General features: G+C 43.0%; 4 protein-coding genes and 1 pseudogene across 15 annotated transcripts; 1 reads left to right on the top strand and 4 right to left on the bottom strand.

Annotated features, from left to right (window-relative positions):
• Nucleotides 1–12,433: 12,433 nt before the first annotated feature.
• On the top strand, nucleotides 12,434–24,590 carry SQSTM1 (sequestosome 1). The gene is made up of 8 exons (XM_060144408.1): nucleotides 12,434–12,680; nucleotides 14,755–14,850; nucleotides 15,704–15,933; nucleotides 16,029–16,170; nucleotides 16,973–17,053; nucleotides 22,054–22,268; nucleotides 22,531–22,726; nucleotides 23,732–24,590. The coding sequence occupies exons 1-8, from the start codon at nucleotides 12,476–12,478 to the stop codon at nucleotides 23,887–23,889; spliced, it is 1,323 nt and encodes a 440-aa protein (XP_060000391.1). The 5' UTR covers nucleotides 12,434–12,475; the 3' UTR covers nucleotides 23,890–24,590.
• Nucleotides 24,591–24,610: 20 nt separating this feature from the next.
• On the bottom strand, nucleotides 24,611–42,322 carry MRNIP (MRN complex interacting protein). Of its 4 annotated transcripts, none has more exons than XM_060144410.1 (8): nucleotides 42,214–42,322; nucleotides 40,108–40,167; nucleotides 34,050–34,138; nucleotides 29,806–29,881; nucleotides 28,389–28,543; nucleotides 26,990–27,077; nucleotides 26,614–26,847; nucleotides 24,611–25,265 (listed from the first exon to the last, which is right to left on the bottom strand). In XM_060144410.1, exons 1-8 carry the CDS (start codon nucleotides 42,277–42,279, stop codon nucleotides 24,780–24,782), a joined length of 1,254 nt encoding a protein of 417 aa, XP_060000393.1. In that variant the 5' UTR covers nucleotides 42,280–42,322; the 3' UTR covers nucleotides 24,611–24,779. The 4 variants fall into 4 exon arrangements, with proteins under 4 accessions (XP_060000393.1, XP_060000395.1, XP_060000392.1 ...); XM_060144412.1 differs by having other exon boundaries at nucleotides 26,614–26,715; nucleotides 42,214–42,321; XM_060144409.1 differs by lacking the exons at nucleotides 34,050–34,138; nucleotides 40,108–40,167; nucleotides 42,214–42,322 and adding an exon at nucleotides 33,617–33,783.
• A 3,722-nt stretch (nucleotides 42,323–46,044) lies between these two features.
• Nucleotides 46,045–90,188, bottom strand: TBC1D9B (TBC1 domain family member 9B). Of its 7 annotated transcripts, none has more exons than XM_060144401.1 (22): nucleotides 90,001–90,188; nucleotides 86,878–86,988; nucleotides 82,531–82,649; nucleotides 77,775–78,003; nucleotides 76,474–76,732; nucleotides 74,765–74,972; nucleotides 72,043–72,255; nucleotides 62,140–62,301; nucleotides 61,678–61,828; nucleotides 60,980–61,194; nucleotides 59,112–59,229; nucleotides 57,676–57,961; nucleotides 55,828–55,957; nucleotides 55,599–55,697; nucleotides 54,756–54,824; nucleotides 53,507–53,747; nucleotides 53,027–53,092; nucleotides 51,280–51,351; nucleotides 50,966–51,016; nucleotides 49,093–49,198; nucleotides 48,449–48,587; nucleotides 46,045–47,345 (listed from the first exon to the last, which is right to left on the bottom strand). In XM_060144401.1, the coding sequence occupies exons 1-22, from the start codon at nucleotides 90,116–90,118 to the stop codon at nucleotides 46,656–46,658; spliced, it is 3,852 nt and encodes a 1,283-aa protein (XP_060000384.1). In that variant the 5' UTR covers nucleotides 90,119–90,188; the 3' UTR covers nucleotides 46,045–46,655. The 7 variants fall into 7 exon arrangements, with proteins under 7 accessions (XP_060000384.1, XP_060000387.1, XP_060000385.1 ...); XM_060144404.1 differs by having other exon boundaries at nucleotides 48,449–48,555; nucleotides 49,139–49,198; XM_060144402.1 differs by lacking the exon at nucleotides 50,966–51,016.
• Nucleotides 90,189–124,751: 34,563 nt separating this feature from the next.
• RNF130 (ring finger protein 130) lies at nucleotides 124,752–237,093 on the bottom strand. 3 transcript variants are annotated; one of them, XM_060144398.1, is made up of 9 exons: nucleotides 236,809–237,087; nucleotides 207,862–208,056; nucleotides 189,045–189,295; nucleotides 158,508–158,579; nucleotides 156,558–156,640; nucleotides 137,313–137,409; nucleotides 135,367–135,571; nucleotides 132,071–132,164; nucleotides 124,752–124,939 (listed from the first exon to the last, which is right to left on the bottom strand). In XM_060144398.1, exons 1-9 carry the CDS (start codon nucleotides 237,053–237,055, stop codon nucleotides 124,924–124,926), a joined length of 1,260 nt encoding a protein of 419 aa, XP_060000381.1. In that variant the 5' UTR covers nucleotides 237,056–237,087; the 3' UTR covers nucleotides 124,752–124,923. The 3 variants fall into 3 exon arrangements, with proteins under 3 accessions (XP_060000381.1, XP_060000382.1, XP_060000383.1); XM_060144399.1 differs by lacking the exon at nucleotides 132,071–132,164 and having other exon boundaries at nucleotides 236,809–237,090; XM_060144400.1 differs by lacking the exons at nucleotides 132,071–132,164; nucleotides 135,367–135,571 and having other exon boundaries at nucleotides 236,809–237,093.
• LOC132517920 (rab-like protein 2A) lies at nucleotides 164,311–165,252 on the bottom strand (annotated as a pseudogene).
• Nucleotides 237,094–288,358: the final 51,265 nt, after the last annotated feature.

The raw sequence follows: 288,358 nt of genomic DNA, 5'->3' as shown, positions 1-288,358 counted from the left end.
CATTGGCAGGCAGATTCTTAACCACTGTGCCACCAGGGAAGCCCTAAAGTCTTAATCTCTAGAAAAAACTAAGAAGCAAGTAATTGTAAACTGTTTGTCATACCAGCATTTTCTCATTGGAATATCCCGTAACCTCTAGAAACATGCATCTTCCCAAAGCACTATTTCTTTCCTCAGTGTGGTACAAGACATGTGTCTAATAAACCCAAACATTTAATTTCCCTCTTGGAAGAGAAAAGTAGGTAAATTTAGACCTGTATAGCAATTAATGTTCCAATATTTTATCTTATTTGAAATGGCCTGGATATTCAATGAATTCCTATCATTTAACTTAATTTAGTTTCAAGTTATCAAAATTTGGAGAAACCATTTTAGATGCACATTTCCAAAATGTAATTATTTCTATGGAGTTTACCAAAAAGCTCTTATCTCAGTTACATTTACTTAAAAGTTTAATCATATCCGGTTATCTTCCTTGTTGACAAATTTTATAACAGAAACAATATGTACTTATTGACTTTCAGTAACCCTAGGTACAATAAAATATTATACTTAATGTTGATGTCTCTAAAGACAGGTCTATATTAATTAAACCTACAAGTTTAAGCTAACTTTAATCCAGATAATAATTCAATACTGAGTATTTCCCAGATCACACGAACCTGAACCTGAAATGTATTCTGGTGAGTTTCTTTTATATTTCTGAGAATTTATATAAGTGCTTAATTTCCTTTAAGCCAATTAAATAAATATAGCTCATTTACAGGTTGATTTTTACATAAAGACAGCACCAGAGACCACAGTTTTCCTGCTTGAGTTTAAAAAGGCCTCTTTTTTTTTTTTCCTCCTCAGTCTTGGGGACTACAGATGGATCAGATAGTTCCTGAGAGCTCAGGCAGAACAGTTACATTTTAAAAGCAGGGGAGAGAAATGCAAGCTCCCTTCTCCCCCTCTCCCTTCTTTAAAGTCCTACTAAGTAATCCAAGGCTGGAGTCTCAGGCAACGTGAGCTGTGTTTGTATTTCAAGGCTTAAGTGCTCGACCCATGCCCACCATGAGGCAGAGACTTGCAGGAGTGGTTGCACAGACAAAACTACATAAGACAAAGATCATTTTACATTCACTGACTGAGACTCAACATGTACCAATGACAGAAACTTAAAGACACAAACAAGAAACAAAGACATGGTGTTATGGTGAGGTGGCCTCTGGAGGACTTTGTCCAGCCCAACTCCTCTCTCAACTGGCCCTTCTGCCAGCCAGAGTTAGGAACACAAAACAGAAAAGTATGGGGGGGGTCATGAAAAAGGTGAGCCAACAGGGAGTCTCCAAGATGGAAGGGATGGGAGTATAGGTATGAGGACCAAGGGAGAGGTAAAGGGAGGAGGGACAGAAAAGACTGAAAAAAAGAGAGGGATTGCCATTTCAACCTGCCCCCTGTGGGTGTCTGTTCAGGCACCAGACTGTGTGCTTCCAGAAAGGACCAGTGAAGGAGGGAGCACCCTGTCCATTGCCCAACAGGGTGATCAAGCCTGGAAACCAGTCAGTTGTAAGTCGTCTGTGGGACTCCAAGCCACAGGTGAGACTCTCACCCACACATACACCAGTATATAGAAATCTGCTGCTTCAGCCTGTTTCCTCCCAACAGGACTTCTCTTGGCAGCAGGAAAATAAAGGTGAGCATATTGCGACGATAAGACGTCTAGCCACTACAGGATATGATTTGAACGTCTATCACTCTCATAAATCTCCCATTCAGGGAGAGCCTGCTGGACCAAGATCTGCATGGTGTGAGGGGAGCCTCTCCCACCTCTGTCACCAGGCAAGGTGAACCACTGCCAGCCAGAGGGAGCAGGTCTCACGAGCTGAGAGGAGTGATGCTGTAGCTGTGCAACATCCACTCTCAGAAGGACAGGCCAGAAGTAGGAGAGGACAGAGAGAGGAGAAGATGGAGAGAGAAGTAGATATCAGGAGAGGAAAGGGACAAAGGGGAGGGGGAAAGCAGTGAGGGTAAAAGGACAAAGGGGAGGGGCAAAACGTTGCTTGAGTGAGGGTCCTGAGGTCCTCAGGGACCAGGAAGGGAGACTTACCAGGTGTGGTGACAGCTGCATTCAGTGGTCCTGGAGGTGCCCACATCCTCTCCCAGGAGGGAGACAATGTCCCTTTGTGGAGTCTCCACAAAGTCTGTTATTGACCAGGGTTCTTAGACTCCTTAATTAATAGAAACTGATCAGAGGCCAGACAAGAAATCCAGGCAAGGATTTACTGGGACCTGTGTTGCAGCAGGAGGGAGTGAAAACAAGTTAACAGTTTCTGTTGCTTGCTTCTGAGGCTGGGGCAAGCTGGTTCCTTATATGGGGTGAGGGTAGGGGCGGGTCCAGGGGTCAGGCCTGAGGGGTGGCTTAGGTGGTCTGCCACCCCCTGGGTGGTGCTGTGTGCAGGGGTCATGTGTGGTACCCTGCTTTTGCTCCTGGCTCCTCAGAAGTGGCAGCTGGGTTTTTGTACCTTGTTATTCATAACTTGCCCCAACTTGCATGCACAGGCAGTTATTTTTAGTCCCTTACAGTTTCTTTGTATTTTGTTGCTGGAGGAGATGTCTGTCCAGATGCAGGCACTGCAGCAAAGGATCCCAGGTTTCAGGTCCCAGCCTGTCTCAACGGTATTTCCTTATTCATTCATAACAAATGTTCTGAGCGTCCACCTGTGCCAGATCATGCTTGAGTCACTGGTGACATAGAAGCACTGTGCACGGACATCGACCTAGTCCCTACCCTGCCAGAGTCCCATCTGCAGCCACTGTGCCCAGTGCTGGGAAGGTAAGGTCCATGGGGCTCAGAAAGCTTATAATGTGGGGAATTACCACACAAGGACAGAGGGCCTCCCTGGGAAAGTGAGGTTAGCTGTATGACCCAGGGGAGAAAAGGAGTTGCCTCAGTACAGGATTGATTAGCATAAGCAGTCAGTGCCAGCCTGGGTAGAGCTCAGTGAGAGAGGAGGTCTGGAACCGGCAGGGGCAGAGCAGAGCACTAGCATCTAGCACACCTCGTCAGGGATTTGGGTTTTTACCCTTGGAACTGTGGGATCCATCCAAAGCAGGGAGAGGAGTGGGGGCTGTGGTGGGAGTGAGTCATATTTGCATTCTGAAAGGATTGCTTTGGCAGGCATGGAGAAGGAACTGGAGAAAGTAAGAGGAAGCAGGACGACCAGCCAGAGCTGTGGTAGAGAAGAAGGGGGTCCAGGATGTGCCACTGTGACATAAAAATTATTTTGAGCTGAAGGCATTCGAGAATAGTTTTTGTTTTTGTTTTTGTTTTCTCCTGGAACTCCCTTATCTGCCTAAAAGCAGAGCCTCCCCAAAGAATTCCAGTGTCCTAAATCCCCTCCTTGGGAGCAACTAGGTAGGGAAAGATTTGTAATAGGGAAGAACAAATCTGACTCTATATTAGATGTTTCTTTTACTTTAACGTTTGAGTGAAGAATGTTGCCTATAGCCTGAAATATACAAGATAGCCCATTCTCAAGGCTCTGACCTTTAAGGGTATAACACTTTTCTATTCATATAGAGATAAAAAGTTGCAGAACAGAGAATAACATTTGTCTTGCTGGAGCCTTACAGGAACGTTGTGACCTGACCTATGTGGACAGGTACAAGAACAAAGGATTCCTGCACCAAGAAGTTTGCAACAACCAACCACGCCCCTCCCTCACCTTGCCTTTAAAAATGCTTTGCTGAAACGCTTTGGGGAGTTCCGGGTTTTTTTCGGCAGGAGCCATGTGTTCTTGTGTGGCCCTGCAATAAACCTTTCTCTGCTCTGGACCCCAACGTTTTGGTTTGTTTGGCCTCACTGTGCATCATGCACACAAACTTGCATCCAGCAACAGATTGACTCTTTTCACCTGATAACCCAAATAGATGTTGTCACAAAACTCCCAGATATTCTCCTAAGGACCCATTTATCCTTCCTAAAAGTCATGTGTTTTCCACATAAAGTACCTTTCTCCCCCTCTTCCCTCTCTGCTACCCCATTAAATTGGTATATAAGCCCCAAATTATAACTTTCTAGTACATGAATAAAAACATTTTCTTGCTCATCTGTCTTTTGTTGGTTTAATTCACAGCCCCCAAGTACTGAATCTAAGACCGTAGAGGAAAAGGTTTTCTGCCCTGACATAGGCAGCTAGGAGAGACATTGTCTGGAATGGGGGACAGGGATTGGAAATGAAAAGTAAATGGGGGGCTTCCCTGGTGGCGCAGTGGTTGAGAGTCTGCCTGCCGATGCAGGGGGCGCGGGTTCGTGCCCCGGTCCGGGAGGATCCCGCGTGCCGCGGAGCGGCTGGGCCCGTGGGCCATGGCTGCTGGGCCTGCGCGTCCAGAGCCTGTGCTCCGCAACGGGAGAGGCCACAGTGGTGAGAGGCCCGCATACCGCAAATAAATAAATAAATAAATAAATAATAGATGGGTTCAGGACATTCTTTAGAAGATTTTTAATCATTGAGGTCAAGAGCGTAGACTAGAAAGACAGCCTGCCTGGGTTCATAATACTGGCTCCACTTGACACAAGCTGTGTGACCTTGGCAAGTTACTTTATCCTTTCTGTGCACATTTCATCGACATGTAAACTGGGGATAATAATCAGTCTGGATGGGTTTGATTATGCTGCTGCAAAAACCCCAAGTCTCTATGACTTAATAAAGGTATATTTTTCAAAGCCTGAGGGTCTGGTAGTTCCTGCCCAGGCTCCAGGAGTAACCACCTGAACACTGAAGGCTTCCCTGGAAAAGGGAAAGAGAGCTTTAGAAGCTCTGGCTTTGGCAAATAAATAAATGCTTTGGCAAATAAATGGCTCTTCTGTCTCAGGTGCTTGGCCAGAGCTAATCACATGGTCTCACCTCAAGGGAGAAGGTGAGTTAACATATATAAAAAATTGAGAATGCTCCCTAGCATAAGAGGAGCACTACAAGAGTGTTATTACTTTTATTTTTGGGGAAGCACAATCAACAGGAACTGCTGGTGTTTTGAGGGCATGGCATGGCCACAGCTGACTCCCCTATTTCTGGTCTGCATTGTGGTGACCATCACTGCCATTGGGAACCCTGTGGCAGGCACGGCATGTGGGGAGGTGGTGGTTCAGTACTCTTGGATTCAACTGACCAAGACCAAAATCAACTGGTTTAAGCCATTTCACGATCCAGCACTGAGCCTGCAGGGACCCAGAAGCTTACAGGCAAGCTCCTGCTTTCAGGTGGCCCCAGTGGCCATTTCCATGACCATCCCTGACCCAGGGGGCTACAAATGCTCTGTCTGGCCAAGCCTGGGTCATGTGCATACCCCACCCTACCCACAATGGCAGGGGAGAAATGACTCCCCAGAGGAAAATTTCCATCTAGAAAAGGGATGGAAATTGAGCAGGGTGAGGGTGAGAGAGGCTAGGACTTGGGAACTGGGACCCTTTACAGCAGTGCTTGCACCTGGACAAATATCTTCTCTAGCAACAAAATACAAACTATAAGGGACTAAAAGAAACTACATGCTTGCACAATTGGGGCAAATTATGAACAATAAGATACAAAAAGGCCAAAACCCATCTGCCACTTCTGAGGTACCTGGAGCAAAAACAGGGTACCAGGCATGATCCCTGCACACAGCACCACCAAGGGAATGGGCAGACACCTAAGCCACCCCTCCAGAGTGACACACCAATCTGCCCCTACTGTCACCCCATTTAAGGAACCAGTTTGCACCCCCTCTCCCCCCTCCCCTGAGAGAGGGAGCAAGAGAACCTGTTACTTGTTTTCGCTCCTTTCTGCTGCAGCAGGAGTCCCAATAAAGCCTTGCCTGAATTTCTGGCCTAGCCTCTTATCAATTTCTATTGATTAAAGAGTCCATAAGCCCAGGTGTTAACAAGGGGACTAGGGAATGCAAAATCTAGGGGTGGGGAGGGGCTTTAGCCTCCTTCTCTCTCCAGAAGTCTTGTCTAAGGGAACCTCAGCTCCTCCTCTAGAACTGCAGTCTGAGGGTGGAAGAGTGTGGGTCCCTGGGGGTGAGGGGGCTGTGCCCTTCTCAGCAGCTGTGACCCATGCCCTGCGGACTTCTCCCTACCTGACATGCTTTTAACCAGGTCGCAGTGGCTGCCATCCTGCCAACTTTAGCACGTCCCCGAGAAGCTCAGGCTCTGTGGGCTCTCCAGTCCTCTACTCTCTCCTCTGCTCAGGGCCTGCCAGACAGTAACTACTGGGCGCCAGGCAGAGCGGCTGCTGAGGACCCTGCCTCAGCCGCCAGGGCCAGGGCACGCCTTCCCCTTGCCCAGTCGCTTCCGCGAAGCCCGGGCACAACCTTTTTTTTTTTTTTTTTTTTGGTACGCGGGCCTCTCACTGTTGTGGCCTCTCCCGTTGTGGAGCACAGGCGCCGGACGCGCAGCCGCAGCCGCCATGGCTCACGGGCCCAGCCGCTCCGCGGCATGTGGGATCCTCCTGGACCGGGGCACGAACCCGTGTCCCCTGCATCGGCAGGCGGACTCCCAACCACTGCGCCACCAGGGAAGCCCCGGGACACACCCTTTTGCCACCACGACAGGGCGACTGGAACAATGCAGCCCCACACGCGGCCCCCGCAGAGCCCGTGCTCGTGGCCCCTTCTTTTCGTGGGCAGGTCTGGTGGCTCCTGCGCGACGCGGCCGTCATGGGAAGGGGGCACCCGGGATACGGTTTTACAAGAGGTCCGAGGGGGACCGCGCCGCCGCCTCTCCAGAGAGGGTTACACGATAAGGAATACACGCTACGTCCAACACTCGCATGACCCCCACGCACCCCGCAAACGCTACCTGAGCTCCCTCAAATGCCAGGCGCGGGCACCCAGGCTGAGCAAAGGGGGTGCCCAGAGCCCGCGCCATTAGCAGAGGGCGCGCAGGGCCGTGGCGAGAGCCAGCCGCGGCCATGAGGCCGAGCGGCAAGAGAGAAGAGCGTGCTCGGGTCGTGTAGGGCCGGGGGCGGTGGCGACCGTTTAAGTACCCCTCCCAGAGAAGCACTGGTGGGTGCCGGGAGCCTGGCCGTAGGGGCCGTGCGCCAGGACTTCGGAGCACGAGAGAACGCCAGATAACTTTCCATAAAGTTTTCGACGGAGAGAGGAGGGAAAGGGCCCTGTGCCTGACCGGCAGCGGCCGCCCGTTCCATGTGATCCTAAACTCCCAACCAGGTCGGGAAAGCGGCTCCCGCCCCCCGGGCACCCTCTCACTGCTGGGCCTGGGTGTGACGCTCCTGGGAGACTGCTACGCTGACCTCTGCTGCCCCGAGCCCACCTGGGAGCCCCCGCACCTTCTCCCGCGCCTCCTCCTCCCCCTCTGCCTTGCGCTGTTGTCCACCTGTCCTGAAGGACCAGGCACCTCCGCGGGTCTCCGGCCCGCTGGGGGCACCAGTTCCCGGCAGGGGTCGCCGCGTGGTTTCCTCACAGCTCCTGTCCCCCTCACACCTCATGGCTCCTCCCTTGATTTTTCCAGAACCTTGCGCAGTCAGGCTGGTCCTCTGCTTTGGGGGCCCCGGGCCCTGTGCGCCCAGGGGTAGGTCTCCACCGACCGGAGAGGCCGGCAAGGGCCGGGGCTTTCGGATCCCAGTCGTGACCCTCGTCCGAGCCCCGCTACACCCCCCACCCCAGGCAGGGGCAGGCACGTTCTACTTAACTTCGTTAAGTGTCTTAGGGGGCCTGCGACCCGGCGGCCTGGCCAGACCACTTCTGACCAGCGGATCTGACGCATAGAGCGAGGTGTGCGCTCCCTATCGTGCGGGAAAACCGAAGCCCCTGCCGGCTTTTCAGTCAGGCAAGGACACCGCCCGGCGCCGGGAGCCCAAGGACACATGTTGGAGGGGAAGGCGCTGGCTGTCGGACACTGCCGGGGTCGGATCAGCCTTCCCCCAGGCTGCCCGCGGCGCCCCTCGCCCCCACCTTGGCCCGAACCCCGGCCGCTTTCGCTCCGGGTCGCAGGTTCCTTCCGGGCAGGCGCGCAGGGCAGAGGTCTCAACGGGAGAGGTCCCTGGCGCCGCCCGTCTGATCTCATGATTATTATTATTATTTTTTAAGATGTTGGGGGTAGGAGTTTTATTAATTAATTAATTTATTTTTGCTGTGTTGGGTCTTCGTTTCTGTGCGAGGGCTTTCTCTAGTTGTGTCAAGCGGGGGCCACTCTTCATCGCGGTGCGCGGGCCTCTCTTTTTGCCGAGCACAGGCTCCAGACGCGCAGGCTCAGTAGTTGTGGCCCACGGGCCCAGTTGCTCCGTGGCATGTGGGATCCGCCCAGACCAGGGCTCGAACCCGTGTCCCCTGCATTAGCAGGCAGACTCTTAACCACTGCGCCACCAGGGAAGCCCTCATGCTTCTTTTGATCTTGGGCGCCGAGCTTTCGGATACGTATTTACAAACGTGGCCCGGCATTGGGCCTCCCTTGGCCTCTCTTTCCCCGTTCAGCTTAGGTGAGAGCCGTCTCCACGGTCCCCTGCGCACAGCATGGTAACGTCCAACTCAGCCCGCGCCCCCTCGATGACCCCCGCAGGGCCTGTCGTGTCCCCCCTCCCGCTTCTAGTGCGAGCAGCCCAGCCCAGAAAGGCCAATCGTGCCCTCCAGCAGCCATGCAGGAGGGCCCCGGGGCTCCCAGGTAGCCCACAACTTGGCATTACCTAACTCTCCAACCATGTCTCCTCCGTAGCTTTATTTCCCCAGGACCACTGACTCTTTGAGCTCCTTTTCTTTCAGAAGACCCCCTTTCAGAAGGCCCTCGGCCTTCTGGGCTGGGCTGTGGGCTTTTGCAGGAAGGGCTAAAATGAGGTGATGTCCAGTGCCTGGGGATTTTCCTGAGGGGGTGCTCAGGGAAGGCCCCACTGAGAAGATGGCATTTAGGGTGGGAGGTTGCCACTGGAAGCAGCGACTGGAGGCAGTGGGGAAAGTGGTCCAGGCAAGGGGAGGAGCCAGGAAAAATTCACCAGGTGGAATGATTTGACTGGTTAGGAACCAAGGAGAGGGTGTGTGCCTTCTTCCTTAGGGAGAGGAAGAGGATAGCAGACAGGTCCTTGGGCAGTGTGTCCTGAAGGCACCCTACCCATGACACTGTTCCCCCATGGAGAAACAAACTCAAACCTTGGGCCTGGGGTTGGGGTGGGGAGAGGCTTGATCCCCTGTGATCTTCAATCTAAATGGTGGCCCAGAGCAGTTCAGCCTGTGACCTGTGGTGGCCTTGTCTCTGGCTGCCCCACCACCTACCTCTAGGCTTGGCTCCACACCCCAAAGAAAATAAACTAAAGGGAACTTCAGGAAACCATTGCCAAGGGATGGGATTGAGACAGGCTGGGACCTGTGACTCTTTGCTGCAGTGCTTGCACCTAGACAAACTTCTTTAGCAAGGAAACACAAAGAAACTATAAGGGACTAAAAATAACTGCTCACATATGCATTTGGGGCAAATTATGGACAACAAGATACAAAAAGACCAAAAAAACGCAACTGCCACTTCTGAAGAGCCGGGAGCAAAAACAGGGTGTTGGCAGCAAAAGCAGGGTACTGCACGTGCCCCCTACACGCACCACCACCAGAGGGGTGGGCACACCACCTAAGCCACCCCTCTGGCCTGGCCCCTGGACACGCCCCTACCCTCACCCCATATAAGAAACAAGCTCACTGTCCCCCACCCCCCAGACAGAGAGTGAGTAAGGAAACCTGTTATGTGTTTTTGCTACCCCCTGCTGCAGCAGGCGTCCCAAGAAAGGCTTGCCTGAATTTCTTGTCTGGCCTCTAGTCAATTTCTGTTGATTGGGGAAGGCCCAGAACCCTGGTGGGTATCAGGATTATTTTTGGAAGGGAGAACTGAGGAGGTGGTTACAACACACCAGAGAGCAATAAAAGCGGAAGGCTTTCCAGGCACCCCTGCTCCTCTCATCTTCCAGAACCTTTTGACTCAAGGTCTCTTCTGTGCTCCCCACTCTTTCACCTCAATCTTGGCTGCAGTCTCCTGCTTGACACCCCCCCTCCCAGCTGACACCCCCAAAGGCAATCAAACAACAACTAACACACCTAGGGGGCACCACCAGGGAACGGTGACTCAGATTGTCCCACTCCAGTTCCATTTCAAAGGTGAGGAAACTGAGAGGCTGGTCATTTGCCCAACAGTGGCAGGGCTGGTGGATAGTGGGTCTCCTGATTCAGGCACCAAGCTTTCCCATTGGCGGAGTATGCATGCTATGTCCTGGAGGGTAGGGAGGGGTGTCAGTGGGCAGGGAGCTCCCTGCAGCCCTGGGAGGGTAAGGAAATCAGATGTGGGTAGGAGGTCTTGGATCATAGGGACAGGGTCTGGTGGCCAGCTCCCTGCCACCCTGGCCTCTACTTGCTCTTTTGGCCCCTGCGTCCTGAAGAGACCCATGCAACAGCTCCTCATCTCGGCTGTCTGGCTGCCTGATGTCATTGAGATGGGTGTCAGCAAGGGAGCCGGGGATCCCCTGGTTATGACAGCTGGTCATGGGACGCTGACTCACTGCCGGCCAGACCACCTGACCACAAGCGCAGGCGGAGAGGGCCCTGCAAGGGAGTTCCCCAGCTGCAGCCTTGTTTACCTCTAGCAAGCCTTGGGGGAGGGCAGGAGGAGGGCAAGGCTCAGCAGTGGGGCATGCTGGGAAGGCCAGAACCTGGGCTCTCCAGGGGCAGGGGTCTCCCTGCTTCCCAGGGCCCCATTTCCTTCCAACCCCTTTCTCCCTGAGCTTTCCATCCCTCCCTGCAAACCCACCACGGTCCCAAACAGAGCCAAAAGGCAAGAAACCAAATGTGTTCCTAGGGTCGGCCTCCGTCTCAGCTGCCTGTTTAGACAGAGGCTGTGCCTGGAGTCCTTCCTGAAACCTGAGGTTCCCTAGAGCCACAGGGCTTTCCTTGTGCACACCCCACGCTCTCAGATGGGGATGATGTAGTTCTGGGGTCAGGAAGCTGGGCTCTTGGCCTGGCCTGCCCAGGGCTGAGTGGCTCCCAAGCTGCTGAGTCACACTGGGGCACCTGTGGGCCACTGCAGCCTCTGCCCAGTGGAGGCTGTTCCCTCTTTGTCCCCTGACCCTGTCTGTAGGGCAGCAGGCAGATAGGGTCACTTTCCCAGGCTTACAGCAGGGATGCAGAGAGAAGCCTGAGAGGGGACTGTCCTCTCTACAGGGCTGCTCTGGAGCTCTCTGCGAAGGACAAGCCACACCTGTGGACAGGTCCCTGCTGTGCTTCCACAACCAAGTCCCCCTTGCACCTGACTAACCAAATCCAACCTACTTTCCTGTGGTCTACAGGTTTCCCATCCCTTGAAGTTTTACCTGCTTCCACAAACCCTACCGTCAAAAAGCATGAATTTGACTCAGTAGGTTTGACTTTCTACTCACAGAACCGTATCTGGGAGGATTCATAGGGTGACATAACCTTCCTGCCTACCTTCTTCTAAGACACCCACCCGCAACAACTCCCTTCCCCCAGGCCATTTGAACAGGTCACTTTTGTCACATAAAGCCGGAGATGTCCAGCGCAGGAGGGAGGTGGGCAACAGAGGCCCAAAGCCTCTGTTTCTTGGTCCCTAGCTGGGGGCTGTTGAGCTAAGTACTGGGCTGCCCATGAGGCCAACATACCTGAGACCCCTCAGGCCCTTGGGCACCACCGGCTGACTAGTGGGTGTCCAGGCACCAATGTGGAGTCTCTTGGGCTGCAGTGAACACTTGGTGGCCACTGAGACTCCAGGAAGCCTTAGCAGGCCCTCCAGTCAGGTGGGGATGGGAAGATCCTGCGCCCTTCTGGCACCTCTCAACCCTACCCCCTATCAAACTGGGAGCTCCTCTGGTGCTCAGGCTTCAGTTGGGGGTCTGTCCCTCAACTCAGTAAGGGACAGTCATGGAGGATGCTGGGGATGGCGGAGTGGGCTGCCACCTGAAAAGCCGACGGCTTCGAATGGGGTCGGCTGCCAAGAGTGACAAGGTCAGGACAGCACCTCGGGAGCCAATTTGTTCTAGCTGGCGGTGCTCGCTGAGCGCCTAGGAACTTCCTGGCTTCCGGCCTCTGTTGTCCACCTCCCTCCTGCACTGGCCATCTCCGGGCGGCCTGGGCTCTGCTCTGCTGAGTCACGGTCAGGACCAGACCTGCGAGGGATCTGGGGCGGGACCCTGGCCGGTCCCTTTCCCTAGGTGCAGAGGCGAGCGCCAGACCGAGATGTCGGACTGCGGGGCCGGCCTCTTGGGGTCCCTGATGCATTACGGGCAATGAGGAAAGGGGGCGGCAATGAGGGGGCCCAGCGGCGAGGAGGCTGTAGTGAGTCTGGGGCTCCAGCAGGGTGGCTCGCGCGCGACGGCCTGGCGACAAGAACTGGACCGGGCGCGCTCAGACCCCGCCCCCAGGAAGTGGGGAGGGCGGAGCTCCCAGAGTGCCCTACAAAAGCCGCACGCCTGAGCGGTTCCCCAACGGCTCTACTCCTGCTTCCCAACCGGCGGCGATGGCGTCGCTCACCGTGAAGGCCTACCTTCTGGGCAAGGAGGACGCAGCCCGCGAGATCCGCCGCTTCAGCTTCTGTTTTAGCGCGGAGCCCGAAGCGGAAGCTGAGTCCACAGCTGGCCCGCGGCCCTGCGAGCGGCTGCTGAGCCGGGTGGCCGCCCTGTTCCCCGTACTACGGCCCGGCGGCTTCCAGGCTCACTACCGCGGTGAGCGGCCGGGCGCCCTAAGGCAGCGGCGCGGGGTCGTGACGCAGTCCTGCCCTGCTGGCGGGGTGGCTGTCTCTTCTTTCTCGTCGGGCCTAGTGGCGTCTGCGGGGGTTTGCTCTGGCTGCTCGCTGGGTGGACGGCGGCCCGCGTGGGTCCCTAGTTAGGCTTCGGGTGCCATCCTGGTGACGAGGAGTGGTGACTACAGCCGGCCCTAGTAGGGTCAGGCGCTGCCAGGCTCTCCGGGCGGACCTCAGGCCTGGCGGCGTAAGAGACCTCCTCCCCCACCCCCGCCCCCGCCCCCGCCCGCCATGATGTTGCAGATCTTGGCGAAGGCGCACCGGGGCGTCCTCACCGGCTCGCGAGCAGGCACAGGGTGGTCAGAGGGGCACTCAGGTTACAGTGACATCTTGTTGCTGCCGAGTCTGGGCCTGCTGGTGCCAGGGGGGGGTTGTGATAATAACCCGGAAGAGCCTGGGCCGGCAGACTAGGAGGAAGGGCTGGCTGGGGAGGAGGACTCAGCTATGCGGCCTGGCCCGCGAGTTCCGGGCCGGCGGCTGGGAGGGGAGATCGGGGACGGACCACAGAACGCCCAAGACCAGGCGGAGTCCAGACGTTATCCCATTGGCAGTGGATAGAGGGACCAGATGAAAACGTTCTTGAGAAGTGTTGGTGTAGGGACAGAGCCCAGGAGCCAGCTCAGTTTCTAGCTGCGCTGGCAAGACTGGTGGCTGCTGGGGGTGGGGTTGGGGGAGGTGGTTGTGACTGGGACGGAGGCGGGCCTGCCGGTAGGTGGGTCCGTGCTAGGACCTTCCTCAGGACTGCTGCCATCTTGCCAGGGCCCCAAATTTTAAAATTTATTTTCAGAGTAGATCGTTGTTTATTTATTTTTAAAACTTTTACTGGAGTGTAGTTGCTTTACAATGTTGTGTTAGTTTCTGCTGTACAGCAAAGTAAACCAGGCATACATACACATATATCCCCTCTTTTTTGGATTTCTTCCACCTTTTTTTAAAATAACAGTTTTATTGAGCTACAGTTCACATACTATAGAATTCATCCATTTAAAGTGTACAGTTTTTGGCATATTTACAGATTTGTGCAGCCGTTATCACAGTCATCTTGGAACCTTTCCATCACCTTATAAAGAAACTCTGCACTTTAGCTATCCTCCCATCCCCCATCATCCCATACCCCCAGCCCTAAACTACCACTAATCTACTTGTTTATGGATTTCCCTATTCTGAACATTTCCTGTAAAAATATGTAGTCTATTGCAACTGGCTTCTTTTACTTAGCATAATGTTTTCAAGGTTCACCTATGTTGTAGTATGTATCAGTATTTCATTCCTTTTTGGGGCTGGGAAAGTTTCAATTTTATGAACACAGCACATTTTGTTGAGCTGTGTATTAGTTGATGGACATTTGGGTTGTTTCTACCTTTTGACACAGCCCCTGTTTTTATGGTAGATGTTGCATCGGGTGACCCATAGACCTGAACCAGCCTGCAGATGTATGGTGTGGTTTGTCTTGCATGGTGATCCTTTAAACCATTTGAGCCAACATCTAAAAACTAGAGACTACATATAAATACGTAATTTTAGCTTTGTTGGGGGAGGAAGCAGGCAGATGCATTCTACTTTACTCTCCTAAGACACAAGAGATCCAAGGCCTTTGGAGGTGCTGGACCCCTGACGAGCAGGTCACAGATGGGGATCTCCCACAGTTGATGGGGGGCTGGGTCTGGTTGGATGTGGATGGAGACAGCACCTTTCTGACGGGGCAGCTAGTGCAGAGGCAGAGTGGCAGGTGGCCAGGTGCTACCATTGCTGCGTCTGCACACACGTACTCTGCCTCTCATTTGCGCCCCGGGTCCAGGTTGGAGTACTTACTCTCCAGGCAGTGGCAGAGTGAATGGGCAGTTTGGCCTCAGCCCTACTTTCCCCTGGCTCAGACAAGTGGGCTTCAGTTTATAGCCCTGTAAGTGCCCCTTTTGCACTGGCCTCAGCCCTTTTCAGCAGCTTGTGTCCAACTGAGAAGCCCTGGGTGCTCACTTGCTGTCTTTTAAACAATCTAGATGAGGACGGGGACTTGGTTGCCTTTTCCAGTGACGAGGAACTGAAGATGGCGATGTCATATGTGAAGGATGACATCTTCCGTATTTACATTAAAGGTAAGGGGCAGCCTGAAGCCAGGTGTTCCTGCTGAGTACAACTGGCTTGAGGTTATGGAGACGTTCCCCTAAAGAAGGGGAGAGGAGACTGAAGGCTGTTTAAGACAGGGCCATAGTCATCGCTGTGCTTGGCCTGAAAAAGGAGTATATGCCCACCACAGGGGGTGAGGTCGGAGGGTCTCTGGGTTCACTTTAAAAAAATATATATATATATATAATAAATTTAAAAAAATAATTTATTTTTCATTTTGGTTGCATTGGGTCTTCGTTGCTGTGCGCAGGCTTTCTCTTGTTGTAGCGACAGGGGCTGCTCTTTGTTGCGGTGCGTTGGCTTCTCTTGTTGCAGAGCACTGGCTCTAGACATGCGGGCTTCAGTCGTTGTGGCTCGTGGGCTCTAGCGCGCAGGCTCAGTAGTTGTGGCACACGGGCTTAGTTGCTCCATGGCATGTGGGATCTTCCCGGACCAGGGCTTGAATCCGTGTCCCCTGCATTGGCCAGTCGATTCTTAACCACTGCGCCACCAGGGAAGTCCCTGGGTTCACTCTTGATTGTGCCCACGAGCTGAGGGTTTATTTTAGTGCGGGGGCAAGGCCAAAGCCATGCAGACACAACTCTCTGTTGCTTTGCTCTTGCCAGGGTCACTCATCCCCAGGTCACAGGCGCAGGGATTGAGAACCTCCTAGCAGGCTCTGAGGTTGTGTTGTTGTTGTCACTTGAGTAAGTGAATTCGCCTGGATTCGGTGTCTGAAGGGTGGCATGAGGGACCTGCTGACTGTGATGGCCCCATAGTGCTGACAAGCAGGAGTCTTCTGTGGCTCACAAAGAGTGTCATGGCTTTCTGCCCTGCCTGCAGAGAAGAAGGAGTGCCGGCGGGACCACCGACCCCCGTGTGCTCAGGAGGTGCCCCGAAACATGGTGCACCCCAACGTTATCTGTGATGGTTGCAACGGGCCAGTGGTGGGGACCCGCTACAAGTGCAGCGTCTGTCCTGACTACGATCTATGCTCTGTCTGCGAGGGGAAGGGCATGCACAGGGAGCACAGCAAGCTTGCCTTCCCCAGCCCCTTCGGGCGCCCTTCTGAGGTGAGTGGGGACTCCCTGTGGGCTCGGGATGGGTGCAGGGTGGCAGGAGCCCCCTGACCTGGCACCACCCTGCCCCTCTGTCTACCCCTCCCCAGGGCTTCTCTCACAGCCGCTGGCTGCGGAAGCTGAAACACGGGCACTTTGGGTGGCCTGGCTGGGAGATGGGCCCACCGGGGAACTGGAGCCCACGTCCTCCTCGAGCGGGGGATGCCCACCCTGGCCCTGCTGCAGAATCAGGTGAGGCTGTGTCTGCTGGCCTCTGAAGGGCGAGATGTGAGGGCTGGCAGAGCTGGAGGGCCTTCCCTGTGTCCTGAAATCCTGTGTGCCTATGGCTGGGTTGGGCACTTCATGGCCATTCCTGGCATTTAATCCTCACAAAACCCAGCAAAGTGTGGAGCATTATCTCCATTGTACAGGTGGGAAAACTGAGGCGCCTAAGTGCCCAAGGCCACTAATGCATCTGCCCTTGCCCACCTCCTCATGCTGCCCTCTGAGGTGGTCCTCACATATAGACGGGAGGCCCCCTCCAGCACCTGCATCTCTGCAGTGTACTCCCTTCTCTTTTATGCTAGCTGTCAGGAAAGTCAGAGCCAAATTTGCACGAGTCTTTTAAAACAGTCCCCAAGTCAAAAACTTACATATAGCTTGCATTCTGAACTTTTGGATTCTGGTTTTATTCTGATGTTATTAATCTTACTGTGTCCTTTGATTCACTTTATCTTTAGAGACAAAAATGGGGATGTTTGATTCGAGTAAATAATATTTTATATTGTATGTACTGAGCCCCCTGCGGAGTACCTAGGCACCAGGAACACAGATGAAGGGGGAGCAGAAGGGGAAGTGGTTTGAAGGACGAAGGGGCCCAGGAGGTGGCCTAGAGAGGGAGGGAGAGAGGGAAGCACTGGAGTGTAGGCTGCTGGGACAAGGCCCCGGGGGGAGGGCTCCTGGGATGAAGGTGACAGGACTGCAACAGGTATCAGTCATTGAGAGACATGCTTTGAATTAAGTGTATCTTTGTTTTTGTTTTTTAAAATCAAAGCTTCTGGTCCATCGGAGGATCCCAGTGTGAATTTCCTCAAGAATGTAGGGGAGAGTGTGGCAGCTGCCCTCAGCCCTCTGGGTAAGTGGTTGCCTTGTCCGTCCTTTGATATCAGCAGAGCATTTTGGTAACCAGTGTGTAGGTGGCTGTTTTGTGGCTTTCACTTGGGATACTGCAGAGGAGCGGCAGTTGATGTGTGCTTGAGACCAGTAAAGATTTGTTGCCACATATCAAACTTTGCCAAGTGCTGCACCACAGGCCACTTGAAGTTGCATTCCCTGACAGATTCTTGAGCTTTCCACATGGAGTGTGGAATCAGCCAACGTTGGTTGGAGTAATCCCACTAGGGAGGGTGACCAGGCTCAGTTGCAGGGCTGGCCTGTCATCTTCTGCCTGTTTGTCCTTTGGGAGAAGACCAGTCTGTATTTCTCCTAGTGTGAGTCTTGGGGTTTCTTCAAGGACTTGGGTGAGTAGTTAGTTGAGACGCCATATTGCCTTTCCTCCCTTTTTGCAACCCCCAACCTTTCCTGGCGCTTCCTGAGTGCTGGTCTTGTGCCGGTGCCGGAGAGAAAGGAGTAAGGGAGGAAGGTTCTCTGTGTGCTGCCAGGTTCCCAGTGCGCAGGCCCAGAGTAGGTGTCTGGGTGGATGAGCCTCCATAGTGTGCCCGGCCTGAGGCCAAAAGCTCCAAGAATTTAGAAAGCACTTGCTGTGTTTTGGCAGCAAGAATCAGTTGATGAAGGTGATTATGATGAATCCATGATCTTGGACTAGAAGAGAGCTCATCTTTGTGACTGCAGCGGCAGAAAGTGCCCACCTGGTCTGTCTAAAAGTTGTGTCCATGTCTGAAAGAATGCTGTAGGAGGGTGCCCAACCCCACCCGCCATCCACCTTGTGGCTCACAGAGCATGACTGCCATTGCTTCCAAACTGAGACCATTTCTGTTCACACTCATTGAAGTAGCTTTGAAGCAACAGTGACATCTTGGTATTGCTGCTACATGAAATAGCTCAATTCACACATGGTTTCTGTACTGGAGTTAAAGGTTCTTGAGAGAGTGAGGAAAAAGAATTGCTATATTTAATGCTTTCTAAGGAGGGTAACAGTGGAGTAGTGATGAAATAATTGGGAGATAGGTTATCCCTAAACCCTGCCACTCACTTAAGACATAAGTGAAAGACATAGTAGAATTTTAAGAAATTCCAACTAATGGGTTGCTACTTAGGGGCCATGGGAAGTTTTTCTCTGGAAGATAGTAAATGGACAGTGGTTCTGGCTGAGTATCAGAATCACCAACAAAGGGTTGGGGTTTTTTTTTTGTTTTTTGGTATATAATTTGGTGTATGGAAACTATTAAAACTATTCTGAAGAACAAAGTTTTTCACTAAAAGAATGAATGAGATGACCTGGGAAGTCACAATACCAAGTCTAGGTTCAGGCAGGGGACTTTAAAAGAGTGCGGAGTCCCAGGTCCCTTGATTCGGTAAGTGGGTCTTGGGTAGGGCCTGGGGTCTGTGTGTTCTGAAGGCTTCCCAGGAGACTCTGCGTTATGCTTGCTCTCCATCCCGAGACCCATCTGAGCTTGTGAAGTGTTTCAGAACTTGACCTGGATTCCCCACTCAGGACACAAGTGCTCAGAGGTCTTTTGGGATAAGGATTAAGGCCTTTTCAGATCTTTCGAAGTGGATGGAGTTGGTTTCTACTAACTAGGGAGGAGCCTGGAACCCTACAATACAAGAAAAGTTTCAGTAAAATATGCTTTTGAGCAATTTCCATTGACAAGAGCCATTCGAGGAATGGGTTAAACTCTTGTTGGAGTTATGGGCATTTTCCTTTCTTATGAGGAACTAACAGGATGACTTACTCTGCTAACTGCCCACAAAGGGACCATTTGTTCCCAGAGCATGGGCCCAGAGGGGATGTAACCATTGACGCCTCCCAGAGGGCAATGGGTGCAGAGAGTCAGTGGCTTTAAAGTGCAAACCTGAGGCCTTTTTTTGGTAGGTGCTGTGAGAGCCAGCTGAGCAACACTGTGAGGCCCAGGGTGGAGGTCGCAGTCACCGACACCTAGGATGTAAAATAGCAGGGCCTTCCTCGTCATGGGGTCTTCCATAAATGCCCCCACACAGAGGCTTTGGGGACAGCATGGCAGAGACTGGTACAGTCTTGTAAGCCCTGAAGTCTCAAGATTATCATTAAGTTGGCGAAACCCTAGTTCAAAAATCTCAATGATCCATTTACAGAAGCGTCACATCATTCACCCATTTAGAAAAGTGAGAAAGTATATGGGTATTCATTGTACTGTTCTTCCAGCTTTTCTGACTGCTTGAACCTTTTCCTAATGAAAAGCTGTGGGGGAAATGGAAGAAGAAGAACAATTTAAATTTTGCAGATGGGGCACCAGTAGCTAAGCCTGCTTTCATCTCTGCTTGCTCCTCAAACTCCACTAAAATAATAGTGAAGGGATTAAACAAAAAAATATAAAGCATCATAGATAAAGAACACGAGAAAAAAGTAATAGAGGACAAGATAAAATGAAGTTATCAAACTTTGGAAGATGGGAAGTGGATGGAGGACAGTAACCAACAGAGTGGAGGCATCAGAAACCTATGCACCTGCATAGAGATGCCACTGAGAAGCAAGACTGGCTGTGCAGGGACCAGAGAAGGCCAGGGAACCAGGGGAGGGGTTGAAGACGCCTATTAAGGATCATGTAGAGACTTCAAAGTCCCAGTCAGCCAGATGCTGGCCCTTGCCAACCCTTGCAGGAGACCTGGTGTTTAATTTAATTGCTGGAGCACTTGACCCAGGGAAGCTTCAGAGGTGGGAACACTAGGGACACAGGGCAGGGTGAGGCACCAGCCTGAAACTGGGCATCATGAATGAGAGAGTCCAGCAGAAGCTGGGGAGTCCCTGCTCAGGAGAGGCTGAATGCACCAGAGGAGCATCTGACAGCTCTGCCACCTAGGATCCCATTACCTGGCTGGGCACCCTGTCAGCCTGCAGTTGGAAGATAATGACGGCCCTGGCCCCATGGAGAGTGCTTCCCATCATCTTTTCCTTAGTGCCTCGTTAGGATCAGACAGCTATGGATCACCAACAGTTTGGGGAAAACCTCCATGCACGGGAAAGAAGGAACTTGAGGAAGGACTTAATAGGGAAGAGAATGGTAACATCCTCAGTGAGATACAAAAAAGTTTGTATCCATGAAAAACAGGATACCATAAAAATGATAACATAAAGGAACAGAATAAGAATGCTCTTGGAAATTTAAAAAAAATAGAAAAAAGACAACTTCAAAAGAAGTCTCAGATTTTAAGATCATCTCAAGGAAATATTCTAGAAGCAAAACAAATAGAGGCAGAAGGAGAGAAAAGATGGGATAATTTGAGGATTAATCCTGGAGGTCCAATATAGGATGAAGGAATTCCAGAAAGAGAACAGAGTATACTGTAGGGAGGAAGTGAACAAAGAATACAAGACAGTCTCTTGCCACTAAGGACATTAACCTCTGGATCGAAAGGGACGCCAAATGCCTTGGACAATGACTAAAAAAAGACCCCACACCAAAGGTTATTGTCAAGTGTCAGAACCCTTGGGATAGAGACTCTGGAAACTCTCCAGGTTGCTATAAAAGCTTGGGAATTCAAGGAGCACAGCAAGAGCTGGCAGACAAGTGACTTCAAAAGGCTCATCTAAAGTGGTTTTTCAACCTCGAATTCTGTACCCAACTAAAATGATCGTGTGGGAGCAGAACAAAGTTGTCAGGAATGCAAGGGTCTTAATCATCTTACCTGGGCTTGAACTCCCTTTCTCTGGCCAAAATGAAGAAATAAGCCCAGAATGAAGAAAGAGGTGCTTGAAAATGGTACCCAACACATGAAAGAGTGACAAGAGGAGTCGCCAGGATGGAAGGAAAGGTGTAGCTGTGCCTCTGGCCCCAGAGTTGCCTGTCCAGGCTGGAGCTGGAAGCTCCATGCCCGCCAGGGGTGGTCTCCAGGGAAAAAAACAGAACGGATGCGGCATCTGATACACTTAACCTGTGTTGTAGAAAACACTATAGAGAAGCTGTGGGAGAATAAGGGGGAAGTTAGCAAGTGAAAAGGAGGACATCGTTACTGCTACAGAAACAGACTGTAGAGTAAATAAGGCCAGTACTTGGCCCAGCAAACAACAGTATTTATGTAGTGGCACTAATGTAAACACTGAATGCTGTTTTTACCAAAACTTGAGTTTGTGAAAGGATAGGGGAAGGGGTGGTAAAGTGTTGATCTTCCAGAGTAAGAAATAAGCAGTAAACTTGAGCAGTCAAGAAAGAAAGAGCATTTGTGGGTTGACAGCTGTCTCTGGGGAGTGGGCCAGGCTGTGTGGCGGGGGGCAGGGAATCTTCTATAGAAGACTGTAGTCTTTTTTTAAAATTTTATTGAAGTGTAGTTGATTTACAATGTTGTGTTAATTTCTGCTGTATAGCAAAGTGACTCAGTAATACATATATATATTCTTTTTCATATTCTTTTCTATTATGGTTTATCACAGGATATTGAATATGGTTCCATGTGTTATACAGTAGGACCTTGTTGTTTATCCATTCTATAGTCTTTTAAAATTGTTTGACTCTAAGCTATGGGCATGCCCTTTGAGAAATTAAAAATAATTAAAAACATAGCCCTGGTGATTGTCCCCTCCCTTCCCCTCAGTGAGCATGTGCCCCAGAGTGTGAGAGACTGGAGGTAGACACGCCAGCCAGTGCTTGCAGCCTCATGGGCCTTGCACAGACCTTGCACGGGCTGTCTGCCTGCCTGCCTAAACAAAATCCGTGTGTTCAGTGTGCATGTTTTTCACATCGCTAGGCCCCTGCACACAAGTGCGATGCTTTATGTGGTCCTCACCACTGTGGCACAGGTGGTACTGGCCACACGTGGTATTTGGCTCTCACCCTGTTCCAAGGGCCTGGCCCTGCCTGCTGTGCAGCCGCTGTCCTACATGGTTAGGGGAAAACGAGGTCTGTTTATGGACTTTCTGGCTCTGAAGCTCACCTGGGATGCTAGCTATTAATCAAGTTTTGTTTTCTCCTTGGCTTCCAGGCATTGAAGTCGATATTGATGTGGAACATGGAGGAAAGAGAAGCCGCCTGACACCCACCTCCCCAGGCAGCTCCACCCCAGAGGAGAAGTGTAGCTCTCAGACAAGCAGCTGCTGTTCCAACCCCAGCAAGCCAGACGGGGACGTGGAAGGCATGGCACAGTCTCTGGTGGAGCAAGTGAACAAGATCGCCCTGGAGTCAGGGGGTCAGCCTGAGGCAAGCACCCTCCCACGCCATCCCCAGGTTGTGGCCACCCAGAGCTTATCCCAGCACCCCAGGCACAGCCCTTCCCTGGCACTCACACAGCCAGAGGGACCCATTTCCGTTGCAGAGTGTCGGTGGCATTTAAGTTGTTCTGTGAACCCTCCGCTAGAACTTTGTAAAGCAAAAGCCTCTTGCTAGTCCTCCATGCCCTGACTCTCCCAGGCTGTGGTCAGGTGGCCTGTTGTCCTTGTGCTCATGGGGGGTTTTGTTCCAGGAACAGATGGAGTCTGATAACTGTTCAGGAGGAGATGATGACTGGACTCATTTGTCTTCAAAAGAGGTGGACCCGTCTACAGGTGAACTCCAGTCTTTACAGATGCCTGAATCTGAAGGGCCAAGCTCTCTGGACCCTTCCCAGGAAGGACCCACAGGGCTGAAGGAAGCTGCACTGTACCCACATCTGCCACCAGGCAAGAGATTTCAAGTATTTTGTATTTCTGTCTTTTCTGTTCAGAGCATCCTATCACTTGCTTTTTGCAACACAGAAAGACATCATGTTCTGTACTGCATGGCTTGTCTGTTGACGTAAGAGAAAATTGGGAGTTGGTTTTGTCCTCTGTGTCTATACTGAGCCTTAGTAAGCTCAGCTTTCTAAAACTTAACATCCAGACCCAGAATTACGAAGGCAGATGTGATGTGGTGGCGGCGCTGGCTTTGGCACTACTAAAAGTGGACTCGGGGTCCATCTTCACTGTTTCCTCATGGAAAGTGCTGACCTTGGAGCAGGGGTCCTAGCCAAGGCTCCGGTAGGAGCCAGGCAGGAAGCCACCGTGTAAAGTAGGTGGCGTGGAAGCAGCATGATCGGGTGGAGAGTGTGCCAGCCTGGAGAACTCACACTGAATAAAAGAGGCCACTCACACCCTGCTCTGGTTCATCACTGTCACATGGCAATGACTTTTAAAACAGTATTCAAGTGGAAATCCATTCTATGGGCCAAATTTAGCCCTTGGGCTACCAGTATTTATCTTCTCTGCCTTAAAGCAGGGAGTGGCAAACTATGTCCTATGTGCCAAGAATGATTTTTTCATTTTTATAATGGTTGGAAAAAAGTCAAGATGGGAAAATTAGATGAAATTTAAATTTGTGTTCATAAATGTAAGTTTTACTGGAACACAGCCATGATCATTTGTTTACATTTTGTTTGGCTGCTTTTATGCTTGTAACAGCAGAGTTGAGTAGTTGTGACAGGGACAAATAGCCTGCAAAGCAGCTTAAAATATTTATTCTCTGACCTTGTATAGAAAAAGGTTGCCAGTTCCTGCCTTGGAGGGTCCCTGTGAGGGTTAAGACCTTGTAAAAGGGCCAGGCCCTGCAGGCCCTGGGTACTTGCTGGCTGGACAGGATGCTGCCACATAACAGGTCACATTTGGGGCCCAGTGACTCTTCCTTATGGCTGTCATTACTCTCTCTGGCAGAAGCTGACCCCCGGCTGATTGAGTCCCTCTCCCAGATGCTATCCATGGGGTTCTCTGATGAAGGCGGCTGGCTCACCAGGCTCCTACAGACCAAGGATTATGACATCGGGGCTGCCCTAGACACCATCCAGTATTCAAAACACCCACCGCCGTTGTGACAAAGTCTGCTCACCCATTCTGTGTCCCTTTTCTTCTCTCATAGTTGTGTTAAGCTAGTATAGAACCCCAGTGCCTCTGTAAGGGCCAGTTTCTCTGCATTCTTCTTCCAGAATCTGGGGGGTGGGGACGCACAAAGCCATTTAGGGCAGTAGAACAAGTGACACGGGGTAATTCCAACCAGCTTCCTGTGGGCGCCTGCCTCCTTGCAGCCGGGGGTGCCCCCCTGGGGCAGAGTGAGAGACTCCTTGCTGGGGAGGACGCGGAGGCCACACTGCATCATATTCCCACTCTCTCCCTGCAGGATTACACCAGCAGTCCAGAATAGATCTTGCCTAATGGCCTTCTGCTTTTTTGCTTTTTTTAAAATGACTATAGTATACTGACGTGTAACTGATTTTCTGCTAGAAATCTGATATACTCTGAATTTGGCTAGAGTATAGCCAACATTCTGTTGGGGCGGATGAGGCTGGGCTGTAGTGATTACTAGAGGGTAGGACAGCTCAGGACTTTGGCTAAACATCTGGGAATAAAGAAGGGCTCACAGGGGAACTGATGTTGTTCACTGAGTACTGCCTGTTTCACAACTACTGTAATTCTCTCATTTCCCAATGTGTCAACTGCTTTTAAAGTAAGAAAATCGCTTTGTAGCCATTCTATTTGTAAACAATCTTAATTAAATGGTATAAGCACTTTAATCAGAGATGGTGAGAGGAGAGATGATCTGTTTGATAGTCATGTTTATTGTTGGTTCTTGGTAGTTCCCATAAGTCATCCTTAGTCCTACTATTTAAAAGAAACTTGGGGAGCCCTGTTTCCAGTGGCACAGAGATCAAGTGGAGAAGGGCTCACTTAACAAATATGTCTACATTAGTAACACATTAGTTTCAATTCACAGATGGTCATCAAAGTCCTCTCCGGTTTTAAAGAGGTCATATAGTCGCAGGAGTGAAGAAGGCTCCTGCATCCCTTTGACCAAGGCCCCACCCTCTGCCCAAGGGCCTGTGCCCCCTGACTGCTCAGGGGTCTTTCCACAGAGCCTCTTGGGCCCAGGCGTGGGAGTGTGTGTAGCCTGAGGAAGCTGGAGTGCACCAAGGGTCCTGCAGAGGCCTTCCCTTGGGGTCTGGGTCCTGGGGGTCCCCCGCTCAGTCCGTGCTGCTCGAGCTGGCCTGGGGCCTCTTTGCAGGGGGGTCAGGGGCTCCGTGTCCAAATGTGAGCTGTTTCCAAGTGGCGGAAGAAATTGTTCCCACTTAGGAGACACGGTCCTGACCTGCTGGGCAGGACATGGTGGTTCCCCCGGAGGAACGACGAGCTCCCTGGTGTCCCAGTCCTCACGACTGCTTCCTTCTTTGACCTTCCCTGTCAGGCCAGTGTGGTCCTGAGGTGGAAACACAAGATGATGGCCATGTTCTCCATTCAGAAGAATGCCCAGCAGGCTCAAGGGACAAGGAGAGGAGGTCCTGTGCCTGTACTAGTCCTTGACTGTACCTCTGGGTGCTGACACTTTCTGCTCTGTGCTGTCTACTATTCTGTAGCCTGGCAGGCTAGGGACATGTCTTGATTTTGAGGTTTAGCAAAGCACAGCAAATAAATGCCCTCTCCGTCACTCCAAATCCTCTGCCAAATTCCATGACCAGGCTTCCCAAAAAAGGAAGATGTTCTCCTATAATCAGGGTATGTCATGGGGACCTTAGCATCAGGTGAGGGAGTGCCTGAGGGGTGCAAGCAAGAAGGGCCCTAGAGACCACCTGGAAAGACCATGTGCTTATTGCCAGGCAGCTGGGAAGGTCTCTCTAGAACGATGTTCAGGGTTTTGAAGCTGTACAAGTGGCTGCACAGAATACCCCAGGGGACATGACAGTGACAGAGGCCTGGCTTCTCCCTTCTACCTCAGAAAACGAGGATGCATTGAAAATTGGGTTTCACTCCTAGAAAAATGGTACAGATGAACCGGTTTGCAGGGCAGAAACAGAGACACAGATGTAGAGAAGAAATGTATAGACACCAAGTGGGGAAAGTGGCGGGGGGTGGGGTGGTGGTGTGATGAATTGGGCGATTGGGATTGACATTTATACACTGATGTGTATAAAATGGATGACTAATAAGAACCTGATGTATAAAAAAATTCTAAAATTCAAAAAAAAGAGAAAAAATTGGATTTCACTGCCTACAAAGGAATTTGCAAGCAATGACAGGAGGGACCCTGCATCACCACCCCCAGGCAGTATGGAAGAGGCTCTGTGGGCAGTTGTTAGTGATTCGAGACTGCCAGCTCTGCCACTGATTTGCTGTGACCTCAACTGAACCTTCACCAGTCTTAGTTCCTCACCTTCAAAACAAAACAGGCTTGTAGTAAGAATTAGTGCATAAAAAATGTTTAGCCCTGGGACTGGTACATCAGTAACTGTCACACTCATTATAATTTAGAGATTCAGGGCCACATCCTTACCTGGGGGTCACATAGCTAGTTAGTAGCAACACCAGAGTTTGATCACTGCCTCTTGGCTTTGGACGGGCACTCTCCACTACTGTCTGAAGCTGGCCAGGACGACCCTGGCCTATGTTGGGGCATGGCAGTGACAAATGCCTGGCAGAGTTCCTCTGCCTGGGTGCCTGTGGCATAAAGCAAAACCTGCATTCTGCGGCCTGGAAGGTCTAGGTTTGAAGCATCAGGAACAAGAGCAGGTCCTAGGTGAAGAGAGTGCCTCAAATGCACAAGAACTCACCTGGATAAATGAAGGTGACAGTTCCTCAGAAACCCAGGGCAGGTCCCAAGCTGAACAGTCTGACAAAGACCCGGTACTCCATGCAGAATGAAGGGAACGGTCCTGATGCAGAACAGCCCTACTGGTCAATCTTGATTGCCTCCAAGGCATCAAGCTGCCCTTTTGACCCCGAGTTAACATCAGTGACAGGAGGAGCGTGGCAGGGAAACAGTGCAGGCCAGAGAAAGGAGTTGGCTTAAGACACAGAAAACAAGACACCCATGTGGGAAGTTGGGCTTTTACGGGATGTAAGTGTGATACTTTAATTGTCCACAAAACAATTTAAAAATCCTGTGTCTGCTCAATGGCCACTGGGACACTGTCCTCAATCACTGACCTTCAGGGACTTCAAGGTGACCTCACAGTTTCTGGAGTCCTGGATATTAGGGCTGCATGGAGGCTGGACTGTGCTCTGGCTCCATTTCCTGGCAGAGGAAAAGTGCTGTCAAGAATCCAGTCTTTCTTGTAATTACAATGGAAAAGAATCTCTCTCTCTCTCTCTCTCTCTCTCTCTCTCTCTCTATATATATATATATATATTATATATAAACGGAATCACTTTGCTGTACACCTGAAACTAACACAACATTGTAAATCAACTATATTTCAATAAAAATTAAAAAAAAAAGAACCCAGTTCTACCATTGAACAGTGACCCTTAGTCTGACTTGGTGGTCACCTGGTCTGACACCTAGCACAGGTAGGGACCTTGCCATCCCTTATAGCTTCCCAACTGGCTGCTCAGCTTCTGTCCCACTGCCAACAACAGGTTGTCTAATGACATCTAAGGCAGTCCATTTCTCTGCTCTATACCTTGTAGTTGCTAGAAAGTTCTTATTCTGAACTGGAATCTACCTCCCAATAGCATCTGCCCTAGAAGAGCCATCCTAATCTAGATGAGGCAGTCTCTCAGAAAACTCACTGAGGGACTTCCCTGGTGGTCCAGTGGTAAAGAATCCGCCTTCCAATGCAGGGGACACGGGAATTAGGACCCCATGTGCCATGGGGCAAGTAGGCCCGCACGCCACAAGTACTGAGCTCACACGCCGCAAACTACAGAGCCCATGCACTCTGGAACCCGCACGCCACAACTACAGAGACCACACACCCTGGAGCCTGCGCGCCACAACTACAGAGAGAAAACCTGCATGCTGCAAATAAAGAAGAGAAAACCCACATGCCACAACTAGAGAGAAGCCTGTGCACCACAATGAAGGGCCCGGGTGCCACAATGAAAGATCCTGCATGCCTCAGTGAAGATCCCGAGTGCTGCAACCAAGACCCGATGCAGCCAAAAATAAATAAATAAATCTTTTAAAAAAAAAAAAAAAAAAAAAGAAAGCTCACTGAAATGCAGATTAAGACTGGAGAAGAGACCCATGAAAGTCAGGTCTTTCCTGCTCTTAGCTAAAGGTTCCCAGGCCTGTCGGCTTCTCTGGCCCCACTTCACTTTCTCAACCTTGCCCTTAAGTTCTTCCCTGAGGTCAGTGCAGTCTAGAAGTTCAAAATTAAGTGAGCATCATAAAAGGCACCCCCACTGGAATCCTGCCTAGCCCTCACCTCTGCACTGGCTGCACCTGGTACCTGGCCACGCCAGAGGGCCTGCGGTGATGGCGCCTGCTGGCTCACATCCCTCAGGCTTCCTGCTGACCACAGGAAGCTGCTCGTCAGTACCCCCAACCGTAGGTCAGCAAGGTGGGCATGGGTGAGGGCTGGATTAGCTACTAGCTTGGCACCTTTTTCTAGGCAGGCCTGTACTGAAGGGAGGGTCTGGCTTCTCTCTCTTGGATGAGGGCTGTCTGATGAAACACACTCCTCCTTCTTCCAGCTGTTCTTTGGAGTCCCTTTCCAGATACTTCAGCCAGCGGTTCTTTGAGGGCTGGAGTTTTTCCTACAGGATTGGGAAGTAAGTTTATTCTCAGAGTTGGAAAGCAGACACCTTTACTGAAAATCTCCAGTGCAACTCTGAGGCCTAAGGGCCTCAGGACCCATGTCTACACCGTCACCAGCAAAGGAATTTGATTGGAAGGTAATGGGAGACAGATATCTTGACTGGAGCACACTGGCACACACTTTGGGAAAGCTGCAGGTCACAAGAACTTTACCAAGAACTTTGCAAATGTCCACACTCCCTGGCCCAGTAGTTACAAATGAAGACAAAGGCATAAAGATGTTCAAAGTGTTACAAATAATAGCAAATATTTACAGTAGCAAAAGTTTGCAAACATCCTAAATGCCCAATAAGAAGGGAATAAATATTGCCATATCCACTATATTCTGTAGGTACTTTTTAGAAATGAAAAGAATTGAAAGCTATATAGCAACATAGAAGATATGATGTAAGTGAAAATTCCAGGATGCAAACAAGTGTTTCTTACAGAAGGAATGATGAAAGATTAAGTCTGTAAGTAAAGAAACTGGAAGTATAGACCCAAATATGCAAGAGCTGATGTGTTAGTGTGCTTACGAGCATCTCCCCTATTTATTGATATAATAAAAATATGAAGAGCACCTGGAAAGCGGGCGTTGCCAGTGTGATTCTGTGAGCAGAGGTGGGCCTCTGCCAGGGAGCCTGTCAGTTGTTCCCACTCCCCCCGTCCCTGGCAGGACACAGTGTTCCACGTACCCATGGCATCTTGGATGTACCAATGGCGTCACCTACCCAGTCACTCAAGCTCTTACATGCACTGCCCATCCAAACACTGTTTGAGTACCTACTTTAACCAGGCCCTGGGAATGAACAACTGGATGTGAGCCCTGCTGTGGGGCTCAGTCTGGAGAAAGGGAACATGGAAACCCAGGCACTTTACAACAGCATGCCTTCCCTACCACAAGTGTGCTGAGAGTGCTGTGGGACAAGGGGAGAAGCACAAGGAGGTGAAGTTCAAGCTAAGTTCAGAAGAATTCACCAAGCAGCCAGAAGAAAAAGCTCTTTTCACAGTATTGTAATTATTTTACACTGCTGCCTCCACACATATGAAAGGGACAGGTTTATTCATTTTTGAGTTCCCTGTAGCTTTAAGCCAAGTGCTCATCATTCGGTAACATCAACAAGCGTCTGCTGAAGAAATGAGGAATGAATGAATAAATGGAACCCCCCTCTGTGACAGAGCCGGCTCAGGCATCTGGGCCGAGATGGTGCTGCTGGCTTACCTGCAGGATTGCAGGCACAGCCTGCCGAGGACGTGCATTTTCCTCCTCATTGGCATTTATGGATTCTTCCAGAGACCTTAGGGAAAGATTGTACAGTTGTCTTTTGTAAAATGACCAGGAAGATGAAGGACAATGAAGATGGGAACAGCAAGATGCACGAACTTGATGTTGATATCAAAGCCTGTTTAGGGGAACTTAGAACTTATCTCTGTTGTTTTGATGTGATTTGGTAATCTTCCAGCAGTTCAGCAGGCAGAGGGACCATCTGTTACTTGGAGCAAGAGGAAAAGTGACACAGGGCAGAAGTGGCACTCTTAACCCAGAGGACCAGAGTTTGCATCATGGCTTTGCCAATGACTGGCTGTCACTGACTGTGATTCTGGGTATATCACTGTATCCCAGTTTCCTTATTTACAAATGGGGATAATATTGCAAGGGTCACTGTGAAGATAAATAAGACAATACGTGTGCATGTGCCCTGCTCAGTGCCTGAACACAGAGACTAATGTCAGCTGAACTCGGATAGCACAGAGTCCCTCCCATTAGCAATGGAGATGTCCCCATTGCATAGGGTCATATGAGTGTCTTTACAGTTGTATTATATCTCAACCACTACAAAAGGCGGCATTTTACTGAGCTTGATGTGTCATAGTGACTTCATCCAGCCTCCCAGGGACAGCAGGGCTCTTTTACCACATAAAGCAGAGTGAGCAGCTGGAACCTTTGCAGCCTCTAGTAGGGCTGGATGGCCAGTGAAAACATTCATAGTGCAAGGACTGAAGGTTAGCGCCAAAGCCACATCCACCCATGTCAGACAGGGTTGTTACATCACACGATCAGATTGGAGCTCTCTCTATAGAACTACAATGAGAACCCGCACCTCTACTTCAGTTTCTTCCTCTGTAAACAGAAGCCATTTATCCTCACAGGGTGATGAGGAAGATGAAATAAGATCACGCATATGAACTGCCTACTGTGCCACATGGTCAATACTCCAATGTCCAGTTGAGCAGTGTCCTACCAGCTACTAGCCAGAACTCTGCTCACCGTACTATGATTCAGGAACTCAACTCCATCAACTCCAGAACATCTCTAAGCAATATGAAGGTTAATGGTCTGTCTTCTCGCTTCTATGTTACCCCTGAGAAGCTGGGTGTCTACTGTTCTTGTGCAGGGGATCTCTCTTCTCTCCAGCTACTTTTCAACTCTTCCCTTTATCTTCCATGTTCTGCAATTTCATTATGTTGTTGTGTCTAAGGGCAGATTTTTTTTGTCTTTTAAACTTAACTTATTGAGGTATAATTTATAATTAATATACACTAAAATGTAACAATTTAAGTGTACAATTAGATGAGTTTGGTAAATTTTATCTTTGAATCTATTACTCCCATCAAGATATAGAAAAATAATTTACTGAGATATAATTAGCAAGATATAGAAAATTGTCATCACCCCAAGGTTCCCTTATATGCCTTTGTAGGTGATTCCCCCTCCCCAGAATACCACTCATCCCTATAGTATGTGGTCTTTTGTGTCTGATTTCTTTCACTTAGCAATGTTTTTGAGGTTTGCCCATGTTGTTTTTGTTGCTGAGTAGTATTCTATTGTATGGAAATACCACTATTTGTTTATTCACTTGCCTTTTTTTTCATCCTTCATTGAATCTATTTATTTATTTTTGGCTGTGTCGGGTCTCAGTTGTGGCACGTGGGCTTCTCTCTAGTTGTGGTGTGCGTGTTTTCTCTTCTCTAGCTGTGGCGTGCGGGTTCAAGGGCATGTGGGTTCTGTAGTTTGCAGCACACAGGCTCTCTAGTTGAGACGTGTGAGCTCAGTAGTTGTGGTGCACAGGCTCAGCTGTCCCACGGCATGTGGGATCTTAGTTCCCTGACCAGGGATCGAACCCATGTCCCCTGCATAAGGCGGATTCTTTACCACTGGACCACCAGGGAAGTCCCTTCATTTGCCTTCTGATGTTATCTATATATCTAGTCTTTCACCAAAACCACACTATCATCTTGATTGCTATAGTGTTATAGTGAATCTTGAAATCAGGCTGTAGAAGTCCTCCAGTTTTGTTCTTTATCAGCATTGTTTTGGCAATTGCATTTCTATATAAATCTTAGGATCAGTTTGTCAATTTCTTAAAAAAAAAACAAAACTGCTGGAATTTTGATTGGAACCTAATGGCAGACTCTACAGATCAATTTAGGATGAACTGACATCTTAACAATATTGAGTTTTCCAATCCATGAACGTGTCATATTTTTTCATTTAGATCTTCTTTAATTTCTCTCAGCAATGTTTTATCGTTTTTACTGAAAATTTCTTGCACATTTTTGGGTTATGTTTATCCCTATGTATTTTATTTCACTTTATTATTTTTTTATTTTTTATTTCTTTTGCGGTATGCGGGCCTCTCACTGTTGTGGCCTCTCCCATTGCGGAGCACAGGCTCCGGACGTGCAGGCTCAGCGGCCATGGCTCACGGGCCCAGCCGCTCCGCGGCATGTGGGATCTTCCTGGACCGGGGCACGAACCTGTGTCCCCTGCATTGGCAGGTGGACTCTCAACCACTGCGCCACGAGGGAAGCCCCTTTATTTTTTGATGGTATTATAAATGGTATTTGATTTTTAAAATTATTTTCCAACTGTTCACTGCATTTATATAAAAATAAAATTTAGTTTTGTATGTTGACCATGTATCCTTGTGATCTTACTAAATTAACTTATTAGTTCTAGTAGCTTTTGTATAGATAGGCTCATTAGGATTTCCTACATACACAATGTTTTCATCTAGTTTGGGATTTACTGTGTTTCCTTAATCTAAGAATGTAAGCCCTTTGATTCTGGAAAATGTTCTGTTCATTTCCCTGCAAATATTGCCTTTGTCCCCTTCTCTTTATTATCTCCTGCTGGAACTCTTCTCTGTATCCTTTATGTCTCTGAACTTATATTTTCCACCTTTTTGTCTTTCTCTGCTGCACTGTTGATTAATTTCTTCAGATTGGTCTTCCATTTCACTAATTCTCTCTTCAGTTGCACTTGATCTGTTTAATGGTCCACTAAACTTTTAATTTCAATGACTATACTTTTTATTTCTACAAACTTTTTGGTTTTTTTAAAAAACTAGTTATTTTTTAAAGTCTCTTGCTCCTCATATTAGCAACCCCCCTCTTTTAATTTCATTAAATATATTAAACATGAAATATTATGTATTCTGAACTCTTTTTGGGTCTGACTTTTCTGTCATTTCTGCTGTCTTTTGCTCATGGTGACATACCTCCTTAAGTTAAATGATTTTTAACTTTGGGTATATGCTCCTTGGAACTTTATATGTAGGAATTCTTTGATACCTGGGTTGAAGATGTATTGCTCCAAAAAGGAGCTGCATTTACCTCTGTTCCTGGGACAATTTAAAAATAAGTTCTCAGCTTGAGACTTTTCACACAGCATGTGTAAAAGGCTTAAAGGCCATGTGACAGATTCCTTGTGCTTATAAAATCCTGGAGCAGTATTTCCCTTCTTCAGTCAGTGCCAAGGTCAACACAGGCTGGGTCCCTGCTATGGAGGGGGTGCATTTCTAGTTCATTTGAATGCTGAGGGTGTAGTCCTTTGGGGACTCAGCTTTATGTGGTGGTCTCCTATGGACCCTCCCACAGTAAACAGACCCTCGGCTTTGTCTTTGTCTCCTGCTTCCCTCCCAGATGCATGGAAGCTGAAGGGCAACAGGTTTCAATCGCCTCAGCAGCCCAGCTGCTTATTCTCTGGATTTTGGCTTTTGCTTCATTTTTGGCCTCTGATGGTTACTTACCTTCTTGTCATCTCTTCAGTGCACTTAAAATATTGTGGCTGGGGGCTTCCCTGGTGGTGCAGTGGCTGAGAGTCCGCCTGCTGATGCAGGGGACACAGGTTTGTGCCCCGGTCTGGGAGGATCCCACATGCTGCGGAGCGGCTGGGCCCGTGAGCCATGGCCGCTGAGCCTGCGCGTCTGGAGCCTGTGCTCCGCAACGGGAGAGGCCACAAGAGTGAGAGGCCTGCGTACCGCAAAAAAAACAAAAAACAAAAAAACCCAAAAAAAACTGTGGCTGGCATTTTAAATTAATTTCAGTGGGAAGATTGTTCAATATCTAATTGCCATATTGTAAGACATGGAACTCTAAGGGATTTCTCCGTCATAGACTTCCACCATCCAGTCAAGATAAAAACAGGGCAAGATAAACCATGCCTCCCTCAAACTACTATACCTGAGTGACATCTCTGAAATCTGTCCCTGCAGCAGATTTAATTTTTGGACATGGTGTCTACAGTCAGCACCAGAGCCCTCACCGTAAGCCTGAGAAACAAACAAACAAACAAAAATATCAAGTTTAAAAAGTGTTGATAGAATGCTGAGAAATAGATCCATTAGAGCTGCAACCCAGGGAGGATAAAACTGTACTTCGCAAGGCCCAAAGCACCATGCAGGAACCCAAACAATGATTGCTGTTTCTGCAGTGATTTACAAACTAACAGTCTCAGGGACTAATAGTTTCAGTCTATCTGGCTGCCCACCATCACCCTGAACTTTATATATCAAAGCTAAACTCAACCCAAAATCCCACACAAATTGGTTAATGAACATAAGAAATTCAGAAGAGAAGTAATGCAAATTGCCAATAAACATATGAAATGATACACCTCACTCACTCATAATCAAAAGAATATAAAATAGATGAGATACATTTTTTCACTTAGCAGTCACTCATTTGTTCAATAAATATTTATTAAGCACCTATTATGTGCCAGGCCCTGAACTAGGTAAGGACAACACAATACAGGAATGGACAAACACTACTGTCATTACGGAGCTCACACTGTAGTGAGAATAGACAGATAATAAGCACATAAGTCACCTATATGGCCATCAGATGGTGAGAAGTGCTTCTGAGGAAACTAAGGCAATGAAGCGGGGTGGGGCAGAGTGTGGACACAGTAGACAATTTTATATGTGTGTTCAAGAAGTCAAGGAGTGGATCACTGAGAGGGTGACATCTGAGCACAAAATAGGAAGATAGGCAGAAACAAGCCATGTAGATATATAGGGGAAGAACATTCAGCAGAAGCAATGAAACGGAAAGGAGTGCAAAGACCCTGAGCCTGGCATTTTGGAGGAACGGTGAGGAGGCCAAGTGGCTGGAGCTGAATGGCCTAGGGAGAAGATGGTAGGAGATGAGGTTTGAGAGTGTAGGCCCCGTTACAGGCAGAGTCAGCCTTATAGGCATGAGATCTGCTCTGCTGTCTCCATCTTGAAATTCTTAATAATCATTGAACTTGTATTGTGTAAGTAAAGTCTGATGATATAATGAAGCATGTTTGTGAGTCGTGGACACCAAATGTGTCCACTGTTTCTCGTCACTGCTTTTACATACAGCATGCCTGATGACTGAGGAGCACAGAATTGCAGTGAACTCACAAGGTGTGGGAGTTCAGTGAGACTCCAAGTTCAGACGGTGTGTACAAGTCTTCTTTTTTTCCCAAAAAGAGAACATTTATTACTTATTTTTTCCTCATTAGAACTTTCTTTACAGCAACACAAAGTAAAGTACAACAAAAGTACGTGGGGGGCAACCTCAGCCTGAGAGGCCAGGCTTTCCACTGGAATCAGAACTTGCTTCAGTTGCAGAAAGGAGGCAAGGGTATTCGAAAAAACATGAACAACCAAGGAAACGTGTCATATCTTTTCTTACTCCTGTTACCTCCCTGGAATAGCCTATGCTGAAAATAATAACACAGAAAAAAAAGTGAAAGATAGGGCAATCTTTCCCAGTTCCTTTTCCTCTCAGTATTCCTTACTCATCAGTGAGCTAAAGGTTGAGAGTATGGGTAGAATGTGCGTGTATCAAGCAGTGAAGTAAAAATAGTTAATTTTGTGCAACATCTCCACTGTTCTGGTAGGAATGAAATATGTAGGCATGTATGAGCTACAAAATACAAATTGTGCAATTCTGATGATTCTACGTATACACCAAATACTCTTATATTATTCTGCATATGTTCCACATATGTACTAAATGCTCTTTGCATTTATAACTGGTGTTGCACAATATAAATGGTGTTGCACAATTTTAAATGTTAGTTTTTCTTGACACAGGAAGATATTAAATAGTAAATTTTAAAACCAGTAAATAAAAGACATCAGGAAAAGTCAGGAGACCATGAAAGAAAGGAAAAGCTTAATATTCTAGTACCTTTAATAGCATTTTTTTTTCCTGCTTTTGAAAAGGGGCCCCCTGCCCCAACCTGGCCCTGTCTGTAGGAGCATGAATGTTGCTCTAACCTGGAAGGTCTGACATGATCTTACATATGTTTCAGTAGGACCCTGCAGCTGTGGTGCTAAGACTGTATGGCAGAAGCAGGTGACCAGTCAGGAGGTTGCAGCAAATACTGAGGCAACTCAGACCACTGTGGTAGCAAGTGGGCACAGTCTGGGTATATCCTGAAGGTAGGGCTGACAAAATTTGCTGATGGATCAGATGAAGAGTGTAAAAGAAAAAGAGAAGTCAGGAATGAGTTCAAGGTTTTTAGCCCAAACAACTAGAAAGAGGGACTTGGCACTTAAGAGTTGGGGATGACTGTGGGAAGAGCAGGTTGGTGAGGGTAAGGTAAGGGCTTCGTTTTGGGATACACGTTTGGGATGCCTCTTAGATATCCAGGAGAGCGGTTGGTTGGAAGCATACACAAGTTCAGGGGCAGGTCTGGGGTCTGAGATGGACATTTGAGAATTGTCAGATTGTCTCATCTCAGACGACCAAGAGAATGAGTGTAGCTAGACAAGAGGTCCAAAAACTGAGTGCCAGAGCACTCTAAGGTTTAGAAGATGAGGAGATGGGAAAAAACTAGCAAAGAGGATTGAAACCAGCTAGGAAGACAGGAGGAAAACCAGGAGCAGGATGACTAGAAGTCCAAGTGAAGACAATGCTTCAAGGAGGAGGAAGTGACAAACTCTGACAAATGCCACCAATAAGTCAAGTCACTTGAGGACTGAGAACCAACCATTATTTTTAGCAACATAGAGACCACTGCTGACTTTGACATGAGCAATTTTAGCGGACTGGTGGGGAGTGAAATCCCGTCTGGGGAAAGTTCAAGTGAGAATGGGAGGAAAGGAACTGGAGAGGGGAAAGGCAAAGTTTAAAAAGACTGATAACTGACTTATGGTTGCCAAGAGGGAGTGGGTTGGGGGAGGGATGGATTGGGAGTTTGGGATTAGCGATGCAAACTATTATATATAGAATGGATAAACAACAAGGCCCGACTGTATAGCATAGGGAACTACATTCAATATTCTGTGATAAACCATAATGGAAAAAAATATGAAAAAGGATGTGTGTGTGTGTGTGTGTGTGTATATATACACACACACATATATGTAAATAAAAAACTGAATCACTTTGCTGTGCAACAGAAATTAGCACAACATTGTAACTCAACTATACGTCCACACAATAAATTGAAAAACAAAATTCTAAAATGACTGACAACTTGTATCTGGCATAACTGGTAGGGTGCATGCTCTCCTGCATAGCAGAGACTGCTGCCTGAATACTGAAATGCATTCTCCCCTCATCTGGGAGCAGACTAGACTACATTTTCCAGTCTTCCTTGCAGTCAGGTGTGGCCATGAGACTAGGTTCTTCCCAGTGGAATGTAAGCCACTTCCAGATCCTTCCTGGGTAGCTCCTCCCTGATCTTGCTCCTTTGCGGGGCAAGAGGCAGTGGGAGACAAGCCTCAGGGAATAACAGAACCTCAAGATTACAGGTGCCTCGGTCCCCGGATGACCATACCAAGGACAGCTGTCCTGCTGATCTCAATCTCTCCCAGGAGTGTTACAAGAGCAAGAGAAACAACTTCTATTGCATTAAGCCACCACAATTTTGGTGTCTGTTCATTACTGTGGCCTAGTCAGTCATAAGCCATATACCACTGCACAAGCATGGGGGTGCTGAGAGGAAGGCAAAGCTTCCTCAGGAATTCAGAAATACATGCTGACATCTAAAACAAGCAGAAGTCACTAGCTATGAGCCAGCCCCTGCTTTCTGAGACCCAATCTCAAGGTAGGCCTCAGCAGCTACACTTACTGACAGATGACCAAATTGTCCCCACTCCCACCCATCCCAACTGACTGGACCAGTGATGGACATCTGAATCAACAGGTCAACCAGATTGTTTCTCCCAGGAGTTTATAATTGGGACTCAGCTATTCCAGTTGGTTTGAAATGAGATTCTGTGGTCTGTGAGTGGAGTATGTTACTTTGAACTGGGAACAGAGAGGAAGGGAAGGAGAGGAGATAGGGAGAGAGGGAGGAAGGTATAGGGAGAAACTGGGTGAAGGGAGGAGAAGGGAGGGAAAAGATGATGCTTGTGTTGTTGGCAGCTTTTCAGTTCTTGGGGTTGGTTCTTCAAGGGGTCAAGAATGAAGCTTCTTCCTTGGATCCCCCCAAGATACCCCATTACCTTGCCAGTACATTTTAAATTTTGCTGAAGTGTTTTTTTCCTATTATTTGCAACTAAAAGAACCTTGGTCAAAAGAATTCCTCTGATTTAACTTCTAGGAATTCGTCCTAAGGAAATAATTGGTCAAGTGAAGAAAGAGGTATTTGTAAGAAGCTTCATTGCAGAGTTGTTCATAACAATGAAAACTAAAATCAACCTAAATGCCCATCAGTGTGGGGTTTGTCACTTAACTCATTCAACAAACATTACTTGAGCAAGCACTGACTATGTGACAGGCACTGTGCTAGGTGCCAAGAGTACATCAGCAAAACATACAAAAAAGGGTATATAAGTGTCCATCAACAGATGAGTGGATAAAGAAGATATGGGGTGTATGTATGTGTGTGTGTGTATACACACACACACACACACACACACACACACACACACACACACACACACACACACACACACACACATATATAATGGAATATTAGTCATAAAAAAGAATGAAATAATTGCCATTTGCAACAACAAGGATGGACCCAGAGTGTATCGTATTAAGTGAAGCAAGTCAGACAAAGACAAATATTATATGATATCACTTATATGTGGAATCTAAAAAAATAATACAAGTGAATTTATTTACAGAACAGAAAGAAACACACAGACATAGAAAATAAACTTATGGTTACCAAAAGGGGAAGAGGGAGAGAGGAATAAATTAGGAGTATGGGATTAACAGATACACACTATATAAAATAGATTAACAACAAGGATTTACTGTATAGCACAGGGAACAACATTCAATTTCTTATAATAAACTATAATGGAAAATAAGAAAAAAAATATGTATAGCTGAATCACTTTGCTATACACCTGATACTAACATAATATTGTAAATCAACTATACTTCAATTTTTTTAAAAAGGGTATATAAGTAAAATAGGCAAACCCTCTCTTCCCATAGAATTTACAGTCTCAGATGGACAATACTCACATAAACATACTTGCCTATATTTCTGATCAGGGTAATGAGATTAACTAGGGGAAGCCCCAACAATGAGCACAAAGGCCCTAAGAGGGAAGCAGATTTGGATTGTTTCAAGGTCAGAAGGAAAAGCCCCTATGGCTGAAGGAGGAGAATGATGAGATGAGGCTGGAGAGGTGGCATCAAGGGCTGGAGCAGGTGAACAAGGGGCTCAATGAGGACCCTGTGATATTAGAGATCAAGTGGGTCGGTAAGTATGGACTTGAAAAGAACTGTGATGCTGGGTGAAAAAACTGGGCTAATAAGAGCATTTACAACATGCTCCCCTCAGTCCACATGCTCTTTCATCTCCTGACTACCTTCACAACCTGCCTGCCCCCTCTCACACCCCTGCATCTACCAACAGCTGTCTGCCCATCCCCAGTTAGGTCTGATTACTCAGTTATCTTCTTACAGACCCCTGTACTTTCCTCTCATTTTGCTCAGTCTAGTTTTAAATTACATGTGTGTGTTTTAGTTTCTCATCCTGTTCCACAACAGCAGATCGGTGAAGGCAATTAACAACATGGTCTTACCTTCCATTGTGTCCCATGCCTGCATACAGAAGTTACTCAGTAAATACTTACTGACTGAATAAAAAAAGGAAGGTAACTTTCCAGGCACTGCTCCATTCATTTCGCTTCCTGAAGGAAGATGATCTTAGGGAGCAGGAGCGCTATATCCAATGAACTTGAGCCAATAATGGAACACTGGGTTCCATGAGAAATATGTTTCTGCAGGGCTGCGTCCCACCTGCTTCCTGGTATGGGTATTAGACACTTTGTTGCTTGGGACTCACCCGCAAAAATGACTGCTTCTCTCCACAAGCTTTGCATGTCCATTTGAGACTCTTTTTCACCTACAATGAAATTTCAGAATTATAGCTAAAGTAATTATTTGAAACAGGTGGAACTAGATCAGAAATAATAAAGAGATCAGTGGAAAAGAATAAAGAGTCCAGAAACAAACCAACACATGTATGAAAATTTAGTATATTATAAAGGTGAAAAAAGAAGAGACTATTTAATAAGCGCTTCTGGAAAACTGGCTATCCATATGAAACGAAATCAAATTAGATCTCTACTATATGTGATTCCCAAAAAAAATTCCATGACATTTCAATTCTTGATAAATCTGACTAGATGGATTCTCTCTTAACATAATAAAATGCCTTACATCTAGCTCTAAAGCTGCAGAATCACCATCAGCATTCCCATGAAAGTCAAGAACAAGTCAAGGATCTGCACTATTATTTACCATTTTTTTCTGGATGTACTAACTGATGGAATTGGAAAAGAGAACATAGCAAGAGGTATGAAAATGGAAAGGAAAAAAAAAACTATCCTTATTTATGGATGATATGATTTATTTCTTTAAAACTCAAGATAACTAAATGAAAAACTGCTAAAACCAGTAAGACAATCTAATATAGGGGCTAGGCAGAAAATTAATATATCTTCAAAAATTAATATAGCTTATAAGCAAACATCTACTTAGAAGAGATAATTAAAGAAATAAATCCATTTGTAAAGGCAACAAAGAAAATGTTATCAAGGGGCACCAAAACTGTTTTAAGAGATGGAATGAAATGCCATGCTTAACATCACAAAGATGTCTCGGTTGATTCATAAAAATTAACATGATTAATATGATCCTAATACAAAAACCATCAGGGCTTTTGGGGAAGTACCTAAAAGGATTCTAAGGAGGACAAGCAGCATCTACTACAAATTTAAGTGGGTATATCCTAAGATTCTACTTCTCAGCATCTACCTTCAAACACCATAAAAATACTGTGTCTCTTCTACAGGTACATATGCAAGTAAGAAATGCATTAAAAAAATAATAAAAGCTCTGGAAGGACACACAGTAACTGGCTAGCTCTGGGGAATGAAGATACAGAATTCAGAAGCTGTTGAAATTAAATGAGATGTGTGAAACTGCCTGATACACAGCCGACTTGGAATTAAACTGTTAACCCTCTTTTCCCACTTGGCTTCAAATCACTTTTCAGAGTTGAAAATGACCATGAGAACACGAACTACATTATATATATAATAATTTAAAAGTGGAAATGATTCCCATTTATTCTCAACTCCTAGAACCAAAAAAATGAAGTAAAAAGTTTCTAAGCCCCTAAAATGACCCTTACAAAGTCACAGCGAACTTACAGGTGCATACCCAGCCTCTTACTGGCTTTTAAACATACATTTTGTATGCAATTTGATGCTACCCTTCTTCAGGGCACAGCAGATTAGCAGGGGACTCCCAGAAGCGGATACAATGACAACCTTGACGGCATCAAGCAGGGAGACAGAACGTGATTCAGGAAAGAACAGGTTAAGTGACATACCCTATTTTACGTTTTGAGTCAGGGAAGCATTACGTTTTAGAAACTTCGATTATCCTGTTTAAAGGCGCGAGATTATTTACACTCTGAATAGGCGTCGAGGCCCTCACTACGGGCAGAGCCAAAGAGTGCCAGCAGGGGTGCCCAGTCGTGCCTCAGTTTTTAAAACTATCATTTCCCTTGCACTTAAATGAAGAAGGAGCCATTTTGGGGGCTAGGCTCTGCATAAAGGAGGCTATCCTCTACCCTCAACCTGGTGTGCCCGACCACCGGCCAGATAGAATTCACGAGGCCGCCTCGGCAGAAACCATTGGCTGGTTTCTGCGAATCTTACAACCACCAAGCAAAAAACGAAAAAAGCCCAGAACAACGTTATCGAGAAGCGACATCAATAAAACCTAGTTCTCAGGACAGACATCGTCATTTGTCCGGGACCCAGACACACCCCGCAACCGCACGAGACGGCGCCCAGCCTGGGGGAGGAGGTCTGGCCCCCCAGCGACCCCACCTCGTCCTGCCCGCCATCCCCGTGCTCTGAGGAGGAGGAGGCCCCACCTGGTGCGCCTGGAAGAGGCGGCAGCAGGAGCACCGCAACACCCGAACCTGCTGCGGAGGCGCCATTGCGACGGCTATCGCCGCCGCGCGTGCGCCGCGTTACCCTGTCCGCCCTGGCTCCGCCCACTTCAGGCGCTCGGGACCCTCTGGCCTCAGGCACCGCCCCTGGAGAGCGTGCGCCCTGCACTCCCGCCCACTCGAGCTTCGCCCCTAAAGCGCACTTGGGTCACCGGAAAGCTCAGCGTTAGTCGGCTGTCAGCTGGGACCCCGGGCGACCTTAGGACTCGGGCCGTATCACTGCTGCTGAGTCGGGCGTTGTTTGGGCTTTGCGTCCGTCAGGTCACTGGTTGTCTGTCTCAGCCCGAAGCAGTTCCCGCCTCTATCTAAACCAGCGTTTCTGCCTGCGCTCCCTGGGAAGATTGAAGTTGCAAGGGCTGGGTCTCCAGCCACTGCTGGGGGTCCGGCCTTTGCTGGCACAGTTTCTTCTGCTTCTTCAAGTCGGGGAGAGGGAGCCGGAGGGCGCCTCCCTGCTCGGGCCCACTCCCTGGGGTCCACGGTAGGCATTTTCAGGACCTCTGGTCAGAGGTGGTTAGTTAACGTTTGAGCCGGAGCACCGAGAATCCTGGGAAAATAGGCAGTTCACCAACCCTACGCTTCTCAGAGAGGGAAACGGAGACGCCTGGCGGTTGAAAATGAAATCAGTCCTTACTGCAGTCCCGAGGAAGACCCACTCTAAAAGGTGGAGCCCAAGTCCCAGTCTGGGCATAGAGGAAAAATATTGCACCCCTCATGTCCCAACCTCACCTTAACGCCAGCCCGCCAAGACATTCCCACGTGCCTGACAACATAAATAATCTTGTTAAAAGAAAATTTAAAACGCCCAATCCTGACAAGGATGCTGACAGAACGGTAAAAGGAAAAAACAATCTGGCAGTTATCGCTATCTTAATAATCTGAATCACGCAGATTTATTGTTTATGCAGTAGTGTTAACTGAAGTATAACAGGAAAAAATGGAAATAAGTATTCTAAAGAATGGACCATTATGCAGGTCCATTACAAAGAGTTTGGAGTGAAAATGCTGGCATGTGTATTGTTGGGAAGCAAGGAGGTTACAAAGTGTACATGATATCAGTTAGGTAAAACCAGGCATTATTTATTTCCAGATGTGCACGGGCAAGGGTTATAAATGGTTTAAAATTTTTAATATTTTCCAAATTTTGCACAATAGCATATATTAGAAAAAACCAAATTAATTTAAAAAAAAATTATGTTTGAGACTGAATATGCAGAGAGTGACCAGACTCCCTCATCACCCCCCAAACCACAACTTCTGCAGCAGTCAGGACTTGGGCAATGACTGCCAGTTGCCCTCCTTTTTGCACCTCCCCACTTCATCTCAGGACCAACCAAGAGAATGCCAATTATGCTCCCCAAACCAATTACAGAAAACATCCTGCTTCAGGTTAGCCAGCCTGTTTCCCCACTAGCAGCCTCTAATCAGAGCACACCTGAAGCCTTCCCTTGCTTTCACCATAAGGCCTTCCCACTCTTCTGACTACATTTTAGTCTCTGCCAAACGCAAGTAATGGTGGCTGACTTCTTTTCTATAGCAAGCTCTGGATAAATGGTCCCTGTTCTCATTTGGGTGGTTTTTGTTTATCTCTACGTGTCTCATTGTGGCTGAGCTTCTGGCAACTACAAAGAATGTTTTGTGGTTAATGAAAAGAGAAGAATAAAAATTTCACACGTGGTATGAGTTCAACTTTGAAAAAGACAAATATAGGGGAAAAACACCAAAATAATTAGTAGTCTTAAATACAAGGAAAAATTGTTTTTCTACTTTTCTGTTTTTTCCTCCTTTCTGTAATCCTTTAAAAATTCATATACGTATTTTTTTTCTTGGAAATTATAAGAATGACTTGAATGGTTTGGTACAACATATCACTTGGTAAGGAGTTTTAAAATATACAGTTATGTTTACTTACAGAACACAAATATATTTAAAACTTTATTATCCATTTATTATTTAGTGTTACTGCTCTTGTTAAACATTTTATCATGCGAGGTTAAATAATTAATGGATGAAAGTACTATTTTATTGTACATTTTTGTACCTTCTTTTATCACGTAAAAAGGATAGTGTCCTCTTTTATGTTGTTTACTTTCTTTGGTATATTCTCAAATTTATACTTCTACATGGCATATAAAACATTTATTTAAATTCCAGGACTTCCCTGGTGGTGGTCCAGTGGTTAAGAATCTGCCTTCCAATGCAGGGGACAAGGGTTTGATCCCTGGTCGGGGAACTAAGATCGCACATGCCACAGGGCAACTAAGTCTGCATGCTGCAATTACTGAGCCCGTGCGCCGCGACGAACAGCCCGCGCTCTGTAACGAAAGATCCCGCATGTCCCAAAGAAGATCCCACGTGCCACAACTAAGACCTGATGCAGCCAAATAAATATTTTAAAATTCCAAGTCATTTAAATCTAATTGATTACAATCAATTTGACTCTGCCAATTTTGTGTAATTCTTACGTGTATCTTTACTTAATTTTATTATGACCAAGAACATAGTCTTTTTTTCCGGCTGCATCAGGTCTTAGTTGTGGAGCACAGGATCTTCATTGAGGTATGCGGGATCTCTCGTTGCGGCGCGTTGGCATCTCTCTAGTATGGCCTGCGGGTTTTCTCTTCTCTTGTTGTGGCCTGCAGGCTCCAGGATGCGCGGGCTTCAGAGCACGTGGGCTCTGTAGTTTGCAGCACACAGGCTCTCTAGTTGAGGTATGCAAGCTCAGTAGTTGTGGTGGCAGGCTTAGTTGCCCCGCAGCATGTGGGATCTTAGCTCCCTGACTGGGGATCAAACCCACATCTCTTGCATTGTAAGGCGGATTCTTTACCACTGGACCACCAGGGAAGTCCCAAGAATGTAGGCTTTCTAGCAATAAATTCTTTGAAATTAATTTATGACAAAGCATGTAGTCAGTTTGTGTAAATACTAGAAAGGAAATTACTTTTTGTTGTTGTTGTCATTAAGAAAGAAAACAGCTGTTCCGTTTCCTTGATGTTGTTTTGCTGCATTTATCGAGAAGTGACTCAGCAGTTGTAAAGGTAAAATCACGGAGATTATTTTAAAACCATCCATAAAATCTAAAGAGATAGAAAATAGATTGGTGGTTCCCTGGAGCTGGGGAGGGTACACAGATTGGCAGCACATGGGCAGGAGGGATCTTTCTGGGGTGATGGAAATACTCTAAAGTTCAATTGTGGTGATGTTTGCACAACTCTAAGTTTACTAAAAAATCATTGAATAATAACTTAAAACAAGTGAATTTTATGGTATGTAAGTTTTGCCTCAATAAAGCTATTAAGTTTAAAACCAAACAACAGCCACAGAGATGTTATCTTTTAGTACAAATAAGAGTGGTCCTGTGTTGGGGGCAAACGCTGGACATGATGATCAGCTCCTGCTGCAAAGCTAAGGGGTCCTCATGGCTCAGCCTGTTGCCCGTGTCCCCACAGTCTGCTTTCTGAACCCAAAGGCTTGCTGCAGCCCAGGCCTGAGCACACATGTCCTGCATCTGGACCCAGGCTGTTTATACCTGCGGAGCAGGTTTCCTCTGCTGGTGCAGGTCTTCACAGGCCCTGCCCAGCCTGCATCAGCAGCTTCCATGTCCCCATCCTCCCTAGGGGTCTTGAATCCCCACCTCCTGTGAGAGACTAAGTGTTGGGAACCTCTGGAATATGGCCTGGGCCCCATACCTGCCTGGGGAGAAGCCAGGAGGCCAAAGCAGTGGTTGAGGTTCACATTAATTCTCTATACACAGTGTAGTTTTTAGTTCTTTCAGGGATTTATTAAGGCATTGAGCATAGTGTGATTTTTAGCCAACTGAAATGAATACAAGGAAATATATCAGGACCTGAGGGATATGCTTTTAAGGTTAATGGTGAGGATGATGAGCTGAAAGAGAATTGAGAGTAACGCCTGTGCAGGCGGCACCCACCCTGGTGCAGCAGATGCTTTCTGCCCATGTCCCCCAGCCAGAAGCTCAGGCTCAGGGGCTTCTGGAGAGCATCTCGAAGTTCTCACCACTTTGGTGCCCAATAGGCACTCGACCCCCCTACCTGGCGCCAAGTGGCAGGAAAGCCCCCGGAGCACGCAGCTGCAGAAGAGGAGGTGGAGGACAGGGTGTGGCCTGGCCACAGTGCAGGGCAAGCAAGGGCAGATCAGAGAGCCCCTGACACTATGCAGGGGCCAGGAGGTCCAAGGCAGAACGAGGGGGTGGGGAGCCCCTGCCTAGGTCCCAACTGCGACTGTTCAGCCTTCTTTCCATTTACAACTCACTGCTTCTGGGGAGAACTGGAGGGGTGTGTCCTTCAAGAGAAAACAGAACGGGAGGGAGGGAGGAGAGAGAGGCCAGCCCCCAGGCCTTGGAGCCCTCAGCCCAAAACTGCAGACTGCTCATGGTCACTGGAGGTGCTAAACTGTCTCTCCACCTTCCTCTGGTCCTTGATCTTGAGTCCAATGTCTACCCTCTTCTCAAAGAAGTTCACCAGCACGGACTCCGTCAGGATGGAGGCCAGGATCTGCTCGAAGGAGATGCACCAGTCTGTATCAACAGCACCCCCACTGTGAGTGGTGGCCACGGGGCTGTGGGCCTCCCCACCCACCAGCACTGTGTCATCAGCCAGGTCCTCACACTGCAGGGAGCCCGTGCTGACCACTGAGTACGAGGACATGGACATGTCATCTTTGGTTTCATCGTCAGACAGAGGCTGGGGGGGGGAGCCCCGCCCCTCACCGCCGCCCCCTTCGCCCACCACCTGGCTCTCCTGCGGTGCTTTCCCAAGGTGGGTGTCTCCACCCGCTTTGGCCTGGGGGTCCCCTGCAGCTGGCGGCTGAAGCTCCTGGGCCACGTCTTGAGGGGGGTGTGGGGCTGGCGGCTCGCCCTCCTCAGGGGCACTGTCCCTGGACTCTCCTCTGCCCGACCATGCAGAGAACCTCCTCCCCACTTCCCCAATGCGGAGCAGCAGGCTGGCCACCGTGGCGATAGCGTGGTACAAGTCCTGCTCCATGGGGTCTTCGCTGAACATGTTGTAAAGCGTCTTGCACAGCTCTATGAACTGCTCCTTTTAAGGGGAAAAACAGAAAAAGGGCAGGGAGATGGTAAAGAATGGGTCAGATTGCCCTCAGATCATCCAGACTCACAGTGCTGGCCATTATGATTGGTGTGAGGGTGTTGTCCCATTAGTTGTCTCCGTACACCTGTGTGTTGATATGTCCATTTCACAGATTAGGACACTGAGGTGCAGAGAGGGAAAGGGCTTTCTTTTCCAGCTGCCATTCTTTCAGCACATATAGGAACATTTGGAGTCTCTCCCTGTCTCTATGTCCATTCTGTTAGCAAGACAGACCTATTTCTATCATACCTTTCTCAACCCAGTGACTACAAGTACTTCTTCACTGTGTTTTAGAATCACATTGAGTTTTTTATATCTTTAATCAGAAGCGCCTCCAACTCTCCTTTATGAAGCTCTTTAGAGAGTGATGACAAGGTAAGGTAACTTGGGTTGGTTGAGAAGGGTGAAGAGGTCAGGTTCCAGGTCCTGAAACCATATTTAGGCTTCCTGGCCTGAGAATGGGATGAAACCTCCCTCCACGGGCACCCCATTCTTCAGGCTGTGGATGAGAGAGCACCCAGATTGCAAGGTTCCCCTTTGGGCACAGCAGACCGTGGTCAGGCTGCAGCTCAACAGCTGCCTTTGGTTAGATGTCTGTGGTCCTGGCTGTAAGACCCTTGGCAAGATGCCACGGTCCTGACGCAGAGACCAGCAAACAAACATTGGGTGGTGGGTTGAGTGGGCCTGTGTGTGCACAGCTCCGAGCGGGGCATGGGAGGGAGCAGAAGTGCTGTGATGTTGTCTCATAAATGGTGGTGTAAGTCTCTGCCTTTTGAGGCTAACCTTCCCCAGTGCTCCTCTGGTTCACGGATACCAATTAAACCAAAGCAAGTCATCACCAGCAGAGTGTTCTGGACAAGGCCCTGAAGCAACTGACCCCTTGTCCTACTAGAATAGTCCCTGACTGCTGCCTGACTAGAGGTTCTAAAGGTAGGCAGGAGAATCCCTACATTCCAGGGGGTGCTGGGACGGTGGTGAGGTGCCGGGTGGGAGGGCTCAGCCTTGGTCAGAATTTTCCAGAAACATCTGTTGCGTGTTCTGACTGGGCCTACCTGGTTCATCTTGGGAAGATCCTTAATCGTCTCCTTCTGAACCTCTTTCTCCTTGGCCCACATTCGAAGGTAGTGCCGATAGTCAGGAGGGCTGGTTCCCTTCTCCTCTGCGAGTTGGGAGAAAAAAATTAATCTCCATCTGTCAAATGAGAGAAAGAGGGCTGGGGGCTGGTAGCAGGGGGTAAGTGGGTTTAAGTATTGTCTGGCATGGAGTTACCTGGGCCCTATTACAAAACACCCCGGTATTTGGGGAGGTGGTGATGGAAAAAATACCCTAGAACACTCATGGGTCTCCCAAGTTATGCTGAAGTAAGTCTGAGCTAATCTGATGAGGATAGCCCCAATCTGTCTTCCCCAAGATGGTGACAGAACCATGTGGAGGCTGAAGAGAGGGTGACATGAGAAGGAGAGGCCAGCTGGGCACCTAGAGGAGTCCTGGCAGGAAGCAGGCACCCCCAGAGGGAGGCGGTGATGGCTGGGGGTGTTCACAGCTACAGGAGATTCAGGCCTGGGGCTGATGACAGCTGCACAGCTGATGGGCTGGGCATTCACCTCAAGGAGAGCTGTGGTGTCAGGCATGCATCTGCCATCTCCCCAGGGTACGGGGCTCTTCTGCAGTGACAGGGCAACCAGACCCCACCCACCCTGAGACCTCTACCAGCATCAGCAGATGTTGGCCTATATATACACCTCTTCTTTTTTCTTGGATGTCATTTCCAGCTCCCTCTTGCTCTTCCTGCTGTAGTGCTTCTGGACAATGGGATGAATAAAAAGAACAAGAACATTCTTCTGTTATGACTCCAAACCACTAAGGTCCTTGAGTGGTCGGTCTAGTCTGTGCTCTCCTGCGGAAGAGGACCTGGCCCTGGATGCTGCTTCTTCCTCTGCCTTCTCTGAGAAGGGCTGTCTCACTCCACCCGAACCACAGAGCCACTGAACCCTCACATCCTCTTTTCAAAAGAATACAAGTCATACCACAGTTCTTAAGTGAAAGATGGCGCACGTTATGGGCAAGAAGTCTGAGACCAATGATTTCTATAGTTTCTGCTGATAAAGGTCAAACTCAGGGGAGTCCTAATTACCAATTCAACCTGCAACTGCCACACTAGCTGATGAGGAATTTTATGTACGTGAATCCTGCACTCAGCACTGTATTTCTTAAAGTGACATGTTTGCTGGAGTCTGCATACACTGTGCTCCTTATGGTGACCATAAACTTGGGGTGAGCAGGCTGCCCAGCTTTTGCAGACCTGTTCCCTGAGAGAATGTGGCCGGTGGGGGGACCTCAGGTGGAACGGCAGCGTCCCAGCTCTGAATGGCCCTTGGCAGCTATGTGGTGGCAGGGAAGGGCGCAGCGCTCCAGGCTCAGGCTTCTCACCAGGGAACGGACTGCTGCCTGGAGGCTATGTGAAGTCTGAGGACAGGGATCTGTACCCCGAGTCCCTGGCATCTCCTGGAAGTGCCTGGGACAAGCCTAAAGCATCCTTGATTTGCTCGAGTATAACAGAAGATACATCTGTTTCTTTAGTTTGTATACTTGAAATCAAGGTCCTCAAGCTTCATAGTCAAGTTAAGTAAGACTTTGGCACTGTCAACAGGATTGCTTTGGGTGTCTTGATAATATCTTTTTTTTTTTTGCAGTACGTGGGCCTCTCACTGCTGTGGCCTCTCCCGTTGCGGAGCACAGGCTCCGGACGCGCAGGCCCAGCAGCCACGGCCCACGGGCCCAGCCGCTTCGCGGCACGTGGGATCCTCCCGGACCGGGGCATGAACCTGTGTCCCCTGCATCAGCAGGCGGACTCCCAACCACTGCGCCACCAGGGAAGCCCGATAATATCTTGATAGTACGTTTTACTTTCACTTTTGAGTGTGTATTATCCTTGGTGTGTTATTACCTATCCCCCATGAGAAATTATAGGGCGGTGTTTTGGTTGGTTTTCTAGGTGTATTACATACCACCAGCTTGATTGCCAAATCCCAGGCCCAGAATGCCCCATCACCCTGTACCCAGTACTCCCAACAGGTTTTAAGTGTAGCACAGGGATGACTTCTAATAGGCACTCAACATACGTATTTTTCCCCAACAAAAAAGTTGTGTGGAACATGAAAATGTTTCCAAAGAAAGCATCTACCACTCTCCTCCACCTCTGCTCATCTGTGCTTTGTCTGTTTCACAATGACAGCTTTGCAATGATAGCATTTTGTGTTTTTCCTATGACCATGATGACAGAATACTTTCTGCACGTGCCTGGGGAGGTGACACCCTAGTGCCTGTGCAACACCCACTATACTGTGTGTCCTCATTTACTGCCCTCACGCAAGCACAGCAGCTGCCCCTCTCCACCCCAGTCCACGGCTGGCTCTGGGTCCTCCTCGGAACTTAGCCACACAGGAGGCGTCTCTGGAACTAAGAGCTTCCAGGCCTCCTGACCATGCAGGGGAGCGTTCAGGAGATAAAACCCAAGGCCCTGGGGAAGCCAAGTGCAAAGGGGGCGCCCCTGCCCCCCAGGCACTGACCTTGAGCCTCCCAGGGCAGGAAAAGGTCCAGGTCGGAGGCCAGAGGAGATGCTGGAAGGGACAGCAGAGGAGGAGCAGAGGCAGAGGGAGGGAGAAACCCGGGTCCGGGAAGGCAGAGACAAGAGAAACAGGAGTGAGACCACCACCGGGGGGCCTGGCCCTAGAGAGTGAGGCAGCTTCCCCTGGCTCTCACTCTGCACCTCCCCACGCAGCACACTCCCCGAGCCCATGGAGGGCCGTAGGCCACCTGCATGCGCCCCACAGCAGTGTTGCTTGGCACAGGGTCCGAGGCCAGTGGTATACAGAGTGCTCACCTTCTGAGGAGCTGTTCTCAGTGAAATAATGGGTCGCTTCCAGGGCTGACTCAGCCTCCTCTGGGCTCAGGGCTGTGCTCGGAGCAAAAGAAGAGTGAGGGCAGGAGGGAACAACATGATTCTCACCAAACGAAATCTCCCTGAGTCCTGGACAAAGGCCCTCCCTGCAACTGCCACTGTGTGCTCCACAGCTCCCAGCCCCACCAATATGGTGGATGGTCACAGTGGTAACAGCTGACGACTGATTCTGGTTGACTCGTGCATTGTGTTTGAAAATGTAATATATACATATCCCAGATAAAAATCCAGTCAGTGCAGCTGGGAGTTGGTTGAGCGGCCATCCTTTCTCCTACCCCACGATGATGCGGCCCAGAGGATTCTTTTGGGATGTTTTATGCTCCTGCAGGTACATATGCAGGGACGGGCCAGGCACAAGTGACTTGTTCTCACTTTATACACTTGGGCATTGTTCCACACCAGCACATACTGGCCTGCCTCGTTTTGCGATAAAGTAGTCTCTGGGGTGTCGGATCCACTTGGTTCTGTGCAGGGGGCTTATTCTCCCCATTGTACAGAGGGGGAGGAAGTGAGCGAGTTTTAACAGTGTGTGGCACAACGGGAGGTGGCAGGTGTGGGTCGCCACTAGAGCCCTAGATGAAGCAAGGCGGGCAGGGGTGGCTTGGAAGTGGCAGCGCTGGCCGCATGTGCCCTCATGGACAGGCTCTCGGCACAGTGGGGCCTGCCCAGCCCAGGCCTCTCTCTCAGCAGAATGAGAGGTGGCCTATACCAGTCTTTCCATGGAAGTGTTCCTTGTTGCGTTACAGGGAACAACCAGCCAAAGGTGAGAATATCTGTGTCAGGAGCAGTTGTCTCTCCAACTCTGGATGCAGAGAACAACCCTGGGGGAAGCTTTAAAACTACAGTCTGGACCCCGCCCCAGGCCAATCAAGTGAGAGCCTCTGGGATGAAAAATCACTCAGGCTAACTCTGAGGCAGCTGCTGACTCCCAGGGGCAGGTCATGAACAACAGCAGGAACCCAGGACAGCTCCACCCCAGAGCAGAACCCCTGGGGCCAAATTTTCACCAGCCCGTCTCAATTCCCTCCTGTGAAAATGGGGAAGGCCTCCCCCACTGCACTTGGACAACTCTGAGTGGCCACCCCTGCTGAGCCAGGTGAGCTAGGCTCATGAAGCAGCAAGAGCCCCTGCTTTGGGACCAGCTACTGCGGACGACCCACTGTCAGTGTCCCAGCAGGCCCGGCACTGCTAGAGAAGCCAGAGGAGAGCAGCCATACAACAGGGCTCCCTGGCCTTGGCACCCCCACGCCGCTCCTCTGGTGAGAAACAGGAACCCTTGAGAGACTTAAGGATAAGCTAATGAACACAAGAGATTCAAACCTGAATATCCACTCCTGTGAGTCCCCCTCACGAGGGGGTGTTCTAGTTGAGTGGCATAGTGCTCCATCTGGGCCTTTGCCTGTGGGCAGACTCCTCCCTGAGACTCCCACACATTCCCTCCCAGGTCACTCAGGTCATGGCCCTGCTCTCAGACCAAGATTGGGCTGGGCCTCAGCCCCCATGCTCTGGCTCCTCCACTCTCTGTCAGGACGGGCGAGCCTCCACTATGTTGGGACCCTAGCTGCTGCAAGGCCCAGAACTCCACAGAGGCCTGTGCCATGGAATGCTGCACCTCCAGCTCTGGACACATGAGAAGCCCCTGCTGGGGAGTGGGACAGAAGGCTCTCACCTGGAGGCAAGTGCAGCTTGTAGAGCACCTTGAGCTTCTCTGTCAGGTCCCCATGGTACATCCTACCTGTGGAGGAAGGCCAGCAAGGAGGCACGCTGGCAAAAGGGCACAAGAGTCCCACAGCCAGTCCACATTCGAATACCTCCCCTTCCAATGGGTTCTGGTGGGACCCTCCTCACCACCTGACTCTCTCCTGGAGAGGACCCTGGGGGTGAGCACCAGGCCTCTGGCTTGCCCCTTCTCTGGGACCTGCAGACCCAGCCTCCAGCAGTGGACTAAGGGAGGGGAGGGGAGGGAGGGCTCCCATTGGATCTCCATGTATCTCCAGTGGGAAAACTGCACTTCCTTTATCAAGGGTCAAGGGCTCCAGGCTGCCCTCAGCTCGCTGCAGTGGGAAGACTGGCCAGGGCTGGCATCTGGAGGCTTCCTCAGAAAGGGCGTGGGCACGGAAAGGCCCCTGCAGGCCCTGGAGCCACTCACTTATCCCTGTCACGAACTCCTTGAAGTTGATCAGCGAGTCCTTATTTTCATCCAGGAGCCGAAACATGCGCCCCGCCAGCACAGATGTGTGGGAGCCACAGGCCCAGGGTGTCAGGCTGGCAAAGAGTTCCTGGAACTGGTTCGTGTCGATGCGGTACTGCTCCAGGTAGGGCAGGCTGGGGTCCCGACGCACAGCTGCAGGGCGGCTGCTCCCCCAGTACTGACTCGCCAGCTGCTTGGCCTGCAGGGAGCATAGCCTGGTGAGATGGCCTGGCCTCCTGGCCCCTGGGTGCTTAGGATTACCAGGCTGGTTGGTGTGTTCACCCTCCTCCTCCATCCAAGTCTGCAGAGTCCTGGATAGTGAGCACTGGGCTACACAGAGCATCTCGCAGAACCTCCTGCGTTGGTACCATCAGTCCCTAGTTTATAGCCGTGTGAGTCAAGACAGGGCCCTAGGACTGCCAGCCACGGCGGCCACAGCGAGTTGAGAGGCAGCACTGGCTGGACTGCTCTGACCTTAAGGCCATAGCAGGGTGGTTATCTTGGGGGTTGAACCAGAGGCAGCTGGAGGGGCAGATGGGACCCGACAATGAGATCAGAAAGGCATTGTAGACATGGCTGTTTCTGCCTGCTCTTCACACCCTTTCCCCTTCTTCTGTTAACAGCACCTGAACTTTTCCTGGAGAGCCCCTCTTGTCCCACCCTCAGGCCATGGGGTGGGCACGTGGCCCAGTTTTGGGTCAGCAGCAAACACCCTCCTGTAGCCACAGCACCTAACTTGAGTCATTCCAACAATTAACCCTAGGCTTTTTGCTAAAACCACTTGGAAAGAAAAATTTTCTTTTCACTGGGGTTACTGAGCGGACAGGATGACCTTGGAGATGCTGACAACAGTCCTGCCACCCTGTAGGAAGAGCAGTCCAGGTGATATCTGAGGTAGGGGAGCTTGCCAGGATGTTGGAACACCTAGATCCAGTCATGCCTGAAGCTGTACATTCCTAGACTTTTTCAGTTTCATGAGCCAATGCATTCCCTTTTATATAAGCTGACTTGAGTGGATTTTCTTCCACTTAAAAGAGTGTCCTGCCTAAACTCCAAGAAGGATTAAATTCTACCATGTGAACTTTGTAGTAACTGCATCTGAGGATGCTTTTAAACCTATTTCTCTCCTGGCAGGAGGCTGCTACCCTAAGGATGAATTTAGGGGACTAGGATGGGATAGTGGTCCTCCCTTGCTCTTGGCTGTCACCTTAAACACCATGTAAAGGTCCTCCAGCTCTTCAATTGAGAAACCAATGTCCCCAGGTATAGCTCGAACCTAGAAGGAAAGAGAAACAGGATGTATTAATGAATTCTCAAGTTCCTGCTCTTTGAGAGAATCCCCATGTGGATGAGGGCGAAGACACGAACTGCCCTCTTGGTGTTGCCAGCTGGCCGAGCACATGAGGGTAGTCCATTCAGGAAAGAAAGCATGGTCTACACTCCTACCCTTCATCACCCATCCTGTCACTCAATTCACACTCCCTGAGCTCCTTCCTGGTGGGCACTGGGGGTGCCTTTCTGTTCTGAACACCCAGTCAGGGACACAGGGTGAGGGGCGGTGATCAAGACACTGCTATCTGGATCCCTTGAAAGGCCCTGGCACTGGCACTTTGGAAGGTGACCTAGAACTTCGCAGTTACTTCTCCCTCCAGAGACAGGAGGACAAAGGCTTGCAGCAGAGGTCAGAGGGCTGAGTGGATGGAGGGCTGGGTGGCTGAGTGTTGCTACCCAGGGGCAGGGGTTAAAGCCAGGCCTGAGGGCTCAGTCCAGAGTGGGATCATGCTTAGCCTTTAGGCATTGAGGCATCAGAGAAGCTTCCCTGTGACCAATCCACAAGCAGAAAATTGTGACCAGCCCTCTCCCCACTTCCCTAAATTTGCCCCTTCACTCCTGGATTCCAGTCCCACACAAGACAGTGCTAGGGGACCCTGCACCCTGCTCCTCAGGGAAGTCTGGAGATGGCTCGGCAGGAGCAGCCCACTTGGTCACCATCCCCACCCTAGCTCCCAGCCTGCACCCTGGGGCCATGGGAGCCCGGGCCCATCCGTACCACACTCCTCTTGGCCGTATCCTCCAAGGACTGGATCACTTTCAGCCTCTGTTTAAACCGCATCTGTTCAATGTCCTCGGCCCTCAGGCTGCTGAATTTCTACCAGTCAGAGGTGATTCAGTGAGATAAGGTGGAACCACAGAGCAGAGGACAGCCACCCACCATGGCCAACTGCACCCACACGGCCCAAGGGAGTGGTCTGGCCAAGAAGCCCACAGTGAGTGCTGACCTCATATGATACTTTCAGGAGGTCGAAGATGTCCACCTCTTCAGGAGGGTCATCTCCACTCGTCAGCAGGGCATGGAGGTGTGGGATAGGAGGAGAGACACTCTGCTTATTGACCACATTATCCAGGTATCTGTAAGGATTAAAGGACAGAAATCTAGATCACCCACAGGTGACAGGGGTGTCTTACCCATGGCTAAGTGATGTGGAGAGACCTAATTTGCCCAGACTCCCAATCAATGAGTGAGTGTGCTGAGGGCCGGGCATCCTCCAGGAGAGAGAAAGATGAGCCACTGCAGGGAGGAGGGGGAGAGGCAAATCAGGGATGGGTACCCTGGCAAATCAGGGATGCCCCCTGGAGGCAGTTGAGAGGCTTGAGCACTAACTCTGAGAAAGCTAGGCTGTCCACTGGGGTCTCACGGCGGGGGGCACCTTTAAAAGTCCTACCAAACCAGGAGAGAGGTTTGTCCCAGCTGGAGGGATGACACGCTTCCTCCATCTGGCGTGTCACTGGGCCAGATGTGAGGACTCCCTGCCTGGCCAGGAAGAATCAGGGACCAAAGGAGTGTCCCAGGAGGAAGGCGAGGGAGGAGCCCTGCTGTGGGGGTGTCCGAGGAACACAGCCTCGGGACAGGGCCTGACTTTGGCTGGACTAGGCCAACCAGGACCTCACACTCTCCCAGGCTCTCTGGCTGGGCCTGACACTCAGGTGGGACACACCCACTGGCTCCGGCACCATTCCTGGTCAGGCCCTGCTGCTAAGGAGGGGCCCCATCTGTCTGGTGTGGGAGATGGGCATGAAAACCACTTGCCGACTCTGGCCATGGGCTGAGTATCTTGTCATCACTGAGGACAAAGAGCTAGCATGGCCCAGAAGCAACAACTCTGCCAGCCTGGGACCCTTACAGGTTCCCAGTCAGCACTGGGCTGGCTCGGCAGGCAGGTGGCAGCGTCCCTGGCTGTCCCGGGTGGCCAGGAGCATTCCAGGCTGGGCAAATACATGCACGTGGGCTGGCAAGGCTGTATAGAGCTCAGGGCCTGGGCCACAGTAAGCACCCCCTAGGAAGGCACCTGGTTATAAAGGTCTTGAAGGCCAGGCTAGGGGACTTAGATCCTTTGTCCAGAAAACCACCAGTGGCACAGGGAGTTCCCATATCCCAAGGGAGGAACAGGGTCAGATTCTGATCAGGAAGAGCCCTGTGGGATGCTGGTGGATGAGACTGGAACAAGGAAAACTGTGACGATGCAGACACAGGGCCCTTGGCAGGGGTGTCATGGGTCTGCCCTGAGGCTGTAGGGGTTGAGGGGAGGGGCTGGACCCCAGAGAGAGTCCATGAGGATGGGATGCGGGGACTGAGGGAGGACAAGGCAGCCAGGATGACCCTGGGCCTTAGGCGTGCCTGGTGGATATCAGCTCATTCAGCAGCTACAGTAGGCCCAACATGGGCCCTTGTCTAGGTGACGGGGCAACAGTGATGCTACTTAGCTGGGAAAGGCACGACCAGGAGTGCTTTGTGGGAATAACAGACACCCAACCTTCGCTAGAGGAGGGAGGCCCTGCTGTTCCAGCTGCCTCCTGCCCACCAAGCCCTCCAGTCCAGTGTGCTCTGGCCCACTACCTGTTTTACCTTCTCCCAGCACTTATTACTACTCCAGTACTGTTCTGTCTCCTTCCAGAAAGGAGGCTCTCTCTGCCCCCCTGGAGTATCCCCAGGTCTAGCCCTGTCTGGGCACGTGGTAGGTACAGTCCCAGGATGCTGACCAAGAAGCACATAGGGCTGGGGAGGGGTGGGGTGCTGCAGTCAGTGCTGGCCAGCTCCCCAGCAGGAGGAGGGAGGCCAGCTCAGTCACCTGCCCAGGACGGTCATGGCCTCGCCCTCGTCGCTGCAGCCCAGTAGCTGCTCCATGTTGGCATCCAGGATGGCCAAGGCCACCTGCAGGATCACCTTGATGCCCTCGTAGAAGAAGCAGTCAACAATGACCGCAGCGCTCTCAAAGGGCATGACGCTGAGAAAGAGGGTCAGGAACCAGGAGAGCGAGATGCTGGGAATCACCCCCAGGTCCTGCATCTTCTCGGAGAGCTGGGGCAGGAAGTCTCTCGTGAGCTCTTCGAAGATGCCTTGGTCCACCAGGGCCCCTAGGGAGAGAACGAAGGAGTCTGAATGGTGAGCTCACACCCCTGACTCAGGCAGGCCCTCATGTGGGACCCCAGGGTCTGAGTTGCAAGAAGCTCACCTGGTCCCCAGCCAGCTCTGCTTACAACTGAGGGCTGGAGGGGGGCAGGTGGGGTGGAGAAAACAAGAACGGAAAAAATTATGTAAGTTTCCTTTCTACTACTTCCAAATCGCTGTGTGAAAAGAATGATTTCTTCCACTATACTTGGATTTTATTCTTGGGAAATACTAATTTCTCTCTAGGGCATCAAAAGTAAACAGTGAGCAGCTGCATAGCACAGGGAGATCAGCTCGGTGCTTTGTGACCACCTAGAGGGCTGGGATAGGGAGGGTGGGAGGGAGGGAGACGTAAGAGGGAAGAGATATGGGGATACATGTATATGTATAACCGATTCACTTTGTTATAAAGCAGAAACTAACACACGATTGTAAACCAATTATACTCCAATAAAGATGTTAAAAATAAATAAAATAATAAGAAAAATTAAAACAAAAACAAAAACAAAAAAAAAATCAAACCAAACCAAAAAAAGAAGTAAACAGTGATCTCAGTAGCTTGTGTGTGTACTGACCTGAAGCTTGTGAACAGATGCAATTCTAAAGGACCCCAAGAGTGGAAACCCCCAAAAGCAAACAGTAAGGGAAGGACATTTTAGAATAACAGACTTAATTATATATGTAATTAAATATATTTGCAAGTGTACTTCCATTTAATAACACAGATTCTACTGGCTGTGAGTTCCTAACAGTTGATATGGGGGCATACTATATGCTCTAGCTGTGATACTGGAAATTTTCCACAATAAAAATGTTTAAGAAGAGTTAGATGGATGTGAATTTAGGCCCCAAGCTAACTTCTTCTCTCACTGCCAGCAACTCCTAGGGAATCGCATAGTCTGGGAGAGACGGTTGGGGTCTGTTTTTGGCTCTCTACTTTTCAGCTGTGTGAAGATTTAGCAGCTTCCTAATCTATGGAGCGGAACCTGTGACTGTCTGCAGCCTGGGGCAAGGCTGCGAGGCCTCCAAGAGCTCACCTGTGGGATGTGCTGAATGTAGACCTGGCCCGGGGAGGCCAGCCACCCCCACAGGGAGCTGCCAGTCTCAGGCACTCACCAACCACCCTGGTGTTGTAGTAGTCGGGCAGCATGCGTTCACAGAGGGCCACCAGCAGCCAGAATGCCTCCTCCTCGCTGCCATAGAGAAGGAGCACTGAGGTGACGATGTTCATGGCCTAGGGGCACAGAGACAGGTAGGGGGTGTCATGGAGCTGTCCCCCCCCCCACCAAGTGGCCTATGCATCCTCCTCTACCAGCAGGCCTGGCAACAACAAACTCTTCCACCCAACTCTGGGCAATTTGCCAAAAGACGATTTGCAGGAAATCAATTTGACCAAAACGGTCAACCAAGTTCCTCAAATTGGGCCTGCAGGCATTCGGACACCCGAGAAGGCGAGGCCTTCTTCGGGGTGGTGTCTGGTGTCACAGGTGCAGCACGGGGCCAGAAGGATGTGTGAGTGAGCTGCATGCAATGGCCACATGGCTGCAGGGAGGCCATGGCAAAGTAGTGACCATGCACAGCCTGAGCTGATACCAAGGCTTGTAAGAAAAAGCATCAATGGTGGCAAATTATCTTAAAAATGATTTAGAGCCAGCACACTGGTTTTCCATGCACTGGCAATATGTCCTGCAGAACACTGGTCCTACAGAAAAGTGATTTCTCTGAAATCCAGAGGCAGTCATAGGGAAACAGAAAGCCATCTGACCTGGCCATGAAAATGCCCACTAGATTTAAAATCAAATGCCCCTGGAAATGCAAATCAAAACTGCAGTGAGGGGCTTTCCTGGTGGCGCAGTGGTTGAGAGTCCGCCTGCTGATGCAGGGGACACGGGTTCATGCCCCGGTCCGGGAAGATCCCACATGCCGCGGAGCGGCTGGGCCCGTGAGCCATGGCCGCTGAGCCTGCGCGTCTGAAGCCTGTGCTCCGCAACGGGAGAGGCCACAACAGTGAGAGGCCCACGTACCGCAAAAAAAAAACCCCAAAAAAACAACTGCAGTGAGATGCCACCTCATACCATTAGGATGGCTACTATCAAAAAACCAGAAAATAACCAGTGTTGGTGAGGGTGGCGAGAAACTATAGCCTTTGTGTATTGTGGGTAGGAATGAAGAATGGTGCAGCTCGTGTGGAAAATGCTATGACAACTCTCATAATTCAAAAAATTAAATATATGATCCAGCAATTCCACTTCTGGGTATAATGCCCAAAAGAACTGGGTTTGGATATTGTACACCTATGCTCATAGCAGCACTATTCACAACAGCCAAAATGTGGAAGCAACCCAAGTGGCCATGGATGATGAATGGATAAACAAAACACGCTGTATACATACAATGGAATATTCTTCAGCCTTAAAAAGGAAGGAAATTTTGACACATGCTACAACATAGATGAAACTTGAGAACATTATGCAAATGAAATAAGCTAGTCACAAAAAGACAATACTGTATGATGCTTATATGAGGTACTTAGTCAAAATCATAGAGACAGAAAAGATAATGGTGGTTGCCAGGGGTAAGCAGGGGAGTTGTTTAATGGGTACAGTTTCCATTTTGCAAGATGAAGAAGAGTTCTGGAGATGGATAGTGGTGATGGTTGTACAATGATATACCTAATGCCACTGAACTGTAAACTTAAAATGATTAAGATGGCAAGTTTTATGTTATGTGTATTTTACCACACACACAAAACAATCAAACGCCTCAGGACCCAGACCAGAAGCACATACGTGGCAAGGGGATAAGGTGAGCGATGAACACTGCTTCTAATTTCATCTTTTTCTGTGATTAGGATCTTCCTGGGGGGGGAACAGGGCACAGTCACAGGTGTGTGGGGCCATCACTTAGGCCCAGAGCCATGCGGAGGTGCTCCTGTGAGCTTCTGGTGGGAGATGCTGTCTCTGGACCCTGCTAAGCCCCTGTACCTGGCAGTAGCCAATGGTGGGGTTTCGGAAAGCGTAGGCAGTCAGCACCCGGCGGAGTGCAGCGATCCCGAGCTCATTCTGGAAGGCAGGGTGCTCGGGCATGGAGCGGTGGAGGTCTCGCTCGATCTCCTCCGTGGCCAGGCTGTACTTCCCTGTGGACTTCTCCACCAGCTCAGCATAGTAGCCAGGGTGAGTCACCATCTCATTCCAGGCCCCTGTGGAGACACAGCTGGTAGCTGTCTCCCTCTTCCTCCCCTCCCAGGACTTCGAGGGCAACAGGGCAGGGTGGAGACGTCAATGCACTGCAGAAGAGTAGTGGCACTTTGGGGCCAACTAAGAGGTGCCAGGCAGAGTTTCCCTCATGATTGCTTCTGAGAGGAGTCACCCCACCCAAGTTCAAATGGCTGACTTGCTCTCCTGAAACCATCCAAGTGGCCAAGGGTGTGAATGTTGTCAGAGCCTGACCCAAGGAAAGAAGGCCTCAGGAGGCCTGTTTGCCTTCCACTGCTGGTGGGAAGGCACCGCCTCACTGGTTTCTGCTCCCCGGAATGCCCCTCCTGGCACACATGAGCTTCATTACAGCTGAGAGACATGTTCTCGCCCTCTAAAGGCTGGTGGTTCCTGCCTGGCCGACTCAGGAGGCCAACTGGGGGTCATGGAGGCTGAGGCTGTGGGGCCGTGAGGCCAGGGCAGCTCACCAGAGAAGAGGAGCCACAGCTCCCCCCGGAGGCTCTCGGGGATGCCCTTCAGCACCAGCTCCCGCGTCCTGGCGGTGCGGTACATGCACATGCCGCGCCCGTACTCAAAAAAGTGGATGTGCCACGACTCCTCTTTCATCTTCTCCTTGGCCTGGGGGAACAGCAGACAGGGGGGCTGTGAATGCGACCTGAGTGCTGAGGCAGGTGTCAGGCCCTCCACCTCTCCTCCAAGGGCTTGTGGCGAAAATGCCACGAGCCCAGGCTGGGCTGTGCACGGCATCACCCTCGGGCGTCAGGGACACGGGACCCCCTGCAGAGGCCTGAAGCCCATAACCAGCACTTCTGAACAGGTCACTCAGGGTGTCCCTGGGCACTGCACATCGTCACCCAAGGGCCGCAGACTGGCCCTGCCCTTCCCCCTATCTGGCCTGCATGGTGGTGGAGCCCCGGGTCTGGGCTTACCCCCTTGGCTCCCAGGTCCTCCATGGGCGTGTTTCTCTGGAAGAGTTTGAGCAGGCCCTGGGAAGCGGTTGGAGCCTCCTGTGCATGGGACCCCTGGAGGCCACCGAGGGGTGAGGTCGGGCTGGCAGGCTGTTCTGACACCTCCTGAGAAGCTGGGGAAGACTGGGAAATACAACATGGGAAGGAAAGCACTGAGCGAGTGAACTGCCCCACTGCCTGCGGGGTGGCCGTGTGCGAAAGAGCAGGAGGCCATGCTGTGGCTCAGCCCTACATCCTCTCTGGCCAGACACACACCTGTGTTGTCCTCCTTCACCAGGGACAGGTTCTGGTGCTCATCCTGTCAGGCCCTCTCTGTGAGGTCAGGGCCAGGAGAGAAGAAACCGCAAGGAGACAGCTCCACGTGCCCCTTCCTGAACTCTGTGTCCCCTACAAGGGCTTGACTGGCAGCACTCATGGGTGCTCCCTGTGATGCCTTTCTTGCTCCAGCCTCTGGGGTGCAGACCCTGCCGAGCCCTGTAGGGACAGCTGCTGGTGGCGTCTGCCCGGACTGTTCTTGGGTCCCACCATTGTAGCGCTGCCCCATGGGGCCCCTGGACACAGTGATTGGCTCAAGTGGGGAGTGCTGGGAAAGAGCACTGGGGCCCCCACTGGAGCCCAAGCATGGAGGGGAAAGTGGAGCAGAGGCAGGGTGACATCAGGCCTGCTCACCCAGTACGTCCCGAGGCTGACAGCTTGCCTCACCCTTTTCAGACTGACAGAGTCCTAATTGAGGACATGCCTCCTGCGGGTGCCCTCAGTGACAGCTGAGTGAGGGAAGGAGTCCTCTTTCCTCTCCTCCCTCCCTCAGGCTACCTGTCCACTGTACCCTCAAGGGCCCCTCAAAGAAGAAGGGGCCCCCAGGCACTCTGAGGGCTGGTGGCTGTCCGCAAGGCTCCCTCTCTCTGGGCCACTTGCCTGGTGTGTTGTGTGGTCTGCAGTGGCCACACATCTCTTGGGCCACACCACCTCTTTCCGGACACTTGTGCAGCTCAAAACCGGGTTCTCCCTAGCAGTCCGCCACACTTGCAACAAGGCTGTGGGGCTTTGGGAGGTGAAAATAAAGACATATGCCTAGAACTAGGTGTGTGGGGAGGGGGTCCCCACCTGTGGGCCATCTCTAACCATAAACAGGGCTCTGGTAGGGCTGTAGGCCATTCTCCAGTGTAGGAACCTGGGAATCTGCTTTCCCGTTGCACGGACGGCCAAATAGCAAGAGAAATGGATCCTGGGTGGTTCTGGGAACATACTTGGGGGCAATATGGGGCTGGGAGAAGAAAAGGGGGGCATCAAGGACAAAGGTCTAAAAGGAAGCCCTAACATTCAGGGTTCTTCCCCTGGCTTTCTGGAACCTTAGTACCCTTCAGGTACAGTGTGGGTGACACCAGGCAACTGCCCCTGCTTGTGGATTGTGTTCTACCTGCAGGCACCTGACTTCAAGGTGAGCTCACTGCCGTGGGCAATGGCCTGGGCAGGGAGTTTGTTCCCTAGCCCGGGGGTCAGGTGGAACAGAGTAAGTGCCCACTCTGTCTGTCCTCCTCTCAGCTCGCTCCCCAAGTGCCCACCAGCAGGAACAACACCGCTCTTGGGTGGACACTGGTCACTGGCTCCCTTGAATCCACTTCTCCTTCTGCCAGCAGTGGCTTCCAATTTTTTTTGGGCGCAACACATCTCTCTCCACTCTTGGACCCACACTTTGTGGAATCCACTGAGGTTTGCGGTGGTGGCCACAAGCTAATTAGCATTTCCCATGCCTGCGGGGACTTCGGGTACTGTGTCGGCCACTCGGCAGGGAATGTCAGGATGAGCCACGGAGGGTGCAGGGGCTGCACCACCATGCTGGTGCCACACACGCCCCGGGGATGACACTCATCCAGTGGAGACAGCCCAGCTCTGATGATAGGCGGCCAACTGTGTGGACTTCTTGGCTTCGTGGGCCAGTGAGCTCCCCTTCTGCGTGCTCCGGTCTGAGCTGAGTTTCTGCCCTTGTGCCTGTCAGCTCTGATCCCACTGGCTGTGGTCAAGCAGGGGTGCTGGACGCCTCCCCCGAGACTTTCACCCTCTCTGTGTTCCACATGAGAACCTGTACCACAGCTGTGATGGCTTCACAGGGAACACATGCTAAACTCATCAAGCTGCGCTATTTCAATATGTACAGCATATTGTATATCAAATTTACCTCAGTAGAACTGTTTTTAATAAAAAGGAAAAAAAAAAAGAGAACTCTGCTAAGTTCATATCCACAGCCTGCCCCTCTGCCCCTGGCTGGTGTTTTCAAAATGGATTTTAGATCAACTAAAATACATTTTCATGACAAACTGCCCGAATCCAGGGACATGACCCCAGTCCAGACCCCAAGCATCCTGATGCAGAGAGTCTGCTTCTGGCTCGAGGTTCCCTGCAGGAACAAGGACACAGATGGACTTGCAGGCCACAGAGCACTGCAGAGAATCAAAAACCTCAGTGCCGGAAAGGAGACTGACTCGAGGATGTGACCTCAGCAATAACCATCCTTCGTGACAGACAGGTTCCTGGGGTGATGGTGAGCTCACAGACCCATACTGCCTGGGAATCCAGTCTCCCTCTCCTTCCTCTTGGTAACTGTCTCACACATTTTTCCAGTGCAAACCTCCCAAACCATCCATCTTCCTCACTTCCTACTGCCAACTACTGAACTGAGCAAGCAGAAGCAGGAGCAATCTGACAGCCATCCACGGTCACCCCCACCGGCCCACCTTCCCACAACTGTGGCCACGCATGCCAGGCCCAACTCTCCCCCGACTCGAGCCCAAGATCCTACCGCTCTCGCCTCCAGGACCTTCTTCTGTCAACTGGCCCCTCTCCACTGGATTAATTACCATCAGCATAGAATCATGCTGTTGTCCCTACAAGCCCTCCCCGTTCTTCAACTGGGTGGTGCTCACATGTTATGTCCACTTTTGCGAAAGTGCATCAAGTTGTGCACTTAGGATCCATGCACTTTAGAGTATATACGTCACACTCCAATTACAAAGTCACACCCTGAAGGGACCCCTGTGATTCTCAGCTGGCCTTTCTACAAAGTTTCTGGAAAGAGTTGCCTAAACTCACTGTATCCTTTCCCTCTCTTTCCAATTTTTTCTTGAGAAAGTGTCAGAAAATGTATGTTTATGTTCTAACAGTTACCTTTATACTAATGTCTTTATATAGTACCCTGGGTCCCCTCTTTTTAATACACTGGACTCCCTCCTAGGGGCAATACTAAAATTAGCGAGTAGCCTTGATCTTCCCCCTCCACTCCTTTCCCTGCCGACATATAATTGAAAGTGATATGCCTTGCTCTTACTTAATAAGGCAGTCAGTGAGCTTATTCTACTTTCCATACCTTCTTTTCTCATGTTTTCATTGTACTCTATGTATTCAGAGCATATAAAATTACACATGACTTGTCACCTTTATCCTTGTTATCTAGTCCTATTTCTACAGCTAGATACATTCAATGCTCCCACCAGACCTTCTGCCAAAGCCTCTTCCGTCATTTCTTGGTTGTCTGAGGTTGTTCACTATTAGATGCCTCAAAAGCTGATAGCTTCTGTGAATTCCTGCATGCTCCTGACGGTCTGTGGTTTTGATACCTGAACATCAGTTTGCCACACAGAAAATCCTAGGGTCACAGCTTTTTTACTGTATATCTTACAAAATGTTACTCTATTTGTATAAAATTTTGCTATCAAAATGTCTGATGCCTGGGCTTCCCTGGTGGTGCAGTGGTTGAGAGTCTGCCTGCCGATGCAGGGGACACAGGTTCGTGCCCCGGTCTGGGAAGATCCCACATGCCGCGGAGCGGCTGGGCCCGTGAGCCATGGCCGCTGAGCTTGCGCGTCCGGAGCCTGTGCTCTGCAACGGGAGAGGCCACAACAGTGAGAGGCCTGTGTACCGCAAAAAAAAAAAAAAAAAAAAGCCTGATGCCTCTCTGATTTTCATTCCTTCATAAATGACTTGGTCCTTCTTGACTGGTTGCCCCACCCAAATTTTTTTTTTTTTTCTGTACTTACAGGAGGATGTTGTATGTATGGGGTAGCTGTTTGCACTGTACGGTTGGGGGTCTGTCTTCTGGTGCAGTCTCTCTATGGAGCCCCCCTCCAGGACTTCCTGATCTGTCTCCTCTAGTGTCAGAAGCTTCTCTCTCTTTACTCCTCAGTATTCCTGCCCTGCTCAGTTCCAGCTCTTTTTTCCTCAGGGAGGGCTCTTTCCTTTTGGAAGGGAGTTTTTGTTGGGTGTTTCAGATTTGTCCTAGCATTCTCTGATCTTCCCTTAGCTCGTCAGTGGATTCCCATGTTTTGTGTTGTTGGTTAACTCATCTGTGAGCTGGAGCCTGAGAAATAAGCCTGCAGTTTCACCGGTGGTTTCTCTTAGTCACTTGCTGAGGTTTCTGTTCAGTGGGTAGTCTCTTTTGAGGAGGGTGTGTGTGGGGAAGTATTTTTGGTGATTTCTGGATTCCTTGGCTCTTGGGACTGTCAGAACCCTTTTTCTCTTCCCTCCACTACCACAGCACAGCTGCTGATTCTGTATCTGTAGAATAATGCTGCAGTTGGTGGTCTGGCCTCACCTACTTGTAGTCTGGGGTTTGTAAGATACCCTTTCACCTGGCTTTGTTAAAGCTGTTGTCTGTGGGCTTTTATTTTTACTCTTAAAGTTGCTTTGTGCATTTTAATGGAAAATTTGGTAAGGTTTAAAAAGCTACCCCAATAACCAACAGCTTATCCCCGTTGAAGGCCACTCCACCGGGCTTTTCTTCCTGTTCTTCCACTGAACAACTCTTGAAAAGGCCACCGTGACCTCTACTTGCCATCTCCAGTAGTCAATTCTTAGTTCTTATGATACTTGACCTCAGATCCAAACTGAACTCTTGACTGCTCCTTCCAAAACTGCTGTTCCTCATGTCATTAAATGGTGATTCTATTCTCTAAGCTGCTCAGGCCAAAAACTATAGGGTCATCTTTTTGTAAACCCTTCTTTATCCCATACCCTCCATCTAATTCGTCAGTTCTCTCAGATCTACCTTCGAATTATATCCTGTACACTAACACTGAACAATCTGAAAAGGAAATTACGAAAATGATTTTATTTACAATAGCATCAAAAAGAATAAAATACTTAGGGATAAACTTAGCCAAGTAGGTGAAAGACCAGATGCTGTATGCTGGAAACTAGAAAATGCTGATGAAAGAAATTAAAGATGCAAACAAATGGAAAGACATTTTGTGTTCATGGATTGGAAAACTTCATATTGTTAAGATGTTAATATTACCCAAAGTGATCTATAGATTCAGGGCAATTGCTATTAAAATCCCAATGACATTTTTGCAGAAATAAAAAAATCTATCCTAAAATTCAGATGGAATTTCAAGGGACCCCAAATAGCCAAAACAAGCTTGGAAAAAGAACAAAGTTGGAGGTCTCAAATTTCCTGATTTAAAAATTTACTATAAAGCTAGAGTAGTTAAAACAGTATAGTACTGGCATAAGGATACAGACCAATGGAATAGAATTGAGAGCCCAGAAATAAATCTTGCAATACATACGTTCAACTGATTTTTGACAAGGGTGCCAAGACCATTCAACGGGGAACAGATAGTTTTTTGTACAACAAATGGCATTGGAAAACTGGATATCCACATGTAAAATGATAAGTTTGGACACCTATCTCATACCATTTACAAAATTAACTCAAAATGGATCAAAGACCTAAATGTAAGAGCTAAAACTACAAAATTCTTAGAACGAAACATAGAAGAAAAGCGTATGGCAACTATTTCTTTGATATGACATCAAAAGCACAATAAAAGAAAAATAAATTGGACTACATAAAAATTTAAAACTTATGTACATCAAAGGACACAATCATCCTCAATCAGAATGAGAAGGCAATCCATGGAATGGGGGAAAATATTTACAAATCATGTATCTGATAAGAGGTTAATATCCAGAAGTTCTACAACATGACAACAAAAACAAACAACCCGATTAAAAGAAATAGGCAAAGGACTTGAATAGACATTTCTCCAAAGAAGATATACAAATGGCCAATAAGATGTGAAAAGATGCCCAATGTCACTAATCACTGGGGAAATGCAAATCAAAACCACAATGAGATACCACTTCATATCCATTAGAATGGTTATTGTAAAAAATAACAGAAAATAACAGTGTTGGAATGGATGGGGAAAAACTGGAACCCTTATGCATTGCTGATAGGAGTGTACAATGGTCTAGCCACTGTGGAAGATGTTATGGCAATTCCTCAAAATATTAAACACTGATTTACCATATGACGCAGCAATTCCACTTCTGGGTACATACCCCAAATAACTGAAAGTAGGGTCTGAAGAGATATTTGAACACCCATGTTCATAGCAGCATTATTCACAACAGCCAAAAGGTGACAGTAACTGAAACGTCCATTAAAAGATGAATGGATTGCCCTGAATTTATAGATCACTTTGGGTAATACTAACATCTTAACAATATGAAGTTTTCCAATCCATGAACACAAAATGTGGCATATGTATACACACACACACACACACACACACACACACACACACACACACACTAGTATGTATTCAGCCTTAAAAAGGAAGGAAATTCTGACAGATTCTATAATGAAGATGAACCTTGAGGACATTATGCTAAGTGAAATAAGCCGATCACAAAAGCCGATCACATTACTGTATGACTCCCCTTATATGAGGTACCTGGAGTAGTCAAATTCATAGAGACAGAAAGTAGAACGGTGATTGCTGGGGCCAGGGGGTAGGGGCTTGAGGGTGGGAAATGAGGAGTTAGTACTTAATGAGTACAGAGTTTCAGTTTCCAAGATGAAAAAAGCTTTGGAGATGGATGGTGGTAATGGCTGCATAACAGTGTGAATATACTTGATACTACTGAACTGTATACTTACAAATGGTTAAGATGGTAAATTTTATGTTATATGTATTTTACCACACACACACACACACACAAGCACACAAATATATATATGTATCCTGAATTTAACCACTTCTCACCAACTCCACTGCTACCACCCTTGACCAAGGCTCTATCATCTTGTGTCCTGAAAACTGTTAGAGCCTTCCAACTCATCTCTGCTTCTATTCTCGTCACTCTCTAGTCCAGCTCTGTTCTAGAGAAATATGAGAGCCACACACATAATTTAAAATTTTCTAGTAGCCACATTAAAAAACATAAAAGAAATTGTGAGGTTAACTTTAATAATATATTTTACTTAATATAGTAAAAGTATTATCATTTCAACATGGAATCAATATTTAAAAAATCAAGATATTTTACATTCTCTTTTTCACACTGAATCTTCCACCTCTGGTGTGTAGTTTATGCTTACAGCACATTTCAGTGTGGTTGCCTTTCAAGTGCTCAATAGTCACGTGTGGCTACTGTACTGGGCAGCTACACCTCTATTCCATTCTCAATATGACAGCCATAGCAATTCTACTAAAACATAAACAGACTGTGTCCCTACTCTGGTCAAACTCTCCACTGGCTCCCATCTCACTCAGAGTCAAAGCTAAGTACTCCCAAGGGCCTACGGGCACTACATGACCTGGCTTCCCACTCCCTCTCTAATTTCATTACCTGCACCCTGTCTCCACTCATCTCAGCAGCCTGTGCCAAGCTCAATCCTGCCTCCAGGCCTTAGCACCTGCCATTCCCTCTGCCTCGAATACCCTTTCCCCAGATACCTTAGGGCTGTTCCCTTACTTCCTTCAAGTACCACTTGATCAGAGCCCCCCGCTTCCCCTAGCAATCCTGATCCTTTCACCCTGTTTTATTTTTATCCTTGGCCCTTATTGCCACCTGACATATTGTATGTTTATTTGCTTATGGACAGTCTCTCTCACTAGAATATAAGCTCTAAGAGGGCATGAATTTTGTCTAATCTGCTCTATTCCTAGTGCCTAGAAGAGTTCCTGGCACCTACTGGGAATGCAACAAAATGTGTTGGGTGAACGAAGGGCAGGTGCTTGGAAGGGGCCACTGGGCCAAGCTTACACTGGCTGGTCAGGCCCTGTCATTTGTTGCACTGTGCCTTGAGAAGGCAGCTCAACATTCCTGCTCACATCTCTTTTCATCCAATCCAACCTCACTGTTTCTTGAAATCCCAGATCAAGCCCAACCTCCTCTAAGAAACCTTTCTTAATGTCTCCACTGCACACTGATTCTGCCCACTCCCTTCCCTTCCATTCCTTATCTATTTAATAGTTGACTGAGCATCGATTACAGGGGTGAAAAATTTAAAGGCTTTCATGGGCCAGACCAGGTGGGGTTCTGGGGAGCTGAAGTGTACATGCCACCACTCAGCTCCAATGCCACTCAGTGGGAATGTGGGCCCTGTAATGTCAGGGCCCCTGATTTTTCCAGAGCAGCCAGATATGTGGATTTTTATATGGACTCTTCTAATCATGAAGTGTTTTCACAAATCCAGATTGTTAATAGCACACACATCTTGTCCAAGATACCAAGAAGCAAGGGAGTGATCAAACATGGCCAGGGTGATGTCAAAAGGACTCAGATGTCACCTGAATAAGCTTCCTCTGGTCACAGATGGAATGAGGATAATAACTGTCATGGACTGAAACACATCAAGTTGCTTAAATCTGTAAGTTCATAATTATACTAAAAAGTAAACATAAAGAACTGAATTGGTCATATTTTGAGGATATTTGAAAACCAAATTCATCATTTTAACAACTGGTAAATAAAAAAAAGATTTATTCTGCCTTTTCTATATGAACTGTGCCTCATGGTAACCAAATAGTTGTTGAGGGTAAATTTCTCTATATGGAAATATTCCAGCTAATGAACAGAAGGAATGATAGAATTAGAGTGCCCCCATTTGCAATCCTAATGAGTTACCTAACGAATTATCTAGGCAATGCTTGTCAATGACTGGTAACAGCACATAATCAGGTATTGCATACCTGTTGGTGGAAGTACACAGCACCTCAATCCTGCCTACAAGTGGACCTGCCCCCCACTCCCCAACACAAACAACTGAATCCAAATCTAAGCTGGATCTCATTACTAAACCACCAACTTACAAGAACCGGGGCACAAAAGAATCCGTTAAGCGTTTCCAAGAGATGCAATCAGCAAACACCAGACTGCGAGAAACTCTATAGCACAAATGACCCAATTCCTTCAACAAAATACTGCAAGAAAAGAAAAGAAAAGAAAGAGAGAGAAAGAGAGAAAGAGAGAGAGAGAGGGAGGAGTAGAAACCTATAGATAAAAAGGGATTATACCAACCCACTGTAACATGTGTATGACCTATGTGTACCTCAATCCAAATGACTAAATTGTAAAAAGAACATGTGCATCTGGGGAAATGTAAATACAAGTTTTTGATGTTAAAGAATTATTGTTAATATTGTTGGTATAGTAAAAAGATTGCAGTAAAAGGTAACCCTGTAAGAAAGATTGATGGGAGAAATCAATCTCCCAACAGGTAAATAAACACAAGCTGGACAGGCCTAAACAGAGGGATCTCAGTGCAGCAGAGTTCATAAGGGACAGAGATGAGGGTGGCTGGGCCAGGCAGAGAAGGCTTCTTATGTGGAATAGGACTTGAGGCAGGCAGGGGTGACGCTCAGGAGGACTGGGGCACGTCTCGGCGTACAGAGAGGGCTGTGACCCTAGGCATCGCGTGTGTGGCCAGGACACCTGAGACTGGGGCTGGGTTAGGTTTTCCACCCTGCACCAAGCGGGGACCCTCCCCACCCAAGGCCCAAGGCAGGTACCACAGGGCTGCCTGGGCTCTTCTCCTGGCCCGGACCCCCACCCCACTGCTCTGAAGGGCCCTCTCACCTCTGGGGCTGAGTCCACAATGCTGGCTTTCCTCCCCGCTCTGCTGTTGCCTGGCGGCTTGGATGGCATTTTCTGGAGGAAGTCAGAGATCCTCTGAACCAAGAAATCGCGGTCTTTCAGGTTGGCAAACAGGAAGGTCATTTTGCTCTTAGTGCTAATGGACAGAGGGCTGGGCAGGACACTGGAGCTATCAGCTTTTTCCACAATGGTCACCTGAGAAGACAAAAACACCATTTGGGGGTCTGTACCTTGGGATGTAAAGCCAGATGGTTTTGTGAAGCTGAGAGCATGGTGGGCTTAGGTCGTCTTCTCTCAGGCATGGGGCAGGGAGTGGACGAGGGGCTCTCCAGGCCTGGCCGATTCATATTCTGACTCTACCGCTTGCTGCTGTGTGAGTTACATGCATGTCTGAGCCTCATTTTTTCAGCTGTTGATGGGTGTGAACATATCAGCCTTGCAGGACCATCATCAGGATGGTGACACAGAATGTAAAGCCTGAGCCCAGCTGCTGGCCCTGATCAGCTTCCCCAAGATGGACAGTCATGTCCCTGCCCTAAAGCACAGTGAGCAGCCCTGCCTGCAAGCCCTCCTGAGCACTCATTCCCTCAGCACTTCCTGATGTGCGTCCTGGGCCCAGTTCTGACTGTGAGGTGTGTGAACAGAGCAGTACAAGTGTGCAGGGCATAGGATAGGCTTTTAGGGGGCAGGGCCTGCAGCCTGGGGTGGGTACAAACAATGGACATGCAGGCTAATGAACACGGTCACCAGGGCTGGTGGGGGCCACAGGGCAAGCTGGGAGGCCGCTGGGCTGCTTCCTGTTGAAGGCACCTCTGGGGAGGCAGTAACTGAGCTGAGACCCGGTGCAGCCAGACGAAGAGCTAGGGGAGAGGCCAGCAACCACCCTGAGGAGGGGGCTGGACTGGCGTGATGGACAAAGAAAGACTGGAGAAGCTGGGGCAGAGTGAGAAGGGGTGGGCTGTGTGTGTGTGTGTGTGTGTGTGTGTGTGTGTGTGTGCGCCTGTGTGTGTGTCTCTGTGTGTGTGTGTCTGTGTGTGTGTGCCTGTGTGTGTGTCTCTGTGTGTGTGTGTGTGTGTGCGCGCGCCTGCATGTCTGTGTGTGGCAACTGGAGATTCTTCTAATCACAGAAGATACCGGAGGATTCTACCCAGGGTGAGCAGATTTTTAAATTATGTTGGCTGCTGTGGAAGGATGGGATCTAAAGGATAGGTCCTCAAGCCTTAGGTGGAGACAAGGTACTGCTGAGGTGAGCCAAGGAGACAGCTTGTCTTAGATGGTGGCTGTAGAGAGGAAGGGACATGCTCTGGAGAGCAAGCTGACAGGACATGCCATGGTCAGGATGTGGGAATGAGGCCAGGTCAGAATCAAGGATGGCTCCCGCTTTCCACCTCAGCAAACGGATGGAAGGGGTGTCACTTCCAGAGGCGAGGATGAGATTTGGGAGTGCAAATTCAAGAGCCCAGTGGACACATGAGTGTGGCTGGCATGAGTGAGGAGCCCCTGTGAAGCCCCCTGGCTAGGATACTGAGGTCAGTGCTGGGCAGGGGCCTCCATCAGGACCAGCTGCAGAGCCCCATCCCAAGAGCTTCCTGGCTCAGCCAGAGCTCTCTGCCATCAGGAATGTCAGGACTCATCAGGAGAAATGGAGCTGGGCCTAACATGACCCTGTAGCCAGCCCCCAGGGCTCAGGGTCAGATCAGTACAGCACCCAGGACAAATCCACAGACCTAGTGCCAAAGGAGAGCGAGGGGTCAGGGGCCAGCTCTGAGTCCCTGAGGCTGGAGCTGTGGCTCCTTTAAGTCCTTTGCCTCTGACTTCCCTTGGGTAAACTGAGGCAGCACACTACCTCACACCTGTTTACAACAATACCTGCAACTTCAGGGATTTGTACAAAGGCCAGGGAGGTCCCACTGCTCTACATTTTAAATAGAAACAAAATACTGTGTTTTAGCTTATAGCTTAAGAACCTCACTTAAACCTCAATTAAACAGCCAGTATGCCCTGTTGGGCCATGAGGAAAAGGAGGCCTTGGAGGGGTGGATGGCTCTCCCTCACTGTCTACACCTTCACGGCAGCACAGGACAAATGGCCTTGTTTCTACCAGAGTCACTGTGGAAGCCCAAGAAACTGAAGAAAAAATAACTCTGATAGGTGAGAGCTAACCCCACCTTTGACAGGTGACAGTTGACCCCACTCCTGAAAGGGCTGACTTCCGATGACTCTGCTAGAGCCTGAGCCACAGCCAAGGCAGGTGTCAGGAGAGGAACAGTGAGGTGGCCCCTGAGAGTAACATGGGGCTGGGGTGGGATCAGAGTCCTCCAAGCCCAGCCAAAGCAGGGCTTTGCCAAAGTCTAACTGCAAGGCCCAAGGAGGCAGGACTAGGGGACACTCACCTGCAGGAGGCCACTGGGCTCTGACCAGGGAGGTGTGGGTCCTTGTTGAGGTTTTCGTATGTCCCACTGTGAGCTGTGCTGGCAGGCCAAAGCCCACCGTATCTCCTCACCAGGTGAGGTTGATCCCTGAGGGGGCATCCAGTGCACCCACTCCCGCCAGGGCCTGGTACAGGACAGGTGCTCAGGGAGCACATGAACCACCATGTGCCCTCTGTACTTACATCACTAAATCCTGAGGGGCTTCCTGGGCTGGGGACCTGGCCACGTGCCCTGGTAAGAGAGGGAAGAGCTGGCAAGGACTTAGGGCTCACCTCCCGCAGGGGTATGATGAGGTGGCAAGCATCCTCTTCCTTGCTGGCAAAGCAGATGTAGTTGCTGGAGATAAACATCTGGCCAGGGATGTGCAGCTTGTTGAATGGGGTCCACAGGGTGCAGCCTGTGTGGCCGTCCAGGCGCTCGTCCCCGGGCAGCCGGAACGTGGCACAGTAGCACTCGTTCTTGGCTCGAGCGTCCAGGTCTCTGGTGAAACCAAGGTGGGGGAGATAGAAAAGCAGACAAGAGTTGGGGCTAGCACACTCACAAGGCGGCCTCATGCCCTCGGTTTCCACGTTGGACTCAGGCTCGTGGGGGTCCTCCTGTGAGCAAGTTGTGCCCAGGGATCTCAGAGTTCAATAACACATGCACGCTGAATGGTCAAGTAGTAAAATGTGGACATCCGTATGACCAGCAGAGGAGTGGTCAACAAACAGCATGCTCGGTACTGAGGGTGGGTGGTACCCAGAGGGTGCCTGCACCCGCCCTGCCGCTTCTCACTAGGAAGACCAGCCCCACCTAGAAACTCAGACAAGGCCTCCCGACAGGCAGGTGTGGAGTCAAGACTAAAACACAGGGTGCTGGGATTTCCCCAGCGGTCCAGTGGTTAAGACTCCATGCTTCCACTGCAGGGGGCATGGGTTCGATCCCTGGTAGGGGAACTAAGATTCCACATGTCACGTGGTGCAGCCAAAAGAAAAAAACACAGGGTGCTGTTGCTTAACGGAAATGCACACTCGCCAGTCCGATGGCTGTGTGAGGCAGGGGCCCGGTAGCCTGTTCCTCGCCCCCGCGGTGGCCCTGTCCTCGTAAACATCTCTCTCTTCCCAGCCCCATGGGGGCCGCTAGCAGCCTGAGCTCGGCCTGGCAGGCACACCTCGATGGACAATGCCAGAGACTATCAAGTCCGGCCCTACTCATTTTCTTTCTGGAAGGTTCTGAAAGGCACCATGTCACTTGCATCAGGAAAGTAATATCCTTGGACAGCATTCTGTTCCCGAAGGTGCACCCAAGAGTCTGGGCCTAGGCCACAGTCTCTGCACACACAGGTGTGAATCTGGCTGTGGGCCCCAGGGGCTCAGGGAATATCTGAGCTCCTGGCTGGCCTACAGGTTTCCCCTAAGCTGCAATGGAAGAGCGAGAACAGAGTGCTCTGGAGGGGCCAGCCCTAGTGAATCGTTCCTCTGTCTACCAATTCCCACAGACAGGGTGGCAGAGACCTCAGACCTGTGCAGGGCTGTCTCCTGGGGCCTGGGGTCAGGGCCCAGGGGTCCTGAGAAGAGCTGTCAATCATGGCGGGATGGAGGCGGTGTACCCTGAGCTGGGATTCTGAAGCCTTCCTGAAGAGGCCTCTGGGGATGCCCTGGCTGACGTGGTAGGGCACCTGTGCTGGGCTCCATTGCTCACTTAGAGCTAAGGCACTGGGGTCTGGGGCAAGCTGCTCTACCTCCCTGTGCCTCAGCTTCCTGTCTGAGAGCAAGGAGCCTGTGAGAGCCTCCCCACCCCAGGGCTTTGAGAAGTAATACATGAAGAACTCCCTCCACGTCAGCGTCAGCGGTAGGTTTTTCAGGACGACGCCTCTGTGAATCTCCTGGTGCCCTCCCCACTATCGAAAACCACCCCTTCACCTGGCCCCCTTTACACGCAGGGAGCCTGTGAAGGGTGAGGAGGGCAGGTCCCTGCTGGGGGTGGGGGAGGCACAACGCACCGCTTCAGAGCCGAGATGTTGCTGTGCGGCCGGGGGGGCCTGGGCAGTGCTTTGTCTTCCAGGAAGCCCTCGCTGTCCAGTAGCTGCCGCATGGCAAGGTTGGCCAGCTGCTCCATGAGCTTGAAGGTCTCGCTGATGTTGAGGAACATGGAGAAGAAGAGCTCCTGGTCCCGGGTGTCCACACGGATGCTCTCAGGGAAGAGCAGCGTGGCATTCTTCTCCAGCCGTGTGACGTCCACCCACTGCACCACCAGGCTCACTGGACACCAGAGGGGACAGACACACCATCAGGTCAAACCAGCTGGAGGGCTGGGCAGGCAGGCTCCTGACTCCTGCCTGGCCCTGGAACCCATGTGGGGGAGCGGGCAGCATCTACTGCCTGCCCGTTCCCCACCCCCAGGCCCCATGCCTGAGCCTAGCTATGCTGGGACACCAGCTCCACGAGGAGGGACTGGGCCATCCTGGGCCAACCCAGTGCCCAGCCCCGAGAATCTCCTGGGTTTGCCCACCAAATGGCTAAAGGATGAGATGAATGAACAAACAGAGGTGAGCTAGCTGAGACCCTGGACTTGAGAAGCCCCACCTAGTGGGAGTGCACTGATGTGGGAACAAGTCACAACATGGTGTGACCAGCACAGAGAGGATGCTGGCCCCTGCCTGATGAGAAGATGCAAAGGTGGGAGAAAGGCAGGGGAGGTTGTGACAGGTGTGTGTGCATGGCTGGGAGCCGGCCTTGCTGGGCCCAGGAAAGGCCACACTGAGAGCAGCTAAAGCCCTGGGGGCTCTTTCTGGGGGCGACATGCAGCAGAGTTCACTGGCTGGGAGTCTGCCTTTTGTCCTGAGGCCAGGGCTTCCTGTGGGGAGGGACCTGCAGCAGGTGGCTGCAGGGGCACATGTCCAAGGCACCATGTAACCTGGAGCCGCTCAGGGATGATGGGTGCCCGGCACTCTACTTGAAAGAGGGGAGGCCCTGTGCAGAAAGTCACTACGTGAAGAACTGTGCTAGTTGATGTATACATGACAGGAGCCCCCAAGAGCCCGGTGATGCCTGGTTCAAGTCTGGAGTTCTGGTCATGGGCCACTAGGTTCTGGGGAGACTCTCTGGTGGGTATGTGGGGACAGAATATCCGGGGGCCAAGGAGGGACAGCCCTCAGGAACTTCGACAGTCTGGGGAGGCGGTACACTTTATAGAGGCGAGGTCGAGGGTTCGGGCAGAGGAGGATGCCCTGAGGATGACGGGGCCAGCTGGGGGACTGGGGCTAGGGGGGACACAGGGGGCACTCCTGCTGCCTGCACTCACCCTCCTTGCCCAGCAGGAAGGAGTAGAAGCACAGGTGGTTGACGGTCAGGTAGAGCCAGCCCTGCCGGGGCACGCGGCCCTTCCAGTAGCTGCAGGAGTAGTAGTTGACCAGCTTCTCTCCCTCGGGCATCCCAAACTGCTTCCGCATTTTCAGCTCGGCCTCCTTGAATTTCCCAGGGTCCTCATCTCCCTGGGGCTGCAGGTTCTTGTTCTCTTCTGCGATGATGCCCTGTAGGAGGACAAGGGGACTGGTTCCTGCAGGGAACTCAAGTGGTGAGACCCAGGACTCTTGGTCGCTGGCCCAAGGGCCACAAGCAGGTAGGCCTGTCGTCTGCTCTGGCCAGACAGATGCTGGGCAATTTCCCCTAACTCCCTGAGCTATTATCTCTACTGGATCAGAGAAGGGAATTTTTAAATTTACATTTTAGCTATTTTAATGTAAATATCTGAAAAATATAATACATAAACATGGTAAAAAAATGCAAGTAGTAAAAAAGTGTGTTCAGTGAGAAGGGAGTCTCCATCTCCTCTGCTGTTGTAGCCACTTTGTTGGTTTCCTCCCAGACAGGCTGGCACTGATGCACCTTTAAGCAAATACATGCAATCTGCTCTTTCCCCTCTTTCTTTGCCCAAATGGGAACTTGCTGTGGCACTGTTCTGTGACGTGCATTTCTTGTGACAATGTCTTGGAGGATCTTCTGTACTTGATACTCCCCCCCCACATACCAGGGGGCTTCTGCCTCTTGCCCCCGCTCAAGGCCCACAGACCAGCTGCAGGACCCACCCAGCTCAGGACCTACCCAGTTCAGGGTCCAGAGATCAGCCACAGGGCCAACCAACTCAGGGCATATCTATGCTGTATCCCACCAGCATCTTCACTGGGCTCAGGGTGCCCAGAGACATCACCCTGGGCCACAAAGCCAACCCCAAACCTCCTGGGGTAAAACAGGTTCTTAGTGCATTTGGCTCAAAATGTACATGCAGATTTTCCAGGAGGATGATGACTTGATAAGCTAAAGTAATTCAAGGCAACTGCTGTGGGCCAGATTGCTGCTTCTGCTGAGCCTCCTGGCAGCCTCGAATTCCTGTAACCATGAACAGGGAGAACAGCCAGGAGTTTGGGTGAAGACCCAAAGGTAAGATGTAACTCCATCTCAGTATAGCCAGTACCACTGTAGCTGCAACTCCAACCTCTTCTCTCTCTCAAGCTGCCTCTGGTGCCTCCCCAGAACACTACTGCAGGAATTAGCTCTATGTCTGGGAAAGAGGCTCTGGCAAAGCACCCTTCTTGTTACTAAGGCCCTGCCCTTGTCTTCTGCTTCCCTCAAATGCACCTACTGGGAGGTTGGGAAAGGGGCCCCACCAGTGGAAAGGTGGGCCCCAGACAGCCTGTGGGCCATCATGGCACCCTGTCCCTCAGGCCACCTTCCTGGGTCTCAGTTGGCAGTCCCCTTTCCCCACTCCTTCAGCTGCACCTGGGAGACCCCCAAGCAGGGAGCAGAGGGGCTGACACTCTGCTTTGCATTTTCCTCTGCATTGTCTGCTGGCCTCTACTCAGGAGTAATGGTCCTCGCCAATGGGAATGAACGGCCTGGCCCACAGGACTGGGATTTTGTTTGTTTGCTGATACAAGTGGACTGTAAAAATCACTGGGCAGATTTTAAATTACTGATTCAATTTCTTTAATAGTTTTAAGCGTATTCAAGTTTGCTATTTCTTTGTGAGTCTCAGTTTAAGTTCTATTATGTGGTAGACCAAATAATAGCCCCCCCCAAAGATGTTTACATCCCAATCCACAGAAGGGTTGAGAGACTGACTGGTTGACTAAAGAGGCCATGCTGCTGGCATTCAAGAGAAAGGTAAGGGCCAAGAATCACGGATACGAAGCTCCTGAAAGCTGGAAAAGGCAAGGAAACAGATTCTCCCCTTAGAGCCTCCAGGAGTCAGCCTTGCCAATTCCTTGATTTTAGCCTGTGAGATTCATTTCAGACTTCTGACCTCCAGAACTGTAAGAAAAGGAACTTGTGTTGTTTTAAACCACTAAGTTTATGGTAACTTGTTACAGTAGCAACTGGAAACTAAAACATATTATTTTGAGAGTGTCCATCTTGTCTCACTTCTTACTATTTATGGGCTTAAAGCTGTTTATGGCATTCTCTTTCTCTCTCTTTTTTTTAAGATTTTTTTGATGTGGACCATTTTTAAAGTCTTTATTGAATTTGTTACAATATTGCTTCTGTTTTATGTTTTGGTTTTGTGGCCACGAGGCATGTGGGATCTTAGCTCCTGGACCAGGGATCGAACCCACACCCACTGCATTGGAAGGTGAAGTCTTAACCACTGGACCACCAGGGAAGTCCCCTTACTCTCTTTTTTCTTAACCCTGATTTATTTATTTATTTCTTAAATTTTTATTTTAAAATTTTACTTATTTTTGGCTGCATTGGGTCTTCGTTGCTGCACGTGGGCTTTCTCTAGTCGTGGCAAGCGGGGGCTACTCTCTTTGTTGTGGTGCGCAGGCTTCTCATTGCAGTGGCTTCTCTTGTTGCAGAGCATGGGCTCTAGGCGCACGGGCTTCAGTATTGTGGCATGTGGGCTCAGTAGTTGTGGCTCATGTGCTCTAGAGCACAGGCTCAGTAGTTGTGGCACACAGGCTTAGCTGCTCCGCAGCATGTGGGATCATTCCGGACCAGGGCTTGAACCCTGTCCCCTGCACTGTCAGGTGGATTCTTAACCACTGTGCCACCAGGGAAGCCCCTAACTTTGCATTTTAAATAGATGCTATCATATTTCATTCCCAACATTACTTATTTGAGGTTTCTCTCTTTTGTCCTGGATCACTTTTGCCACAGGTTTGTTTATATTTTACATCTGTTTTTGGACCTGTTGCTCTTCTGTATCATTCCTTTATTTTCTAAGGAGTTAACTTCTTCCCTTTGTTACAGGCATACCCTGAAGATATTGCAGGTTTGGTTCTGAACCATAGCAATAAAGCAAATGTCACACTAAAGCAAGTCACACAAATTTTTTGGTTTCCCAGTGCATATAGAACTTAAGTCTACACTATACTGTGGTATATTAAATACGCAATAGCGTTATGTCTAAAAAAATAAGGTACCTATCTTAATTAAAAAATACTTTATTGCTAAAAAAATGCTAACTATAATCTGAGTCTTCAGCGAATAGTAATTTTTTTGTGATAACTATATTTCCTTCTTTCTAATTTCCTGGTTTCTCTGGCGTTCTAACTTACTGAATTGGACACCTGGCTCATTAATTACCACCCTTTCTTCTTTTCCTCACATTATAAAACAGAAAATGTAAGGCTTTAAATTTCCTCCTGTGTCCTGCTTTTGCTACATCTCACAAATTCTGATAAACAGTAGTATTTCCATAATTTCCCAGTTCTCAGTTTTTTTGTTTTTTTTTTGGTGGCCTCGCATCTTACAGGATCTTAGTTCCCTGACCAGGGATTGAACCTGGGCCCCAGCAGTGAAAGTGCCAAGTCCTAACCACTGGATGGCCTGGGGATTCCCTCAATATTTTCTAATTTCCATTTTTTCCTTTGACTCATCTAGAACTTTATTCTGTTCTGTTGGTTAGTTTGTTTGGGCCTGGCATAAAGGAAACATTCCATAATGTTGCTGTTATTATTATTATTGCCCAGCTGGCTCATTAGGAGAGTGAAGACTTGCCTCTGCTCTCTTTGTCTATTTTCCTGGAACTAGAAAGGCAACACAGGTCCCACCCTGAACCCCAAGGTACACAGAGAACTGCTGAGGAACTCTTGGTGCCATCTGCCCAGGTCTAGGAGGTTCTGGTATAATGAAGTCACAAGGGCTTGCCCAAAGTAAGTTTGCATCATGAAACTTTGACCTGGTAACACCTCTCTGAGGAATCTAATCCAAGGCAATAATCCAACAGAAAGAAAAAGACACACACACACACAAACACACACACACACACACAGATAACTCAGATAAATGCTCATTATATAATTATTCACTAAAGAGGAAACAATCTAAACATCACTGTGATGTTTTCACACATTGCTACAATCTTCATAATTATTTTGCTAGCTCTAAAATATTCTACTAAGAATACCACATATGACTGACCAAGTCCCCTGAATATACAGTGCTCAGCACAGTACTCATAAAGAAAATACTCAATAAATGCTATGTTAGCAAGTATGAGCCCTCTCAATTTGCAGAGGAAAGAACAGCTGCTTCCCCTCTTACCATGGGACTGGGAGGCATTGTTTCCAGCCTTTTTGCTAACAGTGTTGCAGGGAACATCCTGATACATACGTCATTCTGGACATATGAATACACTGTAGGGTAAATTCCAAGGAATGGACTTGCTGGGTCAAAGTGTCTGTGCATTTTGAAGTAATGTTAGTTTTATAATAGAAATATACCTAAAATTATCCTGTCATTTCCAACTTCTTCCTCTGTTGGCCAAGGAACTGGCTATCAGAGTTGTGTATCTGCATATTTGCTCTGAGGCCCTTTGCAGGGAATGGAAACTCCCAGCTAAGCTTAAACTCCGGTGGCTGGCCAGTAGATGGGGCCTGCATACAATGAGTTCAACTGCCCCTTTCAACACTAAAAGAAGATCAAACCCTTCGTTTCCATCTCTGTTTAATGGGGGAAAGAACTACACGGTGTTCTCTGAAAGTTATAGAAGATGACAAAGGTGAACACTGGTAGCCCAGAGAAGAGAGTGAGAACCAGTAGTGGAAAGTGAATCTTACGTGTATCTTGCCCTTGACGAAGGTGGTGATGTCTTCCTCAGTGTCAAAGATGGACAGTGTCTGGAGTAAGTTATTTTCCAGCCATTCCCAGTGTTTTGTGATCTCTTTGCGGGAAGAACCTAGGAGAGGTTTGGTGGCATAAAGAAAAGGAAAATCATAAAATCACCAGGCCTTAAATATAAACTCAAGAGAGATTAAAATGGCTGACCTAATTTGCTATACCAAAGTGACTACAACCTTTGAGCTGCTTACTCTTTCCTTCTTCATGTATATGACAAAAGTCATAAATGGTCCTGATAAAAACACAAAATAAAAAAATTCCAATAGAATTACAGAGTCATGAGGAAAATAAAGCCTCAACATCCCTCTAATGCCCAGAGTAAGAGTGACTGCTAGTTTCCTCTGTGCCCTACCAGAAATAGTCTATACATTTGCAGGTTTGCTTACTTACTTTTCTTCGAGATAAAAGGACTTAATGTGGTCTTCCATGTACAGCTGATCAGCCAGACACAGTCAGACTTGGTATAGGTGACTGTGGCTCTCCTGAGAATGTAGGCATCCACAGATGGCAGCTGGAGCTTCCTGTAGGACTCCAGGCCCCTGGCTGGCTGGTCTCCTGCTGGGCCAGAGGTGCTCATCCCTCTCTCTGAAGCCAGATGCCCCACCCAGGTCTTTGCCTCCTCCTCCTCATCCCAGTTCACATCCCAGCCTGGATCCCGTCTCTTCCAGGAACCCCTGTCTGACCTTTCAGTGTCTGGCTGGCCCCCAGTGTCTGCCCCACCTAGGAGGGGGTCCCTGCCCTCCTCAGGGAGGGGTTCTTGTGGGCACTGTAGGCCCAGTGGAAATGGGAGAACTCAGAGAGGCGGCCCATTGCCACTCCCAAAGAGTGAGGCAGCTGTTTTCTCTGCCTCCATCAGGGAATTGGGAAAAGGGGCCCCAGGAGGAAAATTGAAGGGATGAGGGAAGTCCCTTCCAGGCCTGGCTTCCCCTGCCCCTCTGGCACCCCACTTTTTGGGGTTTTTCATGTGTCTGGCATGGGGTTTTTGCATTTAAGAACTCTTCTCTGAATGAATTAACACAAGAATAAGAAAAGGAGTGAAAGCTCTGCTTCCTTTTCAGCAGCCTAGTGTGGGACAGTCTGTGGACTGTAAGCACCCAGAAGGCCCAGTTGCTTCTGTGACCATGGCAGGCCCACACACTCGGCATGGAGGGAGCGTTAGCAAAGAGGTGAGTCCGACATGACTGTGGACCACAGACGTTTTTTGCTGGGCGCCCGATCCCTGGTCACCCCATCCTTCACTACCTGGCTACAACTTTTCCATCAGCTGAAGACTCAGCTCTGACCCCGCCCTGGCCAGGCTGAGTTGGTCCCTGTCATCTCCTCTGGCCCAGGCATCTGCTCATTGCTCTGTCACATGTCACAGTCCAGCCTGACTTGGTTAGGGTTGATTTGTTTGTTTCTTTACATTTACCCAAGAGGCTCACCACCCTAACAAGCGATTCCACAGAAAGACCCTCTCCCATGGTCTGTGGGAGGATGCCCATGTGAAAATGATTAAACCCAGAATCATACAACAGTGATAATCATAACAATAGGTAACTATAAATAGAAATTACCTCTGGAAGTTCCTAAATCATCCATAAATTATTTTTTTTTCATTTTTCTTTGTATATCTATTATGGCCTCCTTTCCCTAGTGCACAGAGGCCAAGGTCTAGTTGTTAGGTGAAGTGAGTTCTTTCTTTCTTGCTCTTTTTGCTAAGAATCCACATTTGAATTTGGAAGTTGAGTTTGCATGTGATGCAACCCTCTTACACACATGTTCCCGGCAGCCTAAAACAGAGGAATTTTGTCCACAATGCCTGTGTGGATCTGTCTGCACTTTAATTATAAATATTTACATATATTCACTTAAAATAATTATTAGTTAAAAGCAACTCAATCTTCATTTAGCACTAAGTAAACACTGAAACTATGCCATCTCTATGCTAGGTACTGGGAATAAAAAATATAATAGCTAATTAAATTATTAAGTGCTATTTCTGTTTTCCAAAACTTTTTATGGATTATCTTATTTGATTCTTAGAGCACCTTGGAGACAGGTACAGTTATTTTCATTTTATAGGATGAAGCTGAGGCACAGAGAGGTTGAGTATGTTGCTCAAGGTCACCTAGCTGGGAAGTGACCACACCATAACGCTAATCCAGGCTGCCCAGCTGCAGAACCTGCCCACACCCTCAAGGAATTGCTGGCCTAGTGGGAGAGCCAGTGAGCCTTCAATGCAAAAGTGCTGGTGGAGACACGGCAAGTCTAGAGGAGGGAGAAGGGTAGGTACATGAGTCCGGGGAATCTGGGAAGGTTTTCCATTGGATGTGACATCTGCGTTGGTACTCAACAGAGCAGGAGGAAGTAAAGTAGACATGGGGCGACGCTGCAGGTACACCAGCCAGGACAGGTACAGTTAAGAACTTCAGGCCCTGCAAGTGTCTTGTCTGGCCGAAGGCCAGGTGTGAGCTGGTGGGGGGAGGAAGACAGAAATGGAGGCAGGCAGACCCTGAGAAGTCCTTTAATGGCAGTCTAAGGAGTGGAGATTCAGTGGCAGGTGTCAGTAGGTGTCTGCTTTTGGAGAGCTGAAGAGAGGTGGTGGGTAAAAACAGAGAGGCACGAGCAGATGAGCACAGGGGTCTGACCAGGGCAGGGGCTCCACAGTGCGTCTGGGTCCCTCCCCAGCAGCAGGCCCTGATGCCACCAATGGGGTTCCCACAAGGCCCCACGGAGTAGCCATACTCCTCTCTCCCCACAGAGAGGCTGCTCTCACTACCACTGCCCTTCTCCTGAGAAGGAACACCTTGAGACAAAGATGAACATCTCAAGGGCCCATTTTAGAGTGAAGCGTCTCATCTTAGCCCAGGCACACACCAACTGCCCTGGGCCCTACCACATAGGAAGCCTCTCTCCTGCCAGTGCTCCACTCTGGGCACCCTGGTGCCTTCACCCCTTGACCTCTCCCCCCACCCCCCCAAGCTGGAGTCCAGCTGTGAACACTCCCATCACTTCTCAGGTCTCCAAGGAAAACCACTATCCTGGGGGACAGTGACACTGTGGCTTCTAGCAGAGAGAGATATTCAGCACAGTGGACACGAACAGGTGCTCTGGGTCTGATCTCTGGTTCTGTGTGACTTTGGGAGGGTTACTTAACCCCTCTGGGCCCAGTTTCCTCATCTTCAAAATGGGGAAAATCAAAGTTCCACCTTCTGGAGTTGTTGGGAGATTCACATGTCTGGCATGCAGGAAGTGCTGTCTGAGTGCCAGCTATGACTGCTGTTTTATCCCAGGGACCTCAGCCAGGCTGAAAGGGGACTTCCTCCTGGACTCTTGGGAGGGTGGGTGTGTCCTCCGAGAAGGACAACTACCAGCGATTCTCGTTATTCACAGTGGTTATGTTCTACAAAGTCTTCTGGAACACTGAATTTGCCAGTACTGCTCCCAGGGGAGCTACAGGGCTAAGTTCGTGCGAGCCTCTGGTCACAACATTTTCACCAACCGATCAATACACTACTTTGTCTTATATGTCTTTCTGCTTAAAGACACCTCATTTAATATATATATTTAATACCCTAGCATTGAACTGACAGCCAGAAGCACTGCAACTCATGCCTGAAGGAAGCTCATCTAACTTGTATTTTCTCCATAAGGCACATCACAGCTTCCCACGCTTAAAAACACCACACAGCACTTCAGCATTATACCTGGGGCCATTTTAAACAGCAAAGTCACCAACAGATAACACAAAATGTGAGAAGCATGGTGCTTAAACTTCTAAAAGGAGACATGTTTATGGTTTGAGAGCTGAAACAAGAAGGCAGAAGGATGCCTTGTTCCACCTCAGCTGGGAACCTGTGTGTCTGGTGACTCAAATTTTTCATTGTTCTGCAGACACACATTTCCACAGATGTCCACAAATGACCCCAAAAGTACCACAAGTACTGATTTTGGGGTTTATAGATAACTTTTAGTGAGTAGGTGAATTAAAAAAATATGTAGTCCATGAATACTGATAAGCTGTATCCGCCTTGAGAAAAGGTTAGCAGGAGAACATGGACACTACCCCAGGCCAAGCCCTCAGAGAGGCACGCAGGGCTTCATGGGGCCCATGTCCTCTTGCCCTGCATCTGTGCACAGCTGAGCTGCCTTCCTAAGCTGGATGCTGGCCTGGGCTGTGCTGTCTGAACAAGGGGCAGCATCAGGTTCTCAGTGGGCCATGTCCAATGCAGGAATGCAGCCTGCGTCCCCTCCCTCTCTGGGGCAGGCCCTGCCCAGCACCCCTTGTGATTCAGGGCACCTACCGCACGCCACTGTCCAGTAGACCTGCGAGTCCTGGGTCTGGTGCAGGATGCGGTAAGGGGCCACCCGGGCACTGGAGTCCAGCACCACATCCAGGGTGCCCACGAGAAGACCTGGCAACAGGGCAGAGAGAGGGGAGGGTGAGGGAGGGCTGGGCTGAGAGCTGGGCCTGGCTGGAGGCAGCCATGAGGGTAGCAGTGCCCCCAAAGCCCCAGCCAAGAGGGTGAAACACCTTACATTACCCTGGTCCGTTAAATTACTTCTTTTTCCTCAAAGGCCTTCAGCCAGTGTCTGATCCCTATCAAAAACTCCCCTCCCACTTCTTCCTGGAAGCTTCTGCTTGTCCTCCTGACTGAGAAATACTTGCAGGCAGGGGCAGATTCAGGTTTTATGGGGCCCAAAGCTTAGATGATCTGGGAGGCCCTCTTCAAGAAAAATACAAAATCAGGTTTGAAAACAAGTATTTCTTCAGAATAAGAAAGTACAACAATGACAATTAAAAACAACAATACTACAAATATCACAAAATCCAAAAAAATAATACAGTATGTTTTATTAACTGCCAGACACATCTCTTAAGACATGTTTCTCTGACATGTGCGGCCTTTTTGGCTGTGTACTCTGATGCCTTCTTCATAAGACAACGATTTTGTAACATCATTTTCCACATCAACAACAGGAAGATAATGTAGCCTCAAAAGTCATGAATAAAAAGAACATGCAAATTTTTAGAATTGTCCAATTTAGGAAAACACCGATTCTGTTTTGTTTTCTTTTCCACCTCTGAACTGAAGCATTTTAGGGCATTTCAAGTTTTCCTTCTCATCACAATGTCATTGACATTTGTCAATGTCACTATTTCCCCAATAAATTAGAGAAAATGTCTACCTTTTACCACTATCCGATTCATTCTTCTTCATTTATTGAATTATCCAGCTACATAAAAGCCTGTCCATTGTTCCTATTTGAAACTTATTTTTTCCTTTTCATGAAGAGCTACTTTTGGTATGATCTGAAAATATTTTGTTACCATTTTCCTGTTGATATCAGAATAATTTCTATTGATTTTATTGCTCGATTTTAACATTTCTGTTTCATATTCCATTTTTAATTTGATTTTTCCCCCCTCCAGTCTCTAATAAATAAAATAACCAGTTACAAAAGAAGGTACTCTTCACATACATCCAAGTCAGGAGTCTGTAATCTCTCACCTGTTTTACTGAAATGTTCTAAAATGCCTCTCTAAATTGCAGTTAAAGCGGCATATTCAAGCCTTATCAGTGTTTGGAATAAACTGCTTTTTACTGTTTGTGTTGAGGTTTCTCTTCTGGTCTCAGAAATTTTATTTTAATTCCTATACTGTTGGCATATCCATACTGCAAGACTTGAAAACTTTTTAATGGGCAGGCCATCTCATCACATTCTTCAATGAAGAATCTAGGTTGGTATCTGTTTTTAAAAGACAGCTTGAATAAAACCACATCACTAACTGTTCCTCCCCCAGGGAGACAGTGGTCAGGAAGCCATTATGTCCATGATGGCACAGGGAAGGCCATGCCAGAGGCCATGCCAGGACTCACCAAACCTAGCTGGAGCAGAGAGTTCAAGGTGTGGTTATCAGGGGGGACCTGGGGAGCTCTGCCTTGGGGGACATGGAGAGATGAGTATGGTAGAAAGGGCCTTCTCTGTACAGGAAAGCAGAGCACAGAGGGACCCACCCACCTGCTGAGATGATCTGTGGAGAAACAGAGCACAGAACAAGCCCTGAAATCTGACACAACGGTATGCTGCTGCAACCAAAGATACTGGTCGCCCAAGCATTGCTTTTCTACTTGGGCTTCAAGGTTGACCACTGGTCAGTCTCTCCAGAGGGGCTGCTGTCTAACCTCCACTGAACAGTCTAGTCCAGGAGGCAGGTCCAGCACTGGCTCCTGTGATTCTAGAGGCCTTTGGGAAAGAGCTCAAGGCACCAAAGGGAACAGGTTTCTTGGGAATGGTACAGTCTCTTCCACATCAGGAGGTGTGGCCCAGGAAAGACTGACGGAAGAGGTCTCCTATGGGAAGCTTCTATCTGCATCTGGTAGGACTGCATTAGCTGCTAATGTTTAAAATTAGGACATTTCACAGAAAATCTCTTGATAACTGGAAGACCTGTCAACATTGGGCCTGAGGTCCTAAATGGCAACAATGGGCCACCAGAGGAGCGCAGGCACTGGTCTGGCCCTAAGACTGACCCAGGTCTGCTTGGGAGTGCCTGGGGCAGGTCCTGGAGCATGAGGGACCTTGGACAACCCCTGTAGAGGGAATGCCCAGTAGGCATCCCCTGGATCCCAAATGCCACACACTCCAGGAGGTGCCGGTCTAGTCTAGTCCTGTGTAGTACCCAGACGGGCAAAGAGGCACCTTGGCTGGTTCACCGGAACACATATACTGGTGATTCGGCTAAGCCTCGGTCTGCAGCTCCAACGCACCAAGAAGCAGGAAAGGTGGGTGAAGAGAAGCTGGAGGGATGGGGGCTGAGGCCAGTAGCAGCTGGGAGAACTCTGATCTTGCTGAAAAGGCAATTCTTTGGTGAGTTGGGAATGAAAGAGGCAAAAGAAAACGAATGCTTGTATCACTTGACCCCTCCTTGGAGGCACTTGGAGAAACTGAAGCAGAAGACCAGAAGATCTCGCGGACCTTCAGCTGTGAAATCCCCTTCCAGGAAGCGGCACACGCCTCCGCTAAGCACCGGGAAGCTCACGGGCAGCGAGTCCGGGCAGAGGCCGCCTCCAGCCTTCTCCTGGCTGCCCTGGTTGACCGAAGTCTCCCCATCCGCCTCCTAACGCGAGCACATCTGTCTTCCTCGAGTCCCTGGCCCCGTCCTCACCTCGCACCACCCCACCCCGTCCCTGCCTCCCACGCGCGGTTCGCGTTCCTACCTCCCACCCCCCACTCAGTGCCGGCCTCGCGCCCCCAGGCCCCCGCCGCACGCGCTGACGTGCGCGTCCGCAGTGACGCGCCGAGGCTGGGCCTGTCCTGGGCCGCTAGTCCTGGGCCGCTAGTCCTGGGCCCCGCCGCCCGGCGCCCCCTCCTCGCCCGCCCCGCGGCGACGCCCACAGGCCCGGTCGCCGCGCGCCTCTCACCCGTAAGGCCGCCGCCCTTGCCGTGGCCCCGGCGCCGCTGCAGCACGAAGAAGGGGTTGGCCCGCTCCGTCACCCACAGCGCGTTGGCCACCAGCACCTCCTCCGGGCCCAGCCACATTGCGGCGCCGTTCACACCGGGCCGTGGCCGGCCAGGCGGAAGCGCCGCGGTAGTCGCCGCGCGGAGCCGAGCGGGCGGGGCGGGGCGAGGCGAGCGGGCGGCGCCCCCTTGCGGCCGCCGGGACCAGCGGGCCCTTCGCTCTCCCCACCCGGCCCCGCCCACCCGCCCAGTCCTCGGGCCACAGGCCGGCTTAGCCCGGCCGTGTCCGCTTCACTTTCGCCCTTCTCGCTGCAGGCCCCTGCGCTGCAGCCTCATCTAGGAGGAGCGGCCAGGTGCCGGGGCCACGCGCCTCTGGCCGGAATGGTTGAGTCCATGGTCCACAGATAGCAGGGCTTCTGGCCTTTTGTAAAAACCCATCCAGGGTTTGCGGGGAAAATGTAGAGAAACAGCATTTGGAGATACAGTTTTGGCTGATTGTGCAGGGCAAGCCAGTGCGTGTTAACATTGGAAAGGGTGGCTGGAAAAGGGTTAGTCGATTTTGGTAACTCAATTTTGGCACTTGGGCCTAAGACAAAGAGAACCTCCGGGAGTCCAGGACAGGTTGTCAGGAAGCTCTGAAGCTGGCAGGGTCTTCAGAAACCAGTGCAGTCCCTCACTTTATAGATGGGATCACTGAGGCTGAGTGGTCTTGGGGTCGGGGGCAGGGCCTGCCCTGGGGCCAGCAGGGGCTTCTGAACGGGTATGGGGCGGGCAGCAAAGGGAGGCTGGGGATGTGGATCCCTGCTCTCCCAGTGCTGGCCTGTAGGGGTCGACCGCCTCACAGTCCAAACATTGACCCTTTTGAGTGAACGAGAGAGCAGTTAAATGCCGTCTGGGGCAATAGGCATGAATCCAGAATATCCAGGGCTAATTGGGATGCAGGATCTGGCCTGAGGCCGCCAGAATCCGGAAGGAGGCCAGAGGGAAGGGGGCACTTTAGAATCATCCCTGGAGGCTTAAGGTGTTTTTTTTTTTAATAAATTTATTTAATTTTGGCTGGTTGGGTCTTTGTTGCTGCATGGGCTTATCTCTAATTGCGTTGAGTGGGGGCTACTCCGCTGCTGTGCGCGGGCTTCTCATTGTGGTGGCTTCTCTGGTTGCGGAGCACGGGCTCTAGGCGAGCGGGCTTCAGTAGTTGTGGCACGTGGGCTCAGTAGTTGTGGCTTGCGGGCTCAGTAGTTGTGGCTCACGGGCTCTAGAGCACAGGCTCAGTAGTTGTGGCACACGGGCTTAGTTGCTCTGCTGCATGTGGATCTTCCTGGACCAGGGCTCAGAACCCGTGTTCCCTGTATTGGCAGGCAGATTCTTAACCACTGCGCCACCAAGGAAACCCCGGTTGTCATTTTGATTGTTGAACTGTAAGAGTTATTTATATATTCCAGATACTAGACTGTTATTGGATATATGATATTAAGCCTACTTTCATTATTTTAAATCCAATCCCCACTCATTTACCCTACGAGGTAGATATTTTAAGATCCATATTAAAGAGATAAAACTGAAATCCAGACAGGTGAAGTGATTTGCCAATTTCATACTAATAAGTGGCAGAGGTAATATTAATGTCCAGACCTTTAAGGTTCCAACTCTATTCTACATGTATTGGACATAGGCTGTTTTTGCCCCAACATCCTTTTCTTCCTGTGCAGCATCATGATTTTGCTGTGGCAACCACACCTTACAACTCTCAGCTCCTATCTTTCAGGTGAAGCTGAATGCACTCCTGGGCTGCAGAAGTAGAGCCCATGTTGGCCTTAGCTAATGGCACATTCTACCTCTGTGACCATAGTGGTTCGGTGATGTCCATGTGCTTCCAACCAAGCCAATCAGGGTCAAGGAGATGCCATTCTGGTCTCCTGGGGAAGTAAACCAGCTCTTGTGCTGATGGGGCTATGACCTCTCTGAGCCTGAGAATGCAGTTTACTTGGAGGAAGCAAGGCTAGCAAATGTGTCCTGGTGTCAGTGTCTGAGGGCCAAACCATGCTATAAGTGATGTAAGCATACCTATGGCATTTAAGCTTTTGTGAGACACCATACTTCTCTTTTGCTTAAGCCAGTTTGGGTTGGGGTTTCTGACATTTGCAACCAAGAGTCTTCACTGATACAGGTTACCACCAACAGTACTCCATGTGGCCAATGCATCTTTTTCAATAGGTTTTTATTGAAATGGTTATATTAGCAAATCCCACACATACAGGTATACACTATTGGAATATAGGTATATACCATACAAGTTTACTACTTAATTATACTTACATCAACCATACATTTCAAAGGGCTAAGATCTGATTGCCAAGAAGTCAGCTCACATTCTACTTGCAGGTGCCTGTGTTCTACACAAAGTAACCCCCCTATAGTGAGCTCCCAAATTAAGCTAATGATCAATTTTGCTTCTTGGATATTTGATGTGTGTTCTTTACGGCACGAGTTATCCAATGGTGAATTAAATTTAAGTGCAGTTTCCCTTTCATCCCTCAAGGTGGACAATGTCATTAGCTACATTTAGGTATATCCCAAGCCTCCCCCACCCCAAATTACCTTTGCTACAGTTAGAAAAATAGTTTTGTAACTCACCCTCTGAGATGTTGTGCATAGTTAGCAGGAACCCAGAGTAAGAGGAACTCTTTGAGTGACCTAAATATGAAAGCAGTAACTTTGATATGAGTATAAAAGCTACTGAAGGTAAAAAAACAATTGTGACATATGTGGCCTAGGACTCGGACCAACTCCTTCTCTTGTACAGGAACAGGATTGTTCTATTAGGTGATGGTGTTCCCCATATTCCAAATAGCATGTCCTAGCTTGGAGTCTTTTCCTGTTTCTGTAATCACACTGGTCAAGTTTCCTTAGCCAGAGCCATTGCTGCTCAGAAGTAGACCCTGCTTTCCATTCTCAGCTTAAGACACCAGATTCTGGCCCCAAGCATGGTCCGAGGGTACCCCTCATCCAGCTGGGTCAGCAAGACAGGCCTGGGCTTCTAGGGGATGAACAGACATAGTGCCCTCTCCACTTCTCTCTAGGATGGCACATGTCATCTCAGGCTGGGCACCCAGCAAAGGAGCTAGGACTCTGGCACGGGCCGCACCTACTGACCTGGTCCACGTGGGATGCAGTGGCAGTAAGCAGTAGGCAGTTAGCCTTTCTGCTTAGGAACAGCTTACTCACCTGGGAAAGATATGGCCTGAGGTGTGATAGTTTACCTATCCCACATCTTTTGTATTCCACAAACATCTTGGCTCAGTACCTCCGAGTCACTAGAAAACTCCTTTAATATCACATAGTGTAAATATCCTTGGACCAAATTATGGATGAAGGATAATTCTAAGAGCAAATTAGAGTTCACTTTGTGTTGGGTTAAATTTGTAAAAAATAGCTCAGAACATTCATCTGTAACTAATAGCTGTAAAGAGAGCTGGAGAGAGAGGGTGATAATCAGCTGAGGGATAAGGAGCTGATGAAGGCCAGTCAGACTTGCCAGATGACCGGCATGACCCTTCCTTACACACACACCTGCCCAAATGGACTGGTGACAAATAAGCCGTTTCAGCCCAGCATTAAACGAGGGGGGGACCCTAGAAGCTGTGTCCCAGGGGATCAAGGGCCCACTGCAGCTGAGAAAAATGTGCTAATGACATCCTCCAGCTCTTGGCTTTTCCACAGAAGAATGTGTGTGGTTTGTAAAGGTGTTTACAGCTGAGCTGGACGCCAGCCTTGGCTTGAGCATGCATGCTCTGGCAGCTGCCTCTGAGCCACCAGCAATGCTTCCCCAGGCCTGTTGTTTCTGAGAAAGTCACTCCTTTCAGGCTGCCAAACTGGGTCTGTGTCACTTCAAACCTCCATTTTTTTGTGTATGTATATGTGGAAGAGTCAGTGGGAGGGACCAGGAAAGCCTGGGACAGGTCTGAGTGACTCCAACTGCACTGAATCCTTATGAAACTTTAATTCTCAAGTTTGTATGAAGTTCAACGTTTCTCTGTTTTTTGTTTGTCATAAATTATCTTCCCTCTTCCCCAAGTCAGAGTGAAGAAAAAAATGGCTTGAGCTATGGTGGAACTGCAAGAGGCAAAACCCCAGATAAGTCCCAGGTTACGGACTGGGCCCCCCCACCAGGGCCTTGTGAGACCATTAGAACCAAGTCTTGGGCAGACGTGTCCTTTTAGCAGTCGAGACCGTTGGCATCGCCTCCCCTCCGTGGTCACTGAAGGCTGGTGGGACGCAGCTCTGGAGAACACAGGTGACTGCTTTTACCCTATGTCTGGTGAGGACCCACTGGACTCTCTTCTTCAAGGCTCAGTCTTTTGGGATCTTTCAGGGCACCCCTAAGAAAGAGGGCAAACCTCCTGACTTGACTCCCAGAGGAGTGATAGAACCTGGCCAGTTGGGGACACGGCCCCTGTGGGAGAAACCCTTCTCCCTGGTTGTGGGAACTGGCATGCTTTGCTTTTCCTGCTGCTTTGCAGGACAGTAAAAAAAAAAAGCACAGTTCCACGAAGGAAACACAGGCACCTTACTTCTGTATCCTTCTTTCTGAATTTTCTCTGATGTTATGAAGCAAAATCTTTAAGGCATTTTCCAGTCCTGCTGAAAGGATCTTAACCATCTACAGATGTCAAATGAACCTGTATACTCGACATTCATTTCATCCTTTTCCAAATGGACTTTGGAATGATTTACCAACAAAGCCAAAAGAAAAGGCAACACTAGATGCATCCCACTTGTAACAATTGCCTTTAACAGGGAAGAGACACTTATTTTAAGCTGTGGGTGTCGACTCCCGTATGTGGAGTTGGGAGTGAATGCTGAGTTTAATAACTCCAAACCCCATCTCTGGGCATGAGTGAGGCTGCTCCTGGCATGGCAGTGAGGTGAACACCTCTTTTCTTGAATAGGGAAGTTACACTCAGTGGTTTTTCTAAATCAGTTGCTGTCTATAGCCCCTTCTGTCCTTAAATATCAGTGTACCCAGGGCTTTATCCCAAGCCTGTTTCTCAAATCACTGGGCAGTTTTCACCCCATTCTGATTTCCATCATCATCTGAACTTAGCTTAGGAACCCCAGGCCTGGATGGACACCCACTCTGGGAGATTCTAACTCCAGTGAGTGTGTGTGGGAGGGGGGAGAGGGAGAGATTTGGGGCACCTGAGGGACTGGATTACATGGAGACTACTTTGGTAGGTGTAGGTGACATGTACATTTAAAACACAGTTTCCCAGGATTCTGAGGCACAGAGGGGCCTCACCAAACCACTGCCTGAGATCCAAGGTTACATCTCTGTGCCTCCCCTAGAGGTCCTGCCAGCCCCCAGATCTAAAGTGTCCCCACAAGGGCTCTCTCTCCCTGTGTCCCACCAACAACCACTGGGTCACCAAGACTGGCGCCTGGGCTTCCTCTTCAATCTCATGGCTCCCTCCTTTCCCACTGTCAGACCCCAGCACTCAGGCATTGCAGGGCCTACCCAGCTCACCCTGACCCCATCTCCCTCTCTTTCCAAAACAGAGGTTTGGGCCCTCCCCATAGCAAAGCCGTCCCTGCCCAGGAGGTGAAACCCACGGCCTTGCTGGTCTCAGCTTCTCTTGGCCTGTCTTCACTGGGGGTGTAGCATCCTCGGCAACCACAGGTCCTGTTGGTGGGGTCCCTGTGCTGCACCGTGCCCTTCCATCTATGCCCTGAAACCCCCTCTTCACCATTCACCATCATTTCATTTGGGCTTATATCCCAGTTGGTTGTTAATGTGCCAGTTCCCATAACAGCTAAAATTTTAATAATCACTGGATTCAACTTAACTCCCTGTATGTGTGTTTGGTACATAGTGAGAACTTACTACCTTTTTCCTTCTAAATGCTGCTTCCTGGAAATAGTGCTTTTGTTTCACCACATTTATGAGCAGCAACCATTGTCAAGGTGACCTGACATTAACACCATCTCCTTGTTTTCCTACAGCAGAACCACTGCCTAGATAATAAAGGTGAACAGCAAGCAAGATAACATTTTGATTTTTCTTCAATTAAAACCAGTTTCATTTAACATGTAGATCAAGGAAAGAACTGGATGTGAGGGATAATAAAAATAGGAGAAGAGCTTATGAAGTCCACAGGAAATATCAAGTTAGTCAAATTTAGTAATCCTATTTTGCTTAAACCCTTTGCGGCCGCATCTTTCGGAAGCTAGGCTGTTGCATGCATCAGTTCAAACCGGTGTTCAGGGAAGTGCTTCATGATGTTCCTCTGAGACAGGGCTGAGGAGGGACCAGGAGATGGAGCCTTTCTTCAAAAGTGGGACTCACCAGACTTTGTCAGGGGGTATTAACCACCTGGTGGTGGAACGTGTCTTCCCCTGAGGGGGTAGAGGCAGGCAGCCCTGGACAGACATGCTGCCCACTCACACCACCAAGCCCGACCCTTGTACTGTGGACAGTTTGGCTGTTATCTGGCCAGCCGCCTCTCTGCTCTCCTGAAAATAACAGGAAAGGAGGGCTATGGGCAGTTCTTCCCTTAGGAAGTTAAAAATCACCAAATTGTAAGCGTTTGCATTTTAACTGTCACAACCGAATTCCTCGCAGATCAGCTGACGGTTCTGGCTGCTCCGGACCCTGCTCCACCCTCGTCCTGTGGTGCCTGCTGGTTCTGTACCCAGCTCAGCTTGGAGACAAGGTAGAGGCCTTGCCAGGAGGAAGAGGCTGGAGTCAGGCCCAGCTCAGAGCAGTCCACTGGAGGGACAGAGGGTTTATGGTGTAAGAAGCTCACTCCTCTGCCCCTTCCACTCTTCAAATAGTACTCCCCACCCCCTTCCCCCCAAAGCCTACAAAAAACAATCAGAGGTTATCATATTATTCCTGGCTAATGATCACTGCAGCCGGAAGACTTGCAACAACTGAGATACTCATACAGGGCAGAAGCACCTCTCCACACCCCAACTTTGCCACATGGCCAAGGCACTCGGCTCCCCGCACTGCAAGCTTCTCACGGGCAGGACTGCCCACGGTGAGAAGTGCCTTCTCACAAAGCTCACAGGACAAGCAGCCCTGGTGCCCTATCCCCTGCCAGGGTCCTGGGGGCGGCTGGGCCGAGGCTTTCCCCTCGGCTCAGCAGACAGCAAAGCTCTGTTGTTTGGGATGAAAAATGCTACCCTCGCTATTCCTGGAGTATATGACCTCCCCAGAGAAGTTACTGCCTCTCCTGACAAAGGCAGGACATTCTCTAGCTGAGCAGGAAAGTGGCCCCAATTTTTAGGAAAAGGGTGTTGAGCTGGGATCTAAAGCACTATGCTGAGAGAATTCCCCTGTCAGAAATGCCTCCTTGGTTATTTGACAGTGAATGTGTGCCTAGATTTACCAGAAATTCAAATATTATATTAATAGGTGGACTTTTAGGCACCTGAATATTTAATTTCATCTCAAGTAATTTCATTTCTTTTCAGTAATATCTGGAGTGAAATTTAATGTATATGCTTTTTTTTTTAAATATATATGAAATGTAGTATTTGTTTTATTTATTTATTTATCGCTGCCTTGGGTCTTCGTTGCTGCGCCTGGGCTTTCTCTAGTTGCGGCGAGCGGGGGCTACTCTTCATTGTGGTGCGCAGGCTTCTCATTGCAGTGGCTTCTCTTGTTGTGGAGCACGGGCTCTAGGCACGCGGGCTTCAGTAGTTGTGGCAAGCGGGCTCAGTAGTTGTGGCTCGCGGGCTCTAGGTGCGTGGGCTCAGTAGTTGTGGCGCACGGGCTTAGTTGCTCTGTGGCATGTGGGATCTTCCCAGCCCAGGGCTCAAACCCGTGCCCCCTGCATTGGCGGGTGCATTCTTAACCACTGTGCCACCAGGGAAGCCCCTGTATATGCTTTTATAAGATTTTACTAATCAGAAGAAAACACTCCATTCGGATCTGAGTTCTGGTTCAGGAAAACAAGGTCATGGTAGGGTCGACATAGTCAGAACTAAGCCATTTTCTCTGTCAGGTGAGCCAAACCAAAGATAAACGCAGGTGAGTGTCTGGAACCTCTGGCAGACTGAGTTCTAATCTCCTTGAGACATATTCTCTCACTGTAAAGCCAGTGGGACAAACCTGTCTTTCTGAATAGTGTTCTCTTGGAACTGTTTATCAAAAATATTTTTACAGTACAAAGACTATAGTACAAAGGAAAACCAAACAAAAGCCCTTGGTTAAAGGTAAAAAGAAAAAGCTGCTACAACCTTAAAACTCTGCACTGTTCCAGCCTCAAATGATAATAACATGCTGCTGGTCACTCGGAGGTGACGTCACTCCCTGGTTCTCTGAGGGGTTTTGTTCCAGGCACAACTGTGTCTGAGGCATCTTAGCAACACATCACAAGAGGAGAAGCCAGCTGCACACGAAAAATGGCAAGTGTTCACTTCAAACTCTGTCCTACAGAGTCAATACAAATCACAGGGCAACTCTGCATGGCTTGCTGCTGGATCTAGGCATATGGAACTGAAGTTTCCACTCTCATACAAGGATGTGAGGATTTACATTTACATCTCTCCATAGCTTATATCGATGGGAGGAACAGGCTGAACTATGATGTGTCCTTAAGCAAAAAGGATGCGTAATTTTTATAAATTTACTCACTGTGGTTCTGTGTTGGGATTACTCTTAAGATACATGTTTCTTGCGATGTTAACTTGATGTCATCCCAGGCATGTGGGAAGAGCATGTGCGTCCCTCATGTCTGCCACGCTGGCTACCAAGGCTTTCCTGTAAGCTCCTGTGCCTGCTTCATGCTGAAGCTGAGGCTGGTGGGAGGGGACTGGGCTGGATGTGTGAAGACTGAAGACGGGTGCTTATATGGTATCTAACAGCAAGGAGGTGGTTTGGTTTTCTCAAGAAAGCACTCAGAACATTCTGATTTTGACAACCACTGGCCGTCACCTGGGGATCACCATGCCCAGCTGGCCTCCTGGGCACTATCTCCCCATACACCTCAGCAGTTGCCAAGAAGACAAGTCCACTGGCCTCAGGGACAGGGCCTTCAGTGTTTCAGTGGTCACATAAGCACTTGTCACCTTATGTCATGCTCTATGAGGGACGCTGGCAACAACACAGAAAACTGCCCATCCTGCACAGCCTGCAGCTCCACTGCAGTGCGCTGGGTCAGTCTCAGAGGAGGGACAAAAGGCAAGGCTTTCTCTTAGGAACCTTTAGAAAGAGGTCCTTTAACAGGAAGTAAAGTAAGAGACAGGAAAATACAAAGGGGGCCAAGGAGCAGCAACTTGTGCCCTACATCAGTAAGAAGCAGTGCCTGCAGGCTTTAGTATGCATTATAAGTGGGGGGCACAAAAGGTATTTAAAAACCCCCAGCGGCACCCCAACACAGAATAGCATGTGATTATTCAGAGACACGTTGGCAATGCAACATTAACCCCTGGGCCCCGCCTCTTCTCTGGAAACAGCCAGGCTTGCTGGGGCCCATACTCAGTGGCTAGCTTTGGGTAGGTTTTCGGTGCCATGAGGCTACCTGGGCAATAACGTTGTCCTCAAAGCCTCACCTTGGGGGAACTTGGCAATTTAACCCTAAGCCCCAACCTGTGCTTGGAAAGCACTGCCATTCTTCCAAAATGGACACTGACAGGAGAATACAAAATAAGAAAGGTGATCATAAATCAAATCACAAAAGAGGTGACAGCCCATTTTTAAAAATCAGGTTTTGTTCTCATCATACATGTCCAAAGAAGGTTCGATTGTGGAGAATTCACTTTCATACACCAGGCTCCGAGGGGACAGAGAGTTCCGATGAAAGAAGTGACCGCCTAAAAAAGGAACAAGAAAAACAGACTTAATAGGTCGTCAGGCCTATACTCCCCACATGGCTTGAAGGAAAGAACACAGACTACTTCAAACGATCACATTTTCTCAAATATCTCCATTTTGGGCTCTTATCATGAAAAGAATACAGGCATCCCTCAGTGTAAGCACACTTTAAACACATAAATTCCAGTGCTTGGATCCCCAAGAGATTAACCACTGGAGTTCTTCAAGCAAAAGCTGCCTGTCTTTTTCTTAAGAGAAAAAGATTCCACTTATACATTTGAAGACTTCCGTCTGGGGACACACGGTCACGTGGAGAACTGTCAAACCTCCTGTTTGAGCACCTGTTCTGGGCTGAGCCCGATGGTGGGGGTAGGGTGGGCACAGAGTCATCAGCTGAGAAGACTGACAGATGTGACTTTGAAGCTCTGATAATGCATTAAGAAGTTTTTATTTATATCAAAGTTCATTTACATTGTTAATTCTACACATGTTAAGACCAGTAATCTCCAGTCCTCCTTTCTCAGACAGCCACTTTGCGCTGATCCATGTCCCTAAATAATATGCCTGTGTTGATCCTTCCTAATTGTTTCAGTCTTAGACTTTATCTACTACACTCCTCCTATGGAAAATGAGGATTTTTCCCCTCCCCTCTACCACATCCACACATATTTTCCATTGCCCCAATATAACTATATTTTGATTAAAAAATTCAGTGTTAACAACAAGGTCCTACTGTATAGCACAAGGAACTATATTCAATATCTTATAATAAACTATAATGGAAAAGAATATAAAAAAGTATATATATAGATACATACCTATATATCCATATATATATCTGAATCATACCAGAAACTAACACAACATTGAAAATCAACTATACTTCAATTTAAAGAAAGATTTAGGGCTTCCCTTGTGGCGCAGTGGTTAAGAATCTGCCTGCCAATGCAGGGGACACGGGTTTGAGCCCTGGTCCAGGAAGATCCCACATGCTGTGGAGCAACTAAGCCCGTGCACCACAACTACCGAGCCTGTGCTCTAGAGCCGGCAAGCCACAACTACTGAGCCCACGTGCCACAACTATTGAAGCCCGCGCACCTAGAGCCCGTGCTCCGCAACCAGAGAAGCCACCACAATGAGAAGCCCTTGCACTGCAACGAAGAGTAGCCCCTGCTTGCTGCAACTAGAGGAAGCCCACAGGCAGCAACGAAGACCCAACACAGCCAAATAAATAAATTAATTAATTAAAAAAAAGATTTAAAAGATTGTGTCTACATTATTTGACTATTTGTGCTATTCAGAGCTGAGCCATGCTTACTCTGGTCCTTCCTTTTCTGAACAACTGTTTGTTTTTACAGCCTTATTGAAGTATATGTGAAATACAACAAAATACAACAAAATGCACATATTTAAGGTGTACAGTTTGACAAGTTTGGACATATGTATGCACCCCTGAAGCCATCACCTGAATCAAGATAGTGGACACCTCCATCACCTTCAAAAGTTTCCTGGTGTCTCTGATAATTCTTGCACTTCTCCAACTCTACTCCTATCTCTCCAGGTAGACCACAGATTAATTTGCATCTTTCTAGAATTTGATTTAAGTGGAATCATATGGTAATTTATTGGCTTTTACAAATAAAAAGCTGCTATGAACATCTGTGTACAAGTCTGAGTGTGGACATGTGCCTTCCTTTCTCTCTGGTAGGTACCTAGGAGTGGAATCACTGGAAAAGTATGTTTACTTTTCAAAAATGGTTGTACCCCACCAGCAGTGAATGAGAACTCCAGTTCCTTGGCTCCTCGTCGGCATTTACATGGTCAATTTTTTACATTTCAGTCATTCTAGTAGGAGTGTAGTAGTATCTCATTGTGGTTTTAGTTTGCATTTCTCTGATATTTGGCATCTTTTCCTGTGCTTATTAGCCTTCTTTTGTGAAGGCTTTTGTTCAAATCTTTTGCCCACTAAAAAAATTGAGTTGTCTTCCTATTATTGACTTGTAAGATTTTTTTAAAAAAAATTCTAGAAACAAGTCCTTTGTCAGATATATGTTTTGCAAATATTTTCTCCTGGTCTGTAGCTTGCCTTTTAATTTTTATAACAATGCCCTTTGAAAAGGAAAAAGTTTTGAATTTTGATAAAATCCAATTTATTGATTTTTCCTTTTATAGTTTGTGCTTTTTGTGTCTGAATAAAAAAATATTAGCCAAATCCAAGGTCATTAAAATTTTCTCCTATGTGTTCATGTTTTATATTTTTAGCTCTTACATTTAGATGATCCACTTCAAATACATTTTTGTATATGGTGAGAAATAAAGGTTGAAGTTCAGCTTTTGCCTATGGATATTTAATTGTTCCAGCATCATTTGTTTATAAGATTATCCTTTCCCAATAGAATTGCCTTGGCACTTTGGTTGAAAATCCATTGATCAATGTGTATGGTCTTTTTCTGGGCATTATTCCAGCAATTCGTTTGTCTATCTTTACACTAATATAACACTGTCTTGATTACTACAGCTTTTTAAATCTTGAAATCAGGTATTATAAGTTCTGTAACTTTGTTCTTATTGTTCAAATGATATGATGGGCAGGGAGGAGAGGAAGGCTGTTATAAGGAGTATAGACAAGTATTAAATGAAAGCATTTCATGCACTAGTATGAGTAGTAGGACCATTTCTATTTTCTTGTTTAACTTTCCTATATTAAAAACTTCTGCATTTAAAAAACTGGGATGAATTCAAAGATGCTTACCATCTGTATAAGCAGACCTCTTAGAGGAGTCCCAAGTAAAAGATGGGATCTTTGATCTCTGACAGCTGAGTCTCAACCCTCAGAGGAATCTGCATAGTCCAACAGGGCTAAAGGGTTGAAGATTTTTTTTTAAATTTGGTTGCACAGGGTCTTAGTTGCAGCAGGCAGGCTCCTTAGTTGTGGCTCCAGGGCTCCTTAGTTGTGGCTCACAAGCTCCTTAGTTGTGGCATGTGGGCTCCTTAGTTGTGGCATGTGAACTCTTAGTTGCGGCATGTGGGATCTAGTTCCCTGACCAGGGATCCAACCTGGGCCCCCTGAATTGGGCAGAGTCTTATCTACTGTGCCATCAGGGAAGTCCCAGGGTTAAAGATTTAAAAACCAAACCAAACAAACAAAAGAAACCCAGCAAAAGAAGAGGCTTCCTGCTCTGCAGGAAGAACTAAAGCTGCCAGAAGTGGAAATGACCTAAGTTTTTGTGTTAGTGTACTGATCAGCTGACACTAAATCTTTGGTAATAAATAATGGGTCAGAATTTACTCAGTAATCTACCCAGCTATTAACCAGTTTACTTGAGAAAAATATAATATCAAGAGAGGAACACACAAGCAGCTGAATTTCAGAGAAAGGCATGATGCTGGCTTTGCCAAGAAAGCACAGCATATTTTTCAACACCTGGAAACATCCTATTTACTGATTAACTGATTATTATTATTTTTGTTATTGACTATATAATGTTATTAAGTGAACTCTTGAGGTATAACCTATATACAGATGTGCACAAAGTATAAGTATACAGCTCAGTGAATTTTTACAAAGAGAACACACCCATGAAATCACTGGATCAAGAACTAGAACCCTACAAGCACCCCACAAGGACCTCTATTGATCCCAGTCACTAGGCCCTCTCTTCTCCTCCAAAGGAAACCACAATCCAGACTTTTCAGACCATGGTTTAGTTTTGCCTATTTTCAATTTTACATAAATAGAAACAGAGTATATCTTCTTTTGTGTCTGGATTCTTTCAGACAATATTATGTTGTGACATTCATCCATGTCATTGAATATAGCAGTAGTTTGTTCATTTTCACTGCTGCATGATATTCCATTGTATGACTACCCCACAATTTATTTATCCAATCTTCTATTGATGGACGTTTGCTTTGTTTCCATTTTGGAGCTATTATGAATATTGCTGTTAGGAATATTCTTGTGTTTCTTTTTTGTACATGTGTATGCAATTCTCTTAGGTAAACTAGGGGTGAAATTGTTGGGTCTTAGGGTATGCATATACTGGCAGTTTTGGCAGATACTGGCAGTTTTCCAAAGTGGCTGTAACAATTTTTACCCCCACCAGTGGATAAGAATTCCAGTTGTTCTATATCTACACTAATTGTTGATATTTTCTGACTTTTAAATTTTTGCACTTCTGGTGGGTATATAATGGTATTTCATTGTGGTTTTAACTTACATCCCCTGATGTCTAAAAAGGATGAGCACTTTTTAATATGTTTTTAGGCTGTTTATACATCTTGCTCATCCTGAAACATGTATTTATTTCTTTTGCTCATTTTTCTATCAGGTTGTCAGTCTTTTCCTTCTTTATTCTGAGTATGAGTCCTTTGTCGTAAGTATTACTTATGACATTATGTAAGTAATATATGTATTAGTTATTACTTTGCTATAAGTATTATAGGTTTTCTTCTAAAATAGTGTATTGTGATGAACAGAGTTTCTTAATTTTAGTGTGGACCAATTTATCTATCTTTTATTTTATGGTTAGTGCTCTTCTGAGTCCTGTTTAAGAAACTGCCTATTCCAAGGTTTTGAAGATATTCTACTTTATCTTTCAGAAGCTTCATTGTTCTACCATTCATATTTAGGTCTATGCTCCACTTCAAATTCATTTTTGAGTATGGTGTGAAGTAGGAATCAAGATTCATTCTTTCTTTACAGATATTCAGTTGATGCAGCACCACTTATTGAAAAGACCATCCTTATACTCACTATGGTACAGTGATACCTTTGTATGATTCAAGTGTTCATAAATGCATGGTCGTTTTAGGACCATATTCTGTTCTATTCAGCTATTTGTCCATCCTTGTATCAATACCTCACAATCTTAATTACTGTACCTTTATAAAAAGTCTTAATATCGAGTTCAGTAATTCCTCCACTTCATCATTCTTCAAGATTGTCTTGTTATTTTTGGCCTTTTAAATTTCCATGTAAATTTTACAATCAGCTTGTCAAATTTTACACACACACACACACCCCTACTGGGGTCTGTTTGAACCTGCAGTGGTCAATTTGGGGAGAATTAACATCTTTATAATATTAAGTCTTATAACCTATCAACCTGGTATATTCATTTATTTCAGTCATCTTTAATTTCTCTCAATGCTTTATAGTTCTCTGTGTAGAAATCTTGCACATATTCTTTTAGATTTATTCCTCAGTATTTGATGTACATTTGATGCTTTTGTAAATGGTATCTTTTAAAAAATTTCATTTTTAATTGCTTATTGTTGGCATATAGAAAGAAAATTGACCTTGCTAAATTTACTTATTCATTTTAAGAGCTGATTTGTGGAGTCTTTTGGAGTTTTTACATATACTACTATGTTGTTTGTAAATAGTGACAGTTTTATTTCTTCCTTTCCAATCCTTACATCTATTTCTTTTTCTTGCCTTTTCATATTGGCTAAGACTGCCAATAAAATGTTGGAGAAATCACAGGAGGTATCTTGATTTCCAATCTTAGGGAAAAGTTTTAAATATTTCATTATTTAGTATGATGTTTGCTGTAGTTTTGAAAATACTCACTATTAGATAAGGAAGAATGGGTGCTGAATTACAGCAAATGTCTTTTCTGTATCTATTAAGATAAAAATACGACTTTTCACTTTCATTCTGTTAATGTGTTGAATCGCACTGATTTTCAACCTTGCATTTTTTAACAAATCTAACTTGGCTGTAATTTTTCCTACTTATATATTGTCAGATTCATTTAGCTAATATTTTATTTAGAATATTTGTATCTATATTCATATAGTAAATTAACTTGTAATTTTCCTTTTTGTAATGTCTTTGTCATGATTTGGTGTTAGTGTTATGCTGCTCTCAGTGAAGGACTTGGAAGTATTCCTCTTTTTCTCTTCTCTGGACAAATTTGTGTAAGACTGTTTTATTTCTTCCTTAGATGTTATAAACAATTCATCAGTGAAACCACCTAGGCCTAGAGTTTAAAAATTTTTTGAAAATTAATTAATTATTTAAAAAATTATAGTTGATGTTATAACATTAATAATATAATATCTATAATGTTACATTAGTTTCAGGTATACAGCATAGTGATTCAATATTTTTATAGATTATACTCCATTTAAAATTATTATAAAATTTGGCTATATTCCCTGTGCTGTACACTATATCCTTGTATCTTGCTTATTTTATACATAGTAGTTTGTACCTGTTAATCTCCTACCCCTAGAGTTTTTCTTTGAGTGAAGATTTTAAAATATGACTTTAATTTATTACTTAGATGTAGGAGAATTCAGATTTCCTGTTTCTTCTGTGTGAATTTTGGTAATTAGTATTTTTCAAGGAATTTGTCCATTTTCATTTAAATTTCAGAGCTTCTTAACACAAAGTTGTCATAATACTCTTATTATTAATTTTTTTATTATAGTAAAAAACATAACATAAAATCTGCCATCTTAACTATTTTTAAGTGTATAGTTGAGTAGTGTTAAGTATATTCACATTGTTGTGAAACATCTGAAGAAATTTTTCACCTTGCAAATCTGAAATCTATACCCATTAAACAACAATTTCCATTTCCCCCCCTCCTTCTGATCCCTGGTGACTACCATTTTACTTTCTGCTTTTATGAACTTTATTATTCTTATTTTTAATGTATGTAAGCTCTGTACTGATGTCCTCTTTTTTGTTCTTCTTATGGGTCATTTGGGTCTTTTTTCTTGATCAGCAGAGGTTGTCAATTTTATTAGTCTTTTCAAAGAAACAACTTTTACTTGGTTAATTTTTTTTTACTGTATATTTGTTTTCTAGTAAATTAATTTATGATCTTTATTATTTCCTTTGATTCAGTTTGCTGTTCTTTAACTGAGAGGAATGCTTACAAAACTGATTTTTAGCCTTTCTTCTGTTCTAATATATGCATTTAAAGCCACAGATTTCCCTCTAACATGGCTTTAGCTGCATCACACAAGTTTTTTTTTTTTTGCGGTACGCGGGCCTCTCACCGCTGCGGCCCCTCCCGTTGCGGAGCACAGGCTCCGGCCGCTCTGCGGCATGTGGGATCCTCCCGGACCGCGGCACGAACCCGCGTCCCCTGCATCGGCAGGCGGACTCTCAACTACTGCGCCACCAGGGAAGCCCCATCACACAAGTTTTGATATGCTGTGATTTTATTGGCATTCAATTAAAAATTTTTTTGATAATTACAACTGCAATTTCTTGACTCATGAGGTTTTTTTTTAGAAGTTTATTACTTGATTCCTATCATTCCAATATCTTTTTGTTATTGATTCCTAACTTAATTCCAGTGGTCAGAAAACATACTCTGTATGACATCAATCCTTATATATTTGTTGACATTTGCTTTATCACCAAGAATATGGTCTATTCTAGTAAATGATCTATGTACACTTGAAAATAATATATATCCTGTAGTTGACGAGTGCCATATATATGTCAATTACATTTTGTCTATTAATTATGTTGTTCAAATCTAGATCCTTAATGAGTATTTCTCTGCTTGTTACCAAGAGGTGTGTTTAAAATTCCCACTGGGACTTCCCTGGTGGTGGCACAGTGGTTAAGAATCTGCCTGCCAATGCAGGGGACACGGGTTCAATCCCTGGCCTGGGAAGATCCCACATGCCGCGGAAAAACTAAGCCTGTATGCCACAACAACTGAGCCTGCGCTCTAGAGCCCGTGAGCCACAACTACTGAGCCCGTGTGCCACAACTACTGAAGCCCAGGTAACTACAGCCTGTGCTCAACAAGAGAACAAGAGGCGCCACTGCAATGAGAAGCCCGTGCACCGCAATGAAGAGTAGCCCCCGCTCGCCACAACTAGAGAAAGCCTGAGTGCAGCAGCAAAGACACAACACAGCCAAAAATAAATAAATAAAATTAATTAATTAAAAAAATAAAATTCCCACTGTGATAGTGGAACTGTCTTATTTTAGATCTGTCAATTTTTCCTTCATATATTTTGAAGATATATTAGGTGCAGAAATTTAGAACTGTTTTCTTCATGATGGATTAACTCCTTCATCATTATGAAGTGTCTCTCTTTACCTTAAAGTATATTTTGTTATATTTATATAAGAATTTTCTTTTGGTTAATATTTACATGGCATATATTTTTCTATCATTTTACTTTCAACATTTCTGTCTCATATTAAAGAACTATTACACATTCATTGATGTATATGTATATAAATTTTAAATCTAGTCTATATTTATCTTTGAGTATTTAAGCATCCATTTACATTCATTACTGACATATTGGGATTTAAATTTATCATTATATTGTTTTGTATTTATCCGACCTGTTCCATATTATTTTCCTCCTTTTTATTTTTAACTCTTCTTAAAGATGACTTTATTATTCCATTCTCCCTCATAAGTTTATTATATATTATTTATTATTCTTTTAGTGGTTTTGCTAACCTAGAGACCATTATTTTTTTAGTTGTTACCCTGGATCACAACATGTATCTTTGATTTATTAACATCTAATATAAATTGGTGTTTTTAATTATTCCTGTAAATACAAGTGTCTTAAGAATACTTTTATTCCATTTATCCTCTCCCATCTTTTTGTGCAATTAATGTCAACTAATTTCCACAAGACATTATTATTAGTGTTTTATATTACATCGATTGTCATTTTACCTGAATATTTACCCTTGATGTTGCTGTTGAATTTTCCTGCATCTCAATGTTTTTATCTGGAATAATTTTCTTCTGCCTGAAGAACTCCCTTTCAGTGTTTCTGTTTGTTGGAAAATGTCTTGTTTCATCTTTATTTTTATAAGTTTATCTTTATTTTTAAAAAAACTTTTAAGAGTATCATAATTAAAAAAAAATATTTATTTATTTATTTATTGGCTGTATTGGGTCTTAGTTGCAGCCCGTGGGCTCTTTGTTGTGGTGTGAGGGATTCTCTCTAGTTGTGGTGTGCAGGCTCCAGAGTGGGCTCTGTAGTTATGGCATGAGGGTTTAGTTGCCCTGCGGCATGTGGGATCTTAGTTCCCTGACCAGGGATTGAACCGGCGTCCCCTGCATTGCACTATGGATTCTTAACCACTGGACCACCAGGGAAGTCCCCTCATCTTTATTTTTGATGAATTTTTTTCCCTAGGTTTTTAGGTTGGCATGTTTTTCCCGTAACACTTCATTCCACTGTTTTCTGGTTTCCATTGTTTCTGTCAAGACACCAACTGTCAGTCCTCTGTTGCTACTTTAAAAGTAATATATTTCATATAAGATAGATAACCAGCAAGGCCCAACTGTACAGCACAGGGAACTGTACTCAATGTTCTAGGATAACCTATAAGAGAAAAGAATCTAAAGAATAATGAATATATTATATGTATAACTGAATCACTTTGCTGTACACCTGAAACTAACACAACATTGTAAATCAATGATACTCCAATAAAATTAAAATTAAGAAAGTAATATATTTCATATTGAAGGAGGAAAAACAGAGTTGGAAGACTCACACTTCCCAATTTCAAAGTTACTAAAAAGCAACAGTAATCAATACCATGTGATCCTGGCACAAGGACAGACATAGAGTCAATAAAATAGAATTGAGAGTCCATGAATAAACTCATATATTATGCTCAACTGAATTTTGACAAGGGTACCAAGACTATTCAACAGGGAAAAATGAATAATCTCTTCAACAAATGGTACTGGGACAAATGGATATCTACATGCAAAAGAATTTGTATCTCTACCTCACATCACATACATATGTTGACTCAAAATGGATGAAGATCTAAATATAAGAGCTAAAACTACAAAACTCTGGAAGTTTTTGTGACTTTGAATTAGGCAATGGTCTCTCAGATATGACACCTAAAAACACAAACAATGAAAGAAAAAAAAGACTCCTTCAAAATTAAAAATTTGTGCTTGAAAGACATTATCAAGAAAGTGAATAGACAAAGAATGAAAGAAACTCTTTGAAAATCATATATCTGATAAGGGTGTAGTATCTGAAATATATAAGGAACTCTTACAACTCAGTAACAAAAAGACAAACAATCCAATTTAAAAATGGGCAGGGCTTTCCTGGTGGGAGAGTGGTTAGGAATCTGCTTGCCAATGCAGGGGACACGGGTTTGAGCCCTGGTCTGGGAAGATGCCGCATGCTGCAGAGCAACTAAGCCTGTTCGCCACGACTACTGAGCCTGTACTCTAGAGCCTAGAAGTCACAACTACTGAGCCCGCACACCACAAATACTGAAGCCCGCGCACCTAGAGCCTGTGCTCTGCAACAAGAGAAGCCACCACAATGAGAAGCCCACCACCACAATGAGAAGCCCGTGCACTGCCACAAAGCGGAGCCCCCCACTCGCTGTAACTAGAGAAAGCCCACATGCAGCAATGAAGACCCAATGCAGTCAAAAATAAATAAATAAAATAAATCAATTTATAAAAAATGGGCAAAGGACTTGAATATACATTTCTCTAAAGAACATATAAGTGGTCAACAAGCACAAGAAAAGATGCTCAATGTCATTAGTCATTAGGAAAATCAAATCAAAACCATGATGAGGTGCTACTTCACACCCACTAGAATTGGCTATAATAAAAAAAAAAAAAGGAAAATAATAAGTCCCGATGAGAATGTAGAGAAATTTGAATCCTTGTACATTGCTGGTGGGAATATAAAATGGTTCAGCCACTGTAGAAAACAGTTTGGAGGTTCCTCAGAAAGTCAAACATAGAATTAATTATCATATGACTCAGCTATTCCACTCCTAGGTATATACCTAAAAGAATTAAAAAGAGGGATGCAGGGGCTTCCCTGGTGGCGCAGTGGTTGAGAGTCTGCCTGCCGATGCAGGGGACACGGGTTCATGCCCCGGTCTGGGAAGATCCCACATGCTGTGGAGTGGCTAGGCCCGTGAGCCATGGCCGCTGAACCTGCAAGTCCGGAGCCTGTGCTCCGCAATGGGAGAGGCCACAACAGTGAGAGGCCCATGTACTACGAAAAAAAAAAAAAAAAGAGGGATGCAAACAAATTCTTGTACACCAATTCATAGCAGTATTATTTACAGCAGCCAAAAGGTGGAAGTAGACCAAATGTTCATCAATAGATGAATGGATGAACAAATTGTGGCATATATATAGATACAACAAACTATTATACTATTATTCAACCATAAAAGGGCATGAAGCACAGATACATGCATACTATGATGTGGATGATCCTTGAAACATGCTAAGTGAAAGAAGGTAGACAAAAAAGGTCACGTATTCCATATGATTCAATTATTAGAAATATCCAGAACAGGCATACCCATGGAGACAGAACACAGATGAGGTGGTTACCAGGGGCTGGGGAGAGTGGAATAGGGAGCAATGACTTAATGGGTAGGGGGTTTCCTTTTGGGATGTTGAAAACTTTAAAAAACTAGATAGAAGTGGTGGTTACACAATATTGTGAATATACTAAATGCCATTGTTCACTTTAAAATGGTTAATTTTTTGTTATGTGAATTTCTTCTCAGTTAAGGAAGTATCTTTTATTCCTCTAACTGCTTTTAAATTTTTCTTTGCCCTTTTTTTTTTCACTTTTACTATTGGTGTGGTTTCCTTGAATCAGTGGTTTGATGTCTTTTGTTAGTTCTGGAAAATTCCCAGCCATTATCTATCCAAATATTGCTCTGCCTCAATTTATCTCCTTGCCTTCTATGACTTGAATTACATGTAAATTAGATTTTTTTCATCACAATCTAAACTCTCTTATGCCTTTTTCTGTATTTTTCTCCTCTTTTTCTTTTTGTGTTTCAGGTTGCATATTTTCTCCTTTCCAGGTCATAAATCCTTTCTTCAGTGATGTTTAAGTTGATGTTAAACCTTCTATTGAGTTATTACTTTCAACTAGTATATTTTTCAGTCCTCACATTCCATATAATTCTTTGTTGTTTCTATTTAGTTGCTGAAATTATCCATCTTGTCATTCGTTTCCTAAAAATACTTAAAGTTATTTTAAATTCTATGTCTTATATTTCCAATATTTGTATTTCTTGTGGATCTAGTTCTATTCTTTGCTTTTTCTCTTTTTTGGTCACTTGGTCATCTGGTATGCGTGGTACTTTTGATGGATTGCTAGACATTATATATGAAAAGTGTGATAATCTGAGGCTGCTGATGGTGGTACCTTCCTCCAGAGGATTTCCTATTGCCTTGGGTGGAAACATACCACTTTTAGGGTATGGGTATGTCACGTTAATCCAATCAGAAATTAAGCAAATTCAGAGTTGCACTTCAGTTTTTGAGAAGGCTAGTCAAATTCTAGTTCATCCTCTAGTTGCAGAGTAAGCCCTCTGGGGATTCCAATGGAAAGCCTAGGGTGTTTATCAGGGTTTGTTCTCCTTGGTGGGCCCTGAACTCTAAGTTTTGTCTCACAAGCCCAACAGGACTGCCTGAGCTCTCCTCATCTCCATCTGTCAGCCACCACATTTTGGTCACTTCACAGCTATTGTTTATGAATTAGCAAATGCCTCAAATGCTCATTGTTGAACTTCCCTTTTCTCTGGGCTTGTGGCTCCTGAAGTCCTCACTGCATTGATAGCTCTTCAATGTCTTAAGATAGAATGTTTGAAAAAATGCTTTTTCCATATTTGCTGGTTGTGCTTGGTATGATGGTTGAACTGCAACAAATTAGTAATGACATAACCACATTTCCAATAGTGGAAACCTGATCAATTTATTATCAATTGGCTTAGAGTTCTCTTAGTGTGGCTTAAAGTCCCTTCTAGACCTTCAAATCCTGAAATTGATGAATGCAATTTAAAAAGATAAAAGAGAAGATTTTGCAATTCTCTGCAAAATATAAGTACCTGATTATGTGTGTTGTCCTACTTGTTTTTTTTTTTTTTTTTTAATCTTCCTTCCCCAATTAGACCAAAAACTACTCATGGATACAACTCAGATATATTTTATTTCAGTGTCTTCACATTGGGCCAGTAAATACTCCATAAAATTGAGCTGACTGGGATGTATACTATCCCAATTAGCAACCACTAATTAGTGTTTAAATAGTTTTAACTTGGAACTCTCTCAGCATGAAATAAAAAGGGCTTTCACAGTAAGATACAATCAAAAAGCCAGTAATTAACCACCACTTGCTACTTCTGTATATCATTGATTTTTGGCAGCTATATGACTTTCATAAAGATTATGAAGATTTTAAGTAACTGAAATGTCCATCAATTGAGAACTGATTCAATACACAATGCATTTGTTAATATTAAAGAAAATGAGGCAGACAGATATGTATGCACTGATGTGGGAAAATCTCCAAATATTGGGGGAGAAGAATATAATGGTCTGCATATTATTTTCTGGATAACCTATTGTTTCCTAAATTCTTGGTCTCAAATTTTAAGTGTATGTTTTCTGACTCAGTTCTAGCAAACAGAAAATGGAAGCCTGTCTATGCCTTGACATTGCAAGCTTTTGTAAAAAGGAATTTAGACAGTTAAGGGGATAGTTGATGCAGATGTAAAAAACGAAAGAGAATCCTGTAGAGCCATTTAGGGGACACTTGTAAGGTTAACATGAAGACAGGAAACATTCACAAAAGCATAAGTCCTAATTGTTTACAAATGTAACCATTAGAGCATCTTGTGACAGTATTTGTGAGTCTCTCTCTGAGATTTCTTTACTTCAAAGGTGTAAAGTTTTCTTCAGGGATGTTAACATTTAATTCTTGAAACACCCTAGGCTAACTTGTCATCTAACTGTTTTCTGTCTTTGGTTTGGCAGAAAGCCTCAGAAACGTCTTTCTTTTTTTTCCTTTGGGGATAAAGGAAAATTAATAGATCAGTGACCAATAGATAATATGTTTAAAACTATGTATAGGAGAGATTTTGTGGGGGGGAAGCATCATATATGATGCTAGTAACTGTTTTAAAAAGGTGCGTGTGAAAGAATATGCTTCTCTCTGCATGAAATCTCTCTGGAACTGTACATGTAGGCAACAGAGACTGCTGGATGAGGCCTGGGGCACTGGGTCAGGGTGACAGGGAGATGTACTTTTCACCTTACACTCTTCTGTACTATTTTGACTTTTTAAAAAATCATGTACATACATTATTTATTCAGAAAAATAATTTAAAATGATTTCTAAGTACAAGAAAAAGGTGATAAAAGGGAAAAACTTAACATTTATTTTTAAAATATTTATTTATTTATTTATTTGGCTGCATCGGGTTTTAGTTGCAGCATGCGGGATCTTCGTCACCGAGTGCAGGATCTTCGTTGTGGCATGCGGGTTTTTAGCTGTAGCATGCACACTCTTAGTTGCAGCATGTGGGATCTAGTTCCCTGACCAGGTATTGAACCTGGGTCCCCTGCATTGGGAGCACAGAGTCTTAGCCACTGGACTACCAGGTAAGTCCCAGGAAAACTTAACATTTATATACAATTTCACAACAATCCCATAAGATAGAAAAGTTATTCTTATTTCACAGAGAGGAAACTAAGGCTCAGAGAGATTAAAAAACTTGCTCAAGATCATAAAGCTAGAAGTTGAATCCTGGTAAATCTGAATCCAAAACTTAAGTTATCTTTCAGTTTTGTACTCTTAAAACATAAGTAACTTGGATTACAGTTATGATCAAACTGCAAAAAACGTTTAACGATAATTTAAAACACCCTAGTTGCAACACCATTAACTGATTTGTTTCTTATGCTGCATAAGAAATGGCAATAGTAAATAAGAAGGTATACCTTTTCTAAGGCAATCAAAATTTAATTAAACTTCAAAAACTTCCCAAGGACTTTACAAAAGTCCTGGTAACAACTTGGATTTAAAAAATACAATGTTGGGCTTCCCTGGTGGTGCAGTGGTTAAGAATCCGCCTGCCAATGCAGGGGACACGGGTTCGAGCCCTGGTCCAGGAAGATCCCACATGCCGCGGAGCAACTAAGCCCGTGCGCCACAACTACTGAGCCTGTGCTCTAGAGCCTGCGAGCCACAATTACTGAGCATGTGTGCCACAACTACTGAAGCCCGCGTGCCTAGAGCCCGTGCTCCACAACAAGAGAAGCCACCGCAATGAGAAGCCCACACACCGCAACGAAGAGTAGCCCCTGCTCGCCGCAAACAGAGAAAGCCCGCGCACAGCAACGAAAACCCAACGCAGCCAAAAATAAAAAATAAATAAATAAAAAATAAAAAAATAAAAAATACAATGTTGCTACTACTTCTCTTTCTTTTCAAGAAATTAAAAAAATAGAACATAAGTGAAGACACAAGTTTTCAGCAAATTTTAAGAATTACTTTCACTATGGAAACCTTGCATTCCTATAATTAATGTAACAATGTAATCTACAAATCTTTATCTTGTGTCTTCTTAAAGAAATTAGACAATGCTCAAGTCTTCTTTACCCTGAGGAATCAAGAGTTCACTTGGAGTGAGGCTCCAGGGGTGACGGTGCTTAGCTCTGTGAATGGGGGCTACTACACCCCCTTTCCTAGTCCCCTTTCCTCCTATTTTCTTTGCGTCATTTCTAGCCTGTGGGCCCCATTTCTAGATCAGATGCAAATATTTGCTCACAAGCAGCAAAGCTTTAGGTTTAATGGTGGTTGCACCTGTTGAAAAGTGATAAATGACCAGAATTTTCCCATAAGCTTTCCTCATGTAAAACAGGGATCGTGGTTGGAGGTGAGACAGCTTTTCCAAGAGACCTTTCAAAGGGCTTCATGAGTTCTCACCTGGACCCAGGACCCCTGTTCCTTGATGAAGATGAGCATGGGTAGACATGAGGGAGAGGTAGTGGTGCCCAATGGACCCAAGCATGGAATAGAAGATCAGTTGTAAAACCTCAGCAGTGTGGAGCCTTTCCTGGTCCGAAGGATGCCTGAGCAAGGCTTTCCTATTATCAACACTAGGAAGGACTTTTATAGGTCAGTCCATCTTTCCATACAAGGAAGGAACAAACATTATTGGGTAACACTATATGCCAGGCACCTTCACAAATCATCTATTTCTCACAGCCCTGTGTGGCTATTATTGTAACTTTCATTCCACTGCTGAGAAACTGAGGTTGTGAGAGGGTAAGTGACTGACCCAGTCAGGAAGGGGCTGGTCTGGGACTCATACCTCTGTCGCCTGACTACACGTTCGAATGTGTGGATCACATCGGTCTACAGCACCAAAGAGATGCTGCTTTGTTGTTTCAGTTAACTTAGCTGGCTGTGTAGGTTAAGTACTCCGAGGGTCAATAAAAATTCAATTTGCTTCTCCCAAAGCTTAGCAGTGCTGGCCTTGACAGGAACCTAAATACTATGCTCTGCTGCTGTGAACTTTTATGTCTGTCTTAGGCTGCACATGAATACTTCTGTTGAAGAGGATTCCATCCTGGTTTAGAGAGTGGGAGCCTGAGTTTCAATGTACATTTATATACCCACTCAACAATAAATGCCAGGAGAGAAAGGTGGAAGAGGAGGGTGAGAACATTTAAATAGTGGGGGTGAGTCTGCCTGTCACCCCATACCAGGAGTATCTGCCCTGCTAGAAGAGTGACAGAAGTACATGACTCTGACGTTTCTTCAGTAAGTTGCAGTCTCCTGTATACCCCCTGTCAGCATTTCACTGGGATTTGAGGGATTTTTCAAATGTAATTTGGGCTACACTTTGTCTTTTGCCTTTATAAACTACCCCTACCTGCTAAGACACAACTTCCCTACACTATAGTTATGATATGCCTGTGACCAAAAGCAAAATGCTGGAGAACTCCCTTTTCTGGGACAGAAATTAAGTCATTTGTGCCTTGAATTCTCAACATTCTTCGTTGCCCACGTGTGTAGGCTGTTCTTGTTTTAGTCACGTGTGGTAGCGTGTGTGTATGGAGGTCATGAGGCAAGAAGCCTCCCAGAGGAAGGGGCAGGTCAGGTCCACCTCTGGCCAAGTGCCCAACTTCGCCCTGAGCTTTGGGGCAGCCTGAGCAGGAAGAGGTACCCCCTTAAGGCAGAGGGCAATGGTGCCTCAGCTTCCTCACCCAGGGTGAGAAAAGCCCTTTTCCCTTGATTAGGAAAGACTGACTGACACTTTCCTCAAAAGGAACTTTCATGAAAAAGGAACTGGATAATTTTAAGATTTACTAGATTTCTTCTCAGTTTTTTGAAGCCTCATCAAAGAATGGCCAGGCTGTTGCCACCAATATAGCCCACCCATCTTGGGCATCTTTTCATCACCTGGGTTTGCCATTACCCTTTCTTATGCTCAGGTCAAATTCAGGTTTAGCTGCTACCCTAGCTCCTGTTATTTATACCTGCTTTTTGACTCCTCAGTAAAGAAAGTATTTCCCCAAGACAATTTCAAAACTCCTCTCTGAGCTGTACTCTGAGTCAGCATAAATGCACTCATAAAGCTCTGCTGCACTGAGTGAATTCTTCCTAGAGGTCTCCTTACTTACGGGTTTCTAGAATCTTCCCCTTGTCACTGACCCAACTGTTTTCATCCCATTTCTTACCTGCTGGCTTGTTTAAGGTAGCTTCTAAGCTGTAATGTTCTAAACCAGCACCTCTACCTGCTTTCTTCAGTGACCCCAGTATTTTAATTTCAGGAGCCAGTCTGCCTCTAATTCATACCTGCTAAAATGCACGAGCCTCTTCATGGCTCCCCACTGGAAAGCCCATGCTCTGTGCAGAGCATCGCCATCTCTAGCTCTAGAAAAACTCTAGCTCTAGAAAAACTCTTCTCACCAGCCCTGCTTGTGTCCTAAATCCAAGCCCATCACACTTCTCAGACTTTCCTACTATTATGCTTTGCACACATGGGTCCTGTGGTCAGCATGCCCTGTAACCTACCTTCCACTTGGTGAGCTTCTCTAAGAGACAAAGCAGAAAGGGGGTTAGAACAGACACCGGAGCCAGGCTATATGCACTGGAGTCTAGCTGCAGCTACTTACTAGCACTTTAACCTTGGCAAGTTATTGGATTTCTCTAAACTTGTTTCCTCATCTGTAAAATGGGGTTAATAATAGGATTGTTGCAAGGATTAAATGAGTTAATATATGCAAAATGTTTAGAAGAGTGCCTATCACATAGTAAGCACTATAGGTTAGCTATTATTATTGTGGTTATTCATTAACTTTAAAAACATAGTGTGTGTATATATACTCTGTCCATTTTTCTGTGATACACACACACTATATATAAAACAAATAAATACATACACTATATATTGGTGTGTGTATATATATATATATAATATGTGTGCATATATAAAGCTTTCCCTTCAGTTCCCTCTGTTTATTTTCCTGTTTTTCTCCTGAGACTCTGAATTCCTCAAGTACAAGAACTGTGCACAGGGCTTCCCTGGTGGCGCAGTGGTTAAGAGTCCGCCTGCCGACTCTCCTGCCCCGGTCCGGGAGGATCTCGCATGCCGCGGAGCGGCTGGGCCCGTGAGCTGTGGCCGCTGAGCCTGCGCGTCCGGAGCCTGTGCTCCGCAACGCGAGAGGCCACAGCAGTGAGAGGCCCGCGTACTGCAAAACAACAACAACAAAAAAACTGTGCACAACCTAACAAATACTGGCCCAATTGTCTCATGGATGAAGGTGGCCATCAGTTAGGAACAATAACCCTGGGCTGCCAGGGTCTCATTTCTGACTTTGCCACTTAATAGGTGAGTCATTTTGGCCAAGTTACTTGACCTTCTCTAAGCCTCAATTTCTTAATTTGTAAGAGAAGAGCTATAACTTCTCTCATTGGGATGCTGCCAAGATGAAAATTATAATGTATATAAAACACTCAGCATGGTGTCTGGCACATCCTGTGATCTGAACTGCTAGCTATAGTTAAGTTTTCTCCTGCCCAGCTTCACAGCAGAGATCTAGAATGGCAGTTTCTATTTCAACTGGATTCTTTGTATTATCTGTTGCCATTAAGTTCTATTCTTAAACTGTCTTGATAAGGAATTTAGCATAACCAAATAATTTGGTAGATAAAAAGTCAAGGAACCTTCAGGATCTTTTCTCAACTATTAAAAAGCCTAAAGTTACAACCCAGCTGGCCAAAGAGAAGTCAGATTTAATTTCTTCAGGTCTGAAGTTGCCAGGCAGGATCAGGTAAGCTGCATTCCTGTTGGAGGCTCTTTGGACTAAATCCTTACCAACTTTTGGTCTATTGTAAACACTGAGGCTTCCTTGAAATAAAATACTCTTGAATAATACTATATGTGTGTGTGTAAAAAACAAAACAAAACAACCTATGCCTCATGCATTACAAAAGTCTGTCCAAGAAGGGTTTAAAAACTCTGAAATATCACATCTGTTCCAGACTAATTTCTGATCACTCAATAATTTTTAAAATAGTAAACAAGAAATTATTCAATTTCATACATTGCTTCAATTCATAAAGCTGATTTCTTAGTTGATAGCACCATGCCCATGAAGAAATAAGCAACTGTATTTTGATGCTAATTCTAACTTTGGTTCTAAGGAACAAATCCCACACTTTAAAGAGCACTGAGACCATGAAATAATTGAGATGTAAAAACTTGACAATGTCAGTTCAATCTCAAAGCCACAAAACAGAAGGTTCAAATTTCAATGGATGATGCAAATCTTCCCTAAGGTTAATGGAAAGCCCTATCCTAGTAATTCACTCATTTTATTTCTTAGCTTTTGTAAAAAGTCTGTATTTGGTCTGAACAGCACCTACTTTTCTTAGTCTTACTCTCTGCTAGGACTTGAAATAATGTGAAAAGGGTGAAAGTAACAGTAATAGAAACAGTAACATTGCCATTAAATAGTCCTACATCTCCTGACTGTTGATGAAGGAAAATAACAATTCATCATAAATGGGAAATAGAGGAGCGGGAACAACTAATTTGATTTTCACTGGATAAAGGTAGGCAGGGAGGAACTATACTATTAATTGATGAAAATACTAATAAGTGAAAAACATTTTGTAGGTATTAAGGAGAATGTCAAGGCAACAGAACCCATTCTAGAGGGTAAGATCAAACACACTGAGCTTAACTCTCTAGCATTTAGAGTTGGCTGGAAATATCAGGAGGACGACTGAACCAGTGAATCTCAATGAATAATGATGTAATGAATAACCTGTGCAGCTTTTAAAAATCCTTTAACCCCATATGCACTTAACAAGAGAGCCTCCAAACACATGAAGCAAAAGCAGACATAATCAAAGGGAGAAATAGACAATTCAACAACAGTCATTGGAGGCTTCAATACTTTACTTTCAATAATGGATAGAACACTAGATAGAAGATAAAGAAGGAAAGAGAAGATTTAAATAACACTATTAACCAACTAGACCTATAGAGCACTCCACCCAGCAACAACAATCTATATATTCTTCTCAACTGCACATGGAACATTCTCCAGGATAGACCATATGTTAGGTTATAAAACAAGCCTCACTATAAGTAAAATGACTGAAATCATACGAAGTATGTTCTCCAACCACAATGGAAAGAAGTTAGAACTCTATAACAGAAGGAAATTTGGGAAATTCACAAATAGGTGGGATTTAAACAAGCAATGGATCAAAAGGAAAATCATAGCAGAAACTAGAAAGTACTCTTAAGATAAATGATATAAAAACCAAAACATACTAAAATTATGGATGGTTGAAATTGTGCTTACAGAGAAATTTATAGCTGTAAATGCTTATATTAAAAAAGAAAGATCTGAAATCTATAACATAATCTTCCACCTTAAGAGAAGAAAAAAAATGAGACCCAAAGCAAGAAGAAGGGAGAAAATAATAAAGATGTGAGTGAAAATTAATAAAGTAGAGAATAGAAAAATAGACAAAGCAATAAAACCAAAAGTTCATTCCTTGAAAAGATCAAAATTTACAAACCTGTAGCAAGGCATAACTAGCTAAACCATGGATAAGTGTTAGGTGCATATATCTTTGACCAGGCAAAAAAGAACTCAAATTACTAAAATCAGGAATGAAAGGGGACATTACTACTGACACTGAAGAAACAAAAAGGATTAGAAGGGAATCTTATGGACAATTGTATGCCAACAAATGTGATAACCTAGATGAAATGGACAAATTCCTAGAGAGACACAAATTACTGAAATTGACTTAACTAGAAATAGAAAACCTGAATAGGCCTATAAGAAGTAAGAGAGTAAATCAGTAATCAAAAAACTTCCCACAAAGAAAAGACCACGACCGGATGGCTTTACTGGTGGATTCCACCAATTAAGAATTAACACCAATTCCTCTCAAACGCTTTCAAAAAACAGAAGAGAAGGAAACACTTCATAATTCATTATATGAGGCTAGCATTACACTAATACCAAGTCAGACAAAGACATCACAAGAAAATTACAGACCAATATTCCTCATTGAATATAGATATAATAATCCTCAGCAAAATACTAGGAAACTGAATCCTGAAACATAGAAAAACATAATCCTATTATGACCAATTGGGATTTATCTCAGGAATGTAAGGTTGGTTCAACATATGAAAATCAATTAATATAATATACCATATTAATAAAATAAGACAAAAACCACACGATCATCTCAACAGGTACAGAAAAAGCATTTGACAGAACCCAAACTCGTTTATGATAAAAACACTCAAGCTAGAAGCAAAAGGGAACTTTTCAACCTGATAAAAGGACATCAGTGAAAATCCCACAGCTAACATCATACTCAACAGTGATAAGACTAAACGCTTTTCCCTCAAGATCAGGAACAAGACATAGATGTCTGCTTTTACCACTTCTATTCAACATTCTACTAATGAAGGCTCTAGCCAGGGGCAATTAAGAAAATGTGGCTTCCCTGGTGGCGCAGTGGTTGAGAGTCCGCCTGCCGATTCAGGGCACACGGGTTCGTGTCCCGGTCTGGGAAGATCCCACATGCCGCGGAGCGGCTGGGTCCGTGAGCCATTGCCGCTGAGTCTGCGCGTCCGGAGCCTGTGCTCCGCAACGGGAGAGGCCACAACAGTGAGAGGCCCGCGTACCGCAAAAAAAAAAAAAAAACAGAAAATGAAATAAAAGGCAGCCTGACTGGAAAGGAAGAAGTAAAACTATCTCTATTTGCAGATGACATGATCTCGTATATAGAAAATTCTAAGGCATCCACTAAAAAACTATTAGCGCTAGTAAATGAGTGCAGCAGGGTCGCAAGGATAAAAGATCAATGTACAAAAATCAATCACATTTCTGCAGAAATTAAATAAATAAATAGGAAGGCATCTCCTGTTCATGGATTGGAAGACTTAATATTGTTAAGATGACTCTACTACCTAAAATGACTTGCAAATTCAAGGTAATTCCTATCAAAATCCCAGGGGGCTTTTTTTGCAGAGATTAAAAACTGATCCTAAAATTCATATGGAAATGCAAGGGGCCTTGAATAGCCAAAACAATCGTGAAAAAGCTGAAGGACCCACACTTCCCAATTTCAAACTTACTACAAAGTAATAGTAATCAATACCATGGGATACTGGCACAAGGACAGAATAGGGACCAATAAAATAGAACTGAGAGTCTAGAAATAAATTCATATATTATGCCTAACTAACTTTTGACAAGAGTGCCAAGACCATTCATCTGGGGAAGAGAGAATAATCTCTTTAACAAATGGTACTGAGACAAATAAATATCCAACATGCAAAAAAAAAAAAAAAATGAAGTTGGACCTCTACCTCACATCATATACATATATTAACTCAAAATGGATGAGAGAACTAAATATAAGAGCTAAAACTATAAAACTCTTGAAAGTTTTTGTGACCTTGAATTAGGCAATGGTTTCTTAGATACGACTCCTAAAACACAAACCAAAGAAAAGATAGACAAATTGGACTCCCCCCCAAAAACCCCCAAAACAAAAAAACTTGTACTTCAAAAGATTCTATCAAGAAAGTGAATAGAGAACTTATAGGAGAAAATATTCGCAAATCATATATTTGATAAGGGCCTAGTATCTGGAATGTATAAAGAACTCTTACAACTCAGTAACAAAAAGACAAATAATCCAATTAAAAATGGGCAAAGGACTTAAATAGACATTTCTCCAAAGAAGATATTCAAGTAGCCAACAAGCACATGAAAAGATGTGAAACGTCATTAGTCACTAGGAAAATGCAAATCAAAACTACAGTGAGGTGCCACTTCACACTCACTAGACATGGCTATAAGTTTTTAGAAAAAGGAAAATAATACGCACTGGTGAGGATGTAGAGAAACTGGAACCCGTACATTGCTGGTAGGAATGTGAAATTGTACAGATGCTTGGCAAACAGTTTGGTAGTTTTTCAACAAGTTAAACTTAGAGTTAACATATACCCCAGCAATTCTACTCCTAGGGATATACCCAAGAGAATTAAAAAGATATGTTCACACAAAAATTTGTATACAAATGTTCATAGAAGCATTATTCATAAAAGCCAAAATGTGGAAACGACCCAAATGTCCATCAATGGATGGATGAAAAAAATGCAGCATATATCCATACAATGGAATATTATTCAGCTACAAAAAAGAACAAAGTACTGATACATGCTACAACTGGATGAATTTTTAAAACAGTATACTAAGTGAAAGAAGCCAAACACAAAAGGCCACATATTGTATGATTCTATTTATACAAAATGTCCTGGACAGGGCTTCCCTGGTGGCGCACTGGTTGAGAGTCCGCCTGCCGATGCAGGGGACATGGGCTCGTGCCCCGGTCCAGGAAGATCCCACATGCCGCGGACCGGCTAGGCCCGTGAGCCATGGCCGCTGAGCCTGCGCGTCCGGAGCCTGTGCTCCCCAACGGAAAAGGCCACAACAGTGATAGGCCCGCATACCACAAGGACAAAAAACAAACAAACAAAATGTCCTGAACAGGCAAATCCATAGACACATAGAGTAGATTAGTGGTTTTTGGGCTGGCAGGGGTGAGAGGTTACTGTTAATGGGTATGAGGCTTCTTTCTGGGATGACAAAAACGTTCTGGAATTAGATAGTTGTGATGGTTGTACGACCTTGTGAACATACTAAAAACCACTGCAGTGGCTTTACCCTTTAAAAGGGTAAATTTCATGGTATGTGAATAATATCTCAATAAAAAAAAGAAAAGAATCTTCAACCCCTACTGATTTGAGTATTGACTGCTGTAGTGGACCTATTACTACTAGTGGGAATATTCTCAACTCTCAGGTATGCTGAGGTGGAAGGTTGGGCACATTTACACATACTGATAATCCCTTCAAGCATAAGATTCATATAACATAAAATATTTCAACATCTTCCTCACAAGTAATGCAAAAAAACTTCATTTATACATGTAAAATTGCTCTCATCCAACTTCAGAATTCACTGTTTTTAAAAGAATACAGTACAAACTACATAAAAAAAAAATCTCGGACAGATATAATTTATTACTAATCAGTTATGTATTTTGGAAAATTTTTCGTACACTCACGCTTTCATCCCACCAAATATTTATTGAGCACTTACTATGTGCAAAGTACTCTACTAGGTACCAGAGATACAGTGGCAAGTGACACAGTTAAATGTCCCTGTGGCTGTGGAGCTGACGTTCTAGAGGAGTCAGATCAACCACCGACAAAGGAACAAGAAATTATCAGAGAGTGAATGGCGACCTTGAAGAAAACAAAATGGAGCAACTCAGTTCAGGGCCCGAGGGAGCATCACCACACAGGATGTCCCCACACTTGGGTCCTACGTGGGCACAACAGGAGCCAATGTGAAAAGACCAAAAGAAACAGCATCACTGTTCCTCCCCTGGGGAGTACGAGCATGTTCTGTCTCTGAAACACACACAAATGAACTTTGGGTATGTGATCTCCAAATCAGCCTTCCAAACACAAGTGGGTGAATAACACGCAACAACACAGTCTTTTAATTTTATTATTTATTTATTTTAATACAAAGCTTTGGCATTAGCAATTTTATGAAAAAATAAAATGTACTAAAAATAAATGCTTGTGTGGCATGATTGGTAAATGATGCACAAAAATAGGTTCTTTTTTCCCTCAAGGCAATCAGTCAGAAAGCATTCTTTTCCTTCTTCAAAACCATTCTACCCTATGGAATAAAAGGAAAAAAGAGAGGTCAAGAATTAGTTAACGGGTAGTTGTCAATGTTTTAAAATAACAGAGAAAGTAATCCTAACTGAATGGTGGCCTGGGGTTGTCCCCAAGTATTTCCCAGACCAATTGGGTAAAGCCAGTAAGTCACTAGCATTTTCCTGAACTCAGCAGCTATAGATCTGAGGTCAAGTGGCTCAGTCACTTAGAAGTGTGTTAGTACTTCCAAAAGGAAGGCAGGGAAAAGTACAGGTTAACAGCACTTTGTTTAAAAATGCAGGGACAACTGTGGTACAATTTACAACTTTTCCTGGTTTGAACACATGTTCTAAATGCTGAGTGCCCTGAAATCTGTAGCTGCTGTCTTTACAATATGCTCCTGCTTTATACCTCAAACAAATATGTCATTATTTATTTTGAAGTAAGATTTGAGGAGTACAGACTCCCAGGGATGTAAGGCTTTCTTACAGGAATTCCCCAGATTTTACGTGCGTGCGTGCGTGCGTGTGTGTGTGTGTGTGTGTGTCCCTAAATCAGGTGCCTGAAGGTACCTGACATCTTTGGAAGTTTCCTGCATTACCCTCAGGCTAATGCTGCCCCCTCTGCAGCCTGGCACTGTGGGACTGCCCTAGTTCCTGAACCCTTACAGAATCTGGTTCATTTCTATGGTTCCCACATCATATCTTCAATTCTGCTCTCTTTTTTCCCGGCAGAATTCCAGACCCATACTTCAAACCTCTTAATCTTTGGTCAACATACAACTCTCCAGCATCTCCTGTTTTATCTCCTCCCCATCATCCTGACTTTCTCCTTCAGCTCTGTATTTTCACCTAACCTACCTTCTTGCTTCCAGTCTCTACCATGAAAGCAACTTCTCAGCCATCAGCAATTTTCTTTTTGCTGAAAAGCCTTAGATATCACCTGCTAGTTACAAAAAAACAGTCCAAATTCTGTAGTCTGCCTACTGTCGCCACCACCTACAGCAGACACGTCAAACCACACAACTCCCTGAACCTGCTCTGCTTTTTCCCACCTTGTGCTTTAATTATGCCTGGCCTGATTTCTAAGTCACTCCCTCCAGGAAGCCTTTTTCAACTCCCTCAGGGCAAAAGTAGCAGTTCCCCTGTGTCTGTGTGATACTCCTGTCATCTTGTGCTGGGTCCGCAGGTACTCCCTGGCTCTTCCGTCACTTCAACCAGCACCGCAGTGCAGAGCACTGAGCAGTGCAGCCCCCTTCCCTTTCCCCAGGGCTCCTGCAGGGCAAGGCCTGGTGCCTCAAACACTGGGGAGATGGTGCCTAATGAATGAAAGGCTGGGTATGAAGGCCATTCACAGAAACTGCAAACAGGGCTCTACACTTGTTTATTGTAGGTCATATTTAAGACAACACATTGTTTTTATAACATTTCCTCTGAAAAACTGGATATAGGACTTTCAATGGGCAAATAAAGATTTTTAAGCTTACTTTTTTTTTTCTGCCTAAGAAATTATAAACAACTATGCAGCCAAACATTAAAGGCACTTCTGAAAAGTGAAAGATTGACCACTGTCAAAGACAGAAGTCCAGTCAAGGCTTCTGCTGCTGTAATCTTCTTTTTGTCACCATGTTTTTAGAAAACCAAATTTATCTTTTTCATCCGCATTATTTGGAGCCCTTAAATGGCTCTCTGGAGTAGTCAAAGACAAGCAGTGTAAAGGAAAGAGTTGGAACCAGAAATACTGGGCTTGAATCCCATGCCCTTCTTCCTATGGCATTTCTTGGGGGTCACTCAGCCCCTCTGGGCCTCAGGGTACTCCTCTGTGTATATATCTCAGGCTCAGAGTGGCTAAAAGAACTAAATACTAAGACAAAGAAGAGTATTCATGATCAAACTGGGGGCAAATCTTTGCTGGTATTGCTACAAAAAAGGCTGTCTCAGGAAAATAAACAATCAGAGATGTGTGCTAGTGTGAGCAAAAGTTTTTAGGTTGAAAACTAAAAATTCAAAAATCTTTAGATCAGTGTTTCTCAAACTGCAGGCTGTAACCTATTAATGGATCATAAAATCAATGCAGGAGTTCATGACCAACATTAACAACAACACAACAAAAAAGCACAGAGAAGAATAGATCAGAGAATACTGATGTCGTAAGGAAAATGTCTGTGGAACTTCTGTTTCAGTTATACATGTGGGGGCACGGTCAAAATATAAAATGTATTTCTTACAGTAGGAGATGGTTAAAAAAAAGAGTTTTAAAAACATTGCTTTTGGACTTCCCTGGTGGCACAGTGGTTAAGAATCCACCTGCCAATGCAGGGGACATGGGTTCGAGCCCTGGTCTGGGAAGATCCCACATGCAGTGGAGCAACTAAGCCCGAGTGCTACAACTGCTGAGCATGCATGTGCTCTAGAGCCTGCGAGCCACAACTACTGAAGCCCACACACCTAGAGCCTGTGCTCCACAACAAGAGAAGCCACTGCAGTGAGAAGCCCGCACACTGCAACGAAGAGTAGCCCCCACTCACCACAACTAGAGAAAGCTGGCGCGCAGCAACAAAGACCCAACTCAGCCAAAAATAAATAAGTTAAAAACAAACAAACAAACAAAACATTGCTTTTGACCCTGAAGGTTCTAAAAGAGGCAGCCAGCAGAGACCCCTACCCCTCTCCTTGGGCTCTGATCTCTCCTAGGAAGGGACCATTTAGGACAGACAATTCAAGAGGAACTCTGAGAACTAGAAGGAGTCTTAGAACTTCTACCTGACTCAGGATCTGCCTCCAAACAGCTCAGCCTTGTAACTTCTGTCTGAATACGCAGGTCCCAGCAAGCTCATTAGCTTTCAACACAGCCCATGTCAGGGATGGACAATTCTGACTGGCAGGAAGTTCTTTCTTACATGAAATGGAAATCTACCTCCCTGTAGATATCTCCAGAGCTACACAGTAAGTATCACCCTCTGTATGCACTGGCTAGTCACCACAGGACCATTATGAGTATTAAATGGGGCAATGTGGGTAGTAACAGAGCCCAAAACAAGAGTAATTTCTTGGTAGGCATACAATAAACAGTAGCTGTTCTCATCTTTGGCGGTCCTCCAAATACCTGGGGACACCTCTTACATCACCCCAGTCTCCTCTAAGGTAAGCATCCCTAAGATAGAAATGATTACGTTTTCAGACTCTTTCATACTGAAATATGTCAACGTTCCTATTAAAGAGTCCGAGCAAAACAATTCAGAAATATTGAGGAGAGAGTAAAATAGAAACATCAGTTCCTTTGACCTGGCTTAAAAATTTCTACCACTAACCTCAGAGGAGGACAGCTCAAGGGGAACACTGGTGTGGACAACTGAAGCCCAATGACCTGCCGCAGAGCTAGGGCTTCTTGGTCTTCAGTTATGCTACAGGATTTCATATTTGTTCCAGTTATTTCATCAAGTTAACCACATCAGATTCATTTCCTCCTCCTGCGACTGTTCTGAATCTTGAATGCCTGGGCTACAATCCTCTGCAAATCTCAGAACATGATTTCTATGCATCAGAATCCAGGAACTAAGAAAGGGCTGTAGAGAATACCTAGCTGAACCTCCCATTTGACTCAAAATCTCTCCTACATCATCCACATATCTTATAACTTGTTCCTCAAATAAAAACAAATATTATTTTTCAAATAAACATTTACTTTTTTATGTTGAGGGAAAAATGGATTTATATAAATGTAAGCTGGTAAATGTTGGGATTTAACAAGGTTTACTTGAATAATGAAGTAGAGCAGAAAACCTCCTCTGGGAACTGAAATTAAATAATGTTGCTTACTTAGGTACAACAAGTGTTAGGGAAGCTAATATGTATAAATATATTTAACTTACATTTATTTGTCTCTTTGACTACTATCCTGTTTAAATTTGCAAAGTCTCAAAATTCAGTAGATTTGTTTGTAGTCATGGTTGAGTACTTACATAAATAGTATTTCATCACGATAGAAGGGGGTGACCCCAGATACATGGACTTTTCATTGATCTCTGAGTTAGGCCCTGAGTGAACACGCAGAGCGTAGTGAGGGAGGCGGAGTGCTTTCACCCCTAGTGGAGCAGCAACCCATGGAGGCCTGGACCTGCCTGGGTTCCGCAGCCCTGCCTTTATATATGGCCAGTACTGCTTCATCTTGCCCACAGGGTTTCACCAGTGACTAGACTGGGTCAAGGTCTTATTGACATCACAATACAATCAGTGTAACACTGTCAGAAAAGTAAACTATAACAGTAGATAGAAAGCATAAGGTGGAATTTACTACTAATTTCCAGACAAATCATTAAAATGTGAAAAGATAGAATCTATTTATACAGAAGACTATCTTACAAATGGATGAGGTTACCCAGAAAATTGAAACAGAGCAATTAAATTGAAAAGGCAATCTCACTTTGATTGTAATTTTTTGGTAAAAGTTAAAAGGTAAGATAGATTTCAAAGACTTCATTAATGAAGAATAATTATAAATTTATCTGCTAAAATAAACTTTTCTCCGGAATTAAACCACACAGGAATTTTTCATCAACATTTTTGGGAAAGAGACATTGAGTAAGAGTGGCTATCTTTTTTTTTTTTTTTGGCTGCACTGCACGGCTTGTGGGATCTTAGTTCCCAGACCAAGGATCGAACCCAAGACCCTGGCAGTGGAAGTGCAGAGTGCTAACCATTGGACCACCAGGGAGTTCCTGGCTATTATTTTTTTTATCCCCTACAATTAAAAGGGTCTTTAAAAAAATTAAGTAATTACAGTTACAAAAAAAATCAACACATAAAAGCACAACAGGAGAGCAAAACATCACCCAAAATTGTACTAAATTAAGATAATCACCATTAATATTTTGGTGACCATCCTTTCATGCATCCATATGTGTGTGTATACACACACACACACACACACACACACACACACACACACACTCTCTCTCTCTCTCTCTCTCTCTCTCTCTCTGTTTCTCTTTCCCCCCCCCCCCAATTTCTCGCTCTAAATGGAATCATGGAAATTGTCCTTCAGAGTGGTTTTGACTGAAGGCACAGAAATAATAGTCAAATGAACAATTGTAGTATCAACCCTCTACAAAGGCTAATGGGAGAAGGGATGGACTAAGACATGGATCTAAGATCTATGACTTAGATTCTGAGTCATGCAGGCATTTATGAGCAGAACTCTAACTTACAATAGGTAACATGTCTATTGAGCATTCTCTAAAATATCTGATACATGGACTGAGCACCTGGCTGATTCTGAGTGGCAGTAAGGTGACTACTAAATTACTTAATAATTCTCTAAAAGTGCCCAGTGTGCAGCTACTTGCTGTGATTTGTTTTCACTCTTTTGTGAAATTTTAAAGAAGTGGGCTTACATTATCATCTAGTTTGATGGGTTGGTATGGGAGTAAACAAAAGAGGTGACTGCAGGTGAAATAAATATTTCTCTCCAAACTGAGGTTTGCATTACAGGTACTCATGAGCTCTTATGATTCGGTATTCTACTTCATGGAAGAAAATTAAATTCATTTGCCAAAGGATAAAGGCAGATGGCCATCTTATTCATAGAACTCTGAAAGAATTGCAGAGGAATTGTTTTGGCTAACATTTATTGAGCACTTATTATGTACGAGGCACTGTGCTAAGCACTTTATATGCTAATTCTCACAACAACCCTATGATGTACTCCTAACTTCTTGTTTTATGGATGACTAAAATAAGCTTCAGATAAATATAACTGCCTAGGTCTCACAAGAAAAATATGGAGGAGCAGGGAGTCAAGTCCAGGTATGCCTGACTCCAGAATCTGGGCAATTAACATTGTGCTATGTTGAAGTAAAACTGCATCAGGTGGGCCCAACAGAAGCAGCTAGCTGTTGACCTGCTGGATGAGGCTGAGGCTATTTATCTGCAGGTTGAAGAATGCCAACTGACATGACATCCTCCCAATATATAATATGTCAAGGATGCCAAAGGGTACTTCTTACAAGTATCTAGCCAAAAGATCAGGTTAGAGGTAATAAAATCATGTCACTGGAAGTGGAGGTTACTTGCCCATTGTTTCTACAGTTGGATTATGAGTATTTAATTAAATCAATTAAATGAGCTTGGTTGGTTGTTATCAATCAATTAAAATGCCAGGACATAACTGAATATAGAGAGCACAGGAATTCTACCAATTCAGGTTCAAATTTGGGCAGTGTCCCAGGGATGCTTTCATCTTGAATTAGTTTTCATGAATACTCCTTAAAAGAAAGGACTGAATAGTATCCTACAGTAAATGCCAAAAATTTAAAGCAAAATAAATAAAGCCAATAAAACCTTTTCTTTATCTTACCCCCATGGAAAGCTACTCTTGGAAAACCATTGGATCAAAATGGACCTCAACTGTTACCCAGCCCAATTTTCCATCCTCTGAAAAACGTTTTACCGACAACAGCCTTGACAACACCCAGCTTCCTTCCGCCTGCATTCTTAGTCCTGAGCACTCCCTACCCCAACGGCAAACCATCTCACTGGTAAACAGCCTTGCTGACAGATGTTCTTCTTTTTACCAAGGCGAAATTTTGCCTTCCTGTAACCTACCCTTTGGTCCTCATTTTGTCCTATGGAAATATAGTTTATGCTTATTTTCTTTTTCTCCTGACAGTCTTTCTAATATTTGGAAGTCACAGGTCTTTCTGACTGCTTCTTTCTTGCAGGTTAAACATCCATGTTCCTTTGACCATAGGCCAGGGTGCCAGTACTCCACCAAAAGCTAAGTAGATAAGACTCCAGGTAAAGTCCGATAAGCACACAGCGAAGTGGGGCTAATCCTGTCTATGATTAGGACACGGGCATTCTCCAAATACTACGACTGTATTGGTTCCCTTGGCATTTGTTCCATTGTTGATTTATTCTAAGCTTGTGGCTAATGAAAGCCCTGAGATCTTTTCTAAAGTGAGCAGTTGTTGCTGAGCAAGGTGAACTCCCAATCAGTGTTACTGTTCATGAAATAAACTATTTTCCTAGGTATGATCCCACCAGGATCAGTATGAAATTGGTAGAAGGCAATTCTCATGATCTTTATGAAAATTACATATTCTCTTGGGATCATCTGGCACATGCAATCCAAGAAACAATTGGTTACTTACTCATTAGCATTCAAGCTAGCTGTGGCTCTGATGATCATGTAGCAGAGTGTGAGAGCACTGAGGAGGCCAAAACTGGCAATAATAAACCATTCTTCTGTTGACAAAGGAAAGGGAGGAAATCACTCTGGGGAGAAGGCTTATGTCAAATCGATGTCAACATTTCCCTCAAATGCAACGAAGCAGACGTCAACGGAGGTGTAAGCCAAGACTGGCCCAAGGAAGTGAAGCAGGAGGAGGTTTGCCAGAGAGCTACTAAGTGGAGAAGGTTAGTGGAAGTAGTGGTGAAAGCTGCAAGGAAAGCATGGCCCAAACATTTCTTCCAGTTAAAAGTCCTGAGGTTTGTGAGAAGTGTGGCCACCAAAAAGTATGTAGTAAAAAGATGTATATAAAATCGCACATGGACATAGGTTTTAAAAATTGTTAATTTAAATGACAGTAAAGTGGACTAGCCATACTTATAACCTTTCTTTCTTCATTTTGTCACTTCTGCATGGCTGTGTCCCTCATTCTTAAAGAAAGGCTTAGAAATATGGAGCAGTGGTTCCCAAAGATCTCGTGGGTACTCCAAGCAGTCTGTGGGCTGGCCTTCCATGGCATTCACATCTATATTCTTTTCGCTTATGAGTGGGTTTACTTATAGTCTTTATTTAAAAAGGACATCTTATTGGTGTCTCCTGCAAAGAAAAGAACTACCCTTCACAACCCCACTGCTGGGAAGCGGCACTGGCTGTTCTGGCTTTATTAAACAGAAGTAGAAAGGGTAGGTTATTCCAACTCTTGGCTCATCAAAGAGTTGAAAACCTCTGGTACACAGAACTCTAAAGGTTTTTATCTAGTTTCTCTCTAGATCCAGGAAATAGGTTAATATTTTCCCTTAAGTTTTCAAACTCTGTATCATCAAGGTAACATTCCAAAAACTGTACTTACTGAGAACCACAAAAATAACCTGAGAACCAATCTGACTTCCTAAAAAGTCTTAACTATATTTCCTAAAATATAAACAAACTAGGGCTGGTTTAACAAAGTGTTACACAGTAAAGTTCCCTATACATCTGCAATAATGCAGAGAAGAAATTTATACTTGGAATGCCAAATGTTTATATGCGAAAGCTTTGTATAACATGGGCGTTTCTTAATCTGGTTTTCATGAATCCTACATCTATGCAAAACTGTGTGTGCCTAGGAATTTTTCTAGAAAAAGGTTATTATACTTTCACTGAATTTTAAAGGTTGTGATCTTCAAAAGGTTAAGAACTGTTCTTCAGGATTCCAGGATGCTGAGTTGTTCTATGCGCATTTCTCTGCCCACCTTGGTTTACATTATTAAAATGCACAGCAAACTCTTTCATTTTAGATAACAGTGCAGCCACTGCTTCTTGGAATACAAATTCCTCATCAATAGAGTGAATTTACAAGGTTTTTATTTAAGTCAAAATAAACATTGAAGAACCCATGCAAAATCCACCATTTTTACCCACATATATTTTAAGTTAGAAAAAATATATACTGGCATTTAAAAAAAATTGAGATGGCTGATAATCAATTTCAAGAAGCTTAACATAGCATTCTTTATTTTTTTCTTCTTAGACTTTTATACATGATAAGCAGACTAACTTTTAGAACTTCAATTATGTCTATGTTTCCAGTTTGAATATAGCATCCATACATGCATGGCATTTCAGTTATAAAAATTAGTAACCAAAAAGAAGTAAACACTGTCGTAATAATACCCGATGGGCCCAGAGGTATTTTAGCACCAACCTACTGCAGCTGGGATCTCGGTCACCTCTGTTCTCCTCAGTGTGTAGTTAGCACAGTGCCTTGCAAACAGTGGATGCTGGTTGAACGCACTGTGGTTACTATGGCACTACAGAGCTTTGATGTTAAAGTAGAGGTAGCTTTGGTCTAATTTAACCGCATGAGTTTTATTTATTAACATGTACAAATTCTGCTGAAGGTGATTAATTTGATACATGAAGTAATATTTTTATCATCAAAACATAAGATTTTGAAAGGATATTTCTATATAAAATATAATGGGATCAGTACTTTATGTAGTAGTAGGTGCTCAATAAATGTCGATAAATGAAGGACCTACCAAAAACTCATTAGTAAACAGACAACCTTTGTCTCCTTTATTACTACTAGATCAATTTTTAAAAATCTAGCCCATAAAACCTAAATGTCAAAGCAGGACAACATGAAATGCTGTTAAAACAAACCATTGGTAAATGGTAAGAAATCAGTCAAATTGTATCAAAGAATAGTTTTACTTATTTTATAACTGAATGAAGTCTCCTTGAGTTTAGAAAATGAGAAAATAAAACTTGGGAAATCATTTTCTAACAATAATTTTTGGTTAGTTAAGATCACGTATACTTCAATTGAACAGACCACACAAGTCTTACTATTTAAGGGAAAACTCTTTTTAACAGCTTTATCCATTTTACTGACTCCCAGAGTTGAGAGGAGTCCCATTAGGGTTAGGGCTCGAAGCTATAGGTAAGCAACAGATATACTGAAAAAGGCAGCACCAGGGTGATGACGAGGAAGATGGGGTGAAAGGTTGTTAGATGAAAGTAACACATAAAGAATGGATTGAAAACAGCTGGCTTGTTACGGGGTGAATGTCCACGAGGCCCACTCGCACGCCTGCCAGCCCACTCATACTTTGGCAAGGCCATCAAAACACTCAGAGCATTTTTTTTTCTTCTCGTCAACAGTTCAACAATCATGACGTTCATAATTAGCCCAGAGCATATTTTAAAAGTAGATTACCTTTTGGGTCTTCTCACACTTCTTGTACAATTATACCAAAGAGGTAAGTGCTAAGACACCAAATTTCATAAAAGTGTAAAATAAAGTGAGCAGCAGCTGGCCATCTCAACTGAATTTTTAGGTTCAAATTCTGGATTAGTTTTTTACTAGGTTGCCTGCAGCCTAGGTACTAGAGACCACTGGTGCTCACAGTGCTCACTGAGATGCTGCTGACGTCCTACCTTACATCCCTGTCTGCAATGCAATCGTTTCAAATCAGGCTTATAAACAGCTATTAAGACAAACCTCTGATCAGCTAGTCATCAAATGGCAACTATTCCTATTAACTACACACAAGTACACAAGCTTCTTACTATAAAGGAAGTTTTGTTATTCCAAATATCTGTTTTAACAAAAGTAACCATTACTTTCTCAGTTACAGACTAAGTCACTGTCCCTGGTGATTGCCTCAACTCTCCACCACACATCAAATACCAGCAGCAAATCTGTCCTGTGCCCTGGGCACAGGTCCCACTTACTTGTTACTGCGATGTTGATCTCTCCTGTTCTAGGAGTGAGATCCCCATCCTGAGGAAGAGGCGAGATCCCCGAAGTTCGAAGTGGCTCGAGGCCAAGGGAGTTGTCACTGGCGAGGTCACCTAGGGCTGATCTTCGGTTAACTGCTTGGGTTCTGGTGAGCCTTTCCATATCAAATGCTACGTTATCAGTACATGGCAAATTTGGCTGCAAAATATTTCCAGATTAAAAGTACTTGTAAGATTAACAAATCATTTTATACAATTCTAAATGTTTGACATCCTGTTGCAAAGACTTTACCAAGTTTTTTCCAGGTGATTTCCTCTCATTTCTCTCCCCATCTACACCTTCCACTCTAATTCCAAGAATTTTTATTTAAAAGAAACAGATGATTTCTTCCCCAAAATGGTACTAAGGAAAGCCAAAATCCATTGCAGAACTGAGAAAATTGAATACTTCATCTTTATAAAGTGACAACCTTTTGTGGACATGGCTCACAGGCAGAGGGATTATTATAAAGCTGACAAACAGTGCAGTGTATCACTGGCTCGTATGTTAATACAGGTAACATAAAATATCCTTTCACCCTATTAACTTCTCTGTAATACCCCCATCTATCTGCTAGTCAGTTTTTAAATATCTTCTATCTTTAAACATAAGTAAAGCATACAACCAAGAGCAGATCAACATTGAAAAGACTTTTGAACTCTAAGAAAACTATGTTTCAAAACCTAAGCATTGGGACTTCCCTGGGGGCACTGTGGTTAAGACTCTGCGCTTCCAATGCAGGGGGCCTGGGTTCGATTCCTGGTCCGGGAACTAGATCCCACATGCATGTCGCAACTAAGAGTTCGCATGCCACAACTAAGGAGCCCGCCTGTCACAACTAAGACCCAGCGCAACAACAACAACAAAAAAACCTAAGCATCTAATGCTGAAGAAGAGGTACAGAGCTGCTGTGGGGTCAAAGCCTACCAACTAAAAAGTGGATATGAAAGGCCAGGGATGCTGCTAGACAGTCTCAAGGATGGCCCTCACCAGAAGGAATTACCTAGGCCAGTGTCAGTGGTGAAGAGGTGAAGAAACTACAACATCACTGATGTGATCTCTGGAGATGGAGGATAAATGGGGCATCACTATCTAACTAGATTACATCTAAACTGTCATCTGATAACATATTTCAAATAGGACTACTTAGATCTGTAAAGCTAAAACAAGGAATTCATCTGTTGGGTCAAAATAAACTTTCCTCTCTATATGGAGATTATTCATTCACTCTTTTATGAGACCAGAAAGTATTTCACTTTCCTCTAAAAAGCAATAATCCTGGACATACACTTCTCTTAAGGAAGGAACTGCAGGAAGTCTCCAAGGTCCTCAGTTAGTCAGTGCTGACTCTCCTGGCCAGGGCTGAAGTGCCCTATGTGGCCAGCACCCAACCAAAACCCCTGCCCAGCTGTCAAAGGTCTGCCCAGGGCTGGCACTGCCCACCTTCACTGACTGCAATTACCATCGCCCAGGAGAGCAAAGCCAAATTTAAGAGGAAGGAACATAAGTGATGACATAGTTTTATACCATGCTGAATGCAGAAAAAATTACTATTGGACCAGAGTTAAAAGTCTACATTCTATTCCTTAAAAAAAAAAATATTGGAATAGAGGAAAATCACGTCCTTCTCTCTACCTCAGTTCTTCATCACACATCCACCACCCAACAGAAGCAGGCTGTAAAGCGGACTAGCACAGTTCTTTATCTGCTCTTCCAGAAGTTCCCTAAGGTGGGCTGGACTTTAAGTAATGTGGGAAAAAAGGCAGTGTTGGACTAACAGGATTATCTGGCAGAGAAAGCCAGTGTTTTCTTGTGAGACTTTTAACCATCCACTTGTGCTATGTTATGTTATGCTTAGAGATAACACTACACAAATGTATTAACAAAATAGGAAACATACCACAATTCCCAGGGCCTTCAAAATATTAAGTTTGCACATAGGACAGGTACAATGTTCACTAAGCCAGGGATCCACGCAGGATTTGTGGAAAACATGCCTATAAAAAAAATGGAGAATTATATCACAAATTATATACTAAAAAACTCCTAGGCCAAAATGTAAAGAAATGGAATTTTTAGTTAGTCTGTTTGGTACCAAGAGACAAATATTGGGGATGTATTAAAATTGAGCTGGCATTTGTGGAAATTGAGCTGGATTTGTGGAAAACATGCCTATAAAAAAAAATGGAGAATTATATCACAAATTATATACTAAAAAACTCCTAGGCCAAAATGTAAAGAAATGGAATTTTTAGTTAGTCTGTTTGGTACCAAGAGACAGATATTGGGGATGTATTAAAATTGAGCTGGCAATCTGAATCCAATCTTGTATGTTGATAGCTGAATGAGCTGGCAAGCTGAATCCAATCTTGTATGTTGCTAGCACTGTATAATGAGTACTGATACGTAGTATTTGGCTGTTTGGTGTTTTTACTCCACCAAATTCCAAAAAAGATTTGAGGAAAAGTAGGAAATTTATTAACAATGAAGATAATGAATTATACGTTATAAATCAGTTGTTTTCAATAATATCTAAAGTAGAAATAGAATTTCAAGAAAATATTAACCAGAAGTTAAAATGAAGAATTCTCTATATAATTAGTTTCATGGACCTCTGTTTAAATGTCATTTAAAATATTATTTAAAAAGACTTCTAAGCAACCCAGGTTAAATGTTTGTAAAGTTATAAACATTGGGTGGTTGGAAATATTTTTAGGGATGCTCTGTGCTTAAGGATCAGATAACATTTAGTAGCAGTTTCCAGCTGAAATGTTGAAGGGAGAGAGAGGATGGGTGATTTTCTCTCTTATTCCAGAAAGCAGAAAGTCACATCCTTGTGACTGGAAATAAATCATGGACGGTTTTGCATTCTTGAAAAAGATGCCTGTGTCCTTTGGAAAGGAGAAAAGATTGTGAAGAAGCTGTTGACATCATTTCTCAAGCTCAAGTACCTCTCCATGGTAGCTCTGAGAATCTGAAATGAGGCCACACGGAAGCCCCAGAGTCCTGGCCAAGCAGAGGCAGGGGCAGGTGCCAGGACAGATGTTCCGGGCACCTTTGGAAGCACTATAATCAGAGTGTTCGGATAAGCCAGAATAAATTTTGAGAAAGATATCAAATTGAACCATGGTATGCCTTTTAAACTTTGTTAATGTATAATTTATATATAACTTATAAGCAGTTATATACACCTGTTTTAAAATGAAGTTTTGATTTTAAAAAGTAGGAGATCTAGAAAACTCACTTTTTAAATTGGGATTTGGAAGAAACATTCATGCTTACAGCTTCAACCCAAACAACCTAACATCACTTGGTAGCCTTGTACCCATTTCTTTGGGGTAAGAATAAAAATTCTGACAAATATATTCATCTAGTCTGAAATTTACAGATAATGCAATGAAGCAGAACCTCATCATCCTTGGAGGCTTTTATTTAAAACTGAAGGTTTTTACTTAAGAGGTGAAAGTCATCAAACCATAGGCAAGACCTAAATTCATTCAGTATACACAATGCACTGTCACGTCTGTTTCCTGTTCCTTGCATCCAAGTATGAGTGTACTCCAAAAGGGAGATGAAGGCTCCTTACCACAGGGCTCCACCGAGGGCGTGTTCTCAGATGTGGGGTTTACTCCCCAGCAGCTGTGAACTGTGCCAGTGCTGGCTGTGGCCTAACAAAGACTAGAACAAGACCTCTAGTCCTTTTTGAAGATACATACCCTTTAGGTCTGACATAAATGACAGATCCTCCCCCTTGCAAGGGTGCATCTGCCTAATATCTGGCATACTTTTTGAAAGGCCTATGGACCACTGAGGGTTTGGTTAGTGTTGGGTGGCTGGGAAGGTTCTCTAAGCCAGTTCTATGTAGTGTGGACAATGGACTTTGGCCAGCTGGCAGGTGACAGAAGAGATAAGGTTTTGTGATCTCTGATGCAGCTGCTTTGGTGTGGGGCAGCTGACTTGAGCCGGCTGTTTGTGGGGACCTTGGTTTAAGCCAGCAGCGGTGGCCTGGCTTTCACCTTCCCACTCTTACCAGCGTTTTTGCTTTCCCCTTTTCTTATTGTCTGGTCTTTTCTATTACTGGTTATTCAGAAAGGAACAAAATGGTATAATCCTATATTTAATTTTTAAAGCTGCATAAGTGGAGTGTTCTCTATCTGTTCCTTTAACCTTAGTTATAAATGGATTTCTCTTATGTTGGGGTTCTTAATTGTTTCCTTGTAGGTTTGCTGATCTAAAAGAAAGTATCTGGTCCCCTGCTGTGGGGCACTGTAATGAAGGAAAACAAAGACTAACTGGTTTTCTAGGGACAAGCTGAGAAAGAAAGCCTCCCCTCCTTAGCTAACTCAAAATCACAAAGAAATATTTTCTTTCATAAAAAAATAACTTTTCCTTTTGACTATCTGTTTACCCCATGGCTTTCCTACCCCCTGTCCCCAGCCCAGCCAGTGATCCGTCCCTCCCTCCCTCCCACACTCCCTCCTCCATCTGTGCTGTCTTTCCAGGTTCCCAACAGTCCAGCTCCTGCACCTGGCCCAGAGACCATCAGTCCGATTCCCACAGCACATCTCCCTCTTCTGAAAACAAAACCCGACAATGTTTGTCTTCACCTACTGGCCCTTCTGACACATGCCTATCACTCTGCTTCAGGTCACTGACAGAACTGTGGTGAAGAGCTGCCCTGTACTCGTTGCTTCTTTGTCACCCATCCTTTTTACCTCTTGCTTCTATCTTCTCAGGTCTACTGTTTTACCAAACTCCACATGGCCTTCCCTTCCTCCTAGGGAAAGTTCTGCTACTACAACACTCTGAGCCTTGACAAACTGCCCTTTCTGACTCCCAGCTGTCTCATCTGAACACTGCGGGTTTGGGTCGCAGTGGGGAAGGTTGCCTGCCATCTATCTTGTGAAGCTGTTTGGAGCAGTAAGTGAAAAACTTAGAAAAGGCACCAAGGACATGCAGATGAAAGGTATAATTAAACATACATTCAGGCAAAGTAACGTCAACATTTCACATGATATCCTGATACGTGGTCAGAACACTTGAGTGTGCCTCAGGTCCCAGCATGGCCAGCACCAGAGTGACCTCTTACAAGCTTGCAGACATACCACAAGCATGCACAGACACCTCAGAGGGCAGCAGCTGGGGCCAGCCAGACCTTGAAAAGAAGCCCCCTTCACATTTTTATAGAAGACTTGAATAATAAAAATGCACATAAAAGCAGAAAAGGGCCCAACATATTTAGGGCTGAGTGGTGTACGGGAATGGAAAGCAGGTGATGTGCTGAGGAACAGTGAAACGTGAAAAGGATAAGCGTATCAAAGCTTCAACAAAAGTCCTTTATTCCTATTAGAAATACTTTGGGATACAGAATGTGAAGTGTATAGAACATAAAAGGAACCAAACCAATAATACTGAAATACGATGCTTTCCCACTCTCCCACTTCCCACGTACACCATAAGCTAGAGTGATCAGAACAACGGCTGGGGGTGGGGTGAGGAGTCTACATTGAGGGTGAGTTGTTTTCACAGTTCTGCAGCCTGTTGGTGCCGTGCAAGAACCTGGCAAATATAAAAGGATCCAGGATTATTAAAGGTCAGAGGAAAGAACTCTTTTCCCTGAACTGGGACTGGCAGCAGACAATGTTGAAACAGGCCCTCCCTCTGAGGAGGGGGCATCACGGTAATGCCTCTGCCAGCAGCCAGATGACTGACCCATCTTAGCTCCCGAAGTGGCATCTTAGACATACGGTTATCTAAGCTGCAGAACTCTACTTCTGAAAAGTATTTTTAACCACTAAACATGTTGTGGCTGACCTTTAAATAAAAGAGGCCTAAATAAAGTGCCAGTTTTCCAGTTTCTAAGATGTGTTGGCTAACATCCAAAGGATGATCAACTGTAATCAACTGCCACAAGTATGAGGTCCCAAAGCAATGCCAACTGCCATCTGTCCACAGTAAATTAACATGACAGAAGGTAAAAAGTAAAGGTCATGCAACAAAAAGCCAGCAATCCATGAGAGGTTTGCTATCTACAGAAAGTCTTAGTTCAGTCTCCAGATAGGCTTGTTAAAAGGAAGGACAGACAAAGGCATCTGGGCTTTTCTTCTCCCCTTACTCAGGGGAAGAAGGGACAGTGAGTGCAGATGCTTTCCAGAGTCTGGTTGTAAAGGGGAGAAGCTGTAGAGTGGTACAGCTTTGGAGATGGGTTTGAAAGAGAATTATAAAAACTGGATAGAAAATGCTTGAGCATGATGAAATGCTGGTGGGTAGAGACAGAAACAACAAAAACTGGAGGGAGCAGATAGTCAATACAGCAAGGTCCCCAAGGAAGGGAAGGTGTTGGCACACAGAGGCCTATGTTGAAAGAGCACATTAGAACCAAGGAGGCTGTCCTCTCCATCCTAATGGGAGGGAAGGCTGCAAGGGTGGGTGTGGAGGCAGGTACGCATGAAGGCTTGGGAACAGCAAGCTGGGAGAATTTCGGCTGTCTAACAGCCATTATTTTCTGTGAGATTTATGGTGAAGTTACCTGATGAGAGTGAGGAATAAAGGGATGAGTTAGGGTGTTTAAGGAGAATGAATACACCTTGGATGTGCTGCTTGAGGAGTAGGGAGAAATGACCAGGGAAAGAGAGGGGCTCCGGGCAGTGCTCCCGGCCCAGCTGGAGGGCTGGTTGGAGCCCCACGGGAGGCAGGGAGGTAGCAGAGCTGTCTGGCAACCAGAGCTAAAGGAAGACATAGCAGAGTCACACCTCGGCTCAGTTTTAAAGACCTATAGACAAAAGAGGAAGGGCAGGGTATCTCAGGCAGAGGGAAAAAAGCAAGTAGCGGCACTAGAGTTAATTCAAAGGTACTTGAGAAGAATCCACTGGAAAACAGAGGCTTGGAGAAGATAAAGATGAGTAAAGATGAGTAAAGTAAAGATCAATATTTGTGTTGAGCCATCCTCTAGGTCAGTGGTTCTCAACCGGAGACATCTGTGGTTGTCAGAACTGTGTGCGGGGGGTGCTATTGGCGCCTAGTGAGTGGAGCCAAAGATACTGCTAAATAACCCACAATGCACAGGCAGCACCCCAACCTGCCCAACAAAGAATTATCTGGTCCCAAATGTCCACAGTGCCCAGGTGGAGAGACCCTGCTCTAGGTCAAAAGTTGTCAACTTGGGTCATACAAAATGTTGCTTGATGTGCAAAGTTAGTCTTTACTACACCTGAGAATCATGCTGTTGTCACCATTTCAGTTAGGTGAAATGTTTTGCTGAGGAGGCTGTGCAACACAGAGAAAGCTACAACCTGCTTCAAAGGAAAAGGGGAAGTCGGGGCAGTGGGCATGTATAGTCTAGACAATAATCTAGGAATAAAGGACAACCAAGTGAGCAGTGACCTAATTACAGGTGCATAGAAATGCTGTTAAGTTTGCCAAATGCTCATACTGGAAAGCAGACCACAAACACAAAGGTTGAGACCCCTCCTCTGGTGGAAGGTGCAGCCATAGAAATGGCTGAGATCAAGCAAAGCTCTAGACTTCAATAGATGGTATGGAGAGATTGGAAAGATGGCGGAAGAGTAAGACGGGGAGATCACCTTCCTCCCCACAAATACACCAGAAATACATCTACACGTGGAACAACTCCTACAGAACACCTACTGAACACTGGCAGAAGACCTCAGACCTCCCAAAAGGCAAGAAACTCCCCACGTACCTGGGTAGGGCAAAAGAAAAAATAATAAACAGAGACAAAAGAATAGGGACGGGACCTGCACCAGTGGGAGGGAGCTGTGAAGGAGGAAAAGTTTCCATACACTAGGAAGCCCCTTTGCGGGCGGAGACTGCGGGTGGCACAGGCGGGGAGCTTCGATGCCGTGGAAGAGAGCACAGCACAGGGGTGCGGAGGGCAAAGCGGTGAGATTCCCGCACAGAGGATCGGTGCCGACCAGCACTCACCAGCCCGAGAGGCTTGTCTGCTCACCCTCCGGGGCGGGCGGGGCTGGGAGCTGAGGCTGGGCTTTGGTCGGAGCACAGGGAGAGCGTGAACACAGCCTGCAGGGGGTTAGTGCACCATGGTTAGCCGGGAAGGAGTCCGGGGAAAAGTCTGCGTCTGCCGAAGAGGCAAGAGACTTTTTCCTCCCTCTTTGTTTCCTGGTGCGCGAGGAGAGGGGATTAAGAGCGCTGCTTAAAGGAGCTCCAGAGACGGGCACGAGCCGCGGCTAACAGCGCGGACCCCAGAGACGGGCATGAGACGCTAAGGCTGCTGCTGCCGCCACCAAGAAGCCTGTGTGCGAGCACAGGTCACTATCCACACCCCCCTTCCGGGGAGCCTGTGCAGCCCGCCACTGCCAGGGTCCCGGGATCCAGGGACAACTTCCCCGGGAAAATGCACGGCGTGCCTCAGGCTGGTGCAACGCCCCGGTGGCCTCTGCTGCCGCAGGCTCACCCCGCATCCGCACCCCTCCCTCCCCCCGGCCTGAGTGAGCCAGAGCCTCCGAAGCAGCTGCTCCTTTAACCCCGTCCTGTCTGAGCGAAGAACAGACGCCCTCCGGCGACCTACACGCAGAGGCAGGGCCAAATCCAAAGCTGAGCCCCGGGAGCTGTGAGAACAAAGAAGAGAAAGGGAAATCTCTCCCAGCAGCCCTCAGAAGCAGCGGATTAAAGCTCCACAATCAACTTGATGTACCCTGCATCTGTGGAATACATGAATAGACAACGAATCATCCCAAATTGAGGAAGTGGACTTTGAGAGCAAGATTTACTATTTTTTCCCCTTTTCCTCTTTATGTGAGTGTGTATGTGTATGCTTCTATGTGAGATTTTGTCTGTATTGCTTTGCTGTCACCATTTGTCCTAGGGTTCTATCTGTCCGCTTTTTTCTTTAAAAAATTTTTTTCCTTAATAATTATTTTTTATTTTAATAACGTTATTTTATTTTATTGTACTTGATTTTATTTTATCCTCTTTCCTCTTTCTTTTTTTCCTTCTTTCTTCCTTCCTTCCCTGCTTCCTTCCTTCCCTCCTTCCTTTCTTTCCTCTTTCTCTCTTTCTTCCTTCCTTTCTTCCTTTCTCTCTCCCTCTCTCTCTCTTTCTACTTTTTCTCCCTTTTATTCTGAGCCGTGTGGATGAAAGGCTCTTGGTGCTGCAGCCAGGAGTCAGTGCTGTGCCTCTGATGTGGGAGAGCCAACTTCAGGACACTGGTCCACAAGAGACCTCCCAGCTCCACATAATATCAAACGGCAAAAATCTCCCAGAGATCTCCATCTCAACGCCAGCACCCAGCTTCACTCAACGACCAGCAAGCTACAGTGCTGGACACCCTATGCCAAGCAACTAGCAAGACAGGAACACAACCCCATCCATTAGCAGAGAGGCTGCCTAAAATCATAATAAGTTCACAGACACCCCAAAACACACCACCAGACGTGGACCTGCCCACCAGAAAGACAAGATCCAGCCTCATCCACCAGAACACAGGCACTAGTCCCCTCCACCAGGAAGACTACACAACCGTCTGAAACAACTTTAGCCACTGGGGACAGACACCAAAAACAACGGGAACTACGAACCTGCAGCCTGCAAAAAAGGAGACTCCAAACACAGTAAGATAAGCAAAATGAGAAGACAGAAAAACACACAGCAGATGAAGGAGCAAGATAAAAACCCACCAGACCTAACAAATGAAGAGGAAATAGGCAGTCTACCTGAAAAAGAATTCAGAATGATGATAGTAAAGATGATCCAAAATTGTGGAAATAGAATAGAGAAAATGCAAGAAACATTTAACAAGGACCTAGAAGAACTAAAGATGAAACAAGCAACGATGAACAACACAATAAATGAAATTAAAAATACTCTAGATGGGATCAATAGCAGAATAACTGAGGCAGAAGAAAGGATAAGTGACCTGGAAGATAAAATAGTGGAAATAACTATTGCAGAGCAGAATAAAGAAAAAAGAATGAAAAGAACTTAAGGACAGTCTCAGAGACCTCTGGGAAAACATTAAATGCACCAACATTTGAATTATAGGGGTTCCAGAAGAAGAAGAGAAAAAGAAAGGGACTGAGAAAATATTTGAAGAGATTATAGTTGAAAACTTCCCTAATATGGGAAAAGAAATAGTTAATCAAGTCCAGGAAGCACAGAGAGTCCCATACAGGATAAATCCAAGGAGAAACACGCCAAGACACATATTAATCAAACTGTCAAAAATTAAATACAAAGAAAACATATTAAAAGCAGCAAGGGTAAAACAACAAATAACACACAAGGGAATCCTCATAAGGTTAACAGCTGATCTTTCAGCAGAAACTCTGCAAGCCAGACGGGACTGGCAGGACATATTTAAAGTGATGAAGGAGAAAATCCTACAACCAAGATTACTCTACCCCGCAAGGATCTCATTCAGATTTGATGGAGAAATTAAAATCTTTACAGACAAGCAAATGTTGAGAGAGTTCAGCACCACCAACCAGCTTTACAACAAATGCAAAAGGACCTTCTCTAGGTAAGAAACACAAGAGAAGGAAAAGACCTACAATAACAAACCCAAAACAATTAAGAAAATGGGAATAGGAAAATACATATTGATAATTACCTTAAATGTAAATGGATTAAATGCTCCCACCAAAAGACACAGACTGGCTGAATGGATACAAAAGCAAGACCCATATATATGCTGTCTACAAGAGACCCACTTCAGACCTAGAGACACATACAGACTGAAAGTGAGGGGATGGAAAAAGATATTCCATGCAAATGGAAATCAAAAGAAAGCTGGAGTAGCAATTCTCATATCAGACAAAATAGACTCTGAAATAAAGACTATCAGAAGAGACAAAGAAGGACACTACATAATGATCAAGGGATCAATCCAAGAAGATGATATAACAATTGTAAATATTTATGCACCCAACATAGGAGCACCTCATTACATAAGGCAAATACTAACAGCCAGAAAAAGGGAAATCGAGAGTAACACATTCATAGTAGGGGACTCTAACACCCCACTTTCACCAATGGACAGTTCATCCAAAATGAAAATAAATAAGGAAACACAAGCTTTAAATGATATATTAAACAAGATGGACTTAATTGATATTTATAGGACATTCCATCCAAAAACAACAGAATACACATTTTTCTCAAGTGCTCATGGAACATTCTCCAGGATAGATCGTATCTTGGGTCACAAATCAAGCCTTGGTAATTTTAAGAAAATTGAAATTGTATCAAGTATCTTTTCCGACCACGCTATGAGACTAGATATCAATTACAGGAAAAGATCTGTAAAAAATACAAACACATGGAGGCTAAACAATACACAACTTAATAACGAAGTGATCACTAAAGAAATCAAAGAGGAAATCAAAAAATACCTAGAAACAAATGACAATGGAGACACGACGACCCAAAACCTATGGGATGCAGCAAAAGCAGTTCTAAGAGGGAAGTTTATAGCAATACAATCCTACCTTAAGAAACAGGAAACATCTCGAATAAACAACCTAACCTTGCACCTAAAGCAATTAGAGAAAGAAGAACAAAAAAACCCCAAAGTTAGCAGAAGGAAAGAAATCATAAAGATCAGATCAGAAATAAATGAAAAAGAAATGAAGGAAATGACAGCAAAGATCAATAAAACTAAAAGCTGGTTCTTTGAGAAGATAAACAAAATTGATAAACCATTAGCCAGACTCATCAAAAAAAAAGGGAGTAGACTCAAATCAACAGAATTAGAAATAAAAAAGGAGAAGTAACAACTGACACTGCAGAAATACAAAAGATCATGAGAGATTACTACAAGCAACTCTATGCCAATAAAATGGACAACCTGGAAGAAATGGACAAATGCTTAGAAAAGCACAACCTGCCAAGACTGAATCAAGAAGAAATAGAAAATATGAACAGACCAATCACAAGCACTGAAATTGAAACTGTGATTAAAAATCTTCCAACAAACAAAAGCCCAGGACCAGATGGCTTCACAGGCGAATTCTATCAAACATTTAGAGAAGAGCTAACACCTATCCTTCTCAAACTCTTCCAAAATATAGCAGAGGGAGGAACACTCCCAAACTCATTCTACGAGGCCACCATCACCCTGATACCAAAACCAGACAAGGATGTCATAAAGAAAGAAAACTACAGGCCCATATCACTGATGAATATAGATGCAAAATTCCTCAATAAAATACTAGCCAACAGAATCCAATAGCACATTAAAAGGATCATACACCGTGATCAAGTGGGGTTTATTCTAGGAATGCAAGGATTCTTCAATATACGCAAATTAATCAACGTGATACACCATATTAACAAACTGAAGGAGAAAAACCATATGGTCATCTCAATAGATGCAGAGAAAGCTTTTGACAAAATTCAACACCCATTTATGATAAAAATCCTGCAGAAAGTAGGCATAGAGGGAACGTTCCTCAACATAATAAAGGACATGGGGAGGGAGCTGTGAAGGAGGAAGGGTGTCCACACACTGGGAAGCCCCTTCGCGGGTGGAGACTTCGGGAGGCGGAGTGGGGGAGCTTGGGAGCCGCGGAGGAGAGCGCAGCGACAGGGGTGCGGAGGGCAAAGCGGACAGATTCCAGCGCAGAGGATCGGGCCGACCGGCACTCACCAGCCGAGAGGCTTGTCTGCTCGCCCGCCGGGGCGGGCGGGACTGGGAGCTGAGGCTCCGGCTTTTGTCGGAGCGCCGGGAGAGGACTGAGGTTGGCGGCGTGAACACAGCCTGCGGGGCGTTGGTGCGCCGCGGCTGGCCGGGAGAGTCCGGGGAGGGGTCTGGACCTGCCAAAGAGGCAAGAGACTTTTACGTCCCTTTTTGTTTCCTGGTGCACGAGGAGAGGGGATTAAGAGCGCTGCTTGAGAGGGCTCCAGGGACGGGCGCGAGCCGCGGCTAAGATTGCGGAGCCCAGAGACGGACATGGGACGCTGAGGCCACTGCTGCTGCCGCCAGGAGGCCTGTGTGCGAGCACAGGTCACTAGCCACACGCCCTTCCGGGGAGCCTGTGCAGCCCGCCACTGCCAGGGTCCCCGGATCCAGGGACGGCTCCCCCGGGAGAGCGCACGGCGCCCTCAGGCTGCAGCGTCACGCCGGCCTCTGCCGCTGCAGGCCCGCCCCGCACTCCGTGACCCTCCCTACCCCCCGGCCTGGGTGAGCCAGAGCCTCCGAATCAGCGGCTCCTTTAACCCCGTCCTGTCTGAGCAAAGAACAGACGCGCTCCGGCGACCTACACGCACAGGCGGGGCCAAATCCAAAACTGAGCCCCTGGGAACTGTCAGAACAAAGAAGAGAAAGGGAAATCTCTCCCAGCAGCCTCAGAAGCAGCGGATTAAAGCTCCACAATCAACTTGATATACCCTGCATCTGTGGAATACCTGAACAGACAACGAATCATCCCAAATTAAGGAGCCCTGTGGATGAAAGGCTCTTGGTGCTGCAGCCAGGAGTCAGTGCTGTGCCTCTGAGGTGGGAGAGCCAACTTCAGGACACTGGTCCACAAGAGGCCTCCCAGCTGCACATAATATCAAACAGCAAAAATCTCCGAGAGATCTCCATCTCAACGCCAGCACCCAGCTTCACTCAACGACCAGCAAGCTACAGTGCTGGACATCCTATGCCAAACAACTAGCAAGACAGGAACACAACCCCACCCATTAGCAGAGAGGCTGCCCAAAATCATAGTAAGTCTACAGACACCCCAAAACACACCACCAGACGTGGACCTGCCCACCAGAAAGACAAGATCCAGCCTCATCCACCAGAACACAGGCACTAGTACCGTCCACCAGGAAGCCTACACAACCCACTGAACCAACCTTAGCCACTGGGGACAGACACAAAAAACAACAGGAACTACGAACCTTCAGCCTGCAAAAAAGGAGACCCCAAACACAGTAAGATAAGCAAAATGAAAAGACAGAAAAACACACAGCAGATGAAGGAGCAAGATAAAAACCCACCAGACCTAACAAATGAAGAGGAAATAGGCAGTCTACCGGAAAAAGAATTCAGAATAATGATAGTAAGGTTGATCCGAAATCTTGGAGATAGAATGGACAATAGAATGGACAAATTGCAAGAATCAGTTAACAAGGACCTAGAAGAACTAAAGATGAAACAAGCAACGATGAACAACACAATAAATGAAATTAAAAGTACTCTAGATGGGATCAATAGCAGAATAACTGAGGCAGAAGAACGGATAAGTGACCTGGAAGATAAAATAGTGGAAATAACTACTGCAGAGCAGAAAAAAGAAAAAAGAATGAAAAGAACTGAGGACAGTCTCAGAGACCTCTGGGACAACATTAAACGCACCAACATTCGAATTATGGGGGTTCCAGAAGAAGAAGAGAAAAAGAAAGGGACTGAGAGAATATTTGAAGAGATTATAGTTGAAAACTTCCCTAATATGGGAAAAGAAATAGTTAATCAAGTCCAGGAAGCACAGAGAGTCCCATACAGGATAAATCCAAGGAGAAATACGCCAAGACACATATTAATCAAACTGTCAAAAATTAAATACAAAGAAAACATATTAAAAGCAGCAAGGGAAAAACAACAAATAACACACAAGGGAATCCCCATAAGGTTAACAGCTGATCTTTCAGCAGAAACTCTGCAAGCCAGAAGGGAGTGGCAGGACATATTGAAAGTGTTGAAGGAGAAAAACCTGCAACCAAGATTACTTTACCCAGCAAGGATCTCATTCAGATTTGATGGAGAAATTAAAACCTTTACAGACAAGCAAAAGCTGAGAGAGTTCAGCACCACCAAACCAGCTCTACAACAACTGCTAAAGGAACTTCTCTAGACAAGAAACACAAAAGAAGGAAAGGACCTACAATAATGAACCCAAAACAATTAAGAAAATGGGAATAGGAACACACATATCGATAATTACCTTAAATGTAAATGGACTAAATGCTCCCACCAAAAGACACAGACTGGCTGAATGGATACAAAAACAAGACCCATATATTTGCTGTCTACAAGAGACCCACTTCAGACCTAGAGACACATACAGACTGAAAGTAAGGGGATGGAAAAAGGTATTTCATGCAAATGGAAACCAAAAGAAAGCTGGAGTAGCAATTCTCATATCAGACAAAATAGACTTTAAAACAAAGACTATTAGAAGAGACAAAGAAGGACACTACATAATGATCAAGGGATCGATCCAAGAGGAAGATATAACAATTGTAAATATTTATGCACCCAACTTAGGTGCACCTCAATACATAAGGCAAATACTGACAACCATAAAAGGGGAAATCGACAGTAACACATTCATAGTAGGGGACTTTAACACCCCACTTTCACCAATGGACAGATCATCCAAAATGAAAATAAATAAGGAAACACAAGCTTTAAATGATACATTAAACGAGATGGAGTTAATTGATATTTATAGGACATTCCATCCAAAAACAACAGAATACACATTTTTCTCAAGTGCTCATGGAACATTCTCCAGGATAGATCATATCTTGGGTCACAAAATCAAGCCTTGGTAAATTTAAGAAAATTGAAATTGTATCAAGTATCTTTTCTGACCACAACGCCATGAGACTAGATATCAATTACAGGAAAAGATCTGTAAAAAATACAAACACATGGAGGCTAAACAATACACAACTTAATAATGAAGTGACCACTGAAGAAATCAAAGAGGAAATCAAAAAATACCTAGAAACAAATGACAATGGAGACACAACGACCCAAAACCTGTGGGATGCAGCAAAAGCAGTTCTAAGGGGGAAGTTTATAGCAATACAAGCCCACCTTAAGAAGCAGGAAACATCTCGAATAAACAACCTAACCTTGCACCTCAAGCAATTAGAGAAAGAAGAACAAAAAAACCCCAAAGCTAGCAGAAGGAAAGAAATCATAAAAATCAGATCAGAAATAAATGAAAAAGAAATGAAGGAAACAATAGCAAAGATCAATAAAACTAAAAGCTGGTTCTTTGAGAAGATAAACAAAATAGATAAACCACTAGCCAGACTCATCAAGAAAAAAAGGGAGAAGACTCAAATCAATAGAATTAGAAATGAAAAAGGAGAGGTAACAACTGACACTGCAGAAATAAAAGAGATCATGAGAGATTACTACAAGCAACTCTATGCCAATAAAATGGACAATCTGGAAGAAATGGACAAATTCTTGGAAATGCACAACCTGCCAAGACTGAATCAGGAAGAAATAGAAAATATGAACAGACCAATCACAAGCACTGAAATTGAAACTGTGATTAAAAATCTTCCAACAAAGAAAAGCCCAGGACCAGATGGCTTCACAGGCGAATTCTATCAAACATTTAGAGAAGAGCTAACACCTATCCTTCTCAAACTCTTCCAAAATATAGCAGAGGGAGGAACACTCCCAAACTCCTTCTACGAGGCCACCATCACCTTGATACCAAAACCAGACAAGGATGTCACAAAGAAAGAAAACTACAGGCCAATATCACTGATGAACATAGATGCAAAAATCCTCAACAAAATACTAGCAAACAGAATTCAACAGCACATTAAAAGGATCACACACCATGATCAAGTGGGGTTTATTCCAGGAATGCAAGGATTCTTCAATATACGCAAATCTATCAATGTGATAAACCATATTAACAAACTGAAGGAGAAAAACCATATGATCATCTCAATAGATGCAGAGAAAGCTTTTGACAAAATTCAACACCCATTTATGATAAAAACCCTCCAGAAAGTAGGCATAGAGGGAACTTTCCTCAACATAATAAAGGCCATATATGACAAGCCCACAGCCAACATCGTCCTCAATGGTGAAAAACTGAAAGCATTTCCACTAAGATCAGGAACAAGACAAGGTTGCCCACTCTCACCACTCTTATTCAACATAGTTTTGGAAGTTTTAGCCACAGCAAGCAGAGAAGAAAAGGAAATAAAAGGAATCCAAATCGGAAAAGAAGAAGTAAAGCTGTCACTGTTTGCAGATGACATGATACTTTACATAGAGAATCCTGAAGATGCTACCAGAAAACTACTAGAGCTAATCAATGAATTTGGTAAAGTAGCAGGATACAAAATTAATGCACAGAAATCTCTCGCATTCCTATACACTAATGATGAAAAATCTGAAAGTGAAATCAAGAAAACACTCTCATTTACTGTTGCAACAAAAAGAATAAAATATCTAGGAATAAACCTACCTAAGGAGACAAAAGACCTGTATGCAGAAAATTATAAGACACTGATGAAAGAAATTAAAGATGATACAAATAGATGGAGAGATATACCATGTTCTTGGATTGGAAGATTCAACATTGTGAAAATGACTCTACTACCCAAAGCAATCTACAGATTCAATGCAATCCCTATCAAACTACCACTGGCAGTTTTCACAAAACTAGAACAAAAAATTTCACAATTTGTATAGAAACACAAAAGACCCCGAATAGCCAAAGCAATCTTGAGAACGAAAAATGGAGCTGGAGGAATCAGGCTCCCTGACTTCAGACTATACTACAAAGCTACAGTATGGTGCTGGCACAAAAACAGAAATATAGATCAATGGAACAGGATAGAAAGCCCAGAGATAAACCCACGCACATATGGTCACCTTATCTTTGATAAAGGAGGCAGGAATGTACAGTGGAAAAAGGACAGCCTCTTCAATAAGTGGTGCTGGGAAAACTGGACAGGTACATGTAAAAGTATGAGATTAGATCACTCCTTAACACCATACACAAAAATAAGCTCAAAATGGATTAAAGACCTAAATGTAAGGCCAGACACTATCAAACTCTTAGAGGAAAACATAGGCAGAACACTCTATGACATAAATCACAGCAAGATCCTTTTTGACCCACCTCCCAGAGAAATGGAAATAAAAACAAAAATAAACAAATGGGACCTAATGAAACTTCAAAGCTTTTGCACAGCAAAGGAAACCATAAACAAGACCAAAAGACAACCCTCAGAATGGGAGAAAATATTTGCAAATGAAGCAACTGACAAAGGGTTAATCTCCAAAATTTACAAGCAGCTCATGCAGCTCAATAACAAAAAAACAAACAACCCAATCCAAAAATGGGCAGAAGACCTAAATAGACATTTCTCCAAAGAAGATATACAGACTGCCAACAAACACATGAAAGAATGCTAAACATCATTAATCATTAGAGAAATGCAAATCAAAACTTCAATGAGATATCATCTCACACCAGTCAGAATGGCCATTATCAAAAAATCTAGAAACAATAATTGCTGGAGAGGGTGTGGAGAAAAGGGAACACTCTTGCACTGTGGTGGGAATGTGAGTTGGTACAGCCACTATGGAGAACAGTATGGAGGTTCCTTAAAAATCTACAAACAGAACTACCATATGACCCAGCAATCCCACTACTGGGCATATACCCTGAGAAAACCATAATTCAAAAAGAGTCATGTACCAAAATGTTCATTGCAGCTCTACTTACAATAGCCCAGAGATGGAAACAACCTAAGTGTCCATCGTCGGATGAATGGATAAAGAAGATGTGGCACATATATACAATGGAATATTACTCAGCCATAAAAAGAAACGAAATTGAGCTATTTGCAATGAGGTGGATGGACTTAGAGTCTGTCATACAGAGTGAAGTAAGTCAGAAAGAGAAAGACAAAATACCGTATGCTAACACATATATATGGAATATAAGAAAAAAAAATGTCATGAAGAACCTAGGGGTAAGACAGGAATAAAGACACAGACCTACTACAGAATGGACTTGAGGATATGGGGAGGGGGGAAGGGTAAGCTGTGACAAAGTGAGAGAGAGGCATGGACATATATACACTACCAAACGTAAAAGAGCTAGCTAGTGGGAAGCAGCCGCATAGCACAGGGAGATCAGCTCGGTGCTTTGTGACCACCTAGAGGGGTGGGATAGGGAGGGTGGGAGGGAGGGAGGTGCAAGAGGGAAGAGAGATGGGAACATATGTATATGTATAACTGATTCACTTTGTTATAAAGCAGAAACTAGCACAACACTGTAAAGCAATTATACTACAATAAAGATGTAAAAAAAAAATAGATGGTATGGTCTTGCAGCATCAGAGTCACCCAGGTACTTAATAAAAACAAACATGCCCGGGGCTCCCCTCAGGATTTGTTTCTGAAAGCTCCCCACTGATTCTGATTTTTGGAAGAAAAAAAGAGAAATAAGAATGAAACTCTTGAAAAAGCCAATGCTTGAGGGACAGAGAGAAAATGGAGCAAACTTCCCAGCATAATCTATTTTCAGCTGAGGCTCCCCTGAGGAAAACAGTGTCACCTTATTAATAACCATCAGTGGTTTTGGAAGCTTTCATTCTTAGGTCTCAGATGGTCCCAAGGGCCCCTGGACTGAGATACGAAGCCAGAGAATTTTGAAAGACTCGGCTTCTTCCTGGCTATTCCAGTGTCAAAAGAAATCTGTGCAGGTAAAAACAATTTTTAAAAGCAAGTAAGAGCTGATTATGCTTTATAATGTATCATACTAATCTTTCCCCTGATCTGCATAGTTGACCTTTGAACAACCTAGGGGTGGGGTGGGGTTAGAGGTGTTGATGCCCCCATGCAGCTGATAATCCACATATAACTTTACAGTCAGCCCTCCGTATCCGCAGTTCTGCACATTCAACCAATTGCTGATCATGTAGTACTGCAGTATTTACTACTGAAATAGGTGGACCGGTGCAGTTCAAACCCGAGTTGTACAGGGTCAACTGTATTTGTATGTGTATTTCCTTTAGCCTCATGTTTTTATACTGGAAAAACTGTAATTACATAGTTTAATTTTCTATAGCACAGGTTAAATTTAGTTTTACAGATTTCCCTTTATATGTAAACTAAATGATTTGACTTCCTGAATCTTCGTTTTCTGTTTCAGTATATGGAATTATTCTTAAGTTTTGATTAAAAAAACCCAGATCTTTCTAGGCTCAAAATATATAACTTTGTGAATAAGTAAACTAACACCAGTAGCCTCATGGAAACAACTACTACTAATTATTCTATTCATTCACATGTTCCATATAATTAGAAGGTAGGAGTTATGTGGATGTCTTTTAAAAGAGAAGGGAGAAGGAAAAGTCTTTTGATTTTAGGCTCCTCAGTAGGTGACCTCATATTTTTCCAGTCAATGCTCAGAATTGTGTATCTTAGTGTCTCATACTCCCTAGCTTGGCATAGCACCATGGTAGAAATCCACACACTCTTTTTAGGGCACCAGAGTATAGGTGAACATCCTCCTTTTGGAGGGAGGCATGTGGCCCTACATAAAGAGCAGAAATAATACAGAGGCACACCTTTATATTGGCTCTGCCATTTCTGACTTGTGTGACCCTGGCAGCTCTACTATTGACTTCGCCATCCCTTACTGGACAATGGGGAGAGAGTAGATGTAAACCGCACAGAGCAGAGTACCTGACGTGGGGCAGGCACACAGCACATACCAGTCCTCCCCACTTTACACAGCCAAGGCTCAAAAAAAGATTTAATCCAAGTCCTAGAGTTCTGGTACCCAGCACCAAGTGAACACTGCTGAGGCTTTATCAGAGAGCCTAGTGATGTACTCTCATTTAAGAAGGAGAGGAACAGTGGCTAGTTCTGAAAACCACAGAAGTTACAGAAATAAAAATTCTTGACCTTAATGTTTTTAGGCTACTGATGTGCCTCCACACAACCTGTGGAGGTTGTGCCCCTGTGTTTCTCATAACTAGAAAAGGCTTTGCAATCAGTTCTTGCTGAGGCACATGGCTCACCACTATGTGCAGTGTGCAGCTGGGCCTCTGCCTACCAGAAAAGCCGTGGGTAAGGTGGCTCTCAAAAGCAAGTGGATACCCACTCTGAAAGGGAGATGTACAAATCACATTAGTATCATTCTATTCTTTCTTTTATTTTTTTGTGGTACGTGGGCCTCTCACCGCCGCGGCCTCTCCCGTTGCGGAGCACAGGCTCCGGACACACAGGCCCAGTGGCCATGGCCCACGGGCCCAGCCGCTCTGCGGCATGTGGGATCCTCCCAGACCGGGGCACGAACCCGTGTCCCCTCCATCGCAGGCTGACTCTCAACCACTGCGCCACCAGGGAAGCCCAGTATCATTCTATTTTAAACGAAGAAATTTGACATACTTGCAGGGGAGAATCCGGACAACATCATTCTGTTTATAGCTTTCTATGCAGACTGCACAATGATCAAAGTCTGGGTCTGTTTCCTGAAATGAAAAGCACAGCAATGAAAGTTATACGCTAAAGCTATAAGTACCTAAATGGAGGAGATATGATCCAGCTAAGACTTTTCCTGTGGCAACTGTGGTAAACAGGTGATTATAAAGTGAAAGGTTATAAAAAAAAAATGTTAACGTTTCCATTTGCTTAACTGTATTGACCCAAATTGTAACTAAGCCAGTCTATTTTGTTTTTAAACTATGGTATAGCAATTAATACTAATTCTTTTAGTGAAACGTCTTAGAAATCAGAATACTAATTTTTTTTTTAAGATTCAAATCAGTTATCACCTTGGACCATCTAGTGCTGCATCACTATACTGGTCTGAGTAGGTTTTCCTCATCAGGACGCTCATCTGACCACACAGTTAAGTACAGGCAGAAAAGATGGTTGAGCCCCCAAAAGACTCACCCCAAGGATAGGAGCTGTGCATCTGGTCATAGATTTGGGGTAGAGAACAGTCATGGACTCAACTCTATACTAGGTCTTTATCAAGGGTCAGGAAGAGTCAGCCAGGTTTTTGGTCACCCAGGGTAATTGATCTCCTTCCTCCTCTGGATTGGGGAAGGGTTCCCCTGCCTTGTCATTAAACAGAGCACTACCAGGAAAGGCAACACTATTTGCTGTGTCACTGCCGCTTGGACTGAAACTCAGTAGGGTAACTCTTGACAGGTCTAGGAGGTACAAACTTTAAAAAAGTGTTGGTTTTAATAAGGAAAGATGGTTTTGTATTAGCATGGGGGGACAAAGTAGGATGGGTAGGTTGGGTGAGCTCCAGGGAAGTTCAAATTAATGTGGCAGCTGAAGGCTACCAGGTCAAAAAAGCATTTATATTGGTGACCACTCCTCTGGGGTTAAAGTACAGCTGTTGTGATGCTGCTTATATTTTCTGCAAGTGTTTTTACTTTTTTCTTTCTTTAGTATACCATGAAGTTCATTGAAAATGTTTCTATCTTCTGGAGCTGTGTCAAGGAAAACTAGATGTGGGGTGTCAAGGCAGTGGGAATAAAAATGAGTAAAGTCAAGAAAGTGGTAAAACTTAAGAGGATGGAGAATCACCTGTAATTATCCTTCCAGAGCTCTCTGGTAAAAAATTACAGTTGGTTTTGGGGCAGAAGACAGGTTTGGTTTTATAACTTCAGAGATGCAATTTCTTCATTCTAGATAACCTTAAATATATTGAACACAGGGTCTCACATTAAGTTGCTGTTTTGTCCATAGAGAGCAGAAACAGGGCTCTACCTAATTTTGAGATCTGACTGAAGAATTAGGGTCAGGAATCTCAGCCATAGATGGCCTCTATCACTACCTCTCTGAGTCATTTCCCCTAAGCCACTAGATCCAACCCTAACAAACTGTGCCCTTCTTTCAAACTGCTTAGCCCACTGTACAGAAAGCACCTTGTTAACCAACACTCCCTTGAATGTGGGTCTCTAGTTCTCCAGCTAACTGGTGAAGAACCAAAACACAGAAGAGAGACGCAAAGTCGCATGAAGCACAGGAAGAGAATGCACATTCCTGGCTACTTAGAGTTCTTCCCCCAAATATGCTAGGTTTTAGCAGAAGAAAACCGTTGGAACACCACAGCTAGGGAAACTGTAAGTAGTCCGGTGATGCTAATTATGACAGGGGCATTTAAAATCCAGGAAAATTAGAGAACTGTATGGAGGGTCTCTGAATGACAGGCATACTAAAAATAAGATTTCAAAGAGAAGCTACTTTAGATAGTATGCTTGGAGAAAAAGAATAATCTAACAAAGGAGACACAAATGGTTAGGGTATACTCCCGCCCACCAAATCAAAAGCAAAATACTTTACTGTTTTTATAGTGTTAAAGTGATTTCATTACTGTACCTTATCACCCTTTTTCACTGTTCTTGTTGTTAATTTGCTGATGGCTTTCTTGGCTGCATCTCCAAGACGACGCTATGAAAATTGCAAAGAAAAACAGACATTAAGTGCAAGATCTCTGGATGTTCTTTTTTTTTTTCTGATATTTCAGCTAACTTTATTTTATTAAAATTTTTAATTGAGGTATAATTGAGATACACATTATATTAGTTTCAGGTGTACAACATGATTTGATAGTTGTATGTTTTGAAATGGTCACAATAAGTCTAGTTAACATCTATCACCATACAGAATGTTTTTCTTCTTGTGATGAGAACTTTTAAGATGCACTCTAGATGATGTTCTTTATTTTAAAATAATTAAATGTATAAAGTCCCTATTATCCTACATTACTTTCGATGTCATATCGTATGAGAGGATTCTAAAAAAATAATTTAAAAAAGAGAAAAACTGGCAGTTTTCCCCACAGATTTAGCATTCTGGTAAATAAGTGTATATAGTAAAAAAGCCAGGTGTCATAATCACCATTGCATTTTGTATCTAACAAATGTGAAATATTACAGCATTATCAACATCTAGTTCTTGTACATGTCAGAGCTACTGCCACTGTTCTAATAGCTTTCCTGTTCTGCTCCAAGGATGACCCTTATTAGATATATAAGCTCTGTCTTTGTGAAAAGACACCTCTAAAGCTCCTTAAAATTGCTTATCATATCACTGTGGGAGAAGGGATACAATCATGAGCTCTACTTCTGACTCTGCCACTGCTATGCTCCGTGATCTTAGGAAGGTGCATTTACCTTTCCAAGCTTGAGTTTTTCTCATTTATCTAAGAAGGTTAAGTCAGAAAATCTCTAAGGCTGAATTTATCCAGCATTTTGCAGACATTGCCAACACTGTTAGACACCAAGTACCCAAAGAAGAAAAGACAGTGTACCCCTAACCTTGAAAAGCTAACTGAATTGGAAAGCAGACCAGTAAACACATTTTCATCAAGTGCTGTATGACGGAGCATGCCCAGGTGGTGTGGCAGCACAAAGAAGGCAAAATAATGCAGGTGGGGTGGGATAGGGCAGCAGAGGACTGCCAGGGAAGGCTTTGAGAAAATGATGCCTGAGCTAAGACTTGGAAAAGTGAGTAAGAAGGAGTTAGATAAGGAGAGCATTGTGATAGGAAGGGGGATTCTGGACAAAGGAATAGTCTAGTAAAGACAAACAGGTGTGAAGCACAGGTATGTGAAGGAAATTACAGTTCGATATAACTATAATTAGGGTAAGCATATATTACTCAAATTAGAATATTTTGAGAGTCAGAGGGCCCTGTTAATAATTACACTGGGACAACGGGCGCAAACCAAGACTGTTCCAGGCACACTGGGACAGATTGTCACCCTGCATATAACCAGATCCTAAACTGTGGTGCGAGGCAGATGGTGAGGCTGAAGGGGTATGGTGGGAGCTAAAACAAAGGAGACCTTGGATTCTACACTGAGGATAAGACAAAAACAACATAAAATTTTAGGAGGAATTTTAAAGTACACAAAAGAAACCGGAATTTAATGGACCTTTAATGTATTTATCATTGACTTTCAATTATCAGTATTTACCTATATTCTTCATCTATTCCCCCCCCCTTTATTATGCTAGAGGATTTCAAAGCACATCACAAGCACTGTAGGCTTTCACCCATAAAGTCACCCCAAGTGAACTATGTCTAACAGATATGGGCTTTGTTTGGTGCCACTGTCTTATCTAACAAAACTAACAATAATTAATCAACATAATCTAACACTCAGACTATTTCCCCAGCTGCCTCCAGAATGCTTGAATCAAGATACAAAGTCCAAACATTGCATTTGGTTGCTATGTGTCTCAAGTCTCTTTTAATCTGAGTCCCCTCTATCACATACATGCATATATACATATACATGCATACATACATAAATATTTTTAAAATAGCCTTATGGAGGTATAACTGACTTAAACTGCATAAAGTGTACAATTTGATGTTTTAACTTGACTATGAAACCATCACAACAATCAACATAGTCTATCATCCTCCCCAAATTTCCTTGTGCCTCTTCTTAATCCCTTCTTCCTGCCACCTTTTCACTTCATCCTCCATGAACTACTTTCTGCTACTATAGTTTGTATTTTTGAGAGTCTTATATAAATGGAATGACAGTATGTTCTATTTTGTGCACGCTTTCTTTCACTCAGCATAATTATCTTGAGATTAATCCATGTTGTTGCATGCATCAATAGTTCATTTCTTATGCTATGTAGTATCCCATTGTATAGACATAACACAACTTATTTATCCTTTTCCCTGTTGATGGGACATTTGTATTGTTTTCCAGTTCTGGCTGCAATGAATAAAGCTAAAAACAGCAGTCTTGGGCTTCCCTGGTGGCGCAGTGGTTGAGAGTCCGCCTGCCGATGCAGGGGACACGGGTTCGTGCCCCGGTCCAGGAAGATCCCACATGCCGCGGAGTGGCTGGGCCCGTGAGCCATGGCCGCTGAGCCTGCACATCTGGAGCCCGTGCTCCGCAACGGGAGAGGCCACAATAGTGAGAAGCCCGCGTACCGCAAAAAAAAAAAAAACAACAAAAAAAACAAAAACAGCAGTCCTTACTTTTCAAACAGCGTACATGTCTTTGTAAGGATTTATACTTTCCTTGTGCTGGGGTAAATAGCTATGAAGTAGGGAAGACTGGCTAATATGGTAGGCGTGTGTGACTTTTTAAGAGACTGCCAAAGTGTTTGCTAAAGTGAGTGTACCATTTTACATTTCCACCAGCAGTGTATGAAAATCCCAGTTCCTCCAAATCCTCACCAACACTTGGTATGCCCAGTCTTTTTCATTTGATTGTAACCATTCTAATAGGTGTGCAGTGGTATCTCATTGTGGTTTTAATTTGTATTTCTATAATGACTGATGATGTTAAGCATCTTTTCATGTACTCATTTGCCATCTGCATATCTTCTCTGGGGAAGTGTCTGCTAGAATCTTTGGCCCATTTTTCTAGAGTTGTTATTATTGACTTGAGAGTATTTTACATATTCTAGAAGTCCAGTGTGCTATCCATTGTGCTACAGAGCCACCTAGAGAGTAGTTTACATACTCGAGATATAATTCATTTTGCATATATTTTCTCTCATTCTGGCAGAAGTTTTTAATTTTGATGAAGTCAGTTTATCAATGTTTCATTTGTTGATTGTGCTCTGGTATTGTATCTAAGTAATCTTTGCCTTATCTCAAGGTTACAAGAGTTCTCCCTATTTTCTTTTCTAGAAGTTATATGTAGGCCTTTATATGTAGGCCTCTGATCCATTTGAGTTACTTTTGCATATGGTTCAAGGTATGGATCAAAGTTTTTTTTTCATATGACACACAATTGTCCCAGCACCATTTGTTGAAAAGGCTGTCCTTCCTCCACTGAATTGCCTTTGTACGTCTGGCAAAAATCTGTTGCCCATATATGTGTTGATCTATGGCTGAACACTATTTTGTACCATGTATTTATTTGTCTATCATTAAGCAAATACCACACTGTCATGATTTCTGTTGCTTTGTAACAAATCTGAAATCAACTCCAATTTTTTTCTCCTTTTCCAATGTCTTTTTGGTTGTTCTTGATCCTCTGCATTCCCATATTAATTTTAGGTCCATCTTGTCAATTTCTATTAAAAACAAAAGCCTCCTGGGATCTACACTGGGATTGCACTGAATATATAGAACAATTGGGAGACAAATGACATCTTAACAATATTGAGTGGTTCCCCGAACACTGTATATCTCTCCATTTATTTAGTTTTTATTTTTCTCAACAATATTTTATAGATTTCACTGTATAGATCTTATATATCTTTTGTGAGATCTCTAAGAATTTCCTGTTTATGTTATTTCCTGTTTGATGCTAATGAAAATGGTATTTAAAATATTCAATTCCCATTCATTTCTTGTATAGAAATAAAATTCATTAATGTATAATGATCTTGGGACTTCCCTGGTGGCACAGTGGTTAAGACTCTGAGCTCCCAATGCAGGGGGCCCAGGTTTGATCCCTGGTCAGGGAACTAGATCCCACATGCATGCTGCAACTAAGAGTTCACAGGCCACAACTAAGGAGCCCACATGCCACAACTAAGGAGCCAGCAAGCTGCAACTAAGGAATCCGTGAGCCACAGCTAAGGAGCCCACCAGCCGCAACTAAGACTTGGTGCAACCAAATAAATAAATAAAAAAAAATATTAAAAAAATAGTTATAAAAATGTATAATGATCTTATATCTTGCAACCTTGTTAAACCCATTTGTTACTTCTAGTAGCTTTTTAATAAATGCCGTCAAATTTTCTTCATAGACAATAACGTCATCTGCAAATGACAGTTTTACTTCTTCATTTCTAATATGGGTACCTTTTATTTTTCTTTTTCCTTATTGTGCTGGCTAGAACCTCCAGTATAATGTGGAAACAAAAGTCATAAGAGCACACATCAGTCTCGTTTCTAATCTTAGGAAAAACCATTTAGTCTTCCCCTTTAAGTATGATGGTAGCTGTCAGTTTTTCATAGATGCCCCTCTTCAGTTTAAGGAAGTTACATTTTATGCCTACTTTGCTAAGAGATTTCTAAAATGTAATTCAACCCTTACTGTAAAAAAAAAAACAGAAAAAAATAAAAACAATGGAAATAATGCACAAGATGATCATAAAAACACATTAGTGAGCCACAAGTACTAGAAAGAAGCGGAAAAGGCAGCAGGATGGTTCTTTTGCAGCCTCTGTCACCAAAGGACAGAGTCACACAACGTCCATACTAGTCTTCAAAAAATGAGAGAAAGCCTCATATGATGAAAGAGGGGTTTTAACAGTACCTCTTTAAGAAGTCAAGTTCTTGTAATCCAAATGGGTTTGGACCCAATGGCCTACTGACCTTTGACGTTTACCAACAAAGTTTGTGTACGGCCAGATCTGACACCTTTCACTTGATTTTTTTTTTTTTTTTTTGCGGTACGCGGGCCTCTCACTGTTGTGGCCTCTCCCGTTGCGGAGCACAGGCTCCGGACGTGCAGGCTCAGCGGCCATGGCTCACGGGCCCAGCCGCTCCGTGGCATGTGGGATCTTCCCAGACCGGGGCACGAACCCGTGTCCCCTGCATCGGCAGGCGGACTCTCAACCACTGCGCCACCAGGGAAGCCCTTTCACTTGATTTTAATGGCAAATCTGTGCCTGTGGTCTTGGCCTAACCGTTCACCAAGGTACTGGCTGTACCTACAAGAGCTCGTGAAATACCATAGGTGCTCAAAAATCCGTGAAGTCAACAGCTGTCTGCTCAAAACCATTTTTTAAAAAGTTTGTTGGGAGACTAAAAAGGATAAAGGATGGTAGGTCATGTGTAAAAAGAACGGAGGCTTCCCAAATTCCACGGGGATGGAAATGGGGGTAATCAAGGATTAGAAATCATTCCCTTGGTGGAGATGCAATGAATGGACCCTGAGGTCAGTTCTGGGAGAAAAAAAAAAACTCACCTAAATTTCTAAGAGACACACAAAGCATGTTCCCTGATTCTCTTTACTGTCTGGCCATGGAGGGAAGGTTGTAATACTGATCTCTAATTCTGCTTTACGGTCTAATGTGGACCTCTTACATCGGTTGAGGGCACTTGCTGGTGCTATCCTCATCCCTGTCCCTGAGTACAGGGGAGGAAACAACTGTGAGAAGGTATCATGGGCAATGAAGTAGGGGAGGCAAATGGGATTGGTGGGTTTTCAGGAGGTTCGTGGGAGATGGCTTGGAAGGGCTTCTCAGTTTTGAGATGGGCTCACAATGCTGCCCCATTGCTTCTTAGTTGGGCATATCCTCCTCCTTCTGCTCCTTCTATCCAAGTCAAAGTCCTCAAGCTCCTGCAAAACCTCATCCATGAAGTGTACAGGGTGTTCTAAGACACAGCCAACTGAACTGCATCATTGGAAAGCTTTTCACTGTTGGTACCAGCGGTTGAGACAAAGTATGGGAGCAGGGAGAACTGGGCAAAACTGAAGATTTTGGGGGTCACCTTTATGTCTGCAACAATTTTTTTGGCCACCAGATGCACAGGATCTCTGGCCTGAACTCCCAAAGCCCCATTTCCCAAGGTGCTCAGGTTCTTGTAGGTGACTTTCCTCTGACATCAAACAGCACGATGTAGGTGTGGGCCTTGCAGTAGGAGGCATGTGTGCTCTGGAACTGCTCCTGGCTTGCTGTGTCCAAAAAGTCCACAAAGATGAGACCAGTAAGATACTGTCCACCATGGCCATGTGCTTATACAGGGTCAGGGTGTATGTGGACAGCTGCTGTGGCTGAAATCCATCTATGATAAATCTCTCCATAAATTTGGGCTTGCCCATGGTGCTGTCCCACTGGCAGATGATCTTCATGTTGTCATCAGCATTGTATTTCTCTTGGTTCAGCTCACAGGGTTTGGCTCTGTCCTGGGCCATTGGCTCCTGGCTATAGAGGGGCCCAGCCCAGGGGAAGGGACTCTTGTCACTGTCAGCCTGTCATTCCAGGAACCAGGCCCTCCGTCTGGCTCAGGGCCCAAGGAAGTCCTCAGAGAGGTGGTTCCCACATGCTGAGCCTGCCATTGGGGAGGCTTTGTCCTCTTGGATAGTCTTGGGTGAGGGCTGGAGACCAGGGATACCGCAGGTTGGCCAACCCTTGGCCAGCTGACCCCTAGGCCCTGTACACTGCCGTCCCTGGACCCTATATCATCCCAGACACCCTGCTAAAAGTTTTTAATCAGGAATATATGCTGGATTTTGGTAAATGTTTTTTTCCTGCATCTGTTGAGATCATATGGTTTTCCTTTTTTTGGTCTGTTAATATAGAAAATTATATTAATTTTTTTTTTTTTTTTTTGTGGTAAGCGGGCCTCTCACTGTTGTGGCCTCTCCCATTGCGGAGCACAGACTCCTGACGCGCAGGTTCAGCACCCATGGCTCATGGGCCCAGCTGCTCCGCGGCATGTGGGATCTTCCCGGACCGGGGCACGGACCCGTGTCCCCTGCATCGGCAGGCGGACTCTCAACCACTGCACCACCAGGGAAGCCCTGATTAATTTTTTGAATGTTAAATCAACCTGCATTCTTGGGATAAATGCCACCTGGTCATGATGAACTATCTTTTTTATATATTGTTAGATATGATTTGGTAAAATTTGTTTAGAATTTTAAAATCTATGTTCAAGAGGGATTCTGTAGTTTTCTGTTTTGTAATGTTTTTGTCTGGTTTTGGTACCAGGATGATGCTGGCTTCATAGAATGAAATGGGAAGTATTCCTATCTTTTCAGTTTTCTGGAGTTGGCATAGAATTGTTATTTCTTCCTTAAGTTTTTGTAGAACTCACCAGAAACCATCTGTACCTGGAGTTTTCTTTTTTCGGATAGTTTTAAATGCAATTTCCTTAATAGATATAGGGCTATTTAATTTATCTATTCACCTTGAGTGAGCTTTGGTCATTAGTATGGAATGACCACACTAATGGAATTCATCCATTTCATAGAAGTTGTCAAATTTATTGGCATAAACTTGTTCACAAGATTTCCTTACTATCTCTATAATCTGTAGCGATGTCATCCCATTTTTGATATTGCTAATTTGTGCCTTCTCTTTTTCTCCTGATCAGTTTGGCCAGAGGCTTATCAATTTTATTGACTTTCTCAAGGAACTAATTCTTTGAGTAATTTTCTCTGTTTTTCTGTTTTCTAGTTCACCAACTGCTGCTCTGATCTTTCTTATTACCTTTCTTCTGTCTACTTTTGGTTTAATTTGCTCTTCTTTCTCCAATTTCTTAAGGTGTAAGCTGAGAGTATTAATTCCAGACATTCTTCTCTAATATAGAAATTGCTTTAGTGGCACATTCAAAATTTTGATATATTGTTTTCATTTTCATTCAGTTCAAATGATCTTCTAATTTCCCTTTTGATTTCTTCTTTATCTCATGGGTTATTTAGAAGTTCGTTTCCACATATTTGGGGGTTTTCCAGAGATTTTTCTGTTACTGATTTCTAATTTAACTCCAGGAGGTCAGAGAACATATTTTGTGTGACTTGAATCCTCTTAAAATTTTGAGACTTGTTTTATGGCCCAGAGAGCATTTCCAAAGAATGTATGTTCTGCTTTTGTTAGAGGGAGTGTTCTGTAAACATCAATCAGGTAAAGTTAGTTGATTATGCTGTTCAAGTCTTTTACGTACTCAATGATTTTCTGTCTCCTTATTCTTTCAATTGAGAGAGGGGTAATGAAATCAGACTATAATTGCAGGTTTGTCTATTTCTCACTGCAGGTCTATCAGTTTTCACTTCATTTTTTTTTTAGCTTTGTTATTACCTGCATAAGTGTTTAAGTGTATCCCTGGCAACAGGTTTGCTCTGAAATCTCCTGATATTAATTAGCCTCTTCAAATTTATTTTGATTTGTGTTGGTTTTGTGTAGCCTTCTTCACCCTTTTAACCTATTTATATTTTTATATTTAAAGTAGGTTTCTTACAAGCAGCATATGGTTGGGTCTTCCTTTTTTAATCCAATCTGCTAACCTCTGCTTTTAACTGCGTGTTTAGAGGGTATACTTTAATGTGGCTATGATATGATTATGTTTATGTATATCATTTTGGTATTTGTTATCTATTTGTCCCATCTGTTCTTTATTCCCTTTTCCTGCTTTTTTCTGTTTTGTTTAGGATTGAGTTTTTTGTTTTGTTTTGTCTTGTCTTTTTACAATTTCATTTGTCTCCGTTGGATTTAGCTATAACTCTTTGTAGTGTTACTTTAGTGGTTACTTTAGGTTTTAAGTATGCATCTTTAACTTATCACAGTCTAATTTCAGGTGATTATACTACTTTACATATAGTGTAAGAGCCTTACGACAGTATTCTTTCATTTCATCCCTCTCAGCTTTTGTGCTGTTGTCACCCATTTTACTTATATAACTCCACTATATATTATCACATTTCTTTAAACAAATATCTTACAAATTAAAAAATCTTTTAATTGTGGTAAAAACATGTAACATAAAATTTACTATCTTACCCATCTCTAAGTGTACACTTTGGTAATGTTATGTACATTCACATTTTTATGCATCAAATCTCCCAAACTCTTTTGTCTTGCAAAACTGAAACTCTATATATCCATTAAACATTCCCTCCTTCCACCCCCACCCCGAGTCTCTGGCAACCACCATTTTACTTTCTGTCTTTGAATTTGATTACTCTAGGTACCTCATGTAAGAGGAATCATACAGTATTTGTCTTTTTATGACTGGTTTGTTTCACTTGCCATAGTGTCCTCAAGGTTCCTCCACAATGTAGCATGTGTCAGAATTTTCTTCCTTTTTGAGGCTGAATAATAATGAGGCTTAATAATATTTAAGGCTGAGTGATATTGTATGTATACACTACATTTCCTTTATACATTCATCTATTGATGTACACCCAAGTTGCTTCCACTTTTGGCTATTGTGAATAATGCTGCTATTGAACATGGGTATAAAATAATCTCATTGAGATCTTGCTTTCAATTCTTTTGGTATATACCCAGAAGTGAAATTGCCAGGTCGTATGGTATTTCTATGTTTAATATTTTGAGGAATTGCTATACTGTCTTCCACAGTGGCCTCACCATTTTGCAATGCCTAAGGGTTCTAGTTTCTCCTCATCCAAGAAATATTTATTTTGTTTTTTAAAAAATATTAGCTCTAATGATTGTGAAGTGATATTTCATTGTGGTTTTGATTTGCATTTCCCTAATGATTAGTATGTTGAACATCTTTTCATGTGGTTATTGGCCATTTGTATATCTCTCTTTTTTGGGTTGCTTTGGGTCTTAGTTGTGGCACGTGGGATCCTCGAAGCGGCATGTGGGATCTTTTGTTGAGGCACACGGACTTCTCTAGTTGTGGTGCGCGGGCTTAGGTGCCCAGCGGCATGTGGGATCTTAGTTCCCCGACCAGGGATTGAACACACATCCCCTGCATTGGAAGGCAATTCTTAACCACTGGACCACCAGGAAGTCCCTGTATATCTCTTTTTGAGAAATGTCTTTTTAAGTCTTTTGCATATTTAAAAAACCAGGTTTGCCTGTTTTGTTGAATTGTGGGAGTTCTTTATATATTCTGGATATTAACCCTTGCCAGATACACAATTTGCCAATATTGTCTCCTATTCTGTGGGTTGCCTCTTCATTCTAATTTACTGTGTCCTTTGCTACACAGACATTTAAAATTTTGATGCAGTCCAATTTATCTATAATTTTTATTACTTGTACGTTTAGTGTCATATCTAAGAAGTCACTGCTAAATCCAATGTTATGAAGCATTTCCCTTATATTGTTGTATAGTTTTAGCTCTTATGCTAAGGTCTCTGACCCATTTCAAGTTAATTTTTGTACATAGTGTAAGGTAATGGTCCAACTTCATTTTTTTGCATGTGGATATCCAGTTTTCCCAGCATCATTTGTTGAAAAGACTGTCTGTTCCTCACTGAATGGTCCTGGCACCTTATCAAAAATCATTTGAACATATATGTGAGGGTTTATTTCTGGGCTCTCAATTCTATTCCACTGGTCTGTCTGTATGCCAGAACCACACTGTTTTGATTACTGTAGCTTTGTACTAAGTTCTGAAATCCAGAAGTTTGAGACCTCCAACTTTGTTCTCCTTTTTCAAGGTTGTTTTGACTATTTGGACCCCTTGAGATTCAATATGAATTTTAGGATAGGATTTTCTATCTTTGCAAAAAAGCAATTGGGATTTTGATAGGGATTGCACTGAATCTGGGTACTATTGTCATCTTTACGATATTAAGTCTTCTAATCCATGAACATAGTATGACTTTCCAATTATTTGCATCTTTAATTTCTTTCAGCAACGTTTTGTAGTTTTCAGTGTATAAGTCTTTTACCTCCTTGGTTAAGTTTATTCTTAAATATTTTACTCTTTTTGATGCTATTGTAAATGTATATTGTTTCCTTAATTTCCTTTTTGTTCAGTGTTAGTATACAGGATATATTTTGAAGGTAGATCTGAGAGGACTGATAGATTAAGTGTGGAATATGGGAGAAAGAAAGGGGTCAAAGATGATGCTGAGCAGCTTAGAGACATAAGGAAGATTCAGGAAGAGCAGATTTGGAAGGGGAAATCAAAAGTTCAGTTTTGGGTGTATGAAGTTTGAGGAAGTATCCCGAGAACTAAGAAGTGACTACTGGAGATGGCAAGTAGAGGTCACGGTGGCCTCGACAATAATCGTTCAGTGGAAGGACAGGAAGAAAAGCCTGATGCAATGGCCTTCAACTGGCACAAGGTGGTGGTGTCAGTGTACCTTTTAAAATCTTACCAAATTTCCTCATAAAAATGCACAGAGAAACTTTGAGAGTAAAAGTAAAAGCCCACAAACATCTTTAACAAAACCAGGTGAAAGGGTATCTCACAAACCCCAGACTACAAGTAGGTGGGGTCAAACCACAAACTACAGCATTATTCTACAGATACACAATCAGCAGCTGTGCTGAAGTAGTGGAGGGAAGAGAAAACGGGTTCTGACAGTCCTAAGTGCTTGAGCCATCCATTATGAAGCTCCCATCAGTCTTTCATCTGATTTTAGCATCCACAGATGAGCACTATAAATCCATCATTTCATTGAGGGTAATGAAATGGTGATTTTCTAATTCTATAATTCATTTGTTAGTTGGAATTCTTCTATAAAGAAGTTTCCCTCATCAACTAGCTGGTTACTATGCAATACAATTTGTACAGAAAAAATAGATGAGTCAGTTTTTAAAAACTGATTTTCAGAATAACAAATTGGTTCTCTAACAACCTGCAGTTTCAATCAACTGCAATATTTATTCCCTGAATGCTCAGTCTCATATTTGACTGATATAGGGAGCTCCTTTAAGATGGCACCCAGGTCATTTTGATACCACCACAGTAGTCTTCAATAGCTTCCTTGCTAATTGGTACAATATTCATCTTATAAATTTGCTTCCCTAAACCTAAAAAAAGCCTTTTCTCCAAGGATGCCTGGGTGGTTTTTTTTTGAGTGGGAAATGGTATTTGAAAATAACCCTAGAGCAGTCTGAGGGTGGAATGGGGTGGGAATGGAGATTCATTATTTTATTAAGAATATAAAATAATTTTCTAATTCTGTCATTCCTTCTGCATCTATTTGGCTGCATTGGGTCTTTGTTGCTGCACACAGGCTTTCTCTAGTTGCGGCGAGCAGGGGCTACTCTTTGTTGCAGTGCGTGGGCTTCTCATTGCAGTGGCTTCTCTTGTGGCAGAGCATGAGCTCTAGGCACGTGGGCTTCAGTAATTGAAGCATGCGGGCTCAGTAGTTGTGGCTTGCGGGTTCTAGGGCACGCAGGCTTTGGTAGTTTTGATACGTGGGCTCAGTAGTTGTGGCTCACGGGCTCTAGAGCACAGGCTCAGTAGTTGTGGTGCACAGGCTTAGCTGCTCCGCGGCATGTGGGATCTTCCCGGACCAGGGATAGAACACCCCCTGCACTGGCAGGTGGATCCTTAATCACTGTGCCACCAGGGAAGTCCCCTTCTACATTTATTAGTTGGAATTCTTCTATAAAGAGAGGTATTCATTGTTACTGGGTTGTCATTGCCATGGACAGAGGAGCTCTGTATTCTTTAGTAAAAGGAAAATAAACCAGGAGTCCATACTGACATTTTCAATTCAATAAGATTAAAGGATTATTATAATATTTCTGTATTTTAAATATTTATTCTCTTACTCTGATTCTTGCCTTCTAATATCATCAACATAATTACTTATTTGCTTTATTCTACAATCTACATATAATAGTTTCAAAATAACAATACTACCAACAATAAGGCTATTAAATGCAGCTTAGACTTTTTTCTTTTTGCCAATAGAGTAATTTTTTTAATATAGTCTCACATGACATCATATTTGAATTTTATTGCCCTTTTACCAGAAATATAAAGAAAAAATTATGTGGAAGAAAAAAATGTAATCAGAAACAATAAGTTAACCAAAAGAAATACCCAAGTAAGGAACAGTAAAATTGCATTTAAGAAAATTCAATAGATATCCATTAAGATTTTTCTATCACTGACACAAAATATGAATTTGATTTTTTAACACCATTTAAACCATTTCTTCACCAAAAATACAAATATAAAACAAAAAGGCCAGTTTAACATTCTAGCTCTCAAAAATGAAATCTTAATTGGTGTTGCACTCCCATTTAGCTCACATACTCTGTACATCACTATTTAGTGATGGTTCTGTTTTCAAAAGAAAAATTAGACAAAATAACTTTTTCAAAAGAGGTCAGTTGTCAATATTCTTTTTAATGATAAAATATATACTCTTTAAAATAAAATAAGCTTAGAGACAAAGAAATGAATTTCAGTGACTATCAGTATATTCCTAAGAAACAAAAGCTGATGTTTTATTCCAATTCCTATGGTAAACTGAGTTATTATGATAATATATAATATCAAGAAAAGAAAAGCTTTTGATACCTCAGAACTGCAACATAAAAAGAATTTAATTTGGGAAGTTAAATTCAGGATTAAAGGATAATAAACTTCTTCTTGGAACTTTTCATCTTAGTCATCTGATCTTTAATACAGATCCTCACACAAGAGATGATTCAGTCTTATACTGTGGGTTGCTTTATTTTTTTGCCCACAATACCAAACTTTTTTTAATCCAAGGAAACGTACCATTATTTTAAGACATATTATTATTTTTATATATTTTAGAAAGATAAAGACACTGCTAATTACTATTTGATTATATACTTTCTTATTCTTTATAATTTCTATTTTACACACAGAGAAAAAAATTTAGACTTAATTGATCATATATTTTTTATCATGCATCAGTCTTCTGCAAACATAAAAGGAAAATGTGGACCAACCAAACCAGTAAACCTTTTCCTAAAGCTTGTTTGTATTCTTCTTTTTTCTTTTTTATCTCTCTTAATTCTTTAAAAATTTTTTTATACAGCAGGTTCTTATCAGTCATCAATTTTATACACATCAGTGTACACATGTCAATCCCAATCGCCCAATTCATCACACCTCCACCCCCACCCCCCTGCCGCTTTCCCCCCTTGGTGTCCATACGTTTGTTCTCTACATCTGTGTCTCAATTTCTGCTGTGAAAACTGGTTCATCTGTTCCATTTTTTAGGTTCCACATATATGTGTTAATATACGATATTTGTTTTTCTCCTTCTGACTTACTTCACTCTGTATGACAGTCTCTAGATCCATCCACATCTCAACAAATCACCCAATTTTGTTCCCTTTTACATATGTACCACATCTTTATCCATTCGTCTGTCGATGGGCATTTAGGTTGCTTCCATGACCTGGCTATTGTAAATAGTGCTGCAATGAACATTGGGGTGCATGGATCTTTTTGAATTATGGTTTTCTCTGGGTATATGCCCAGTAGTGGGATTGCTGGATCATATGGTAATTCTATTTTTAGTTTTTTAAGGAACCTCCTTACTGTTCTCCATAGTGGCTGTATCAATTTACATTCCCACCAACAGTGCAAGAGGGTTCCCTTTTCTCCCCACCCTGTCCCAGCATTTGTTGTTTGTAGATTTTCTGATGATGCTCATTCTAACTGATGTGAGGTGATACCTCATTGTAGTTTTGATTTGCATTTCTCTAATAATTAGTGATGTTGAGAAGCTTTTCATGTGCTTCTTGGCCATCTGTATGTCTTCTTTGGAGAAATGTCTATTTAGGTCTTCTGCCCATTTTTGGATTGGGTTGTTTGCTTTTTAATATTGAGCTGCATGAGCTGTTTATATATTTTGAAGATTAATCCTTTGTTGATTCATTTGCAAATATTTTCTCCCATTCTGAGAGTTATCTTTTTGTCTTGTTTATGGTTTCCTTTGCTGTGGAAAAGCTTTGAAGTTTCACTAGGTCCCATTTGTTTATTTTTGTTTTTATTTCCATTACTCTAGGAGGTGGATCAAACAAGATCTTCCTGGGCTTCCTTGGTGGTGCAGTGGTTGGGAGTCTGCCTGCCGATGCAGGGGACACGGGTTCGTGCCCCGGTCCGGGAAGATCCCACATGCCGCGGAGCGGCTAGGCCCGTGAGTCATGGCCGCTGAGCCTGCAGGTCCAAAGCCTGTGCTCCGCAACGGGAGAGGCCACAACAGTGAGAGGCCCGCATACCGCAAAAAAAAGATCTTGCTGTGATTTACGTCAAAGAGTGTTTGTTCTTCCTATGTTCTCCTCTAAGAGGTTTTTTTTTTTTTTTTTTTTGCGGTATGCGGGCTTCTCACTGTTGTGGCCTCTCCCATTGCGGAGCACAGGCTCCAGACGCGCAGGCTCAGTGGCCATGGCTCACGGGCCCAGCCACTCCGCGGCATGTGGGATCTTCCTGGACCAGGGCACAAACCCGTGTCCCCTGCATCGGCAGGCGGACTCTCAACCACTGCGCCACCAGGGAAGCCCTCTAAGAGTTTTATAGTGTCCAGTTTTACATGTAGGTCTTGAATCCACTTTGAGTTTATTTTTGTGTATGGTGTTAGGGAGTGTTCTAATTTCATTCTTTTACATGTAGCTGTCCAGTTTCCCCAGCACCACTTACTGAGGAGACTGTCTTTTCTCCATTGTATATCCTTGCCTCCTTTGTCATAGATTAGTTGACCATAGGTGTGTGGGTTTATCTTTGGGCTTTCTATCTTGTTCCATTGATTTATGTTTCTGTTATTGTGCCAGTACCATATTGTCTTGATTACTGTAGCTTTGTAGTATAGTCTGAAGTCAGGGGGTCTGATTCCTCCAGCTCCGTTTTTTTCCCTCAAGAATGCTTGGCTATTCGTGGTCTTTTGGGTCTCCAAACAAATTTTAAGATTTTTTGTTCTAGTTCAGTAAAAAATGCCATTGGTAATTTGATAGGGATTGCATTGAAACTGTAGATTGCTTTGAGTAGTATAGTCATTTTCACAATATTGATTCTTCCAATCCAAGAACATGGTATATCTCTCCATCTGCTGGTATCATCTTTAATTTCTCTCATCAGTGTCTTATAGTTTTCTGCATACAGGTCTTTTGTCTCCCTAGATAGGTTGATTCCTAGGTATTTTATTCTTTTTGCTGCAATGGTAAATGGGAGTGTTTTTTTAATTTCTCTTTCAGATTTTTCATCATTAGTGTATAGGAATGCAAGAGATTTCTGTGCATTAATTTTGTATCCTGCAACTTTACCAAATTCACTGATTAGCTCTAGTAGTTTTCTGGTGGTATCTTTAGGATTCTCTATGTATAGTATCATGTCATCTGCAAACAGTGACAGTTTTGCTTCTTCTTTTCCGATTTGGATTCCTTTTATTTCCTTTTCTTCTCTGATTGCCGTGGCTAGGACTTCCAAAACTATATTGATTAATAGTGGTGAGAGTGGACATCCTCATCTTGTTCCTGATCTTAGAGGAAATGCTTTCAGCTTTTCACCATTGAGAATGATGTTTGCTGTGGGTTTGTCGTATATGGCCTTTATTATGTTGAGGTAGGTTCCCTCTATGCCCACCTTATGGAGAGTTTTTATCATAAATGGGTGTTGAATTTTGTCAAAAGCTTTTTCTGCATCTATTGAGATGATCATATGGTTTTTCTTCTTCAATTTGTTAATATGGCATATCACATTGATTGATTTGTGTATATTGAAGAATCCTTGCATCCCTGGGATAAATCCCACTTGACCATGGTGTATGACCCTTTTAATGTGTTGTTGGATTCTGTTCGCTAGTATTTTGTTGAGGATTTTTGCATCTATATTCATGAGTGATATTGGTAATTTTCTTTTTTTGTAGTATCTTTGTCAGGTTTTGGTTATCAGGGTGATGGTGGCCTCATAGAATGAGTTTGGGAGTGTTCCTTCCTCTGCAAATTTTTGCAAGAGTTTGAGAAGGATCAGTGTTAGTTCTTCTCATTTTAATTTAATTTAAATGATAGAATTCACCTGTGAAGCCATCTGGTCCTGGACTTTTGTTTGTTGGAAGATTTTTACTCAGTTTCAATTTCATTACTTGTGATTGGTCTGTTCATAATTTCTGCTTCTTCCTGGTTCAGTTTTGGAAGGTTATACCTTTCTAAGAATTTAAGAAGAATTTCTTAAATTTAAGAATTTCTAAGAATTTAGAAGAAATTCTAAGAATTTCTTCCAGGTTGTCCATTTTATTGGCATACAGTTGCTTGTAGTAGTCTCTTAGGATGCTTTGTATTTTTGCGGTGTCTGTTGTAACTTCTCCTTTTTCATTTCTAATTTTATTGATTCCAGTCCTCTCCCTTTCTTGATGAGTCTGGCTAATGGTTTATCAATTTTGTTTATCTTTTCAAAGAACCAGCTTTTAGTTTTATTGATCTTTGCTATTGTTTTCTTTGCTTCTGTTTCATTTATTTCTGGTCTGATATTGATGATTTCTTTCCTTCTGCTAACTTTGGGTTTTGTTTGTTCTTCTTTCTCTAGTTCCTTTAGGTGTAACATTAGGTTGTTTGAGATTTTTCTTGTTTCTTGAGGTAGGCTTGTATAGCTGTAAGCTTCCCTCTTAGAACTGCTTTTGCTGCATCTCATAGGTTTTGGATTGACATTTGTCTCCAGGTATTTTTTGACTTCCTCTTTGATTTCTTCAGTGATCTCTTGGTTATTTAGTAATGTGTTGTTTAGCCTCCATGTGTTGGTATTTTTTATGTTTTTTTCCCCTGTAATTCATTTCTAATCTCATAGCGTTGTGGTCAGAAAAGATGCTTGATATGATTTCAATTTTCTTAACCTTACTAAGGCTTGATTTGTGACCCAAGATGTGATCTATCCTGGAGAATATTCTGTGCACACTTGAGAAGAAAGTGTAATCTGCTGTTTTTGGATGGGATGTCCTATAAATATCAATTAAATCTCTCTGGTCTATTGTGTCATTTAAAGCTTGTGTTTCCTTATTTTCTGTTTGGATGATCTGTCCATTGGTGTAAGTGAGGTGTTAAAGTCCCCCACTATTATTGTGTTACTGTCGATTTCCTGTTTTATAGCTGTTAGCCTTATGTATTGAGGTGCTCCTATGTTGGGTGCATATATAATTGTTATATCTTCTTCTTGGATTGATCCCTTTATCATATTATGTAGTGTCCTTCCTTGTCTCTTGTAAGATTCTTTATTTTAAAGTCTATTTTATCTGATATGAGTATTGCTACTCCAATTTTCTTTTGATTTCCATTTACATGGAATATCTTTTTCCATCCCCTCACTTTCAGTCTGTATGTGTCCCTAGGTCTGAAGTGGATCTCTTGTAGACAGCATATACATGGGTCTTGTTTTTGTATCCATTCAGCAAGCCTGTGTCTTTTGGTTGGAGCATTTAATCCATTCACGTTTAAGGTAATTATCGATATGTGTGTTCCTATGACCATTTTCTTAATTGTTTTGGGTTTGTTTTTGTAGGTCCTTTTCTCCTCTTGTGCTTCTCACTTAGAGAAGTTCCTTTAGCATCTGTTGTAGAGTTGGTTTGGTGGTGCTGAATTCTCTTAGCTTTTGCTTATCTGTAAAGCTTTTGATTTCTCCATCGAATCTGAATGAGATCCTTGCTGGGTAGGGTAATCTTGGTTGTAGGTTCTTCCCTTCATCACTTTAAGTATATCATGCCACCCCCTTCTGGCTTGTACAGTTTCTGCTAAGAAATCAGCTGTTAACCTTATGGGAGTTCCCTTGTATGTTATTTGTCATTTTTCCCTTGCTGCTTTCAATAATTTTCCCTTGTATGTTAATGTCGTTTTTTCCTTGTTGCTTTTAATAAATTTTTCTTTGTCTTTAATTTTTGCCCATTTGATTACTATGTGTCTTGGCATGTTTCTCCTTGGGTTTATCCTGTATGGGACTCTCTGTGCTTACTGGACTTGGGTGGGTATTTCCTTTCCCATGTTAGGGAAGTTTTCTACTATAATCCCTTCAAATATTTTTTCAGGTCGTTTCTCTCTCTCTTCTCCTTCTGGGACCTCTATAATGCAAATGTTGTTGTGTTTATTGTTGTCCCAGAGGTCTCTTAGGCTGTTTTCATTTCTTTTCATTCTTTCTTCTTTATTCTGTTCTGCAGCAGTGAATTCCACCATTCCGTTTTCCAGGTCACTTATCTATTCTTCTGCCTCAGTTTTTCTGCTATTGATTCCTTGTAGTGTAGTTTTCATTTCAGTTATTGTATTGTTCATCTCTGTTTGTTTGTTCTTTAATTCTTCTAGGTTTTTGTTAAACATTTCGTGCATCATCTTGATCTTTGCCTCCATTGTTTTACCGAGGTCCTGGATCATCTTCACTATCATTATTCTGAATTCTTTCTCTGGAAGTTTGCCTACTTCCGCTTCATTTAGTTGTTTTTCTGGGGTTTTATCTTGTCCCTTCATCTGGTACATAGCCCTCTGCCTTTTCATCTCGTCTATCTTTCTGTGAATGTTGTTTTTGTTCCACTGGCTGCAGGACTGTAGTTCTTGCTTCTGCTGTCTGCCCTCTGGTGGATGATGCTATCTTAGAAGCTTGAGCAAGTTTCCTGATGGGAGAGACTGGTGGTGGGTAGAGATGGGTGTTGCTCTGGTGGGCAGAGCTCAGTAAAACTATAATCTGCTTGTCTGCTGATGGATGGGGCTGGGTTCCCTCCCTGTTGGTTGTTTGGCTTGAGGCAACCCAACACTGGAGCCTACCCAGCTCTTTGGTGGGGCTAATGGCAGACTCTAGGAGGGCTCACGCCAAGGAGTATTTCCCAGAACTTCTGCTACCAGTGTCCTTGTCCTCACGGTGAGCCACAGCCACCCCCTGCCTCTGCAGGAGACCCTCCAACACTAGCAGGTAGGTCTGGTTCAGTCTCCTCTGGGGTCACTGCTCCTTCCCCTGGGTCCCGATGCACACACTTCTTTGTGTGTGCCCTCCAAGAGTGGAGTCTCTGTTTCCCTCAGTCCTGTCAGAGTCCTGCAGTCAAATCCCGCTAGCCTTCAAAGTCTGATTCTCTAGGAATTCCTCCTCCTGTTGCCGGAGCCCCAGGTTGGGAAGCCTGACGTGGGGCTCAGAACCTTCACTCCAGTGGGTGGACTTCTATTGTATAAGCGTTCTCCAGTTTGTGAGTCACCCACCCAGCAGTTATGGGATTTGATTTTATTGTGATTGCACCCCTCCTACCGTCTCATTGTGGCTTCTCCTTTGTCTTTGGATGTGGGCTATCTGTTTTGGTGAGTTCCAGTGTCTTCCTGTCGATGATTGTTCAGCAGTTAGTTGTGATTCTGGTGTTCTTGCAAGAGGGAGTGAGAGCACGTCCTTATACTCTGCCATCTTGGTTCTATCCTGTGGCCTGCTTTTTAAAAATTCCATATACTCGGTATACTTGATGAGTCCTGTCCTCATCATTGTTTGAAAACATTTTTTTATCAATGGCCCAGAGTTTCACATTTACAGGAGCTTGTTCTCAAGTACCTCCTTGCTGCTGAAAGCTCCAGCTTAGACTTTTTTTTTAATCCTTTGAATGTATCCCAATAGAAATGTACTGTTAAAGAAAAGTCCCCTAAAACAATTCATTTCTCTATGTGCTTATATCATCATCTTGAAATATATTTAGGTTCCATTTATTTTCAATTTTGATGATTTCTTTTGTTTTTTAAAAATAAGATCTAAAACATTTAGATGGTTCCAAAGTCAAAACTATAAAACCAGTACGGGGAAGTCTCATCAATCTCTATCTCCTCCATCCTGTTCCCTTCCCCCCAAATAATAACTCTTTATGTTAATTTTTGCTTTATCCTTACATTGTTTCCTTTTGAAAATAAATGCACATTATGTACATGTGCATATATGTATATATGTGATATGTATCTCTCTATATATATATCAATGTTTTCATGGTCCCCTCCCCCCGTTTATTACAATAAATTGGTATGCTAAAACTGTTCTGCACTAAGAGGTCACCCCATAGCAGCATCCAGAGAGCTTTAGAAACCAGTCTCTGTTACAGCTATACACTACTCCATTGCATTTAGAGTATTTCATGTGTAGAGTACTAGTTTATTCAAGCAAACTTCTATTGATGGACATTTGAATGTTTCAAGTCTTTTGTTATTATAAGTAATATCACAATGAATTGTATAACAAATATGTCATTTTTTACTTTTGCAAGTTCATTATCAGGCTAATTTCCTACTAGTGAGGTTACTAAGACAAAGGATAAGTGCATATGCATTTTGCAAGATATTACAAATTCCCACTTCCCCACCACAGGAACTGTACCATTTTGCATTCTCATCATCAATGAGAGTATGCTTGTTTTCCCTATAACCTCGTCAAGAAAGTATGTTGTCATACCTTAGAATATTTTTTCCCCTGCACTGATTAATAAGAAATCTTAGTTTGGTTTTAAGTCATATTTAACTTATGAGTGTGTATCTCAGTTTGGTTTTAAGTCATATTTAACTTATGAATGTGGTTGAACACCTTTTAACATTTTAAGAACTATTTGCATTTCTTTCTGGTGAACTATTTCGTTTTTTTGCCCATTTTTTTCTATCAGGTTTTCTGTCTTTTTTTGGGGGGGAGGTCTTCTGTGTCGTTAACCCTTTGTCTATAATGTAAATTGCAAATATCTTTTTTGTCACTCATTTTTTCGATTTTTCCTTTAAAAAATAGTCAAATTTATCAATCATCTTTATTACTCTACTGGAATTTTGAGCCGTAATTCAAAGTTTTCCCAATTCTCCATCAAAAAGGAAAATTTAGCCTTCATTTTCTCCTAATATGTGTAGTTTTATTGCTTATAATCAGATCTCTGCTTCATTTGAAATTTATCCTGGTGTACAACTGAGGAATGGATCTAATTTTGTCTTCTTCCAATTGTCCCATACCATTTATTAAAAAGTTCATATTTCTCCACTGATTTGAGATGATGCTTTGTATTAAATTTCAACACTCAGTTGTGTCTATTTTTGGATTTTGCATTTTGTTCTATTGCTCTGTTTATTCATGGATTAACTCTTAACACTCTTTTAAATAAGAGGCTTTATTAGGTATTATAAAACTTGGTGTGGCTAGCCACCTGTTCACTGCTCCTCTTTTTCAGGATTTTTTTCTTCATTACTTATTCTTCTAAATAAATTTTATAATTACCTTATCTAACCCCAGAAAAATATCTGAAAATAGTTTTATTGGGCTTAAGTTAAACTTATGAGTGAATTTAGGAAGAACTGATATATTCATTGTATTGAATGATTATATTCAATAGGAAGAAGGTGTCTTTTCCATTTGTTTAAGTATATATTGTATATATACAGTATATATATTTGTTTAAGTATATACGTCTTTCAGGAGTATTTTGTACTTCTTCTCATATAGATTTTATACAGTTTTAAAGTTTTTACCTAGATTGATCCATCCATCCATCCATCCATCTATCCATCCAGGCTGAGTGTGTATGCTCATGTGTGTTACTGACTGCCTCAAGGACTGAGGCTGCCCCACCACCCTGTGTTCCCTAAAGTTCCTTAATGGGTTTCCAAGGTCTTTTTTTCAATTGTTTACAAATTAGAGTCTGTGGTGCTATAGCTATTTTACCAGTTGTTCTCAGATTTATTTGCTGAGGTTTCCCCTCTGAGTCAAGCCCTTTCCTTCTGATTTCTGGTTCTTAGGACCACCCTTTTCTTCTTTTGACTCCTTTTCTTGGAGCTACAGTGCAGGTCTTGTTGCTGCTAGTTGTCTGGCGTGACCACTCCTTTTCCAGAAGTTCTTGGAGGTACCCTGCTCCTTGGCATCACTGAAGATGCTGTCTTTGGGTTTTTCCTTTTGCTATCCTAGTTGTTCTTTGTATTTTTAAAAGGGATTTGGGAAGATTAAACAAAATACCCACTGCTTCCATCCTGCTCAGATCAGAATTCTACTGAAGAATTTTAAACAAAAGAGTTCCATGATGAGATCTGAATTCTGGAGAATTCAGATCTGACTTCCAGAGAAGAATGTATGTGACACAGAAAAGACTGGAGACAGAGAGACCAGGTAGAGTCTAGTACTTCAGAGAGATAAGTAGGGCTTGAATTAGGCAAGTAGTAGTGGGGCAAGAGGAGAGGACAAAGTAAGAAAGATTTAGGAGGTAAGACTGACAGAACCTAATGACTGACTGATGCGGGGGAATGAGAAGAGAGGGAAGTCAAGAATGGCCATCCCAGCTTTCTAGTTAGTGACTGGCTATGTGGGAGAGGAATCATGGTAGATGAAAGATTGGCAGAGAGAGGAGAGCAGGCACTGATGGGAGGAGTTCAGCTTCAGCAAGTTGATCTGAATGTATGTAGGGCACCTAATTAGAGATCTCCCATAAATATTTAGATATATCATCACTTCCACTTCTGAACTTTCAAAATGTCCTGTAGCAAAAGTAAAAAACATCTTTTCCTTGTGTTTGATAATAATGTCAAATATCTTCATTGTAATATTTTTCTTGGAACTTGGCTTCTGTGTTACTACCTTCTTTTGGACCATCCCTTGAGTTTTAAATACCTGCCTCAACATTTCCCATCACTTTGTGACAGGTATACCTCAGCTATGATTTTGTTCTCTTACTTGAATCTGTCTAAAAGCCATTTTTCCCCCACCTCTTGATTTTGATACTATTTGTGTCATGCTGACTCAAATATCTAAGATGAAGCACAAATTCCTTTTGTGAAGATCATTTTTTTTTTTAAGATCCCTTACCGTCACCTACCATGCCAGGTACTTAATAATAATGTGAAATAATTATGATATTTATAGTAACTAAGATTTATTCAGTACATACCATGTGCTAGGTACTGTGGTAAGTCCTTCACATGTACTGACTCATGACACCTTCACAATCATTTTATGAGAAAGAATTACAGTATTCCCATTTTACAGAAGAGGAAATTGAGGCACAGAGAGATAAGTAATTTGCTCAGATTGAGAGTTGGTAAATATGTCTTATCCAGACTTCCTGAAAAGACTGGAGGGAGGAGGTGTCTTGGGAATCTGCAGTTTTTGAAAGTAAAGGAGGAGGAGGAGGAGGAGAAGAAGAAAAAGAGGAGGGGAAGGAGGGGGAAAAAGTGCCCCCACATGATTCTTTTGCATACTAAAATTTGAGACTCATTATACTAAGTATAAACTACCAACCCTAGCTTCCAAAGCATTTCCCATAACCCTCTACCCACTCATATTCTCCATACTTCTGACTTTAGTTAATAAAGTTACTCAAGTTTCCACCTCACCACACACAGAACATTACAGAATGGGACAAAACCACAGGGATGCATCACTTTATTATACAAAGGAGAAAACCCAAATCCAGAGAGAACTAAGGTGATCTACCTAAAGTTAGTAAAAGTGCTGGGACCAGAAACTTTGGTCTCCTGACCTTCTAGTCCAGTTCTTTTTCCATTATAAATGCCTAAAAGACTTCCCATATTATAAAATATGAAGGGATATTGACCATCAGGGGCTAGATTAATTTATTTCACTTGGTTAAAGACATCAAGAATACCAATGTGAACACTATTCTATATTTGGGTGCAGAGTATCCAAAAGTTTTAAATTGGTAGAAAACAATTTAAAACAGCTTATACTGCTTAATTTAACAGGAATGATCTGTTCAAAGCCAGATGGTTCACAATATGTTGATGGCAGGTCACTTTAATGAGACTCATCTCTGGTTTCTGTTCAGTCATCAGAACTCTCCCATAAATACAGAATTAGGTCTATATCAGCAGATAATAGGGCTTTCTTCTTTTAGACACTGGTGAAATTCAGGTGCTGTAAATATAATTTTTCCCTGACTGAGATAACTGTCTTGTAGTCAGCACCTTCTTTCATTCACTCTCTCATCACTACTACCTTTTTCTCTTTTGCCTGAAAAGAAGTATCCCCAACAGTTTTCCAAGGTAACCATTTGTCTGTGCCCCTATCCTTCCCCCAGCTCTCTACATAACCTTGCTTTATTAATATTATTTTCCTTTGCTCTTCAATATTTTCCTCTTTAAGAACTCTTTCCCCCAAGCCTCTCCTAATGGAAAAGAATCTTTTATCACTCCACTGCTAAAAAACCTTTGCTGACTCCTTACTGCTTAGAGAGTAAAGTCTAAATTTTTCAGCATGAGAGTCAAGCCCTTCATCTTCTAGTGTCAATATGCTCATCCAGTTTCAGTTCAGTCTCAGGTCTCCTCCCTACTATTTCTGATGCCATTCAACTCTTCTGTCTCTCCTTTTATCTCCCCACAGCTCTGTGGAAAATGATCCCTTTGCCTGAATTTCCACCCAGTTCCTGTCTGATGAAGTCTTATTCATCCTTTAAAATTCAGCTCAAATGTCACTATCTCCTCTGGATAACACTCTAATAATATCACTCTGCTCCAAAAGAATAACTCTTACACTACACGGTATTTCGATTACACCTGTCTGCCTTCCCAATAGAATGTAATCTCATTCTTTAATTCATTTAAGCATTTATTGAGATACTGTGACATGCCAGGCCCTGTGCTAAACCCCAAGGATGTAGAACTGAATATCTTAGAAACACTCTGATCTCAAGAAAAAAAAATATATATATTTTTGCGGTACGTGGGCCTCTCACTGTTGTGGCCTCTCCTGCCGCGGAGCACAGGCTCCAGATGCACAGGCCCAGCGGCCATGGCCCACGGGCCCAGCTGCTCCACAGCACGTGGGATCCTCCCGGACGGGGGCACGAACCCGTGTCCCCTGCATCGGCAGGTGGACTCCCAACCACTGCGCTACCACGGAAGCCCTCAAGAAAATATTTTGTGCTAGAAAAACAAAGTCTTAAGCTTTGATATAATGTTTAGAAGGCATATAGTCTCTGAATATAGAAAGTGGTATTTATTTATGTAAATTGTTCATAATAGCAAGACATAAAAAGAAAGAACACTTGCAATATACTTAAAAAGTGGTAAAATAATACATTCTCAGTTCAAAGATCTAGTTTCCTTTTCTAGTTCTTCTGGAATTGTCAATCCCTAAAAAACATAATAAAATTCAATCTACCATCCAACTATGAAGAAATCTGTCCCTTTTTGACTACCTAATCTTTTCCTAGGGGAAAAACCTTGACAGTATGCACAATAACTTCCCCCCTTCCAATCTGGATGGAAAAGACTTTTGAACCCACCATTTTTGAAGATTATACATGCAAAGTACTAGCCTTCCTCTGAAGAACATTCAGTGTTCTTCCATGCTCGCACGTGCAAGTGCATTCTTCAGTTAGCTATCTTCTGAGATAAAAATGGGCAGCAAAAGCGTATTTCATTTCAGTAACCTTGAGATATGTATAAAGTCTAAGAATACTGCATATACATTTTGGCAAGAAGCTATAACGAGTTTTAAATACCTAAAACCATATGCATTTTCAGGGGATTTCCTAAGAAGACCTTCTAAACTCAGTAGTCCTAGGTTATGGAATTTTTTTATACCTGCCTTATTCCTCAACGGTAAAATAAAAGTTTTATTGTTCTGGTTTGTCAAACTTGACCACTTTGGGATTAAGGGTACAATATTAACTATGTAATTGTGAACAAGTTTACATTTCTCAGAAAAACCTTAAGTACCCTTTCAATAAAACACACCAAACATCTATCCTCTTGTGTGGAATAACTATCACTGTCTTATTAGAAGGTGACATTTAAGTTTACTGTCAGCCATCATCTGACCTATTTGTATTCAGATGTATTCTAACAAGTTTTCAAGAAGAGCAACCACAGATACCTGGCAGTACACTAAAAAGCCAAAGCATTTGATTCTTATTTCCAGTATAAAATGGTGTCAATTGTGTACATTACACTGTGCTTAGAAAGTTATTCACAACACATGGCTCTCTTTGGTAGCATATTCTGTAGAAAGAACTGCTTCACGATGACAGTTTGTGGGAGAAAATGAGTCTCTCCTTAAACTCACTTATTTTTCTTCACTAATAGTTCTGGTTTCTCTTTTAAAATAGCCAAAGGTTTCAACCAGTTGAGTTGCTGCCACCTTCGTATTAAACTTTAATAAGCTAAGCTTTTTAAGCCACATAAAAATTTCATCAAGTGCTTCTCAACCTTAGGAAAAACGGAAGGAGGAACAAAGGTCAGAATACCACTCTGCTACAGCAGCGTCTGGAGAAGAATGCTTAGGAAGTCTGCGCGCAGTCAGCCGCAAAACCAGTTCCCGTTTGTGGCCTGCGCCAGATGGTGACTATGCTGAGTCCTTCATCACACACAGGCCCCATGGTGGGTGCTAATTAAAGCAGTACCGTCAAAGAGCAGGCTCCTGGGACAAACCATTTGCTTTTTTCAAAAGTCCTTGAGATGCACTACATTCAAACCAATATTTTAGGGTTTTCTTGTCAAGAACACCCTTTTAGAGCTACTCTTGATCATTTTACTTTTCACTCTTTCATGATGGCAATATATTTAAAAAACACCTTTAATTTATTTTAAAAAGGAGTATAGCATGCTACTTAGTTATATGAAGTTAATAACAGAAGGAACAGATGAAAGAGTTTAAAGAGGTGACTTGTTGCTGGGAAACAAGAATTAGAAGGAGGAAAAGACTGGGCAAAGAATCAAGCTTTGTGGTTTAGACAAAGGTGCAATACTGGACAGACATAAGTAAAAAAAGGAACCTCAACCTAAACCTCACACTTTACACAAAAATTAATTCAAAATGGATCATGGACTTAAATGTAAAACTTTTTGAAAAAAATTAGAAAATCTTTGGTATCTAGGGGTAGTCAAAGAGTTTTTTTTTAGACTTGCCAGCAAAAGCACAATTTATAAAAGGAAAAACTGATAAATTAAGCTTCATCAAAATTAAAAATTTTGCTCTTCAAAAGACCCTGGGAGAAACTGGGAGAAAGTATTTGCAAACCACAGTTCTGACAAAAGGCCTGTATTTTGAATGTATGAAGAACTCTCAAAACTCAACAGTAAAAAACAAACAACCCAGTAGAAAATGGGTAAAAGACACGAATAAACATTTCACTGAAGAGGATATACAGGTGGCATTTAGCACATGAAAGATGTTCAACATCAGTAGTCATTGGAGAAATGCAAATTAAAATCACAAAAGAGATATTACTATACACCTATCAGAATGGCTAAAATGAAAAATAGTGACAACACCAAATGCTGTCAAGGATGCAGATGAACTGTATCAGGGATACATTTCTACTGGGAATGTAAAATAGTACAGCTGCTTGGGAAAAGAGTATGGCAGTTTCTTACAAAATTAAATATGTGCTTATCATAATAACTCAAAAAATTGCACTCTTGAACATTTATGCCAAGGAAATGAAAACTCATGTTCACACAAAAACCTGTATATGAATGTTCATAGTCACTTTATTTATAATAGCCAAAACTGGAAACAATTTTGTTAACCAAGTTATAGTACATCCAAGCCATAGAATACTACTCAGCAATAAAAAGGAATAAACTATTGACATATAACAACTTGGAAGGATCTCAAGGGAATTAGGTTAGATGAAGAAATCCAAACTCTAGAAGTTAAATACTATGTGATTCCATTTATATAGCATTCTTGAAGTGACAAAATTACAGAGTGGGGAACAGACTAGTGTAGTCAGGGGTTATGCAGGGGTGTAGGAGAGAGGTGGCTGTGGCTATAAAAGAATTTGCACAAGAGATCCCTGTGATAATGGGTCTGTATCTTGACTTGGTCACCTGAAACTGCACAGAACTATACACACACCAGCACAAGTTTAACTGGAGAAATCTGAATAAGATCAGTGGATTTTATCAATGTTGATATCCTGGTTGTGATATTTACTGTAGTTATGCAAGATTTTACCACTGGGAGAAAATGGGTGAAGGGTATTTGGGATCTCTCTGTATTATTTCTCATAAACGTATGTGAAATGACACCTATCTCAAAATAAAAAACTAACAAATGTAAAGGACTGGTATTCCTGACAAAAATGCATATAACCTGGATCTAATCATGAAGGAACATCAGACATCAGACAAGCTCAAATCCAAAACAACTGGCCTGTACTCTTCAATAATGTCAATGTCATGAAACAGATTAAAAGAGACGTGACAACTGAACACAACATACAATTTGACTGGATCAATCCAGGGTTTTCTTTGCTATAAAGGACATTATTAAGATAATTTCACAAAACTTAGAAAAGGTCTATAGATCAGATAATGATATTAATGTTAATTTCACTATTTTGATAATCATACACTGTGGTTATATAAGAGAATGTTCTTGCTTTTAGAAAGTACACAATGAAGTATTTAAGGGTAAAGGGGCATCTTATCTCAAACTTACTCTCAAATGGTTAAAAAGGAAATATGGTAAAATGTTAATTAACAGTTGGAGAATTTGGGCAAGGAAATACTTTATATTACTCTTGCAACTTTCTGTAAGCCTGAAATTATAAATAATAAAAATTATCATGATAAAAATTTTAAAGATGTACAGGATGCTGCACAGAGCCTGGCACACAAATGTTCAATAAATTATAGTTTTCAGATATTTTATACATATTTTCAGATGCAGAAACAAGTTGAGAAGCTTAAAAAACTGTGCAAGAGGGACAAGGGCAAACTGGTGGTAAGGTTAGGATTTGAACTCCACACCAAAGTCTGTGCTCTTTTCACTAGAATGAGGAAGGATGAAAATTTCACACCCCTCCATGGGGACTTAGATGTACTCTGAGGAGAGAATGGTGTTATATAAAAATTGTCTTCAAACCACTCTCCAAGCAATTTACTTCTTAGTGTCCTAGAAAAGCATAGGACTGGTAATGGGACCTAATACCTCAAACCTGGCTCCAGGGTAGATATTCTATATATAGCACATCAAACAAACTAAGTAATAAACTCACAGAAAACCATCTGCAAGCCCTTTACTACAGGGCAGTATATTGTCTTTTCTGTTTTTGTTCATTCATCTGAAATCCACTGCGCTGGTCAGTGGAATTTCTAGGATGACTATCTAGATATATCTTTTCTATTGGTCCTTCCCCACCTCATCACTGCCCCATGGTTAAGCTTAAATAGGACAGATAATTTATTTTTAATTTATTTTTTCTGAATAGATAATACATAGTTCAAAATTCACATAGGAAAAAAATTTCACATGAAACAAAAATATATATAGTGAAAAGTCTCCCTCCCCCACCCTTCCAACTCCCCTGCCACTGACAACAGATGTTACCAGCTTAAAAATGCAACTTTGTAATATTTCTTCAAATTACCAGAATTAGCTAGATCACACTATGATATTAAGCTAACCATTTACCTGGAATATTCCAAGTGATCACTGTAAATTTAATAATTTCTCCATTTAGGTATTTCAAATATCCTTAAAATACTTGTATAGATATGTTTTCAACATATTAAAATGATTGAGGGTTACCACTTTTTTAATGAAAAAATATTCATATTATGTATGATTATAACAGATGTCTATGAATTATGGCCAGTAAGCATCAATCAATATAGAGTACTGGTAGCTCACCTGGTTCCTGTCCCGGGCATTTGTGTACCTGATCTTCTGAATGAAGTAGAATATAAGCCATGCTGAAGAAATAATCATCAAAACAATAAAGGATATTGACACGAAGACTAGAGAGCCACGGCTGAAGTTCTTTGGCGGCATTCGAGTTCCAACTGCTATTGTCATTTGTACAGAGATGTTTTTCTCCAGGTAACTCAAAATATCCTTACCCCTCAATTCTGTAATCATGACAGCAATAATATCTCCAGTGCCTGTAATGTAAAATAAATATATATACTCAAGTGACATTTAAAATTTATAGAACATCAAATATATAAAAATGCTACTTAGCAAAACTACTGTAATTTTTGCTAATGGCAAGGGTTTTCAGATTCAACTTTTCAAATGAAATGAAGTTGCAGTTGGGTATGCTGGCACCAAGTGGGAACAGAAACTTGTTGTGTACTACTTAAGACTTAAACGCACTTAAAGCATAAAATGATTGCAGTGTTAAGAACCATATTAACTTATCTCACAACTATATTTAAAAAACAGATTTTTAATCAGCCAAATGTAACAAAAGATGGTACACAGCATTGTATTATACACCAATAGAAATGTGATAAAATCATGGCAGGTTTTCACTGTAAAACTTTTTCCATCTTAAAATGTTCTTTCGAGAGTCCCAACTCCTTATAAAAAGGTGGAAAAGCATTTATAGTATAAAGATTGGTACTTTTTACATTAATTTTTCTTACAAATGTTTATGGAGCACCTATTGTGTGTAGAACTAGCACAAGGAATAGAAAGAAGCAGAAGTACAGGATATACAGTTTTATAATTTCACTGACTTAGGACACAAATCTGATAATAGAGTTCCAACAGCAAAATGCCAAATGGTGGTATCTTTGATCAATAACAGTTGAAACTAACTTTGATCCTATGTGTAGGTCAGACTGGAGGAAGGTTCCTTTTTCATTTACCCCAGAAATCTTGTGGAAATCAAACCCTTCCTGAGAAATGCCCAAACTTTAAAACTCTGGACTAGTCTGGCATCAAAATATTTGCTGCTTCTAACAGCTGTCCAGAGGTTCCGCTACAGCCACATCTAAGTTACTTATAAGGATGTTTGTAAGTTGCTCTCCTAGTCGTCCAGTTCTTTCAATTACATAAGCAGTAATACAGTAAAGGCAAGTGACTCTCTCTCCTATGCACAGCATGAAATTTCTATCCCTTTCCTTCTCCAGAAAGGGAATAATTTACCACTTTCTTTTAAGCAAAAAGAGAAGCCTTTCTATCACCAATCCAGCTGTCAGTGATCATCCTTTCATAAGTGAAGCTGCCTGTGGCAACATGCAACTTTTACAATAGGCCTTCTTCAAAGAGCCCCGAGACTGTGGGGGTCAAAGGAAGGAGAACAGACATTTTATTTTGGGAAAGAGAAAATTATAACCATTTACCTAAATGTGAATAAAGTTTGTGCATATAAATGTAAACCACCAAAACAAAATCAAAACCCCCCAAACTTGCCCTTTCGAAGGCTTCAATGACTACTACTACTAAATATTTAGTTTATATGTTTCATTTATCATATTTAACTAAAAGGACTATCCTTGTACAATGTGCAGTCAAAAGACCATATACAACTGAAAAGAAATTTAATAATAAAAAGTTTTAAGAAAAGTTTAACCCAATGGAACATACACCTTTGTATAACCTTATTCAAAATTGTGCCAGTCATTTCATCAGAATTTATCAGCAGTTTATCAGAATACTGATTAAAAATCCAAAAACAGAAAGAAAACTGCAAAATTAAAGCAAGCAACAAAGTTAACTCTAATTATCTTTCTGAAGTAAGAGTTCTGATAAGTCAGAAAAAAATCATAAAACGATGCTAAACCATTTAAAATTTCCATTTAGAAACCTTAAGTGCTTTTAAAATGTTGTTCAACAGGCAATGATCTGCAGTATAAGATACCAGGTATGGCTATAAAGTAACTGAGACGGATCCCACAAACAACACATGACAATCAGTCTCATTGCTTTATAATCACACCAGGTACAAATGGTTTTAGAAATCAGTTCTGAGGCTCCCTCTTGAAGACTCAAGCTGGAAAAGGAGGTGGGAAAGCTGCACAGGTAGCCAAGGGAACCAATCCATGTAATGTCATTCATTCAAACAACACTAAATGAGCACCACCTAATTTCAATTGGAAAGCTGTTTGGGAGAAGAAGCATTTAATTATTTCAACCATCCCTTCAACAGTATTTATTGAGCATATCCTATCATCAAGGCTCCTTAATGTTCACTTTGCAAAGAGAGTGGAAAATTATCTGCTGTGAAATAGTAGAAAAGATACATATTGGTCTCTGTCCCTGGTTCCTGGGACAAAGCTCCTAAAACCCTTGCAACTTCCTAAGTGACAGCACTAGGAGTATCTTTTGTTCTAATATTAGGTCTCTGACCTTGGTTCCTGACACAGAGCTCCTAAAAGCCTTGGAATTCCCTGGGTGATGGGAGTGTCTTTTGTTCTAATGGGGTGAATCTTGGCGGGCTCCTGGATAGCTGCAGGATGCGGGCAGGTCACCAGAGAGACCAAGCCATGAGGAGAAGCTTGGACCTTTCAGCCCCACTCCTCAATCCTCTGGGGAGGGAGAGGGACTACAGATGTGAAGCCTGCATAAAAATGCCAAAGTATGGAGGTCAGAGGGCGTCCACATTGGTGAACACATGGAGGTGGTGAGAGGATGGCATGCCAGAGAGCCCCTTCTCACACACCTTGCCCTATGTACGTTTTCACCTGTATTCTTTATTATATCCTTTATAATGAATCAGTAAATATAAGTTTTCCCCTGAGTTCTGTGAGCCATTCTAACAAATTTTTGGACCGGAGGACGGGGTTGTGGGAACCTCAACTTACTGCTAGTGGGTCAGAAGTACTGGTGACAACGTGGGACTTGCAACTGGCTTCTGAAGCGGTGGTGTGGGGGGTGAGATGTCTTGTGGGACTGAGCCCTTAACTTGTGGGATCTGATGCTAACCCCAGGCAGACAGTGTCAGAATCAAATTGAATTACAGGACACCCAGCTAGTGTTGCTGAAAATTGCTTGGTATGGGGAAAACCCCACAAACATTTGGTGACCAGAAGCGTCAGAAGTGAAGTTTTCCGTGTGAGTAGTAAAAGAGACACACAAGAGTGCTTTTTCCTTTACACCTGCTCTTGATTACATGAAAACTGCATCTGCTCTCAAAGAGCAAAGGACAATTTTAAAGGGACTAGAGAGAGGAGCCAAACACAGGTAGTCTCATGATGCTACTACAATGGAGGAGACTGGGAAGAGTGACAGGAAAGGAGACTAAAACACTGCTGGTCAAACAAAGTGAAAAATAATTACAGCAGATCATCAGAATACCAGCAAAGGCATTAGTCTCAACCATTTTAGGTCATAAATCCCTTAGGGAATCTGATGGTAGGGCACCCCCTTCTAATTTCAGAAGAGGTTCACAGACTTCCTCATTCCCCACCCATAAAAGGTGATCTGGGCTCAAAGAACTTAATTTAAGGATTGGCTCAGACACTTCACTTTTAAAGACTGTGAAGCCTTGGCCCAGCTTCTGGGGTGGGGTGGGGTGGGGGGAGGATATTAATGCCAGAGAATATGTAAGCTCAGGATAAAATTAGGGTTAGATCAAGTAGTGACTGATAAAGAGTTAAGAACTAGTTAGACTGTAATGATGTGAACATTCAAGGAAAGATGACAAATATTTGGAACATTCATCACCACTCTCACATCTGAAGCCCTTGACAAACAATACTAATAAATCATGAATATGGCCTCAGAATCCCATGCATTTCAACATGCCCAGCAGCCAGGATTAATTTGCCAGAGATGCCGATTAAGTAAAAACCTAGTTGCGATACCTGATTTCACCTATTTTATTGAAAACTTTCTCCATTGTTATTCTTTAATGTGAATCTGTTTCCTCTGCTTGAGTATGGCTACTTTAATAAACAATTCTATTCTTCTTTTGAGAATTTTCAAGCCTACAGTATAATTTCAATACTATATGAACACTCATGCACTTTATATTAGATCTGTCAACTGGTAACACTTCACCTTTTCTGTGTGTATTTATTTTTGCTGAACCAATTGAGAATAAGTTGCAAACGTCATGACATTTCCTTCTTAAATACTTCAGTATTATCTCCTAAGAACAAGGACACAGTTCATTTATCATACTCAAGAAACTGAACTCTGATATGACGTTGTTCTGCAACATACTGTCCACATTCAAAATACTTGATTCTAATAATGACTCTGAGAACTGTTTAGGTTAGTTGAGTACCCAGTACCTAATCAGGATGTGGGTACTGTGCATAGTTGTCTCTTCTTGTTAGTCTCTTCTGATCTAAAACAGGTTCCTCAGTCCCTTTTGGTCATTCACGACATTAACTTTTTTGATGAGTCCAGGCAATATGTTTTAAAAATGTCCCTCAACCTGGATCTGTCTGATTGTTTCCTCATGATTAGATCTCCAAAGTAAACATTTTTGGTAGGAATGCTACACAGGTGACGTTATGTCCTTCTAGTATGCTACATCAGGAAGCATATGTCGGGTTTTACCTTTATTGATGAAGGTGAATTTTATCACTTGGCTAATAATAATCTTTCATTCAATGCTCTGAGCACCCACTAATGCCCACCTGAATCAGTTACTATAATACTGTTTGCTAAATGGTGATTTTTCTAACACTATGATTTCTTCTACATTTTGTAAAGTGGTTCTGTACTCAGTATTTTTCTACTTATCTTTTTTTCCTACTAAATAAACAGAACTTCTGGGTTGGCATTTTTTTCTGTAAAAAAGAGTCCCCCTCCCCGCAACACTTAGCACTTCTATTTTTTAATGGGAAAAAAGGGTAAGTGGAAAAATATGGTAATGCTGCTATAATCCTGACTACAAAATCCATTTTCAGGGGCCAAAAAATGAACCTCAGAATTAACCTCCTTTGGGCTCTGAAGTCAGGATGTCTAAGTTCAAATTCCAGCATGATACTTAACCTCTCTGAACTTCAGTTTCTTCTTTCAAAAAATGATATTACCTGCAGGCTTCATGGCCGATGCTCAATAAATGCTACAGCTTACTGAGCTTATTCTACTTGTATTATTATTACTCATGGAAAGCAGAGGAAGGCATTCTTTGGAGGAAACCACAAAGCCCCCACCACAATATTTTGGAACTCCTATTCTAATTTCTCCCACCACCTTGGGAAACACTCAGGTATCTGCTGACCAACACAATCCTCCTGGCTTCCAAGAGGATTTGAGCTTCACCTCAGGGAGTCCCCGCAGTTGGGAAGTATCAGAAATCACCATCCTCTCCCCTCAACTGTCTTCGTCACCCCGCTCCTGAGAATGACTCTCAGGGCAAGCCCAATTCAGTCGGGTGGCTGATACTTTAACTCTAGAAAGGCAGATACAGGAAAAGAGCAAATGAACTGTTTGAGGCACTAGGCCACAAGTGGAGAAAGTGCTTTTACTATAAGCTCTTTCACTTTTGTACTATAAGCTTACCTGCAAAATCCCATTTAGCAGAGGTTTTATGCCTTAATAGATGAACTTGTTTGTTAAGTTCAAATCAGCTGCCAATGTTTTAAGGAATTTTAAAGCTCTTAAATAATTTTAGGAAATTTCCCATAAAAAATAGCTCAGGGGAATGCTGCATTCCCACATTAAGTCTGCAATGATACTTTTATAACTTCTGATAGTGGCATCAGTTATTCCTACAGAATTCAATGACCTCTTTATATGTAAAGTAGAACACCATATATTTTAAGTGAAAGAGATTAAAATTTCTTTAAAGGTCTAGAATGGCTGCTGCTGAAGGAAAAGGTAGGTGTAGGTCAGGGATTTTCTGTACTAACCTACCAGTCACATTGCACAGACTGGCTGAGCCCTGTGTGCTTGTGCCTCAATGAATCTGCTCACTTATGATCTGAGGGCTTCTCTTAACTCTCACTTCCACTGACTTAAGTCCTTCTCAGATGTTAATCTACAATACTTTCACTTATTCAAACGTAGTATATTCACTTGTGTCTTCACTGACCCCTTAAAGAATTCAAGGGAGAAAAAAAGATGTTACATTCTATTATGAAATGAATACAGCAGTAATTCTGATCAATGTGGATGACAGGTTGTATCAATTATATATCTCCTACTGAGATTTGTCAGTGGTTTTTCTAAAACATATCTGTCATGTCATTCCTCTGTTCAAAGACTTTCATGTGTCCCTTCCATCAACTAAATAAAATTCAAACTCCTTGACACTCAGGGCATTTTGGGAGGCAAATGGACCTAAAGGTAACTGATAGTCATGTGATGGTAGACACTTCTTAACCAAATGAAGCTGTCAAAGTGACTGAAATAGTGGCTTGTGATCTAAGTAGAATGTAAGTGTGAAGTGTGGAGGAGGATAAGTGGGAGAAAACAGAGAGAGAGCCCAAGGAACAGGAAGCTTCAACAAACCCAAATGACAGGAGAGGGAGAGAAAAAGAAGCAACAGTCGGAGAATAGGACACTGGAGTTGAGACTCCAGAATATAAAAATTCCAGGAAATAATGAGGCCTAGGTTCTTGGTGAGGTGGAATGGTCAAAGGATCTGAGGAAAGAATTTTAGGTTTGGGTGTTCACTCTCCACAAGGTCTGAAGTTGGCCAGGATGATTGCAGGACCATGTGTGGGTAAGTCTGTCAGGAGTCAAGGCCTCTGAGAAGTGACAGGCAGGGAAGTGAATGACTGTGATAAAGGAGGGACACAGGGTATGGAGCAAGAGAATGAAAGGTGAAGTTTTGTCATTGTGGAAGTGCACTGGTTTGAGAGCAGCTGTACTGATTCAAGAAAATGCCAGCACCATGGGTATACAGCTGATGCCCACAAGGTTCACAACACTGACTAACTTGAAATTGTGCTGAAGTTTGAACCTAAACCTCCTTCCCCGAGGCTGACATACAGGAGCTCCATGTGTGAGCCACTGAGCGATTCCAGAGTTGCTTGATAATTCCTGATGATCCTCAACTGTAGTTTGTCCTCAAAAAGAACAAGGGTCTACTGAATCCTTGTTCTTTTATTCCTTGAGTAGGAAGTTCTTCAACCTCACACAAGTGGAGCAAAGGCTCAATGCTCAGCACTCAAATGTCAGTTTCTTTTCTTATACTATCTCCTGCCTTTATGCGTTCATCAGGTAATCTCTACATCATAAAAAAGAAAAGATCTCAGGAGCAAAGACCAGCATGGAAAAGAAAGCCACTTTCTTCCTTCAATGTAGAGAGGCAGAAAGGTAGGAAAGTAATTAGGAAGACATCACCAGACACTAAGAGAGTCATCAAATCTTTTAGATAGAAGAGCTCTTAGGGGTCATCTTCAACATAATACAGTAACACCCTATAAATCACTGACTCTTTGTAGGTAACTGGTTCTATCCATGGGTAGTTTTAAGTATTAGAAAGGTCTTTTTTATAACTAAAATCTTGATTCCTAAGTGCCCATTCATGGCTCTTGGAAGCACCACTGAATAAACTGTATTTCATTTACTGATGGTGTAAAATACCATCAACTGTAAGGTGCATCATCACTGTATCCTGTCAATAAACTGTAAGATGCCATCAAATATAAGAAACACCTTCTAGAATCAATGAAAATTCCTCTTCTACACAACAGTCCTTCTGATAGTCAAAGACATCATCTTCCCTGGGGCTCTACCTCAATCTTTTCTCCATACTAATTATTCACAAAGTCCCAAATTATTCTTTTTTAAAAGATTTTTTAAAGAATCTAACATTTACAAGTTAGAAATATCATACAAAAACCTTTCCCCCAAACCATTCAAGAGTAAGTTACCAGCATGCCGCCACATTACCCCCAAATATTTAGTGTGTATTCTACAAACAAAAAACCATTTATAAACAGAGTACAACCATCAAAATCAAGAAATTAACACTGATACATTACTAATCTAAGAGTCCATTCAATTTACTCAATTTCCCAATAATGTCCTTTATAGCGGCCCAGATGAGAGCCATGTATTGCATTTAACTGTCATGTCTCATTAGTCTCCATCAGTCTGGAATAGTCTCTCAGACTTTGCTTGATGTTCACGACCTTGACACTTTTGAAGTCTACAGCCCAGTTATTTTGTATAATGTCCCTCATTCTGGATTTATCTGGTGTTTCCTTGTGGCTAGACTCAGGTCATATACCTCTGGCAGTAACATCACAGAAGTGATGCTGTGCTCTTTTCAGTGAATACTCCCAGGTGGCGCAGTTTTGATATATCCCATTACTGGTGACATTCACTTTGATCATTTTGTAAAAGAGATGTCCTCCAGGCATTTCCACTGTGAAGTTACTCTTTTTCCCCTAGTAATTATTAAATATTCTGTAGGGAGGTATTTCGAGACCAGGTAAGTATTCCATTCCTCATCAAACTTTTAATTTATTTTACTTTTTAGATCAGTATGAAGTCATAGTTACTATTTTTTTTTTTTTTACTTAATGGTCTAAAATACTATCATTATTCATTTTGATGCTCAAATTCCAAACTGTGTTTGATAAAACACGTTTATAGACTTTTTCCATCCTATTCTTTTTTTGGACATCATTTTTCAATGTCTTTTTCAATTCTTTCAACAAAGAATGAATACTTCCAATATCAAGAGCAGTATGAGACTAATGTCTTCCTTCATCTGAATATTATGTTCACAAGGATACAGGCCAAGCCTTCAATATATTTTTTAGCAGCCATGGCACATGTTAGCATATGCTGAGCTTACATGATTGAAGGTTCCCAGCTGTCCTCCACTTGAACTGTTAACTTAAGCCACGTCTCCACAAAACCTTGTTACTAACTTTTTTTAAACCCATTTGCAGGCTGACCTAATGAATACTTCCTTTTTGTTGTTATATGTTCCAAGATCCACCTAGTTTTGTGTCATTTTCAAGTTAAGATACTTATATTTATGTTTTCTTATAAGTTTTTTTCAATTTAAAAAAATTTTATTGAAGTATAGTTGATTTAAAATGTTGTGTTAATTTCTGCTGTATAGCAAAGTGATTCAGCTATATGTACACATATTCTTTTTCATATTCTTTTCCATTATGGTTTATCACAGGATACTGAATATAATTCCCAGTGCTATACAGTAGTAGGACCTTGTTGTTGTATATAACAGTTTGCATCTACTAATCCCAAACTCCCAATCCTTCCCTCCTCCATACCCCCTCCCCCTTGGCAACCACAAGTCTGTTCTCTGTCTCTGTTTCATAGATATGTTCATTTGTGGCACATTTTAGATTACACATGTAAGTGATATCATATGGTATTTGTCTTTCTCTTTCTGACTTACTTCCCTTAGTATATTAATCTCTAGATCCATCAGTGTTGCTACAAATGGCATTATTTCATTCTTTTTTATGGCCAAGTAATATTCCATTGTATATATATATACCACATCTTCTTTATCCATTCATCTATTGATGGAAATTTAGGTTGTTTCCATGTCTTGGCTATTGTGAATAGTGCTGCTATGAACATAGGGGTGCATGTATCTTTTTGAATTATAGTTTTGTCTTTATATATGCTCAGGAGTGGGGTTTGCTGGATCATATGGCAACTCTATTTTTAGTTTTTTGAGGAACCTCCATACTGTTTTCCATAGTGGCTGCACCAATTTACATTCCCACCAACAGTGTAAGAGGTTCCCTTTTCTCCACACCCTCTCCAGCATCTATTATTTGTAAACTTTTTAATGATGGCCATCTGACCAGTGTGAAGTGGTACCTCATTGTAGTTTTGATTTGCATTTCTCTAATAATTAGTGATGATGAGCATCTTCTCATGTGCCTAGTGGCCATCTGTATGTCTTTTCTGGAGAAATGTCTCTTTAGGTCTTCTGCCCATTTTTCGATTGGGTTGTTTGTTTTTTGATATTGAGCTATATGAGCTGTTTGTATATTTTGGAAATTAAGCCCTTGTCAGTTGAACCACTTGCAAATATTTTCTCCCAGTCTATAGGCTGTCTTTTCATTTTGTTTATGGTTTCCTTTGCTGTATAAAAGCTTATAAGTTTGATTAGGTACAAGTTCTTGATAAAAAATTTTTAATGAGTGGAGAAAGAAAAGTTAAGTACACAGTTAGGCATTCCAGCCAGGGAAGATTTAAGTTGAGAAGAAAGTAATTTACATTAGCTTTCACACCAAGCACCAGCACTCCAAAGGCCTTACAATATGTTACTTATGTTTAAGAACTTCTAAGTCTGAGAGCTCTGTGAACTGAACAATTAAGAAAATGGATGGTGGTTGGTGTCAGCCAGGTTTCTCGCTTTTGGAGTGGGAGTTTACAGGTAAGCAAAGAGAGAAAATTAGAATGATCTATGTAATGTAATGGATTAGAATGTAATGGATTAGAGTTGGAGACCTAAGTATGAACTTATTCTTAGCTTAATATAGATGCAAATGGTTATATGTAGAAATATTTATAGATATGTGCATATACAGGTATTAGTATACACACATATATTTCCTTGCTCTGTCAACTGGGAAGGCCCAGAAGCAACAGAACCTTAGTAGTAACAAGTACACTTAATACCCAGAGCCTAGTTTCTAATATCATTCTCCAATAAATGGAAACTAGGGTTCCTCAGAGAAATGGCTGATTCTAGGACTGGGACAGGAAATATACACAAGATGATCCTGGAGCATCTTACAGAACCAGAAAAGAAGGAAGTCCTCCAAAAAGCAAAACAAACAAAAAACCGACACCCATGGTAATGGCAACATGTCAAAGGACACAGGAGTCAACTGAAAGAACTCTCAATGGCCAAAGCTGAAATAATTTGATCAAAAAAATAAGTAATACTGTATTACAATACAAAGTATAAAATAAATATCCATGAGTCCATACTGATACATATAAATGACTGAATAAATTATAGAGAAGAGATGAATCATCCAGATGAAAAAATTCCAAGTAAATATGTAATACTTTACCCTAAGGAGGGGAAGTCTAACTCCCCACTCCTTAAGTGTGGGCTGTGCACAATGACCTCCTGAAGAGTGTTGCATGGAAGAGAGAAAAGAGAAACTTTATTTATTTATTTATTTTATTATTATAATTTGTTTTGGCTGCATCAGGTCTTAGTTGTAGCACACAGGATCTTTTCGTTGTGGCATGCAGGCTTTTCTCTAGTTGTGGCATGCGGCCTCCAGAGCCCGTGGGCTCTGTAGTTGCAGCACAGAGGCTCTCTAGTTGTGGTGTGTGGGCTCAGTAGTTGCGGCGTGTGGGCTTAGTTGCCCCACGGCATGTGGGATCTTAGCTTCCCGACCAGGGATTGAATCTGCATCCCCTGCACTGGAAGGCGGATTCTTAACCACTGGACCACTAAAGAAGTCCTAAAAGAGAAACTTTATAGTGGAGAAGCCTGACAAACAGCCAGGTGGTCAAGGTCAACATCAACAGTGATCACTCATATTGGTAGTACATGATATGATATGATGAGAATGACACTTTACCTCTGTGGTCTTCCTCCCCAAACCCATATCCTCAGTCTAATCATAAGAAAAACAAACAAATCCTACTGAAGGACATTCTACAAAATACCTGAACAGTAGTCCTCAAAAAACTGTCATAACCAAGAGGAGCCTAAGGAGACATAATGACCAAATGTAATGTGATATCCTGGATGGGATCCTGGAACTAAAAAAGGACATTAGATAAAAACTAAAGAAATCTCAATAAAGTATGGCCTTTAGTTAATAATAATGTACCAATATTGGTTCATTAAGTATAACAAATGTACCATACTAAAATAAGATGTTAATTATAAGAGAAACTGGGTGCAGGGTCTATGTGAATTATTTGTACTATCTTTGCAATTTTTCTGTAAATGTAAATCTGTTCTAAAAGGTTTATTTTTAGAAAGAGTCATTCTATAAAAGGGAACAACTCATCAGAAAAAAAGGAGGCTAGAAAACAAACAACACTTTTAAAGTGCTGAAATCCAGAATTCTGTATCTGAAGTCCTTGAAAAATGATGGCAAAAAAAGACACTTTCAGGTAAATGAATGATGAGAGAATTCATCACAGCAGATCTGCACTGCAAGAAATGATTAAAAAAAATTATCTATATTGAAAGGGAAATGACACCAGATGGAACTTGTAACTGTAGAAAGAAAAAAAGAACACCAGAAATGCTTATATGTGAGTAAATATAAAAGCCTATCACTTTTCCCTTCATCAGTTTTTCTGTTGCCATTACCCTCACCAACAAAGGATCTCTTTTCATTCCTCCTCTAAAGGCTCTGCAGACTTAGAATTTGACAGTAGGTAGAAAAGCCCTCCTAGGGAGAGACTGTCTAGAAACTCTGGGGGATTTTATACTGTTACAAACATGGAGGGGTGCCTCTGGCATTCAGTAGGAATGGGCCTGGGAGGCTAAACATTCTGTAAATACAAAGGACAGTTCTGCAGAGCAAAGAATTATCCTGCCCCGATATGACTCACATCCCACCCCCTGAAAAACCTGAATTGAGGAGCACTGTAAGGCATCAATTAAGGGGTAAGTAGCCTCACCAGACCTCTGACACATGCAGCCAGGCTGCATCATCTTCCTTAGCAGCTGTGCCTGTGGGACTAATTCTGAGCTTGCAACTGTAAATCCAGGTCATCATCATACGAAAAGCAACCAAGTAAAAAATGTCTTTTGTCCTGTAACCTATGGACCTGATTTCTAAGCCAGTATTCTAAACCCCACGCAGATCCTTTACATTATTTTAGCTTCTTCCTCTTCTGTTGCTGGAGAGGAAAGGATAAGCACAGGCAAGATAAAAAGGCAAATCAAGGGGCTTCCCTGGTGGCGCAGTGGTTAAGAATCTGCCTGCCAATGCAGGGGACCACAGGTTCGAGCCCTGGTCCAGGAAGATCCCACATGCCGCGGAGCAACTAAGCCCGTGAGCCACAACTACTGAAGCCCGCAAGCCTAGAGCCTGTGCTCCACAGCAAGAGAAGCCACTACAATGAGAAGTCCACGCACCACAATGAAGAATAGCCCCCACTCGCCGCAACTAGAGAAAGCCCACGCAGCAACAAAGACCAAACTCAGCCAATAAATAAATTAATTAATTTAAAAAAGGCAAATTAAGTGATGAGTCCAAACAATTTACTCAGGATGCTGAGCCTGCAATGTCCGTGTTAGACAGGAAGGCTAGAAGATAAGTTGTCTTAAGTATCTGGCAGAGGGAGGGGCGCTCCATTTCCAGAGAAATAAAGGACAAATTTAGAGCTTATAAGAAATGTTTTTAAACAGAATCATCAGCAGTCATTTTTTTAAAAAGCTTTTATTTTTATTTATTTATTTTTTTGGGGGTACACGGGCCTCTCACTGTTGTGGCCTCTCCCGCTGCGGAGCACAGGCTCCGGACGTGCAGGCTCAGCAGCCATGGCTCATGGGCCCAGCCTCTCCACGGCATGTGGGATCTTCCCAGACCGGGGAACGAACCCGTGTCCCCTGCATCGGCAGGAGGACTCTCAACCACTGCGCCACTAGGGAAGCCCAAAAAGCTGTTATTTTTTAAAAGCTACTGCCTATATGTTTCAGTGTCAGATTTTTCTTGATAATTATGAATTTTTGAAAAAGTAGATGGATCATATGGAAGATACAGAAGAGATATATGCAAACTCAGGCCAAAAGATACAATTAAGACTCTGTTTCCTGCTATAGCAGTACATTTAATGCAAGCTCAACCTTTTCTGAGGTAATTAAATCCATATTCAATTAGAACCTAAAACAGTTAAAACAGTTTTAAACTGTTAAACAGTTAAAACAATAGTATGACTATTATATTGATATTATAATGTATTATTATATATTAATAATATATATTATTAAAAGCCCATTTTCTTGATGGGCTTTAGAATAAAATAACAGATTGACACTAAGTGGCCCCAAATTATGGATATTTAAAGATATTTTGCAATATGTTTGTGATTTATCTTTATTTGTTTTCATAAAGTGTGAATTTTTACTATTCACAAAGTGATTTATTCTATATTTTACAAAGTGTTTTTTTTCTATTCATTGCTAGATAATAAATATAGAGCTATATACTTTTTTTTTTTAAAAGAGAATATGATGGGAAAAAGGTGAAGAGCTATTTAACTAATTCTATTCAACCAGCCAAAGAAACACTAAGCAGCATTTGATACGGCTAACTGACATAAAGATAGAAAAGCAACATTATTATTTGGTTACATGTTTATCTAAATTACTTCATCTTCCCATTAACAATGAAAAAAATGTCCACAGATTCTTACAGACGTACAAATAAAACTATAAAAGAGATCTCCAATTTCACAATGATCTGACACAATTTATGACTGTTAAACAGTAAAGTCTATATCAATTTTTAAAAACCAGGAAAATAAATCCTTAACTTTCAGACAAATGTGTATTATTTTAATGTGCATTATTTTAAACTATCCAAGAGCCCATAACTTCCCCCTTTACACTGCCACATATCTGTTCACTACAAAGAACTTACTCTGCCAACTAGAGGTAACAAATAAAACCACAAATTGAGCGGTCTTTCCGGTCAGTGATGTCATGGACACTACGCCAGAAAAGATGTCCTTCAGTCACCAGATGAAGGGCATTCATTAGAACAAACATGAACAAGCTCCTGAAACATCATCAACAAGGCAAGAAAATGAAATACCTATATTTAACAATGTGAAATTTAAAAATTAGTTATAAAATATATCCTTAAATGGAAAGAAACCTTAACAAAGCTAAATGTCTTCATGAAATCATTTCAATGTAGCACATACTTATTTTGTTCAAGGTATTCTGCTGCCCACTGCAGAGAATAGAAAGATAAGACACAAACTTTAACTTAAAGAAACCCGCAGTCTTCTCTCTACTGCCAGTCTAGTATGCAAATGATGACAACATAAAAGTAAAAGGACAGTACTGTCAAGAGGTACAAAAAGACACCGTGAAGACTGCAGGGGCCTTGGATAGTAAACTCACTGAGGGTGTGACCAGGGGTCTTTTTTTCAACTCTTACCATTTCGTATTAGTTCATGTCACAACGCATAGCACAAAAGTTTCTTTTCTTAAATGAAGGGTGGATAGAATTGACATGAGAGCAAGGGAGGACTAAAGCATGGATCTTTGGGTCTACCCCTTGAGATATGGAGTTATAGGTCACTGGGGGAATCTAGTGACTCTGATGGAAGGGTCCTTGAACCTCATGTAGAAACAGGAAAAGAAGGGGCTCTATGGAGGGAGAGAGAAGCAGTGACACATTAATGAGCCAGGAAAACAAGTGGTTCTCAGAGCATAAAGATTTTCTATGTTGTCATCCTACATAATAGGGATTCATGGCCTTCCAGAGAAATAGATTTAGAGACGAAAAAGGTCTTCCCACACAGTAGGCAACGTGGCCTACATCACAGAGGAGGTCAGTGAAAAATCTGAGACTAAAACCTAGTTTTCTTGTCTTTACCTATTTCTCAAAGCAAGATCTGTGGGCCAGTGGCATTAGCCTCACCTGGAAACTTATTAAAAATACAGAATCTCAGGCTATACCCCAGACCTACTGAATCAGAATCTGTATTTTAACAAAATTTCCAGGGGATCCACACGCACATCAAACTTTGAAGAGTATTCCAGAGCACGTATCTAGATGTGAAATTACTGGATCACAATGTGTGAGTTCTTTAACGTATCAGATGGTGCTAAATTTCTCTCCAAAGTATTGTTATCAAGTCACCGTCTCATATTATTCTTTCTAATTTTCTGTGTATCTAATTACAACATAAAGCCATTTCCTATTGCTCTTACATTCCATTTGCCTTACAAAAGTTCCATTTCCTAAGAATATATCCTCAAACTCTATCCCTAAATTTCCTTATTTTTGTTGTTGTATACTAAAATGTGATAAAAGTTACATGGTCAAATAAATTTAGGAAACCATAGGTTCATCAATTAAAACAAGTCTTTAAGACTTCTCAGAGACCTCATTATGTTTATTAGGATAATAGTGGAATACTTTTCAAGCATTTTCCAAAACTTATTTTATCATTTACCTTTTTTCTCCATGGGTCATCTATGGAACATATCTGGATACACTAACATTTCAAGGAACACAGATGGGAAATCCATGTTAATTTATAGAGAATTCCCTCCTTTTTTAAACAAAAATCATTAAAAAAAATTCAATTCCCTCTCTAATAATCCCCAGATCTTCTTATACTTAAAAGACTCTCATTCTCGCTACTTCTCTGTGGTTCTGTGTATGTAAAATAACATCACAGAGGAAGAAAAACACAATCTGCTCAGCTGAATTTCTCCCTATTCATTTTTCATGTTTTCAGTAAGAAGAAATCGATAAGGTCCAAAATTTCAAAGTTTTTCTTACCTCTAAGGCAGCTGAGGAGAGCAAACTGTCACCTGCTCTGAGACCTAAGCAGAAAAACCAGTCTTTTTTTAAAAAAACTTTTATTGGAGTATAGTTGATTTACAATGTTGTGTTAGTTTCAGGTGTACAGCAAAGTGAATCAGTTATACATATACATATATCCACTCTTTTTTAGATTCTTTTCCCATATAGGCCATTACAGAGTATTAAGTAGAGTTCCCTGTGCCACACAGTAAGTCCTTATTAGTTATCTATTTTATATATAGTAGTGTGTATATGTCAATCCCAATCTTCCAATTTATCCCCCCACCTTACCCCTGGTAACTGAAAGTTTGAAAAACCAGTCTTGAATTCAGTGTTCCCACACACGATGTCCTGCAAAATCAGACTGACCCTTAATTTCCTTTTGGTTTCCCTGAAGAAATGAAAAGTGATCTCTGGATAGTGAAAATCACACGTTCTTTCTATTTTATTCTTTATAACTTTTCTTTAGTTTCAGTTTTTCTACAATGAGCATGTGTTACTTTTGCAATTACAAAAAAAAATTTTTAGTTCTTAATTTGAAGGGAAGAAAACAAGTCAGAGCAATAAAATTTAAATCTGTCTGCATTATCCTATCAAGATACACACAAAAGTATCAATGACCCTCAATTAGGGTGAGATCTTTGCAAGATAACTGTCTGAAATCGATTATGTGAATATTAACTACATGATTAAAATGTTAATTCTTGGGCTTCCTGGGTGGCACAGTGGTTAAGAATCCTCCTGCAGGGGACATGGGTTCGAGCCCTGGTCCGGGAAGATCCCACATGCCGTGGAGCAACTAAGCCCATGTGCTACAACTGAGCCTGTGCTCTAGAGCCTGTGAACCACAGCTACTGAAGCTCGTGCGCCTAGAGCCCGTGCTCCACAACAAGAGAAGCCACCACAATGAGAAGCCTGCAAACCGCAATAAGGAGCAGCCCCCGCTCGCTGCAACTAGAGAAAGCCCGCACGCAGCAACGAAGACCCAACGTAGCCAAAAAAAAAAAAAGTTAATTCTTTAAATAAGTCATTAATCTTTAAAATTTTTATGAATGCAGAATGAAAGTTTATCTAGGTTTCAATTTTAAGAGAGTGAACTGGTGAACTGAAAGACCATCAAAAAACCTTTGTCTAAGCCTCTCTTCTGCTGGCCCTTGCCTGCTTCAGTCTCCTGGTCTGTAAGTGGGAGAGTACCTGTACCATACATGGTTATGGTGAGGATTGGCTATGAAAATATATAAAAAGGGGGCTCCTCTACATCATATGTCATCAGAGAAACATAAATTAAAACAACCTATTACAACGGCCAAGATACAAAAACTGATAACACTAAATGCTGGTGAGGATGTGGAGCAACAGGAACTCTCATTCACTGCTGGTGGGAATACAAAATGGTACAGCCACTCTGGAAGACAGTTTGACTGTTCGTTACAAAACTAAACATCCTCTTACCATACAACTCAGCAATCATACTCCTTGGTATTTATCCAGGGGAGCTGGAAACTTATGACCACATAAAAACCTGCACACAAATGTTTATAGTGGCTTTATTCATAATTGCCAAAACCTGGTAGCAACCAAGATGTCTTTCAGTAGGTGACTCGATAAACTGTGGTATATCCAGACAATGGAATATTATTCAGCACTCAAAAGAAATGAGCTATTAAGTCATGAAAAGACACGGAGGAAACCTAAATGCATATTACTAAATGAAAAAACCCAGTCTGAAAAAAGCCCAGGTTTTGCTGGGAACATAAAATTGCTCTAAAAAATAAATTCTATTAAAACCCAAAAAAGCTCATAGCCATATAGTGCCTGCCATATACACAGCAGTGCTCAATAAACTGCAACTATTGTTATTAAAACAGGTACATTAGAAATATCCTAAATGCTTCCACAAGAAATGAAGAAATATTACTACTGTAATTATAATACTTACTAAGTCAGTTTCAACATTTATCCTGATAAGATAAAAAGCATCCTTCTCAAACAGGTAATCCTTAAGAATCCATGACATAACTTGGATGAATGATTCTAAATCTAATATATTATTTTTCAAAGTTATCAAGTAAAATGTAAAATGACTAAGGATTCAGTCACAGCCAGTTACTTAATAAGTGCAAGTTTTACAGGCTTTTATGGTCATTATTTAAGAAAAAAGTTCAACTAAAGGAAAAAAAGACATGCATCTCAACAAAGAAATGGCAATACCAAAAATAAATATAATCATTGAATTATGTTGGAAATGATATGGTTTGAGCAAGAGGTAGAATTCCTACCTATAAAGCAATCATTTCTCAGAAGAAAAACAAAGTCTACAGTTTCCTTTTTTTGTTTACCTGGATGAGTCATGGTGACTGGCTCCTCTTTGGATTTATTATTGTAGATGACTACAGCAACTGCATTGTGGAAAGCAGCCCGTGATATTTTCTCTTTAAAGGTGCAATTTCCCCTCTGCAGCAAGGCAATCCACTGTTTGATGTTAGGAGGGACAAAGAACCGTGTTTGAGGATCACAGCCCAGATGATCAGCAACTAAATAGATGAGAAAAGAAAAAGAAAACAGACATTAATTTTTTCCTCAAGTAAATAAAATCAATCAAGTCTTCATCAAAGTGCTCAACTATTCTCTGGATACCATACAGCTCTACAGCACTTCAAGCAGCTCACTGCCAGCAGAGCTATAAATACATCCACAAAGGACAATGCAATGAATCTGAATCTATATCTGCACAGGGAGAGAGATGCTTCATTAAAATGTTACCTGTAATGCAAATTAAAACCGTGAAAAATTCTGTTTAACTTTATAGATTGACAAAAATATAAAAGACTGATAATATCCAACGTAGGCTGGTGAAGAGAGGAGGGAAAAAACGCAAATACAGAGAACCCCCCAGAAACCCAAGTGACTGAGCTACCCTGACTTTTGCTCATTCATCTGCAGTTACTCATCTCTTGATCCCCATCTCCCACCATCACCACAAGTAGACTGATTTTGCTTGGGGTAAATGAGGAAGCCAAACTAAACTTTGGTTCAGTTACCCAGCAGTCTTGTTGAAATTCAAGCATGCTTGAACCAATTTCTCAGTAAGTGTCAAAGGAAATTAGAAAAGTTCAGGCCTGTATTTGAAAGTTTAAATTAGCTAAAATAACATGAAACTAGAATTAAGATGTTATTCCTCTAATTTATATTTACTGGTAAATATTACCCTACAGTTTCACATTAGCATACATATATTAACTTACTATATCCACTTGTCTAACAAGATACATAGAGACACCAAAACTATCCCTTGGGACAATAAATTACATGGTCATTGTCCTAGATTTGGAGGGACAGTTTTTTCAAGTACATTTAAATTTGTACTTGAAGCTCATCAATTTCTGATCCTGCAAATACGGTAATCATAGCTCAGGCACTCTTCGCAAATCTTAAAAAGCTGTCCCGGTTGCTCTTTCCACTCCTCATCCTCGCATTTATAACAGGTTAAAATGAAAAGGGAAGGGCAGTTCAGAAGGAGGAAAAAAGTCACAAATGTTATTTTGAAGACTGCAGGTATATATGCAGTGCCAGAGGACAATGGGCCCAAGCCCTTCCTGGAGCCGGTCACCAGTACTTCGAGGGCTGAGAGGGAGGGAGGGAGAGGAACACAGCACAAAAAGGTAACACTAGAAGCAAATAAATAATGAAAATATTAAATAAATATTAATCAATAATAAAGTGTATAAAAAGACAACACCAGTGGGGAAATGTTTGCTTTCTACACCCCAGAAGCACATTGCTTAGCAAAAGAAATTCTCTTATTATCATGGTGATGGATGGCAATGAGAGCATATTTGCTACCAGGGGTCTCCTAATACACAGTAAGTGGGAGATAAATGATTTCACAATTCGCCATGGTTGATATTGTCGACGACTATGACTCATCCTTTTCCTTAAACAGTTTCTGCACTCTGAAACTTTAGTCCTTTCTCAGTCAAATTAAACAGACAGAAAAAAGCTTATGTCATGATTTTAGTAGTCAACTATTGAAAGACACAGTCAAGGCATCATGAAACTTTGAAATCCTGAAACAGACTTTACTTTCAGTAATATCTGTTTCACAGATAATTATGCTGTTTAAAAATATAAGCGTTTAGCCAATGTGTTATGATAACCTCACTGTCTTGGGAAAATTTTCAAGAATATCTGAAGAGATCTGTATGCTTGTCTTCTGTGAAACATTCACTATTTTTCCTGTGACTTATCCTGTCCTCCCTATGATTTCTTACTCATTCACAGTGCAGTAAAGAGAAAACAACACAGTTATGGAAGCAGCAAGACCTGGGGTCCAAATTCTAGATCAACGATTTCTTAGTCGAGCACTGTCACAGGTTCAATTTTCTGATCTTCTATTTCTACTAATTTTTAAAGACTGTATGTGTCAATCCCAATCTTCCAATTTGGGACTGACACATACACACTACTGTATATAAGACAGATAACTAATAAGGACCTACTGTACAGCACAAAAAACTCTACTCAATACTCTGTAATGGCCTATATGGGAAAAGAATCTAAAAAAGAGTGGATACATGTATTTCTATTACAGATTCACTTTGCTGTACACCTGAAACTAACACAACATTGTCAATCAATTATACTCCAATTAAAAAAAAAAGATTGAAATACAATTCTTACCTTACCAGAGTTACGTATGTGAAAAAGTCTATAATAATTCTTCTACACTTGAGTGCTGAAAAAATTAACTTCCCTTCCCTTAGTTTTCTGGGTGCCATCCTATCTTGTCCTAGTGATCCAGCTTGGTGCCATGGGGATGTTCTACACAAATGTGTGTGAAGTCTACCCACAGCCCGGCAGCACACCTCCACTCCATACCCTTTGCTCCTAATAACTACCACTCTGTTTCATTCTTTCTCCCTGATGCTCTGACAGTATCATTGTCAACTTAGAAGAACAGCAGTTCACTAATTGTCACAATGTCTAACACTGAAAAGACACCGAGGGGAGCAACAACAGAGCAAAATCAAATACACTGAAGGAAAACTTTAAAATTCTCTTCACTAAGAACAGATTCTATGAACAACTGCATTATCAAAACAAATGCCAACAACAGACTGTATGAGCAAAAGAATGTTCCTGCTCCCCCAAATTTATCCAAATCATCATTCACAAAAGGTCTTTGAAAACATTTGTATCAGTAAGAATATAATATGCAATAATAAGAAATTCCAGTTCTTGTTCAAGGAAGTAGTTATTCAGAAAAAGAAAATAAGGGGTTTTCATAATCAGTACCATGGTACGTTTATTTTATCTATCTATTCTTTTCTGTAATCAAAAAATAACTTGAACAATGAAAATAATGTCAACAGCTCTAAAACAAATTCCCAAGAGGACTGATGACTGATTGTGATTAAGTAGCACTACTGCAAAATTTAATACCAGTTGTTTATACTTGAAGCAATTTATTAAGTGAAGACATGGTAGTATGGCATAAAAGATCTATGAACCAGTGAATTTTTTTCATTAAAAGTCATAATGAAAATGTGAAATTATAGGTGATATAAAATATTAAAGTATTTTACAATTTTATTTGTCAATTATACCTCAGTAAATCTGGAAAAAAATTTTACATCACTGAAAAACTTCAGTTTTTTTCTGTATGGCCTTTCCTGTTGAGTCCAGAAATAGTTACGAGACTTTTATTTATTCCTTGACAAGAACCAAACAATTCTGGACAGGAACAATTAGGAATCCTCACCTCAACGAATACTAACTTAAATGCTCAGCATCGTACTAAATACCAAAGAGAAATACAATAGAACCAAACATCTTGGTCTTAAGTGTTAAAGAACCACTAAATGTATTGAGGAGGCATGCCTGTCACAGAAATTAAATATCAGCTAGGTAGTTTAAAATGCCAACACAGAGAGTGCTTAGAAATTTAGGAAAGGAAAAGAGCAACATAATGGTTCAAGGTTTAGTGGAAGTTGGAGGCTAAAACACTTGAAAACTGCTCAAGGAGAAAGGAGGCGGGTGTACAAGTGACTAGCACAAGAACACAGAACAAAGATTAAGAGCCTCTCTCAAACTCTTGTGAAAATCAAATAAGATGATATATTGAAAGGCTGATATTAAATATATGAATATTTAAAGGGCTCTCTGAGTGGATAATAAATAAATAAAATCTCTCTTCCCTACCCCAGAGCAGCCGGAAGTTCTCCACTTTGATTAATTTCACTTAATAATTTCACACCATTTCTTAAAAATGCAAACACTCCATCTGCTAAGTAGTGATGTCCACATTGTTGTGTGGGTGATGTTTCCTTCTGCGCCCTGAGAACTTGCAAGAGCCTTGTGGGGCTAGGGCACTGATGCATGGTTGCTGGATTCCTTAGGCACGCAGCACAGGTACCCCAATGTGACTCTTGCTCTCAGAGGCTGCGTGTCTTGTTTCCTCCACCTTAAATGCCAGTCCCACCACTCCTTTGCTGACCACCTCCTAAGCCTCAGGATTGTGCTAAAATATCTTCTCTGGAACGCCTTCCCAGTCTCCTAAGGCTGAGTTGGGTGTTTTATTCATGTTTCCATGGTACCCTGAGATTCCATTTATTTTAGCATTTATCACACTTTATTAGTAACTGGCTGTTTATTCTAAGTCTCTCCTAAAGCATGAGATCTAGCATCTCTGCCAGTATCTCTGGCATACAGCAGACACTTAACTTACCTGATGACGGGAGCAAGAGAAGAATGACAGAGGGAGATTAAGCAAGACCTGATACAAAGAAAAAGCTGTGCGAAAGACCTCTCTGTTTCATGTGGTAATGTTCTGACAGGGGTAATGTTCTATCAGTTGTTTCCTACAAAAGAAGTAAAAATAAAAATGAGCCTAACTAGTTACCCTAAATTTAGATGTTTCCATTATCAGTATGTTCTGATTATTTGCTTTTCTGTTTTCACATTAATTATAATCTCTTTAATCTTTAGATTTCTTACTTTTACCTTGTCTTTATTTTCCGTTTGTTAAATCTTATGATTCAAAGGAAAAAATACAATTCTTTATTTTTGTTCCCAACTTTTTTTTTAATTGAAGTATAACTGATTTACAATATTGTACTAGTTTCAGGTGTACAGCAAAGTGATTCAGTTTTATATATGTGTGTGTGTGTGTACGTGTATGTATGTGTGTATATGTATACATATATATATCCTTTTTCAGATTGTTTTCCATTATAGGTTATTAAATGATGCTGAATATAGTTCCCTGTGCTATACAGTAGGTCCCTGTTGTTTATTTTATATATAGTAGTGTGTATCTGTTAATCCCAAATTTCTCCCTCCTGCCCTTTCCCCTTTGGTAACCACAAGTTTGTTTTTCACCCAATTTTCTTAATTTTATACATTCAGCTACTGGACTTAAGTATCTAGCTTTCATCCCTTCACACTTCCATGGATAAATTTACTTTCTTACTATTTCTACACTTTCACTGAAATCTAACATCTTATTTCTTTTTATTACTTATCTTTATCAGTTGTTTAGTCTAGTTGAAAATGTTTACTCTTCCTTTTGTTTTAACTTTCTGCTAACTTATTTGCAAGTTTCAATTTTTTCTCTTAACCTTGTATATACTTTTTAAAATCCCCCTACCCCATACTTCTGTTATATTTTTTTTCTGTTAGGATCTGTTATCATAATGGCCTGCAAAAGTGATCTGGACCCTAGCCCTTCTTGATTTCTCAGGAACCCTGTATTAATGATCATTCCCTCTTTTTCTTTTTCCTCTCATTTAAACCTGCTTGCCTCTTCCATCTTAAAAATAAAGGAGAAGAAGGAAAGATATCTCAAAAGACTCCATTTTACTGCCACTGTTCTCAAGAGCTGCCTGTACCTGTGATTCTCATCTCCTCAGTATCCACCCCATTCCTCATCACATTTTAATCTCTGCATCCAGCCACTCCACTAAAAGTGCTCTAATTAAAAGGCACCAATAACCTCGGTGTTGCTAAATCCCAGGACATGCCTAATCCTCTTCCAAACTGACCTCGCAGTAACATCTGTCCCAGCTGAGCACTCTTCTCTCTTGGCTTTCAGGGCTCTCATCTTCCTGGCTTTCCTCTTCCTCCTCTTCCTTCACAGCCCTCCTTCCTAGTCTTCTTGACTGACTCCATTCCCTCCACATGAACACTCAAACCACTTGGACATAGGTCTAAGACTCTCCAGAGCTAGAATTCTCTCTACGTTGATGGCAGACTTTTTTTTACTGGAATAACGATGCTCACTAACATTTCATGCCAATCAGCCCTTTTCTGAGAAACTATTTTTCAAATTTTACTTCTATAAATCCATAGTTTCCAATATATACAACTAAATCAGAATGCTAAGAATCAGGAGAGGAATACAGATAATTAAATGCAGGGAAGAGATGGTCTTGCTTTGATGAGCTAACAGACATTCTTGAATGTCTTTACTGGTTCACACAGAAGGAGGCATAGGAGAGCACCTGTAGGCAGGTGTATGGACAGTCACTTTCTAATTTATTTGTTTCCTGGCAGCTTTGCCCCACTTCCAGGCAAGGCCATGGGATCACCTTGAGGTTTCAAATGGATTCTATCAGTTGCCAAAAAAACCCAACCCAAACCAAAACCAGAAACAGAAACCTAATTTAATTTGGGCATCACCTCTACACAGTCATGCTTTAAGTGACACCTACTTGAGAGCAAGCTTTAGGGGGGAGGGAGGTAGACAGACGATCTAAGATGAGGCACACAGAAGTTAAATTACATATGAAGGAGAGGCCTTTTCTCTGTTTTCCACAGGATGTGAATAGGAAACATGTGACTCCAGTTGTTGCTCGCAGTCATTTTGTGATAAAGAGGGGAACAATCTTAGGATAAAGTTAAAGCTATGATGACAAAGGGACACTGAAAGGGACAAGATCCTTGGTAACACTGCTGAGTGCTGAATCTCTGAACCCTGAAAGCTGCCCTACCTTGGAGTTTCCAGTTCTGACACAGGATTAATGTCCTCCTTATCTGTAATCAATCTAAGCAGGAATTTGTTACTTGGAGCACTCACACTTCTCATGTGAGTCAAGTGGCAAAGGTCAAGACTGGGGCTTTATCCCTGCTGAGGGGCTCTCTTAATCCATCAGGATCCTTGTCAACTCAAACCCACCAAGAAGATCAAATCATAAGAAGAAAGCTTCTTGGAAAAGTCCTTTGACACAGGGAGGCAGCTGTGATGCCAATTCTTTGCCTCCCTCCTTCGAGGGGAGTGGTAGCTATTCAGGAGTGGAGAGCTTCACTTGAAGACAAACATTTTTTTTTTAATATCTTTATTGGAGTATAATTGCTTTACAATGGTGTGTTAGTTTCTGCTTTATAACAAAGTGAATCAGTTATACATATACATATGTTCCCATATCTCTTCCCTCTTGTGTCTCCCTCCCTCCCACCCTCCCTATCCCACCCCTCCAGGCGGTCACAAAGCACCGAGCTGATCTCCCTGTGCTATGCGGCTGCTTCCCACTAGCTATCTACCTTACATTTGGTAGTATATGAAGACTAACATTTAAAGCAAGGGTTCTTGACAAGGATACATGGGTAGAATCCAGGAGGCCAGGGAAATCGTCTTTACTTTCACTAAACGCTAACTGACATTTAGCATTTTCTTCATCTGTAATTCCGTAACCAATAGCAACTACATTAATTTTTGTTATCTCAAAATACTGGTAATTAAAGTTATTAAACCCACACCAAGAGCTTGTTACTTGATATGTTAATAATCACATCTATTACTATGTCACAAATATTTTAAATACGTTGATACTGTGTTTCAGTATACTTGGTTTCCTTTAATCCTATTTACTTTTGTACTGATCACTATCCTGAGAAGAAGTCCACAGTTTTCTTTTTCACTAGACTGCAAAAGGAGTCTCAACTGCCAGGTTTAGTTTGTTTAAGTTATATGACATATTTGTATCTGTTTCTATTACTTTACTTTGTTCTTATTATCCCTAAGCTTCTTTATACTACCCCCACCCCCACTTCTGAATGAATAAAAAAAATTTTCTTTATTACCCTCTTTATTACCCTCTTTTCTTATTACCCTCTTTTCATACTCAAGTTTTATTTTTTAGAAGTTAACCTTAAAAAATTAACATGCATACCTGATAAAAAGTTTACATTTAATCAATGCCTCTATCTTCTTCCTTAATAACACAAGGCTCTTAAAAGGGCTGCCATAACAAAGTACTATAAACTTCGTGGTTTAAACAACAGAAACTTATTCTCTCACAGTTCTGAAGGCCAGAAGTCTTAAATCAAGGTTGTTGGCAGGGCCATCTTCCCTCTGAAGGTCCTAGTGGAGAATCCTTGCTTGCCTCTTTTGGCTTCTGGAGCGCCAGGTGACCTTGGCTTGTGGCTGCATCACTCCAACCTCTGCTTCTGTCTTCACATGGCCTTCTCCTCTGTGTCTGTCTCTTCACTTCTGTCTCTTATAAAGACACTCATCATTGGATTTAGGACACACCTATGCAATCAAGGATGATCTCATCTAAAGATCTTTAATTTAATTACATCTGCAAAGACCTTTTTTCCAAATAACGTTTCCACATTCACAGGTTCCAAGGATTAGGACGTGAATGTACTCCGGGGAGACGACCATTCACCCCCGCTTCAGAATGAGACTCCAACCACCACCTTTCATCGTATGTGTAACTGCCCACTATGCAGTTCCACCTTACTTTAATTATCCCCTCAATGTTTCATACAGTCAATGTTTGTTAAACTTTACCTACAGATGCTTGTCAGTCCTTACATTAGTCAGGGTTCTCCAGAGAAACAGACCAGTAAGATATTTCTGTGTGTATAAAGAGATTTATTTTGTAAGGAACTGGCTCATGCAATTACAGAGGCTGACAAGTCCCAAGATCTGCAGGGTAAGTCAGCAAGCTGGAGAATTGATGGTGGAGTTCCAGTCCGAAGGCTGGCAGGCACGAGACTCAGGGCGCGATGATGTTTCAGTTTAACTCCGAAGGCAGGAAAAAGCCAATGTCCAGTTTGAAGGCAGTCAGGCAAGACGAATTCTCTCTTATTTGGAGGATAATCAGCCCTTCTGTTTCATCCAGGCCTTCAAGTGACTGGATGAGGTCCACCCACAACAGGGAGGGCAACCTGCTTTAATCTGCTTTATTCAATCTATCAATTTATGTGTTAATGTCATCAAAAAATACCCTCACAGAAACACCCAGAATGATGTTTGACCAAATACCTGGGAACCCTGTGGCCCCGTGAAGGTGACACATAAAATTAACCATCACAGTACTCCTCACATCTCAATTTTCCCTTCTGTGTTTCCTCCTTCTCACTTATTCTACATCTTTTAGAACTTCTTTCAATGAAGATCTTTAAGGGTAAACTTGCTTTTTCAGGTAAACTTGTCTTTACACATCTGAAAACTTCTTTCACTTTCCCTCATTCTTGAATGATAAATTAGGGTAAAAAGTCTAGATTGTTATTGTTCTGTTAGCACACTAAAGATAATATTCCATTGTCTTCTGCTTCTCATGTTGAGAAGAGGCTGAACAAAACATTTTAATTATCTAGGCTCTCAAATGTTACCCACTTTTTACTTTTGCATCTAATATTTTTAAGAAGTAAAATAAATATGATCTATTAATCACCAATTTTAACCTCTTCGGATATATTCTGAAGAAACAAACTTTTCACTACCTTTTCATATAGAATTTTAAAGGAAAAGGAAACAATATAATATCTTCTGTACACCTAGAGTGCTGGATATATCAATCAACATTGCAAGAAGGGTCATACGTAGCTGAACTGTCAGCAAGTTTAATTGCCAATAGCTATCCATTATCGTTTGTCTTCTATACTTAGTTACTGTAGATCTCAAATGGATTTTGATTATTTTTTACATCCTTAGAACTTATATATATCTGTTGGATGTTCTCCATGACATAATAAAAAGCATCTTAACAGTAATTTTAAATGATGGCTAACTCAAATCACTTAACTTGAAAAGTCATGTTCAGAAATAATTTCTATTAAAACTGATGTAACAAATACTTCATGCATAAGAGATGCTATAAATCAAAATAACTAAAAATCACTGCTAGGTCCTTGTACAATCATGGTATCATAGTACACATACACAAGTGCTAATTATTTTATCCACAGCACTCCCCATTCCACAAAAGCATCATAACACTGAATACAACTATTTCTGAGGCTCTCTTTTCTGCTGGCTCCTATCCATCATGTATTCCTCCCACCACAAGGATGGTTCAACATCCACAAATCAATGTGATACACCACATTAACAAAAAGAAGGATAAAAGTCATATGATCATCGCCATAGATGCAGAAAAAGCATATGATAAAATTCAGCATCCATTTATGATAAAAACTCTCAACAAAGTAAAATGGGTAGAGAGGGAATGTACCTCAACATAATGATAAGCCCACAGCTAACATCATACTCAACAGTGAAAACCTAAAAGCTTTTCCTCTAAGATCAGGAAAAAGACAAGGATACCCACTCTTGCCACTTTTATGCAACACAGTACTCGAAGTCCTAGCCAGTGCAATTAGACAAGAAAAAGAAATAAAAGGCATCCAAATCTGAAAAGAAGAAGTAAGACTGTCTCTATTTGTAGATGACATGATATTGTATATAGAAAACTCCAAAGACTCCACCAAAAAACTGTTAGAACTAATAAACAAATTCCATAAAGTTGCAGGATACAAGATCAATATATGTAAATCAGCTGTGTTTCTATATACTGATAACAGACTATCAGAAAGATAAATTAAGAAAACAATCGCATTTACAATCACATCAAAAAGAATGAAATAGGGTCTTCCCCCGTGGTTCAGTGGTTAAGAGTCCACTGGCCAATGCAGGGGACATGGGTTCGAGCCCTGATCCAGGAAGATCCCACATGCCGCAGAGCAACTAAGCCCATGCACCACAACTACTGAGCCTGTGCTCTAGAGCATGCAAGTCACAAATACTGAAGCCCGCGTGCCACAACTACTGAAGCCCGCGTGCCACAACTACTGAAGCCTGTGAGCCTAGAGCCTGTGCTCTGCAACAAGAGAAGCCACGGCAGTGAGAAGCCCTCGCACTGCAATGCCCCCACTCGCTGCAACTAAAGAAAGTCTGCGTGCAGCAACGAAGACCCAACGCAGCCAATAAAAAATAAATAAATAAATACATCAAATCTAAAAAGAATGAAATACCTAGGAATAAACTTAACCAAGGAGGTGAAAGACCCGTACAATGAAAACTATAAGACACTGACAAAAGAAACTGAAAAAGACACAAATAAATGGAAAAATAATCTGTGCTCACAGACTGGAAGAATTAATATTGTTAAAATGTCCATTCTACCCAAAGCAATCTACAGATTCAGTGTAACCCCTACAAAAAGTCCAATGACATTTTTCACAGAAACTGAATAAACAATCCTACAATTTGTATGGAAGCACAAAATACCCCAAATAGCCAAAGCAATCTTGAGAAAGAAGAACAAAGCTAGAGGCATCATGCTTCCAGATTTCAAACTATATTACAGGACTACAGTAATCAAAATAGTATGATATTGGCATAAAAACAGACACATAGATCAATGGAACAGAATAGTCTCCAGAAACAAACCCACACATATATGGTCAATCAATTTCCTACAAAGGGGCCAAGAACATGCAATAGGGAAAGGACAGTCTCTTCAATAAACAGTGATGGGAAAACTGGACAGCCACGTGCAAAAGAATGAAACTGGACCACTATCTTACACCATACACAAAAACAATGGTCCTTGTTTCATGCAAATTTCTATTGACACAGTTCCCCACTATTTCTTACATTTCACAGGTGCTAGCTAAGTGTGTGATATTGCTGTTATCCCTTGAATTAATGATGTTAGTTAAAAGAGATGACTCATTCTCATGAAAAAAAAAAATTACGGGCTAGGAACAATGTCACTCACACTAACAGGAGAAGTATTTGTCCAGAGGCTAACTAACCACTGACTGAAGGAAGGACTTTAAGTGAAACTGCTGAGGAAGGAGGTAAGAGAACATGAAAAAAAAATCATGAAATCAGTCCCTATTGAGGACAATTAGAAAAAAAATAACACGGTGAGAGACTATTCATATAAGAAAACAAATGAGAACAGGAAGTTTAAAGTTTTCATAATCTGAGATGTTTGTAAACCAATAAATGTAAGTAATGAGAAAAATATTTAAAGTTTATCCTAAATATACAAAATAACCAATGAGATTTGTTGAAGTGGGTCTCAAGATTGGCCGATAATAATAGAAAAGAATACTTTACCTAAGAACCTACTATTCGGAGGAAAAAAGGAAAAGCAGTTATTTTACATCAAGACAATGTTCATCCTTCAAGAAAATTTAAGTGAAAAGAAGAATTCAGAATATGTCTGAGAGATAGAAATGAGACTTTGACGGGGGCAATATACCAAGGTCAACTGGCCAAATGGAGTAAATACAAAAGTTCTTTACAGATCACAAAACTGGCAGACAAGATAGAGTACTGATAGGGGTTCCAGTCATCTACAAAACTGCAGAAATCTCATTTAGCTAAAAGCAGGATGTCTAACAAGTTCCTGATCTGCTTTACTGTTCATTTTGTCTCCCAAAGGATAATTGCTAGGGGTAACCAGAGGAAAATGCTACCCAGAACATAACATATACCCAGACTGTGAAGTGACTAGTAACTTGGAAGAAAGCAACCTATCATTTTACAGTACGCAAAACCCAGGGCAAAAAAGCTGGGTAATTACAAATCATCTTGATGAGAAAGGAAATGAAGAAGCCAGCAAGAATGCACAAGATAAATTCAACTTTAAGGAAGACTCGTACAAAGTAAAGGCCAATGCAGGATGACAATATAGACTTATAAAAATTCTCCCCAAAACTAAAAAGCCCAGAAAGAGTTGAAAGTTGCCGATAATGACAGGAACAAGCAAAGGGGCTTCTCTCAATCCCTTCCCAAAAGATTTAAGTTTTTTCTGAGCAAGAAGAATAGGAAAGAAATAGGTCCACCGCTCAGGGCCAACAAAACAATGGATGAAAACATTTCTCAAAAACTTTTTTGCTTGTTTCCCTGTAAAGGAGAACAACCTGAGAAGTAAGACGACCAGAGCAAGGCTAAAGCACCCTGGAAATGGGTTGAGTTCATAAAAAAGCAAATATATTCTTAGGATAGGTCTCCCAGTTCAGTAAAACTGCTGTTCATAGCTTGTGCATTCATGCTGGTTTCTTCAAGTAATCTCTCATTCCATTAAAATAATTTATAATTACCCAGCTTTCTTTGCCCTGGTGTTTGCAAACTTAAAAATGTTATAGTTGCTTTCTTCCAAATTTCTAGTCACTTTGCTTTACATCATCAAATGCAAAGACTACTTCCCAGTCCTCAGCATGCCATCCTCCTCAGCAGTGTCAGAGGTAGCAAACCACTTAACTTTTAAGACAATATATATTTCTTTGGTCTCTTCCTTCTCCTTCTCAGTCTTCTTGGCTATCCAGTTGTCCCAGCACCCTCTGTTGAAAAGACTGTTCTTTTCCTCACTCAATTGTGTTGGCACCTTTGTCAAAAATCAATTGATCATAAATTAAGGGTTTATTTCTGGTTCTCAGTTCTATGCCATTGATCTATATGTCTATGCCAGTCCACAGTGACTTGTAAGTTTTGAAATCAGGAAATGTAGCCCTCTAATTTTGTTTTTCTTTTGCAAGATTGTTTTGACAATTCTACGTCCACATACATTTTGCTGGCCAATTTCTGCAAAAAGCCAGCTGGTATTTTCTTAGGGTTATTGAATCTGTAGGTCAGTTTGGGGGAGTGCTGTCACTATAACAGTATTAAGTCTTTAGATTCATGAACATGGGATGTCTTTCCATTTACTTAGGTCTTCTGGAATTTCTTGTGACAGTATTTTGTAGTTTTCAAGGCCAATGACATTTTAAATGATATTAAAAATATATTTTCTAATTGTTTGTTCTGGCATACAGAAGTACAATTGACTGTGTGTGTGTTTGTATTGATCTTGTATCTAGTGACCTTTCTAAATTTACTCAACTTTAAAAAAAATCACTCTGTAATAATAAATGAGAAACAAAGGTTTAATGACATTTAATTATGGATTAACACAGGCTGCCTTTCTCAATCCATGGCAGATGGTTGTGTATCTCATATGGTATCTGAGGTATCCTGAATGAAGAGTGATCCCACAAATGTAAAGCGGATGTCAGTGACTCCCTCACACATGTGTTTTTTCAGTTTATTGCAAAATAGCATATATACTCAGTTACATGGATTTATACATGATACCATCTACTTTTAACTAAATGTCCCTCATTAAATGGACAATGCCTTAAAAACATCCCTACAAAATAAAGCAAAAATAAATCGGAAGAGCTGACATTTCTACTCTTGTACAACCTCTTTTTAGTTACCATAAAAGGTTTTAAAAAACCCAACTAATCAGATTTGTAAAAGAAAGCCCCCAAATTAGAAATGATCATGAAACACTATTAGAAATACACTTATTACAGCTGTTATTAGCTATTAACCTAAGTGTTAGGCTTTAAGGTACTATGTCAAAGAAGACCAATAGTGTGGTTTAACATTTCTAAGTATAATACATATATTGGGGATAAATGTACACGCACAACCAAAAAAGTCTGTGCCCCAGTACTACAGGGAATGGGTTAGAGAGGGCACCAGTAGACACAGGGAAGCCAGTTAGGAGGCCACAGTCTAGGTAAGAGATTAGAGAAGGTTGCAATGGATGTGGAGAGAAATAGATACATTTTAGAGATATTCAGGAATTTGGATCAACAGGACTTGGTAATTAATTAGATATGAGGGGGTTGGGGTCTAAAGATGATGTCCTAGTTTCTGGCATAACACACTGGGTAGAAGGTGGTGTTGACTGAAACAGCAAACGTTGGAGGAGAAACAGATTTTTGGAGGAAAGATGATGAACTGTTGTGGACATACCAGGCTTGAAAGAAAATTGAGAGGGAGAGAATAATTCCACTCCCTAAGCATACCTCCAATAAAATGTTATATATTTTATGTAACAGAAGACATGTACACCATGTTTATGACAGCATTACTTGTAACAGTCAAAAAACAGGCAACCCACATGTCCTTCAACAGCAGAATAGGTAAAATGTGATAAATTCATGCACTGGATCACTGACAAAACTATTGCTATATGCAATGACATGAATTTATTTCACCAGTATGATGTGAGCAAAAGAAACTAATCACAAGATGAAAAAGAATACATACCATGATTCTATGTATATAAGTTAAAAAGCAGGCATAATCTCTAGTGTTCAAAGTCAGGACAGTATTTACTTTTGGGAAGGGAGCAAGGGAGAAGTAGTGATTGAAAGGGGACTCCCAGGGAGCTCTGTGGAGCTCATAATGCTCTATTTCTTGACAAGGTTCAGAGTGACGTCAATGTGGTCGCTGTAGTAATTCATCAAGCTGTGGACTTATGATGGTGTATTTTTCTGTGTATGTTATAGCAGACAAATACTGTATGACTCCATTTATATGAGGTTTCTAGAGTAGTCAAATTCATAGAGACAGAAAGTAGAAGGGTGGCTGCCAGGGGCTGGGGGGAGAAGGAAAGGCATAGCTTAATGGGTATAGGGTTTCAGTTTTGCAAGATGAAAAGACTTCTGGAGATTGGTTCCACAACAACGTGAATCTAGTCAACACTACTGAACTGTACATCTAAAATGGTTAAGATGGTAAACTTCATGTTACATGTATTTTACCATAATTAAAAATTAAACGAACAAACGAACCAATCAACCCTTCAGTAATTTTCTACTCCTCTTGGGATAAAGTCCAAAATCCTAACACAGCCTAGAAAGTACTGACCCACCTTTTCACCTCTGCTGTATACCACTCTTCCCCTTACTCTCAACTCCTTTCAGTTCCTCAAGCACACCAAGGGTTTCTTTGTACCTTTTGGTCTTCATATATTTTCCTGGCCTGAAATGGTCTTCCTTTCTGTGCCCCTCTTAGTTTAATATCTGCTCCTGCTTTAGCCTCAGCTTAAACATCGTTTCTTCCGAGAAGCCTGCCCTGAGCATCCTAGACTGGGTCAGTTCTCTCATTTATGCTCTCTCAGCATCCTGATACTTTCCCCAAGAATTATTATTAAATTATTACTTGTGTTATTATCTGTTTAATGTTTGTTTTCACCACTAGACAATACACAGGGGCTGACTCACCTTGCTTCTTCCACTAGACAGCCACCAGACAGCATGAAGGAACTTCTTGTCCTGCCTGCCGTACATGTGTTTAATAATTATTTGCTGAATGAGTATTTGAAGAGCTGTCCCACATGAGTTTAGGATTTCTGATCCAGATGAATTATAGTCTGGTGACAACATGCAAATGAGAAACTGCATCATTGACAATGATCTTTGAGCAATCATAGAAGAGAGACATTAGAAAACTAACCTGTGTAAATAGCACTCCAATATTTATAAACTGATAAAGATGGACTGTGTAGATTATGGGCTAGTTAGGGTACTATTAATCCCTAGAAAAATTTCAGAAATAATTATTCAAGGAATAATTTGTAGACACTTAGAAGAGGAAGCTATAATCATGGGGTGCTTGCACAGGTTCACAATGTGTGGGAGACAGAATAATGCCCTCCTCCCAATCCTCCCAATGTCTCCATCCTAATCCCTGGGACCTGTGAATATGTTAGGTAACATGACAAGAGGGAATTAAGGTTGGTAATCAGTTGACTTTAAAATAAAGAGATTACCTTGGACTATGTGGGTGGGCCCAATGTAATCACAGGGTCTTAAATGTGGAAGAGAGGTAGGAGATCAGAGTCACAGAAAGCTCTGAAGATGCCTCACTGCTGATTTTGAAGATAGAGGAAGGGGCCATGAGCCAATGAATACAGGCAGTCTCTAGAAGCTGGAAAAAACAAGGAAATGGATTCTCCCTCAGACCATCCAGAAGGAATGCAGTCTTGCCCTACACCTTGATTTTAGCCCAGTGAAACCCATTTAGGACTTCTCACTTCCAAAACTGTAGGATAATAAATTTGTGTTCTTTTAATCCACCTGGTTTGAGGTAATTGATTACAGTGGCAATAGGAAAATAACATACTATTATGCCATAAAAACGCACTTCTTCTCCTTCCTAGCAAATCAGAAACAAAGTAAATACAATATATTTGTTTTTTCCATCAAAGAACTTGATTATGTCTTTTATGATATCATAAGACAAAGAAATATGTACTACATGCAAAGTCAATAAAGTAAATTAGAAAATGGTTAAATGCCCTCCCCACTCCCCCAGAAGTGCTGATTAATGGAATAATGTCAACCATCTTAGAAGGTTTTTAGAAACACACTACAAGGGTCTGTTCATTCACACTCTTCCGATACTTTTATCAATAACTTAGAGCAGCGTTCTTAACTTTGGGTCCGTGGACCACTTGAGGCCTCAACAGGCATCTGAACCTCTTAAACTTTATTGAAAACTCTGTGTACATATACACAAATAAGTATTTTTCATCAGAAAGGTCCACAGCTTTCATTAAAGTCTTAACAGGAATCCATAATCCCAGAAGGTTAAGAACCACTGACCTACATGAAGACACAGGAAGTATGCTCATCACCTTCACGGGTGACACAAAGCTGCTAGAAAGAGTAAAGACTGGATGAAAAATCAGGATTCAAAAAGTATCCTGAAAGGCTGAATGAACAGGCTGAACCTCGTAAAGGTAAAATCACTTGGCTTAGGGCAGCCTCTATGAAAAAGACCTAGAAGGTCTAATCAGCAGTAATCTCAGTATGAGTCAGTGATCAGGGCTACCAAAAGAACCTACATGACTCTAGGCAGGTGTTCAGAATGATGGAAAAAAAGCATTCTACTCTTTTCTGCATTGGTGAAACCAAGTTGCAATACTGTTCAATTATGCTTTTCTCTTTGGGCCGCCATAACAAATGACTACAAACCTGGTGGCTTAAAACAACATAAATTTATTGTCTCACAGTTCAGGCCAGAAGTCGAAGTGAAGGTGTTGGCAGGGCTGGCTCCTTCTGGAGGCTCCAAGAGAGAAATAGTCCCATGTCTCTCTCCGAAGCCTCTGGTGGTTGCCAGCAATCCTTGGCACTCCCTGGTGATGGCAGCGTAACTCCTATCTCTGTCTACCTCTATCCTCCCATTGTCTCTCTGTATCCTCTCTTCTCCTTATAAGTACACCAGTCACTGGATTTAGGCTCCACCCTAAATTAGTATGATCTTATCTTGATCCTTAACTACTTACATCTGCAAAGATCCTATTTCCAAATAAGATCATCACATTCTGAGCTTCCAGGTCGACATGAAGTTTTGTAGGACACTATTCAACTCACCGCATTCTTTAAGTGGAATATTGCTTTCTATGGTTTACAATACCATATTCTTAAGAATGGTCAATAGAAATAGGAATATGAAGTCTAAGGGTTAGAGGACTTGAGTCAGACAAGGAAATTAACTACTGTCTACAAATTTTTGAACTGCCTTTTTTTCCTCCAAAAGAAAAAAAGACTTTCTAACATTCTGTTTTCCAGAGATGAATGTGGTAGATTTCTGTCACTCATTTGTTCAAGCTTGAGCTGTAAAACCATTGGATAGTAATGCTGAGGCCTCAGATGGGTGGTTAGACTTGATGATCACTGATGACTGTTAAGTTCTTAGATTCTAAAATTCCTTCCCCATGTCTCCATCTCCATGGCCCTTTTAACTGGCCATTATACAGTATCAAAGAACCATAAAGCTCTACTAATACAGCAAACACTGTGTGGGAGAGTAGGAGGTAGAGGTGAGTGGGATGCCAGCAAGAAGGTACACATTGTAAAGAAAACTCAGAAGCCCTAGGAACGAAAGAATATCAGAATACAGGTAGCTTCAGCATGGTGAGCAAGGGTGAGATGAATGGCCTGAGGGAAGGAAAGGCTGGAGCCAGACCAAGCAGCAAGTGCCTTGTATACCACAGTAAGGAGTTCAGATTTCCATTCTAAGGACAATAAGAAACCACTGAAGGGTAGTTTAAGCAAGGAGTGACATGACTGGGTGAAGCTTCAAGATCACTGTGGCTACCAGGGAGAAAAGACTGATGGAAGTTAAGAGAAAAAGCAGAAAGACCAAAAAAGGGTAAGAGATGGTAGCTGCCTGTACTAAGATGGCAGGAGTGAAAATGGCAAGCAACAGATAGATATGATACACCCTGAAGGTAAACTGTGGAGGATGGATCAGATGTGGAATGTGAGGAAAAGAAGCCAGGATGAAATTTGTTTAAATAACAAGAGCGGACAGCGATGTCATTTACTGAGATGGAGAAGACTGGGGAACAGTGGTAGCAGACTGGAAGGCAAAAAATAGATATATATCAAAAGCTCCATTTGAAGCTTATCAATCTGGAGGTGTCTCTGAGAAATTTAAGTTAAAGATACCAAGTAGGCAGTTGAATATATGAATCCAGAGCTCAGAGGAGAAGATTAGGCTAAAAGTAAAGATACAGGAAGCTGTCGCAGGAGGCATGTGGAGAGAGGAAAAAATTGTTGTCACAAAGAGTTCTCTTATTTCTTTACAAGAAAATATTTTTGGATTACTGGATATTGTTAAGTGCCCATTTATTTTTGCTTAAGTTTTATGATCTCAAACCTCAGTCAGTTGGGTTCTAAGATTTTTCTCCAGCAACATTCAGCTGCTTGGGTGACAGAAAGCATGGAGAAGATGAATGGAGAAGATGAATGGAGAGGAGCTCAGATGTTGGGAAAACAGGGAGCTTCTTCAAAGAAAAAAAAATAGGGGGCAGAATTCATTTGCAGTGCACACAGGGGAAAGAGTGGGAATCATACTGTGTACATGGATTAAAAAAAGACAAATTCACCCAATGGCATACAGCAAAGTGCACCAGCCCCATTCACCCCATCACCCCCAGTCGCCAGAGGCAACCACTTTTAACTAGCTCTTTTTTAGTTCTTCCGGTGGTCACCTTCCACTAGTTCTAAAAAGGCTTACAGCCATTATTTCCTGGTTTCTCAACTTTAGACATTGTCTGTGGATTTACGATGTCACAAATTAGGATTCTGCTCACTTAACACTTCTCCATCTTCCCTCTCTTCTGATTTTATTATTTCATTATTTTCCACTGCAGTTAAACCTTTCTAGTTTCTGCAATTACAGACTATCTCTTGAATCCTCACCTGTGAGAGGAGGTGAAGATACTGGCCCTCACCTGTCCCTAATATCTCCTTTCTCTCTTCTATTTCTCCAGCTTTGTCATCTATTTATAATTGTATACTCTTAAGGTTGATAACATTTCCTTTCTGGTCTGCAATTATACAGGTTTCTCTGCTACACAAAAGTCGAGCATTCCTGTGAAACCTTTTGTAAGCCAAAATGGCAAAAAGAGAAGAAGCAATTACTGCAGGACACATCTTGCTAATGGACCCACAAAATAAATCAAGATAGAGCACAGATGCTCACAGACACGGTTCACAGCTACGGCAGCTCAATGTTAAGATGCTGAGTGTCGTTCCGGGGCAGGAGCTTGGCAGGGCCGCTCTCACTGCTCTGGGTGCAGCTGCCTCTACACTGGCTTGTCAGGCTACAAAACAAACGCTGAATGCTATTTTCGCTTCTTGCCTTTTTTCCATTAAAAGCGAAAATCCTCTTCAGATTTCTGAAGAGGAAATCAAAAATAGGTACTAGGGCTTCCCTGGTGGCACAGTGGTTGAGAGTCCGCCTGCCGATGCAGGGGACACGGGTTCGTGACCCGGTCCGGGAAGATCCCACATGCCATGGAGCGGCTAGGCCCGTGAGCCATGGCCGCTGAACCTGCACGTCCGGAGCCTGTGCTCCGCAATGGGAGAGGCCACAACAGTGAGAGGCCCGCATACCACAAAAAAAAAAAAAAAAAAAAAGGTACTAATGTAGGTCTTTTGTAAAAGCAAAGTGTAAAGCGAACTTTCAAAAAGTGGAGATTACCCATAGTTAAGTCTTCATGCTTTAACTACAGATTGATCTTAAACAGTGAAAGCCAACAAAACCAATAAAAGCATTAATATCATCATGATAAAAATATCATACAAAAGCCAAGTCCTGTCCCTTTCTAGGATTTACTAACTGCTCAAAACGATGACACATTTTAGCTTGATTCCTGTTAAGACAAGAACACTTGGTCTTAGAGTTCCTCTTTTCTTATTGGTGAAAAACATGAGAGTTCCTCTTTTCTTATTGGTGAAAAACATGCCCTCTTCAGTTATTTCTAGTGTCTTCCAGTTTTCTACTCATTCTAACCACTGCTTGGAATTCATTCAGTTCTTCTTGAAGCTAGGGAATAAACTTAAAAAAAATACCAACCTTAGACACATACTTGTTCACTTTAGAGAGTATGACTTTCCCCCTATGGAGAAGGTTTTATATTAAAAATAATTTCAAAAAAATGAGAGAGAAAAGAAAATGAGAAATGTCACCCACAATCCAATCAACATAACACAACCATTTTAATCTTTGCATATTACTTTGAGTCCCTGTCCACTGTAAGCATATTTAACACAGTCACAGTTCAATCACTATGCATTTACTTTTGTAGGATATAGCCAGCTTTCACAATGATCCCCTTTAATGGCTATGTAACATTCCACTAAATAGATATATCATAATTTATTAAACCCACTTGGGAAGCGATACAAGATGTGGTTAAAGTATAAGCTCTGCAGTCAGACAGACCTACATCAAGTCCAAACTCTACTGAATCACCACAGGATTCAGCTGGTGGATTACCTCACTCGCTTTAATTCGTCCAACACTAATTACCAGTGCCACCCTCCTATGTTCCAGGCTCAACACTAAGCACTGAGTATGCAAGAGTGGACACTGAGACAGGATCTCTGCCTTCAGAAACAAACAAGATAGATATATAATTTCCAACCATGTTAAGCGCTATAAAGAAAAAAACCCACTAAGTGCGAGACTGGAGTGCCTTAAATTCCCACCCACAGAATGAGGATATAGTACTACCGAGAGCTGTTACAAGTATTAAATGATAATCCATGTACAGTATTTGGCACCATTCTTGGTACACAGTAGTTACCCAATATATATTAACTATATCACTGCCTGGGATAAAGAGAGAACACCAAAGCAGGAAATACCATCCTCTCAGTATACTCCTTCCTCTGTCAATATAAATCCTGTACTTTTTCAGGTTTGAGTTTACTGCTAGAAGTTTGATGTGGGTCTTTTTTAGATCCATTTCTCTCCTTATTATGTTCAAGTTTTCTTTTACCTCCCTGAACAAACTGAGTATATTTGTTATAGCTGTTTTAACATCCTTATCTGCAATTCCATCATTTGCCCCATTTCTGGGACTGTTTCTACTGCCTGTTTCCTGTCTGGTTATGGGTCATGTTTTTCTATTTCTTAGCTTGTCTGCTAATTTTTGATTGGATGCTAGTCTTGGATTTCATGTTTTGGGGAGCTGGATTTTACTGTATTCCTTTAAATATTATTGGAGTTTGTTCAGGATTAGTTACTTCGAATAAATCTGATCCTTTTAAGGTCTGCTTCTAAGCTTTGGTAGGTGGGTCCAGAACAGGCTTTCTCCAGGGCTAATTTGGCCTCACTCCATGCCTTGTGCATCAGGTCTTTCTACTCTGATTAGTGAGAATACGAACTATTCCCAGCCTTGTGCGAACTCCAACAATTCTTCCCCCTGCTAAGTTTTAACAGTTCTCCATAAAACGTGCAGATCAGTACTCAACCAAAGGCTTGAGGGTACCCCTTGCAGCTTTCCAGAGCTTGCTCTCTGTGCAGCTCCCTCCTCTCCTATACTTGACCTCCTCACACATTCAAGCTGCCTTTGCCTCCCTGAGCTCTGAACTCTGTCTCATCAACTCGGGGAGACCACCAGATTCTTTCTGGGTCCCCCCCTCCCTGTGCTGCAGCTTGGAAACTCTCCAGGAGGTAAACTGAGGCGGTCACAGAGCTCTGTTGTTTATTTCCTTTCTCTCAGGGATCACTGTCTTGTGCTGTTTTTTGACCTATTTCTAAAACAACTTTGTCAGGTTTCCCAGTCACTTGAGGTGGCAAGATAAACCTGGTGTCTGTTACTCCATTATGGCTGGAAGCAGAACTAATCAAGTTTGACTTCAACTTCCACATTTTCAATGCAACTTCTTTAGACTACAAGTCCAAATAATTTTTCATTTCTCTGATCTTTGTACCATTTACGATCTAGCATAATAACAGAGGCCCTACAGTATATTCTGTCCATCAACACCCCACCATCCCCCATCCCACCATACAGCTTCCAGCAATGCCTGCTATCAGTTTCACTACCAGACCAAGCACCACAGGATTAAATGCAATCACATAGGCTTGTGCCAGGCACAGTCCTAGGTGTTTGGCTGAAACAAAGAAGACACTGTCCCTAATTTCCAAGAGCTCACAGTTTGGGACAACTGAGTAATCAAATTCTCACCCATAAATCCATAAAATAGTTTTAATGGGAAAAACTAAGGTATAAATGAACCTTTAGAACAGGGATTGTGGGTTGTCAAAAGTTTTCTTAAAGGGCCAGAGAATAAGTAGTTTAGGCTTGGAAGCCATACAGGCTCCTGTAATAACTGCTCAACTCTGCCGGTGTACCTTGAAAGTAACCACAGACATGTGAGTGAATGGGCATGGCTGTGTTCCAATAAGCTCTGTTTACAATAACAGGTGGCTGGCCCCCTGGCTGGAGTTTGCAGACAGCTTGCACCACCTTCTACAATGGCATGTCCTGTTTGTGCCATCCAGACAAGACTGATCTCAACAGGAAAACCAAGTTCTCTCAGGTAGAATTACATACTATGTCTTTTGCACACACCACAGAACCTGTATAACACAAGCACAGTGTAGGTGCTTATCAAGGACTTTTTAATTTACTTCATTTGACATTTGAAGGGCTCCCTTTATTTCACTCAAAATTGCTTCCAGCAGTAAAGAAATCTACACTTACTATGATTTACGGAAAAAATGAATGCCTAGTGCATAAAATACTCTAAGATGATAAAACAAACAAATGTTGATGATCCTGACAACTTAATTTCATTTTGTAAATAAGTCAAGGTTGCTATATTTAAAAGAACCAGCTGTGAGGACTATCCATGCATCCCAGTGATGTGGACATGGTCCAAAACACTACCAGACTTCTTTGAGGATTATCTAAAGAAAGAGTTCACAAGCACGTTAAAAAACTGCATCAAAAATAATTTTCAATTGTCAAAATTAAAATCTATCCAGAAAAGACAAAGATTTGGTATATTGCATGTATTTTTCAAATTGTTCAATCAAAAAGATAATCTCACAAAACAAATTCTAAATGTTTAAATTTGTTTTCATTGTTGTACAGTATGTATGTATATATATGCACACATACACACCCATGTGACTGGTGTGAAAAAAACAGTATCCTTAATGGGTTTATGCCGGCAGGTTTGTTTAACAAGATTTGTCTTATTACTTTACAGTCACACTTTGTTCAAGATGGAGGGAATCTTGGAAGCCATCTAATCGAACGTTCCTTCAAATGAAGGATTTCCCTTTTGTAATATTCAAAACAATGCTCTGTAGTTTGTTCATCTCTTAAAACTCATAGTCAGAATTGAACATGCACTAAAGGTGTGCTTGGCCTATAATGAAGTGCGACCAGTGCTACCCAGGATCCAGATGCTCAAATGCATGCAAGATTAGAATGAGCTCGTCAGTGAGCAGGCTTTGTCCTGTAACATGCAGCTCTAAGCCTCATCTCCCCTCAACTCCCTTCCCTGCAGCTAATTTTTTTTTACCCAAATCAAGACTACATATTCATTCCTATTAACTTTTTTCTTAGTTTCAGCCCACCATTCCATATACTGAGATCCTAAGGATCCTGTAGTCCAATATTTCAGTTAAATATGTCATGTCTTTATCAAAATCACTGGCACAACAATCAAAGAACTTCACAATGTGAAGAATAACAGGAGGAAAAATTGAAGGCAACAAGTATAGACAACACTTTGCCATAAAGAGAAACAGAGAAATGGGATGGCAGCAGGATGGATATTTGGTGGGGAGGTCAAATGTTTAAATATATATATTCAAATATTTATATGCTAATGAATCATCCAAAAGCAAAGGAAAAATACAGTATGTAAAAACATTTTCTAAATTGTTAAATTCTAAATTATTAAATTTCAACACAAATATAATTTATCATATATTGCTTGGTCATCTAATTTATATCAAAATCTGGTTTTTAGAGCCTCCAGCTCCTGAATTCTCCTTCCTTTCAGGATCTCTGCTTCTAGGATCACACTTACTTTTTCTCTGAATATTCTGAAATCTCTAACTATATCCAGTAGCCCCTGCCTTTGCCATTATGAAACTGAACATCACATGGCCCTTTTCATCCAAGATCTTGTTTCCACATTAATCGCCTTTACTCTCAGAATTTTAAAAATCAAATTCAGGCTTAATGGATTCTTCCAACAGAATCACATAAAACTTAAGAATCTAAGATTTTTAAAAAAATGTTATTGTATCCCTACAGTCAGCAAGATGGCCAAAAAAAGTTTATTATTTGGTAAAATTGCTCTCCAAGGCTGTAACATCCAATCCTGAACATTTCTAGGCTAAGTGGCCATTACCAAATTCTTCCCACCAGCACATCTGCATACAAAAGGACATCATCAACAACAGGGCCTTCTCCTCTCCCAACCCCCACGCTAGGGTCAAACAAAAAGTTAGTGTGCACACACATAAAGCACATTTACAATGTCCACTGCACAGTAAATGCTAGCTAGTTTACATTTGTTTCTAGATCTAAGCTCACCCTTTGAGTAAGTAGTAAGAAAGCAACCATGAACCACGATCTGTACATAAATATAAGGTGTGTTCTTTCAAAAGTCCATTTCTAAAAATGAATTCTTTATCAGTTAAAATATGAAATTTGTTGTCACCAAACAAATGAATCTCCATTTACATCTATTTAATGATAAAGAATATATTTTCAAAGTACAACACTTGTTTATGAAATATTTTATAAAGTTTAAAGTTTCCAAAATGTACTTTTAAAATACTAAAGCATCTAAGGAAAAAATAGCCAATTTGCCCTTTAAAGATATAGGACAAATAAATCTTGCTCAGTAATTCATACATGCCTAACCAATAGAAACAATGCAAAATAACAAGAAAGGTTTTTACTTTCACAAACCAAGTCATAGATTTAAAATGAGTCATCATGTTAAGCTCTAGGAAAACTGTAAAGTGATTTTGTCTTTATGTTCATTTCTACCAAACATTTGTCCTCAAAATGAATTTTCATTAATTTCCCATCTATTGACCACAGCTGTTTTTTTTGCCAGGAATTCTGTCTCATAACTGTTTTTTGTAATTTGAACATCACTTTGTTCAGTGTCAACACACAGTAAATCTTCAATAAACTTGTTAAGAATCAAATTATAAGAGCTTAAGAGTCAGAAGGAATGCATAATTTTTTCTAAAAATACAAAAATTTGAGACTCATTAAATCAAGAATATCATAATGTGAAATACCCAAATATTACTCAAATTTTAAACCGTTTTCTTTCTTTTTTTATTTGCGGTATAATTGACATAAGCCATTTTCTTAAACAGGAAAAGTTTTCAGAGATTTCTACCACAATTCTTGTTTTTCAAATACATTCCTGGGACTTCCCTGGCAGTCCAGTGGTTGGGACTCTGCAAATCCCTGGTCAGGGAACTAAAGATCCTCCAAGTGCATGGTGCAGCCAAAAAAACCATGAAACAAAAAAAAACAAAAATAAAATACATCCTAAATTCCTGCTGCAAAAGCACAAAAATGTCTTAGATTTCATGTTAATCCATCGGTTTAGAAACAATTTACAGGTAAACTGACATAAAAACCGCCACTAGACTGTGAGATTCAGGAAGAGGAGAGAGATTTGTTTTGTTCATTGCTGTGGCCCCTCCCTCTGCCCCAGTGCCTTGGATGGTGGCTGGTACCAGTAGGTTTTCAATTAGTATTTGCTGGATTGAAAGAACCTATGTGTGCAGACCCCTTAGTACAAAGCCAGACCCAAACCTGCAGGATCCCACCAACACCATGAGAAAACATGGAGCAATCTCATGCTGTGCAGATACAAATTGAGCCTCTAGAGAACAGAGGACAGGAAGAGAAGACAGACACTCAGGGGAACTGACTGCAGACTCAGTTTCCACACACTGCTCCAATGTATTCACATTGATGCCGTGTTTAAACTCCACCAATTTAGAGATTAATTTAGGTTAACAAATCTCCTCTTGTAAGAATGCAGGAATCATTTAAACTTCTCAATAACCTTATGGTGTAAACATTTCACCATTCCACTTTGCAAATGAAACTGAGGCTAAAAGGCCGAATTACTTTCTTAGAGTCACAAAGTACTTTCCCAGTGTCACACAGTTTATGTACAGCACGACTCAGAACCTTTAATCCTTTAATGCTACCACCTCGTTGACAGGGGACTAGGACTAACCTTTACCCACACATCAGTGCCCAATACCTTTCTATCCAAACACCTAAAACAAGTTTTCTTAAAGGTGGAGCTTTTGTTTGGGGTGACAGGCAAGCAACAAGTAGTTTCAGAACATGGATCACTTATGAGGTAAGTATCTAAAATGAGGATCATGTATTTGGGGTGCCTGGGGGAATCAAGCCCCAAAGCAAACCACAGATTTCAAAATACTGCACAGGGCCAGCTCTTGCTCTAGAACAGTTTGCCTCTCTCTCTTCCTCTTCCTCCCCTTCCACGTGACCCTCACAGATCTCAGTACCAGAAAATAGACTACCATTGTCAGTGCCATAGTTTGGCAACATTATGTGTCCCAACCACAGTGACTGGCACAGAACAAGCAGGCAAATATTTACTGAATGAACCAAAGGCCAAAGTTGTTTCTGTGGGCAAGGTGGGACCCTAACTGCCTTTTTTAACAAAGTGGAGATGAGAAGTGTACCCTAACACTTGATTACTGGTGTAAAAATGAACTTTTAAAAGGCAGGTGTAAACTGGGGACAGGCTACAGTCAAAGCCTTACCTGGTTCTTCTTCCTCAGCTAGATTGCCTCAAAGAAGAAAACAGCTTAGCACGTTAGCATTCAAATACAGATCTCAGAAGGCGCATGATGTTTTAATATTTTAGAGTATAAAACCAAACACCATTACCTTATTTAGGTTGCCTAGTTTAGGTCATGTTAACATGAACAGCAGCTTAAAAGAGTCCCCTCTCAGCATTCTCGGGGTGAGAGTGGGTGGAGGGTGAGAAGAATAGTAGGCATTTTTCCAAAAAGTTTGCTGTGGGCCAAAAAACAAAATCATACTCCACAGTGTGGGAAAAGTTTCCTTTAAAACATGGCCAGAAATTTATACAAATATATGCTTTATACCAAATAATTAAACAGAGTGTATGATAATAGGAAGACGTAAGGTTAAGCCAAACGCTTCAGAGACAACTCTCGAAAATTTTACCTATTTCCCCTTTGGTAGACTCCCGTGACCTGAAGACTTGGCTACAGGTTCCAATTGGTATTGGATTCTTCATAACGTGTGATTTTCAGGCGTCAAATTACAGTAAAGCTGGTGGGGCAGAGTAACAGCCAAAAGCAACAGGGAAGATGCCCATTTTTCTCCTCCACCCTCCTCTCACTTGCCACTTAAGAAAAACGGCACGCCTCTACATTAGAAAAGGGCCTCATCCTTTGAGATTCAATGCAGCGCTAAGTCTGTGATTTCGGGAACGAACCTGCGGATTCCAAAATACAGGTTAAGACCTCATCCATCATGAACTAGTTTTGCGCTCTTCCACCACCTCCTTTGTCTGAGCTGTCCCTGCAAACTCGCAGTTCAATGCCTTCCTGTAAACAAGCTAACTAAACCAAAAAGGAACGTTCTAAGTCTTTCTCAAAAGAAGAACGCGTCTGAAGCCTCATCCCAGGAGTGAGCAGGCGGGGGTGCACACGACGGGAACCTCGACCCTGGGGCCGCCCGCCGAGCTACGCGACAATCCGGGCCGGGGTGGGGGCGCCGCGCCCGCCGCCCCCGCGCCCAGGCTGCGGCTCCCGCGGGGCCAGGGACCGGGGACCATCGCCCGCCGCTTCGCCACGGCTTCTCTCTCCGCTGCCAGGCACTCACCTCCGTGGATAGGCAGCGGCGCCAGCACCTGACCGCGGACCTCGGCCTTGGGCGAGTCGAGCCCGTAGCGCCCGCGGTCGATGCGGAATGTGAGCGGGGCACCGCGGCCGGGCTCCTGCACCGTCACGTTGATGAGCGCCGTGTAGTACTCCTGGCTCGCGTTGTCTGCCCTCGCCGGCCACAGGCTGCAGGTCAGCAGCGCGAGCGCGGCGAGCCGGGCCGGGCCCGCCCGCGCCGCACCGCTCATCGTCCCTCCGGCTGCCGCCGCCGCCGCTGCCGCTGCTCTCGGACCGGGCTCCCGGGCCGGCGCCGAGAGGCGGCGCGGGCGCGGCCGCCGCGGCTGCGGGAGCGCACGCGCGCGGCCGGTGCAGGGCCGGGCACGAGCACGGCCCTCCTCGGTGCCGCGGCCCTGCTGCTCGCCGCCCTCACGTCCGCGGCTCGCCCGCGGGGACGCGCCCATGGGCCCCTTCGGCGAGGACGACGGGTCAGCCCGCGCGCGATAGTCTCCTCCGGGTCCCTCCAGGGCCATGGGGGCGGGCCCTCTCCATTCCCCGGGGCCGGTCCCGCCGAGTGGGGGCGCCTCGCAAGGACACGACAGAGGTGGGAGATGCGCCCGAAGAAGGGTCTCTAGAGCACAAAGTCCCGGTCGCCGAGCTGCTGCCTCAGGCGCGCGCTCGCCACCGCCCCGCCCACTGTCAGCCGGGTGGCACGGCGCAGGCTTGGGGCTCAGCCCCGCCTCCATGCGCATGCGTGCGAGGGCCTGTCCGCTCCCGCCCGCCTGCACGAGGGCCCTAGGAGGCCCTGGCGCTTTCTTAACCCGCGCCCGGACGTGTTTATACGTCAGGCGTGATGCGCCTAGGATCTAGAGCCTGGGTGCTTTCCAAGGGCCTCTGGAAGAGTTTGAGATGAGGTTACAAAAGAAAAAGAGCTAAAACTTTAAAATTAATTTAAAGATTAAATGTCAATGGGATTACACATTTCAACTGGTCAACTCCAAGTCATATAATTGGCATCACAGGAGGGAGAATGCGTCTGTGCAAATAAGAGTACAAGGCCTCACTAGGCCCGGATCTTTAAGGACATCTGAGTCATTAGGAAGGACCCCTACAGACTAGATGAAACCTCCAGAGTCCCTTGGACAAGGTGGAGACTGTGGTGAGACTTTCCCCCCACCCCAGACCCCCCAGCACACACACTACCCTATACACACACACACACACACACACACACATACACACACACTGTATCAGTTAAGCTGTGCACCCTTCTAAAGCATAAGTGAAAGGGAAGGGTGAGTCTAGATTTGGGTGTAGCTGAATTCAGGAGCTTATATGATTTTGGGCAGCATACTCATCATTGCCATGAAGCAGGGAGGAAGGATGGCATCTTCTGACTAGCCAGGCCTGGATCTCCTGCCTCCTATAGTGGAAAGGGGGTGGAAGTCATCCTTGCTCAACCAACTGTACTGCGAATCCCAGAGAGAGGCAGCATTCCGAAGGAAAGCTGAGGCGCAGTTTCCAGGGAAAGGGTATGGATGTAGTGCAGGCCAACACATCAGATGTCCACTGGTGCCTTCTTATCGACATTCTTAACAATTTCTCCCTCCAATTCCTTCCCTTCCATCCCCACTACCTTTGTTTGTCTAGTCCATGTCCTGTCCTGAGACTGCGTTTTATTTACTTGCATACAGGAAGTAACCAGGCCACCATCCTAGGCCCTGTACTGAAAGAGGGATCTGCTCTGGCCCTCTCACAGCTGGACCCCTCTCACAGGGCAAGGAGTCCTTGGAACCAAGGTACCTCTGCTCAGGCACCTGAGACCTAGGAATTCCCTTTCCAAACAGTCCTGGGCCTCTTCGGGCCTACATGGTAGGGCTCTTTGTGGTGGGGTCTTCTTACTCTGCTCCTATTAATTAACATGTTGTGGCCTGCCCCTGCTTGAAAAACTCATGCCCCCTACTACCTTGTCCTTACAAGGGTGTTTCACAGTGTGGGGTGCTCCTGCCCCCTGGCATAAGAAACAATTACAGAGACGCACAGACGCCACCCTGTTAAGTCAGTTGGGGAGAAAGCAGGTCCTTTCAAGCTCTCTTTTGGCCCTTCTGAATTTGTCAAGGAGAAAGTTGGATCTAAAGTGCTTTTAACATGATCCCCCTTCAAACAAAGTGGGATGAGGTCTTCGTACACAGCTTCAGCAGGCACCAGCATCTAGAGCAATGTTAACAACAACCTGCGTTTGGAGTGTAATAGTCTTTAATTTTATGGAGGCCTTTCCATTAGGTCAAGAGATTTTTCATTTATAAGTAGTGATACAAAGCTACCTTTAAAAAAAATTGTGGTAAAATACACCTAACATAAAATTTATCGTCATAACCATTTTAAGTGCACAGTTCAGTGATATCAAATACACTGACATTATTATTATTATTTGTTTTTTTGCGGTACGCGGGCCTCTCACTGTTGTGGCCGCCTCTCCCATTGCAGAGCACAGGCTCCAGATGTGCAGGCTCAGCGGCCATGGCTCACGGGCCCAGCCGCTCCACGGCATGTGGGATCTTCCCAGACCGGGGCACGAACCTGTGTCCCCTGCATCGGCAGGCGGACTCTCAACCACTGCGCCACCAGGGAAGCCCTCAAATACACTGACATTATTATGCAACTGTCATCACCATGCGCCTCCAGTCTCTTCTCATCTTGTAAAACTGATAGCTCTGTACCCATTAAACAATAACTTTTCCCTCCCCCCAGCCCCTGGGACCACCATTCTATTTTCTGTTTCTACCAATTTCACTATTCCACTCATATAAGTGGAATCATACAGTATATGTCCTTTTGTCACTAGCTTATTTCACTTAGCATAATGTCCTTCAGGCTCAGTCATGTTGTAGCATGTGTCTGAATCTTTCCTTTTTAAGGATGAATAATATTCCATTGTATGTATATACCATACTTTGTTTATCAGTCTGTCAATGGACACTTGGATTGCTTCAACCTTTCGACTATTGTGAGTGGTGTACCAGAATGCCACTGGTTCAAATCCCTGCTTGGCTACATGTCAACTGTGTGACCTCTGCAAGCTCATGTTCCCTCTGAGGTCAATTTCCCTCTGTGAAGTGACACTAATGACCTCTCTCTCTATAGTCCTGAGAGCTACAAATCAGATGATGGGTGCCTGGAAGCTATAGCTGCTGCAGTCACCCCATTTCCCTCTGACTTGCTACTGGAGGCACAGGGACTTGTGAGGGTTTGAGTGGCTGCCTGGGTGAGGACTGCAGTACTGCCCTCCCACAGCCATTACCCAGAACAGACTGTCCCGAACGGATAGACCCTCAGGCTGGTCAGTGTCCTGTACACGCAGGCACTGGGAGCCCCACTGCAAGCAGGGGCACAAAGTAACAGCATTTTATTTAGAAAAATGTAAAATACATTTGTATTGGTAATCCAAAACTCTTAATCTTTCCTAACTAAAAACTTCAAGTATAAGAAAAAGTTGGAGGATGGCACAGTGAAGCCCTGTACCTCATCACTTGGGTTCAGCCAGTGTTAACATTTGGTTGCTTTACCTATCGCTTTTATTTTAAAATTGTTTTCCTGAACCATTTTATGACCCTTTGGGCTGTTCTTCTATATGACCATGACCAAAACAATGAATAGCAATTCTGTAAAATAATCCATATCTTACCCTATTCAAAGGTTCCTAAACGTCTAAAAATCCCCCCAGCCCCCATGTTTTCTTTGAATGGGATCAAATGAAGTTTCTGCATTGGGTTTGGTTATGTCTTTTTCTAGAAATTCAGACTTTGAGGTCACAGGCCCAGCTCCAGCAGATCATAAGAAGTAGATGGCCGTCCTGCAAATTTGAGCTTGTGTCCTATCCCAGATATACTGCTTAGAGTTCACCAGAAAATATACTGCATTTTCTGCCATTGTCTTGTCAATAATATGAATACTATTTTTTCATACTTTTTTGTGTGGACACTTAAGTTATACCACAGTTACTGTAAATTTCCTCATTTTTAATATACCAAGAACCTCAAAAAATGGAAGTGACCCAGGGTCTTCTCACCTCCAAAAGGGCCACTAGATGAAGGAAGTGGCAGCCTTCCCTCCCTTTCCTGGTGGGGTGGCGTCAGGGAAGTAATGGCGGGACGTGGGGAGTGAGGACCTGCCACACTGGCGGTCCTCTGAGCCCAGGGCTCATAGGCCACCTCCATGAGAGTGGGCCTGGCGTTGGATTGGGTGATGCTATGAAAATCCCTGTAGACAGAGGAGTGAAGAGAGACAAAACGGCTCAGATCTGGAAGCTGTAAAGGTCCTGAGTCCAGAATTTAATTCTCCTGAGGACTCTCAAACATAGGGATTGTATGCCCATTCTTCAGATGAGGAGACTGAAGCTCAGAGAAGTGAGATTTTTGCCCAGTGAACTTGTCCCAGCTAATGAGGTGGTGTCCCTGGGGTGGAGACCAGTCTTGGCCAGCTCTAGGACCCTCACTCATTTCAGTCCTGCAGGTTGGTGCCAGGCTCAGGATTCAGAAGATGCCTGGATTTCCTGGTACTTGGCCCAGGCCAGGAAGCCAGAGGCTCCTCCAGGAATTCGGGTGGGGCCTGGGGCTGATGCTGAGTGGGCACAGGCTGCTGGGGTGGGAAACTTTTAGCAGGATTGAAGGCATCACCTCGTCCTTTGTCAAGATTTATTTGGTCAGAGTGACGAATGACTGAGAGAGGAGACGCCAGCTGGGCTGAGCTAGCCTGGGCAGACCAGCCCTCATGTCTGACTGCTGGTCCTCAGGCTGACCTGGGGTGGTGGCCCCTGGGATCCCTAGGGCCCCTTGCCAGGGGTCCTGGCTGTATCTGGAAGGACCCTCTGTTCACAGGCTGGAGAGATGTGTACAGAAAGAGACTCTTTTGGAAAGCTGTCTGGTGAAGGCAAGGTAGCAGGGCCAGTCTCAGAAAAGACAACACCCAGCCGACTCTGGGAGTCTGAGCAGTGGGAACAGAGGGGTGGCTTCATCAGGGCACAGCTGTTGGGCTAAGTCAGCGTTGCATCCCTTCAGGAAGAAAGCATCTGACTGGTCTAGTTTGAGTCAGGTGCCTACACCTTGATCCTAGTAACTCAGGGCACCTTGACTGTCAGCCTGCCAAGGGAACATCAGTGGAGGAGAAATAGCCCCTAGAGCTGACATAGCCCGGTGGCACAGGAGACAAGGGCAGCTCTGTCTGCTGCAGGAAAACCACACAGGCTGCTTGATCCTACTTCCTGCCAGGTGAATGCCGCTGGTTTCTTCCAGAAGTAGAAGTGGGGTTTCGAATCTTTCTCTTCAGACCTGTCATCCAGCTGGGAGGCTGTGCTGCTTCCATTTATTTGTGATCTGCTTCAAGACTAATATTAGAGTCCCAGCAGCTTTTTCTCTCACCTGGGGATTACTGCAAAGCAAACTGCCAGTCCAGAGCTGACACCAGGCTTCATGCTGCTTTTAAAACAACGTGCAACACAAGAAAAATAAAACTATGTGCACAAAGATGTTTATTGCAGCGTTAGCTATATGGGCAAAACGTTGGAAATAAGCTCATTTACTTGTTAAGCAAATTATGGTAAAACAAATTTGAGGATGATTATGCAGCTATTAATATATTGAACAAGTTGTAGCAAGGTGAAGAATGCTTATGATGTACTGTTGAGCGTAGACACAGAATACAAAATAAATCTCTGGTTATCACTCTGTAAAATAAGTTCACATGTGTGAATAAGGCCAAGAAGGTAATTGTTTTTACTTTACATTTTTTTCTATTTTCAAAATGTTGTGTTCCTTTTGCAATTATAAAAAAGCTATCTCTGATGACCCATCAAGAGACCACTGAAGAACCTATTAGAACCTATTAGAAGTAGTGGGATTGTGGAGCCAAAGGTAGGGAGATTGTACAGTGTTGGGCTGGCAGAATTGGGGGGGCGGTGGCTCCCAGTGACCCTCAGTCAAATTCTCCTTCACAGGCCTAATACACTCCATACATTGAATGATTCTGTCCCCAGCCCTTGGAGCAAAAATAGACATAAATTTGGTCTATGGACTGTGTGCATCTTCGCTGAAGATAAATCTCACGTTATTGCAGCACATCAGGTATGAATGCAGGCAATATTCCTATTAGTCCTTACTCAAAAATTGTGCCAGTTTGGTTTAATGTTGTTACTGAAGGCAGGGGGGAGCAGCTTGTTACCCAGGCTGCAGTCACAGTTGGATCTCCTTCCTGCCAATCATTTTTGCCCTAGGAGACGTTACCAAAACGTGGAGAACACATCTCCCAGTGAAGCATATGCCCCCTGGTGGGTGAGAATCTCCTAAGAAAGTTTGGGGTGGGGGTATCCAGACCTGCTCAGATGTATGAAAAGAGATCCTACCTGTGGAGGATGAAGGGCCATTGGGAGAGCCAGGAGACCGCATGCCAACTTGGGGAATGGGTGGCAGGTGCTGTGAGGTATCATTCAGTGGCCATTCCAGCCCCTCCTCTCTTGCCTGACTCCACTGTAGAGGCTATAGGAGGTAAAAAACTCAGTTTTCCTGTACGGCATCCATCCATCCATTCATCTATTCACTCCTTCATTAAGCTCATTTTGACTGAGCAGCAGTTCTAAGAACTTGGAATACATAAGCAAATAAAGATCCCCTCCCTCAGGGCACATTCCAACCAAGATGCATTTCTGGCTAGTGTCTTGGGAGGGAAGGTCTGCTGCTGCCACATCTTACCCTTTCTCCTGCCCACATGGGATCATGAGGATGGAAACCACACACTAAGAGTGGTGGAGAAGGGAGGGTGAAGGAGCCTGGGTCCTTCTATATTCTTTTGTGCTTCTTTTTTAAACCACTGTGTGGAAGATTTCCCATTATTTGTATCTGAAAGCAGCCCTCACTGATATAGAGAAAGTGGGAGTGCAGAAAAACTCTATGCCTGGCCTCTGGATGTCTTGACATCCTGAAGGCAAATGTCACCTGTCCCGCTCATTTTAGAAGATTCTTAAATTAGGCCTCCTGACTGAGGGGACCCAACTCTAAGAATGAAGAAGGAGTGAGGATTTGGGGGTATGAGTGAAGAGGGCAGTTGGGGCAGACCCCACAACAGCCTGGTGGCCCTGTAGGCATGGGGTGGTATGTACTAATTGGGGCCATTTTAGTTGCAGATACCAGAAATCCAGCTCATTATTGAGGAAATTTTATTTGGTCACTTATGAAAAGTCTGGGCATGATCTAAGCTCAGGCACAAGTGAATCTAAGAGGTCAAATGATATCATCAGAGCTGGGCTTCCTCTGACCCACTCTCAGCCTTGCTCTCTTTTTGGTTGCCTTCATTCATTCTCAGGTGGGCTCTCCCCATATGGGTACAAGATGACTTCCAGCAGGTCCAGGGGGAACATTATGTTCTTTCAGAATCCCAGAAGGGCATAGCAGGACAGAAAATTCTTTTCTTTCTCAATGGATTTTCCATTCTATATCCTGAGTCTCATTGGTTTGTCTTATTTCATGAGTTCACCACTGAGACAGCCATTGTGACCAAGTGGATAAATGCTCTGACTGGCCAAACCTTACCACATGGGCACTCCTGGAGGCAGACATGGAGTCCCTTCAACACAACCCCATGGACTGAGAATGGAGCCTGTGGTACAGTAAAAAATAAGTATTTGATATTTGCCCCTGGTTCCTGTCATGCAGCCCCTAAAACCATGGCATCTACAGAGTGATAGAGTATCTTCTGTATGCTAAGGGGATGAGGTGGCTGGGAGCCCCTAGATAGCTTCAGGCATAGGGGCTCGTTACCAGAAAGACCAAGGCATGATTAGAGGGTTGGCACACTTAGCCCCACCCCCCAATCTCCAGTGAGGAGACTGAGTTAATCACCAATGGCCAACCATTTCATCAATCATGCCTATGTATTAGAGGCTCCATAAAACTACTAAACAACAGAGTTTGAAGAGTTCTCAGGTTGGTGAACACATTTGAGGTGCTGGAAGGGTGGCATGCCCAGAGAGGGCATGGAAACTCCACACACTCTCCTTCCCCATATCTTGTCCCCATTTCTTCCATTTGGCTTTTCCTGAGTTGTATCCTTTCATTTATTTATTTTATTTATTTATTTTTGGCTGCATTGGGTCTTCGTTGCCGCACGTGGGCTTTCTCCAGTTGCGTTGAGTGGGGGCTACTCTTTGGTGCAGTGCACAGGCTTCTCATTGTGGTGATTTCTCTTGTGGCGGAGCATGGGCTCTAGGCACGTGGGCTTCAGTAGTTGTAGCACGTGGGCTCAGTAGTTATGGCTTGCAGGCTCTAGAGCGCAGGCTCAGTAGTTGTGGCACACAGGCTTAGTTGCTCTGCAGCATGTGGGATCTTCCCGGACCAGGGCTCAAACCCGTGTCCTCTGCATTGGCAGGTGGATTCTTAACCACTGTGCCACCAGGGAAGCCCATGAGTTGTATCCTTTATAATGAACTGGTAATAATTAATATTTTACTGAATCCTATGAGTCATTCTATCAAATATGGAACATGTGTGTGTGTGGGGGGGGAAACACCTGGGGAGCTGGACAGAAGTGAGGATTACCTGGGGATCTGATACTTGCAACTGGCATCTGAAGTGGGGACAGTCTTGTGGGACTGAGCCCTTAACCTGTGGAGTCTGATGTTAACTCCAAGTAGTTAGTGTCAGGATTGAATTAGATTATAGGACACCCAGTTGTTGTCAGAATTGGCTGGTGTCTGGAGAGTTGAGGAATTGGTTATTGGTGTGGAAAAAAAACACAGTGGTTTCCCAAGGATGCACTCACAAGCATATGGGACATAGATCTAGGTAGGGACAATAACAGATGCACTTGGAGTCCCAACCTGTGACCAGAGGCAGGCTTGCTGTTGTCCTGGGCTCAGAGTCAGAAGGTTCTCCAGCACCAACTTGGGATCAGGTGGCTCCTGGAACATGTCTAAGAGTGGCTCAGGCTGGGAGGGGTCCATTTGGACGTTTCAGGCTGCAAGTAACAGAAACACTGACCTAAATTGACTCACTTGAGAAGGAAATCTAGCGGAAAAGGAGATTCCAGGCAGGCTATCTTGCATGGGCTTTGTCCAAGCCTGTCTTTTCTCACAGCTGCAGATGGATGCCAGCACTAAGTAGAACAACATATTTCCTTGTTCCTGTTGGGTGGGAAGAGAGAAAGCCTTCTCTCATCTGTAGAATAAAAACCTCATATTCAGCCAATTGTGGTGACCTGCCCAGGTGCCCCTGGACAAATGTGGTCAACAAGGAAATGCCAAGGCTGATTGGGTTAAGCCTGGGCCCTGACTGGAAAAGGGAATAGAATTACATCATTGCTTAGACTGGCCTGTTAGCTCACAAGAAATCCATGGAGGTGCATGTAAAGGGGGTGAGTTCTGGGTAAGTACCCTCAATGCAGAGCAGCTGTTGCCTGATACAGCCCTGACCCATCAGGAAGAGACCTACTCGCCTTCCCTACTCTCTCCCCTTCCTGTCCCTTTTCACCATTGATCTCCCCACCACTCTGTTCTAACAGAGTGTTTCTTTTTTGCCCCCTCCTGCTTTCTGACTCCACTCAACAGCTTGTTTCATGAGCTAATTTTAATTGTATATATATTTTCACCTTAGCATTGGCTATATGGGTTTGGGCAGGAGACTATACCTCATTAAACCTCAAGTTATTTATCTTTAAAATAGGAGAGATACTATTGATCTCACATGGTAACTGGAAAGATTAAACATTACATTTAAGGGTTCTGAGGCTAGCCAAGATGAAGACCACTAAATTCTACCTATCTCATTGATTACAACTAAAAACTCTGGACAAAGCAAACAAGTAAACATGTTAGCAATGACAGGCAGATTGGAGAGAAGATCCAAAACTTGAAGAATAACCCATAATGGACACAAGATTCCCAGATTCTTTTCTTCTGTTATCTCCCAGTTTTTTTAAAATAAATTTATTTATTTATTTTTGGCTGTGTTGGGTCTTGGCTGCTGTGCAAAAGCTTTCTCTAGTTGCGGCGAGTAGGGGCTACTCTTCGTTGGAGTGGATCTTCCCAGACCAGGGCTTGAACCTGTAGTCCCCTGCATTGGCAGGTGGATTCCCAACCACTGCGCCACCAGGGAAGCCCCCATCTCCCAGTTTTGAATTGAGGTCAGTCCCAGTATAAAACTGTGCAGAGAAACCATCTCTCTATCCAGAGGACTAGGAAAGGAGCCTCTGCAAGATGAAGTATGTGTGGGAAAATCCTTGGGCTCATTTTATTTTTCCTTTCTTTTTTCTACCCTCTCCCTGCCCTGAGGAGAGCCTTAGTTGCAAACCTGCAATACTGTACCAACAGTGTGAATACCTAAAGTTCCAATAGGAAACTCATATGAGCCAGAGAGTGTGGGGCAATTCCCAGAGAGGAGATAGCTGGAGGAGGGATCCTGAATTCTATGGGTGAGCAGATATATATCCCAGGCTCACCTCCAACCTGCACAGAGCAGACCCAAAGCAAAGTGACAAAGTCTTTTAAAAAGCATTTTATCTTGAAATAATTATAGATTCATAGGAAGTTAAAAATCCTGTGTAAACTTCACCCACCTCCCCCAGTGGAGACATCTTATATAACTTACACATGTAATATCAAAACCAGGAAGTTGACATTGGTGTAATACTATTAACTAGATACAGACCTTATTCAGATTTCACCAGCTTTTACATGCACTTGTGTGTGTGTGTGTGTGTGTGTGTGTGTAGTTTTATGCAGTTTTATCCCATGTATGGATTTGTGTAACCACCACCACAATCAAGACACAACATTGCTCCATCCCCACAAATAGACCCCCTCCTGTTGCCCCTTTATAGTTGTACCCACCCCCATCCCTGTCCTCTGCCAACCACTAACCTGGTATCCATTTATGTCGTTTTGTCATTTTGAGAACATCATATAAATGAAATCATACAGTATGTAACCTTCTAAGACTGGCTTTTTCCACTAACATAATTCCTATGAGATCCAGCCAAGTTGTGATATGTATCAATAGTCTGTTTCTTTTTATCATTGAGCAATATTCCTTTGTATGGTTGTACCAGAGTTCATTTGACCATGCACCTGATGAAGGACATTTGGGTTGTTTCCAGCTTGGGGCTATTATTAATAAAGCCACTATTGCTATGAACATTTGTATACAGGTTTTGTGTGAACATAAGTTTTCAGTTCTCTGAGATAAGTGCCCAAGAGGGAAATTGCTGGGTCATATGGCAAGTGCATGTTTAGTTTATAAGGAACTGCCAAAATATTTTCCAGAGTAGCTGTGCCACTTTACATTCCTGCCAAACAAAGCCTTTGAAAACTAAGGTGACATTGGATCTACTACCCACAGAAGATAAGACAGAACTTATAGTCTGAACCTAACTAGGACCGATTAATTGCTAAAACCACCACAACGAAAAGATCATTCTCCAGAGGATTTTAACAGTACCCAGAACCTCACAACATGATATTCAAAATGTCCAGGATACAATCTAAAATTACTTGAAGTATCAATGATGAGGAAAATATGACTAATTCTAAAGGGAAAAGATAATCAACGAAGATGCCAACCCCCAGATAACCCAAATGTTGAAGTAGCTGTTATAACTATGCTTCAGGAAGTAAAAGTAACACTCTTTAAAAAAAGGAAAGATAAATATTCTCAGCATAGAAATAGAAACAACCAAACGGAAATTTTAGAACAAGAACCCCCCCTCCCCCATATTTGAATTAAAAATTCCCTGGGTGGGATATATAGCATAATGGAGATGACAGAGGAAATCGTTGACTTGATGGTAGAGCACTAGAAATTATCCAATTTGAAAAATACAAAGAAACAAAATGTGAAAAAAATGAAGAGCTCACAGATCATGGAACAATATCAAAAGGTTTATGACTAGTGTTATTGGAGTCTCAGAAAGAGAGGAGAAATTGATTAGTACAGAAAAAAAATTGAAGAAATAATGGCTGAAAAATCCCCAAATTTGATGAAAGGCAAACATTTCCAGATTCAAGAAGCTCAGCAGATCTCGAGTCTAAACTCAAAGAAAACCACACTCAAAGGAAAACACATTATAATCAAGTTAATGAAAACTGAAGATAAGAATAAACCTTGAATGCTGTCTTCATGCATTGGAAGAACTAGTATTGTTAAAATGTCCATACTACCCAAAGCCATCTATAGATTCAAGCAATCTCTAACAAAATTTTCACAGCAAAAGTAAAAGCAATCTTTAAATTTGTATGGAATCACAAAAGAGGTTGAATAGCCAAAGCAATCCTGAGAAAGAAGAGCAAAACTGGAGGCATCACATTTCTTGATTTCAAACTATATTACAAAACTGTAGTAATCAAAGCAGTATGATACTGGCATAAAAACAGACACATAGACCAATGGAACAGAATCGAGAACCCAGAAACAAAATCTCTCATATGTGGTCAATTAATATATGACAAAGGAGAATATTCAATGGGGAAAGGACAGTCTCTTCAATAAATGGTGTTGAGCAAACTGGATATTCATAGGCAAAAGAATGAAATTGGACCTCTGTCCTACACCACTCACAAAAATTAACTCAAAATGGATTCAAGACCTAAACATAAGACCTGAAACTGTAAAACTTCTAGAAGAAAACATAGGGAAAAAGCCTTCTTGACATTGGTCTTGGCAATAACTTTTTGAATATGACACCGAAAATGCAAGTAACAAAAGCACAAATAAACAAGTGGGTCTACATCAAAATAAAAAGCTCTGCACAGCAAAAGAAACAATCAACAAATGAACAGACAGCCTATGGAAAGGAAGAAAATATTGGCAAATCATATATCTGATAAAGGGTTAATATCCAAAATATATAAGGAACTCATACAACTCAAGAGCAAAAATGGAATATTATTCAACCATAAAAATAAGGAAATCTTGCCTTCTTCAGCAACATGGATGGAGTTGAAGGCATTATGCTAAATGAAATGTCAGACAAAGAGGAAAATCATATGATCTCACTTACAGGCTTACCTTGTTTTATTGTGCTTCCCTTTATTGTACTTTGTGGATACTGCATTTTTTTACAAATTAAAGGTTTGTGGTAACCCTGCATCAGGCAAGTCTATCAGTGCCATCTCTGTTTCACGTTTGGTAATTCTTGCAATATTTTACTTTTTCATTATTATTATGTTTGTTATAGTGATCTGTGATGTTGCTACTACGACTTGCTGAAGGCTCAGATGATGGTTAGCATTTTTAACAATAAAGCATTTTAGATTAAGGTATGTACATCTTTCTTTATAGACATAATGCTATTTCACACTTAATAGACTACAGTATAGTGTAAACATAACTTTTATATGCACTGGGAAACAAAAAAATGCGTGTAACTTGCTTTATTGTGATATTTGCCTTATTGTGGTGGTCTAGAACTGAACCTGCAATGTCTCCGAGGTTTGCCTGTATATATGGAATCTAAAAAAGCTGAACTCATAGAAACAGAGAGTAGATTGGTTGTTGCCTGGGGGGTGGGGGTGGGGTAAATGGGGACATGTTAGTCAAAGGGTACAAACTTCCAGTTATAAGACGAGTAAGTTCTGGGGATCTATGTACAGCCTGGTGACTATAGTTAAGACCGCTAATTAAAAGTTCAAGGAAACACTAAACACACTAAAATATGGTGTGTTCCCTTCCCCACCCATCTCATTGCTGTGTGCCCTGCAGGCCCTATTTGCACTTTCCATTTAGACCAGTGGTTTCAACACTCAATGAAAGTTGACTGAAGAACAAACGAATGAATTCAGCCCCAGGTCTGTTGACCAGCCAGCATTTCTAGCAGGATGTTGGATTTTATTCTTGTTGGAGGACAGAAGGAATGGAAAGTGCCCACTGAACTGAGAAGGCATCTGGAGACCAAAAAACAAGGCAGGTAGCTCCATATAATCCATGGAGCACATTATTATAGGGTAACTTACTCACAGGATGGGATTGAGGGACAATGATCCAGAAGTATTTATAGCTGCGTGCCACACCACCAAGGGACCACTGGCACAAGGTGCTTGGAAATAGGACATACATTCCTAAGTCAAAATGTGTTAATGGGTAACTAGTCTCATTGGCACTGGGTCAGTGAAGCTTTTCATTGTTGTTTGGGGACATAGAGGCCACCTGGTCCCAATGATTATTAAGCAATACCTATTAACTAAAAAGCCCTTGATGACAAAGAGGTGACTTACTTTACAGTACAGTCCTGGGTAGGGTCACAGAAAGGACAGGAGGAACTGTAAGGGCCCAAGATGGCATCAGTTAGGCTAACAGCCATACAGCTCTCAAACAGATCGATCTCCAGGAAAACAGGTCCTTCCTGTGAACCCCTCAAGGTCAGAGCTCAATATACCTTTTTCTCCATACCTTCACTGCCTATTCCCATTTCCCTCACTCCCACCCCAGCTCAGTTGCAGATCTGGCACAGGAAGTGTGTATCTGAGAGGGGGTGCAAGCTCCTCAGCTGTGCCTGGCCTGGGATCATCTGTGATTTGCTTGTATGGAACCTCTTTACATAACTACCTTCTTTGATGAAAGACCCTTGAGTTTTCTTTCTGGAACCCTCACTCTGCTCTTGGCTCACGTGCTTCTGGGTGAGCCCTGCCTCCTTAGGTTCAAGAGGAGCTAGTTGTCCCAGCTTGGCCAAGAAAGTCACCCCCAAGCAAGGTTGATTTGTCCTTTAGGCACAGGAGGCACAGTGTCTGGGGCCCACAATACTTCCAGGGGCTCACAGCAGTGTTTCAATTTCTCTTAAAATCAGAAGAAAACACATTATCTTTTAGGGGTCTAAGATTATATTCATCTTCATACCAATGCGATTGTGAAATAGATTATAAAATATGTTTTATGGAGGAAGGGGCCCATGAGGGCAGAAGTCCCAGGGGCCTGAAAATCACGATGCAGACCTGCTGACAGGCCAGCAAAGAGCCCAGTGTGGACATGTGCTTCTGGCTGGTCTGCAAGGGGGTGGTGTTCCAAATCCTTGCTGGAATTTATGGGGAGGAGGGTTTCCAAACTCATGGAAGGTCAGCTGTGAGCTACAGCTGGGAGAGGGGTTGTGCTGCCCACCCACTTGGGGAGGGTCTTCCCAAGAGGGGAACCAGGACAGGAGGAAAGAACACGCTTTTGATAGTATCGCAGGTGCAGGTAGGCCTCAAGGCATAGCTGAGCTGGACTTTCAAGTTTCTTGAGCCAAGGACTCTGGAATTTTGCTGGGACCAGTTTGTGTTGGATCCCTATTATTCACCACCAAAAGAGTCCTGGCAGATGTAGCCTGTGAGGAAATAAAGGCCCTTTTCCTTAATAAAACAGAATGCAGAGCTGCTTGACTACTTTATATTACAGGCCTATTCAAAGTTTTCAATTTCTTGTCAGTTTTAAAATTTTCTATGTTTTAGGAAACTGCCACATTTATCACGCTGTCATTTTTTTTTTTTTTTTTTTTGCGGTACGCGGACCTCTCACTGCTGTGGCCTCTCCCGCCGCGGAGCACAGGCTGCAGACGCGCAGGTCCAGCGGTCATGGCTCATGGGCCCAGCCGCTCCGCGGCATGTGGGATCCTCCCGGATCGGGGCACGAACCCGTGTCCCCTGCATCAGCAGGCAGACTCCCAACCACTGCACCACCAGGGAAGCCCTCACGTTGTCATTTTTATTTTTAGCATGAAGTTCTTCTTTATAATGCTCTCTTATTCTTTATAGTTCTCTTTACTTCTTACCAACAAACCCCTTGTTATTCCAACCCCCTCTTGTGGTTAATAATTTGTTGTATTAAATTTTTCTGTTCAAATTACTCAGTGACTTCTCTCTCCTGACTGGATTCAGACTGATACATGTATTTTTATTTTTAATTCTAATTTTATTTTATTCTTGAACAGGTAAGTGTGTCAGTCAGGATGGGCTAGGTTGTTCTGTGGTAAAAAACAATGCCAAAGTTCCATTGACTTTCCAACCTTGTTTGGGCTACATGTTCATCCCGAGTTGTTGGCAGCTTCACTTCATGGACTTCTTACTCAAGGACTCTGGCCGGCAGAGATCTCACTGCTTGGACACTACTGATCTCTGGAGTGAGAAGAAGTGCATAGCACCTGTCACTTCTGCACACATTTCATTGACTGAAGCAAGTCACATGACTGCATCTAACTTCCAAGGGATGCAGAAGTGCAGTCTGATCATGGGTCTAGCAGGAGGAAAACCAGAAGGATCAGTGAACAGCACTAATGACTATCAGAATGGGACATTCATGTGGGATATATTCACATGGGATACATCACTGGAATATAGTCAAATGTTTCAGAGATCAAGCAATCCTCCCCACCAAACAGATAAGCACTTTTATTGATTTCTGTGTAAACTTCCATTTTTCATATTTCTTTATGCAAATACAAATAAATGCTTGTATATCTTATCTCCTCTCTCAACATGGGTAAAATGAATATATTTACACATTAAATATTAAATATATATATTATATATTCTGTTCTGTAATTTGTTGGTTTATTTTTTAGGCAGTTTTTTTTTAACATCTTTATTGGAGTATAATTGCTTTACAATGGTGTGTTAGTTTCTGTTTTATAAAAAAGTGAATCAGTTATACATATACATATGTTCCCATATCTCTTCCCTCTTGCGTCTCCCTCCCTCCTGCCCTCCCTATCCCACACCTCCAGGTGGTCACAAAGCACCGAGCTGATCTCCCTGTGCTATGCGGCTGCTTCCCACTAGCTGTCTATTTTACGTTTGGTAGTGTATATATGTCCATGCCACTCTCTCACTTTGTCACAGCTTACCCTTCCCCCTCCCCATATCCTCAAGTCCATTCTCTAGTAGGTCTGTGTCTTTATTCCTGTCTTACCCCTAGGTTCTTCATGGAATTTTTTTTCTTATATTCCATATATATGTGTTAGCATACGGTATTTGTCTTTCTCTTTCTGACTTACTTCACTGTATATGACAGACTCTAGGTCCATCCACCTCACTACAAAGAACTCAATTTCATTTCTTTTATGGCTGAGTAATATTCCATTGTATATATGTGCCACATCTTCTTTATCCATTCATCCGATGATGGACACTTAGGTTGCTTATATCTCCTGGCTATTGTAAATAGAGCTGCAATGAACATTTTGGTGCATGACTCTTTTTGAATTATGGTTTTCTAAGGATATATGCCCAGTAGTGGAATTGCTGGGTCATATGGTAGTTCTATTTGTAGTTTTCTAAGGAACCTCCATACTGTTCTCCATAGTGGCTGTATCAATTTGCATTCCCACCAGCAGTGCAAGAGTGTACCCTTTTCTCCACACCCACTCCAGCATTTATTGTTTCTAGATTTTTTGATGATGGCCATTTTGAGCAGTGTGAGATGATATCTCATTGTAGTTTTGATTTGCATTTCTCTGATGATTAATGATGTTGAGCATTCTTTCATGTGTTTCTTGGCAGTCTGTATGTCTTCTTTGGAGAAATGTCTATTTAGGTCTTCTGCCCATTTTTGGATTGGGTTGTTTGTTTTTTTGTTATTGAGCTGCATGAGCTGCTTGTAAATTTTGGAGATTAATCCTTTGTCATTTGCTTCATTTGCAAATATTTTCTCCCATTCTGAGGGTTGTCTTTTGGTCTTGTTTATGGTTTCCTTTGCTGTGCAAAAGCTTTGAAGTTTCATTGGGTCCCATTTGTTTATTTTTGTTTTTATTTCCATTTCTCTAGGAGGTGGGTCAAAAAGGATCTTGCTGTGATTTATGTCATAGAGTGTTCTGCCTATGTTTTCCTCTAAGAGTTTGATAGTTTCTGGCCTTACATTTAGGTCTTTAATCCATTTTGAGCTTATTTTTGTGTATGGTGTTAGGGAGTGTTCTAATCTCATACTTTTAATTGTACCTGTCCAGTTTTCCCAGCACCAGTTATTGAAGAGGCTGTCTTTTCTCCACTGTATATTCTTGCCTCCTTTATCAAAGATAAGGTGACCATATGTGCGTGGGTTTATCTCTGGGTTTTCTTTCCTGTTCCATTGATCTATCTTTCTGTTTTTGTGACAGTACCATACTGTCTTGATTACTGTAGTTTGTAGTATAGTCTGAAGTCAGGGAGCCTGATTCCTCCAGCTCGGTTTTCCTTCTAAAGTTTGCTTTGGCTATTCGGGGTCTTTTGTGTTTCCATACAAATTGCAAAATTTTTTGTTCTAGTTCTATGAAAAATGCCAGTGGTAGTTTGATAGGGATTTCATTGAATCTGTAGATTGCTTTGGGTAGTACAGTCATTTTCACAATGTTGATTCTTCCAATCCAAGAACATGGTATATCTTTCCATCTACTTCTATCATCTTTAATTTCTTTCATCAGTGTCTTATAATTTTCTGCATACAGGTGTTTTTTCTCCTTAGGTAGGTTTATTCCTAGATATTTTATTCTTTTTCTTGCAGTGGTAAATGGGAGTGTTTTCTTAATTTCACTTTCAGATTTTTCATCATTATTGTATAGGAATGCTAGAGATTTCTGTGCATTAATTTTGTATCCTGCCACTTTACCAAATTCATTGATTAGCTCTAGTAGTTTTCTGGTAGCATCTTCAGGATCCTCTATGTATAGTATCATGTCATCTGCAAACAGTGATAGCTTTACTTCCTCTTTTCCTATTTGGATTCCATTTATTTCCTTTTCTTCTCTGATTGCTGTGGCTAAAACTTCCAAAACTATGTTGAATAAGAGTGGTGAGAGTGGGCAACCTTGTCTTGTTCCTGATCTTAGTGGAAATGCTTTCAGTTTTTCACCATTGAGGTCAATGTTTGCTGTGTGTTTGTCATATATGGCCTTTATTATGTTGAGGAAAGTTCCCTCTATGCCTACTTTCTGCAGAGTTTTTATCACAAATGGGTGTTAAATTTGGTCAAAAGCTTTCTCTGCATCTATTGAGATGACCATATGGTTTTTCTCCTTCAGTCTGTTAATATGGTGTATCACATTGATTGATTTGCGTATATTGAAGAATCCTTGCTTTCCTGGAATAAACCCCATTTGATCATGGTGTATGATCCTTTTAATGTGTTGTTGGATTCTGTTGGCTAGTATTTTGTTGAGGATTTTTGCATCTATGTTCATCAGTGATATGGGCCTGTAGTTTTCTTTCTTTGTGACATCCTTGTCTGGTTTTGGTATCAGGGTGATGGTGGTCTCGTAGAATGAGTTTGGGAGTGTTCCTCCGTCTGCTATATTTTGGAAGAGTTTGAGAAGGATTGGTGTTAGCTCTTCTCTAAATGTTAGATAGAATTCGCCTGTGAAGCCATCTGGTCCTGGGCTTTTGTTTGTTGGAAGATTTTTAATCACAGTTTCAATTTCAGTGCTTGTGATTGGTCTGTTCATATTTTCTATTTCTTCCTGATTCAGTCTTGGCAGGTTGTGCTTTTCTAAGCGTTTGTCCATTTCTTCCAGGTTGTCCATTTTATTGGCATAGAGTTGCTTGTAATAATCTCTCATGATCCTTTGTATTTCTGCAGTGTCAGTTGTTACTTCTCCTTTTCATTTCTAATTCTATTGAGTTGAGTCTTCTCCCTTTTTTTCTTGATGAGTCTAATGGTTTATCAATTTTGTTTATCTTCTCAAAGAACCAGCTTTTAGTTTTTTTGATCTTTGCTATTGTTTCCTTCATTTCTTTTTCATTTATTTCTGATCTGATCTGTATGATTTCTTTCCTTCTTCTAACTTGGGTTTTTTTGTTCTTGTTTCTCTAATTGCTTTAGGTGCAAGCTTAGCTTGTTTATTCGAGATGTTTCCTGTTTCTTATGGTAAGAATGTATTGCTATAAACTTCCCTCTTAGAACTGCTTTTGCTGCATCCCATAGGTTTTGGGTTGTCGTGTCTCCATTGTCATTTATTTCTAGGTATTTTTTGATTTCCTCTTTGATTTCTTCAGTGATCACTTCGTTATTAAGTAGTGTATTGTCTAGCCTCCACGTGATTGTATTTTTTACAGATCTTTTCCTGTAATTGATATCTAGTCTCATAGCGTGGTGGTTGGAAAAGATACTTGATACAATTTCAATTTTCTTAAATTTACCAATGCTTGATTTGTGACCCAGGATATGATCTATCCTGGAGAATGTTCCATGAGCACTCGAGAAAAATGTGTATTCTGTTGTTTTTGGATGGAATGTCCTATAAATATCAATTAAGTCCATCTTGTTTAATATATCATTTAAAGCTTGTGTTTCCTTATTTATTTTCATTTTGGATGATCTGTCCATTGGTGAAAGTGGGGTGTTAGAGTCCCCTACTATGAATGTGTTACTGTCGATTTCCCCTTTTATGGCTGTTAGTATTTGCCTTATGTATTGAGGTGCTCCTATGTTGGGTGCATAAATATTTACAATTGTTATATCATCTTCTTGTATCAATCCCTTGATCATTATGTAGTGTCCTTCTTTGTCTCTTCTGATAGTCTTTATTTTAAAGTCTATTTTGTCTGATATGAGAATTGCTACCCCAGCTTTCTTTTGGATTCCATTTGCATGGAATATCTTTTTCCATCCCCTCACTTTCAGTCTATATGTGTCTCTAGGTCTTATGTGGGTCTCTTGTAGACAGCATGTATATGGGTCTTGTTTTTGTATCCATTCAGCCAGTCTGTGTCTTTTGGTTGGAGCATTTAATCCATTTACATTTAAGGTAATTATCGATATATTATGTTCCTATTACCATTTTCTTAATTGTTTTGGGTTTGTTATTGTAGGTCTTTTCCTTTTCTTGTGTTTCTTGCCTAGAGATAGTCCTTTTGCATTTGTTGTAAAGCTGGTTTGGTGGTGCTGAACTCTCTCAGCTTTTGGTTGTCTGTAAATTGTTTAATTTCTCCATCAAATTTGAATGAGACCCTTGCTTGGTAGAGTAATCTTGGTTGTAGATTTCTCTCCTTCATCACTTTAAATATGTCCTGCCAGTCCCTTCTGGCTTGCAGAGTTTCTGCTGAAAGATCAGCTGTTAACCTTATGGGGATTCCCATGTGTGTTATTTGCTGTTTTTCCCTTGCTGCTTTTAATATGTTTTCTTTGTATTTAATTTTTGACAGTTTGATTAATATGTGTCTTGGCGCGTTTCTCCTTGGATTTATCCTGTATGGACTCCCTGTGCTTCCTGGACTTGATTAACTATTTCCTTTCCCATATTAGGGAAGTTCCCAACTATAATCTCTTCAAATATTTTCTCAGTCCCTTTCTTTTTCTCTTCTTCTTCTGGAACCCATATAATTCGAATGTTGGTGCGTTTAATGTTGTCCCAGAGGTCTCTGAGACTGTCCTCAATTCTTTTCTTTCTTTATTCTGCTCTGCAGTAGTTATTTCCACTATTTTATCTTCCAGGTCACTTATCCTTTCTTCTGCCTCAGTTATTCTGCTATTGATCCCATCTAGAGTATTTTTAATTTCATTTATTGTGTTGTTCATCGTTGCTTGTTTCATATTTAGTTCTTCTAGGTTCTTGTTAAATGTTTCTTGCATTTTCTCTATTCTATTTCCACGATTTTGGATCATCTTTAATATTATCATTCTGAATTCTTCTTCAGGTAGACTGCCTATTTCGTCTTCATCTGTTGGGTCTGGTGGGTTTTTACCTTGCTCCTTCATCTGCTGTGTGTTTTTCTGTCTTCTCAGTTTGCTTATCTTACTGTGTTTGGGGTCTCCTTTTGGCAGGCTGCAGGTTCATAGTTCCCGTTGTTTTTTGTGTCTGTCCCCAGTTGGTTCAGTGGGTTGTGTAGGCTTCCTGGTGGAGGGGACTAGTGCCTGTGTTTTTGGTGGATGAGGCTGGATTTTGTTTTCTGGTTGGCAGGTTCACATCTGGTGGTGTGTTTTGGGCTGTCTGTGGCCTTATTATGATTTTAGGCAGCCTCTTTGCTAATGGACGGGGCTGTGTTCTTGTCTTACTAGTTGTTTGGCATAGGGTGTCCAGCACTGTAGCTTGTTGGTCGTTGAGTGAAGCTGGGTGTTGGCGTTGAGATGGAGATCTCTGGGAGATTTTCGCCATTTGATATTACGTGGTGCTGGGAGATCTCTTGTGGACCAGTGACCTGAAGTTGGCTCTCCCACCTCAGAGACACAGCACTGACTCCTGGCTGGAGCACCAAGAGTCTTTCATCTACACGGCTCAGAATAAAAGGGAGAAAAAGTAGAAAGAAAGAAATAAAGAGGGTAAAATTTTAAAAAAGTAAAATAAAAAAATAAAGTTATTAAAATAAAAAATAATTATTAAGAAAAAAAATTTTTTTAAGTAAAAAAAAAAAACAGACTGGCAGAACCCTAGGACAAATGGTGAAAGAAAAGCTATACAGACAAAATCTCACACTGAAGCATACACATATACACTCACAAAAAAAGGAAACGGGGAAAAAATAATATATCTTGTTCTCGAAGTCCACCTCCTCAATTTGGGATGATTCGTTGTCTATTCAGGTATTCCACAGATGCAGGGTACATCAAGTTGATTGTAGAGATTTAATCCGTTGCTCCTGAGGTTGCTGGGAGAAATTTCCCTTTCTCTTCTTTGTTCAGACAGCTCCCAGGGTTCAGCTTTGGATTTGGCCCCGCCTCTATTTGTAGGTCACCTGAGGGCGTCTGTTCTTCGCTCAGACAGGACAGGATTAAAGGAACAGCTGATTCGGTGGCTCTGGCTCACTCAGGCCAGGGGGAGGGAGGGTTATGGAGTGCGGGGCGAGTCTGCAGCAGCAGAGGCTGGCTTGACGTTGCACCAGCCTGAGGCTCGCCGTGCGTTTTCCCAGGGAAGTTGTCCCTGGATCACAGGACCCTGGCAGTAGCAGCCTGCACAGGCTCCTGGGAGGGGAGGTGTGGAGAGTGACCTGTGCTCGCACACAGGCTTCTTGGTGACTGCAGCAGCAGCCTTAGCATCTCATGCCCGTCTCTGGGGTCCACGCTGTTAGCCACGGTTCGTGCCCATCCCTGGAGCTCCTTTAAGCGGCACTCTTAATCCCCTCTCCTCATGCACCTGGAAACAAAGAGGGAAGAAAAAGTCTCTTGCCTCTTCGGCTGTTCCAGACTTTTTCCTGGACTCCCTCCCAGCTAGCCGTCGTGCACTAACCCCTTCAGGCTGTGATTGCGCCGCCAACCCCAGTCCTCTCCCTGCGATCCGACCGAAACCGGAACCTCATCTCCCAGCCCCTGCCTGCCCTGGTGGGTGAGCAGACAAGCCTCTCGGGCTGGTGAGTGCTGGTCGGCACCGAACCTCTGTGCGGGAATCTCACCGCTTTACCCTCCGCACCCCTGTTGCTGCGCTCTCCTCCACGGCTCCGAAGCTTCCCCTCTCCACCACCTGCAGTCTCTGCCCACGAAGGGGCTTCCTAGTGTGTGGAAACCTTTCCTCCTTCACAGCTCCCTTCCACTGATGCAGGTCCTGTCCCTATTCTTTTGTCTGTGTTTATTCTTTTTTCTTTTGCCCTACCCAGGTACATGGGGAATTTCTTGCCTTTTTGGAGGTCTGAGGTCTTCTGCCAGCATTCAGTGGGTGTTCTATAGGAGCAGTTCCACGTGTAGATGTATTTCTGATGTATCTGTGGGGAGGAAGGTGATCTCCGCATCTTGCTCTTCCGCCATCTTCCCGTCCAGCTCTGTAATATGTTTTTTTTATAAACTTAACATCATGTCTTTTTTAATACACAGTTTCTGCCATTTTTTACACAGCTACCTAGCATTCTATCACTTAGGTGGCCCACAGTTATTTTAATCAGCACCATCTATTAACTGTGGGCACCCTCTAGATGAACACTTGGAGTGTTACCAATCTTTCCTGTCATAAACAATGAGTAAAGTAAGGAATTTTGCATGTGTGCTACTGTATTAGTTTGCTAGGGCTGCCATAACAAATACCATAGATATGGTGGCTTAAACAACAGGAATTTATCTTCTCACAATTTTGGAGGCTAGAAATCCAAGATCAAGGTGCCAGCAGGGTTGACTTAATTCTGAGGCCTCTCTCTTTGGCTTGTACATGGCCTTCATATATTTTCATGTGGTCTTCCCTCCATGTGTGTCTGTGTCCTAATCTAATCTTCTTATATGGACACCAGTCATATTGAATTGCAGTCCACCAATATGACCTCATTTTACCTTAATTGTTTCTATAAATGTCCTATCTCCAAATATAGTCACATTCTGAGTTACTTGGGGTTAGGACTTCAACATGTGAATTTGGGGACAGGGACATACAATTCAGTCCATAACAACTGCTATATTGGTTGGCAGCAGGATAGCTGGGTCAAAGGATAAATGTAATGTAATTTTGATAGCCATTACCAAATTGCCCTTCATGGGATGCTATAATGGACCGAATGTTTGTGTTCCCTTGAATGTCATGGTATTTTGAGGTGGGGCTTTGGAGTAGTAGTTAGGGTTAGATAAGGTCTTGAGGGTGGGGCCCTGGTCTGATGTGATTAGCACCCTTTTATTTATTTTTAAAAAATAAATGTATTTATTTATTTTTGGCTGCATTGGGTCTTCACTGCTGCGTGCGGGCTTTCTCTAGTTGTGTCAAGCAGGGGCTACTCTTCATTGTGGTGCATGGGCTTCTCATTGTGGTGGCTTCTCTTGTTGTGGAACATGGGCTCTAGGAGCATGGGCTTCAGTAGTTGTGGCACGCAGGCTCAGTAGTTGTGGCTTGTGGGCTCTAGAGCGCAAGATCAGTTGTTGTGGCACACAGGCTTAGTTGCTCCGCGGCATGTGGGATCTTCCCAGACCAGGGCTCAAACCCGTGTCCCCTGCTTTGACAGGGGGATTCCTAACCACTGTGCCACAAGGAAAGTCCCACAGCACCCTTTTAAGAAGGGACACCAGAGAGCTTGCTTTCTCTCTCTCTTTCTGCATGTGCACAAAGAAGAGGTCATGTGAGCACATAGTGAGATGACAGGTATGTGCCAACAAGCCAAGAACAGAGCTCCCACCAGGAACTAAATCAACTGGCACCTTGACCTTGGACTTCCCAGCTTCCAGAACTGTGAGAAAATGAATTCTATTACTTAACCCACCCAGTCTATGGTATTTTGTTATGGAAGCCTGAGCAGACCCATTTTCCCACAAACTTGACAATTTGTCAAGAGTGTGTTGTCAATATTATGTGTGAAAAAAAAAAAGCTGGTGTGATTTTAATTTGCAGTTCTTCTGTTATTGGTGAGAACATGCACTGTTTCATATATTTAAGGACCTCTCATTTCTTTGTGTGTGTGTATGAATTGTTTGTTCATTCTTTACCTATCTTTCTATTAGGTTGTTTGGTTTTATTCTTTTCTATTTCTAGGAACTCTTTATTTGGCCAAGTAATAAGGGGATGGTATACCTTAGCAGCAAAATGTAAGAAGGCAGTCATCTAAGGGTTGGGTAAGAGTGACTTCTCTTACTTTCTTGCAAGTTTATATATGTATTTGTCAACTGTTGGGAGAGGTATGTTAAAGTCTCCCTCTACAACTTTGGATTTCTCTTTTCAGTTCTTTTAAGTTTTGTTTTATGTATTTGAAACTATGTTGTTGGGTCCATACAGATTTAGAATTGTGTTGTCTTACTGCTGAATTGAGTTATTTATCATTATATACTATGGTTTGAATGTTTGTATTCCCTCAAAATTCATATGTTGAAATCCTAATACCCAAAGATGATGGTATTAAGAGGTGGGGCCTTTGAGAGGTATGTAGGTCAGGAGGGTGGAGCCCTCTGCCCCTTCCATTATGTGGGGACATAGTGAGAAGGTACCAATTATGAACCAGGAAGAGGGGTATCACCAGAAGGAGACCACACTGGTACCTTGATCTAGGACTTCCCAGCCTCCAGAACTGTAAGTGATAAATTTCTGCTGTTTACAAGCTACCTAGTCAATGATATTTTGTTATAGCTACCTGAATGGACCAAGACATTATATGATGTCTCTTTTTACATTTACTAATTCTTCTTGCCTCTAATTCTCCTATATCTGACATTCGTATAGCTAGACCAAATTTCTTTTGGTTAATATTTGCCTAGTATATCTTTTTCCATCATTTAAATTCCAACCTTTTGGTGTCCTTATATTTAAGGTTTATTTCTTTTAAGTACTGTGTGGTTGATTTTTAAAAATCTAGTCTGACAATTGTGATCTTTTACTTGCAATATTTAGCTTGTTCCTATTTAATGTATAATTGTGTTGATATCTACTATCTTATTAATCTTTGACCAATTTTACTTTTTCTCTTCTCTGTTGAATTCTTTGGACTAATCAAATCTTCTGGATTATTTCATTTTATAGTTAACTACACTTCTTTTGTTAGTCTTTTCATAGTTAACCTAAAGAGTGCAACAAACATTCTTGTTATGCTAACACATATATATGGAATCTAAAAAAAAAAACAAAATGGTTCTGAAGAACCTAAGGGGCAGGACAGGAATAAAGGTGCAGACGTAGAGAATGGGTTTGAGGACACAGGGAGGGGAAAGTGTAAGCTGGGACGAAGTGAGAGAGTGGCGTGGACATATATACACTACCAAATGTAAAATAGATAGCTAGTGGGAAGCAGCCACATAGCACAGGAAGATCAGCTCAGTGCTTTGTGACCACCTAGAGGGGTGGGATAGAGAGGGTGGGAGGGAGACGCAAGAGGGAGGAGATATGGGGATACATGGATATGTATAGTTGATTCACTTTGTTATAAAGCAGTAACTAACACACCATTGTAAAGCAATTATACTCCAATAAAGATGTTAAAAAAAAAGAATGTAACAAATTATTACTTTTTACCATTTCTTAATACAAATTATTCCCTTTACCTTTTCCCTATTAATGTTAGATGCTCAAAACAGTTCAATTCCATAGACTCTTCCTGAGTTGTGCATTACTTTGGTATGTGTTTATTTCTACATGTATTTTAACTCCCACATGATATTACTTTTATTGTTTTGTATTCATTTATTTTAACCCATATATTTACCCTTTCTGTGCTTTTCATTTCTTTTTTCAATTCTGTAATTCTCTCTGAGATTACTTTTCTTCTGACTTAAGAACTTTATTGAGATTTTAGGTTTTATAATAAGTTTGCTAAGAATGGATTTCTCTTGGTTTTTTAATTCTTGAAAAGCCCTTATATCCCTCCATTTTTGATGGACATTTTCTTTGGCTATAAAATTTTAGTAATTATTTTGTTTCAGTATTTTAAAGATGTTTCATTGTATTCTGGTTTGCGTCATTTCTGATGAGAAGTCTGCCATCGATCTTATTTTTGCTTCTTTGAAGGTAATGTACAGGCATACCATGGAGATATTGTAGGTTTGGTTCCAGACCACCACAGTAACGTGAATATTGCAATAAAGTGAATATTGCAATCAGGTGAGTCACACAATTTTTTTTTGTTTCCTAGTGCATATGAAAGTTATGTTAGGGCTTCCCTGATGGCGCAGTGGTTAAGAATCCGCCTGTCAATGCAGGGGACACGGGTTCGAGCCCTGGTCTGGGAAGATCCCACATGCTGCGGAGCAACAAAGCCCGTGTGCCACAACTACTGAGCCTGTGCTCTAGAGCCCGTGAGCCACAACTACTGAAACTCACATGCCTAGAGCCCGTGCTCCTCAACAAGAGAAGCCACCACAATGAGAAGCCTGCGCACCACAACGAAGAGTAGCCCCCGCTCGCTGCACCTAGAGAAAGCGTGCGCACAGCAACGAAGACCCAACACAGCCAAAGATAAATAAATAAAATAAATAAATTTTAAAAAAGGTTATGTTACTGTTGTCTGTTGTGTGACATAGCATTATGTCTAAAAAAACAATTGCCTTGTGACTGGTGTCTGAAGTCTAAGGAGCGGGTCATGAGAACCTCCAATCTATAGCTGGTGGTCAGAAGCACCTTGGCTTGTGACTGGCATCTGAAAAGTTGGTTGTGGGCAGTCTTGAAGGATTGAACTCTTAGCCTGTGGAATCTGATGCTATCTCCTGGTATATAGTGTCAGAACTGAGTTGAATTGAATTCTTGGATACTCCTCTGGTGTACAATAATTACTTGGTTGTATGTGTGGGAAACTGCCCCCCTGCGCTGCATTGGAAGTGGCTTCAGTGCTTTTAAGATTTCCTCTTTTTTTCCTTTGGTTTTCAGCATTCTTACTATAATATGCTTAAGTGTGGTTTTCTTTGTACTTATCTTTCTGGGGTTTGCAGTGCAACTTGAATCTGTGCTTTGATGTCTTTAATTAATTTTGGAAAATTCTCAACCATTCTCTCCTCAAATATTGCTTCTTCTCCATTTCTCTCTCCTCACTTTATGAGGCCCCAATTTCCATGTTTTCTCTCTCACTCATGTGATCCACATGTCTCTAACACTGTTTTCTGTATTTTCTTTTATTTTTAAAAAATCTCTGTGCTTCAATTTGGATATGTTCTATTTGTAATAACTTGTCTCCATGATATTTGTCATCAACTACTTCCCACCCTGAATGCTAAGGCAATTTTCCCATCAAGAGGTAAAATCTATTCCGTTATTTTCCTTGTATCTAGGCTGGGCTTAGAATCCACTTAAACAACAGAATGCAGTGGAAGTAATATTCTTGGACTTTTCAGGCTAAATCATAAGAAATCATTCACTTTCCATTTATCCTATTAGAGTGCCAATTCTGGAGCAATCTGGTGACCATGTAGGAAACCTGATTACCCTGAGGCTGCCGTGCTGTGAGGCATCCTAAGCTAATCATACATACAGAACAACCATAGGTGCTCCAGTTGATAGTCTCCACTGAGCTCAACCTTATGGTTATCCCCCAGTGTGCTAGTCATACCAGTGAGTGTGAGATTACAGAAAATATATATTGGTCTCTGCCCCCAGTTCTTGGTACAGAGCTCCTGGTACCCTTATAATTTCCTAAGTGATTAAAACATTAGGAAACATCTCTTATTCTAATATTTGTTTTTGATCCCATCCCTGACACAGGACTCCTAAAACCCTTGTGAGTTTCTCTCTCTTTTTAAAAAAATATATTTACTTATTTATTTATTTTTGGCTGCGTTGGATCTTCGTTGCTGCACGTGGGCTTTCTCTAGTTGCAGCTAGCGGGGACTACTCTTTGTGACAGTGCGCGGGCTTCAGTAGTTGTGGCTTGCAGGCTCTAGAGTGCAGGCTCAGTAGTTGTAGCACACAGGCTTAGTTGCTCCGTGGCATGTGGGATCTTCTTAGATCAGGGCTCGAACCCATGTCCCTGCATTGGCAGGCAGATTCTTAACCACCGCGCTACCAGGGAAGTCCCAACCCTTGTTAATTTCTAAGTGATAAAAGCACTATGATCATCTTTTGTTCTATTGAGGTAACTGTGAGTGAGCTCCTGGATGGGGCTTGTCACTAGCAAGACCAAGTTATGTTGAGAAGTTTGAAACTTTCAGCCCCAATTCCCCACCCCATTCTCCAGAGAAGGGAGAAGGGCTAGAAACAGCTTTAATAATTGATCATGCCTATGTGAGGAAGCCTTCATAAAATCCCAGGAGTAGGAGGTTTGGAGAGCTTCTAGGTTGGTGAATACATACACACTGGGAAGGTGATGCACCCCAACTCCATGGGGACAGAAACTCCTGCACTTTGGACCCTCTCAGACCTTGCCCTATGTATCTCTTCATCTGGCTGTTTATCTGTACAAAAGTCATACCCTTTAATAAACTGGTAAATGTAAGTAAGTGTTTCCCTGAGTTCTGTGAGCTCTAGCAAATTAATTGAACCCAAGGAGGGGGTTGTTGGAACCTCTGATCTGTAACTGGTTGGTCAGAAGCAAAGGTGACAACCTGGTTTTATGACTGGCATCTGAAGTTGGGGGGACTGTCTTATGGGACTGGGCCCTTACCCTGTGGGACCTGACAGTAGCTATCTCCAGGTAGATAGTGTTAGAATTGAGTTAAATTTTAGAACACACAGCTGATGTCACAGAGAATTGCTTGTTGTGACCAGATGTGTCAGAAGTAAAATGCTCTGTGTGAGTTAATAAAGGAGACTCATAGGGAAGAAAGTCATAGTAAGGAAGAAAGGGGTTTTTCTCTACATAGGATGGGAAAATCTGGGTTTTTCCTTTACGGTGAGATTCTCTTGGACCAACCTATCTGTTAGTTAAATATCACCAAACAACCTCAGTTGATGTTACATGGAGCAGAAGAATCTGCAGCTAAACCCTCCTTGAATACATGACCAACAAAACTGTGAGATAAAATAAAATGATTGTGGAAGCCACTAAGTTTTGGGGTAATTTTTTATGCAGCAATAGCTAACTGGGACATATTTTAGTACTTGGCAGTGGGGTGCTATCTTAATGGAAACCTGAAACATGGGGCATTGGCATAGGGACTGGTTGGTGGGTGGGCACTTAAGGGGCCATGAGGAGACTGTTGATGAACACCTGAAGGACAGTGAAGAGAATGCTATTTGGAGGCGGGAGAAAAGGAGACTGGGACCCTTGTTATGTAGTTTGGCAACACTGTCACCTGTAGTATTGCGGAAAATAGAAACTGTACTTACTGAACCTGTGAACCTGGTTGGCGAGAATTCTGGGGAGATTTTAGAAAAGGCCAACTGCCCTTTTCTGACTGCCTGTAAGAAAATATGAGAAGAAATGAAGTAAAAAATTTGCAGTTCAACTTTGAAGCAGATCTTAGATAAAATAGTTAAAAGCCAGGACTACATAGGTTTGAAAAATAAAAATTTTCATCCCTAGTCTTTACCAGCAAAAGATTCTCAAAGTTAGGGCAAAGATCTGAAACACTAAGAAAGATTTAACAGTGTGCTCAGTAGGGTTCCTACGAATCCCTGCAAAACAAGTGGGCCTCTAAGAATTTTAAGAATGTATCTCCCAGACTCTTTCAACTAGATAAGCAGGCTTCCAAGAATCCTGAGGGCCTTGTCCCATAGCACCCTGATTCTCAGCCCAAGCTATGAAAAAGGCTTATTCCGGAAAGAAATGAAGATGTTGCTTTTATCCAATGGAGTGGCTTACAATTGGATACACAGTAAGTGTACAACATTTTAAAAGGAATTACAAGACAATAAAGATTCATTGAGGCCTTTTGGACCCCCAACTTTCTGTGAGTAGGAAGCAAGTGAAAACACAGGGTATTTTTTTTTTTTTTAAAGAATGACTCAGAAGGCAAACCCAATGATTCTCATGGAGACTCATTCCCAGGGAGAAGAACCCAAGTCAGGGAATTGGCAACAAATTCCCAAGTGGAATTCAGAATTGTTATGGAGCAGGAACTGCTGTGCACCTTCCTTTTAAGAGAGTCTGTCTGGTCCAGTTTTGTTCACAATTTCTCTCCTTGGTCTGAGAGGAAAGACTCTCATTTAAAGTTCCACTGAAAGTGGATACAATGGGGCAGATTTCATATCCCAAAAGGAAGTGGGGTGCTGTTACCAAAAGAAGGATCAGGGATGCTAAGAGGTACCAAATTTCCATAATGATATAGAAATCTGTCCATGACATAAAGTTAAATGGAAAATAGCTAGTTTTAAAACAGCTTCTATGTTATGGTGCCATTTAATGTATGTGTGTGTCCCAAACGAAATGTCTGAAAATTAAAAAGAGCTAAATCTTCCATTGTTGGTAAAAATATGGGGAAGAATTTATTCTCATACATGGCTGGTTGAGAGAAATCTGGCAACATCAATTAAAATTTGAAAGATACACTATTCAACCCAGCAATCTCACTCCTGGAAATTTATCTCACAGGAATAAAATCAGTGGTATGTAATTACTGTGTATAAGTATGGCTATTACAGCATTGATTTTTTGGGTGCAAAAAAATCCAAAAGCAAAATGAATACTCATCAATAAGAGAATGGCTGGAGAGGTGGAGTCAAGATGGCAGCCTGGGAAGATGCAGAGTTCGCATCTCCCACAACTAGGGTGCTCGTCAGATGCTGGTGTGTGACCTCAATCCCCAAGGAGATGGAAGGAACCCCCAAGTGAACTGCTGGGTGTTGGGCTGAAGTTCCTGCAGTGGGAGCTCTGAGTCCAAACCACTGGACTAACAGAGAACCTCAGACCCCAGTGAATATTCATAGGAGTGAGGTCTCCCAGAGGTCCTCATCTTGGCACCAAGACCCAGCTTTACCCAACAGCCTACAGGCTCCAGTTGGAAGCCTCAGGCCAAACAACCATTAAGACAGAAACACAATCCCAACCATCAAAAAAAAAAAGAAAAAGAAAATGAGATGGCCAAAAAATATGTCACAGATGAAGAAGCAAGGTAAAAATCTACAAAACCAAATAAATGAAGAGGAAATAGGCAATCTACCTGAAAAAGAATTCAGAGTAATGATAGTAAAGATGATCCAGAATCTTGGAAATAGAATGGAGGCATGGATTGAGAAAATACAAGAAATTTTTAACAAAGATCTAGAAGAACTAAAGAACAAACAAACAGAGATGAACAACACAATAACTGAAATGAAAAATACATTAGAAGGTATCAAGCAGGATAACTGAGGCAGAAGGATGAATAAGTGAGCTGGAAGACAGAATGGTGGAAATAACTGCTGAGGAGCAGAATAAAGAAAAAAGAATGAAAAGAACTGAAGACAATCTCAGAGACCTCTGGGACAACACTAAATGCACCAGCATTTGAATTATAGGGGTCCCAGAAGAAGAAGAGAAAAAGAAAGGGTCTGAGAAAATATTTGAAGGATTATAGTAGATAACTTCCCTAACATGGGAAAGGAAATAGTCACCAAGTCCAGGAAGTACAGAGAGTCCCATACAGGATAAACCCTAGGAGAAACACACCAAGACACATATTAATCAAATTAACAAAAATTAAATTCAAAGAAAAAAGGTTAAAATCAGCAAGGGAAAAACAAAAAATAACATATAAAGGAATCCCCATAAGGTTATCAGCTGATTTTTCAGCAGAAACTCTGCAGGCCAGAAGGGAGTGGCAGGATATACTTAAAGTGATGAAAGACAAAAACCTACAACCAACATTATTCTACCCAGCAAGGATCTCATTCAGATTCTATGGAGAAATCAAAAGCTTTTCAGACAAGCAAAAGCTAAGAGAATTCAGCACCACCAAACCAACTCTACAACAAATGCTAAAGGTACTTCTCTAGGCAGGAAAAACAAGAAAAGAAAAAGACCCACAAAACAAACCCAGAACAATTAAGAAAATGGTAATAGGAACATACATACTGATAATCACTTTGAATGTAAATGGATTAAATGCTCCAACCAAAAGACACAGACTGGCTGAATAGATACAAAAACAAGACCTGTATATATACTGTCTACAAGAGACCCACTTCAGACCTAATGACACATACAGACTGAAAGTGAAGGGATGGAAAAAGATATTCCATGCAAATAGAAATCAAAAGAAACCTGGAGTAGCAATACTTGTATCAGATAAAATAAACTTTAAAATAAAGAATGTTACAAGAGACAAGGAAGGACACTACATAATGATCAAAGGATCAATCCAAGAAGATAAAACAATTATAAATATCTATGCACCCAACATAGCAGCACCTCAATACATAAGACAAATGTTAACAGCCATAAAAGAGGAAATCAACAATAACACAGTATTAGTAGGGGACTTTAACACCCCACTTACACCAATGGACAGATCAGCCAAACAGAAAATAAAAAAGGAAACACAAGCTTTAAATTACACAATAGACCAAATAGATTTAATTGATATTTATAGAACATTCCACCCGAAAGTGGCACAATACACTTTCTTTTCAAGTGCACACAGAACAGTCTCCAGAATAGATCACATCTTGGGTCAAAAATCAAGGATTGGAAAATTTAAGAAGATTGAAATTGTATCAGGTATCTTTTCTGACCACAATGCTATGAGATTGGAAATCAATTACAGGAAAAAAACTGTAAAATAACACAAATACATGGAGGCTAAACAGTGCACTAGTAAATAACCAAGAGATCACTGAAAAAATAAAAAAATATGCAGAAACAAACGCCAACAAAAACATGACAACCCAAAACCTTTGGGATGCAGCAAAAGCACTTCTAAGAGGGAAGTTTATAGCAATTCAATCTCACCTCAAGAAACAAGAAAAATCTCAAATAAACAATCTAACCCTACACCTAAAGCAACTAGAGAAAGAAGAACAATGAAAACCCAAAGTCAGTAGAAGGAAAGAAGTCATAAAGAACATGGCAGAAATAAATGAAATAGTAATGAAGAAAACAACAGCAAAGATCAATGAAACTAAAAGCTGGTTCTTTGAGAAAATAAACAAAATTGATAAACCCTTAGCCAGACTCATCAAGAAAAAAGGGAGAGGACACAAACCAATAAAATTAGAAATGAAAAAGGAGAAATCACAACTGACACTGCAGAAATACAAAGGATCATAAGAGACTACTACAAACAACTCTATGCCAATAAAATGCACAACCATGAAGAAATGGACAAATTCTCAGAAAAGTACAATTTAAGACTGAACCAGGAAGAATTAGAAAATATAAACAGACCTCTCACAAGTAATGAAATTGAAACTGTAATTAAAAATCTTCCAACAAACAAAAGTCCAGGACCAGATGGCTTCACAGGTGAATTCTATCAAATATTTAGAGAAGAGCTAAAACTGATCTTTCTCAAACTCTTCCAAAATATTGCAGAGAGAGGAACACTCCCAAATTCATTCTACAAAGCCACCATCACCCTGATACCAAAACCAGAAAAAGATATCACACAGAACGAAAATTATAGACCAATATCACTGATGAACATGGATGCAAAAATCCTCAACAAAATGCCAGCAAACAGAATCCAACAACATATCAAAAGGATCATACACCATGATCAAGTGGGATTTATCCCAGGGTTGCAAGGAATCTTCAATATATGCAAATCACTCAATGTGATACACCATATTAACAAATTAAGAAATAAAAACCATATGAAAAAGCTTTTGACAAAATTCAACACCCATTTATGATAAAAAACTCTCCAGAAAATGGGCATAGAGGGAACCTACCTCCACGTAATAAAGGCCATATATGACAAACCCACAGCAAACATCATCCTCAATGGTAAAAAACTGAAAGCATTTCCACTAAGATCAGGAACAAGACAAGGATGTCCACTCTCGCCAATCTTATTCAACATAGTTTTGGAAGTCCTAGCCAAGGCAATCAGAGAAGAAAAAGAAATAAAAGGAATGCAAATTGGAAAAGAAGAAGTAAAACTGTCACTCTTTGCAGATGACATGATACTGTACATAGAAAATCCTAAAAATGCCACCAAAAAACTACTAGAACTAATCAATGAATTTGGTAAGGTTGCAGGATACAAAGTTAATGCATAGAAATCTCTGGCATTCCTATACACTAACAATGAAAAATCAGAAAGAGAAATTAAGGAAACAATCCCATTTACCATTGCAACAAAAAGAATAAAATACCTATGAATAAATCTACCTAAGGAGGCAAAAGACCTGTATGCAGAAAACTATAAGACACTGATGAAAGAAATCAAAGATGACATAAACAGTTGGAGAAATATACCATGTTCTTGGATTGGAAGAATCAATACTGTGAAAATGACTATACTACCCAAAGCAATCTACAGATTCAGTGCAATCCCTATCAAACTACCAATGCCATTCTTCACAGAATTAAATTAAAAAAATTTAAAATTCTTATGGAAACACAAAAGACCTCGAATAGCCAACTATAAGACACTGATGAAAGAAATCAAAGATGACATAAACAGTTGGAGAAATATACCATGTTCTTGGATTGGAAGAATCAATACTGTGAAAATGACTATACTACCCAAAGCAATCTACAGATTCAGTGCAATCCCTATCAAACTACCAATGCCATTCTTCACAGAATTAAATTAAAAAAATTTAAAATTCTTATGGAAACACAAAAGACCTCGAATAGCCAAAGCAATCTAGAGAGGGAAAAACTGAGCTGGAGGAATCAGGCTTCCTGACTTCAAACTATACTACAAAGCTACAGTAACCAAGACAGTATGGTACTGGCACAAAAACAGAAATATAGATCAATTGTACAGGATAGAAAGCCCAGAGGTAAACCGACGCATATATAGTCACCTAATTTATGACAAAGGAGGGAAGAACATACAATGGAGAAAAGACAACCTCTTCAATAAGTGGTGCTGGGAGAACTGGACAGCTACATGTTACAGAATGAAATTAGAACACTCCCTAAGACCATACACAAAAATAAACTCCAAATGGATTAAAGACATAAATGTAAGACCAGACACTATAAAACTCTTAGAAGAAAACATAGGAAAAACACTCTTTGACATAAACCACAGCAAGATCCACCTCCTAGAGTAACGAAAATAAAAAGAAAAATAAACAAATGGGACCAAATTAAGCTTCAAAGCTGTTGTACAGCAAAGGAAACCATAAACAAGACAAAAAGACAATGCTCAGAATGGGAGAAAATATTTTCAAATGAAACAATGGACAAAGGATTAATCTCCAAAATATACAAAGATCTCGTGGAGCTCAATATCATAAAAACAAACAACCCAATTAAAAAATGAGCAGAAGACCTAAATAGACATTTCACCAAAGAAGACATACAGATGGCCAAGAGACACATGAAAAGATGCTCAACAACACAAATCATTAGAGAAATGCAAATCAAAACTACATTGAGGTATCACCTCACACCAGTCCGAATGGCCATTATCAAAAAATCTAGAAACAATAAATGCTGGAAAGGGTGTGGTGAAAAGGGTACCCTCCTGCACTGTTGGTGGGAATGTAAACTGATACAATCACTATGGAGAACAGTATGGAAGTTCCTTTAAAAACTAAAAATAGAACTACCATATGACCCAGCAATCCCACTACTGGGCGTATACCCTGAGAAAACCATAATTCAAAAAGAGACGTACCACAATGTTCATTGCTGCACTATTTACAATAACCAGGACATGGAAGCAACCTAACTGTCCATTGACAGATGAATGGATAAAGAAGATGTGGCACATATATACAATGGAATATTACTCAGTCATAAAAAGAAATGAAATTGAGTTATTTGTAGTGAGGTGGATGGACCTAGAGTCTGTCATACAGAGTGAAGTAAGTCAGAAAGAGAAAAACAAATACCGTATGCTAATGCATATATATGGAATCTAAAAAATAAAAATGGTACTGATGAACATAGTGGCAGGGAAGGAATAAAGACGTAGACATAGAGAATGGACTTGAGGTCACAGAGAGGGGAGGGGGAAGCTGGGGCAAAGTGAGAGTAACATCGACATATGTACACTACCAAATGTAAAATAGATAGCTAGTGGGAAGCAGCAGCATAGCACAGGGAGACCAGCTCGGTGCTTTGCAATGACCTAGAGGGTTGGGATAGGGAGGGTGGGAGGGAGGCTGAAGAGGGAGGGGATATGGAGATATATGTATGTATATGGCTGATTCACTTTGTTGTACAACAGAAACTAACACAGCATTGTGAAGCAATTATACTCCAATAAAGATACATTAAAAAGAAAGAGAATGGCTGAATCAATAATGGTGCATCTATATAGAGGGATATTATAAAGCCGTTAAAAATAATGAATTAAAGCTTTTCTGTGGACTGGGAGGGATTTCCAGGAGTATTGGTGGTTGAGAAAAGCAAGATGCAGGAAAGCATCTGTAATAGAACCAATTTTAAAAATGACCCAAACCCCTTGTGATAAAAATTATATAAAATATGGAAGGGTGCATATTAGGCTACCTCTGGAGCATGGAGATTGGGTGGAGGGGGAAGGAGAAGGGAAAAGGCCAAGCAAAAAAGAAAGTTGAAAAATCACACTGGAAATGTAATCCTAATTACATGAATGCATACACATAAACCTATTTATGTGGAGGCAGATATGTAAAGACAAATTTTAACCATTTCTGGAAATATATTTATTAAAAGATTAACAGTGGTTATCACTGGAAAATGGACTTCTGTTTATATTTACTTTTCCTTTATGTTTTTAAGTATTATTAAATTTAAATTAATAATAATAATATAGTAAGTTATTATTAATTTGATTAGGGAAAATTATTTGAATTTGGAGCATCTCAGGCCATGTGGGCTGCTGTAACAAAAATACCATAGACTGGGTAGCTTATAAATAACAAATTTATTTCTCACATTTCTTGGTCCTGGAAGTCCAAGATCAAGGTGCCAGCAGATTGAGTGTCTTGTGAGAGCCTGCTTCCTAGATATCTTTTTGCTGTAACCTCATACGGTGGAAGGGGCAAGAGAGCTTTCTTGAGCTACTTTTATAAGGGCAGTAATCCTATTCATGTGGGCTTCAACATGTGCACTTGGAGAGGCACAAACATTCAATTTGTAGCATGGAGGAAAGAAAAGAAAAAAGGAAAGGAAGAAGGAAGGGAGGGAAGGAGGGAGGAAGGAAGGGAGGGAAGGAGGGATTCCCTCTGAGCCCAGGCTTCTCCTGGCAGAGAACACATCAGTGAGGGAGCACACAGCCCTGAGCCCAGTGGGTCTCACAGTGCAGGACCAACTTCTCCTTTACCTGCAGTGGTTACACAGGCTCTGGTTCCTGGAATCAAAGGAAACTGAGGGAGCAGATTTGCCTTCCTGTCCCCAGGAGCCAGGGTATGGGCATGCAGCCTCGTGGTGGCCCTCCTGGAGCCTGAGGTCAGCAGAGGCCCTTCATGGGACAGCAGTGCCGAGGAGTGCCCTGGGGCACGATGCCACTGTATGTCGCAGAGTTCAGAGGCATGGCTTTGAGGCCCCAGAGTGGATGGTTCCCCATCAATTCCTGTCTCAGCTCTCCTTGGCTCCTTGGTTCCTGCCCAAGCCTGCCTCTCCCACCTTCCTCTTGACCTTGTCAACTGCCTGGTAGGCTTCCAATAAATCCCTTCTCTGCTGAGTCAAAAAGAGTTTGCTTCTGTTGTTTGCAGGCACCGCTGTTCATAATCAGCCCCATGGAGAGATGGGGAGCTAGGCCTGTCAGTTCTGTGCATGGGGTCCCTGGGCCCACAGCCCCTCCCACTCTGCTTTCTCCCTTCTGAACTGTTACCCGGGCAAGGCTCACACAAATGTCACCTCCTTGGCAAAGCCTCCCCAACTCCTGCCCTGGCCAAGAGGTTTACGACATTTTCTTGCCAAAGGCCTCGAGTCAGCATCCCCAGGCAGGGCAGGCTGGGGTGTATTGGAGATGTGACCCCCAGCTGGGTCCTCAGGAGCTGACACTGAGGGAGTGAGCTTTGCTTTCCTGGTGATGGCAGGGGTACGGGGGTTGGGGGAGCCTGGGACTGTTAGTTTCAGGTCCCACACCAGCAAAGCTGTGGTAATTTTTTTCTCTGGGGCCCTAGAGTCAAATACACTCACCCAATGACCAAAAGCAAGGTCTGCAGACCACTGAAGCTGTTCCACACATTCTTCTTGCTCATGGAATTGGACCCCACTACTTGGGAGAGAGTCACTGTATTCCCTTCCTGGTGCTGTGATACAAATCACCACAAACTTGGTGGCTTAAAATCACACACTTCCATCCTCTCACAGTTCTAGAGGTCAGAAGTCCTAAATCAGTCTCACTGGGCTAAAGTGAAGGTGGCAAGAGGGCTGGTTCCTTCTGGAGGCTTCAGGGGAGAATCCATTTCCCAGACTTTTTCACTTTCTAGTGGCCACCTGTGTTCCTGGGCTTATGGCCCCTTCCTCCATCCTCAAAGCTCATCACTCCAATCTCTGCTTCCACCATCACATCACCTTCCTCTGCAGTCGAGTCTCCTTCTGTAAGTACACTTATAAGTATACTTGTGATTTCATTTAGGGCCCACTTGGATAATTCAGGATAATCTCCCATCTCAAGATCCTTAACTTAATCACATCTGCAGTCCCTTTTGCCATGCAAGGTAACAGTCACAGGTTCCCGGGATTAGGATTGGACATCTTTGGGAGCCATTATTCAGCCTCATGCAGTCACCCTGGCAAGATTATGCTTACAGTGCATGTGCCTACTTCTGGTCTTTTTCTCTTCAGAGGGGCCATTGTAAATACTTCCTCTTGAGTGTCTGCATGAGCAATGCTATGCTCTCACCACTTCTGCAAGCCCCAGTGAGCTTCCCAGTGGCCAGGGCAAAAGTTTCAATTCATTTTGTCATGCATGCCTGTCTTTCCAGCTAGGGTTAGAGGCCACTGCTAAATGTCCTTGCCTGTCTCAGCACCTACACCATGCTTGGCATGGGATGGGCTTCCACAGCATCTGCTGGCCAGTCACAGAGGAAGAGGCTGTTCCCCTAGGCCCACACTGAGGCTACAGCCCACAACAAGTCCTCTGTCCTCTTGGAGGTCTGGATAGGAACCTCTGCCCTTCTCCCTGGTCCCTAACCAGAGTGCCCTCAATGCCTCCTTCACTGCTCAGCTGCTCCTCTGAGATTCGTAGGTGAGTTCCATTCTGGTGACAGAGGGGACATATGCCTTCCCTGGGAGCCAACCTGACTTATTCCCCCAGCTTGACCAATCCTGACTCCATCACTCAGAACCCACCTATGAGGAAGGGCCACCAGGCATACCTGACAGGTTCTGGAACCTTCTCTTTTGGGTGTAAAAAAGGAAAAAAAGAATAGTGTAATTTTCAAGTGAATGGGAAATTAAGCCCAGACCAGATGACAGAGGGCTGTGGATAGATTTCATTTGAATGGATGCCAGCCTCACAGCCTCCTCAGGGTCCTGAACACAACTGACTACAGCCCAGGCAAGCCACAGGAAGAGACGAGAAGGCCATTGGGATTGTACAGAATTGCTGTGGCCCAGAGCTGGCAGAGGTGCAGCAGCTTCTCAAGAGAAGCCTGAGACCCAGATTGGTATATACAATCTCCAGTTCTAAATGTTTGCTTCCAAGTAACTAAACTGCAGCCACCACGCAGGCCTGGCCCAAGGGGTCTGGACCAGAATGTGGGTCTCCAACTGTGCCTCTGCCTGATACCATGCTCTGTGGTGCCCAGGCCACTGTTTCCTCAACATGGGGATTGTGGACCACCTGTGTCAGCATCACCTGGGGACACAGGTTACCAGTGGGACTCCTGGGCCTGAGCCCTATGGGTAGTGCTTAGGACCCTGCATCTGCCACAGGTGCCACAGCAATAGTTCCTTTTAAACTTCTGGATTTGAGAACCCTGGCTAAAGTTCATCATGGAGCCCTGAGGAATCCAGACATCCAGAGCTGTTTAGCTCCAGTCAGTGTCATATTTGGGACTTACGTGACATAAGAGTTCCTTTAAAAAACAATCCCACCTGCTAAATAAAGTTTGCTATCAAGCTTTGCTGATGTGGGCAGTGGGAGCATGGAATCTAAGGCAGGCAGAGCAAGCTTGAGTTTTTGAAAATGAGTCCAGCCATGCCACTTGTCTGCTCACACCCTCCAGCGGCTCCCCATACATTCATAGTCCAGTCCTTGGCCAGCTCATGGCCTCAGGCCCTGGATGCCTCCACCTCTCTGCTGTCATTCTCCACCATTGCGCTTGCCCCTTTGCTCAAATGTCACTTTCTCAGTAAGACTTCCTCTGATCTCCCTATATAATGTAGTCTTTCCCACCCCAAACTCTCTCCCTTCCAAACAATTTTTCTTCCTAGTCCACAGCTGCTTCCACATTCTAACATCACATTATAGGATGTTTTGTTCCCAGCTGTATCCTCAGAGAGCAGTGCCTAACACACAGTGGGTGCTAAATAACTACTTGTGGAACGAATGAATGAAGGACCACACTACAAGTTGTTTCCGCCTAAGGGCCTCGGCGTGGGCTGGTGCCTTTGTCGGGAAACTTCTTCCTCCTCAACACACAGTTGGCTCCTTCTTGTTACTCAGGTCCCATTAAGTGTCCTCACCTCAGAGAGGACTTCCCTGACTCTCTAATATCCTACCTCTCAGTCTTTATTTGTCATCCTGCTTTATTTAATTTTTCTTTAACTTGAGATATAATTAACATAATATAAAATTTCATGTAACATAAAACTCACCATTTAAAAGTATACAGTCAGTGCTTTTGAGTGTATTCGCAAGATTGTTCAACCACCATCAATGTCCAATTCCAATTCCAATAACACCCATTACTCCAAAAGGAAACCCTATGCTCATTAGCATTCTCTCCTCATCCCCCTCCCCCAACCCTGCAACCACTAATCTACTTTCTCTATGGATTTGCCTATTTTGGGCATTTCACATAAATGGAATCATACAATCTGTGGCCTTTCATGTTTGACTTTTTTCACTTAGGACATTATTTTCAAGGTTCACCCATATTGTAGCATATATCAATACCTTAATCTTTTTTATGGCTGAATAATATTCCATTGCATAAAGTGACCACATTTTGTTCATCAGTTCATCAGTTGATGGACATTTGGGTTGTTTTCACTCTTTGGCTGTTATGAATAATGCTGCTATGAACATTCACGTACATGTTCTTGTGTGAATGTCTATTTTCATCTCTCTTGAAAATGAAAGTTCTTATCACTTTAGAGTTCTTATCACTTAGAGCTCTTATCACTTTCTGAAATTATTACTGGGCCTACTATTTATTGACTGTATCTACCAGGGCCAGGGTTAGGGTACAGTGAGTGAAGAAGCACTTATCTCAGGTACAAAATATAAGAAGCATGCCCCAAACCTCAGTCATCAGCATAAATACTATTTTTAGGCAATATTTTAAAAAATCAAAGATAGGATCCGTCAAAGTGCTGGAGCCTGAGGCAAAAGGGAAAATCAAATCCTGTCTCTATTTAAAATGTTGATCTTTTGTTCCCCATGGATTTTTTGCCTTAGTTTTGATTTTTTAAAATATTGCATTAAAATATTATTAATCTTGATGGTTGAATTTTGGGGCACTATTTTACATTTTGCATGGAGGAAAGTGCCTCCTTTGCCTTAGTCCCCTCAGGGTGTGAGTACCATGGGTGCTCCATCTCTAACACACACAGAAGGCTCTCAGGAAGCTCATGTCTGGCTGAAGGAAAGGATTGTCTGTGAGCAGGGGGTATACAGTCAACTTTGAATTTAGGGCAAGCTCTCAAGCTGTGAGGCCACGGCTCCCCTGATGCCCTTCAGAACCCAAGGTGAGAGGGACTGAGGCCAGTCCCCAGGGAGGGCTGCTTGATGGAGAGGAGGGAATAGATCCCAGGGCATTGTGAAGAAGAAATGGACACAGATCTGTGAGCAACTGATGCGGGGAGGTTGGCAGAGGAATTTTACTATCCAGTTAGGCATCTGATATCTGGCATTGAAGGTGCAGGAGGCCCAGCATGGCTTTGGGGACAGGTTGGCTGGGACTGCCTGCTCTACAGATGCATGCCTGAGCCGGGTTGGGGGTGTCAGAAGAAGGGTGCTTCCTGGTAGCCCCATGCAGCACTGGCACCAGCTTTGGTCTTTGTGAGACTCCAAGCAGACAACTCAACAGGGCTTCAACCCAGGTGCAGAATTTAACCAAAGGGGAGCCAAAAAACTCAGCAAACAAGATAAATATTTTAATGCAGTAGTAAAAAAATTAAATCAGGAAACTATTGTCTATATACTGGCCACCTGTTTTTGTTTTTTTAAATAAAGTTTTATTGGAAATTTGGCAAAAATTAGAGAATAAAAGCCCCTGGTGCTGGCCATAGCATCACAGAAGGGCACTCTCATGCCCTTCCTGGGGTGTCCTGGGTGTCCTGGGATGACAGTGGCTTTAGCAGGGCTCTCTTTGACCATTTCTTTCCCTCATGACTGAAAGGACTGGGTATTGACACAACCCTTTTGGAAAGTAATTGGTCGATACTTACTAAAATTTAAAACCCACTTCTCCTTTGGAGCTATCATTGCATTAAAAAAAAATCCATTTAAGGACTTCCCTAGTGGTGCAGTAGATAAGACTCCATGCTCCCAGTGTGGGGGGCCTGGGTTCAATCCCTGATCAGGCAACTAGATCTCACATGCATGCTGCAACTAAGAGTTCACATGCCACAACTAAGGAGCCTACTGCCACAACTAAGGATCCAGCGAGCTGCCACTAAGGAGTCCTTCAGCCGCAACTGAGGAGCCCGCCTGCCGCAACTAAGGAGCCCACGAGCCACAACTATGTAAGTAAATAAATATTTTTAAAAATCCATTTAAGTTTTTATATCAGGTCCCTGTATTAAGTACTCCCATTTAGCATGATTTTAATTTCTCTTGTCTGGAATCTGATTGATTTATCTTCTACATCCCTGAGCAATCATTTTAGGGAGAGAGGAGAATTATACCAAGGAGTGGGATCACTGGTTTATAGGAAATATGCACACAATTATTCAAAATACTGCTAAAGCATTTGCCAGCATGGCCAGCACACATAAACTCCCTCATCAGCAAATGAGAGGCGTCATCCCCTCACATTCTCATCAATATTTGATATTATCTACCTTCCTAACTTTTTATTTGGCTATGTTGGGTCTTCACTGTTGCTCACTGGCTTTCTCTAGTTGCGGCGAGTGGGGGCTACTCTTCGTTGAGGTGCATGGGCTTCTCATTGTGGTGGCTTCTCTTGTTGTGGAGCACGGGCTCTAGGCACGCGGGCTTCAGTAGTTGTGGCATGTGGACTCAGTAGCTGTGGCTCGTGCGTTTAGTTGCTCTGCAGCATGTGGGATCTTCCTGGACCAGGGCTCAAACTCGTGTCCCATGCATTGGCTGCTGGATTCTTAACCACTGTGCCACCGGGGAAGTCCCTACCTTCCTAAATTTTGAAGTTTGGGCATAAAAGTTGTATTTCATCTTGGTTTTAACTTGTTTTTTTCCTGATTCTTAGAGAGTTTTGTTTTTCTTTCTTTTTTGTATTTATTTTTCTTAATTGAAGTATAGTTGATTTACAATATTATATTAGTTTCAAGTGGAAAACAGTGATATTTTTATAGATTATACTCCATTTAAAGTTATTATAAAAGAGTGGCTATATTCTTTGTGCTGTACATTACATCCTTGTATCTTATTTATTATATACATAGTAGTTTGTATCTCTTAGTCCCCTTCTCCTATCTTGATCCTCCCCTCACTCCTCTTCCCATTGGTAACCACTAGTTTGTTCTCTGTATCTGTGAGTCTGTTTCTGTTTTGTTATATTCATTCATTTTATTTTTTGATTCCATATAATAAGTGAAAACATACAGTACTTGTCTTCTCTGTCTGACTTATTTCACTAAGCATAATACCCTCCAGGTCCATCTATGTTGTTGCAAGTGGCAAATTTTCATTCCTTTTTATGGCTGAGTAGTATTCCTTGTATGTATATACCACATCTTCCTTGTATGTATATACCACATCTTCTTTATCTATTCATCTGTTGATGAACACTTAGGTTGCTTCCATACCTTGGCTACTGTGAATAATTCTGCAATATTGGGGTGCATTTATCTTTTTGAATTTGTGTTTTCATTTTCTTTGGATGTATACCCAGGAGTGGAATTGCTGGATCATATGGTAGCTCTATTTTTAGTTTTTTGAGGAACCTCCATACTGTCTTCCACAGTGGCTATACAAATTTACATTTCCACCAACTGTGTACTTGGGTTCCCTTTTCTCCACATCCTTGCCAACATTTATTATTTGTTGTCTTTTTGATGATAGCCATTCTGACAGGTATGAAGTAATATCTCATTGTGGTTTTGATTTGCATTTCTCTGATGATTAGCGATGTTGAGCATCTTTTCATGTGCCTGTTGGTCATGTGTATGTCTTCTTTGGAGAAATGTCTATTCAGATCTTCTGCCCATTTTGCAATCAGTTTGTTTGATATGATGTTGAGTTGTATGAACTCTTTATATATTTGGGATATTAACCCCTTATCAGACATACCATTTACAAATATTTTCTCCCATTCAGTAGGTTGTCTTTTTGTTTTGTTGATGGTTACGTATGCTGTACAAAAACTTTTAAGTTTAATTAGGTCCCCTTGTTGATTTTCCCAGAACCACTTATTGAAGAGATTCTTTTCCTTATTTTATATTTTTGTCTCCTTTGTCATAGATTAAATTTCTCTATTCTGTTCCATTGATCTATGTGTCTGCTTTGTGCCAGTAACATACTATTTTGATTACTGTAGCTTTGGAATATAGTCTGAAGTCAAGGAGCCTCATACCTCCAGCTTTATTCTTTTTTTCTCAAGATTGCTTTGGCTATTCTTTTTTTGTTTTTTCTTTTGTGGTTCCATACAAATTTTAGGCTTATTTGTTCTAGTTCTGTGAAAAAGGTCATGGGTATTTTCATAGGGATTGCATTAAATCTGTAGATTGCTTTGGGTAGTATGGACATTTTAACAATCTTACTTCTTCCAATCCATGAACATGGGGTATCTTTCTGTTTATTTGAAACATCTTCAATTTCCTTCATCAATATATTATAGTTCTCAGAGTATAGATCTTTCACCTCCTTGGTTAAGTTTATTCCTAGGTATTTTATTCTTTTTGGTGTGGTTATAAATGGGATTGTTTTCTTGCTTTCTCTTTCTGATAGTTTGTTTTTAGTGTGTAGAAAAGCAATCGATTTCTGTATATAAATCTTGTATCTTGCAACGTTACTAAATTCATTTATTAGTTCTAATGGTTTTTTGGTGGAGACTTTAGAGTTTCCTGTATATAGTATCATGTCATCTGCAAATAGTGACAGTTTTACTACTTTCCTTCCAATTTGGATGCCTTTTATTTCTTTTACTTATTTGATTGCTGTGGCTAGGATTTCTAATATTATGTTAAATAGAAGTGGTGAAAGTGGGCATCATTTTTCTGTTCCTGAATTTAGAGGAAAAGCTTTCACTTTTCACTACTGAGTATGATGTTAGCTGTCGTTTTGTCATAAATAGCTTTTAATATGTTGAGATATGTTCCCTTTATACAAACTTTTTGAGAGTTTTTATCATAAATGGATATTGAATTTTGTCAAATGCTTTTTTTCTGCATCTATTGAGATGATCATGTGATTTTATCCTTTGTTTGTTAATGTGGTGTATCACATTGATTGACATGCAGATATTGAACCATCCTTGCATCCCTGGAATAAATCCCACTTGATCATGGTGTATGATCCTTTTTCTATATTGTTGAATTCAGTTTGCTGATATTTTGTTGAGGATCTTTGTATCTATATTCATCAGAGATATTGGCCTGTAATTTTATTTTATTTTTTGTAGTGTCTGTCTGGTTTTGGTATCAGGGCAATGGTAGCCTTGTAGAATGAATTTGAGAGTGTTTCCTCCTCTTAAATTTTTTGGAATAGTTTGAGAAGGATTGGTATTAACTCTTCTTCATATGTTTGGGAGAATTCCCCTGTGAAGACATCTGGTCCTGGACTTTTGTTTGCTGGGAGTTTTTTGAATACTGATTTGATTTCTATACTAGTAATTGGTCTGTTCAGGTTATCTATTTCTTCCTGATTCAGTTTTGGAAATTTTGTATGTTTCTAGAAATTCTTCCATTTTTTCTAAGTTGCCAATTTGTTGGCATATAACTGTTCATAGTATACTTTTACGATTATATCTATGTATTATTGATTGTGATTTCTCCTCTTTTATTTCCTATTTTGTTTACTTGGTCCTCTGTCTTTTTTTCTTAATGAGCCAGGCTAAAGGCTTATCAATTTTATATTTTCCAAAAAATCAGCTTTTGGTTTCATTGATCTTTTCTACTGTTATTTTCTTGTTTCTATTTTATTTATTTCTGCTCTGATCTTTGTTATTTCCTTCCAGCTCTGGTCATCAGCATCCTACTCCCACACTGCCACCTCACAATCAGTCAGTCCCCAAGTTCTGTCAATCCACTTCCTTAGCACTGTCTGTTCCCATCACTTCTGCTCCATCCAATCATTCATCCACCCAGCCATGTTTCTCTCCTTCACTTCTTACCCTCTTTCTCAGTTCCTTGCTGACCTCCTTGTCCTCAGCTATACCTTCGTTTTCACCTAGCACACTGATCATAGGACCATATTTCTGGAAAAGCATGTGACCTTGTTAGGGACTGTGACCCTTGGATCTCAAGGACTTAAAGGGTAAAAGCCAAACACCTCTTTGTGCATTAGCCACCTACTTTGCTTTCCGTCCCCTACTCTTGTACCTGCCATTTAGTCACAAGACACTTCCCAGAGCTCAGCCTACTCTTTGAAAGATAGTCATGCTGGGTATAAGATTCTTGGTTGACACATATTTTTCTTTCAGCACTTTGAATGCATCATCTCACTGCCTACCTTTGATTCTGATGATGTTCTCTTGTACATGATGGGCTGGGGTTTTTTTGCTGCTTCAAAGATTTTCAAACGTTTTTCTCCTTCTCTTTCAGAATTTTTACTATGATATGTCTGTATGTGGATGTCTTTGAGTTTATCCTAGTTGGAGTTTGCTGAGCTTCTTAAATGTATAGATTAATAATTTTCATCAAATTTGACAAATTTTTAGCTATTATTTTTCAAACAATTTTTTCTGTTCCTTTCTCTCTTTCCTCTCCTTCTATTCTTCCCATTATGCATATGTTGGTGAGATTAATAGAATCTCACATTTCTTTGAAGCCCTGTTTACTTTTTTTTATTTTTTTTCTCTTTGATCTTCAAGTTGTATAATCTGAATCAATATATCTTCTAGTTTGCTATTTCTTTCTTCTGCCAGTTCAAATATACTCTTGAGCCCTTTTAGTAATTTTTTCACTTCAGTTACTATGCTTTCGACCCCAGATTTCCATTTTCTTCCTCTTTATAATTTTATATCTCTTTATTTGTATTCTCTGTTTGATGAGACATTGTCATCATATCAACCTTTATTTCTTTAAGCACAGTTTCCTTTAGTTCTTTGAACATATTTACAATGGCTGCTTTGAAGTTTTTGTCTGTTACATCTGACATCTTGGTCCTCTCATAGGTAGTTTGTGTTGTCTGCTTTATTTTTTCCTCATGCATGGGCAGATGTTCCTGTTTCTTTTCACATCTTGTAACTTTTTGTTGGAAACCGGAAATTTTAGAAAATATATGTTAACAAATTTGGATACTGGTCTTCATCCCCAGCCCCCACCCCCAGCCTAGTTGTTGTTGTTTGCTTGTTTATTTGTTTGGTGACTTAGGTGGACTGTTCTAGTGAAGTAAATCTATTTTGCTGGCAGTGTGAAGCCTTTAATGTTGCTCCTCAGAGGGTGCAGTCTTGGGCATGTGCACAGTCACCCTGAGATGACAGTGGCTTTGGCAGGGTTCTTTTTGACTGTCTCTTTCCCTCATCTCTCTGTTATCTGTCTTTCTTTGTTGGTATCACACCCATCTGTTAAGCTCCACTAATTCTTGGATGATTTTTCTATTGCTTTTGACAATGTCCTGGGACATATACTGTTCCACAGTCTGGTCCAATTAAATGTAAGCCCCCTTTTCAGGGGTAGTTTTAAAGGTCAAATTTTGAGTTTTGTTCTGAACTCAGTTGGGGTCTTCATCACTGCCTTTTCCCATGGTTCTTTCTGGTAACCTAGCTGTTTTATGGTTTAGCTTATAGTTCTCATAAAGCTACTAGTCTCCTACTAATTGCTTAATTGCAATTAAGCTAATTGCTTATGGAAATTTCTATTGTTTTTGAGAGTGCCCTTAGGCTTGAAATTTGCTACATTATGTTTCAAATAAAGTAATTTCCTCTGGGTAAAGCTTGGGAGTTCTCTGTTCTTATGGCCTCCCTCTCCCTGGGCAAAGTCTCTGAGCCACTGCTCCATCATGGGTAATGGGGACAGTGACCCACTTTCTCAGAGTGATATCTTTGCTTTATGGGCAGAGCACTGTGTGGGGGCTGTAGCATCTGGTCTCCTTGGCTTGCCTCTCCCAGCGTGGAAACTTCACCTTACAAGTGAGCTGGGGTGAGGGTAATCAGGGCTCCAATATTCTCTGACTAAAGCACCTGGGATAGAGTTTCCACTCTATGAATAGGAGCTGGTGGAGGAAGGGAGCCTCTGACCTCTCAGGTTTACTAACTCAGGGTTTAACCTTTACAACATGTAACTGGGGTGTGGGGATGAGAAATACTGGCAGTGTGTTCCTCTTGGGGAGATATGGTAGCCCTTGACTGGAATCTGTGGGGAGAAGGAGCCCTATGCTCTTGGCTGCACCTGCCTAGAGTGGAGCATCTATCATGCTGAGCTGAGAGTGAAGAGTGAGGAAGTGGGTTCAAACACCATAAACTTTCACTGTTCTTACTGAGTTTCAGTAGATTTTCTTAAATAAGTTTTTATTCGTTTACTCTATGCTCTTAAGACAATTTATAGAAACTTAAAAAAAATCATTTTCACCACCTATGCTTGTTTTACTGGGGAGTGGGTCCCTGGAGCTCCTTACACGACCATTCTAGAAGTGGAACTCCTCCCACCTGCTCTTTGAGATTTCTGCTTCTGATGCTTGAAAGAGACTCTTCATCATCACTGCTCTGAGAAACTTTTCTGGCCCTGCCCTCCCCGTCCTCTGTCCCCAGGTGTTTCCTCTTCTGGTAGCCCCAAGTGTCTGGAATCATATTACTTTGGAAGGAGATAACCTTTGAGAGATAAACCTATCTTTTGCTGTCCCTGCACTTCCCCATTTCCCTGCTCATTATTCTGGGTACATAAGCCCTCTCAGGTTTGGGAGCCTCATTCTACCTCCCACAGTGATTTACTGTAATTTTTTGGGTATAATCCTTGAATGGAATTTTATAATTTGGCTTTAGAAATTATTATTTTTGCGGTACGCTGGCCTCTCACTGCTGTGGCCTCTCCCGTTGCGGAGCACAGGCTCTGGAAGCGCAGGCTCAGCGGCCATGGCTCACGGGCCCAGCTGCTCTGCGGCATGTGGGATCTTCCCAGACTGGGGCACGAACCTGTGTCCCCTGCATCGGCAGGCAGACACTCAGCCACTGCGCCACCAGGGAAGCCCCTAGAAATTATTTTTAAAATTAATTTAAAAAATCAAAGTACTGCTTGAAAATAATCTATAGTGTTAAAGGGCTTATAACAAAGGTCAGCTATCCCTTTTCTCCCCTTCCCTTCCTTTTTCCATTCCCCAAGAGCACTCTGGGGTAATGGTTAGGATGGTCACACCTGCCAGCATCCCTCAGAGCAGGCTTTTCCAGGAGTTCCTGCCCTACTTGCTCCAGTCTGCCCTATTTCCCCATGTCTTCCCTTGTTCTCTCCTTGCGTTGTAGCCTATGATTGCTGGTGCTCATCACCTTTCTTATTTCCTTATTTGGTGCACATATTTTGCAGCAGGAACATATCCTGATGTTATTAATTGTTGGCAAGGATTTGGGGGGCCCCCTGAATCTTGTTGGTGGGGATATAGACTGGCAAATATTCTGGAAAGCAATATTCTGTGAAATTAAGAATGTATAGATCCTGTCCAGTAATCCCACGTGCATAGAAATCTCCCACAGCTAGAAGCTGGAAGTCTTCACTCTTCAGATTCTCAAATACACGCTCTCTCTGTGTGTGAAATTTTAATCAATTTAATTTTTGGATAGGTAATACATCGCATAATTTAGAAGCAGAAAGTCATTTTCTATCCACCCAGTCCACATCT

This window comes from Lagenorhynchus albirostris, chromosome 3 (assembly GCF_949774975.1).
Source record: "Lagenorhynchus albirostris chromosome 3, mLagAlb1.1, whole genome shotgun sequence".
Taxonomy (NCBI): domain Eukaryota; kingdom Metazoa; phylum Chordata; class Mammalia; order Artiodactyla; family Delphinidae; genus Lagenorhynchus; species Lagenorhynchus albirostris.
The sequence above is the reverse complement of the archived record's forward strand: the minus strand, read 5'-3'. Positions and strand labels throughout refer to the sequence as shown.

Excerpts from the sequence above, each read along its gene's own strand:
- RNF130 (XM_060144398.1), bottom strand. The coding sequence starts at position 237,055 with ATGAGCGGTGCGGCGCGGGCGGGCCCGGCCCGGCTCGCCGCGCTCGCG. Across the intron at positions 156,641-158,507 it reads CAGTGAAAAAGGGTGATAAG|GAAACAGACCCAGACTTTGA; the intron begins GTACAGTAATGA and ends TTTTCATTTCAG. Across the intron at positions 135,572-137,312 it reads TGAAGGCCCTGGGAATTGTG|CCAAATTTGCCATGTACTGA; the intron begins GTATGTTTCCTA and ends AATATTTTGCAG.
- MRNIP (XM_060144410.1), bottom strand. The coding sequence starts at position 42,279 with ATGGCGCCTCCGCAGCAGGTTCGGGTGTTGCGGTGCTCCTGCTGCCGC. Across the intron at positions 34,139-40,107 it reads AGAAGCAGTCATTTTTGCGG|GCTTACGGTGAGGGCTCTGG; the intron begins GTGAGTCCCAAG and ends TTTGTTTCTCAG. Across the intron at positions 25,266-26,613 it reads TGTCACCTTCATTTATCCAG|GACCACACTGGCCTGACAGG; the intron begins GTGAGTTCTTGT and ends TTTCCACCTCAG.
- TBC1D9B (XM_060144401.1), bottom strand. The coding sequence starts at position 90,118 with ATGTGGCTGGGCCCGGAGGAGGTGCTGGTGGCCAACGCGCTGTGGGTG. Across the intron at positions 86,989-90,000 it reads CAAGGGCGGCGGCCTTACGG|GTCTTCTCGTGGGCACCCTG; the intron begins GTGAGAGGCGCG and ends CCCTGTTGCCAG. Across the intron at positions 74,973-76,473 it reads AACATCTCGGCTCTGAAGCG|AGACCTGGACGCTCGAGCCA; the intron begins GTGCGTTGTGCC and ends TGGTTTCACCAG.
- SQSTM1 (XM_060144408.1), top strand. The coding sequence starts at position 12,476 with ATGGCGTCGCTCACCGTGAAGGCCTACCTTCTGGGCAAGGAGGACGCA. Across the intron at positions 14,851-15,703 it reads CTTCCGTATTTACATTAAAG|AGAAGAAGGAGTGCCGGCGG; the intron begins GTAAGGGGCAGC and ends CCCTGCCTGCAG. Across the intron at positions 22,269-22,530 it reads AGTCAGGGGGTCAGCCTGAG|GAACAGATGGAGTCTGATAA; the intron begins GCAAGCACCCTC and ends GTTTTGTTCCAG.